The sequence below is a fragment of the Oncorhynchus tshawytscha genome, linkage group LG18 (genome assembly GCF_018296145.1).
Source record: "Oncorhynchus tshawytscha isolate Ot180627B linkage group LG18, Otsh_v2.0, whole genome shotgun sequence".
Lineage (NCBI taxonomy): Eukaryota > Metazoa > Chordata > Actinopteri > Salmoniformes > Salmonidae > Oncorhynchus > Oncorhynchus tshawytscha.
The window spans coordinates 14,239,278-14,517,619 of NC_056446.1; the positions used below are offsets into that span (position 1 = coordinate 14,239,278).

The following is a 278,342-nucleotide window of genomic DNA, read 5'->3' on the forward strand; positions in this document are numbered from 1 at the left end:
GCAAGTAGAGATACTAGTGTGCAAAAGAGCAGAAAAGTAAATCAAATAAAAACAATAGCGGCCTCCCGGGAGGCGCAGTGGTCTGCATTGCAGTGCTAGCTGTGCCACCAGAGACTCCGGGTTCACGCCCATGCTCTGTCGCAGCTGGCCGCGACCGGGAGGTACGTGGGGCGACGCACAATTGGCCTAGCGTCGTCCGGGTTAGGGAGGGTTTGACTGGTAGGGATATCCTTGTCTCATCGTGCACTAGTGACTCCTGTGGCAGGCCAGGCACAGTGCATGCTAACCAGGTCGCCAGGTGCATGGTGTTTCCTCCGACACATTGGTGAGGCTGGCTTCCGGGTTGGATGCGCACTGTGTTAAGAAGCAGTGTGGCTTGGTTGGGTTGTGTTTCGGATTACGCATGGCTTTCGACCTTCGTCTCTCCTGAGCCCGTACGGGAGTTGTAGCGATGAGACAAGATAGTAACTACTAACAATTGGATACCACGAATTGGTAACAAAACAGATGGCACTGTGATAGACTGCATCCAGTTTGCTGAGTAGAGTGTTGGAAGCTATTTTGTAGATGACATCGTCGAGGATCGAATCGTCAGTTTTACGAGGGTAAGTTTGGCGGCGTGAGTGAAGGAGGCTTTGTTGCGAAATAGAAAGCCGATTCTAGATTTGATTTTGGATTGGAGATGTTTAATATGAGTCTGGAAGGAGAGTTTACAGTCTAGCCAGACACCTAGGTATTTATAGTTGTCCACATATTCTAGGTCGGAACCGTCCAGAGTCTGCCGATAAGAATACGGTGATTGACAGAGTCGAAAGCCTTGGCCAGGTCGATGAAGACTGCTGCACAGTACTGTCTTTTATCGATGGCAGTTATGACATCGTTTAGTACCTTGAGCGTGGCAGAGGTGCACCCATGACCGGCTCGGAAGCCGGATTGCACAGCGAAGGTACGGTGGGATTCGAAATGGTCAGTGATCTGTTTATTAACTTGGTTTTCGAAAGACTTTAAATAGGCAGGGCAGGATGGATATAGGTCTGTAACAGTTTGGGTCTAGGGTGTCACCCCCTTTGAAGAGGGGGATGACCGCGGCAGCTTTCCAATCTTTAGGGATCTCAGACAATACGAAAGAGAGGTTGAACAGACTGGTAATAGGGGTTGCAATAATGGTGGCAGATAGTTTTAGAAAGAGAGGGTCCAGATTGTCTAGCCCAGCTGATTTGTACGGGTCCAGGTTTTGCAGCTCTTTCAGAACATCTGCTGTCTGGATTTGGGTGAAGGAGAAGCTTGGGAGGCTTGGGCGAGTAGCTGCGGGGGAGGCAGAGCTGTTGGCCGGGGTTGGAGTAGCCAGGAGGAAGGCATGGCCAGCCGTTGAGAAATGCTTATTGAAATGTTCAATTATCATGGATTTATCAGTGGTGACCGTGTTACCTAGCCTCAGTGCAGTGGGCAGCTGGGAGGAGGTGCTCTTGTTCTCCATGGACGTTACAGTGTCCCAAAACCTTTTGGAGTTAGAGCTGTACCTGGTGGGTTCCTTGATGATTTGTATGAGGTTGAGGGCATCTAGCTTAGATTATAGGACTGCCGGGGTGTTAAGCATATCCCAGTTTAGGTCACCTAACAGAACGAACTCTGAAGCTAGATTGGGGCCGATCATTCTGAAAGGATCTTGTATTACTCACAGATTGTTTTTGGTGGTATACCGTATCTGGGTGGGTCTGTCCCTTACAGAAAAACATATGATTTCACGTGGAAAATCACATGATTTCACATGCGAAATCATATGAAAATTAGTTTAAAAAAAAAAATCTTCACATGTGATCACGTGTAGTTTCATGTTATCACATGTTGCTTTACATGTTGTCACATGTTATCACATTAAATAAGATCACATTAAAACATCGCACTGCTGGCTTGACTCTGAAGCTAAGCAGGGTTGGTCTCTGGATGGGGAAACCAGATACTGCTGAAAATGAGTTGGAGGGCCACTAGGATGTAGTCTTTCCTCTGGTCTAAAAAGAAATGTCCCAATGTCCTGGGGCAGTGATTGGGGACTTTGCACTGTGTAGGGGGACATTAAATGGGTGTCCTGACTCTCTGTGGACACTAAAGTTCCCGTGTGTAACCATTTTCGTTGGTGGAAGGAGAGGAGGACCAATTGGCATCGTGGTATGTATCCATACTACTTTTAATTAAGGATGAATACACAAACCAAAACGATAAACGAACAGTTCTGACACGTGCAACAAACACTAACCAGAAAAGAACTACCCACAACCCATAGTGGGAAAATAGGCTGCCTATAAGTAGGGTTCTCAATCAGAGACAACGATATACAGCTGCCTCTGATTGGGAACCATACCAGGCCAAAACCAGAAATACAAAACATAGAACAAAAACACAGAATGCCCACCCCAACTCACGCTCTGACCAAACTAAAATAGAGACATAAAAAAGGAACAGGTCAGGACGTGACACCGTGGCACATATCGTAATAGTACTGGTGTCAACCCCGGTGCCCTGGCTAAATTCCCAATCTGGCCCTCATACCATCATGGCCACCTAATCATCCCCAGCTTCCAATTGGCTCATTCATCCCCTCGCTCCCCTGTAACTATTCCCCAGGTCGTTGCTGTAAATGAGAATGTGTTTTACATGGTAAAATAAGGGTAAAATACATCAAAATAAAAAATGGCGTGCAGCGTATAAAGGCTTCATAAAGCCTTCATAAACACTACATAAACATGTCACAAATCATCTATAACCGTATGTAATGTCTATAAATGTGGCGTAACTGTGTGACATAATATGACAAACATGTTCACAACAATGCTTAAACCACATCAGGGGACGACTTTTGAGGTCTGGGAAAAATCGAAGAAACTTTCATTTTTGAGTGTAGTTGCCCTTTATTGCCTCTTTATTTCATAGGGCATGCCCTTGCACAGTTTTTTTGGTTACTATTGTAGCACAATAAGTGCACGTGATGAGTTCACAAATCAAATGCCCACCTTTGGTGCCACTGGACAGCATAAAACGAGTAAGTTAAAGAGGTTTAAAAATATTTTAAAAGGGATCCGCCCCCTTTTTTTCAAGGGATCCGCCCCTTTTCCTCACCTAAAATGACATACCCAAATCTAACTGCCTGTACCTCAGGCCCTGAAGCAAGGATATGCATATTCTTAGTACCATTTGAAAGGAAACACTTTGAAGTTTGTGGAAATGTGAAAGGAATGTAGGAGAATATAACACAATAGATCTGGTAAAAGATAATACCAAGAAAAAACAAACTGTTCTTTTGTATTTTTTTGTACCATCATCTTTGAAATGCAAGAAAAAGGCCACCATGTATTTTTCCATCCCTGGTGCAATTTAGATTTTGTAACAGTGTATGTGCAAATTTTCAGACTGATCCAATGAACCATTGCATCTCTGTTCAAAATGTTGTATGAAGACTGCCCAAATGTGCCTAATTTGTTTATTAATAACTTTTCATTAAAAAAATTGTGCACTCTCATCAAACAATAGCATGGTATTCTTTCACCGTAATAGCTAATGTAAGTTGGACAGAGCAGTTAGATTAACAAGAATTTAATCTTTCTGCCAATATCAGATATGTATATGTCCTGGGAAGTGTTCTTGTTACTTACAACCTCATGCTAATTGCATTAGCCTACGTTAGCCTAACCGTCCCGTGGAATGTATTTATTGTCAGTTAAGTGTTAAATTACATAGCTGTTGTACCTAAATCGTTATTTCAAATAATTTCAGTGACTTCACAGCAGTTACTTGCTATATTACCTAGCTAACAAAATGTATGTAACTAGTAGGTTCAGCTAAATAAAAATCCCCCAAGATACACCCCCCGAGGAATATAATAGTACAAATCAAATGGTTTCCAATGTTCCCTTTATAGAAATGCCCTTATCCAGATGGTGTAACAAAGGCATTTCCTAACAGACCTGCTCATTTTCTTTGTTGTTACTTTTAAGGTTGGAACCAACATGTAGTACCTCCAGCAGGCAAAGAGTCAAGAACCATTCATGCGCCAGCTCAGAAACAAGCTACATGTCACACCCTGACAATAGTTTGCTTTGTATGTTCTATGTTTTGTTTGGTCAGGGTGTGATCTGAGTGGGCATTCTATGTTGGATGTCTTGTTTGTCTGTTTCTGTGTTTGGGCCTGATATGGTTCTCAATCAGAGGCAGGTGTTAGTCATTGTCTCTGATTGGGAACCATATTTAGGTAGCCTGTTTGGTGTTGGGTTTTGTGGGTGATTGTTCCTGTCTTTGTGTTTGTTACACCAGATAGGGCTGTTTTTGGTTTTTCACGTTTTCTTGTTTTTGTATATTGTTCTATTTTCATCTTTATTAAAGATGTATCACAATAACCACACTGCGTTTTGGTCCGCCTCTCCTTCAACAGAAGAATCCCGTTACACTACACTCTTCACATCCCTGTGTAATGTTCAATGTAATTGCATTGCTGAACCTTTTTAAACTGAATGTATTTGTATTGTTTTAAAAATGTAAAAATAAAAGGACGTTTATTGGTTATAATTCCCTAAGTGTTAATAAGGGGTATATCAGCCTTCATATTGGTATGTGAACCTCATTACGATCTTACGGACAGACTGCAGAGTTCTGTACTTGTTCTTTATGTGCTCTTGAATAAAAATGTATGTTGAAATAAATTATAAAAATACAATATGAAATCATACGGGAATGAGTTGTCCATCTTGATAATATTTTTTCTCTGCAAAACTGACAGGTGCTCCAGTGAAGAAGTAATAAAAATGGAATGTGGGAAAACGAATAGATACAGTAAAGGCCTTGTACATGCCTGGAGTATTTCAAATGCATTCAAATGTACCATTTCACGTTGCCATCCTTCCTGAGATGACTGGGTTTCAGAAGCTTAATGTACCATAACCTGTTTTCATCTCAGATACAGATGGAAAACACAGGGCCAAGTAAACAAAAAAAGGACAGAATCAATGTATATAGCATACAGTCCGAGTTATTTGTTATCACATTACAACCTACATTATGTGCCAGATTCAAAGTTCCAGATTAATATGTATAGTACCAGTCAAAAGTTGACACACCTACTCATTCCAGGGTTTTTCTTTCTTTTTTCTTTATCAAAACTATGAAATCACACACAAGGAATAATTTAGTAACCAAAAAGTGTTCTAAATCAAAATATAGCCACATCAGGCAAAGGGAGGCTACTTTGAAGAATCTCAAATATGAAAAATATTTTGGTTTGTCTAACACTTTTTTGGTTATTATATGATTCCATATGTGTTATTTCATAGTTTTGATATCTTCCCTATTCTACAATGTAGAAAATAGTAAAAATAAAGAAAAACCCTTGAATGAATAGGTGTGCCCAAACTTTTGACTGGTACTGTATATTGTGTGCATACTGTTGGTCAGTTGTTATGAGATTGTCACGCCCTGAACTTAGTTATCTTTGTTTTATTAATTATTTTGGTTAGGTCAGGGTGTGACGTCGGTGAAAAATGTGTTTTTGGTCCTGTCTAGGGTTTTAGTATGTTTATGGGTTTTTCCAGTCTAGGTGTTTTTATGTCTATGGTTGCCTAGATTGGTTCTCAATCAGACGCTAGCTGTTTATAGTTGTCTCTGATTGGGGACCATATTTAGGTAGCCATATGCCTGGGATAGTTTGTGGGTTATTGTGTATGTATTAGTTGCCTGTGTCAGCACCAGTGGTTTATAGCGGCGCGTTAGTTTGTTTACGTGTGCTTCCTTTAATAAAGTGGAATGTATTCTCATCACGCTGAGCCTTGGTCTCCTTGTTACAACAAACGAGAGAGGAAAATTAAGGGATATACAGTATCATGTGAAGTATAAATTACGATCTTCAAAAAAATTGTATCACAGAAAACATTACACATTATCAACAAAAATCATCTTTATTTCAATAATATCACCTAAGTGCAAACATGTTTTCACCATGTCATTTAGACAACATCATTCAGCTGGAGTTACAAAACAATTCATACAAACCTGAAAGGATACGACATACACATTTATACACACACACAGATCCTATAACAATGTACTGTGTGTGTGTATAAAATATGGGAGAGGAGAGGCTAACTCCTACTAGATGACATGGATTGATTTCATGTTTTGGGGCCAACTGGATTATACTTGTTTTTTTAAACCTACACACCTGTGTCTGATATGGTTTAATAAAGGACTGAGAACAAAGGCACATGTCACACTTCTTTGTCAGTATTGATTTTAGACATACAGTGAGCTCCAAAAGTATTGGGACAAATTCACTTATGTGTATTAAAGTAGTTAACAGTTATGTTTTTGGTCTCATATTCATGGCACACAATGACTACATCCAGCTTGTGACTCTACACATTTGTTGGATGCATTTGCATTTTTTTTCTCGGCTTGTGTTTCACATTATTTTGTGCCCAATAGATATGAATGGTACATAATGTATTGTCTCATTTTGGAGTCATGTTTTATTGTAAATAATAACATAATATGTTTCTAAACACTTATTTTGTGGTTATATTTTACTCCCTTTTTCTCCCCAATGGGCGGGTGGGGGGGATCTTGTCTCATCGCTGCAACTCCCCAATGGCCTCGGGAGGCGAAGGTTGACATGACCTGCCAAACCGTGCTTCTTCACACCCGTCCACTTAACCTAGAAGGCAGCTGCACCAATGTGTTGGAGAAAACACCATTCAACTGATGACCAGAGTCAGTCACTAGAGCTTGATAAGCCAAGTAAAGCTCCCCCCTGGGCAAACCGTCCCCTAACCCGGGGGGAGGTGTGCGCCGTCCTATGGGTCCCCCGGTTGTAACAGCCTGGGATCGAACCCGGGTCTGCAGTGACGCCTCAAGCACTGTGATGCCTCAAGCACTGTGATGCAGTGCCTTAGACCGCTGTGCCACTCGGGAGGCCCGTTTCTAAACACTTCTACATTAATGTGGATGCTATCATGATTACGGATAATCCTGAATGAATTGTGAATAATGATGAGTGAGAAAGTTAAACGCACAAACATCATACCCTCAAGACATGCTAACCTCGCACCATTACAATAACGGGAGGTTAGCATGTGTTGGGTGTATGATATTTGTGTGTCTGTAACTTTCTCACTCATAATTTTAAGTAAAAGTGACACCAAAATTACACAATACATTATTTACCATTAATTTCTATTGATAGAATTTGTAGAGTCCCAAGCTGGATGTAGTCATTGTTGCGTGCAATGAATATGGGAACAAAAACCTACCTTTTTACTACTTTAATCCACACAAAGGTGAATTCGCTCAAATACTTTTGTTTTACTAAAATGGGGGGATTATGTACAAAAAGAGCTGTTATTTCTAAACAATTCACCCAATATGGATCAAAATATCCTCAAATGAAATCACAATTCAAATCCAAAGTGCTGGAACACAGAGCCAAAACAACAACACGTGTCTCTGTCTCAGTACTTTTGGGCTCACTGTACTTATTCTGAAAACAATTGTATTTCTGAAGAGTCAGGTTGAAATATTTGACCAGAAATTATCATTCTAAACGCCCTCCTGAACCAACTGTAAAAGAATGCATACACCATGGGATTAATAGCTGAATTAAAATAGCCAATCCATATAAGTGCTTCAAACAAAACTGGTGGGGTAGAGTAACTAATAAAAGGATCAATGCTGTTGATGACAAAAAAGGGTGTCCAGAATGATAGAAATACACCCATAATGATAGCAAGTGTTTTGGTGGCCTTCCTCTGTGATTTGCCTACTGAGTTCTGATTGGTTGTACCCTGAATTGAGCGTGCCTGTCTCTGTGCTACTAGGAAAATCTTTAGGTAGATGCTAAGCATCCCTACTCCTGGGATGTAGAATGAGAGAACCAAAGACGCAGTACTCGATGCTTTGTTTTGAAAGAAAATACACTCTCCCTCACAGGCAACATTATTATAGTAAAAATCCTCCATGCCCCAAGTACTGAGCTCCAAAAATACTATACCAAACACTACTATAGCAGAACCAGTCCAGATGACCAGCATCATAATCAGAACAAAGTGAACAGTTATTTTAGTTCTGTAAAGGAGAGGGCGACACACTGCATAATACCGGTCAATAGAAATAAAACACAAGTTAAGAATGGATGTATTGCTCAACATAACATCAGTGCTGGTGTAGATTTTACAGAATAAATCTCCAAAATACCAGCAGCTTTCCACTGAATATACCATGCTGGGAGGCATCACTAAAACCCCCAAGAGGAGGTCTGACACAGCCAGAGAGAGGATGAGGTAGTTGGTTGGGGTGTGGAGCTGTTTGAAGTGAATGATGGGGATGATTACAAGAAGGTTGCCACACACTGTGAGAACAGACATTGAGCCAAGTAAGAGATAAAGTAATACTCGTATTGTTGGAGGAAAGATTGATCTTTTGCAAGACCCATTCACTGACTCAAAACATAGAAATATATTCTCAACAATATCAGCCTTGCTGAGACTGATTCCTCGTTCCATGGACGTAGTTGAAAGAATCTTATCTGAAATATAAAATATACATTATTGTCTTAAAATTAATACTAGTTGGAAATTATTACATTATGTTGGATGATTTAATTAAACAAACTCAAATGCTGTATTTTTGTCACTTAATAAAATGTATTAAAATGTACTTATTCATTGGAAATATGTTCACAAATACCACAAGTGTTTTGTCATTTCAAAAGTAAATTTTTCTGTTCAGTTCAGCATACCTTACCTCTCCTCAGCCATGCAGATAGTGATGTATCACGTGAATCCTTTTTCTTTGGTCACAATGTGATACAAATGTGAACTTGACTCTTGTGCTTTTGTACCAATAGTCTATTACCATAATGATGATCCCAATATAAAGTTGACCAATCAGAAATTACTACATTGAACTCTACATAAAAAAATCTGTGGCAGAACACAACATTTGATGACGTCATAGTTGTAACCACTCCCTTCGAGAGGATGTGATAGTCTCTTTCATCGACCACACGACCATCCAATCAATAAGCGCATTACACATTTGACTCTTTTTGCCTAAATTGTTACAATAATTTGATTTAAGGGAATGGATACATGCCGTATTGCCGAAGTTTCGCATTGTAGCCCAATTGACCTTTAAAGGCTAGTTCCATTCAGGGCATTATCAGGATTCACCTTTACATTTTAAGAGTGTGTGTGTGTGTGTGTGTGTGTGTGTGTGTGTGTACAGTTGAAGTCAGAAGTTTACATACACCTTAAACAAAAACATTTAATCTCAGGTTTTCACAATTCCTGACATTTAATCCTAGTAAAAATTCCCTGTCTTTGGTTAGTTAGGATCACCACTTCATTTTAAGAATGTGAAATGTCAGAAAAATAGTAGAGAGAATTATTTCTTTCAGCTTTTATTTCTTTCATCACATTCTCAGTGGGTCAGAAGTTTACATACACTCAATTAGTATTTGGTAGCATTGCCTTTAAATTGTTTAACTTTGGTCAAACGTTTCGGGTAGCCTTCCACAAGCTTCCCACAATAAGTTGGGTGAATTTTGGCCCATTCCTCCTGACAGAGCTGGTGAAACTGAGTCAGATTTGTATGACTCCTTGCTCGCACATGCTTTTTCAGTTCTGCCCACAAATGTTCCATGGGATTGGGGTCAGAGCTTTGTGATGGCCACTCCAATACCTTGACTTTGTTGTCCTTAAGCCATTTTTCCACAACTTTGGAAGTATGCTTGGTGTCTTGTCCATTTGGAAGACCCAATATATCCACATAATTTTCCTGACACATGATGCCATCTCTTTTGTGAAGTGCACCAGTCCCTCCTGCAACAAAGCACCCCCACAACATGATACTGCCACCCCCGTGCTTCACAGTTCAGATGGTGTTCTTCGGCTTATGAGCCTCCCCATTCTTCCTTCAAACATAATGATGGTCATTATGGCCAAAAGGTTATATTTTTGTGTCATCGGACCAGAGGCCATTTCTCCAAAAAGTACGATCTTTGTCCCCATCTGCAGTTGCAAACCATATTCTGGCTTTTTAATGGCGGTTTTGCAGCAGTGGCTTCTTCCTTGCTGAGATGCCTTTCAGGTTATGCCGATATAGGACTCGTTTTACTGTGGATACTTTTGTACCAGTTTCCTCCAGCATCTTCACAAGGTCCTTTGCTGTTGTTCTGGGATTGATTTGCACTTTTTACACTAAAGTACGTTAATCTCTAGGAGACAGAACGCGTCTCCTTCCTCAGCGGTATGATGGCTGCGTGATTCCATGGTGTTTATACTTGCGTACTATTGTTTGTACAGATGAACGTGGTACCCTCAGGTATTTGGAAATTGCTCCCAAAGATGAACCAGACTTGTGGAGGTCTACAATTTTTTTCTGGGGTCTTGGCTGATTTCTTTTTAATTTTCCCATGATGTCAAGCAAAGAGTCACTGAGTTTGAAGGTAGGCATTGAAATACATCCACAGGTATTGGTCTGTAAACAATTGTTGGAAAAAGGACTTGTGTCATGCACAAAGTAGATGTCCTAACTGACTTGCCAAAACTATAGTTTGTTAAACAAGAAATTTGTGGAGTGGTTGAAAAACGAGTTTTAATGACTCCAACTTAAAAACCTCTTATGGATAGGGGAGACACTAGTGCCTCAACTGGCCAATTGCCAGGGGAAATGCAGAGCGCCAGATTCAAATAAAATGCTATAAAATTCAAACTTTCATTAAATCACACACGCAGCCAACATGTCAGATTTTTAAAATGCTTTTCAGCGAAAGCTTAAGAAGCTATTATCTGATAGCATGCACCCATATGCACCAGCAGTAAACAAAGGAGCTAGCGTAGCAGGTGCTACACAAAACGCTGAAATAAAATATAAAATATGCATTACCTTTGACAAGCTTCTTTTGTTGGCACTCCAATATGTCCCATAAACATCACAATTGGTTCTTTTGTTCGATTAATTCCGTCCATATATATCGAAAATGTCCTTTTATAAAGCGCGTTTGATCCAGAAAAAAACTTCAGAGTGTTTTCTATCCAAATCTATGAATAATATGCATATCTTATATTCTTGGCATGAGTAGCAGGACGTTGAAATTGGGCACGCTATTTATCCAAAAGTGAAAATTCGGCCCCCTATCCTCAAGAGGTTTTAAGTATATGTAAACTTCCGACTTCAACTGTATGTATGTATGTATGCAGGTACAGTATGTATAAGATATGGGAGAGGAGAGGCTAACTCCTACTCATGGACATAGGTTGATTTAATGTTTTGGGCCAACTGGATTACACTGGATTACACACCTGTGTCTGATATTGTTTAATATAGAACTGAGAGCAAGGCAAATGTCACACTTCTTTGGGTCACACCCTGATCTGTTTCACCTGTCCTTGTGATTGTCTCCACCCCCCTCCAGGTGTTGCCCATATTCCCCATTATCCCCTGTGTATTTATTCCTGTGTTCTCTGTTTGTCCGTTGCCAGTTCATCTTGTTTGTCAAGTCAACCAGAGTTTTTCTGAGCTCCCGCTTTTCCCCAGTCTCTCTTTTTCTCGCCTCCCTGCTTTTGACCCTTGTCTGTCCTGTCTCTGAGCCCGCCTGCCCGATTACTCTGCCCGTCGTGACCCTGAGCCCACCTGCCGTCCTGTACCTTTGCCCCTATACTCTGGATTCTCAACCCCTGCCTGCCTTGACCTGTCGTTGCCTGCCCCTGTTGTTATAATACACATTGTTATTTCGACAGTCTGCATATGGGTCTTACCTTTATTCCTGATACTTTGTCAGTATTGATTTTAGAATCGATTACAGAATTGGTCAGGGAGAGGTTGAAAATGTCAGTGAAGACACTTGCCAGTTGGTCCGCACATGTTCTGAGTACACGCCCTGGTAATCAGTCTGGCCCGCGGCCTTGTGAATGGTGACCCTTTTAAAGGTCTTGCTCATATTGGTTATGGAGAGTGTTATCACACAGTCATCCGGAACAGCTGGTACTCTTATCCATGCTTCAGTGTTGCTTACCTCGAAGCAAGCATAAAAGGCATTTAGCTCGTCTGGTTGGCTCATGTTTCTGGGCAGCTCACAGCTGGGTTTCCTTTTGTAGTCCGTAATAGTTGGCATGCCCTGCTCCATCCGACAAACATCATAACCGGTGTAGTTAGTTAGCTCTTAGTTCTATATTGACGCTTTGCCTGTTGGATCGTTCGTCTGAGGGCATAGCGGGATTTCTTATAAGCGTCTGAATCATGGAACATATTCCAGTCTGTGCTAGCAAAACAGTCCTGTAGCGTAGCATCCTTGTCATCGGACCACTTCCGTATGGAGCGAGTCACTGGTACTTCCTGCGTTCATTTTTGCTTGTAATCAGGAATCAGGAGGTTAGAGCTATGGTCAGATTTGCCAAATGGAAGGCGAGGGAAAGCTTTGTATACTTGTCTGTGTGTGGAGTAAAGGTGGTCTCAAAAATGTTTTCCTCCGGTTGCACATGTGACATGCTGGTAGAGATGAGGTAAAAAGCACTGTTTCTGGATGAGAATTTAATTATTTGCTTATGGCCTTTATACAGCTCGTTGAGTGCGGTCTTTGTGCCAGCATCGGTTTGTGGTGGTATGTACACAGCTATGATTAATATAGATGAGAACTCTCTTGGTAGATAGTGTACTCTACAGCTTATCATGAGATACTCTACTTCAGATGAGCAGTACCTCAAGACTTCTACCAGACGTAGCTACTCTTTCCTGGCGATACACAGAAAAAACAGCCAGCTCTGTATTATCCATGTCGTTGTTCAGCCACGACTCGGTGAAACATAAGATATTAAAAAATTTTATGTGGCGTTGGTAGGATAGTCTCGTTCGTAGATCATCGAGTTTGTTTTCCAGTGATGGCATGTTGGCAACCGATGGTAATAGAACCGATGGTAATGGTGATTTACTCACTCGTGTACGAATCTTAACAAGGTGTCCTAACCTTCTCCCTCATTCTCTCTGCCTTTTCTTCACGTTAATTATGTGGATTTGGACCTGTTCTCCGGAAAGCAGTATATTCTTCACGTTGGACTCATTAAAGAAAAATTCTTCGTCCAGTTCGAGGTGAATAATCGCTGTTCTGATGTCCAGAAGTTATTTTCGGTCATAAGAGATGGTTGCAGCAACTTTAAGTACATAATAAGTTACAAACAATGCGAAAAAACAAACAAACTAGCACAGTTGGTTTGGAGCCCGTAAAACAGCAGCCATCCCTTCCATAACCATTAATGAAAACGACGGAAAGAACGCTGGGTTAGGCCGTATCATAACCTTGGATTAGTCGGTGGGCAAACTAAGTACATGAAGGATGAACTGAGAGTGCATTAAGGTCACTAATACGGTTAGCCTTGGCAACAAGGCCGTCTTATAAGACAGAGTTTTAAGCTCCACTGTCTCCAGGAGTTCAAAGCAAGGTTATTATAGTTTTGTGATTTAAAACAAATGTTAATTTCTATTCTGTTTTTTTTCAGCACAACCTTCTCAAAAAGGGAATGCAAGAATCAAAATGTGATTTGTCACCAGTACTTGAAAACATGTGAATTAAACAGTAAATACATTATGCTCCATATATACATGCGGTATGCTACAGTAGAAACAACAACACAATATACAGAAAATAAGGCACTTACTTTGATAGGAACACACACGTCCAAAGTTATTATTTGTAAGGAAAACAATAATGAAGGCAATGCGGGCGCCAGCCAGAAAATGTGCCAGTGGGAAAACGTTTATGCAAGGCCTGTTCTGACAAGAGATCCAGAAATGTCTTCAAACTTGATCTTGTTATGACTTGAGTGAGGACCCAAAAGCGGTTTAACAAAAACAGAGTCCTTTAATGTAAAAAAACACAGGGAAGACATAGATCCTCTTCAGATGTAGAAAAATGGCAAAATAGACAACCCTCAGAGAGGGCGACAAATGAAACAGAAAGTCCTTCTGATATTTACAAAAGAGTCCCCTTCTTAGCAGCAGAGGAGAATAGCTGGGTTGCGGCGACAGACTGCTGGTCTCTCTGGGTAGGCGCAGGTCGTAGCGGACAGAGGTACCTGATAACACGTAGCATCAGAAGAACAGGCAGATTCCGACAGGATGGGACAAGGGTGAAGCAAACAAGACGACAGTTTGGTTCTGGCATGAGAAACTCAAACGAGAATCTGACAAAGAAAGAAGCAGGAACAGAGAGAGAAATAGAGACCTAATCAGAGGGAAAAAGGGAACAGGTGGGAAAAGAGTGAACGAGGTAGTTAGGGAAGATGAGGAACAGCTGGGGGAAGGAGAGGAAGAGAAGGTAACCTAATACGACCAGCAGAGGGAAACGGAGTGAAGAGAAAGAACAGGAACAAGACATAATATGACAATACATGACAGATCTGGGGAAACACTGGAGAAGTGCTTAGGCTCTCTGTCACGAGTTGACGCTGGAGAGACGAAGCAGGTACGGGGAGTAAAACATTTAATAAATAACAGACATGGAACGAGACAGGAACAGCGTCAGCAAACCAATACAAAAACAATACAATGCAGCAGTGGGGAACAGAGCTAGGGAACTAACAAATATAAGGTTAGGAAATAAACAGATGATAAGTGAGACCAGGTGAGTCCAATTTCGCTGAAGTGCGTGATGAGGGAAGGCAGGTGTGCATGATGGATGGCAGGAGTGTGTGATGCAGGGCAACCTGGCACCCTCCAGCACCAGCACCAGGAGGAGGGAAGAGCGGGAGCAGACGTGACTGTACCCCCCCCCCCCTTGGGGCGCCTCTCGGCGTCCCACCTGGGTGAACCGGCCGAGACATGGGCGCAGGGCAAGCAGGTTGGGGCGTGAAAGCCCGACAAACTGGCAGGAGCGTGAGAGCCTGGCGAGCCAGCTGAGGCATGGGAGCCTGACGATCCGGCTGAGGCAAGACGTCTGTCGATCCCTCTGCAGAGAGGAAGCCCGATGATCCGGTGGAGAGTGACGTGGGCTTAGTCACCCCCGGTTCCATCGGCGGCGACCCAGAGCCGATGCCACCATACCAACCGTAACGCCAGTACTTCCCGATACTTCGTATGTTGGCTGCTGCATTCTGTCACATGAGTTGATGCTGGAGAGACGAAGCAGGTACGGTGAGTAAAACATTTAATTAATAAATGACATGGAACGAAACAGGAACAGCGTCATCAAACTAATACAAAAGACAAAAACAAAACAATGCAGTAGAGGGGAAATGTTTTAGAGAACTGACAAATAAAGAGGACGAAATAAACAGATGATAAGTGAGTCCAGGTGAGTCCAATGTCGCTGAAGCAAAATTAGACGGCTTATGAAGAAGGAATGAACATTCATTTCTCTGGCAACAGCTCTGGTTCCTGCAGCCAGCATACCAATTGCACACTCACTCGAAACTTGAGACATCTTTGGCACTTTGTTGTGTGACAACTTCACATTTTTGAGTGGCCTTGTCCCCAGAACAAGGTGCACCTGTGTAATGACCATGCTGTTTAATCAACTTCTTGATATGCCACACCTGTCTGCCAAGATAATCCATCCACCTAAGCAGAAATGCTCACTAACAGGGATGTAAACAAGTTTGTGTGCCAAATTTGAGCAAAATAAGTGTTATGTGCAAATGGCAAATTTCTGGGATCTTTTATTTCAGTTCATGAAACATGGGACCAGAAATGTACATGTTGCATTTATATTTTTGATCAGTGTAGGTGAAGTGTTCTATTGGTTTATTCTGTAGGTTGGAATACTTCGAACATCAACGCTGACAGTTTTGAAGCTTTTGAAAAAGCTAACATAGGTACTCGTGACAGATGGGAGCAATAATAAATATTATATGTTGAAATCTTTCAGTTCAGCTCCTCTCCAAGTTTAAATAGATGTAAAAGTAATTGTGATATAATGCTTACTTCATTGAGAATCGTTGAGCAGTTGAAATGTGGCCATAGAATCAATGACCAAAAAAATGTTTTCCATGCCTGTAAACGTCTTTTCAACTTTCATTCAGAACTGCAAATGAACCTGATTTCAACATCCAGAAAATATATTCAGTATTTTTAATGTCTTTTCAACTTTTATTCAGAACCAAAAATCAACTTGATTTCAACTTTTGGAAAATAAGCATTTGAATGAAGCTAACTTTAACATCTGGAAAGTATGTCTTTTAGACAGATTACATGTAATCAGTTACATGTAATCTGATTACAAAACAATTTACTTTAATCATTTACTTTTCAAGCTGAAATTCTTTTGAAAAACTAGATTACTTCTTGGATTACTTTTAAATTCAGAAAGGATGTTTGTGAATCAAATTATTACACATTTCTGTTATTTCAATTACATTCAATTCAGCATTGAAAAAGGCACACGTTTAAGTTTGTTCCACCTGAGTAAGTGACCACAAGTCAGACACCACTATGTTAACACACCAAATGCATTTCTTCTAATGCCTCTTGAGGGTAAAGTAATTTCAAAGTAACAAAGTAATCAGATTACGTTACTGAGTTTTGGTATTCCAAAAGTTACGTTACTGATTTCAATTTTGGACATGTAACTCGTATCTATCGGATTACATTTAGAAAGTAACCTAGCTAACCCTGTTATGCCGTTATGTTTGCACCCCGGTAACCTCATCCCAAGGCTATTGCGCACAGTTTATGTAAACCTGGTACATCAACGATTCAAAGTTTGTGTTAGTGGGAGTGACAATATCATTTTATGGGAGTGACCTTACTGAGTAAAGTATTTACCATCATTTAAATTGCATATAAATGGATGAGAGAGCTTCCTACTTCCTGAGCTATGTTGTTGATGTATATTGAGAAGAACGTGGAGCCTAGGATTGAGCCTTGGAGTACACCCTTGGTAATATGCAGTGGCTGAGACAGCAGATTTTCTGACTTTATACACTACACTCTTTGAGAGAGGTAGTTAGAACAATAGATATATCACATGTGAATCCTTTTTCTCTGGTCGCAAATGTGATGAAAATGTGAACTTGACTCTTGTGCTTTTGTACCTATTACCATCATGGTGATCACATTATAAAGATGACCAATCAGACATTACTACATTAAACTCTACATAAAAGATCTGTAGCAGAGCACTACATTTGATGATGTCATAGTTGTAACCACTCCCTTCAAGAGGATATGATAGTCTCTTTCATCGACCACAAGACCATCCAATCAGTTAGTTCATTACACATTTTACTGTTTTTGCCAAATTGCTACAATAATTTGATTTAAGGGGCTGGATTCAGTACGATTTGCCTATGTAGCCCATTTGACATTTAAAAGCAGTGGTCTATTCACAGCATTATCAAGGAATTGTCATCACATTTTAAGCGCAATACAGTGCAGAATTTCAGAGATAAGGCTTGAATCCAGCACTACCCCACAAGGCCAGACTTGTGGTTACATGTAAGAGAAATGACTGATAGGGTTATAATACCTACAGTAACCTCCTCCTCATTCCAGATATTGGTGATCCAAATGCACCTGGATCCTGAATGATTTGTTTGCTGATATGGTAGTAGGTTACACAGAACACAGAGCCATTTTAATGTGACATCATTGCTCAGCTCTTTCGAGTTACTAGGTACTCGTCATGTTCAGGCAAGTGCACAGATAGGGCTCAACCAGTGCCCGAGCAGCTAATCTTTTGCCCACTTATGAAAAGTGTCCTTGCAGCTTGGTGGATTTTAAAAAATTGTATGAATAATGCAAATGTAATAAATTGTCTCTTTTAATTTTTAATGTAACGAATTGCACATCAAACTAGCTAATTTCACGAGCTCCCGAATCTCAGAAAATGTCCCCTTCACCTGCCCTAAGAGTGCACTCGTCTGACTTGCATGTAGTGGCCACTGGCTGGCGATGCTGGGTGCGGAGACTTGAATGCTGATAGGAGGCTATTATTGAGTTGAATCTGTCATATGTGTCTCTCACCGTTAGGGACAACAAACTGGACCCGCAGCTAGAACGTAACTAAGTGTTTTATGTTTTTATCATGGTTTAAACAGAAGTCGCTGTGAATTTTGGGCCTGCTTTGAAATATGTGATAGTTGTCTTCTAAACGAGTTGGAAAAAGTGGGTGCGGTGTCAGTTTGTATCAGTTTGGTGTCAGAATGATATCTAATTGACTGATATATGCTGACTTGCTGGCTGACTTTTGTCCATTTGCAATATGTTTAAACAGTGCTAGACCATCACCAAATTGACATTCTGAAATCAACACCAACAAGTGATGGAGTAGAACCAGAATCACTGCCCGGCCATCCCGAGTTCATCGGGCCAGTCAAATTCGCATTCCTGCAGTTTTTTTGAGCATGTCAAATTTGTGATGGTAAATTCCCATTGAAACATATTGTAAATGGACAGCCGAGCGCCTGGTGATTGGAACGGGTTACCAGGAGCACATTTTTAAAATGGGTTTAAATGTCTTTAGGGGGGTGCAAGGGGTCTACGGTTGAGTAGGGAGCACCCCCTACCCATTTGGACATTTCTTATGGCATTTGGCAATGGTTCACTGACTTTTGACTTCCTATGAAATCATATTGCAAATGGACAAAACATATGCCTTTTGGACAAGTTAAAAAAATATGACAATAAAATATGTCAAAAGTATGTTCGTACAGTTCTTATACATGTATAATTGACAAAAAACAAATCGAAAGAATTTCGAAAAACGGTCCAGAAAACACTTTTTTTAGGCGGTGATATGTTTTTTCATTTTTTTTTCAAATGTTCAAAATTTGACTCTTGGGTCTTGACTTGATGTGCATTTGCAATATGAAGATTTACCATGGAGCGCGCTAGCCTTTTAGTGGATTTTTGTTGTGTGACACTTGGCATTTGCCATATGACATTTGCAATAAGTTTTGAATGAAATGGCGTCCATTTGAGTGGTATTGTACATAGTGTATATGTTTCGTACGGTGCCAATAAGTTCCCATTAATTTTTGTCCATTTCAGGGGGTATTCTCTTACATTTCTATCGCACCATACTGCCCTTAGTTCTTCAACAATCAATGGGTATACTGCATCCTTAATAGAATTTGCAATTGGGCAATAGGAAATCTGCAGATTGTGCCTTTAATTAATAATTACTTCTCAGGGCTAGGGTCAATTTTTCTGAATTTCTGCCTGATTGACATGCCCAAAGTAAACCGCCTCATACTCAGGGCCAGAAGCTAGGATATGCATATATTTGGTAGCATTGGATAGAAAAGACTTTGAAGTTTGTAGAACTATATATCATACAAATATTGTATGAGACAAGATTGCAATTCCTATGGCTTCCACTAGATGTCAACAGGCTTGTTACTTCCAAAAAGAGGAAGAATTTGGAGTTTGGTACAAAGAGTCACAGTGGAAAATCAGTCTGTTGGCACGGGACAAGGCGGACACGAGCTTGCTAAATTTTTGTTTTCTATTCTTTCCGTAGGAAGTAATTATAGTGTATTTACATTTTAGGTTACATGAGGATTAAATAGAAATGTAGTTTGACTTGGTTGAACAAAGTTTAGCGGTAGGTTTTTAGATACCTTTGTCTGCAAGTTGAACGAGTGGATTACTGAAATCGATTACGCCAACTAAACTGACTTTTTGGAATATAAAGAAGGATTTTATCTAACAAAATGACAATTCAAGTTGTAGCTGGGACCCTTGGGATTGCAAAGAAAGATTTTCAAAAGTAAGTGATTTACTTAATCGCTATTTGTGATTTCATGAAGAGTGTGCTGGTTGAAAAATATGTTGATGTGGGGCGCTGTCCTCAAACAATCGCATGGTATGCTTTCGCTGTAAAGCCTATTGTTAATCGGACAATGCAGTTAGATTAACAAGAATTTAAGCCTTTAACCGATATATGATACTTGTATGTTCATAAATGTTTAATATTACGATTATTTATTTGAATTGCGCGCCCTCCAATTTCACCGGATGTTGTCAACAGGTGTCCCGCTGACTGGACTCCTATCCCTAATTAATGAGTGGTTTGGAATGCAAGGTGAGTTGTACATCAGTGAGTCTGCAGTGCCTTGCTCAGGACCTCCTACAAACCCCTGCTTTACAGGTCCAGTGATGTCATGGTCTGTAACTCTATCTGTTTGTTCACTAACTACAATAATGTCTTGCCATGCTGCTTATTTATCCCCTACAGTAGCTTTCTGACAAATGCATTGACATTTATTGACATACTGACTTCTGGATTAGTGACTTCTGGAAGAAATAAATTCAGAAGAGGTAGGTCACTTTGTGTAGCGAGTCTGTGACCTTAATGACCTGTGCTTTGAGGTGCTCATGGCAACCACTTCATGGCATCAAAAAAGCATGTTGAGAGGTCTCCATAGTAATGATCATGTTAAGGGTGGACAAATGGAGGATCCACAGGGCTCTGTTAACACCTCTTAATAATGATTCCATTCCCACAGGTGTCTCATCACTCAGAAGGTGTGTAAATGTCTTCTTCCTCCTCTGACGAGGAGTAGTAGGAGGACCAATGCAGAGGACCAATGCGCAGCGTGGTAAGTGTTCATTCTTTTAATAGAACACAGAAAAATACAAAATAACGATGTGAAATAACAAAAACCGAAACAGTTCCGTGTGGAACACACAGACACAGAAAATAATCACCCACAAATCAAGGGTGAAAACAGGCTGCCTAAGTATGGTTCTCAATCAGGGACAACGATTGACAGCTGCCTCTAATTGAGAACAATACCAGGCCAAACACAGAAATACCAACTCATAGAAAAACAAACATAGACAACCCATCCAACTCATGCCCTGACCATACTAAAACAAACACATAACAAAAGAACTAAGGTCAGAATGTGACACGGTGTTGATAAACAATAGGGGTGATATCATGTTTGACAGTTTGTACTCATTTTGATTAGGCTCTCTGATCATGCAACTTTAGAGAGGTAATCTGGGATTCGAAAAACAACAGAGGTGACCCCGCCATTTGTTTTGGTAAACAGCTGAGGAATGTGGCTAGAGAAATGTAACCACTCTTCAATTCATAGACAAGCTATAAATGTGAGGACAGACCATAAATAAATAGATTAATAAATAAATAAAATAATATGCCTCATTTGTAAAACAGAAAGCATAGTTACCACATTATAGTCTACATTCTGGACAGTTTCACAGAGACAGATTAAATATATCCAGGAGTAGGTATAGTTCTGGTTTATAAAACAAGAACAAAAAATAACAAATCCCAGATTTCCCCTTTAACCTTGGATTACACACATATGGTCTGTGACTACATTTTTAGATGAAGATTATTAATCCCAGTTCTGGAATAATTAATCATAATTAATCACAAGAACACAGAGTTAACATACATGTGCAGAGATAACTGAGGTGAAAATAGAACTATCATCAAAGTCTGTACTAGGTGAAAGATTCCAGGTGTAGAAATCCTAGACCCACAGCGCATAGCAGGATTCAGCGGGTGGGCAGAACGGATGCAAATGTCTCCTTACAGCACCACAAAGGACACCTCAACTAAAAAACAATTCTGAAAGGATCTTGTATTACTCACAGATTGTTTGTTTTTGGTGGCATACAGCATCTGGGTGAGACTGTCCTTTACAGAAAAACACATGATTTCAAGTGGAAAAAATCATGTGAATATTTGAATTTTACAATCTTAACATGTCATCACGTATGTGTAGTTTAATTGTATCACATGTTGCTTTGCATGTTGTCACTTGTTATCACATGTTATTACTTCAAATAAGATCAAGTTAAAACATTCCACTGCTGGCTTGACTCTGAAGCTACGCAGGGTTGGTCCTGATCGGTCTCTGGAATGGAAACTATACAGATACTGCTGGGGCAGTGATTGGGGACTTTGCAATGCGTAGGGGGACATTAAACGGGTGCCCTGACTCTCTGTGGTCACTAAAGATCCCATGGCACATATTGTAAGAGTAGCGGTGTTAACCCCGGTGCCCTGGCTAAATTCTCAATCTGGCCCTCATACCATCATGGCCACCTCATCATCCCCAGCTTCCAGCTTCCAATTGGCTCATTTATCCTCTTATTCCCCTTTAACTATTCCCCGGGTCGTTGCTGTAAATGAGAATGTGTCCACAGTCCCCTTACCTTGTAAAAATAAGGGTAAAATATATCAAAATAAAAAATGACCTGCGGCTTATAAAGGCTCCATAAAGCCTTCATAAACACTATGTAAATGTGTCACAAATCAGCTAGAACCGTATGTCATGTCTATAAAGGGTTCATAAATGTGGCGTAACTGTGTGACATAACCACCAATGTCAAATGTGATATAACCCACTATGTCAAATATGACAAACGTGTTTTATAAAGGGTGGCATAAGCACCGCTTACAGGCTTTATAAATTGTGTTCACAATGCTTTTATAAATTGTGTTCACAACCACATCAGCTAATGACTTTTGAGGTCTGGGAAAAATCTAAGAAACTTTGATTTTTGAGTGTAGTTGCCCTTTATTTCAGTTTCTAGGAACGAGATTAGGTGTAACGTCACTAACATGACTTCAGTTTAGAGCGTGTGCCATCCTTCAGCCCAACAGCCCTTTATAAAGCACATGTTTATATCATATTCGATATAGTGGGTTGTGTCACAGTTGACATTTGTGATCCCTAAAGCATGGCATATGGTTATAGATGCTTTGTAACACAGTGCTCATGAAGGCATTATGAAGGCTGCATGAAGCCTTTGAGCTGAACGTCATTTAAAGCAGGACCAAACATTTGTTTTTGGAACACTTCGGGGGTTCACGTGAAAATCAAGGGGTATATCAGCCTTCATATTGGTTTATGAACCTCATTACGCTCTAATGGACAGACTGCAGAGTTCTGTACTTGTCCTTTATGTGCTCTTGACTAAAAATGTGTTTCATTTTTGTATAAACTACAATAACACATACTGTATTGGTCTGGAATGAGTTATCCATCTTGATAATATTTTTCTCTGCAAAAAGGACAGGTGCTCTAGTGAAGAAGTTTAAAGGTGGAAAAACAAATAGAAACAGTAACAAATAAATACATCTCAGATATCCCTGATGGTTGTTGTTTTGTGCGGCAGGCGATTAGTCAGGTTGTTGTACCAGTTAAGCTTTGTAAGTTGGTGTTGACAACTTCTCACAACGACGTTGCTGGACATATGGGTGTGAGGAAAACCTTCAATCGCATACTAAGACGTTTTTTGGGGGCCTAGGTTAAAGAGGGATGTTTCTGAGTTCATCAACTCGTCACACCAGTCACACCAACTGGTAAACCTAATCAAGCTACTAAGCCGGTACCAAATCAAATTTCAAATAAAAAATGTATTATATAGCCCTTCTTGCATCAGCTGATATCTCAAAGTGCTGTACAGAAACCCAGCCTAAAACCCCAAACAGCAAGCAATGCAGGTGTAGAAGCACGGTGGCGAGGAAAAACTCCCTAGAAAAGCCAAAACCTAGGAAGAACGCTGGAGAGGAACCAGGCCATGAGCGGTGGCCAGTCCTCTTCTGGCTGTGGCGGGTGGAGATTATAACAAAACATGGCCAAGATGTTCAAATGTCCATAAATGACTAGCATGGTCAAATAATAATAATCACAGTAGTTGTCGAGGGTGCAACAAGTCAGCACCTCAGGAGTAAATGTCAGTTGGCTTTTCATAGCTGATCATTGAGAGTATCTCTACCGCTCAGCAGGTCTGGGACAGGTAGCACGTCCGGTGAACAGGTCAGGGTTCCATAGCCGCAGGCAGAACAGTTGAAACTGGAGCAGCAGCACGGCCAGGTGGACTGTGGACAGCAAGGAGTCATCATGCCAGGTAGTCCTGAAGCATGGTCTTAGGGCTCAGGTCCTTCGAGAGAGAGAAAGAAAGAGAGAATTAGAGAGAGCATACTTAAATTCACACAGGACACCGGATAAGACAGGAGAAATACTCCAGATATAACAGACTGACCCTAGCCCCCTGACACAAACTACTGCAACATAAATACTGGAGGCTGAGACAGGAGGGGTCAGGTGACACTGTGGCCCCATCCGATGATATCCCCTTGACAGGGCCAAACAGGCAGGATATAACACCACCAACTTTGCCAAAGCACAGCCCCTCACCACTAGAGGGATATCTTCAACCACCAACTTACCATCCTGAGACAAGGCCGAGTATAGCCCACAAAGATCTCCGCCACAGCACAACCCAAGGGGGGGCGTCAACACAGACAGGAAGACCACGTCAGCGACTCAACCCCCTCAAGTGACGCACCCCTCCTAGGGACGGCATGGAAGAGCACTGTAATAGGGTTAGAGTCAGAGAATCCCAGTGGAGAGAGGGGAACCGGCCAGGCAGAGACAAGGGCGGTTCGTTGCTCCAGAGCCTTTCCGGTCACCTTCACACTCCTGGGCCAGACTACACTCAATCATATGACCTACTGAAGAGATGAGTCTTCAGTAAAGACTTAAAGGTTGAGAACGAGCCTGCGTTTCTCACATGGGTAAGCAGACCATTCCATAAAAATGGAGCTCTATAGGAGAAAGCCCTGCCTCCAGCTGTTTGCTTAGAAATTCTAGGGACAATTAGGAGGCCTGTGTCTTGTGACCGTAGCGTACGTGTAGGTATGTACGGCAGGACCATATCAGAAAGATAGGTAGGAGCAAGCCCATGTAATGCTTTGTAGGTTAGCAGTAAAACCTTGAAATCAGCCCTTGCCTTAACAGGAAGCCAGTGTAAGGAGGCTAGCACTGGAGTAATATGATACATTTTTTGGTTCTAGTCAGGATTCTAGCAGCCATATTTAGCACTAACGGAAGTGCTTTAGTGCTTTATCCGGGTAGCTGGAAAGTAAAGCATTGCAGTAGTCTAACCTAGAAATAACAAAAGCATGGATGAAATTTTCTGCATCATTTTTGGACAGAAAGTTGCTGATTTTTGCAATGTTATGTAGATGGGCAAAAGCTGTCCTTGAAACAGTCTTGATATGTTTGTCAAATGAGAGATCAGGGCCAAGAGTAACGCCGAGGTCCTTCACAGTTTTATTTGAGACGACTGTACAACCATCAAGATTAATTGTCAGATTCAACAGAAGATCTCTTTGTTTCTTGGGACCTAGAACAAGCATCTCTGTTTTGTCTGAGTTTAAAAGTAGAACGTTTGCCGCCATCCATTTCCTTATGTATGAAACACAGGCTTCGAGCAAGGGCAATTTTGGGGCGTCACCTTGTTTCATTGAAATGTACAGCTGTGTGTCATCCGCATAGCAGTGAAAGTTAACATTATGTTTTCGAATGACATCCCCATGAGGTAAAATATATATTGAAAACAATAGTGGTCCTAAAACGGAACCTTGAGGAACACTGAAATTTACAGTTGATTTGCCAGAGGACAAACGATTCACAGAGACAAATTGATATCTTTCCGACAGATAAGATCTAAACCAGGCCAGAACTTGTCCATGTAGACCAATTTGGGTTTCCAATCTCTCCAAAAGAATGTGGTGATTGATGGTATCAAAAGCAGCACTAAGGTCTAGGAGCACGAGAACAGATGCAGAGCCTCGGTCTGACGCCATTAAAAGGTATTTTACCACCTTCACAAGTGCAGTCTCAGTGCTATGATGGGGTCTAAAACCAGACTGAAGCATTTCATATCCATTGTTTGTCCTCAGGAAGGCAATGAGTTGCTGAGCAACAGCTTTTTCTAAAAGTTTAGAGAGGAATGGAAGATTCGATATAGGCCGATAGTTTGTTATATTTTCTGGGACAAGTTTTGGCTTTTTCAAGAGAGGCTTTATTACTGCCACTTTTAGTGAGTTTGGTACATATCCGGTGGATAGAGAGCCGTTTATTATGTTCAACATAGGAGGGCCAAGCACAGGAAGCTGTCACGACTTCTACCGAAGGTAACTCCTCTCCCTGTTCGGGCGGTGCTCGGCGCTTGGCGGTTTACTAGCCGCTACCGATCCCTTTTTCTTTTTCTGGTTGTTTTGTCTGTGTTCCTTTTCACACCTGGTTTCAATTGCTTTGATTTCTGTGGGTATATAGGGCACCTGTTACCTGCCGTAATTTGTGCAGGATTAAGTTTGTGAGTATTAGCGTTCAGTATTCTATGCGGTTTATTGTTTTCGCATTGACGTATGTGTATGTAGTGTCGGAACTGTGGTTGTTCCTCCGTGTACTGACACGAGTTTGTTTTCCTTCGAGCGCGTTGTTTGGACATTCATCTGGGCCAATTTTGTATTGGTGGACTATGTGTACAGATCTCTACATTAAACACGCTTCTCAAAGAAAATCCCTGCTCTCCTGCGCCTGACTCCTACACCTCTCACCGAGACGCACTTGAACACAGAAGCAGCTCTTTCAGTAGTTTAGTTGGAATAGGGTCCAGTATGCAGCTTGAAGGTTTAGAGGCCATGATTATTTTGATCATTGTGTCAAGAGATATAGTACTAAAACACTTGAGTGTCTCCCTTGATCCTAGGTCCTGGCAGAGTTGTGCAGACTCAGGACAACTGAGCTTTGGAGGAATACGCAGATTTAAAGAGGAGTCCGTAATTTGCTTTCTAATGATCATGATCTTTTCCTCAAAGAAGTTCATGTTCTCAGCCAACCTTTTGAGTATCTGATTACTGACTGTTGGTCCTCTGCCTGTTCATTGTGATGTGTCCGACCACTAGGTTTCCTGCTGCCCATCCTCTCCGGTCTATCATGTTTAAGTCTGTGCTAAAAGCTTTGACCCAGTTACTCACTGTTTGCAATCTCTAAGTTCATTCAGAGTGATCAAGGATCTAATTTCATATGGTAAAGGCCTTGTACATGCCTGGAGTATTTCAAATGCATACAATTTCACGTAGCCATCCTTCCTGAGAAGCCTAGGCTTCAGAGGCTAGATGTACCATAACATGTTTGCATCTCAGATGCAGATGGAAAACAAGGCCAACTAAACATTAAAGGAAAGAACAAATGTATATAGCATATGACTTAGTTATCACATTACAACCTACATTATGGGCCAGTTTCACAGATCCAGATTAATATGTACAGCATGTCATGATCTGGCTCGAAGTCTGTAACAAAAAAGTGAAACAACGTGGAGATAAGGAATAACAGTTACTGAAGTAACCTAAATACAATTAACAATGGTGTGTGTGTAGTCAGTAATCAGCAGTGTAAGTGAGTGGTTGCGTGCATAGATGTGATAATGAGGGGTGGTGAAAGGTGTCAAAGCAAACAAAATTGGCCATAAAACTGCCACAAACAAACTCTAACAGTGTGTCTGCGTAGAGAGAGTCTCCTCAATGAATGGGGAAGAGGTGTATTTATCCCGGGACACACCCGAGCCCAGGTGTCCCATTTCGCTGACGACCCTCCCGGCTCCGCCCACCGACAATATATTAAGGAAAACAAGAGCAAAGAGAAAGAATTTGGCTGACAAATACCCCCCAATAAAACCAGGGATCTACAAGGACCCCGGAACACCATACCCGTCACAAACAAAATATTGCCCTGGGTCCTAATAAAAGACCCAGCTTGCGTCCCAAATCCATAAGGGGGTACGTGTTCACACTTCCACTTTCCCCAGCCAACCTTGTCCTCCACAGACCTCAGCAACAATTGCGCACCTTTAAGAGAAGCAACCTTTAAGCAACCTTTAAGAGGAAAGAAAACGAGACCAGAAGAGTACAGACAGGAGCGATAGAACAGGACAATACCAAACATAAAGTAACAGTGGTCAGTCATGTGGACATTCAGGGACAGGGCGCACGAGAGAGCGCGTCAGCAATGACATAATCAGTCCCCCTGATGTGCCGCACATCGAGATGGAATGCTTGTAAAAATGAACACCAGCTCATTATCCTCTGGTTAGGACGCATCATGGACCTCAAGAAGGTGAGAGGATTATGGTCGGTGTAAACCATAGTAGGTACTGCTCCCAACCCGACATACACCTCAAAGTGTTGTAGCGCCCATATGAGCCCTAGCGCTTCTTTTTCCATGACCGAGTAGTTCAACTGATAATGATTAAACTTTTTGGAAAAGAAACTAACAGGCCTCTCAACACCAGACACATCTGCTTGCAGAAAAACTGCACCTGCCCCCACATGACTAGCATCCACCTGCAAGGTAAATGACAAATCCACATGAGGAGCAGCCAGCATCGGAGTTGAGGTAAGCAACCTCTTTGCATCTTCAAAAGCCTGTTGACAGCAAGACCATACGTAAAGAGCCTTAGCTTTCAGCAAATCTGTCAAACAGGACAACGGAGTGGATCCTATGCAGCGACCCAAAAAAACGACTCCGAAAGAGAGGGAAACGAAGCGGTCTTCTGGTCAGACTCCGGAGACGGGCACACCGTGCACCACTCCCTAGCATTCTTCTTGCCAATGTCCAGTCTCTTGACAACAAGGTTGATGAAATCCGAGCAAGGGTAGCATTCCAGAGGGACATCAGAGACTGTAACGTTCTCTGCTTCACGGAAACATGGCTCACTGGAGAGACGCTATCCGAAGCGGTGCAGCCAACGGGTTTCTCCACGCATCGCGCCGACAGAAACAAACATCTTTCTGGTAAGAAGAGGGGCGGGGGCGTATGCCTTATGGCCAACGTGACATGGTGTGATGAAAGAAACATACAGGAACTCAAATCCTTCTGTTCACCTGATTTAGAATTCCTCACAATCAAATGTAGACCGCATTATCTACCAAGAGAATTCTCTTCGATTATAATCACAGCCGTATATATCCCCCCAAGCAGACACATCGATGGCTCTGAACGAACTTTATTTAACTCTCTGCAAACTGGAAACGATTTATCCGGAGGCTGCATTCATTGTAGCTGGGGATTTTAACAAGGCTAATCTGAAAACAAGACTCCCTAAATTTTAACAGCATATCGATTGCGCAACCAGTGGTGGAAAGACCCTGGATCATTGTTACTCTAACTTCCGCGACGCATATAAGGCCCTGCCCCGCCCCCCTTTCGGAAAAGCTGACCACGACTCCATTTTGTTGATCCCTGCCTACAGACAGAAACTAAAACAAGAGGCTCCCACGCTGAGGTCTGTCCAACGCTGGTCCGACCAAGCTGACTCCACACTCCAAGACTGCTTCCATCACGTGGACTGGGAGATGTTTCGTATTGCGTCAGACAACAACATTGACGAATACGCTGATTCGGTGTGCGAGTTCATTAGAACGTGCGTTGAAGATGTCGTTCCCATAGCAACGATTAAAACATTCCCTAACCAGAAACCGTGGATTGATGGCAGCATTCGTGTGAAACTGAAAGCGCGAACCACTGCTTTTAATCAGGGCAAGGTGTCTGGTAACATGACTGAATACAAACAGTGCAGCTATTCCCTCCGCAAGGCTATCAAACAAGCTAAGCGCCAGTACAGAGACAAAGTAGAATCTCAATTCAACGGCTCAGACACAAGAGGCTTGTGGCAGGGTCTACAGTCAATCACGGACTACAGGAAGAAATCCAGCCCAGTCACGGACCAGGATGTCTTGCTCCCAGGCAGACTAAATAACTTTTTTGCCCGCTTTGAGGACAATACAGTGCCACTGACACGGCCTGCAACGAAAACATGCGGTCTCTCCTTCACTGCAGCCGAGGTGAGTAAGACATTTAAACGTGTTAACCCTCGCAAGGCTGCAGGCCCAGACGGCATCCCCAGCCGCGCCCTCAGAGCATGCGCAGACCAGCTGGCCGGTGTGTTTACGGACATATTCAATCAATCCCTATACCAGTCTGCTGTTCCCACATGCTTCAAGAGGGCCACCATTGTTCCTGTTCCCAAGAAAGCTAAGGTAACTGAGCTAAACGACTACCGCCCCGTAGCACACACATCCGTCATCATGAAGTGCTTTGAGAGACTAGTCAAGGACCATATCACCTCCAGCCTACCTGACACCCTAGACCCACTCCAATTTGCTTACCGCCCAAATAGGTCCACAGACGATGCAATCTCAACCACACTGCACACTGCCCTAACCCATCTGGACAAGAGGAATACCTATGTGAGAATGCTGTTCATCGACTACAGCTCGGCATTCAACACCATAGTACCCTCCAAGCTCGTCATCAAGCTCGAGACCCTGGGTCTCGACCCCGCTCTGTGCAACTGAGTACTGGACTTCCTGACGGGCCGCCCCCAGGTGGTGAGGGTAGGCAACAACATCTCCTCCCCGCTGATCCTCAACACTGGGGCCCCACAAGGGTGCGTTCTGAGCCCTCTCCTGTACTCCCTGTTCACCCACGACTGCGTGGCCACGCACGCCTCCAACTCAATCATCAAGTTTGCGGACGACACAACAGTGGTAGGCTTGATTACCAACAACGACGAGACGGCCTACAGGGAGGAGGTGAGGGCCCTCGGAGTGTGGTGTCAGGAAAATAACCTCACACTCAACGTCAACAAAACTAAGGAGATGATTGTAGACTTCAGGAAACAGCAGAGGGAACACCCCCCCATCCACATCGATGGAACAGTAGTGGAGAGGGTAGCAAGTTTTAAGTTCCCCGGCATACACATCACAGACAAACTGAATTGGTCCACTCACACAGACAGCATCGTGAAGAAGGCGCAGCAGCGCCTCTTCAACCTCAGGAGGCTGAAGAAATTCGGCTTGTCACCAAAAGCACTCACAAACTTCTACAGATGCACAATCGAGAGCATCCTGGCAGGCTGTATCACCGCCTGGTATGGCAACTGCACCGCCCTCAACCGTAAGGCTCTCCAGAGGGTAGTGAGGTCTGCACAACGCATCACTGGGGGCAAACTACCTGCCCTCCAGGACACCTACACCACCCGATGCTACAGGAAGGCCATAAAGATCATCAAGGACATCAACCACCCGAGCCACTGCCTGTTCACCCCGCTGTCATCCAGAAGGCGAGGTCAGTACAGGTGCATCAAAGCTGGGACCGAGAGACTGAAAAACAGCTTCTATCTCAATTCCATCAGACTGTTAAACAGCCACCACTAACATTGAGTGGCTGCTGCCAACACACTGTCAATGACACTGACTCAACTCCAGCCACTTTAATAATGGGAATTGATGGGAAATGATTTAAAAAAAAATGTGTTTACAATTTTTTTTTTAATTTATCTGTTATTTTACCAGGTAAATTGACTGAGAACACACTCATTTGTACAACAACCTGGGGAATAGTTACAGGGGAGAGGAGGGGGATGAATGAGCCAATTGTAAACTGGGGATTATTAGGTGACCGTGATGGTTTGAGGGTCAGATTGGGAATTTAGGACACCGGGGTTAACACCCCTACTCTTACGATAAGTGCCATGGGATCTTTAATGACCTCAGAGAGTCAGGACACCCGTTTAACGTCCCATCCATGAGACAGCACCCTACACAGGGCAGTGTCCCCAATCACTGCCCTGGGGCATTGGGATATTTTTTAGACCAGTGGAAAGAGTGCCTCCTACTGGCCCTCCAACACCACTTCCAGCAGCATCTGGTCTCCCATCTGAGGACTGACCAGGACCAACCCTGCTTAGCTTCAGAAGCACACCAGCAGTGGTATGCAAGGTGGTATGCTGCTGATGTAAATATATCACTAGCCACTTTAAACAATGCTACCTTATATAATGTTACTTACCCTACATTATTCATCTCATATGCATACGTATATACTGTACTCTATATCATCGACTGCATCCTTATGTAATACATGTATCACTAGCCACTTTAACTATGCCACTTGTTTTACATACTCATCTCATATGTATATACTGTACTCGATATCATCTACTGTATCTTGCCTATGCTGCTCTGTACCATCACTCATTCCTATATCCTTATGTACATATTCTTTATCCCCTTACACTGTGTGTAAGACAGTAGTTTTTTGGAATTGTTAGTTAGATTAATAGTTCGTTATTACTGCATTGTCGGAACTAGAAGCACAAGCATTTCTCTACACTCGCATTAACATCTGCTAACCATGTGTATGTGACAAATAAAATTTGACTTGACTTGACTTGGGAGCGACCACAGTAGAGAAGTTCTTACAAAAACTATGGTAATAACCAATCATTCCCAAGACACGCATCAGTTTCTTTTTAGTAGTTGGTGGTGGAAAAGCATCAATAGCTACCAACTTTGAACAAGGCTTGAATACGGGACAGATGTTCCTCCCAAGTATCTGCATGTATCTCTACATTGTCCAGATAAACAGCGCACCCAGCCAGACCGGAAAAAACCCTGTTCATAAGTCGCTGAAAAGTGGCAAAACCGAACTCAAAACCGAATACGAATACAGGCCAGAGGGTGTAATAAAGGCAGAGATTTCATGTGCCCTACTCGTCATTGGCACCTGCCAATAGCCTGTAACAGGTCACATTTGCTTACAAACTTAGCTGCTCCAACTTGATCAACGCAGTCAGTGCACTGGCTCACAAGCATACATGGACCTTGAAACTTGGCTTGAAATGGAGAACCAACAATTGTCAGCAGAGCAAGAACCTGGTCACCTAGACTAAAGTGACAGGCTCAGTTCGCCGATCTAATATGCCCTTCATCCTCTCCTGTGAAGATGAAAACATCTCTTTAGCCATTTCACCAGTGGCATACAGGTGTCGCCAGAAATCACACACACAAGATAACAGGGACTGAAGGGGCTCGGAAGACTTCCAGTCATCCTGGAGAACAGATCAAATCCACGCACCCCATGTCCAAACACAAGGTCATTTGGACTGAAACCGGTGCTCTCCTGTGAAACTTCTCTAGTGGCTAACAGTAACCAAGGCAACCCCTCCTCCCAATCCTTAGCCATTTCAGTACAATAAGCTGTCACGAATATCACCGAAGGTGGCTCCCCTTCCTGTTCGGGTGGCTCTCGGTGGTCGTCGTCGCCGGTCCCTTTTCGTTTGGTTTTGTCTAATTGTTTTCACCTGTTCCTTGTTGGGGTTTTTGGGTATTATTTAAGTTCGATTTGCCCGCTTGTGTTTGTGCTTGTTTCTATGTATGTAAGAGGTGTATTGTTTATTGTTGGGTTTTCGCTTTCCGGGTTATTACCAGTGGTCCTTGGGTTGTGTTTGCGCCTGTGTTTTGGCTTCACCCAATTGTATGTGTTCCTGGATTTTGAACATTAAAGCGTTTTCCCTCGAATCTTCTGCTCTCTGCGCCTGACTCCACACCCATCACTCTTCAAGCGTTACAGAAGCCCGCACCCGAAAATATGGAGTCAGCAGGAGCAGCGACTTCCCCTCTCCCCATGGTGTAGGAGTGAGTCTTTCATCACACGTTCATCCTCCATTGCATCGGATCAGCAATGGATCAGATGATGTAGAGGATTGACCCTGGGAGAGGAGTCGTCTCCCTACTACCCCTCAACCCTCCCACCGGCAACACTACCATCTCCTCCAGCGGGATCCGGTATGGGGTATGGGGATGAGGTAGGTAAAAATGGGTGGGCTATTTACCGATAGACTATGTACAGCTGCAGCGATCGGTTAGCTGCTCAGATAGCAGATGTTTGAGGTTGGTGAGGGAGATAAAAGTCTCCAACTTCAGCGATTTTTGCAATTCGTTCCAGTCACAGGCAGCAGAGAACTGGAACGAAAGGCAGCCAAATGAGGTGTTGGCTTTAGGGATGATCAGTGAGATACACCTGCTAGAGCGCGTGCTACAGGTGGGTGTTGCCATCGTGACCAGTGAACTGAGATAAGGCGGAGCTTTACCTAGCATGGGCTTGTAGATGACCACCAGTGGGTCTGGCGACGAATATGTAGCGAGGGCCAGCCTCGCAGGTGGTATAAGCCTAGGTACTTATAGATGTCCACATATTCAAGGTCAGAACCATGCAGGGTGGTGATGCTGGTCAGGCGTGCGGGTGCAGGCAGCGAACGGTTGAAAAGCATGCATTTGGTTTTACTAGCGTTTAAGAGCAGTTGGAGGCCACGGAAGGAGTGTTGTATGGCATTGAAGCTCGTTTGGAGGTTAGATAGCACAGTGTCCAAGGACGGGACGGAAGTATATAGAATGGTGTCGTCTGCGTAGAGGTGGATCAGGGAATTGCCCGCAGCAAGAGCAACATCATTGATATATACAGAGAAAAGAGTCGGCCCGAGGATTGAACCCTGTGGCACCCCCATAGAGACTGCCAGAGGACCGGACAGCATGCCCTCTGATTTGACACACTGAACTCTGTCTGCAAAGTAGTTGCTGAACCAGGCAAGGCAGTCATCTGAAAAACCGAGGCTACTGAGTCTGCCGATAAGAATATGGTGATTGAAAGAGTCGAAAGCCTTGGCAAGGTCGATGAAGATGGCTGCACAGTACTGTCTTTTATCGATGGCGGTTATGATATCGTTTAGTACCTTGAGCGTGGCTGAGGTGCACCCGTGACCGGCTCGGAAACCAGATTGCACAGCAGAGAAGGTACGGTGGGATTCGAGATGGTCAGTGATCTGTTTGTTGACTTGGCTTTCGAAGACCTTAGATAGGCAGGGCAGGATGGATATAGGTCTGTAACAGTTTGGGTCCAGGGTGTCTCCCCCTTTGAAGAGGGGGATGACTGCGGCAGCTTTCCAATCCTTGGGGATCTCAGACGATATGAAAGAGAGGTTGAACAGGCTGGTAATAGGGGTTGCGACATTGGCGGCGGATAGTTTCAGAAATAGAGGGTCCAGATTGTCAAGCTCTTTCAGAACATCTGCTATCTGGATTTGGGTAAAGGAGAACCTGGAGAGGCTTGGGCGAGTAGCTGCAGGGGGGAGCTGTTGGCTGAGGTTGGAGTAGCCAGGCGGGAGGCATGGCCAGCCGTTGAGAAATGCTTGTTGAAGTTTTCGATAATCATGCATTTATCCGTGGTGACCGTGTTACCTAGCCTCAGTGTAGTGGGCAGCTGGGAGGAGGTGCTCTTGTTCTCCATGGACTTCACAGTGTCCCAGAACCTTTTGGAGTTGGAGCTACAGGATGCAAATTTCTGCCTGAAGAAGCTGGCCTTAGCTTTCCTGACTGACTGTGTGTATTGGTTCCTGACTTCCCTGAACAGTTGCATATCGCGGGGACTATTCGATGCTATTGCAGTCCGCCACAGGATGTTTTTGTGCTGGTCGAGTGCAGTCAGGTCTGGAGTGAACCAAGGGCTATATCTGTTCTTAGTTCTGCATTTTTTGAACGGAGCATGCTTATCTAAAATGGTGAGGAAGTTACTTTTAAAGAATGACCAGTCATCCTCAACTGACGGGATGAGGTCAATGTCCTTCCAGGATACCCGGGCCAGGTCGATTAGAAAGGCCTGCTCACAGAAGTGTTTTAGGGAGCGTTTGACAGTGATGAGGGGTGGTCGTTTGACTGCGGCTCCGTAGCGGATACAGGCAATGAGGCAGTGATCGCTGAGATCCTGGTTGAAGACAGCGGAGGTGTATTTGGAGGGCCAGTTGGTCGGGATGACGTCTATGAGGGTGCCCTTGTTTACAGATTTAGGTTGTACCTGGTGGGTTCCTTGATGATTTGTGTGAGATTGATGGCATCTAGCTTAGATTGTAGGACTGCCGGGGTGTTAAGCATATCCCAGTTTAGGTCACCTAACAGAACAAACTCTGAAGCTAGATGTGGGGCGATCAATTCACAAATGGTGTCCAGGGCACAGCTGGGAGCTGAGGCGACAACAGTGGTAGCAGGCGGCAACAGTGAGAGACTTATTTCTGGAGAGAGTAATTTTCAAAATTAGTAGTTCGAACTGTTTGGGTATGGACCTGGAAAGTATGACATTACTTTGCAGGCTATCTCTGCAGTAGACTACAACTCCTCCCCCTTTGAAAGTTCTATCTTGACGGAAAATGTTATAGTTGGGTATGGAAATCTCAGAATTTTTGGTGGCCTTCCTGAGCCAGGATTCAGACACGGCAAGGACATCAGGGTTAGCAGAGTATGCTAAAGCAGTGAGTAAAACAAACTTAGGGAGGAGGCTTCTGATGTTGACATGCATGAAACCAAGGCTTTTTTGATCACAGAAGTCAACAAATGAGGGTGCCTGGGGACATGCAGGGCCTGGGTTTACCTCCACATCACCAGAGGAACAGAGGAGGAGTAGAATGAGGGTGCGGCTAAAGGCTATCAAAACTGGTCGCCTAGAGCGTTGGGGACAGAGAATAAAAGGAGCAGATTTCTGGGCATGGTAGAATATATTCAGGAAATAATGCGCAGACAGGGGTATGGTGGGGTGCGGGTACAGCGGAGGTAAGCCCAGGCCTTGGGTGATGATGAGAGAGGTTGTATCACTGGACATGCTGGTTGTTATGGGTGAGGTCACCGCATGTGTGGGAGGTGGGACAAAGGAGGTATCAGGGGTATGAAGAGTGGAACTAGGGGCTCCATTGTAAACCAAAACAATGATAACTAACCTGAACAACAGTATACAAGGCATATTGACATTTGAGAGAGACATACAGCGAGGCATACAGTAATCACAGGTGTTGAATTGGGAGAGCTAGCTAAAACAGTAGCTAAAACAGTAGGTGAGACAACAACAGCTAATCAGCTAGCACAACAACAGCAGGTAAAATGGCGTTGACTAGGCAGGGAGGGTCGGATTAACTACACACAGAGCCTGAGTGCGGCTGGGGCCGACAGATAAACATAAACAAGCAGAATGGAGTACCGTGATTAACTTCTTCGAGATAGGGGGCATTCTTTTAATTTTTGGATAAAAAACGTTTCCAGTTTAAACAAGATATTTTGTCACGAAAAGATGCTCGACTATGCATGTAATTGACAGCTTTGGAAAGAAAAAACTGACGTTTCCAAAACTGCAAAGATATTATCTGTGAGTGCCCCAGAACTAATGCTACAGGCGAAACCAAGATGAAGTTTCATACAGGAAATGCCCCAGATTCTGAAGGCGCTGTGTTCCAATGTCTCCTTATATGGCTGTGAATGCGCCAGGAATGAGCCTGCCCTTTCTGTCGTTTCCCCAAGGTGTCTGCAGCATTGTGACGTATTTGTAGGCGTATCATTGGAAGATTGACCATAAGCGTCGAAATTATTGCGTAATCTCCAGGTCCATGCGCGTTCCATTTCTTCAGAGGATAAACTCTGTCGATATTATGGAGTTAATTTGGAAAAAAGTTCACGTTTCAATGACTGAATTTTCGTTTTTTTTCTTACCCAAACGTGATGAAGAAAACAGAGCGATTTGTCTACACAAATAATCTTTTTGTAAAAACGGAACATTTGCTATCTAACTGAGAGTCTCCTCATTGAAAACATCTGAAGTTCTTCAAATGTAAATGATTTTATTTGAATGCTTTTCTTGTTTTTGTGAAAATGTTGCATGCTGAATGCCAGGCTTAATGCTATGCTAGGCTATCAATACTGTCACACAAATGCTTGTTTAGCTATGGTTCAAAAGCATATTTTGAAAATCTGAGATGACAGTGTTGTTAACAAAAGGCTAAGCTTGAGAGCTAATATATTTATTTCATTTCATTTGCGATTTTCATGAATAGTTAACGTTGCGTTATGCTAATGAGCTTGCCTAGAGAATTACACTCCTGGATACAGGTTTTTTTCGTAGCCAAACGTGATGAACAAAACTGAGCGATTTGTCCTACACAAATAATCTTTTTGTAAAAACTGAACTGAGCAAATATATTTATTTCATTTCATTTGCGATTTTCATGAATAGTTAACGTTGCGTTATGGTAATGAGCTTGAGGCTGTATTCACGATCCCGGATCCGGGATGGCTAGAATCAAGAGGTTAATGGACAGTCCAGCATGCATCAGCTATGTAGCCAAGTGATCAGTGTCCAGGGGGGCAGCGGTGGATGGGGCAGGGAAGCTAGACTGGCGAGTATTATCCAGGTTAAAAAAACTGGCTGGCTGTGCAGAAGGTAAAAGGTAAAAGCCGCTAGCAGTGGCTAACAATGACTAAATAGCTTGTAGCTAGTTAGCTGGTTAGCCTCTGGAGGTTCTTGAGTGTGTTCTAAAAATTTTAAATAATAGCGATTCCGTATCACATTGGGTGAGGCAGGTTACCGGAAGGTATAAACAAATTAAAAATCGAAAAGAGATTGAAAGTAAATATGGGTCCAGTGAGTAGTTGGGACGCGGCGATTCAGACGGTTAGCAGGCCTGTGCTAACAAGCTAACAGTTAGTAGGCCGGGGCTAAACAAGGTAGCAGTTAGCGGACCGGGGCTAAACAAGCTAGCAGTTAGCAGGCCGAATTAGCAAGTAAGGAGATAGCAAGGGCTAGAAAGTTAGCCTTTGGGGGACATCGCGATGGGGTGAGTCTGTTTATGCCTCTTCATGCGGTGACATCGATAGACCAGTCGTGGGTCCGGATATTGTAGCTCGGGAGTATGCTTTGGTGGTAGCACAGGAGCTCTGGCCGGGCTAGCTTCAAGCTAAGTGGGTGGAAACGCTAGCCAGGAGTAATCATCCGGGGTTGCGGTTAGCTAGTTCGCTAGTTGTGGCCAAGACCAAATAGCTGTCAAAGGACACCAGAAACAAAATTGTAGACCTGCACCAGGCTGGGAAGACTGAATCTGCAATAGGTAAGCAGCTTGGTTTGAAGAAATCAACTGTGGGAGCAATTATTAGGAATTGGAAGACATACAAGACCACTGATAATCTCACTCGATCTGGGGCTCCACGCAAGATCTCACCCTGTGGGGTCAAAATGATCACAAGAACGGTGAGAAAAAATCCCAGAACCACACGGGGGGACCTAGTGAATGACCTGCAGAGAGCTGGGACCAAAGTAACAAAGCCTACCATCAGCAAGGGCATTGAAGATGAAACGTGGCTGGGTCTTTCAGCATGACAATGATCCCAAACACACCGCCCGGGCAACGAAGGAGTTGCTTCATAAGAAGCATTTCAAGGTCCTGGAGTGGCCTAGCCAGTCTCCAGATCTCAACCCCATAGAAAATCTTTGGAGGGAGTTGAAAGTCCGTGTTGCCCAGCAACAGCCCCAAAACATCACTGCTCTAGAGGAGATCTGCATGGAGGAATGGGACAAAATACCAGCAACAGTGTGTGAAAACCTTGTGAAGACTTACAGAAAACGTTTGACCTCTGTCATTGCCAACGAAGGCAATATATATATATATAACAAAGTATTGAGATAAACTTTTGTTAGTGACTTATTTCCCACCATAATTTGCAAATAAAATAGTTACAAATCCTACAATGTGATTTTCTGGATTTTTTTTTTCTCATTTTGTCTTTCATAGTTGAAATGTATGTAATGGATGTGAAACGCTAGCTTAGTTAGCGGTGGTGCGCGCTAAATAGTGTTTCAATCGGTGACTTCAAGGTCTCAGAGCAAGTCACTTGCTCTGAGACCTTGAAGTAGTAGTTCCCCTTGCTCTGCAAGGGCCGTGGCTTTTGTGGAGCGATGGGTAATGATGCTTTGTGGGTGTCAGTTGTTGATGTGTGCAGAGGGTCCCTGGTTCGCGCCCGGGTATGGGCGAGGGGACGGTCTAAAGTTATACTGTTAGATTGATGCTGTTGACCCAGATCACTGGTTGCTGCGGAAAAGGAGGAGGTCAAAAGGGGGGTGAGTGTAACAGATTTGAAACGCTAGCTTAGTTAGTGGTGGTGCGCGCTAAATAGAGTTTCAATCGGTGACGTCACTTGCTCTGAGACATTGAAGTAGTAGTTCCCCTTGCTCTGCGATCGGTAACGATGCTTCGGGGGTGTCAGTTGTTGATGTGTGCAGAGTGTCCCTGGTTTGCGCCCGGGTATGGGCGAGGGGACGGTCTAAAGTTATACTGTTACATGTACCTATGATAAAAATTACAGGCCTCTCTCATCTTTTTAAGTGGGAGAACTTGCACAATTGGTGGCTGACTAAATACTTTTTTGCCCCACTGCATATATATATATATATATATATATATATATATATATATATATATATATATATATATATATACACACACAGACGTAGGCTATGGTCGTTCTCATACAAACAAACAGACCGTCACTCACAATGACTAGCGAAAGTGTACTTTACCCATTTCATTACATCTTTATATATTGCAAATAAAATGTAAAAACAATCACAAATAATATTTTATATTAATTTCAAACAACGCCATTAGCATGAGAGCAACTTTCCAGTCCAAAACAATGTCCTCTCCGTTCAAAAAATATGCCTGTTTCAGAATCAAAACTATGGGAGCTAATGGAGTCTTCAAAAAGCAGATCTGTCTCACTTTCACGATCAATTTCCTCTAAAATTGTTTCTACATTCGTATATCTAGTCTTAGAATTAGCTTTCCTTGACTTATTCGCCATGATTTTGGATAAATAAACAGCTGAAGATGCAAGTAACCGAAATACTGCTGTGCGTAATAAGTGTCGCTCCTTCACGGTTGAATTGGCAATGACGAAAGAACGGTCCTTGCGCCAGCCTTCAATGGAAAGGTTTGTCTTACAACAAAGAACCATGGGATATTGCCGTTTACCTCTGCTCATTGGCTATCTACCCAGCTAGATTTCAAGACGATCAGTGGTCATTGGGTTAAAATACAGTCAATCAACGAGACAGTGGTCATATAATTGGTGCACAATGGGCTCGTCACTTGTTGTCTTCCAATCGGTTTTCCCGGGTCAATACGTCCCGCAAAATGACCCATGAAGTTTGGTTGTGTTACAAACAAACAGTTGATAGCAAGGAAACCAAACATGACTGGATAAAGTCAGGGAAAGTCTGTCTATTTTACGTTGGATGTCACGTCGAAAATGTAATTACACGAAATTCAACGAGATAAGCGTTCACAAAATGTTTCGTGTTAGGCTATAAAAAATGGATTTAACCGAACAAAAGACCATTCATTGTGTAACAATGAGCCTTGGGATTGCAACCAGAGCAAGATCTTCAAAGGTAAACGATTATTTGCATTATTTCAATGCAATCTGTGATTTTGTTACGCAAGTACTGGTTGAATAAGTAGTTTGATATGGGGGTCTGTGCTCAGATAATCGCAGCGTATTCTTTCGCAATAAATCATTTTTTAAATCTGACAACGCAGTTGGATTAGCAAGATTCTAGGCTTTCGAACCATGTGAGACACTTGTATTTTCATGAATGTTCAATATGACTATTTATGTAGCGATCACCGTATGTTGTCGAATTTAATCCCGCTAACGGGTTCGGTGTGCAGAGAGGTTAACATAAAGACTTAAAACTCAATATTCTATAAGAGCCTACCCCAACGAGGATATGTGTTTACGTTCAGCTTCCTGTGTCAACCGGAAGTGCCTTAAAATGGTGTCATAGGAGCTGTTTCGAAGGATTAAAATGGTCTGATCTTTTCAAAACTTCATATGGGTTATTAAGCAACCCTCATGAACTGTAAATCAGTAATTTCTCCCAACAGTTGTCAAAGAAAAGCTCTCTCACACACACGCACACACACACAGCAAGGATGGAGTGACAAAGTGCGGTGCTTAAAGACACTCAGAGCCTGCAATGCCATTACCATAATCTCTAGGCTGTGCGGAGTTCACCGAGATGCCCCGCTAGACCGTAGTTTGCTCGGTCTGAGCTCATAATGAAGCCTGACCTTAAATTGCAGGTGCTTTTGGGTGACAGCGGGAGAACAGTTAGAGTTAGAAGCACAATTCGACCTCAGGTCCTCCCGATCGGTGCAAGCCTAACCTTGACCATGTGGCATTAACCCTTAAAAGTTAAAAGAAGGTGTTTACATCAAACAGTTTTCAATGACCTCTCCCCATAGGAATACATTGCCTGCACCCCTAAATTCAACCTGAAGCCTATGTGGGTTATGAATGTCTTATGAACCTGTCTTCCATGACAGTCCATCAGGCAGCTATGAGGTCTACCTGTGTTGATTCTAAGCTTCCTGGAGCAACCGGAAGTGGTTAAAATCATCCTAAAAGTGTCTTGCCCTACCCAACCTGCAGTTTGTGAGAAATAGTGCATAAAACCCTGTGTAAATCAGTCAGTTCTTCACGTATAGACTTAAATCTCAGGATTCTGTAAGAGCCTATCCCAATGAGGATATGTGTTCACGTTCAGCTTCCTGTGCCAACCGGAAGTGCCTTAATTAAAAGGGTGTCATAGGTGCTATCAAATGGTTAAAAAGGTCAGATCTTTTTAAAACTTCATATGTGTGATTAAGCAACCCTCATGAACTGCAAATCAGTCATTTTTCCCAACAGATGTCAAAGAAAAGCTCTCTCTCACACACACACACACACACACACACACACACACACACACACACACACACACACACACACACACACACACACACACACACACACACACACACACACACACACACACACACACACACACACACACAGCAAGGATGGAGTGACAAAGTGCGGTGCTTAAAGACACACAGAGCCTGCAATGGCATTTCCATATTCTCAAGGCCGTGCCGAGTTCAACGAGATGCCCCGCTTGACCGTAGCTCGCTCTGAGTGCAGCGACAGTGAAAAAAGTAGGGCCAAAATTTAATTTGCTTTTGGGTGACAGTGAGAGAACCGTTAGGGTGAGAAGCACAATTCGACCTCAGGTACATTCCCGAGGTCCTCCCGATCTGTGCAAGCCTAACCTTAACAGTAAATCAGGGTTATTTGATCTCACAGATTACAATATAATCATCAAATCAAATCAAATCAAATGTATTTATATAGCCCTTCGTACATCAGCTGATATCTCAAAGTGCTGTACAGAAACCCAGCCTAAAACCCCAAACAGCAGGCAATGCAGGTGTAGAAGCACGGTGGCTAGGAAAAACTCCCTAGAAAGGCCAAAACCTAGGAAGAAACCTAGAGGGGAACCAGGCTATGTGGGGTGGCCAGTCCTCTTCTGGCTGTGCCGGGTGGAGATTATAACAGAACATGGCCAAGATGTTCAAATGTTCATAAATGACCAGCATGGTCCAATAATAATAAGGCAGAACAATTGAAACTGGAGCAGCAGCACGGCCAGGTGGACTGGGGACAGCAAGGAGTCATCATGTCAGGTAGTCCTGAGGCATGGTCCTAGGGCACAGGTCCTCCGAGAGAGAGAAAGGAAGAGAGAAAGAGAGAATTAGAGAGAGCACACTTAAATTCACACAGGACACCGAATAGGACAGGAGAAGTACTCCAGATATAACAAACTGACCGTAGCCCCCCGACACATAAACTACTGCAGCATAAATACTGGAGGCTGAGACAGGAGGGGTCAGGAGACACTGTGGCCCCATCCGAGGACACCCCCGGACAGGGCCAAACATGAAGGATATAACCCCACCCACTTTGCCAAAGCACAGCCCCCACACCACTAGAGGGATAGATTCAACCACCAACTTACCATCCTGAGACAAGGCTGAGTATAGCCCACAAAGATCTCCGCCACGGCACAACCCAAGGGGGTGGCGCCAACCCAGACAGGATGATCACATCAGTGACTCAACCCACTCAGGTGACGCACCCCTCCCAGGGACGGTATGAGATAGCCCCAGTAAGCCAGTGACTCAGCCCCTGTAATAGGGTTAGAGGCAGAGAATCCCAGTGGAAAGAGGGGAACCAGCCAGGCAGAGACAGCAAGGGCGGTTCGTTGCTCCAAGCCTTTCCGTTCACCTTCCCACTCCTGGGCCAGACTACACTCAATCATATGACCCACTGAAGAGATGAGTCTTCAGTAAAGACTTAAAGGTTGAGACCGAGTCTGCGTCTCTGACATGGGTAGGCAGACCGTTCCATAAAAATGGAGCTCTATAGGAGAAAGCCCTGCCTCCAGTTGTTTGTTTAGAAATTCTAGGGACAATTAGGAGGCCTGCGTCTTGTGACTGTAGCGTACATGTAGGTATGTACGGCAGGACCAAATCAGAGAGATAGGTAGGAGCAAGCCCATGTAATGCTTTGTAGGTTAGCAGTAAAACCTTGAAATCAGCCCTTGCTTTGACAGGAAGCCAGTGTAGGGAGGCTAGCACTGGAGTAATATGATCACATTTTTTGGTTCTAGTCAGGATTCTAGCAGCCGTATTTAGCACTAACTGAAGTTTATTTTGTGCTTTATCCGGGTAGCCGGAAAGTAGAGCATTGCAGTAGTCTAACCTAGAAGTGACATAAGCATGGATACATTTTTCTGCATCATTTTTGGACAGAAAGTTTCTGATTTTTGCAATGTTACATAGATGGAAAAAAGCTGTTCTTGAAATGGTCTTGATATGTTCTTCAAAAGAGAGATCCGGGTTCAGAGTAATGCCGAGGTCCTTCACAGTTTTATTTGAGACGACTTTACAACCATTAAGATTAATTGTCAGATTCAACAGAAGATCACTTTGTTTCTTGGGACCTAGAACAAGCATCTCTGTTTTGTCCGAGTTTAAAAGTAGAATGTTTGCAGCCTTCCACTTTCTTATGTCTGAAACACATGCTTCTAGCGAGGGCAATTTTGGGGCTTCACCATGTTTCATTGAAATGTACGTGCGTAGAGACAGACAGAGCCTGCAATAGTTACCTTTGTTCGAACTATTAAAAAACCTGTTTTAGAAACCTGTTCAAGAGCTCAGGTCGATAGTGTGTGGTGAGTTATGTGCATCTAGAACGTTCTCGGGCCGAGAAACAGCCTCGTACATTTGCAATACCTTCAATTCATTTTAACATCACGAAAAAGATGACATTTAGAAATGTCCCAGAGTCGCAAGACTAGGTGCATTGCAACCACCTTGGCCCATAGAGACGTACCCTAACGTTTCTGTCCGATAGCTCATTCAAGGACCCCGTTGCAACGCCCGTAAAATGTGGATTTTCAACACCAAATAAGGTCGCTACTCGGGCTCCAAATTACCTATCGAGTCGAAACTTGGGATTCGGGGTTGCCTCAGCTAGGCCTACACATAATGTCAGAACGGGACCCGCAGTTAGAAGGTAACTTTGTGTTTTATGTTTTTATTATGGTTTGAACAGAAGGCGCTGTGAATTTTGGGCCAGCTCTGAAATATGTGATAGTTGGCTTCTAAATGAGTTGGAAAAAGTGGGTGTGGTGTCAGTTTGTATCAGTTTGGTGTCAGAATGATATCTAATTGACTGATGGACGCTGACTTGCTGGCTGACTTTTGTCCATTTGCAATATGTTTAAACAGTGAGATACCATCACCAAAATGACATTCTGAAATCAACACCAACGAGCGATGGAGAGGAACCAGAAACACTGCCCGGCCATCCCGAGTTCATCGGGCCAGTCAATTTTGCATTTCTGCAGTATTTTTGAGCATGACAAATTCGTGATGGTAAATGCCCGTTGAAACATACTGCAAATGCACAGCTGTGCACCTGGTGATTGGAACGGGTTACCAGGAGCACATTGTTAAAAATGGTTTTTAATGCCATTACGGGGTAGCAAGGGGTCCACGGTTGGGTAGGGAGCACCCCCACCCGTGCCCATCCAATAGGGGGCACCCCTTGTCATTTTGGACGTTTTTCAAAAAATCGTTAAAAAAACAACAGTCCCACTTCTCCCTCATCATACATGACTAATAGACCATCTATGTTGATTCATGGCTTAACATAGTGCTGTATATCATTTTGGCAGTATAAATGCCTTTTGGACATGGTTCACTGACTTTTGGGTTTATAAACCGACATGGGGTGGCAGGGTAGCCTAGTGGTTAGAGTGTTGGACTAGTAACCGAAAGGTTGCAAGTTCATATCCCCGAGCTGACAAAGTACAAATCTGTCGTTCTGCCCCTGAACAGGCAGTTAACCCACTGTTCTTAGGCCGTCATTGAAAATAAGAATTTGTTCTTAGCTGACTTGTCTAGTTAAATAAAGGTAAAAATCTATTGATCGTACATGCAAATGGACATAACATCCTGATTTGGCACTTTCATAGTGCATTTGGACTTTTCTTATGGCATTTGGCTCCCCCCCAAAAAAGTGACTTTTGACTTTGACTTTTGACTTCCTATGAAATCATATTGGACAAAACATATGCCCTATGGACAAGTAAAACAAAAATATGATAATCAAATATGACTAAAGTATGTTCATACAGTTCTTATACATGTGTAATTGACAAAAAATCGAAAGTATTTCGTAAAACGGTCCAGAAGGCACTTTTTAAGGGGATGATACGTTTTGTTTTTTTTTTCTTCACATTTTCGACTTTTGACTTCCTATGAAATCATATTGCAAATGGACAAAACATATGCCTTATGCACAAGTAAAACATCAAATAAAATTATGATGATAAAATATGACTAAAGTATGTTGATACAGTTCTTATACATGTGTAATTGGCACAAAAATCGCAAGAATTTCGAAAAACACTTTTTTAAGCACTTTTTTAAGGGGGTGTTAATTTTTTTCAAATGTTTTGCTATTTTTGACTTTTGGCTTCCCATGAAATCATATTGCAAATGGACAAAACATATGCCTTATGCACAAGTAAAAAATCAAATAAAATGATGATGATAAAATATGACTAAAGTATGTTGATACAGTTCTTATACATGTGTAATTGACACAAAAATCGAAAGAATTTCGAAAACACTTTTTTAAGCATTTTTTTAAGGGGTGTTAATTTTTTTCAAATGTTTTGCTCTTTTTGACTTTTGGCTTCCCATGAAATCATATTGCAAATGGACAAAACATATGCCTTATGCACAAGTTAAAAAAAATAAATCATAATAATTATGATAATAACATTTGACAGTGTGTAATTAACACAAAAAATCAAAAGAATTTTAAAAAACGGCCCAGAAAGCACTTTTTTAAGGGGGTGCTAAGTTTTTGAATTTTTTTTCAAATGTTCAGAATTTTACTCTTGTATCTTTACTTGTGTTACATTTGCAATATAAAAAATCACGGTGGAGCGCACTAGCCATCTGTTGGATTTTTGGAGTGTTACACTTGGCATTTGCCATATGGCATTTGCAATCAACTTTGACTGAAACAACGCTGAATCGAGTGGTATTGGACACCGTGTATATGTTTCGTACGGTGCCAATGACTTCCCATTAATTTTTGTCCATTTCAGGGGGGTGTTCCCTTACATCTGTAGTGTCTTGCAGTTGGAGGCCGAACAGTTGCAGTATCAGGCAGTGCTCTCGATGGTGCAGCTGTAGAACCTTTTGAGGATCTAAGGACCCATGCCAAACCTTTTCAGTCTCCTGATGGGGAATGGGCTTTGTCCTGCCCTCTTCATGACTGTCTTAGTGTGTTTGGACCATGATAGTTTGTTGGTAATGTGGACACCAAGGAACTTGAAGCTCTCAAACTGCTCCACTACAGCCCCGTCGTTGAGAATGGGGGCGTGCTCGGTCCTCCTTTTCTTCTAGTCCACAATCATCTCTTTTGTCTTGATCATGTTGAGGGAGAGGTTGTTGGCACCACACGGCCAGGTCTTTGACCTCCTCCCTATAGGCTGGCTCATCATTGTTGGTGATCAGGCCTACCACTGTTGTGTCATCGGCAAACTTGATGATGGTGTTGGAGTCGTGCCTGGCCATGCAGCAATGAGTGAACAGGGAGTACAGGAGGGGATTGAGCACACACCCCTGAGGGGCCTCCATGTTGAGGATCAAAATGGCTGATGTGTTGTTGCCTACCCTTACCACCTGGGGGTGGCCTGTCAGGAAGTCCAGGATCTAGTTGCAGAGGGAGGTGTTTAGTCCTAGGGTCCTTAGCTTAGTGATGAGCTTTGAGGGCACTATGGTGTTGAACACTGAGCTATAGTCAATGAATAGCATTAGGTGTTCCTTTTGTCCAGGTGGGAAAGGGCAGTGTGGAGTGCAGTAGAGATTGCATCATCTGTGGATCTGTTTGGGCGGTATGCAAATTGGAGTGGGTCTAGGGTTTCTGAGATAATGGTGTTGATGTGAGCCATGACCAGCCTTTCAAAGCACTTCATGGCTACAGACGTGAGCGCTATGGGTCGGTAGTCATTTAAACAGGTTACCTTAATGTTCTTGGGCACAGGGACTATGGTGGTCTGCTTGAAATATGTTGGTATTACAAACTCAGTCAGGGACAGGTTGAAAATGTCAGTGAAGATACTTGCCAGTTGATCAGCACATGCTCGGAGTACACGTCCTGGTAATCAGTCTGGCCCTGCGGCCTTTTGAATATTAACCTGTTTAAAGGTCTTACTCATATCGGCTACTGAGAGTGTGATCACACAGTCTCTTCCACATGCTTAAGTGTTACTTGCCTCAAAGCGTGTGTGGAGTAAAGGTGGTCTAGAGTTTTTTTCCCTCTGGTTGCACATTTAACATGCTGGTAGAAATGAGGTCAAACGGATTAGAGTTTCCCAGCATTAAAGTCCCCGTATGCGGTCTTAGAGCCAGCATCGGTTTGTGGTGGTATGTAGAAAGCTACGAAGATTATAGATGAAAACTCTCTTGGTAAATAGCGTTGTGTGCAGCTTATCATGAGATACTCTACCTCAGGCGAGTAAAACCTCAAGACTTCCTTAGATTTCATGCACCAGCTGTAGTTTACAAATATACATAGACTGCCAGCCCATCTTACCAGAGGCTGCTGTTCTATCCCGCTGAAAAGCTTAAATCCTGCCAGCTGTATGTTATTCATGTCGTCGTTCAGCCACGACTCTTTGAAACATAAGATATTACAGTTATTAATTCCCGTTGGTAGGATATACGTCATGGTAGTTCGTCTATTTTATTATAGATTGATTGTACATTGACTAATAGGACCAATGGTAAAGGTAGATTACCCTCTCAGCACCAGATCCTTACAAGGCACCTGGAACTTCATCCCCGATATCTCCATCTCTTTCTCCTGCGAATGACGGAGATGAGGGCCTTGTCGGATGTCTGAAGTAAATCATTCCCGTCCGACTCAATGAAGAAAGAGTATTCCTCCAGTACGGGGTGAGTAATTGCTGTCCTGATATCTAGCTCTTTTCGTTCACAAATACATGGTGGCAGAAATATTATGTACAAAATAAGTTACAAATAACAAGAAAAAACATACACAATAGCACATTTGACCACAAGCCATTTTACGAGAGGATCGTGAAAAAAACAAGTTAGACAGCCATCTCCTTCAGATATCACCATTGACCACAAGCCATTTTACATTTGAATGTGCATTAGATGGCAGAAATCAGTGAACAGATATCAGAGCACAAAAGTATGATCATAGTCAACACAGCATGCAGGAGGGGTGTGGTGGGGGTCAGTCATATGATATAAGGCATTTATGTATGTGTTATAAAACACCAAAGGGGTCTGACTTAAAGTAAGTACAGCGTCATGTGTTATAGAGTCTTTATGGATGTGTTATGAATTATCAAAGGTGTCTCACTTCAAATGAAGTGTTACAGGACAATTAATGTCAATTAATTCATGTCAATTAATGGGTTATTTAATAATAGGTTATTAATAGGTTATTAACGTTCTACTGATTTATGAAGGTTCTCTCATCATAAACAGGTTACTGTAGGGTGTGAAAGGTATTTAAATGAATTGGCCGGAAGTGTTTGGGAACGAGATTGGGTGTAACGTTCCTAACATGACTTCACTTTAGAGCTTGTGCCATCCTTCAGCCCAACATGTCACCCTTTATAAAGCACATGTTTATATCATATTCAACATAGTGGGTTATGTCACATTTGACATTGGTGTTTATGTCACACAGTTATGCCACATTTGTGAACCCTTTATCAAGCATTATGAAGGCTTTATGAAGCCGAATGTAATTTAAAGCGGGACTAAACATTTGTTTTTGAAACACTTCAGGTGTTCACGTGAAATTCATGCTGTTTTCCGTAAAGGGTATATCGGTCTTCATATTGGTATGTGAACCTCATTACGATATTATGAACAGACTGCAGAGTTCTGTACTTGTTTTTTATGTGCGTTTGAAAATGTTGTTTTATAAAAATGTATAAAAATACAATTAAACATCATACTGTATCAGCCTGGAATGAGTTGTCCATCTTGATAATATTCCTCTGCAAAACTGACAGGTGCTCTACTGAAGAAGTTTAAAGATGGAAAAACAAATAGATACAGTAAAGGCCTTGTACATGCCTGGAGTATTTCAAATGCATTCAAATGTACCATTTCACGTTGCCATCCTTCCTGAGAAGCCTCGGCTTCAGAAGGTTAATGTACCATAACCTGTTTTCATCTCAGACACAGATGGAAAAAACAGGGCCAAATAAACAAACAAGGAAAGAATAAATGTATATAACATATGGCTTATTTGTTGTCACATTACAACCTACATTATGGGCCAGTTTCACAGATCCAGATTAATATGTACAGTACCTGTCAAATGTTTGGACACACCTACTCATTCCAGGTTTTATTTTTATTTGTACTATGTTCTACATTGTAGAATAATAGTAAAGTTTTCAAAACTATGAAATAACACATAAGGAATCATTTAGTAACCAAAAAAGTGTTAAACAAATCAAAATATTGGCACATCAGGCCAAGTGTGGCTAATTTGAAGAATCTCAAATATAAAATATATTTGTTTAACACTTTTTTGGTTACTACATATACAATATGTGTTATTTCATAGTTTGATATCTTCACTATTATTCTACAATGTAGAAAATAGTAAAAATAAAGAAAAACCCTTGAATGAGTAGATGTGTCCAAACTTTTGACTGGTACTGTATATTGTGTGCGTACTGTTGGTCAGTTGTTATGAGATGAAGGGAAATTAAGGGATATACTGTATTATGTGATTTATAAAGTACGATCTTCAAAAATAGTCAGTTTCACAGAAAACATTGCACATTATCAACACAAATAATCTTTATTTCAGTAATATCACCTAAGTGCAAACATACACTGTTCAAAAAAATAAAGGGAACACTAAAATGCTAGGTACTCGTCATGTTCAGGCAAGTGCACAGATAGAGCTCAACCAGCGCCCGAGCAGCTGCTCTTTTGCCCGCTTATGAAAATGTGTCGGAGGAAACACAGTTCAACTGACAACCAGGGTTAGTCTGCATGCTCCCGGCCCGCCACAATTAGTCGCTAGAACCCGATAAGACAAGTAAAGCCCCCCCAGCCAAACCCTCCCCTAACCCGGACGACAATAGTCCTCCTAATGGAGTCCCGGTCACAGCCAGTTGAAACACAGCCAGGATCAAACCCAGGTCTGTTGTGACGCCTCAAACACTATGATGCAGTGTCTTAGACCACTGCGCCACTCGGGAGGGCCGTTTCTAAACACTTCTACATTAATGTGGTTAAAAACATGATTACGGATAATCCTGAATGAATCGTGAATAATGATGAGTGAGAAAGTTATAGACACACAAATATCATACCCCCAAGACATGCTAACCTCGCACCATTACAACAACAGGGGAGGTTAGCATGTCTTGGGGGAATGATATTTGTGGGTCTGTAACTTTCTCATAATTTAAAGTGACACCAAAATTACACAATACATTATTTACCATTATTTGTAGAGTCCCAAGCTGGATGTAGTCATTGTTGCGTGCAATGAATATGGGACCAAAAACCAAACTTTTTACTACTTTAATACACATATAAGTGAATTCGACCCAAAACTTTTGGTCCACTAAAATGGGGGGGCTATGTACAAAGTGGTGTAACTTCTAAACGATTTACCTGATATTTATCAAAATACCTTCAAATTAAATCTGACAGTCGGCACGTTAAACTTATAGTCATTGTATCATTTCAAACCCAAAGTGCCGGAGAACAGAGCCAAAACAAACAAAAATGTGTCATTGTCTCAGTACTTTTGGAGCTCACTGTATTTATTCTGAAAACAATTGTATTTCTGAAGAGTCAGGTTGAAATATTTGACCAGAAATTATAATTATAAACGCCCTCCTGAACCAACTGTAAAAGAATGCATACACCATGGGATTAATAGCTGAATTAAAATAGGCAATCCATATAAGTGTTTCAAGCAAAACGGGTGGGGTAGAGTAACTAATAAAAGGATCAATGCAGTTGACGACAAAAAAGGGTGTCCAGAATGATAGAAATACCCCCATAATGATAGCAAGTGTTTTGGTGGCCTTCCTCTGTGATTTACCTACTGAGTTCTGATTGGTTGTACCCCGAATTGAGCGTGCCTGTCTCTGTGCTATTAGAAAAATCTTTAGGTAGATGCTAAGCAACCCTACTCCTGGGATGTAGAATGAGATCACCGAAGCCACAATACTCGACACTTTGTTTTGAAACAAAATACATTCTCCCTCACAGGCAACATTATTATAGTAAAAATCCTCCATGCCCCAAATATTGATCCCCAGAAATACTATTCCAAACACTACTATAGCAGAACCAGTCCAGATGACCAGCATCATAATCAGAACAAAGTGAACAGTTATTTTAGTTCTGTAAAGGAGAGGGCGACACACTGCATAATACCTATCAATAGAAATAAAACACAAGTTAAGAATGGATGTATTGCTCAACATAACATCAGTGCTGGTTTGGATTTTACAGAATAAATCTCCAAAATACCAGCAGCTTTCCACTGAATATACCATTCTGGGAGGCATCACTAAAACCCCCAAGAGGAGGTCTGACACAGCCAGAGAGAGGATGAGGTAGTTGGTTGGGGTGTGGAGCTGTTTGAAGTGAATGATGGGGATGATTACAAGAAGGTTGCCACACACTGTGAGAACAGACATTGAGCCAAGTAAGAGATAAAGTAATACTCGTATTGTTGGAGGAAAGATTGACCTTTTGCAAGACCCATTCACTGACTCAAAACATAGAAATATATTCTCAACAATATCAGCCTTGCTGAGACTGATTCCTCGTTCCATGGTTGTGGTTGAAAGAAACTTATCTGAAATATGAAAGATACATTATTGTCACATTATTACTATAGATGTAAACATCAATTACAGAATATTAGTTGGAAATTATTACATTTTGGTGGATGATTAAATTAAACAATTCAAATGCTGTATTTTTGTCACTTGATAAAATGTATTTAAATGTTCTTTACTTTTACTTATTCATTGGAAATATTTCCACAAATACCAAAAGGGAAGTGTTTTGCCATTTCAAAAGATGACTAAGTACATTTTTCTGTTCAATTCAGCATACCTTGCCTCTCAGCCATGCAGATGGTGATGTATCACATGTGAATCCTTTTTCTCTGGTCGCACATGTGATGAAAATGTGAACTTGACTCTTGTGCTTTTGTACCTATAGACTATTACCATAATGATGATCACAATGTAATGTTGACCAATCAAACATTACTACATTCAACTCTACATAAAAGATCTGTAGCAGAGCACTACATTTGATGATGTCATAGTTGTAACCACTCCCTTCAAGAGGATATGATAGTCTCTTTCATCGACCACAAGACCATCCAATCAGTTAGTTCATTACACATTTGACTGTTTTTGCCAAATTGCTACAATAATTTGATTTAAGGGGCTGGATTCAGTACGATTTGCCTATGTTCTGCATTGTAGCCCAATTGACATTTAAAAGCAGTGGTCTATTCACAGCATTGTAAGGAATTACCTTTACATTTTATGGGCACTACAGAGCAGAATTTCAGAGATAAGGCTTGAATTCAGCACTACCCCACAAGACCAGACTTGTGGTTACACGTAAGAGAAATGACTGATAGGGTTATAATACCTACAGTAACCTCCTCCTCATTCCAGATATTGGTGATCCAAATACACCTGGATCCTGAATGATTTGTTTGCTGATATGGTAGTAGGTTACACAGAACACAGAGCCATTTTAATGTGACATCATTGCTCAGCTCTTTCGAGTTACTAGGTACTCGTCATGTTCAGGCAAGTGCACAGATAGGGCTCAACCAGCGCCCGAGCAGCTGCTCTTTTGCCCGCTTATGAAAATGTGTCCTAGCAGCTTGGTGGATTTTTTTTTACAATTGTATGAGTAATGCAAATGTAATAAATTGTCTCTTTTAATTTTTAATGTAACGAATTGCACATCAAACTAGCTCATTTCATGAGCTCCCGAATCTCAGAAAATGTCCCCTTCACCTGCCCTAAGAGTGCACTCGTCTGACTTGCATGTAGTGGCCACTGGCTGAACCTGCCGGATGGGGAGACTTGAATGCTGGTAGGAGGATATTATTGAGTTGAACCTGTCATATGTGTCTCTCACCGTTGGGGACAACAAATGGGCGAAGTCTACTACTTGTTAGTAAGAGGCAGATGTCAGAAGCAGAACAAACTCAAATCATGTAAAACTAGTTGATTTCAACAGCATAGCTAACAGAAGTGTAAAGTAACTATACTGAACAAAAATAAAAACGCAACATGTAAAGTGTTGGTCTCATGTTTCATGAGCCTAAATAAAACATCCCAGAAATTTCTTTCAACTTTTGTGCACAAATTTGTTGGCATCCCTGTTTGTGAGCCTTTCTCCATTGCCAAAATATATCAAGAAGTTGACTAGATTAAACAGCATAATCATTACACAGGTGCACCTTGTGCTGGGGGCAATAAAAAGCCCCTCTAAAATGTGCATTTTTGTCTAACAACAATGCCACAGATGTCTCAATTGTTGGTAATGTGTTATGAGACAGATTAAAAATAAGTGATATACAGTATCATGTGAAGTATAAAATACGATCTGCAAAAATACTCAGTATCACAGAAAACTTTACAAATTATCAACACAAATAATCTTTATTTCAATAATATCACCTAAGTACAAACATATTTTCACCATATCATTTAGACAACATCATTTCTTCAGCTGGAGTTGCAGAGCAATACATCAAAAAACTGAAAGGATACTACATTCACAGAGATCCTATGAAAATGGATATGACTACTTCCACTCGAGGCCACTAATGATGTGTTACCATCTCTGCACCCCATGTACTCTGTGTGTGTGTGTGTGTGTGTGTGTGTGTGTGTGTGTGTGTGTGTGTGTGTGTGTGTGTGTGTGTGTGTGTGTGTGTGTGTGTGTGTGTGTGTGTGTGTGTGGTGTGTGTGTGTGTATGTATGTATGTATGTATGAATAAGATATGGGAGAGGAGAGGCTAACTCCTACTAGATGACATGGATTGATTTCATGTTTCGGGCCAACTGGATTATACTTGTTTTTTAAACCTACACACCTGTGTCTGATATGGTTTAATAAAGGACTGAGAACAAAGGCACATGTCACACTTTTTGTCAGTATTGATTTTAGACATACAGTGAGCTCCAAAAGTATTGGGGACAAATTCACTTATATGTGTATTAAAGGAGTCAAAAGTTATGTTTTTGGTCTCATATTCATGGCACACAATGACTACATCCAGCTTGTGACTCTACACATTTGTTGGATGCATTTTCTGTTTGTTTCGGTTGTGTTTCAGATTATTTTGTGCTCAGTAGAAATGAATGGTAAATAATGTATTGTGTCATTTTGGAGTCACTTTTAGTTGTAAATAAGGATAGAATATGTTTCTAAACACACATTTTTTGTTGTTGTATTTAACCCCTTTTTCACCCCAATTTCAAAATATCCAATTATGATCTTGTTTCATCGCTGCACTCCCCAATGGGCTTGGGAGTGGCAAAGGTCGAGTCATGCATCCTCCGAAACATGACACGTGCATCAATGTGTCGAAGGAAACGGCATTCAACTGAAGACCTAAGTCAGCCTGCATGCTTCCGGCCCGCCACAAGAAGTGGCTAGAGCACGATGAGCCAAGTAAAGCCCACCTGGCCAAACCCTCCTTTAACCCGGGACGACGCCGGGCAAATGTGCGCCGCCCTATGTGAATCCCTGTCACTGCCGGTTGTGACACAGCCTGGGATCATACCCGGGTCTGTAGTGACGCCTCAAGCACTGCAATTGTGCCTTCGCCCCCTGCTCCACTCAGGAGAACCATTTCTAAACCCTCCTACCTTAATATGGATGCTACCATGATTACAGATATTCCTGAATGAATCGTGAATAATGATGAGTGAGAAAGTTACAGACTCTCAAATATCATACCCCCAAGACATGCTAACTTCGCACCATTACAATAACAGGAGAGGTTAGCATGTGTTGGGTGTATGATATTTGTGCGTCTATAGCTTTCTCATTCATAATCTTTCACGATTCATTCAGGATTATACATAATCATGGTAGCATCCTCATTAATGTTGAAGTGTTCTATTCTTATTTCCAGTAAAAGTGACTCCAAAATTACACAATACATTATTTACCATTAATTTCTATTGATAAGAGTGTGTAGAGTCCCAAGCTGGATGTAGTCACTGTTGCGTGCAATGAATGTGGGACAAAAAAACTAACTTTTTACTAATTTAATACACATATAAGTGAATTCGTCCCAATACTTTGGTCCCCTAAAATGGGACTATGTACAGAAGACAATGTACCAAAGTGTAATACCTTCAAATGAAATCTGTCAGTCTGCACTTTAACCTCAGTCATTGTATCAATTAAAATCCAAAGTGCTGGAGAACAGAGCCAAAACAACAAGAAATGTTTCTCTGTCTCAGTACTTTTGGAGCTCACTGTATTTATTCTGAAAACAATTGTATTTCTGAAGAGTCAGGTTGAAATATTTTACCAGAAATGATCATTCTAAACGCCTTCCTGAACCAACTGTAGAAGAATGCATACACCATGGGATTAATAGTTGAATTCAAATAGCCAATCCATATAAGTGTTTCAAACAAAACTGGTGGGGTAGAGTAACTAATAAAAGGATCAATGCAGTTGATGACAAAAAAGGGTGTCCAGAATGATAGAAATACCCCCATAATGATAGCAAGTGTTTTGGTGGCCTTCCTCTGTGATTTGCCTACTGAGTTCTGATTGGTTGTACCCTGAATTGAGCGTGCCTGTCTCTGTGCTATTAGGAAAATCTTTAGGTAGATGCTAAGCATCCCGACTCCTGGGATGTAGAATGAGATCACCGAAGCCACAATACTCGACACTTTGTTTTGAAACAAAATACATCCTCCCTCACAGGCAACATTATTATAGTAAAAATCCTCAATGCCCCAAATATTGAGCTCCAGAAATATCATACAAAACCCTACTACGGCAGAAACCGTCCAGGTGACCAGCATCATAATCAGAACAACATGAACAGTTATTTTAGTTCTGTAAAGGAGAGGGTGACACACTGCATAATACCGATCAATAGAAATAAAACACAAGTTAAGAATGGATGTATTGCACAACATAACATCAGTGCTGGTGTAGATTTTACAGAATAAATCTCCAAAATACCAGCAGCTTTCCACTGAGTATACCATTCTGGGAGGCATCACTAAAACCCCCAAGAGAAGGTCTGACACAGCCAGAGAGAGGATGAGGTAGTTGGTTGGGGTGTGGAGCTGTTTGAAGTGAATGATGGGGATGATTACAAGAAGGTTGCCACACACTGTGAGAACAGACATTGAGCCAAGTAAGAGATAAAGTAATACTCGTATTGTTGGAGGAAAGATTGATCTTTTGCAAGACCCATTCACTGACTCAAAACATAGAAATATATTCTCAACAATATCAGCCTTGCTGAGACTGATTCCTCGTTCCATGGTTGTGGTTGAAAGAATCTTATCTGAAATATGAAAGATACATTATTGTCACATTATTACTATAGATGTAAACATCAATTACAGAATATTAGTTGGAAATTATTACATTATGTTGGGTGATTTAATGAAACAAATTCAAGTACTGTATTTTTCTCACTTGATAAAATGTATTAAAATGTATTAAAATTACTTTTGCATATTCGTTGGAAACATTACTACAAATACCGAAAGGGAAGTGTTTTGCCATTTCAAAAGATAGTTAATAAATGTTTCTGTTCAATTCAGCATACCTTGCCTCTCAGCCATGCAGATGGTGATGTATCACATGTAAACCATTTTTCTCTGGTCGCAATGTGATGCAAATGTGAACTTGACTCTTGTGCTTTTGTACCTGTAGTCTATTACCATAATGATGATCAACATATAACGTTGACCAATCAGACATTACTACATTCAACTCTACATAAAAATCTGTAGCAGAGCACTAAAGTTAATGATGTCATAGTTGTAACCACTCCCTTCAAGAGGATATGATAGTCTCTTTCATCAGCCGCAAGGCCATCCAATCAGTTAGTTCATTACACATTTGACTGTTTTTGCCAATTTGCTACAATAATTGGATTTAAGGTGCTGGATTCAATCCGTATTGCCGAAGTTCCGCATTGTAGCCCAATTGACATTTAAAAGCAGTGGTCTATTCACAGCATTATCAGGAATTACCATTACATTTTAAGCGCACTACAGTGCAGAATTTCAGAGATAAGGCTTGAATCCAGCACTTACCCCACAAGACCAGACTTGTGGTTACACGTAAGAGAAATGACTGATAGGGTTATAATACCTACAGTAACCTCCTCCTCATTCCAAATATTGGTGATCCAAATGCACCTGGATCCTGAATGATTTGTTTGCTGATATGGTAGTAGGTTACACAGAATACACAGAACACATAGCCATTTTAATGTGACATCATTGCTCAGCTCTTTCGAGTTACTAGGTACTCGTCATGTTCAGGCAAGTGAACAGATAGAGCTCAACCAGCGCCCGAGCAGCTGCTCTCTAAAAAAAAGAATTCTCCCCAATTTTTGTTGTTTAGTAGCTACTAATTGTTTACTAGCTATTATCTTGTCTCATCGCTACAACTCCCGTACGGGCTCAGGAGAGACGAAGGTTTAAAGTCATGCATACTCCGATACCCAACCCAACCAAGCCGCACTGCTTCTTAACAGAGTGTGCATCCAACCCGGAAGCCAGCCGCACCAATGTGTCGGAGGAAACACTGTGCACCTGGCAACCCTGGTTAGCGCGCACTGTGCCCGGCCCGCCACAGGAGTCGCTGGTGCGCGATGAGACAAGGATTTCCCTACCGGCCTAACCCTCCCTAACCCGGAGGGTGCTAGGCCAATTGTGCGTCGCCACACGGATCTCCCGGTCACAAACCCAGTGTCTCTGGTGGCACAGCTGGCGCCCTTAACCACTGCGCCACCCGGGAGGCCTGAGCAGCTGCTCTTTTGCCCACTTATGAAAATGTGTCCTTGCAGCTTGGTGGATTTTTTACAATTGTATGAATAATGCAAACGTAATAAATTGTCTCTTTTCATTTTTAATGCAATGGATTGCACATCAAACTAGCTAATGTCATGAGCTCCCGAATCTCAGAAAATGTCCCCTTCACCTGCCCTAAGAGTGCACTCGTCTGACTTGCATGTAGTGGCCACTGGCTGAACCTGCCGGATGGGGAGACTTGAATGCTGGAAGGAGGCTATTATTGAGTTGAATCTGTCATATGTGTCTCTCGCTGTTATGGACATAGAGTGGGCTAATTCTACTACTTGTTAGTAAGAGGCAGATGTCAGAAGCAGAACAAACTCAAATCAAGTACAGCGAGTTTGTTTCAACAGCATAGCTAACAGAAGTGTAAAGTAACTATACTGAACAAAAATATAACTCCAGCCACTTTAATAATGGGAATTGATGTAAAATATATCACTAGCCACTTTAAACAATGCTACTTAATATAATGTTTACATACCCTACATTATTAATCTCATATGTATATGTATATACTGTACTCTATATCATCTACTGCATCTTTATGTAATACATGTATCACTAGCCACTTTAAACTATGTCACTTTGTTTACATACCCTACATTACTCATCTCATATGTATATACTGTACTCGATACCATCTACTGCATCTTGCCTATGCCGCTCTGTACCATCACTCATTCATTATCTTTATGTACATATTCTTTATCCCTTTACACTTGTGTGTATAAGTTAGTAGTTTTGGAATTGTTAGTTAGATTACTCGTTGGTTATTACTGCATTGTCGGAACTAGAAGCACAAGCATTTCGCTACACTCGCATTAACATCTGCTAACCATGTGTATGTGACAAATTAATTTGATTTGATTTGCTGGGGACAATAAAATGCCACTCTAAAATGTGCATTTATGTCACACAACACAATGCCACAGATGTCTCAAGTTTAGAGGGAGAGTGAAATTGGAATTCTGACTGCAGGAATCTACACTAGAGCTGTTGCCAGAGAATGTAATGTTCATTACTCTACCATAAGCCACCTCCAACGTCGTTTGAAAGAATTTGGCAGTACGTCCAACTTCAGACCACGTGTAACTTTGCCTGCCCAATACCTCCACATCTGGCTTCTTCACCTGCAGGATTGTCTGAAACCAGCCACCCAGACAACTGATAAAACTGTGGGTTTGCACAAGCAAAGAATTTCTGCAGAAAACTGTCTCATGGAAGCTCATCTTCTTGCTCTTCACCAGGGTCTTGACCTGACTGCAGTTCGGCATCGTAACCAACTTCAGTGGGCAAATGCTCACCTTTGATGGCCACTGGCATGCTGGAGAAGTGTGCTCTTCACCGATGAATCCCAGTTTCAACTGTACCTTTGTAGATGGCAGACAGTGTGCATGGCGTCGTGTGGGTGAGAGGTTTGCTGATATCAACATTGTGAACACAGTGCCCCATGGTGGCGGTGGGGTTATGGTATGGGCAGACATAAGCTACGGACAACAAACACAATTGCATTTTATCAATGGCAATTTTAATGCACAGAGCTATCGTGACGAGATCTATACACAAATCCTGTAAGTTTAAAACATCCCAGTTCTGTCATTGCCTGCATATTCACCGGACATGTCACCTATTGGATCATGTTTGGGGTGCTCTAGACTGACGTGTACGACAGAGGGTTCCAGTTCCCGCCAATGTCCAGCAACTTGCACGGCCATTGAAGAGGAGTAGGACAAAATTCCACAGGCCACAATCAACAGCCTGATCAACTTTATGCGATGGAGATGTGTCTCGCTGCATGAGGCAATATGGTGGTCACACCAGATACTGACTGGTTTTCTGATCCACTCCCCTACCTTTTTCTTTAAGGTATTGTGATCAACAGATGAATATCTTTATTTCCAGTAATTTCCTTGTGAGCTGTTACGCAGTAAAAAATATTTGAAATTGTTTAATTTTACATTTATATTTTTGTTCAGTGGAATTACAACTACTTTTCTGAGTACTTGTACATTTTTTTGCATTTTTAAAAGTCAGTAATTTTTCTCTTACTTGAGTGTATTAAGTGTATTAAAGTAACAATATTTCTACTTGAGTAGGATATTTCAATACTCTTTCCACACCTGGTGAGTGAAAGAGGTGGTTTGTGAGTAAGGGAGTGAGTGAATGAGGGAGTGAGTGAAGGAAGGAAAGAGTGTGAATGGGTGAGCGAATGTCAGTCGGTCCCATGGACAAGTAACTTTTGGTTAAGGTATGTAACCCCGGTTCTCTGTAGCAGATGGGACATGCCCTCTCTAGCGCGTCATAAGTTGAATCCTTATTCAATCATGGCTAACAGACCAATCATAGCTTTGTGGATGTACACCCCACGTGTCTATATAGAACCACGCAATGCTCTGATCTCCTCATTCTAAGAAATACCTCTTACACGAGTCTTGCAAGAGGGGCAATCTAGTGAGATGTCTCCCTCCTCTCCTTCAGAGAACCGCGGTTACATACCGTTAACCAAAGTTCTCTTCTAGTTGACCCGGTTCGACATCTCACTACGGCACACCCCGATTGCCAATAGCCCATTTCTTGAGAAGTCTGTTGTGGTACATGGTAATATGCCCAATCCATCATACACAGCTCTAGTGCCGAGGACTGTGTGCGCCACAGAATGCAAAGTGACACCCAAACGATAGAACCTCACAAAGGTGTAAGGGGAAACCCAACTAGCTGCCTCACAAATCTCCAAGATGGAGATGGCCCTGAACAGTGAGATGTCGAACCGGGTCAACTAGAAGAGAACTTTGGTTATATCCTTCCCGTTTGGCCCTGTCCAGGGGTATCGTCGGATGGGGCCACAGTGTCTCCTGACCCCTCCTGTCTCAGCCTCCAGTATTTATGCTGCAGTAGTTTATGTGTCGGGGGGCTAGGGTCAGTTTATTATATCTGGAGTACTTCTCCTGTCCTCTGCGGTGTCCTGTGTGAATTTAAGTATGCTCTCTGTAATTCTCTCTTTCTCTCTTTCTTTCTCTCTCTCAGAGGACCTGAGTCCTAGGACCATGCCTCAGGACTACCTGGCATGATGACTCCTTGCTGTCCCCAGTCCACCTGGCCGCGCTGCTGCTCCAGTTTCAACTATTCTGCCTGTGATTATTATTATTTGACCATGCTGGTCATTTATGAACATTTGAACATCTTGGCAGGGTTCTGTTATAATTTCCACCCAGCACAGCCAGAAGAGGACTGGCCACCCCACATAGCCTGGTTACTATCTAGGTTTCTTCCTAGGTTTTGGCCTTTCTATGGAGTTTTTCCTAGCCACCGTGCTTCTACACCTGCATTGCTTGCTGTTTGGGGTTTTAGGCTGGGTTTCTGTACAGCACTTTGAGATATCAGCTGATGTACGAAGGGCTATATAAATAAATTTGATTTGTTTTGAACAGTGGCCATGACGTAGCAATTCCGCTAGTGGAATGCGTCCGGACACCCAGGGGAGACTGCAACCTCCTAAAACTGTATGCCTTGACAAATCCCTACCCCGAGCAGGGTTGGAAAAGCAAACAAACAGTTGGTCACACCCCCGGAAAGGCCTAGTCCTGTCCATGTAGATGTGCAGGGCGCATAGTAGTCACAACGTGTTCAGGCGCAGCTTCTCTGGGGAAGAGAACGGCAGAGGGTGGAAATGGAAGAGGTCAGTGGCTAGAACACTATAAGTCTTAGTGACTTTAGGAACTAGCGCTGGGTTAGAACATATCATAACCTTGGAGTAGTTGGGGGCAAACTGAGTACATGAAGGATGAACTGAGAGTTCATAAAGGTCACCAATGCAGTTGGCCTCGGCAACAAGGCCGTCTTATAAGACAGAATCTTAAGCTCCACCTTCTCCAGGGGTTCAAAGCAAGGCTATTATAGTTTTGGGATTTCATTTTTTTCAGTATAACCTTTCAAAAAACATTTTACACACATCATATGTGTCCATTGCAATCTTTGGAAGAACTTTTACATGTGAATAAAACAGTAAATACAATATGCTCCAAGCATACATACGATATGCTACAGTAGAAACAACAACATGATAAACAGAAAATAAGGCACTTACTTTGATAGGAACACACACGTCCAAAGTTATTATTTGTCAGGAAAACAACAATGAAGACAATGCGGGCGCCAGCCAGAAAATGTGCCAGAGGGATTAAGTTTATGCAAGGCCTGTTCTGACTAGAGATGCGCAATTGTCTTCAAACTTGACCTGGGGAAACACCGGGGAAGTGCTTAGGCTCCCGTCGAATAGAGAAGTTTGTCAGGCTCAGTAAAGCCTCAAAGATAAACTGTTTGCAAAAGTTAAATGGGCTACTTCTTATGTGAATTAATGAGGAGGCGGAAGCTCCTGGCTGACTGACGGCTCTGGCAGCTCCTGGCAGCTCCTGGCTGACTGACGGCTCTGGCAGCTGACTCTGGCAGCTCGGGACAGACGGGAGACTCTGGCAGCTCGGGACAGACGGGAGACTCTGGCAGCTCGGGACAGACGGGAGACTCTGGCAGCTCGGGACAGACGGGAGACTCTTGCAGCGCTGGAGAGGAGGAAGGCTCTGGCAGCGCTGGACAGGCGGGAGCACCTGTAGGAAGGAGACGGAGAGACAGCCTGGTGTGGGGGGCTGCCACCGGAGGGCTGGTGCGTGGAGGTGGCACCGGATAGACCGGACCGTGAAGGCACACTGGAGGTCTCGCCTCACGGCATAACACAGTGCCTGCCCGGTCCCTCTCTCTCCACGGTAAGCACGGGGAGTTGGCGCAGGTCTCCTACCTGACTTCGCCACACTCCCCGTGTTCCCCCCCCCAATACATTTTTGGGGCTGCCTCTCGGGCTTCCTTACCCGCCGTATTCCCTAAAAGCGCTGGCTCCCTTTAGCTGCTGCCTCCGCTCTCCTGGCTGCCTCCACCTGTTCCCATGGGAGGCGATCCCATCCAGCCAGGATCTCCTCCCATGTGTAGCAACCCTTGCCATCCAGAATGTCCTCCCATGTCCATTCCTCCTTATAGCGCTGCTCCTGCTGCTGCCTGTCACCAAGCTGCTTGGTCCTTTTTTTGGTGGGTGGTTCTGTAACGGCTGTCGTCGGTGGAAGAAGGAGAGGACCAAAATGCAGCGTGGTTAGTGTTCATCTTATTTAATAATAATCAAAAACTGAACACTGAATAACAAAAACAACAAAGAAACAACCAAAACAGTTCTGTCTGGTGCAGACACACAAAGACTGAAAATAACCACCCACAAAACACAATAGAAAACAGGCTACCTAAATATGGTCCTCAATTAGGGACAACGATTGACAGCTGCCTCTGATTGAGAACCATATCAGGCCAAACACAGAAATAGAAAATCATAGAAAAACGAACATAGACAACCCACCCAACTCACGTCCTGACCATACTAAAACAAAAGACAAAACAAAGGAACTAAGGTCAGAACGTGACAGTACCTTACAGACTCAGCTCTGGAATAACGACATCTGCCTGCCCTTGACCTGTCGTTTGCCTGCCCCCTGTTTTATTAATAAATATATATTTTTCGAACTGTCTGCATCTGGGTCCTATCCTAGTCGTGATATGTAAACTCAGCAAGAAAAGAAACGTCCCTTTTTCAGGACACTGTCTTTCAAAGATATTTTGTAAAAATCCAAATAACTCCACAGATCTTCATTGTAAAGGGATTAAATACTGTTTCCCTGGCTTGTTCAATGAACAATAAACAATTAATGAACATGGAACTGTCATTAAGACACTAACTGCTTACAGACGGAAGGAATCAGTGGCTAACTACAAGCATTGCAAAGCAATCACTACCTTGCTATTCAGTGGAGTGGCTGTGTGGTCCCAAATCTGGGATTAAGGGTCACTTTTCCAAATTCAAAATTATAAACATTCAACATTGGCCATGCTGTCAATGAAGCATGATTTGTGCAGCGCCCAAAACAACTGTTAACTCGGAACAGGGAAATCTCAGACTTCAGTGAATTCAAGACAACTGAGAAAAAGAGCTCAGACTGGGAAAATACGTTTTGAATGGTCATCCACTACTGTTAGTAGCCCATGTGCTTCGCCCTAAGAATTTGGTCTATTTTCCCCTCTTAATTTTGCCTACTGTTCTGACTTGGTGCTGCATATACATTTTTACGAGAAATGTAATCATCGAACATTGTAATTTTCTTTCCCCCCACCAAGATTTACATGCTAAAATCACCACTGTGCATTTCATCAATAATAATTTTGTCATCTTCATGTTTTTTTCTGGATGATAAAATCAATTTACAAACTAGTACTTACTTCCTACATTTGCGGTAATCTGGTACAAAATGTGCAAGGAGGCCAGAGGAAAGGCAGCCTAGATGTGTGCCTTTCTCCTGCCATTCAAACTCAAAGCAAAGCATTGACATGACTTGCTCATGCGTGTTTTTACCTTATACTGCCAGCTAACGGATGCCGAAAGGAAGACAGAGAGATCCGCTGCCTTTCATCTTTCAACATGTCCCATTCATTTGTCCCATTCAAAGTAATGGGATAGACAAAGTAATGGGATAGGCAGAGCGATAGAGTTTGCTTCTGAGATTGAACATCAGCATGTACAATGCCAAGGTAAAGAGAACCGTGAGATTTTGAAAGACCTAGCTAATAAATGCTACATCATGCTACCTAGGTTAACAAGAGTTGACATTTCGTGGCAATGATGAGAGTGCCAGCTCATCAAAGTCCCAGGGGAAAATATGTGGAACTATTACATGCCTTTGCTAAAATAAATGAACAGTTATCAACCCATTTAGAGACTGTCGCTGTGTTTGCTCTTTGCTCATGGCCTATGATGGAATTTTCAAATGAAACTTTCAAGATTTTTCATGTTCTGCTGAACAAAGTGATGGATATGGGTTTCTGCCATATCTGTATCAGCGACACAATGAAAGCACAGGAACGGCAGCGACAAGTTTCTATGAGTGATTGGAGCAGAAATGCAATGAACTGGGCCTGGCAGAAAGCGAAACTCATTTTAAACAGCCGATCAGAGTAGAGAGGGGGTGAATCTACTACAACATACTGGACAATATCAATGTTCAGATGACAGCCAGCTTTGAGCGTTGTGGTGAACTTAATTTCCTTGGCTTAGTGGACTGCAAACCATTTGAAACAATGTCACAAAAGTTCAACACCAGCAAATGAGAGGCTGTCAAAATATGCCAAGTACTTCATTTTCGTTAGATTTAAGGCTGATCTTGTCGGATTGTACAGTTCAGAAATGGTACGAGACCATGTACGAGTGCTGATAGACACTTCAACTTTTCTTTGTTGTTCAGAAGCACGCTTCTGTGCCGGTGGAGGGACGGGCCCAAGCGGAGTGAGGCCACCCAATGCTGGAAGTCCCTTATGAGGAGAAGTCCAAGCGGAACTACCCCTATCATGGAGGCCATGAGCCCAAGAAGCCTCAGACACATCCAGTACGTGATTGATGTTGCCGGGCGAAACACTGAGAGGCAGTGACAAAAGCCGTCACTCTTTCCACGATGAGGGCTACTCGACAGACCCAGAGGCAAACCCAAACATATGTTCTGTTGGGTCAGCAAGAATGAGTTTTTGGCACAATTCATCCTGAAGCTAGAGTGAGCAGGTGCGACAACAGCTGGGCTGTGTGCTCCACTGCCAGCCAGGTAGCCTACTGGGTAAGAGCATTAGGCCAGTAACCGAAAGGTCGCTGGTTCGTATTCCCGAGCTGACTGTATGTCGCTTTGGATAAATGCAAAATGTTCGATTTGATATTATATTGATCTAAAACATTTCTAAGATGGCCCAACCTCTTTCCATCTTGGGTGCATAGTTAATTATTGACCTGACCTCAACTTTCCCCAAAACGGCTGTGCTGCAGGATGACACATGCTCTAAACTGCAGTCATGAACAACAAAAAAACATTGGTAGGGCCTTTTTAAAATCAGTTTATATTTTTTGCCTGAATCATTTTTTCCCCCAAATGTCATTTTCTCATTTATTTGTATTTTTTAGTTGCCCTTTTATTCAGTACGCATGCCCTACACTGTTGTTTGATTAGCAGTATTTCTATAGCACCGGTCCCAGTTTTGGGACTGGTGCAGCAGATAATAGTTCCTGTAACACAGGATAAATTATGAAACAGGAGAACGTGGCTTCTCTTTGAAAGGTTCTCTCAATTATTTTATTCAACATTCTCTCAAGTCCAAATCGTCTTTTTCTGTCTTCTCATTGTATTTCAATGCTTTCTTTAAAGTGTATATGTCTCATAAATCCCTGACATATTAGTTCATACACATATCAAACAATCATCAATTTACACATCAAAAACATTCAATTCCAATCGAATTTACTCTTAACTTGAATTAACCTGTTTAGGTTATAATTATGTAGTTGACTGTTGCCCACTATAGCCCCATAGGAGACTCTAAAACATCAAAGCCTTTAAAGACTGGTATCTCATTAGAATGTATTTTATACACATGCTCAAAATATATCCAGCCAGTGTAAGAAGGGCTAATAGAAAGATATGACTATTGCAAATGACATTAATGCTAATTATTGGGAAATGACTGAACAAGCTAGCATATTGCTAACCGAAGCAAGCAACCAACTGACCGGAGGAAGCAAACAGCTAACCTGAGCTAGCCAAAAGCTAACCGCTTTTCTGACATTTACAGTACAACTGTCACACCCGGACCATAGTTTGCTTTGTATGTTTCTATGTTTTGTTTGGTCAGGGTGTGATCTGAGTGGGCATTCTATGTTGTGTGTCTAGTTTGTCTGTTTCTGTGTTTGGCCTGATATAGTTCTCAATCAGAGGCAGGTGTTAGTCATTGTCTCTGATTGGGAACCATATTTAGGTAGCCTGTTTGGTGTTGGTGATTGTTCCTGTCTTTGTTACACCAGATAGGGCTGTTTTCGGTTTTTCACGGTTCTTGTTTTTGTATATTGTTCTATTTTCATTTTTATTAAAGATGTATCTAAATAACCACGCTGCGTTTTGGTCCGCCTCTCCTTCCCAGGAAGAATCCCATTTCAACCATTACAAAGTTCTTAAACATTAGTTACAACATTCAATTCTCTTAACCCTTAGGATATTGTCAGGGGTGTCTTTTTCAAAAATAAAAATGTTAACAATTAGTTTTTTTCTAGATCAAAGGAATGCATTGCCATGTAATTTAACACTCAACATGCGTTTTCCGTCTAGTACGAAGTTACGCAATTACTATGTCGTTCAAAACCATTACATTCACCTCAACAGGCAAGATACAAAACTATATTGTGGTATTCAGTGTATTTTTGTACTTTACTGACCTGTAACACGGGATAAATGATGAAACAGGAGAACGTGGCTTCTCCTTCTCGTTCTCTCAACTATGAGAACACATACAGTGGGGCTAAAAAGTATTTAGTCAGCCACCAATTGTGCAAGTTCTCCCACTTAAAAAGATGAGGCCTGTAATTTTCATCATAGGTAATCAATAGCCTCCTGTCCATTCCTCATTCGAGTCAGATGTGTCTCCGTTGTGAGTGTGTTGTTCCACAGAGAACTATGTCAACAATTACAGGGAAAGTTCAACATGCCAACAACACATTTTTTCAGATACCTCCAAATCAGGAATTTCGTAAGGACACATATCCCACAATATGGCATGAAGCCAAATAGTCCTACATCAGATAGCTTGATCCTTGTCAAACCCCATTCAAAAGGGTCGGTCTCTAGACTGTATGATGTGCTACAGGCCCACATTGAGGGATCCACAGACACCATGAAAAGGGCTTGGGAACAAGAACTTGGGTCAGAAATCTCAGATGAGGATTGGGTAGAAGCTCTCAGGAATATAAACCACAGTTCAGTGAATGCCAGACACAACCTTGTACAGTTTAAGGTGATACACAGGTTACATTACTCAAAAGTGAAACTGCATAAAATATTCCCGGACACCTCACCACTGTGTGAGAGGTGCAAGCAGGATGAGGGGACGATGACCCACTTATTCTGGACATGTCCCAAGTTACATGTTTACTGGGCTCTCATTTTTGATTACTTATCTAGAGCCTTTGATAGAGTTCTAGCCCCAGACCCATTGACCGCTCCGAGATATTTGGTATGTCCTTAAATAATAATACTAATAATAAGCGTGAACATAAAACACAGATCCCATCCCCCCCTCCCGTCCCTTTACTGAGTGACTTCCCCAAACGAAGCACTCCTTGGCTAACACACAAACCTTAGGGTGTCTAGACATACCGCTTGAACGGTATGTGTTGTGTGCAGATTGATGAGGCAACGTAACGTAACAAAATATTTAAAAAGTCAAGGGGTCTGAATACTTTCTGAATGCACTGTATACGCCTGGGATGTCAACCATTACAAGTTGGCCTTAGTGGGAGTGACCATAGAATTATATAATATTTGTCATCGTCACTAGTTAACACAGTCAAAAGGTCATAATTATGTCTAAACCCTGCCCATTTCCACAATTTATCCTCTTAAAATTTGATTTTAAACCTAACCCTAACTACGGAGAAGTTAGGTCCAGCAGACCTTCTACGCATGTGGGCTGAAGGGTCTGGGAACGAGATTAGGTGTAATGTGACTAAAATAACTTCACGTTAGAGCCCGTGCCATCCTTCAGCCCAACATGTCACCCTTTATAAAGCACATGTTATATCATATTCGACATAGTGGGTTATGTCAGTCACATTTGACATGGGTGATTATGTCACACAGTTAAGGCACATTTATGAACCCTTTATAAAGCATGGCATACGGTTAAAGCTGCTTTGTAAGACATTTATGAAGTGATTATGACGGCTTTATGAACCCTTTATAAGCTTAACCTCCTTTAAATCAGGAACAAATTTTGTCGACAAAGGTATTTGGTATGTTACGAATTTTGACTTAGGAATTATCCAAGTCGATTTTCTGTCTGGGGGTATGTTAGTGAATCTCAGTCACCCTGTAAGTCACAATTATATATGTCACAGTTGCGTCATTGTACATACTGTACACCAGTACCGGCCAAAGGCATTGAACACGACACTTTCAGTGATTGATATGTACAGTATACTCCTTCATGTGAGATTTTGAAATAAACATGTATTCTTTCTTGCCTATCCATGTAGTCTTAATATGTCTTTGTTATTCAGAGACTAATGTAAAGGTCTGATGCAGAGGAAAGTGTCAGATTAGACAGACTGTAACTTGAGCCCACTCATTATCACTGCTTCTTCTGTCAGTCCCTGTGTGCAGTTCCTCCAATGGTAAACTCTACCTCTGGCCCTTGCCAATCATGCTATTCACACCTTCGCAACCAGGGGACTCATTAGCTCCTAACACAGCCTGTTGTCTACCTGGCTGTTTTGACAACCTGGTGCATTAACCATGTTTTATACAACACAATTAAATGCGCTCTGTGCACTACGGAAGCTTTAATGAACAAACATCTAGTCTCGCTCCTGAGGCTGATGCTTCCCACAGGCTTTTTTGAAAGTTGTTTGGACAACTTTGTTTGTTGCATCACTGAATAAATAAAGTGATATGTGTTCTATGGTTAATCAAAAACTTTATCTACCCTCGATTCCTCTTATACAACAGTGATTTTACCTGTTAAATAAGTGTTCTGTGCCTATGTCCAAGGGTTAAGCAGCACATCATGCATGATTAAATAAACTGTAAGCTTATGCTGCACACACATATAACAGCAGAACCGTCAGTAAACTCCGGGAACCCCAAGCCCACATGCAGGACAGAGTTTGATTCAGGAAAACATTGTAAAGTAAACATAGATATCAAATCAAATTGTATTTGTCACCGAATAGGTGAAATATAAAGAACAGCAGTAAATGACAATAGCGGGGCTATGTACAGGGGGCACCGGTATTGAAGTAATTGAGGTAATTATGTACATGTAGGTAGAGTTATTAAAGTGGCTTTGCATAGATAATAACAGAGAATAGCAGCAGCGTGGGGGGGGGGGTGCAAATAGTCTGGGTAGCCATTTGATTAGCTGTTCAGGAGTCCTGGCTTAGGGGTAGAAGCTGTTTAGAAGCCTCTTGGACCTAGACTTGGTGCTCCGGTACCACTTGCCGTGCTGTAGCAGAGAGAACAGTCTATGACTAGGGTGGCTGGAGTCTAAGACAATTTTTAGGGCCTTCCTCTGACACGTCCTGATATAGAGGTCCTGAATGGCAGGGAGCTTGGCCCAGGTGGTGTACTGGGCCGTACGCACTACCTGTAGTAGTAGTGCCATGCGGTCGGAGGCCGAGCAGTTGCCATACCAGGCAGTGATGCAACCCATCAGAATGCTCTCGATGGTGCAGCTGTAAAACCTTCTGAGGACCCATGTCAAATCTTTTCAGACTCCTGAGGGGGAGTAGGTTTTGTCGTGCCCTCTTCACGACTGTCTTGGTGTGCTTGGACCATGTTAGCTTGTTGGTGATGTGGACGCCAAGGAACTTGGAGCTCTCAATCTGCTCCACTACAGCCCCGTTGATGAGAATGGGGGCATGCTCGGTCCTCCTTTTCCTGTAGTCCACAATAATCTCATTTGTCTTGATCACGTTGAGGGAGAGGTTGTTGTCCTTGCACCACATGGTCAGGTCTCTGAGCTCCTCCCTACAGGCTGTCTCATTGTTGTCAGTGATCAGGCCTACCACTGTTGGTTCATCAGCAAACTTGATGGTGTTAGAGTTGTGCCTGGCCGTGCAGTCATGAGTGAACAGGGAGTACAGGAGGGGACTGAGCACACACCACCGAGTTGCCCCATTGTTGAGGATCAGTGTGGCGGATGTGTTGTTACCTATCCTTACCACCTGGGAGCGACCCGTCAGGAAGTCCAGGATCTATGAGCTTGGATGGCACTATGGTGTTGAACGCTGAACTATAGTCAATGAATAGCATTCTCACATAGGTGTTCCTTTTTTCCAGGTGGGAAAGGGCAGTGTGGAGTGCAATAGAGATTGCATCATCTGTGGATCTGTTGGTGCAATATGCAAATTGGAGTGGGTCTAGGGTTTCTGGGATAATGGTGTTGATGTGAGCCATGACCAGCCTTTCATAGCTACAGACGTGAGTGCTACGGGTCGGTAGTCATTTAGGCAGGTTACCTTAGTGTTCTTGGGCACAGGGACTATGGTGGTCTGCTTGAAACATGTTGGTATTACTGACTCAGACAGGGAGAGGTTGAAAATGTCAGTGAAGATACTTGCCAGTTGGTCAGCTCGTGCTCCCAGTACATGTCCTGGTAATCCGTCTGGCCCTGCGGCCTTGTGACTGTTGACCTGTTTAAAGGTCTTACTTCCATCGGTTGCGGAGAGGGTGATCACACAATCGTCAGGAACAGCTGATGCTCTCATGCATGTTTCATTTTTACGTGCCTTGAAGTTATTTAGTTTACAAGGCCTGCCACAGCCAATGAGCGTCGGAGCCGGTATAGTACGATTCGATCTAAGGCCTGTATTGACTCTTTTTCTGTTTGATGGTTCGTCGGCGGGCATAGCGGGATTTCTTATATGCTTCCGGGTTAGAGTCCCGCTCCTTGAAAGTGGCAGCTCTACCCTTTAGCTCAGTGCAAATGTTGTCTGTAATCCATGGCTTCTGGTTGGGGTATGTACTTACAGTCACTGTGGGGACGGCGTCCTCGATGCACTTATTGATGAAGCCAATGACTGATGTGGTGTACTCCTCAATGCCATTTGTGCTGGCAAAACAGTCCTGTAGCTTAGCATCTGCTTCGTCTGACCAATTTTTAATAGACAGAGTCACTGGTTCTTCCTGCTTAAATCTTTGCTTTTAAGCAGGAATCAGGAGGATAGAATTATGGTCAGATTTACCAAATGGAGGGCGAGGGCGAGCTTTGTACGTATCTCTGTGTGTGGAGTAAAGGTGGTCTAGAATGTTTTTCCCTCTGGTCGCACATTTAACATGCTGATAGAAATTTGGTAAAATTGATTTAAGTTTCCCTGCATTAAAGTCCCCGGCCAGTAGTAGCGCCGCCTCTGGACGAGCGTTTTCCTGTTTGCTTATGGTCAGAATAGAGCTCATTGAGTGCGGTTTTAGTGCCAGCCTCGGTCTGCTGTGGTATGTAGACAGCTACGAAAAATACAGATGAAAACTCTCTAGGTAAATAGTGTTGTCTACAGCTTATCATGAGATACTCTACCTCAGGTGAGAAAAACCCTGAGACTCCCTTAGATATCGTACACCAACTATTGTTTACAAATGTGCATAGGCCCCCGCCCCGTGTCTTACCAGAGGCTGCTGTTCTGTCCTGCCTATTGAGTTTGTAACCCGCCAGCTGAACTGTATGTTCTTAATGTCGTCGTTCAGCCACGACTCGGTGAAACATAAGATATTACAGTTTTTAATGTCCCGTTGGTAGGATATACATACTTTCAGTTCGTCCCATTTATTTCGCGTCCGACTCATTGAAGAAGAACTCCTCCTCCAATTTGTGGAGAGTAATCCCAGTTCTGAAGTCCAGAAGCTCTTTTTGGTCATTAAAGACAGTAGCAGCAACATTATGCACAGAACAAGTCTAATCAAATCAAATCAAAAATCAAATCAAATTATATTTGTCACATACACATGGTTAGCAGATGTTAATGCGAGTGTAGCGAAATGCTTGTGCTTCTAGTTCCGACAATGCAGTAATAACCAACAAGTAATCTAACTAACAATTCCAAAACTACTGTCTTATACACACAAGTGTAAGGGGATAAAGAATATGTACATAAAGATATATGAATGAGTGATGGTACAGAGCGGCATAGGCAAGATGCAGTAGATGGTATCGAGTACAGTATATACTTATGAGATGAGTATGTAAACAAAGTGGCATAGTTAAAGTGACTAGTGATACATGTATTACATAAAGATGCAGTAGATGATATAGAGTACAGTGTATACATATGAGATGAATAATGTAGGGTATGTAAACATTATATTAGGTAGCATTGTTTAAAGTGGCTAGTGATATATTTTACATAATTTCCCATCAATTCCCATTATTAAAGTGGCTGGAGTTGAGTCAGTGTGTTGGCAGCAGCCACTCTGGAGAGCCTTACGGTTGTGGGCGAAGCAGTTACTGTACCAGGCGGTGATACAGCCCGCCAGGATGCTCTCGATTGTGCATCTGTAGAAGTTTGTGAGTGCTTTTGGTGACAAGCCGAATTTCTTCAGCCTCCTGAGGTTGAAGAGGCGCTGCTGCGCCTTCTTCACGGTGCTGTCCGTGTGGGTGGACCAATTCAGTTTGTCTGTGATGTGTATGCCGAGGAACTTAAAACTTGCTACCCTCTCCACTACTGTTCCATCGATGTGGATAGGGGGGTGTTCCCTCTGCTGTTTCCTGAAGTCCACAATCATCTCCTTAGTTTTGTTGACGTTGAGTGTGAGGTTATTTTCCTGACACCACACTCCGAGGGCCCTCACCTCCTCCCTGTAGGCCGTCACGAACAATGCACATTTTTTTTTTAAAATAGCATTGTTGGTTAAGAGCCGATAAGATGGCAGCCATGCCCTCCAGCACAATCTTAGTGTAATAAGCATTAACAAACAGGAATCACAGGGGAGTACAGTACATTCGGAAGTACTCAGACCCCTTGACTTTTTCCCCCAAAAATTACATTAACAGCCTTATTCTAAAATTGATTAAATAATTTTTTCATCAGCAATCTACACAAAATACCCCATAATGACAAAGAGAAAAAATTTTTTTTTTTAGAAATGTTGGCAAATTGAGTAAAAATAAAAAACAGAAATACCTTTTTTAGATACGTAGAGCTCCGAGACAGGATTGTGTTGAGGCACAGATCTAGGGAAGGGTACCAAAAAATGTCTGCAGCATTGAAGAACACAGTAGCCTCAATCATTCTTAACCCTTGTGTGGTGTTCAGGTCTGTGCGACCCATTTTCAGTGTTTACAAAAATAAAAATGATACAATGAATTATTCTTCCAACCTGAGACTCATTGGCCTTGGCTCATTTTCTGTGAAGAACAAGTAAAAGAACACATTTTCATTGAGTGCCCACTGTGTACAACCCCTACACATTTATATTACATCTGGTGTTTGGGTCCACTGGACCCGTGGGTAAAAGTGTGGGAAAGTGTGTGTGTAGGTGAAAACAAATAAAACTGAAACAAAAAGATTTTGTGTGTTCCTTCACTCTGTGTTCCTCCACCCTGGGCCTACTGCTTCAACATAGCACCAAGAACCTGTCTGTCTGCCTGTCTCCCGCTTTTCTAGCGCTCTTTGCCCTTTTTAGTGTGTGAAACTACACAATGTTTTGCTGGAACCTGCACAATGTTATAACAATACATCATTTCTATACATTATTTTGATATATTGTAAAAAAAAAAAAAAAATGCAGTATTTTCCCACACTCTACCTCGGCCAGGTGCTAATTGGAGGAGGGATACAACAAATAAATAGCTTTGCATATGTGGCTACTTACCACAATTAACCAGTATGACAAAAATAATCTCTGCTCAGGGGGCCTTAGAAATCATTTTTTTTGCAGAGAGAGAAGCTAGTGTGGAAGGAGCGTCTTCCACTTTGGAAGATGAAGAATTTTCCAAATATGAGGATCATGTGTCTGTCAATTCGGAGTCTGACAGTGAGTTGGAAGAAGAGGATGAGATTGACCCTCAGCCAGCCTGAGATTAGCCAGCCCCAGGACCAGCCCGTCAGCAACCAGCTCATCAGTAGTTTGCAGGAGGAAGAATATGGATGTCAAAAAATTGTGAAATTGAATGGTCTTCTTGTTCAAAGAATGAGCCACCCCGCATGGCTGCCAATGTAATTAGGATGCAAACAGGCCTGACTCGGATGGCGGTTACTCATTGTCACAGATCCCTCTGGAACTTTCATTACGCATACCTGGACCCTATTCGCACTGATTGTATTTGTATATATGTGCCCTTTGTTCACCATAATGCTGTCGAGTCTTGTTACAATGTCCGTTGGTGCGTGTGAGTACCTGTGCTGTGTATTTTGGGCTTTCGTGACCTTGTGGATTGCACAGATGATTACTGGACTGGTAATCATTGTGCCTTTACACGGCACGCCTTAATTTGGGCTGAACAAAAAAACTTTTACGCATTCCTGCGCCTGTCTCCTGAATCAATCATACCAATGTGACGCTCATATGCAGGACATAAAGTCTTATTTTGAACTGTTCATCCCAGACACCATCCAAAAAATCATTCTGGACTGCTCTACTTTGGAGGGAAGGTGTGTTTTTGGAGAGAGATAGAAGGAGATGGAACTCATTTACATGCATACTTTGCGGTTCTTATCTTTGCTGGTGTTTTCAGATCTAACAGGGAATCCATAGAATCCCTGTGGGATGCAGAAACTGGCAAATTACTTTTGTGTAACTATGTCTCTGGAAAACGTTCACATTATTTCCAGGATTATCCGCTTCGATAACCGAGACACCAGACCAGCTCAGCGGCAGAGAGACAAGCTAGCTGCAATCAGGTCAGTGAGGGACAAGTGGGTGGACCCTGTTTTACAACGTTACTGTTGATGACCAGCTTATGCCATTTAGGGGCCGCTGCCCCTTCAGGCAGTACATACGGTCTAAACTCGCAAAATATGGAATCAAGATCTGCGCTGCCTGTGATGCTGCTTCATCATATGCATGGAACTTGCAATTGTATACGGGGAAGCCAGATGGAGGAGCCTCTGAGAAGAACCAAGAGATGTGGGTTGTCCTGGACGTGTCACAGCATCTCATGCGATAACTTTTTTACATCACACAAGCTTGGACAGGAGCTCCTCAAGAGGAAGCTGACGATGGTAGGAACAGTATGAAAAAACAAGCCAGAGCTCCCACCTCAGCTGTTGAATACACGGAACAGGCCTATCAATTCCTCTAAGTTTGTGTTCACGGCCGACACGTCCCGAGTGTCCTACGTGCCAACAACATTCCAAAATCTGGTACTCATGAGTACATTGCATAGGGATGGGAGAATCTGTGGCCAGGAACATCAAAAAAACAGAAATCTTAATGGATTTCAATGTCGCAATAGGGGGAGGGGGGGTGGACAATTTAGACAAGCTGGTGACTGGCTACAGCTGCAGAAGAAGAACCCTACGCTGGCCACTTGTGATATTCTTCCATATCTTGGACATCTCGGGGTACAACGTGTTTGTCATCTGGATGGTGTTGAATCCAGATTGGAACAGAGGGAAGCTCCAGAAGAGACAGTTCTTTCTCAGCATTGGTAAGACCTCAAATCCAGGAGGAAGACGCATATCCCAAGGACCCCAGCTTCTGCAGCCATCGTGAGGAAGATTCAGGAGGAGGATGCTGGTGCCCCATCCACCTGACCCACAGAACCAATAACCCCAATACCGGAAGTAAGTGTGAGTGATGTTGTTGCATGTGTGTGTGTGTCTGACTCACCTACTTTGGCCTGCTGTAACTATACATGTGAGTGAGATTTTGGTAAAATTCCTGAACTAAGTGTTTTCATCATTCTAGATTGCAGCTGGTAGCAACAAGAAAAAGTGCTGTGAAGGACCTATGAAGGACAGGAAGACAGTGCACATGCATCATGTGCAAGAAATACATTTGCAACACACACACACACATTAAAACTACCTCTAAACACCATCCATATTAGATTTCTATTTGCCATATATTTTTGAACTGTGCTGTAATGTTTCATAAAAGTTCTGAACCTATCAATTCTCATTGTTTCTACAGATTGAAAATACAATTTTTGCTAAAAGTAATATTATATTATTGATCGTTTGACTATGACTTTACATGTCAGTTCATAAACCATGTGCCATGGAATCGGTACATCAAAAATCTCTTCCCAACTATTTTGCAATCTATATTTTGCACAGCTGTCAATTCTTTGGTCCTTAAATGAAACTGGTATACTTTTTTATTTATCACAATTTTCTTTAACCAATTATGGTCTTTAATGTAGGGCCGACAGACAAGTTCCTCACTTTCTCCCCATTCCACTTCCACTTTCCTCTTCCATTTTTGCGGTAACACTGTGATTTTTTGAGTAGAGCAGACACTTCCATATGTTTTTGCATGTGTGACATAACAACACAAGTTCAAAAAAAGACATCTCCAAAAATATGTTTTCAATTGATATTGGTTATCAATTAGTATATTTGAGTTAAACAACAATATTTGTTGTATTGTTACCCATGTCTTGAAAATAATAGATTTTTGTTTCCAAAAATAACATTATCAAAAAAAATGAACAGCTTTTAGTGACAAATAGGATGTTGCAGAGGTATAAAGCAAATATTAACCATGTATGATGTTGCTTGTAATATATTTCAGTCAACATCTAAGTATGAAGTATTTTCAAGTAAATTGTTATGGCTGTATTGTTTTAAAACCCAACAATGTTGTGGGTCCACCGCATACATTGGGTGAATAACAAAAACATGAACACCACACAAGGGTTGAATGGAAGAAGTTTGGAACCGCCAAGACACTTCGTAGAGCTGGCCACCCGGCCAAACTGAGCAATCGGTGGAGAAGGGTCTTGGTCAGTGAGGTGAGGTGAGGTGAGGTGACCAAGAAACCGATGGGCACTCTGACAGAGCTCCAGAGTTCTTTTGTGGAGATGTATAGACATGCTATTCTAGAATGATGACATCACTGATCAATGCCTGAAGCCATCTCTATAGACCATGTTTGCTGATGGCTGATGTAACTGTCCGTCTATGAGTATTGGTTATTTCTCTCAATTCTGTCCAATGGCTCTTCAAAAGTGTTGAATGGACAAAAAAACTGCATTATAAGAGGTCATTTTTACAGTGGATTTACCCCCCCCCCGATACCCCTTCTCTATCACGTGACTTTGTGATGCCAGTGCACTGGCCACTCCAGTACGAAAAGGGGGAACTGTTACTTATCCAGGTGTAGTCAGCATGCAGTGTGTCTGGACCCTCTCCCTGCTTCAGCTAGTTGCCCTGTGGGCCAACGCAGCAGTGCTCACTGAAAATGGCCTCCCCATACTCTGGGACCAGGCACCCAGCCAGCTGCCAGACCTGCCTCAGTTGGACAACAATTTGGTTTATTGCGTCACTGAATAAATAAAGTTATACAGTGGTGCAAAAAAGTATTTAGTCAGCCACCAATTGTGCAAGTTCTCCCACTTAAAAATATTAGAGAGGCCTGTAATTTTCATCATAGGTACACTTCAACTATAACAGACAAAATAAGAAAAAAAAATCCAGAAAATCACATTGCAGGATTTTTAATGAATTTATTTGCAAATTATGGTGGAAAATAAGTATTTGGTCAATAACAAAAGTTTATCTCAATACTTTGTTATATACCCTTTGTTGGCAATGACAGAGGTCAAACGTTTTCTGTAAGTCTTCACAAGATTTTCACACACTGTTGCTGGTATTTTGGCCCATTCCTCCATGCAGATCTCCTCTAGATCAGTGATGTTTTGGGGCTGTTGCTGGGCAACACAGACTTCCAACTCCCTCCAAAGATTTTCTATGGGGTTGAGATCTGGAGACTGGCTAGGCCACTCCAGGACCTTGAAATGCTACTTACGAAGCCACTCCTTTGTTGCCTGGGCGGTGTGTTTGGGATCATTGTCATGCTGAAAGACCCAGCCACGTTTCATCTTCAATGCATTTGCTGATGGAAGGAGTTTTTCACTCAAAATCTCACGATACATGGCCCCATTCATTCTTTCCTTTACACGGATCAGTCGTCCTGGTCCCTTTGCAGAAAAACAGCACCAAAGCATGATGTTTCCAACCCCATGCTTCACAGTAGGTATGGTGTTCTTTGGATGCAACTCAGCATTCTTTGTCCTCCAAACACGACGAGTTGAGTTTTTACCAAAAAGTTATATTTTGGTTTCATCTGACCATATGACATTCTCCCAATCTTCTTCTGGATCATCCAAATGCTCTCTTGCAAACTTCAGACGGGCCTGGACATGTACTGGCTTAAGCAGGGGGACACGTCTGGCACTGCAGGATTTGAGTCCCTGGCGGCGTAGTGTGTTACCGATGGTAGGCTTTGTTACTTTGGTCCCAGCTCTCTGCAGGTCATTCACTAGGTCCCCCCATGTGGTTCTGGGATTTTTGCTCACCGTTCTTGTGATCATTTTGACCCCACGGGGTGAGATCTTGCGTGGAGCCCCAGATCGAGGGAGATTATCAGTGGTCTTGTATGTCTTCCCTTTCCTAATAATTGCTCCCACAGTTGATTTCTTCAAACCAAGCTGCTTACCTATTGCAGATTCAGTCTTCCCAGCCTGGTGCAGGTCTACAATTTTGTTTCTGGTGTCCTTTGACAGCTCTTTGGTCTTGGCCATAGTGGAGTTTGGAGTGTGACTGTTTGAGGTTGTGGACAGGTGACTTTTATACTGATAACAAGTTCAAACAGGTGCCATTAATACAGGTAACGAGTGGAGGACAGAGGAGCCTCTTAAAGAAGAAGTTACAGGTCTGTGAGAGCCAGACATCTTGCTTGTTTGTAGGTGACCAAATACTTATTTTCCACCATAATTTGCAAATAAATTCATAAATATTCCTACAATGTGACTTTCTGGTTTTTTTTTCTAATTGTCTGTCATAGTTGAAGTGTACCTATGATGAAAATTACAGGCCTCTCTCATCTTTTTAAGTTGGAGAACTTGCTCAATTGGTGACTGACTACTTTTTTGCCCCACTGTACGTGTTCGATGGTCAATCAAAAACTTGATCAATCTACACCGATTTGCTTTATATAACCGTTAGTTTCCCTTTTAAGTTAAGTTTTCTATGCCTATGTTTAAGGGTCATGCATGGTTACATAAACTGTAAGTTTATGCTGCACACACATATAACAGCAGCAAACTCTGGGAACCCCGAGACCACATGCAGGACAGAGTTTGACTCAGGAAAACATTGTAAAGTAAACATAGATAAGCATCAACAAACAGGAATGACGCGAGAATAGACATGCTCTTTTCGATGATGAAATCACTGATCAATGTCTGAAGCCTTTGCCTTCCCTATGGATCATGTTTGCTGAGTGCTGACATAATTGTTTTGGGTGTTTCTCTGACCCTTGTCCAATGGCTCTTCAAAAGTGCTGAGTGGACAAAAAACGGCATGATAAGTGGATTTACCCCCCCCGATACCCCTTCTCTATCATGCGATGTTGTGAGGCCAAAGTGCACTGACCACTCCAGTACAAAAAGGGGGAACTGTTACTTACCCAGGTGTAGTCAGCATGCAGTGTGTCTGGACCCTCTCCCTGCTTCAGCTAGTTGCCCTGTGGGCCAACGCAGCAGTGCTCACTGAAAATGGCCTCCCCATCCTCTGGGACCAGGCACCCAGCCAGCTGTCGGACCTGCCTCAGGCGGACAATGTGGTCACGATCAACCCCTGGAATTCCCTGCAGAGGATGAGTCTGTATAGGATACTGGTGGGCTCCACTGACAAGTATATGGCCTCCATGGGAACCAATGACAGTGCCAGCCCGTTGTGGGGCCTGCCTCTGCAGCTGGCCTGGAAACTCAGATCAGGTATGTCAGGCCTTCATTAGGTAGGTTTGGGGAGTCGAATATATGCACATTGTTTTTGTGATAACTGTAATACCCAATAATGTTGACTACGTTTCTCAGTTGTCTCGATCAGATGGTTTATCAAAGGATTTCATGGGGGAAGAGATATGACTGAATGCGCTTCTGTTCCCGTAGGGCGTTTGGTTGACCCCACTGGCGCTACAACATGTGGACAGGAAGGAGATCCCATGTGCATTTCCACTAATAGCTGGTGGGCATGTAAGCACTGTGACACACATTCAACCATGGAGGCCATGTGTGTAGCCCTACACTTCAATAACAGACCATTAGTAAACTCTCGCTCTCTCGCTCCTTCTCTCCCTCCCCAGGTGTGAACTACTACCTCTCAGTGATCCCGTTCCTGGCTGCTGTGCAGAAAGGCCTGATTGGAGATGGTCTCATTCAGGTCCAGGTACAGGCACCAGCTGAGGCAGCTGAAGACTCCTGCACCTCGTACACAGACTGCTCTGCTAAGTACCCAGACCTCATGGCCAAATGGGAAGAATTCTTCCAGGTAAGCTATTCAATGAACCTCCTTCCCCATGGGAAGCATTTTCCTTCTTGCCCTAGGAGATAAAACCGGTTTGTTAATTTAGTTGAGTGAGGCCTAGACTCAATCAGATCAATAGCAGACACCCGTATGTATAGTGGATGTTTTGGCTGTTGTCAGAAGTGGAACTATGTTGGAGTTGTCAGATTGGTGAGCAGCTGCTCTTGTGATCGTGAAGCCACACCCGTCCAACTGGCTTTCAGAACGCCAAGATGTAGGCCGTGTAGAAACAATTACGCTTAAATTGAACAATCATTCAACGAAATAATGACTTCTATCACTCTAATCAAGGTGTAGATTAGGTCTCACATTCCAGTGTTCAAATTTGTAAATAGCAATGTCCGCCTTAAGTATAACAAGGAGCCACTTGTGGATCTGACAGCTGCACCGCAGTTCCACCTCCGATACCGCCAAAACAACCACTATGCGGATCTGATTGAATCGAGCCCTTAAGTCACTGTTAATATATGTGACCCATTGGTGAATGTATAGAATTATTTGTTGTTCTTGGTTTATAATATGCCACCTTTCCATTCTAGACTCTGAAAGATGTTAGCGCATCTGAGATTTCTGACTTTGAGAAAAGGGACCAGATTCTAGGTGCCTTTTGGGCAGGTGAATCGCTCTCTTTGAATACTGCCTCATCCAGCTGCAAGGCAAAGTGAGTAGAAACATTAAGTGGTACAGGTCATCACAATTTGACTTCATTTTTGGTACTCTTGACACAATGTTGAGTTTCAATTAAATATAGGACTCTGTCCTTCAATCAGCTTTTACCTTGATTATTGATTATTATTTACAAAAACGATTATTGATTCTGTCTTTTGAGTCCCAATTTAGTCCTTGTAATCACACCTTTGACCTTTGTTACAGGATGAGCTACTATTCCAGCCCAGAGGTTGCATTCGCCAAAAGCTGGTTGAACGCTGCAGATTACGTGGCAGCCGCGTACTTCCAGTCCAGCCTGAATAACTCTGTGCTTTTCATGGGACCTCTGCCCAGCAGAGTGCTTCAGGAGGGGGATAGCGCTCCTAACATAGCTGACTTAAGCACAGAGGAGAACCACACCCTCTATATCTTTGATTGGATGAACAGGATGAACACAATTCTTTGTGAGTACTTTTAGTCCCCCGAGATGGATGTTAAAAAAATATATTTGATCATTCTTTGTATGAAAAGTAGAGGAACATTTCAGAGTGAAATTGAGATGACAGACACCAGTCAGTGAGAAAATGAAGTCTATAGTCTCCCTCTAGTGGTGACATGTATGAAGTGTATTGAAATTGAGAGATCTACAGTACCAATTCAGTTGCATCAGGTTACTTGATCACATTTTCTTAACCAGTTGTTGTTCACCTTGTGACAGTGGGCTCTCCGGTTAAGATGTGGCGCTCAGCCATGTGCTCTGACAAGGCTCGGGAGAAAGGCCGGGAGCTCCTACAGAACCTGATCCTGGACCCTAAATTCGCTGTTTCCACCTTCGTCTCCATTCTGACAGAGATGACCCGCAGCTGCTCGGGCCTCAGCACATAAGTCCAATGAATAAAACTCACACAGTGCTATTTACACTTCCTGTGTTTGCCATCATTCCTTTTCCACAGTAGACAAAAGTCCTTGTTGATTAATGCACAAACAATGTATTTATTGTATGCCTATAATAATACATTTACATGGAAGAGTGGCTCAGTGTATAAAGTGCATAATAACAAAGATACATAAATGTTGCTTGAAATTTGAACATTATCTCTCACATGCCAAAATGTTCATTGATCTTCACACTCAAACTTTAAGCTCGGATATGTATCAGATATTCATCATATCCATTGATTCTATTCCATCCTAAAGATATCCATTGATTCTCTTATTTCCTAAACCTGTTTCGCAGTCTGCATGGCATATGTGTTTATTGTTTTTCTCTTGCCGTGAATACTTAGTTCGTTCAATTTTCTCCTGATGCTGGCAAGTTCATCCTCGTCAATGTGTTCATAATCTTTAGTGTCATCATCATCCTGTTTAATTGTCTTGTGCCGAGGACTGTTTTCTTCACCGGTGGCTGAGGAGAGGACACAAACACAACAAGGCAATGAGAATCAAAGTCAAGCTTTTGACATAGAGATTGATTAAGCAATAAGGTCAGAGAAGGTGTGGTATATGGCTAATATACCATGGATGAGGGCTGTTTCTTAGGCACGACGTGCCTTACTGCTATTACAAACTGGTTACCAATGTAATTAGACCAGTCAAAATGATTTTTTTGGTCATACCTATGGTACAGTATATGGTCTGATATGCCATGGCTGTTAGCCAATCAGCATTCAGGGCTCGAACCACCCAGTTTATAATATTAGTTATCGGTTGCTTTCCAAAATCTAGAATGTATTTATATTGTCAGCTGACAATTAAGTTAAGTAGCAAAATGAGTCTGCTGCAATTCTACTCACAACTATCCTTCAAGCATGTTGAATATTCAACAAAAGTATTCTGATAGAATATAGAAACATAGACAAACCTTTTTGTGGGCCTGAATCAGTCACTGTGACCAGACTTGTTTTGGAAGTTTCATTTCTTGGTGGAGGGGTGTTCTGTTCTGCACAGCTTGATGTTCTAGAGGTAGGCACTGCTTGTTCGGCTTTATTGGCTGCATGTGGGCTCTTCAATATAATAACACAGACCACACAAATAATTAGTACTGTAATCGATTGAATAGAACTTTTCGCTAAAATACATCTGATAGCTATTGTTGCTGTTATTGTTTATTAAGGCATAAAATACAACGGATGATCGACTCACCTTTGGAGAGGGGGGATCTAGCTTCTTCGGCCTGGGAGGCGGCAGTTTCACTGTATCTTCTGAGTGCTTTTGGTGTCTCTTGGGTGGTCGAGGGGGAGGCAGCACGCTGGCATTGACATACCTCCTCAGGGTGAAGTAGCAGTCCTCTCCTATCTCCTCTACAGGTGAGCGGACGGCCTCGCCCTGGGTCAGCTTTGGGCCATTCCACCGCTCCAGAAGCTGTAGGGCCATCTTGGTGCGGTTGACAGGCACCTCCCAACACTGGGCCAGGTCCAGGGTGGAGACAATAAGGTAGGGGTCAGTGATCTCCTCCTCCAGCTGCAGCCCCGCGGCCCCAGCCAAGAGGTCCTCCTTCACTGAGAGGTCCCTCATGGACACCTTGACGTTGAAGGGCAGGGAGAACCTGTGGCAGAGGTCTGAGAGCATGTACTGCTTCTTGTCGTGGACCACCTCCACAAAACCCCCGTCCAGACACATGGGGATCAGCACGGCCTCGTACTTCTTCCCCACCATCTTCTCACAGGCCAGGGCCTCCACCGTCTTCCTCTTGTCTCCGTAGATCACCTCGCTTGTCTCCATCTTGTGTACCAGGTACTGGTCTCCCACCAGCACCGAGGACAGCCCTTCGTAGTGGGTCTCAAAGGCCCTGGTGGCCACTACGTGCAGCTGCTCCATGTTACTCTTGGCCACCTCCAGATCATACGCTGTGGGAAATGTCCGGGGCCTGCGCTTGAACCTGCCATTGTAAGACACTGGGATGAGGAAGCGTCTCTGGGCCTCGCTGCGAATCTCAGATGCTAGGATTCTCTTCGCCTGGTAGGCACTGTGGACAATGACCTGCTTAGAGGATTTCAGGAAACCCAATTCCTCCTGAACTTGTGATGGTGGCTCGATGACTTCTGCTTTGAAGGGGAAGAACTCGATGGGCTTGGCAAAGACATCACGGAAGGACAGAGGCTGCATGAAACAGGCACCGTCACACTCCTCTGTAACGTCCAAAACCTCAACATCCAGGGTGGATGGGATGAAAACAACATTCTTCCCAACTGTGAACAAAAAAAATGTATTATTTTTGTTTAGTATGCAAGCACAAGCTATGATAGGCAGGCTACTTTTCTGTAAGAAATGTTTCAACAAGATTGACTGATTCAAATGTTTTTCCAACAATATATACATAATGCAGCGTATATACATATTTTGTAAGTCATTGAATTGATCGCCAAAGGTTTGACATTAGTAAATCCGTTTAACTGCAGCTTTGAATAAAGTTTTCTGTTGTGCATTTTCTAAAAAGTAGCAATGCATCGTGATTGCCTGAACAGCATGATGACTACACATCAAAACATTGACGACTTTTGTGTCTGTGCTTCTGAAACAACCTAAGACCAGTGTAGCTTTCATGAACATTAGTTGTCAAGATTGCAGTGTTTCCCCTTTAACTTGAAAACCAACATTGAGATGAGGAAAAACGCAATTAAAACATGAAAAACATTTTGCGACTTTTAATTTTGAATTTTTTTAAATCAGGAGATTAAAGCCTTTGTCATTCCACATAACTTTGATGTAAAGTGAAAATATTAATGGTCCGTTTGAGACTCACACTTGGATACCGTCTGAAGCTCGTAGACAGGTGTGAGAACCAACTCTCCGCTGTAGTCCTCTGGCAACTCAGACACGCACTTCTCCTTTGACGGCAAAGACTTGGCCCAAGTCACCGTCCTTTTCCTTCCTTTGTGCATTTTCCATTCCACCAGCTCCCCGAGGGTGTAGAACTGGTCGTCGGCACACTCATAGAACTCCCCAGTGTGCGAGAGCTTCACAGTGAAGATGTGCTTGGAGTCTTTCCGCGTGACCTCACAGTCAACATGGCTGTCTCCGTGCTCTGTCCTAATAGCAGTGAGTCTGAAGCTCTCCTCTGCCTGGATGGTCCCCTCAGGAAGCTGTAGCTTCTCAGGGCAGTAGAACTCTGGTTGGCCCAGGCACTCAGGGCTGATACGCACCGAGTCAACAATCTCCTGTATACTGGTGTATGGCCTCTTGTCGGCCACGATCCTGAAAAGGCCTGACAGTACAGGCAGGCAAAGCAATATATGAAATTATATTTATTGGTACAATGCACAAAACCACATGTTGGTAAGGTCCCTTTCTTACCTGAGAGAGGGGTTTGGACATTGACATACTGTAAACTGCAATACATGGTAAAGGCCAATAATTAAGCCATTTATTAAGAAATTAAAATCAGAATATATCAATCTATATTACAATGCTTTATAAAGGGACACATTTGATGACAAAACAATTAGATTTCATATTCAAGGTACAGTTTGGATGTTTCGGGCCCACCTGGGTAGTCAAGCGATAGATCGACTGTTATGGATTTGGATCCCTCAGACTGAAGCTCCACGATGAGTCTGGTGACACTGATCCCAATGATATTCAGGAGCTCTCCGCAGGAGAAACTCCCCTCTCTTCCATACAGCTCATACACAGAACCTGGTAGAAAGTCATTTCAATGGATCTAGTGTAGTGGCACTGGATGGCTCTAAGAACAGTCGAATGTCTATTCTCCTTGTGGTGTAATGGATCCAAGTAAGTAAAGGGCAGTAACATTTAATAACTATCATAAATAAGCATTAATAATTCATGCATACACATTTATAAAGGCGTATTCATGAAAGTTAGCACAAAGTGTTCCCACACAATTTGCCCCGATAATAGTTTCGTCAACAGTTTGTTGAATTTTGTAACGTGAAATACCTTTTGTTTATATCATTTGCATGTTAAAATACTTCATACACTGTGAGCCGTTAATCTTAACTTGCATTCACACGACATCATTTGTTATTCCAGAATGCCAGTCCAGTGAGTAAAGTTGGGGCTAATATGATGTCTTCAGTCTTACCTTGGAAATAATATCCAGATTGCATCTGCAGTACTCTAGGGAGAGACTTGGCATCCACCGAGCGGGTGAACTCATCCAGTGTCATAGCCATCCTTTTCATTTGATCTCTGGGTGATCCGGACAAGTGTACCCAAGGAAACCTAGAGAGGAGACGCCACCTTCAACATGGGTCAGTCAACAAGTTGACCAGCGGTGTATTAATACCAAGTAACCCGTGTGCCAGGGCTCATCCTTCAGTATTAAGGCTCTCTTTCAGTGGCATAGTCAGGCACAGTGAACAACGCGAATCAGTGACACCGAAAGAAAAAGCATCCACGTATGAGTCACTCGTGCAACAGCAGAGGTTTACAGGAGCCCTCACTCTGCCTCCGGAAACCAGAGGTAGCTAACTAACCACAACTCACTAAGTAGCTAGGTTGTATCACTGGGAATCCAGCCGGAGACCAATGCCACAGAACAACAATATGTTAGTCACAATAACGATGATTAACATAAAATCAGAAAAAGGCCACTTGTAAGTCTGTAGTGACTTGCACTTCTGCAGGCACTGGATTAAAGGGGAACTGACCCAAAAAACAAACAAAAAACAGCACGTCTCCAGACAAAAAATATCTGTTTTTATCTATTATCTAGTGACCAGATTAAAATAATCATTAGGTGCGTAGTTTCTGAACAGTTATGTATGATACATATGACTAAACCAAACATACTCCCCTGTGATGACACTAATGATGTCTTACACAATGACATTTTATTCAAATATTTAAATGTTTTATTACAGCCAATAAGCCAACAGTTACAGACAAAAATAATAATAATAAATGAAACATGACTAAACTCCACACGATAATGACTTGTTTCCTTTTCTCCAGGAGGTCCACTCATGTCCCAAATCAGTATGGCTGCCCCAACACATGCCTCTGCTGTGTTGGCTTACATCTCAGCAAGCTGTATCTAATACTGATTTATAATTCATTTTATTTCTCTTTTGTTTTTCCAAAATACCAATACAGGTTAGGAGATCATCAGGAAAAAAATAGAGCTCTTTTGTGGTTGTCACTTGCCCTTCTGATATTCTATCTGCATGGGTAGAATTCACAAGCATGTTTTACACAAATTAACCCACTGCAACATCACACAGAAGATAAGAAAACATTGAAAATAAGATACTACTACTGAAATTTACCTTAATACTTAAAAAAAAAAAAAAAAAAAAACGACATTAAATGTTTACAGTTTAAAGGCATAGGTAAACATGGAATGAAGATGATTGTTTTGAGCCTTCAAAAAGGAATGTAAAGTAAACGATAGATACAAACAATGTGCTTTATCCATATAGACATATTTACATAAGTCTTTGGCTTATGATTTAAGATTTGCTACAAAATAAAAACAAGATGAGTCAGCCATCAGTCCACGATACAAACATTACCAAGCCAACGTCACGTGTCAGCACTTATAGAGCGCTGTATTTTCTCCTTTCACATGTGTGATCGACTTCTATATATAGATATATATTGTTCGTTGACAATAATGCTGCTAATATAAAAAATTTAAAATTTAAAATAAACGTTTTTAGCATGCAACACCATGGCATTAGTGTTACCTTTTTTTTTTTTTTTTTTTTTTTAACAATGGCTGCACGTAAAAAATAACTAAATCTGCGAAAGACATTGAAGCAAATGTGGCCTAGTGGCCGACACTTGTCTCTCTGGCACTGAACACGGCGAAGTACAATGGAGACATTTACAAACCACTCACATCATACTCCCAGTACAATTAGAAACATTAAAGAGTTTTCAACAACAAGAAAAAAATCCCAAAAAACATCTATAGCAGTCTGTATAGGCTTAGTCAACGATGCCCACCTCCAAAGGATCTGTAGTGTTGGAATGGTCACCAAGTTCCGGATGTTCTGTTTCGTCCCGTCTTCTTGGCTAAGATGTCTCGATGAACTCCAGAGCAAGGTCGTAGCAGAAACGATACTGCTCCTGTTCAGATGAAAACACATCCTGTGTGAACCGTTGTGGTGCTAAAACACGATAAACACAATGCTATAGTACAACCGTATAGGATGAACAATAGACTAATAACATGGTGATAACAAGATGAATCACTACTGAATGGAGTATTCAATTCTTAACATACAAATATGTTATTTCTAACTATTCTCTGGCAGTGAATTGAGGAGCTAACAGGTAACATTGACACAGGGCTGCAGACATATGCATAGGCATCCTTTACATCTTCCTGTAAAGGATGTGCCGAGGTGTCTCTCATGTTTACCCACAACAGTTTATTTCATCATCTCGACAGACTCTTTTGTTAATTTGTCCATGGTCCATAACATGATCATTGTTCTATATTTTTGTCAATATCACCTGGTTATAATTTGTTCCCAAACCATCTGCAAAACAAATCTAACATGAGGTGTTCCTATCTGTTCTCTAATACCTTCATATTATTGGCCGGCTTCGTTCCAAATTTCTCCAGAAAATATCAGAAGTGAATATCACCAGAAATGAGAGGTGGCGTAGGCCTACGCTAATATACTGGCACTATATGAGTCAGAGATGAGTCTGTTGGGGAAACTCAGATTGACTGAACTGGAGTCAGCTGCTGGCCTGTCTTACCGGGCTGTCCACCATGTTGGGCTTGCTGTTCCTCAGGCTCTTGACGGCGTGGAACACGTCCACCACATTCTGCCTCTTGATCATCTCACACACGATGCTGATAGCACAGAACATGCCGCTGCGGCCGCCTCCGTTCCTACAGCACAGGAACACAAGGGTGGTAACGGGAGGTTGGTTGGGTGACTAATGCTATTCTACACAACTGCCAAACTTGGCAAATACAAGAGGTGGGTGCAGATAGGAGAGAGATGATGGGATTTTTATTTGTATACAGTGCCTTGCGAAAGTATTCGGCCCCCTTGAACTTTGCGACCTTTTGCCACATTTCAGGCTTCAAACATAAAGATATAAAACTGTATTTTTTTGTGAAGAATCAAAAACAAGTGGGACACAATCATGAAGTGGAACGACATTTATTGGATATTTCAAACTTTTTTAACAAATCAAAAACTGAAAAATTGGGCGTGCAAAATTATTCAGCCCCTTTACTTTCAGTGCAGCAAACTCTCTCCAGAAGTTCAGTGAGGATCTCTGAATGATCCAATGTTGACCTAAATGACTAATGATGATAAATACAATCCACCTGTGTGTAATCAAGTCTCCGTATAAATGCACCTGCACTGTGATAGTCTCAGAGGTCCGTTAAAAGCACAGAGAGCATCATGAAGAACAAGGAACACACCAGGCAGGTCTGAGATACTGTTGTGAAGAAGTTTAAAGCCGGATTTGGATACAAAAAGATTTCCCAAGCTTTAAACATCCCAAGGAGCACTGTGCAAGCGATAATATTGAAATGGAAAGAGTATCAGACCACTGCAAATCTACCAAGACCTGGCCGTCCCTCTAAACTTTCAGCTCATACAAGGAGAAGACTGATCAGAGATGCAGCCAAGAGGCCCATGATCACTCTGGATGAACTGCAGAGATCTACAGCTGAGGTGGGAGACTCTGTCCATAGGACAATAATCAGTCGTATATTGCACAAATCTGGCCTTTATGGAAGAGTGGCAAGAAGAAAGCCATTTCTTAAAGATATCCATAAAAAGTGTTGTTTAAAGTTTGCCACAAGCCACCTGGGAGACACACCAAACATGTGGAAGAAGGTGCTCTGGTCAGATGAAACCAAAATTTAACTTTTTGGCAACAATGCAAAACGTTATGTTTGGCGTAAAAGCAACACAGCTCATCACCCTGAACACATCATCCCCACTGTCAAACATGGTGGTGGCAGCATCATGGTTTGGGCCTGCTTTTCTTCAGCAGGGACAGGGAAGATGGTTAAAATTGATGGGAAGATGGATGGGGCCAAATACAGGACCATTCTGGAAGAAAACCTGATGGAGTCTGCAAAAGACCTGAGACTGGGACGGAGATTTGTCTTCCAACAAGACAATGATCCAAAACATAAAGCAAAATCTACAATGGAATGGTTCAAAAATAAACATATCCAGGTGTTAGAATGGCCAAGTCAAAGTCCAGACCTGAATCCAATCGAGAATCTGTGGAAAGAACTGAAAACTGCTGTTCACAAATGCTCTCCATCCAACCTCACTGAGCTCGAGCTGTTTTGCAAGGAGGAATGGGAAAAAATGTCAGTCTCTCGATGTGCAAAACTGATAGAGACATACCCCAAGCGACTTACAGCTGTAATCGCAGCAAAAGGTGGCGCTACAAAGTATTAACTTAAGGGGGCTGAATAATTTTGCACGCCCAATTTTTCAGTTTTTGATTTGTTAAAAAAGTTTGAAATATCCAATAAATGTCGTTCCACTTCATGATTGTGTCCCACTTGTTGTTGATTCTTCACAAAAAAATACAGTTCTATATCTTTATGTTTGAAGCCTGAAATGTGGCAAAAGGTCGCAAAGTTCAAGGGGGCCGAATACTTTCGCAAGGCACTGTATATGTCGGAGGTGTTTGTGTGTGAGTGGTAGTGGCGGTAGTGGTGGTGGAGGGTGTGTGTGTTTGTGTGTACACTCACAGGCAGTGGATGATGGTGCGTCCCTCTCCCTCCTCACACTCCTCCTGCCACTTGTCCACCTGCAGTATGAGCTTAAGGAAGGAGCGCTTGGACGCTGGCACTTCTCTGTGGGCGGCCCAGCCCAGGTACTGGAACTGCCTCACCATCAGGTAGCCCTCTTGAGGCTGTGCGGACCACAGAAACATACATAATCAACGGCAGCCATTTTGGCTCCAACTCTGAACGTCATAACATTTTAAGAATCAAACCATCAACCTCGATGGCAGAGACTAAAAAAAACAAGATAGTGGAGCACTTACTCTGGTGAGGTTACATATTCTGAAGAGACGGCTGATGACGTCACAATCCATGGAGCAGGACATACATTCAACTTGGACAGGACCGTAGCGAAGCATCCCCTCTTCAGGCCAGTACTGAGGACAGCCCTGATTGACAACAACAACAACCTTAGCAATGACGTGTAGCCTACCTTCGCTCAATGCACAATAATGCCATTTGGAACCAGGGTCCACGGCAGTGAACGCAGGAGGGGGAAGTGGTCAGGTATTACCTGCGCTAGGTCAATCTCATTGAGCATGACCAGGGACGTGCAGCCGTAGTCGTACACCAGCCTCCAGAAGTCTTTGACCGTGTTGGGCAGAGGGTGCTGGGTCACGATGAAGGCTGCTGGCTGTCTGTAGCTCTGCGGTGGAGAAAGTCAACAAGGAACCATGTAACATCTCACAGCACTGAGTCTGCAGACATTTACAGAGAACACATACTGAAGATATGATCCCTGTCAGAGTGAACAATGTGTGCATATATGAACATGCAAGGAATGTGGAGACATTTCTGATGTTTGAATGACAAGTGTTTTTTTTATTTTATTTTTAAACCAGGGCAATCCATGTGGTGGGCATGCTTCTAGCAATAGTAACATTAAATGATGTTCTGCTGACATACGCCTTAATTAAGCCATGAAACAAATCCAGTATAGTTAGAAGCATTTGAATTATTCAGAAGTGAAAAGTTCAGAAATTACCTGGTATTCTTCTGACGGCTTGGTTAGAAAAAGTCCAGAAGTTTGTGAAGCGTACGAGGAAGTGATTTAACATTACCCTCCAAATGAAAAAGATCATAATCTAGCAAAGTTCTGCTTCTCTGTGCACATGAAATACCATCTCCCAGGATCTAGGTCATCTCCCAGGATCTATGTCAATACTCCCAGGATCTATGTCAATACTCCCAGGATCTAGGTCATCTCCCAGGATCTATGTGTCAATCCATAGTTTTATTATTTATTCACCCCGGTTTCTCTCATTCAGAGTATTTAGCAAGAGTCTCTTTTGAGAGTTCTGTTTCAGGGTCCTTTGGAATTCTTGCAAGGACTGAGAAGAGGATTTGAATTCAACCTCTTTGTATAAAATACACTGTATTTTATACAAAGAGCAGGGTCATGTTTAGTACAGTCACCAACCACATTCTCTTTGCTATATGCAATATATTGCCCCCAAAAAAGGCTATAGCTACACGTTGGCTTCTGACCCTTTTCTCAATTACGCAGCTATGACAAGATGGCTCCCAGGAGATGGATTCATTTTCGGGCACAGATCCTGAGATCAACCTTAAAGAATCCTGATCCAAGAGGTGAAATAGTGAGGCAGTCTGTTGTATTATGTGGATACTGTAGTAGTAGTTACCAACTGGATTATTGGTAGAACTAATAATAAAATAACGTGGTTATACACTGCACCTGTTTCTCTTACCTCGCTCTTTTATCAAACGGGTCAAACTTTTTGGGGGACTTTAAAAAAAAATGTTTTAACCCAAAATGTTTAAAAGCTTAAGTGTAATTTAGGACCACTTCAATAGCCATCTTGAAGAATAACGTCAACAAATGACATTGAAACGTTGAAAAGATAGACGTTGAAAAGATAGATGACCAAAACGTTCTCAAAAAAAAATGCAATTAATTTGAGCAAATCTTTTCATTTTCGTCAACATCACTACTTGCTCTATGAGAAAATAAATGAAGGATTGCCCAAAAAGAACAGAAACTGTTGAGCACACGTTAAAAATACAATGAATATCAGTCCTACATTTTCCAAAAGAGTACACAAAACAGAAGTATACACCTGGATTTGTCTCTAGCTTTCGGTCTCTACTACACATTCAGATAACGTCCAGTGCACTTAGTAAAGCCGAGGGAGTGTGTATGTGTGCGTGTCTGTGTATTTGTGCGTGCTCGCATATGTGTTTGCGTGCGTACGTGCATGTGTATACTGTGTGTGTGTGTGTGTTTACGTGTGCACGAGAGGAGAGGACACTTACATCCATGAGGGCAGCGTTGATGTAGTTGCTGCTCTCCCCATCGATGGTGATCAGGAAGGGCAGACAGCGGTCTGGAGGCAGCATGTCCATGAAGCGGTTCTTCTCGTGGTTCCTGGGCAGCAGGGCGATGCTGCAGTCCTCTGGCTGTGGCTGAGGGGTCACCGAGTTCAGGGTCTGCAAACAACACAAATAACATGAAAGCCCAAAAATGACAGGGAACATCGTTTGTTAGAAGACGTGGGATGTATTTCAAATGGCACCCTATTCCAAGTAATGCACTCAAAGGGAATAGAGTGTCGTTTGAGATGCACCCATGATCTATTTCCATATTTTTATTGTTGTCTTTTAGTGTTGCACGACACACGATTAACGCCAGGCTATAAAAGACTGAGGATTGAAACACGGAGTGTGCCACCATAAATATGAAAGGGCTCCAGAAAGGCTTCCAGTACCTGGAATTCGTCTTTGAGGTGTGAGGAGTTGCTCTGTGAGTCTATCCTGATCATGTCATAGTGAGCTGCTTTGTACTCGCAGGCGGGGATGGCCGTCTCGCCACACAGACAGGCCTCTAGGATGGCGTCATGGATAAAGATGTACTGCTCCTGTGGCCGGACCACAGACACACACTCAGCAAAGGGAAGGCACTGCGTCTCCAGACAGTCCATGCATACAGTAGCATGAAATGAACAGACGGACAGAAATGGCGAATGGTGTTAATGTTAATTGGCGAGGTGTGGCGGTGGGGGTGGATCTAGTAGTCACCTCAGTCTGTACCATGTTGATGCGTCTGGAGCGCAGGGCCTTCACGCAGTTGTAGATGTCCACCACGCCCTCCCTCTCCGCCATGTCCAGCATGATGTCGATGACGATGTAGCAGCCTGTGCGTCCGGCTCCGGCGCTGACCAAGGTGAGAGGGCAGCGAGAGGACAGGGAGGTGAGCACGGGGCTGCGTAGCACCGCTCTGCAATGGCCTACATATCCAGCCGTTGTGCAGTACACACAACAATGTGATACCTTGTGCACGAGACTACATTTACAAGTGTGTGCATCAAAATCCACAACAATCACATCCTGCCAAGGGGATATCTTAGCTAGCTTAGCAGTGGCTGACATTGAAGCGTGCTAGATAGTTCAGGTGCACTCATTTCGTAGTCATATGACAGTGTCGCATGAGAGATCAAAGAAAAGTCAATCGAATGCACCCGTTTTCTCAGGCGGTCATGGTGTAGAGGAAGTGTCGTGTTAGGGGCTTACCTGCAGTGCACCACGATGGGCCCAGCGCTGGGGGGGTTTGACATCTTGACCCGGCGGATGAAGGAGAGGAGGCCTGTAGCGTGGTAGGGCACTCCGTGGTCAGGCCAGCCGGTGAAATGAAACTGCTTCACCTCCCGCAGCTCATTAAAGCCTCTCTGATGACAGAGAGCATACGGGTTATTAGGTAACAACTGGTCTGGGTTCAGTCGGACTTCCACATTTGCAACGTGTGTTGATTTTAAGGGGCAATCTTGGATTCAAGCAATAACAAAGCGGTGAATCCCAGATTGCCCCTTTAGCTGTTACCAACCAAACTGTTGAATACGGAATTGAGGGGTGGATAAAGGACTGACTCACCCTCTCCAAGGTGAACGTTCTGACCACATATTCAGCAAGGGGCTCCACCTCCACAAATGTCACTTTGAAATCACCATAGACCTCAGCATCATCGGGCCAGTACTTGTAACACTTCACCTACAAGAACATAGGCATTTCATTCATTTAAAGAAACAGACGTCTTTAAATACTACACATACTTGCACAGAATAGGTGCCCAGGTATACAGTATGCCAGATCAATATCTGAAGACTGATCCGACGTCTACATCGTCTGACAGCAATATGATATTATGGGGGTCTGGCAGCAATATGACCTACCCGTCCAACTTCCACTAGGTTGGTGACCATGACGATACAGGCAGACTGCTCTTGCCAGACCATCCTCCAGAAATCATAGACTGTCTCATGGACAGGCCCTGTAGAGGACAACACATATCAATCAATCTCTGAACTAAATACAACACAATCTGATCAATTCTATATAAGATCAATTGCTCAATGCTGAAATAACAACATGAGCATCAGACCTTCTCTAGAGGTTAAGGCAGAACTTTGTCTTACCTTGGGTTGCAATGTAGTGACTTGGCCTCTGGTAACCCTGAAAATTGCAACAAACACAATATGTTAAGATCATTCGGTTACGACTTTCATTTTGGTGTTGCAACAACAGCAGACTACCACACAGCACACCGTGCCTCGACCCCAGCTTGGTGTGCATGTGACATATCTTCACGGGAGTCAATGGCTTTATGCACTTAATATGCACAGAGCTGTTCTCGTGCATTAACTCATTCACTGAAATACACTTTCAATAAGAGCACGTTTCCTACTTGTGCTTGGAGTATCTGCCAACTAAACGGACATTTATTCTCTGTGAAGCTCAACTCGTGTGTTTTAATTGCCAAGAATTTCACATTAGCGATTACTTCGTAGGAATAATACATTATTGTAGTTGGCTACTTATTAGCAAGCTGCTTCATAGAGTCAGCAGGTTTAACACCTGAAAAGGATCCCCATCCGATTGGATCTGGCTGGGCACAGGCACAGGTGGGGAGGCAACAAAGGAAAACAAAATGGTGGCCACCATCTTGTAAATATTCCTATCGAGAACAGTCGCACACGGATCAGGGATGTACACGTCGGGCATGAGGACATGTGAAATGGGAGAAGCGGATGAACAACAGCATGGTAGGATCAAATCAAAAAGGAGGGGGGGGGGACAAAAGGAGGTCTAACATCTCGTACAGCTGCCATGCAGATGTTATTAGAGGTAACCAGAGGTGAACAAGGGAGGAGGGAGAGTGGGAAACATGAGGTGTGGTGAGGTCCCCTACAGTGATACTTACATCCCTGTACAGCCATATCTACAGCCCAAATCATAGGCAAGAGTGAAAGAAAGCACAACAATGTCAGTGAGTACAAGCACTTTGACTGAAGGAGGGAAATAAGAGCTGTATTCATATTGTTGACAAAGACATGCATAGAAGGCCTCACATACGAGAGAAGGACGGTCGTGTCGCACACGGTCGCCAATGGAGGAGGCTGCGCCACTTACGTCAATGTAGTTGGCGTTGATGTAGTCAGAGGAAGGGTCGTCTTCCATTGGTTGCAGGATCACTCTAGAATGATCGTCTGCAATACAACATGGGTTTGTAGGCTGACTAGTTGCATTTCATTAACAGGAAGTCAAATCAAAAACGATTCTTCTATGTTTCCTGGGAATTAAAAGACCGCTAGGTACATGATAACCGATGTTGCGGTTAGCCATAATCTAAACGAGCTCATTCCTAAAAACACGCTAGGCAAAAGGAGGCGTCAACATCTAGCAACTTTATTCGAAGTTAAATACAAGACTTACATGCAATGATGTTTCCATAGCGGTTCTTGGTTCTGTTAGTGTCTTTCTTTGCCACGTCCCAGGAAGCGGACTGGCCTTCAAAAAAACTCTGCTTACCAAACAGAATGGAACAGAGCGAGTTAGGCTGATAATAAAAACACATTTCGCCACATTACTGTCTAGACTAGACGTGGTTTCTATGGGCTTTTCGATTGTACCGTATGTCAAGGACCCTTCAAAGCTCCAACGTCTGGCCTGGTGCATCGCAGAGAACAATTGAGCTACAAGGTAACCATATTTCCTGACGTGGCCAATTTAAAAAGTGAAATTACTTCAATTGTCCATTGAAGAGGCATTGCAGCATGTGTTTCGATGCTTAAAAACTTATCGTTTGTTCTTCACCACAGAGATCATTGTTAGGAACTGGACATCACATTGAAACTTCCTAGAGCTGCATATACATACATTCAGTCGAATGAACAACAGCGTAGTTGTGAAATAATCTATGGGGAGATGAGTGTCGGAGCTGATCCATACTCACACAAGGCAATTTTTACTTTGCCTGTAGCATTTTTTGTTTCATTGAACTTTCAAAGGCTGCAGAGCAAGTAACTGAACGTCTCTAAACCCCTGCTGCAGTGCAAACCTCTCCCTGACAGGCAAACTCCTCACTGACAGGAAACTCTCTCTCTGCAGGGCTGTGGTTGCCTCATCAAGTCAACACAGTGAGCAACACAGAACCTCAACAGGATGTAACATTTACTGGGTATTTTGCTTGTTCTCCACTGTTGGGTTATTTTCTCTTTGAAGAACCTCCCAAAAAATGGAGTTAAATGCTTGATTTGAAGCCGATTGTATTTGAATGAACTCGAAGTTGGGTTGATTGTTTGAATAGTGAGGGCTGACGACCTCATACACTTAGCTAATATGCGTGTGAGCTGTCGCTTCATTTTAAAAGCTACTTGCCCCATTAGGGCCATCGTAAATATGCTATTTTATACATATAGACCAGAGTCTTAGGGCCTGTGTTATCTGTGTTATGCCACTATGGCCCATGTATTGCCTTACCTCCCTTATCTTACCTCATTTGCACACACTGTATATAGATTTTTTTCAACTGTATTATTGACTGTATGTTTGTTTATTCCATGTGTAACTCAGCGTTGTTGTATGTGTCGAACTGCTTTGCTTTATCTTGGCCAGGTCGCAGTTGTAAATGAGAACTTGCTCTCAACTATATACCTGGTTAAATAAAGGTGAATATCTTAATTTTTTAAAATTTAAATAAAAAATGTTTTTACGAGTGTACTGTCAACTAGAGTCTTAGGGCCTGTGTTACGGATGTACTGTAGACTAGAGTCTTTGGGTTCTGACCTCATATTCCTCCTTGAAGCCGTAGCTGTCGGAGGTCTTCATCAGGTTTATGTGTTGGAGCAGGTCAGCCACCCTGATGGCTGGGTGCAGCTGACCGGTCTGGTAGGGCGACTCTGTCCCCTCACAGTGGTACCGAGGCACGTCCAGCAGCCGGCTGGACTCTGCAGCAGCAGCCGTAGTGTGGTTCTCATCTGTCCAAGGAAATCACATGCTGGTGAGGATTACACAGGCTCATCATCGCCATCACTCACAGAATACATAGCTGGCCTTAGCCAAGTTAAACTAAACTCCACGGTGTACATCACATCAATGGCACATTGTCTCATGTAATTGCGTGCTGAAATCCATCATTTTTACAAATAAAAATGTAATTTTATGTGACGTTGGAGCTCCAGTCCGTCCACTCTCATCTCCACTCAACTCTGTTGATGTGAAGAACATGGTGGAGCGGAGTTGTCCTTGGCTAATCTGGCCTGGGGTCAAATCACGATTAATACCCTATTATAACCAAACTGGGTTACTTTCTCTTACAGAATTACGTTTAGAAAACTTTGTTTTTCTTGCAAAAAAAAAGAACATGGCTCCTGCCTTCACAAAGCAGCTAAGCTCTGAGGAGGATGTAAGTCACAAGGCACCTGGCAGTAACTGACATGTTGTGTCAGCTTGGTGAGTGGGCAAGACAGGGCTTGATAAAGCTGAGGAGTGGTGCCTGTCTTTCCCAGCAGACGGACAGGCAAACGCAGGGGCCTCTCAGTTACGACAGTGTGAGGGCAGGAGCCTCTCAGGGGAGAGACACTGGGCTCACAGGACTGACAGGCACCATATGCTCCGTTTAATGTCTTATCTGAGCCGTGTCAACCCCTGAGAAACATAGCCATTTCGCCTGTGGAGATGTGTGCGTTTGTAAGTGTGTGTGTCTGCGTGTGTGAGTGTGGTTGTGTGTATGTGTGTATGTGTGTGTGTGTGGGGGAGTCCTAGGTTATCTGCAGCCAGGATTTTCACCCCTCTAAAGCCCAGACTGACCTGCTGGCAATCACATTACCTACTGAGCCGTGAGCTCTATATCTTTTCTGCTTGGCTAGCCCCTGAGCTACTGCTAGCCTCTATATCAGGTTAAGGGGAATGTTAAGTTACAGTTTTAAGAACCATGCACAATTTACTGTCAGCGGAGGGGAAGCCGGCTAATGCTACTGACACCCACACTCTGCACACATTTTTAATGGCTCAATCAACGACACGACTGCATTGAGATCCAGTATTTGCGATCTGGTAATCAATTTCTTTTCATTAGCCACTTTGGGACACTTTAGAATTTCCAAACACACTTACCGGTAATTGGCACTTCACAATTAGGGCAGCAAGAAAGAAAAACAACATGAGCTTTTCACTAGATCAACAGTAAGCACACAGAGGTTGTAGTACATATATACTATGATGAAGTGACATGACTTCAAGCACAATATTGGAAGATGAGGGTGATGATCACCTAACAAGGACGAGGGATTCACAGTTGACTGACCCAAGGACCTACTTCACCACTGACTGTACACAACACTTACTTTCGTACACATCTGCACACGGCTTTCTAGAAAGCTATGGGGAGACTGACAGACACACTAATGCAGTGGGTGGGATCTAAGAGGAGTGACACTAAGCTGGCGAGAGAACTGCTGCACTCTAGTGTAGAGACTATCTAAGCTGACATTTCTACTCATTTGCAAATTTGTACTACTTAATTCGGCCCTAACATACTAGACTGAGTCATGGCTTGAACTGCACCCTTCACTTCCTATTACCAAGCCCAGCGAGAACACAGAGCTAAAATAACACATTTTCACAGCAAATACTGTGGCCTGAGGGGGCATTTTAATTCCCCATCAAACTTAGGTTTTCAGTGAGCCGTAAAGACCCTCCGCGGTGGCTTGCTTGTTCTGTCAGTGTGGACTACACTGCTCGTGTCGAGTGTCTAACACTCTCCATCCTGATGTCACGAGTGAACGCTGAACTCCATTACATAGAAACTGTCAGATGTGTTTTTTTAAAACTCTACACAGACAAGTCCCAGAGGGGCTGAGGGTGATTTAAAATGGCACCCTCACACAAAGCCTGTACGACTTACACACAGTGACAGGATGACTGGTTTCATTCTATTAAAGTGTCATGTCATGCAGGACGTTGATCTTCAGGTAAGGACTCAGGTGAATGTAGCCATCGTCTATCTTCACTTGTGTTTGAATTAGTTTTCCCTCCTCATCTCCTAAACCAACGTCCTAAGCAGGATTTGGAGCGTGCAGACAGTTGTAATGCATACAGGAGTGAGTGTGAGTCTCTGAATGTGGTTTGGACCTTTAGCTCCATTCTAACGGCTCATAGGTGGGTCCTAAACGCTGGAGGATTGTTCATCGGTTCACTGGAGGACTGCCATGTCTCCACTCTACCATGGCTGAGGGCCAACTTTGTTTTACAGCAGCCAGGGGAAATCCAAAATCTGGAAACAATACCTATTTTATTCCCCTTACTGGATAAGTGAATGTGGAGGTTAGTCATTCTGACTGTGGTACTGTATATTATCAGGGCTAGAGTGAGTTGTACGTGACTAACCAGACTCAACACAGAGACAATCAATGGACGGCTACAGGTTTACAATGGACGGCTACAGGTTTACAATGGACGACTACGGGACTGTGACAACGACATGCATGAGGAACACAACAAGCCATGGCAAGGCAGATGATATAGCACCGGGGCCTCACCTAACACTGCCGTTGGCACAAGTGGATCATTAGGCACTGTAGGGAAAAAAGTGTATGAAATACATTCCAGAAGCTGCATCACACAACTGAATTATACAAATCCAGGGGCAAGATGAACAGAGCATAAGATTAGAAGAAATTCTACCAAAATATCCTGTGCCAACAGTTCAAATCATTAAAGGCATTCATTCATATCTTGGGATGTTCTTATTATGCATTTTAAAGTAAAAATATGAAAGGTTAAAGGGCAACTTAACACCTCTCTTCAGAGCCCATCTCATGGACCCTTCTTGGTGTTAGGGTCTTTCCCATCGTAAGGCATTAGATTATCTAACTGTCAGGAGCCTTTCTCACATGTACCATGTATCTGTGGAGGGTGGTGTTCCCCAGGGAACTGTCTTAGGACCATTATGCTTACATCTGTTGCTGAAGTTGTGGGAGTCCATAAAGGTGACGGCCATGGGATCCTCAGCATGGAGCGTGCTCTGATCAGCATAACTGCGGTCCATGGCGTTCACCATGTGGGTCATCTCCTGCCGAGTGTTCCCGATGGCGTCTTTGCGCTTCTTGGCCAGTTTCCTGAAGGATCGGACGAGCAGGTTAAAATATCACAAAAACACATTGCGATCGATTATTCATACACAACAGGAAAGACTAAAGGGACAGAGATGAAAGAGAAAAGCTCATCTCCATGACAACAGACCATTGGTTTGGCTTCCACATACGGCCTTTAAAAAAAATATTTTTCATCCAATAATAGGTGCAAACCTCACAAATACTCTATTATTAGGGTCAAGTATCATTCAGTACACTGTAGGAAACATATAGGGGAAACCCAAAAGGAATCAAAATCATGCAGGAGTAACTTCTGCTTCGAGGGGGACAGGTAGATGCTTCATGCTAAGGTGAGAAGTTGCTGCATGTCATCCCCAGTCTGGGCTCTGACATACACATTCTGAGAAATAGGGACTCCCTGATTGGTTGATGATCTATTGATCATTTCACCTGGACAGGAGTTGATTGGGTTAATACAGTATATTAGCAAGATTAATATGCCAAATCGGTTGATATATGCCAAATCGATTGTGTACGGACTTACTCATTGGCCCCTGACTGAGAAAAGCCGATTGAACACCTACAAGACTGGGAGGTTTCCATTTTAAGGGCAATTACGAGTTTCACTACATTTGAATTGTAAAAAGGAGCACTGCGATGAAAACACAGACCCACTCTGTTCTAATCCTAGTTCCTTATTCCACTTTGCGAGCACCCTGAAGAAAGGTGTTGCAGTATAAATTGTCCTCTGATTGGAGTTTTCAGATTGCAGTTAGATGAAAGCACTGAGACGGGGTTTTAAGGAGCCACTCTAGTGAAATTGAAGGGAGGACTCTTTGTACTAGAGAAGAGACAGATGGGACAGCAGGAGAAAGAGACCAAATACTATAATTTCATACTGTTCTAGTAAAATGACAATTACAGACAGAATATACTAATTTCTGCCCATCATAAATTGGAAGTGAATCGAAAATAGGCAAGCACAGCGTGGGGTCAATTATATCAAGAGCCATGATAAAATTATCCGGCTTCCATTTTGAGCCTTTTAATTACCTTTGATAGAGGCAAACTGTAGGATACCTCACTTTCCCGTCGGGAAAAACTGATTTAACATTTGAAGTAATTATTGGTAACTTTCTGTTTTTCAATTATTCCAAAGTTAACAGGATATAATTGTCAAAATGTCTCCCAGCGCTAACAAATTTGGTGTCCTAAAAATCGCTTGAAGGGACTATCCGAAGCCAGCAAAAAGATGTTCTCTGTGAAAATCTCTTTCAATTTCATGGAGAGAAAAAAATCATTAATAAAAACAGATTTTTTTTTAAATCCTGTGTCGGGGGGAATCATCTCTGAAATGCTGAAAAGGCTCATTCACCTGAATTCACTTGAGGTTGGGTGTCACTTCTTGGCGTGAAATGAAAAATGAGAGGAGTTGGAAGGTAAATGCAAGGCCTGTGTAGCTTAAACACACTCTCACAGAGGTGAGGGTAAAATGGCAAGCATGTCGAATGGTAGACCATGTGAGCGCATCGGGCAGATCAGGACGACAGATCAGGGAGTTTCTCTCTCTCTCGTTGTAGCCCTTGTGGAAAGCACCGCAGCATGGAGATGGCTGTCTACGGTCTACTGTACAACAGGAGAAGAACCCTACACCAACCCAAAGAGGAAACCCTCTGCCACCAACAATCAGAGCAACCAATTGGAAAGGGCTTATGAGATATAGATGACATTCAACACAAGCAGTGTGCATGTGTAGAGGCACACAGATTACCCCAAATATCCTTTCAATGGACAAAGGAGGTCCAGGAGATGAAGAAGATGAATGAAATACATGAGTTATTGACATACAACCACATGCACTCAGACTGAACACAGGACACAAAGTGCAGCATTCTTTTTTCAAATAACACCGCTTTTGGGTCATGACGACTTTGGTTTGGAGAGCGTTTTGAAAGCATGTTGGAGCTGGTCAATGGCAATGGGAATTGGATCTGAGCGATATGCATTTTCACTTGAAAAAAGGATACTGCATCTTTAAAACACTACATAACTAACCAAGGACATGTGCAGTCATTGTATTTTTTGGGGTTTGATTGTTTCTGTTTTGTTGTTGCTTGTCTGTTTACTTACAGGTAATATGAGTAAGAATAGTAGCTCCTCCTGGCACGCAAATCAGAGACAGCAGGATAAAGAAATATTGGTGAATGCAAAGTGGGAATCAGTCGAATCAACAAAAGCAGAATAAAAAGTACAAAACAACATTTTATCTCTATGAATTAACTTCCTTGATGTTAGAATTTCATTTTTTACATGCATTCCTTCAAATTGAGCTCCATGCAGTTTTATGTTCCAGTGTAATTGAAGATAGGGTGCAAGAAAATGATTTTCGTTACAAACATGTTAACAGTTCATCTTTTTGGTTCTGGTTGAATTTTGGGTGTAGTCATTATTGTCATGCATTAAAATACGGTCTCATTCACTTGGACAGTCAGACCGTCTTAAGACTGACTGTTGGTGTTATGGACTCGTCGTTAGATTTAGGCTACAGTGTTACATATGAAAAGGTAATGTCTTGATCACCGTAATGGAGATACACAGCGGGGAAAACAAATTGCAGCAAACTAAAGAACAAGCTGCTTGCTACCTGGAAAACAAGCAACGTCGTGGACCACCATTTTAAAGATGCAGTATCTTCTTTAAGTTGATTTCAGTAAGGGAACCACATTTTCATTATTGTATTAGATCAATGAATTGTGTCTTGCCCATAAGTGTTCATCTCCCCAGCAACTAGTGTTTGTAATGGAATCATCAAATATCAATTCACAACTTCCCTTCACACATGGCATGACCATTCAAGAAATACAACATGAAAACAAAAGAAGCATACAAATCTTGCCACAGCATTTACGTTTTGGCTCTAACCTTGATTGTTTCTGCGCAAAGCAATTACAAGATTCCAATATCCACTTCATTAACTTCTATTGCTTTGTAATATCATTGAGTTCTACTCTACTGGTCACCTGATTTTGGAAGAAAAAAAAAAATCAAGCCATTGCAACTAACAAGAGGAAGAGAGATTCAGACATACAGGCTCACTGGGTGTGAGAAAAAGACACCTTTCTTATATCTGACGGACTGAGAGGATGTCAGCACCAACAGCAACCAACTACACTGAACAAAAATATAAACGCATCATGCAACAATTTCAAATATTTGACCGAGTTAGTTCATAAAAGGAAAACAGCCAATTGATTGAAATTAATTTGGACCTAATCTATGATTTTGTATCTGTTGGTCACACATACCTTTATTTTATTTTTTTAAAGTAGGGAGGTGGATCAGAAAACCAGTCCGTATCTGGTGACCACCATTTGCCTCATGCAGCGTGACACCATCACCTTAGTATAGAGTTGATCATGCTGTTGATTGTGGGCTGTGGAATATTGCCCCATTCTTCAATCGCTGTTCGAAGTTGCTGGATATTGGCAGGAACTGGAACAACGCTGTCGCACATGTCGATTCGGAGCATCCCAAACATGCTCGATGGGTGACATATCTGGTGAGTATGCAGGCCATGGAAAAACTGGGACATTTTCAACTTCCAGGAATTGTGTACAGATCCTTGCAACATGGGGCCATGCATTTGAATGCTGAAGGCACTGTGTTCACAACATTGACGTCAGCAAACGGTTCGCCCACACGACGCTATACATATGGGTCTGCGTTTGTGAGGCCGCTTGGAAGTACTGACAAATTCTCTAAAACAAAGTTGCAGGCGGCTTCTGGCACCAGCTCTGGTGGACATTCCTGCAGTCAGTATGCCAATTGCACGCTCCTTCAAAACTTGCAACGTCTGTGGAATTGTGTTGTGTGACAAAACTGCACATTTTATTAGTCGCCTTTTGTCCCCAGCACAAGGTGCACCTGTGTAATGATCATGCTGTTTAATCAGCTTCTTGATATGCCGCACCTGTCAGGTGGATGGAATATCTTGGCAAAGGAAGAATGTATACAACAGGGATGTAAACAAATTTGTGCACAAAATGAGAGAAATAAGCTATTTGCGCGTATGGAAACTTTCTGGAATTCATCTCATGAAACAAACACTTTACATGCTGCATTTTATTTTTGTTCAGTGTACATTCAAGACATCCACAACAGGTTAAGCTAACTAGTTCCAAAACAAATGCATTTCTCTCTTTATATTGATTTTCACAGGAGTTCTCTTTACTTTGGGGACAAAGGGACATTAGTCATACTTCAGAATTCAATTACCATCAGTACTTTTAATCCATTCCAATGGGATTAGGAGCTTATGGCTCATTAGCACTCAATGTACCCCCATTGCTCTAAACACCAGTCCTTTTTAAGGCTGAAATTACAAACCAGGAAGCCATCCAAAAACTGAAAAGCAGGCGCTGCAATTAATGCCAATGACTTACATGAAAACTATTCAATGAAATGAACCCCTTCCCATCTCTCTGGAAAAGATTCTAAACCACAGGGAATAGATTAGCGAGATCTATTACAAAATATTGAACTACTATGCAACCACACCAAAAGTACACCAACATCAAACCAACACACTCCAATTGTTTGTAATACGGAACAAGGACATTTGTATGACAGACTTACTGTAGCATAATTCAAAAGTCACTCTTGACCCAGAAGAGCAATGACAAAGTCACCTTTTAATATCAAAGAAAAGGAAACGTTGTTATTGTCACTCAACCCACTTCTGTCACTCACGACCAAGGAGGGGAAAAAGACTCTGGTCGTGACCTGCTCTTATCTCCACAAAGTAAGCCTGGACCAGCTTCACTAAATCTTAAACACCCAGTGAAGAAAATGGAGGAGAAAAGAGTGAGGGGGAGAAGGAAGGGAAAGGGGGAATAAATAAGGAAGCTAAAGGAATGACCTGTGGTGCACAAGGGTGTGGCAGAATGAGATTTCTCTGAAGTTGAAAGGTTATAGAGGGGGGTGGCAGGGGAAATTAGGAGGGAGACAGCTGTAAATGAGCATAGGTCGTTAGGAACGAGGCCCTAATTGGCAGAACATCTAGAGAGACGCAGAGGCTGCTCTGCCAATTACGATTCATTTGGAAGGCTCACTCATCAGTAGTCACAGGCACTGCTTGACTGTCCAACACTTTAAACAAAGATACACTGTACACTCAGTGTACAAAACATTATGAACACCTGCTCGTTCCATGACAGACTGAACAGGTGAATCCAGTTGAAAGCTATGGTCCCTTATTGATTGTCACCTGTTAAATCCACGTCAAATCAGTGTAGATGAAGGGGAGGAGACAGGTTAAATAAGGATTTTTAAGCCTTGAGACAATTGAGACATGGAATGTGTATGTGTGCCAATCAGAGGGTGAATGGGCGAGGCATAAGATTTAAGTGCCTTTGAACTGGGTATAGTAGTCGGTGCCAGGTGCACAGATTTGTGTCTAGAACTGCAAAGCTGCTGGGTTTTTCACGCTCAACAGTTTCCCGTGTGTATCAAGAATGGTCCACCACCCAAAGGACATTGAGCCAACTTGACACAACTGTGGGAAGCATTGGAGTCAACATGGGCCAGCATCCCTGTGGCACGCGTTCGACACCTTGTAGAGTCCATCGAACAGCCTCAATTCGTTGGGGTGAGGGGAAAATCGGAGGGCAAAACATGTTCTTAATGTTTTGTACACTCAGTGTATGAATGAGAGGAACACCTCTCAATCATCAACCTCATTTGCTTTCTCCAGTACCCTCCAGTACCCTGTTCATGTGTTTGTTAAGCTGGATGATTAGATACTGTGTCGGTCAACCTGGGAAAAAAACATGAGTTGAAAAATCATTCATCAACCGCCCATGAACTATACAGGTGTCATCCTCTGTGTTAATTATGTGAGATATCAATATGTATACTCTTACATGGCAATTGACTTCTAAGAGGAGAGTGGGAAAAACTGTCATTCTGTTAAATGTCCACATGATGGTGCCATATGTCATGGAAAAAGAGAGAGAGAGAGAGAGCGAGACAGGGTGTGCAGGGTAACGGCACCTCTGCGCATATCGTTCCTGCTAAACCTGTTCAGCATGTAGAGATGTGCTCCGACTTGGGAATCGGCGCGTGTAATCAATATTTTCCCTTTAAAACAATCTCAATTTCTTTGGAGAATAATAGAACATGTGGGCTTTCCAAAAGCATTCATCACAGGTGCTGGGGACAGTTCAGTTTGCCAGTGTTCATTACAAAACCTTTTCTGGAAAAACTGAAAGAAATCAATAGGAGGTTCACAAAGTAATTACAGCACAACATCATTTAGTCTCTCAAGGCCCCAGATCCTTCCTGATCTCTGCAGCCTGCCTCCTCCAACATGACCCCAACTGTGTGTGTGTGTGTGTGTGTGTGTGTGTGTGTGTGTACATATTTGTATCAACAAATAAAAACACACACCTGACTGACCAATTCTTCGTAGTAAAGCCTCCATGACTAAAAAGAAAAGTAGCATTTAGACAACAACAGAAGTTTGGGCTTGTATATCAGCCCATGACCTTTCAAAATACGGTCTATTCCTCCATAACTTGTCTAAGTAGGAAAATACTAACACAAAAGTATAGTAAAAGCATGTTGAGTTTGGACTTAAATCAATTCCACTAACAGTCAATACTAGATTGCACAGGAGTTCATATAGGCTCAACCCACTCTCTGCATCAGTGGCTGTCTATTGGGGATGACTGGGGACTGTTTGTTCGCCAATTAATAACATTAACACAGTTAGATGGTCAACACAGTCAAACACCACAGAATAAAGGCCAGGAAATGTAAATAAATCTAGCGTGATAACCATGCAATAAACAGTGTTCTGAATTAGTTGAATGAAGCAGCGCCAGAATTACTGAGTGGGATGAGGAGGTAAAGCAGGTGACAAAATGATTGACCTTGAGGCTAGTAGAAACTGAGCACCGCTCAATAGCGTTGTTACAGTATGTATCCTGAATGCAACCCTCAACAAAAAGCTGTCCACCTTATTGTAAATGACAGCAAAAAAGCAGAAACCCTTGAACAACCTGCAGTGGAGTGCTAACGACCCACAGTAAATCACATTTGAATGCTACCTCTTCATTGGAAGACACCTCTCCAAGTCCTCAAATAAATATTCCACTTTGCAGCAAAGCTGTCTGTTCGCATTGTACACCACTGGTATGCACTTGTGTGAGTACACATCCACTTCAAAACCCGTGGCTTTTCAGACCAGCCACTTCAGATATAAAATCTCAGAAGATGTTAAGAGAACCTGGGGAAATCTATATGCTCATAAATTCACTGTGCTGCTCTGAGAGACGGGCCTTATGGGTCCTCGTCTAAATCAACTGCATGTACAGTACTCTGCCTGCTACCCCTTGAAACTCAATCCAACTCTCTACCAAACCCTGGTAAAACAGTATTACACCTAGTCTTGGCACTACAAAAACAATAACATACAGTACTGTAAGGGTCTTCCCCCCTCTCATCCCTCCTTCCTCCCCCTCCTAGTGTACTGTAGGCTGACTGACAGTCATGACCCAGCCTCACGGTTATGCTGATGGCATGGGATGGAGTAGAGGATGAGCTCATGGTGTCGCATAGAGCCAAGTAACACAGCGTTTCCTGTGTACGATGCTCCACTCACCTCTTCTTGACCAGAAGGATGGCTACCAGCACCAGCAGGATGAACACCAGCACCCCGGCACTGATGCCAGCGATCTTCACCACCCTGTCTGTCTGCTTAGCCGGGTCCGGGATCACCTCTGGTTCCTCTGTGGCTCCTAGGTAACAGGAGAAACAAAGAGAAATGAACAACAACAAAAAAAAGGGAGATTGTTGTAGTTTTGACCAGGAAACACACAACTTGAAACTGCGTAGTGAGTCTCTCCCAGCGGAAGCATGCTTTCTTCGACCACTTTAGTTGACCAGATGGTGGTCCACTCCGCGCCACATACATTCTGTTCCATCACACGTGAAGGCATACACTTCAAGATTTACTGTGGATGTCTTCCAGATTGAGCCACGTCACAGCAATGATTTGAGCACAAACACATTCAAAGAGACATCTGAAGACACAGCTACTCCTATTTCAATACACCGATATTCCAATTACTGTATAATATCTATGTGCACTGGTTCTACACACACTGATACCATGATTATGTTGGGTTTTCTACTAAATGCCATCAGAATTGAATTTCTAATTATGTTCCATACCCCCTATGGTCCCATGAGATTTTCCAAGCATGAATTCATCTGCGGTCTTTCAATACTTTCGAAATCTGCAGAGCCATTAAGTAAAGCATTGGGTGTGGATCCTCATTATAAAACAAAGAAACAACTATTATATCTTAGTACCCAACGGGTTACTTGCTAAACAAATGACAAAATAGGGACATACGCAAATACTGTCGAATGTGAACAGCAAACTCTTTTTTTATTCTTTTTTTACGATGTACCAAACAATAAAAAGTGAAAACAAATCTAAATATCTACACTGATACGGTTCCCTCTTTGATATATTGTAATATTTTGCTATTGATAAATACAAATGCAATAATCCTCGTTCTAATGCAAAACACACACTAAAAACAAAGCCTAATACTTCCCACTACTCTCTGGTCTCCCAGTACTTAGTAAAATGTGTTTCCTACAGTAGTGGTACACTGTAATGCTATTGTACAATTTCAACAACATAATTATTCTCTTGACCCAAGTCCTACATCTCCTATAACCTTCAGGGCAAATATGAGGTATAAAGGATATTTATCTCCCGACGCAACACTGAACCTAGTACATTCATTCATACAATAACATAGCCCTTTTATGTCAACAGCTGAATGATAACCAACCGTTTCCTATCAGCAAAACGAATGACAAATGCGACAGCTCCCATCTTATACCCATCCTCAGATTCAAACGGAAGGTGTTTACGGAGAATGATACAATGGGCCGACTGGCACAGATCTGAAAACAAAGCCCATCTTCAACCAGCACTCAAGCCATTATTCCCCGGGATCAATTCATTGGCCTAGTTTCTACAATGGGAGAGAAGACCAACACGCTGGCATCTGTGTCACTAGAGGGGCCACTCTTGTGTATTTCACTAACTCACCACCCTGAGGCAAGAGGACAACTAAAATCTTCCAAAGACAGACTACACCCCCCCCCCCATCTCCTTTAAAAAGCTTTTAGGAGCACAGCAGGTTTTAAATAAGTGCTGATTTCTATGACCCTCAAATCCTTTTTTTATATCAAGGAAGGGAAATCAATGGTCAGTGTTTTTCAGAGAGCAGGTTGTCATAATCTTAGATATTTAGATATTTTCACTGAAAATTGAGCGTAGAACATCATCTGTGATCGGAGAGATCGCTAACAAGTTGTGGATGGATGAAACTACCCTAGAGATCATGTCCAACAGCCACTAAAACACATCTAGGAACAGAAAGCAGGATGTATGTAGCAGGAAGGAAGTGGTCTCTGGGGATAAAACTAATCTCTGTCAGTGTAGGGGGGGGGGCTTTAGGGGCATAACCTTTGGGACTGCCTGTTGTACTTGACAGTGGGCCCCCTACCTCACACACCCCTCCCCATGTGCCTCTGCAAATCTCTCCCTCTTTCTATCAGGTTGGAGGGAGACGGAACGTCTACAGAAAGTGTCCCAGCGGAGCAGGACAAACTGTCCTTGTCTCTCACGTTGTCACCCACTGGCCATGCCGCCGGCTTCAACACTTCAACACTCCTACAGCTCCCCTCTCTCTGTTTGACAGCTCTTTCACCCTCACTTTAGCCATGCTATCGTACCCAGGAAAATTACTGTAACAGAAACAATTTTCTGGTATTTAAGTCCGGTTCAAATGCATTTAAGGAATCAAATCTGCTAAATTAACTGAAGCAGAATAGTTTGGTTCTGCTGAGAGTATTCCTGAATTTAGCCACACGGTGATAAACAATGCTGGACATTACTAGGATAGAACTGTGAGTTGTTCTGTCAAAGGTTGCTTATCATTCATTGCGGCAAATATTATGGAACAAAGGAATGGAGGAGTCAGTCACAGAAAAATGTCACCTTTTCACCAGTTGTTTTCTTCTTCCATATGGTAAAACAGCAGCAAGAAATAATCTCGTAGGCATACGTAACACTAATCCACTCAATGCTTTACATGCAACAGCCGGACAACGCCATCAAGAGCACCATAACAAATGTAATAGAACGCAACCAGAAAACCAATCGGTTTACTAGCAGAGGAGGTTTCACAATAGATGCTGACACCAGTTAAAAAGGTTATTTTATCAGGTCTGCAGCCCGGTATCAAATGTTTTGAGGTATTGCTTGAGACATAATCGCCATCTTGCCTCAAGAATACTTATGATTCTGTTCGAGCTTATGAGATACGTTCATGAAAAAAAAAAAAGTACAGGAGGAAATTCAAATGGAATTGGATTACAACTATTTTGCAGATAAAATTCCCAGCTTAAAATGAAAATCTATTTTCATTCCTGACGGTGGGCTACATGGCAGAGCCCTTATCAAATTCTATCTTGATTCGTTTGACAACCTTCAGGCCAATGTGCTTCGGAGACATTTGTACACGGAAAACAATTAATGACAACAGTTATTTATTTATTTATTTTAAAGTTAAAAAACAAAGCTTTCATATCCAATTAAGTTAGGGCAATTAAGGTGGTTCTCAATTCAGAGAATGAGAGCACTTCTAGCATTTAATCTATCACAAATGGAAAGCGTGAGTGATTGAGTATGACAGGCACAAGTGGCCAAAGCCTACACATACTCCAAGTGGGATACTGCATTGACACACACAAAGCTACTTGAAATTCTGAGCAGGACACAGTTCTGGGAAATGGATCGTTTATTGTTCAGACTAAACAACATTGTTAAGGGAGGATGTAACACATACATTTGTTGTATCTTACTCTCCTATAGGCTTATTTTGTTATTATTACCGGATTCATAAATCAATAAGCTACGTTTGGTATTCTCCTTTTGCAGTCATGAAACCACCCACCCCTAATTGAAGTGACACTGACGACACGGGCACACATAATTGTGACACTAATAAAAATCATCCACAGTTCAGTCACTTCATAAGAGTGTGTTGATGTGGCCAATGGATTCTCTCTACCAAAGCCATGATGAAAGATGCTACACTATTTTTTTCCCCCCCTGTCCGATCTTTGAAATGAACAACAAGTCCAACCCCTGTTGTGTCAATGCATAGACAGCTGTTTACAGATTATAGATACAGCGCTTTCCACGTCTGATAATCTAATAGCATTTGTGGGCTGATTTCTAAGCTTGGCCTTATAAATACACAGCACTTACTATATAAATCTGCATCTTAACTGATTAATAAGAACTGCATTACGGGGATACTCGTCCGAATCGAGGAGAAAAACACAAACACATAAATATCCAATTGATAAGCATAGAGATAAAGCTAAATGAATCTACGTTAATAATACACCACTGTGGGCGACAACATAATCACTGACGATGAGTTCCATGTTGGAACTTATCCTATTCTATCCGTGACCTAATGTAAGGCGAAGCAAGCTTGTCATTCCTAGCAAGAACAGCGTCAGTGATGTCAACCTTCGCTGAGAGCTGATGCAGCTATACTGATGAGTATTAGCTACCACCTTAGGCCGATATCAGGGATCAGATGTTTTGATCAGGAGATGTTTTGCCTGTAGCAATATCATCATATAGCTCTCTACTGAAGGACATTAGGGTTTTACTAGTTTCATACCTCCTAGTTTTCATACCTCCTAGTGGAATTAAAGTTGCTGCTGGGGTACATTCATCTTTTTTTACACTCAAGTCATTTAGCAGATGCTCTTATCCAGAGCGACTTACAGTTGGTGCTCCGTATGCAAGTACCATGGTCTTGTAGTGGATGCGAGCTTTGACTGGAAGCCAGTGGAGTGTGCGGAGGAGCGGGATGAAATGAGAGAACTTGGGAAGGTTGAAAACCAGGCGGACTGCTGGATAAGTTGCAGGGGTTTGATGGCACAAGCGGGGAGCCCAGCCAACAGCGAGTTGCAGTAGTCCAGACGGGACAGGACAAGTGCCTGATTAGGACCTGCGCAGCTTCCTCTGTGAGGTAGTGTCATACTCTACGGATGCTTTGATGTTTGCAGAGAACGACAGGTTGTTGTCCAGGGTCACGCCAAGGTTCTTTGCACTCTGGGAGGGCAACACTGTGGAGTTGTCAACCGTGATGGAGAGGTCTTTGAGCGGGCAGAAAGAGCAGTTCTGTCTTGTCGAGGTTGAGCTTGAGGTGGTGGGCCGACATCCAAGTTGAGATATCTGCCAGGCACACAGAGATGCATGTAGCCACCTGGGTGTCAGAAGGGGGGAAGGAGAAAAGTAGTTGAGTGTCATCCGCATAGCAATGATAGTAGAGACCACATGAGGATATGATGGAGCTGAGTGACTTGGTGTATAGAGAGAAGCGGAGAGGGCCTAGAATCGAGCCCTGGGGGACACCAGTAGTGAGAGTATGTGGTGCAGACACAGATCCTCTCCACGTCCCTGGTAGGAGAAGCCTGCCAGGTAGGATGCAATCCAAGAGTGTGAATAGCTTGCGACGCCCAGCCCTGAGAGGGTGGAGAGGAGGATATGACGGTTCATGGTGTTGAAGGCAGAGGAGAGATCTAAGAGGATGAGAACAGAGGAGAGAGAGTAGCTTTGGCGGTGCGGAGAGCCTCCGTGACACAGAGAGCAGTCTTGGTTGAGTGACCCGTCTTGAAGCCTGACTGGTAAGGTTCAAGAAGATAATTCTGAGAAAGATAGCGAGAAAGTTGATCAGAGACAGCACGCTCAAGTGTTTTGGAAAGAATAGCAAGAAGGGATACAGGTCTATAGTTTTTGACGTCAGATGCGTCGAGTGCTGGTTTCTTGAGGAGGGGAGCAACTCGGGACATTTTGAAGTCTGAGCAGACACAGCCAGTGTTCAGGGATGAGTTCATGAGGGAAGTGAGGAATGGGAGAAGGTCTCCAGAGATGGTCTGGAGAAGGTAGGAGGGGATGGGTTTGAGCAGGCAGGTTGTCGGTGGGCCAGACCTCACTAGTTGCAGGATGTCATCTGGAGAGAGAGGGGAAATAGAGGTCAAGGTGTAGGGTAGTTCTGTGTGATTGAGACCAGTCAATAGGCTGAGTGAATGAGTAGTGGATGTCGTCACCCTTTTTTCAAAGTGGTTGACAAAGTCGTCCACAGAGAGGGAGGAGTGGGGGGGGGTGGAGGATTAAGGATGCAGGAGACGGTGGAAAATAGTTTCCTACGGTTAGAGGCAGAAGCTTGAAATTTAGAGTGGTAGGAAGTGGCTTTAGCAGTGGATACAGAGGAAGAGAAGGTAGAGAGGAGGATGTCCTCCGAAAATGTTGTTTTCCTCCATTTTTTTTTGCTTAGCTGCCCGCAGCCCTGTTCTGTAAGCTCGCAATGAGTCACTCCGACATGGAGCAGGAGGGGAGGGCCATGCCGGCCGGGAGGAAAGGCAACCGTGCGAGTCATGGGATGTGGAAAGGGAGGAGAGTAGGGTCGAAGAGGCAGAATCAGGAGACAGGGGGGAAAAGGATTTAGCAGAAGGGAGAGATGATAGGCTTGAAGAGGAGAGTAGTGGGAGAGAGAGAAGTAGGGTGGAACTCAATTACCTGTGGACTTGATGGGACTATTTGCTTCTATGTCGCCTAGCCTAGTGCCTTTTGAATGCGATGCTGAAGCTAAACTGACTGACCCTTTAATTGTAGTAAGAGACATAGTCATAAGTACTTGAAATACTTGGCCAGTTAAATCCAATGCACTTGCAAAAATGCATATTCAGCATAAATGTTGTCCATAATCTATAATGCAGATCATTTCAATAGTGCAAGAGGACAGAGTCCATAAATCGGCAACCTATTTCCCTTTGATTTACATCACGGATGAGCTGGCACTGTATGAATTGTAACAATTGAATGACCACTCCCTCTTAATCACCATATCCAACAGCATGGCTTTATTATGAAAACCAGTGAGCTTTCTCTCTCTCTATCTGTGGAATCCAAAGGGTTGGCACTGCTAGCCCCCTGTTCCCACAGAAACAAGCTGTTCACCAGAGAAGGTGCTTTACAAGCGCGAATGTTACAAATAAATAAGCTTTCCTTAATTCTGCCTCAATCCAGATCCTCGCTGCACGACAATTCTCTTGGAAGAGTGACAGAAAATAAAGTGGCACACACATTATCACGTAACAGTTCTTCATCGGAGCACGAGAGAGGGCATTCATTGGCTACTGGGAAAAGTGAAATCCAACTGTACTGTACGGTCAATGCATTAATATTGGGCAAGAAGGACTTTTATTGTTGTACAAATAAGCAAAAATGTAAGTCTTACCTTTCGTTGCAAGTCTCAGACATTGTGTTTTTGTTTCCTGTGGAAAATAAATTAAATTCAAATTAAATACAATACAACATAAGGATTTTAATTCATTCAAAAAGGTGGGGTGGCAAACAATGCTCCTCGATGTAAAACTCAGTTTTAAGACAGACTTAAAATAACCCAATGGGTTAACATTAGAGAATCCTATTGGCTGATAGAGCGTGGTACATATTCACCTTCTCCACGCTGCTGACGGCCTGGAAGTAGATGTTATAGTTCTTCCTGGGAGCGAGCGGAGGATTCCAGAAGCCGTGGTATGTCTTGTTGTCGCCCACCGTGAACGGAGAAGGCTCCGGAAGGTTCCCAGGCGGGAGTTCTGCCGCAAAGTAATACGGTGAACCGCCACTGGAGGCGTGGAAGGAGACTGGGACCTGGTAGCAGTCCACGGAGCTGGCCTCCCTGCGTGTGCGATGAGGATTCAGCTCCTCCACTACGATCTGATAAGCACTGCGGAGAGGAACAGGACATCACAGGCAATCAGTCCTCACAAAACAGCACAAGCAAACAAAGTCAGCTAGCCAAACAAAAGCAGGCTAATCTTAAAGCAATCTCTCACTTCACAGAGCACAGAGAGGGCATGCCAAATGAGTTGAACTGCTGGAATTAGCCCTGGCTTGGTAACATCGTACACGCTGCAGGCCATGATATCTCTACCTGAGCCCATTTATCTGCACATAGCCTTTAACTAATAACAGTCCATTCTCTCAGACTGGGAGGCTGTAGACTAAAGAGAAAGGGCTCATGAAACTCCGGTGGGAGTAAACAGGTTGTGTCTCTCATTAGTATTACAAAGTCACACTGACGTGCTTCGTCTCTCCCCCTAAGGGTCTTAACGTGGCAAGACACGCACTAACCACAGTGCCAGGGCAACTTATAAACACAGCGCAGAGCGAGGAGAGGAGGAGAGGAGGAGCGCCCCTCGCACACCCATGGAGCTGTAAACCTAGCAGAACCCTTGGTAATGACTGCCCGGGGGCGCATCTCTCTCTCCACCCTTCCGCCTTTCCCTCACCATTAACGCCCAGCGGCATGACAGCCTTCGCCACCTCCCTGACCTTCCATAGCTCCTATTTTAGCTCAAAGCGCCACAGATCTAAAATGCAAGTGACACTCCATAATGCCGGGCGCAGATGGACACAAAATCTGCCCCCTTCCACCGAAATAGAGTGAGTGCTCTGGCTCGTTTCCTCTTCCTTGTATCGCTTGTCAAACTGTTACAAATTACCTGAGCAGATGGCCTGAAGGCTCATTATAGCTCAATCCCTAATACACACCTTAACCAAACCTCTCTAAATTACCCCTGCACAGAGTTGCTGCGTGATTAGCCAATCAGCTTTCATCAGAGCTTGGCCAGTTTTACGGTGCACAGCCAAAACTGGTCAAATTAAACTATCCTTTTGATAATGCACTCAGGCCACAATCTGTCCAATTCCGAATCACTGTCTATTTTAAAAACACACATCTTTGTTTCGTTGGCAATCCTAAATCCTTTAAAGGCCCATGCCTTCACTACGTCATCCGTTTCGTATGACATGTTACGCCCCGAAAAATGTCATATTGCATATAATTGTTTTGCATTTCGTATGATATGTTACGGGTCCATTTCGTACAATGTGTTACGAATTTGTTGTGCTTAAGATCCTGGACTGTATCTTTAATTGCTACACAGAAATGATTTCATATTGAGATAAAAATGGCTGCATTGGACCTTTAAGCGGGTAAAAACGTGACATAATCCTAGTGGCAGTGTATTTCCCAATCCTAAAACCCACCCTCCATTGCATATTTGGTATCTGATTATGCGATTCATCTTTATGATATTTGTAACAATACTCTACACAACGTCTGTATCCCAGACAAAAAAACAGCCACATTTAGAGGGGTGTGTGACATATTAGCAACAACTGCCACATCTACTGAGTGAGTGCCTGTGAGGAAGAAATGTGGTCAGCTGGTTTTGTATTCAGGGCTGTTGTCCTTCCCCTCCCCATCTGCGGCCCCTCCAATTTCACAATCGAAGCCCAGGCCTGGCCGCATAATAGCTGATTTACTGAATCTGAGAGCAAAGAGTTATCTTCAAATTCCCTTTATGACAAGTACCTTCAAACTCCATATCCCTGCCGATTGTGATAGGGGAGGGGAAATGAAAAGGCACAGGCCAACAATGGCCAAATCAAATAGAGATCGGCGGGGCCATGGACCTGAATATCTAAATTCCCTGCAGAGTCTCTGCAAACATTACCCAGCACTGCTCTCTCTATTTGTGGGCTGTGCTGCATTAAGGGACAGGGAGGGACAGGGAACAACACGACACAAACGTCCTGACAGAGAGGTCAGGCAAGCGGACGGAGGAGCTTCATTAAAATGATTGGATGGAACCTTTGGACTAGAACAAAGCCAGGCATTAGTTATCTTACCTGATAGGGGCACCTTTGGCCTGAGCTGGCTTCAGTAGGACCGTGATGGTGGTGGCCGTCTCATTCAGAAACGCCTCGGATCCATCATACTCCTCCAGAGTTGGGGCTGTGGGGGGACCAGATTTAAATGCAAAATCACAGATGGAGGAAAAATGCAAGAGTGGGGGTAATCGACGGCAATGGGGTGTACTATGTTGAAGGCTTGGGGAAAGCATGCTCCGCCAAGACACATTATGTTTCATTTTGGACTTGGCTGAACTTGGCTTTATTATAGTACTGTAAAGTGCATAGTAAACAGCCCCTCTCCTGCTTGGAACATGTTTTCTAATGCATTTCTGAGAATTGCAACCCAACAGTTTTGCCAAAAAAGCGTGAAATGATGTTTCCTGTGTGATTACAACTAAATTGTGTACATTACATCTCTTAAAGATAGAACTAGGTGTTTAGTGCAAAAAGCACAAGGCCTCTCTTACTTAAGAAAGGCTACTGGCCTTATTTGCCAATATATCAAGAAGCTTTTAGCTTCCATTCACCTGCTTAATTTGATTGCTTTAAATTCTGTCTGTGGTTCGTATTATTATCTAATGAGGTCCTAGGCTGTCACTTCAACAGATTTCAAATACATCCCTGTCTAGTGCACGTTGAGTGCTGCCAAGATTAGAGTTGGGAAAATAGTGTGCTGAAGAAAATGACTCCAACAGGTATGGAGAATCCATATATTCCATTAAGCAACAGAGTACAGTAACCATTACAGATAGATATCTCAGCGCTGTGCTTAGTATTATGGGAGAAATTGCTCTGAAAATCAAAACCCATAACCCAACCACATTATGCATGAAAATGCACAATTTTCAGCCCATTTTGGTTACTTTGCTTCCTAGATGCTACTTGCAGCTGAAGTGCTAACAGACCCATTTTAACGTAACGACAACAACGATAACAGTTACATTATGCATCAATTTAACACAACTATGATAGCTACTTATTATATACAATAAACCATATTTCCTCTGGTAGCACTCCTTATAGCCTAGCAGCTGCAACACCACTGTCATTGTATATGTAATCTACCATACTAGGGAGGATCCTCTCGGTCCGGTTTCCCTCGTAAAAGAGGTCTTCTGACCTCAATGGGACTTCCTGGATAAATAAAGGTTAAAGGTCCAATGCAGTTGTCTCAATATTACATCCTTTCTGGGTAACAATTAAGTGTACCTTACGGTGATTGTTTTCAATCCAAATGGTCAAAAATAGACAAAAATAGCTTCTTAGCAAAAGAGCAATTTGTCAAGCAAGAATTTTGCTAGGACTCTCTGAGTGGGGAGGGGAGAACTGAAAACTAGCAGTTATTGGCGGGGAGGTTTGGAACTCTCTTATTAGTCTATTAACTTGTTTACCGCCTGGTGTTGTCACCGGGCAGGCCAAAACTCCTACCAAAACAGGCTGAAATTTCAGGGGGTCTTTTCAAACAGCTCTTACACTAAAAGGGCATTATCATAGTATTCACAATTTCACAGTATTATTCCAACCTCATTTGGAAATATATACAGAATGTACAAAACATTAAGAACCATGACATAGACTGACCGGGTGAAAGCTATGGCACCTTATTGATGTCACCACTTCAATCAGTGTAGATGAAGGCGAGGAGACAGGTTAGAGAAGGATTGTTAAGCCTTGAGATAATTGAGACATAGATTGTGTATGTGTGCCATTCAGAGGGTGAACGGGCAAGACAAAAGATTTAAGTGCCATTGAACGGGGTATGGTAGTAGGTGCCAGGTGCACCAGTTTGTGCCAAGAACAGCAAAGCTGCTGGGTTTTTCATGCTCAACTGTTTCTGTATCTGTAACTGTGTGTATCAAGAATGGTTCACCACCAAAAGGACATCCAGTCAACTCGACACAACTGTGGGAAGCATTGGAGTCAACATGGGCCAGCATCCCTGTGGAACGTGTTCGACACCTGGCAGAGTCCATGACCCTGACAAATTGTGGCTGTTCTGAGGGGAAAAAGGGCGTGGGGGGGATAAATGTACCAGAGATGTTGGTGGTGATGTTGAGTGTGGTTGGGGGCCCGAAGCCCTTGACGGTGCTGGCTCGTATGATGAACTGGTAGGTGGTGCCAGGGTGCAGCTGGTTGAAGACGTGGTGAGAAGTGTTCCAGGGCAGAGACACGATCAGAGGAGGCCGCAGTAACGGCACCGAGGGGTCAAAGGACCGAATACCATTGTAGCTGATCTGTCAGGGGAGGGAGAGGTGAGGGAAATACAATATTTACCTAATGAGCTGTCGAAAAAGTGTTCAAGCAAATGGTAATGAGGTTTCTGTTACATTATGCCGAGATGGAAACTTTTTTATCCGTCTTTAAGTAAGCGGAATGCACATACATAGCAAAGTACATAGCAAAGTTTTAAAAAATGAAATTCGTTTTCAGTGATTTTTCTGCATTGTGTTTACAGCATGCATTCAATCTCATAAACCTGGACTAAAATGTGTGATAAAGATTTTGATCATGTGACTTCCCATGTCATTATGTCGTACGTGTCATGTGACTTCCCATGTCATTATGTAGTAAGTGTCATGTTACATTCCCATGTATTATGTGGCCACTGTTCTCATACTCTCACAGCTTGATGACATTTGAGAATGAGGAAATGTTTCTTCCATACACCCCATTGCACACAAGCTATGAATCACTGTTGTTTTTACCTTAAATAATACAATACAGTTAATTATGGATCAGAACACCTTCTTTTCATACTGTATCGAAGCAGTACTCAAAAAAAGTATTTTTCAACAGTAACATACAATGAGTTCCCCTTCGAACCCACTGTCCACTGTTTGAGTTACAGTATTTGCACCATAGTCCTGTATGAAAAAGGAGCAGGATGTTTCCAGAGGGACAGTAAAGGTTCATAAAACCTGTGAAACATGGTTTAGATATACAAACCACATGTGGATCCTGGACAGACCTGTCTACCCTCACACCTCCACCCCCAATCCCCCCCACTCTCTCCCTCCCTTCCCCACCTCCCTCCCTCCCTCCCTCCCTCCCTCCCTTGGCCCCCCGTCCCTCCCTCCCTCCCTCCTCTCCCTCCCTCCTCCTCTCCCCTCTCCTCTCCTCTCCTCTCCTCTCCTCTCCTCTCCTCTCCTCTCCTCTCCTCTCCTCTCTCTCCTCTCCCTCCCCTCTCCCTCCCCTCCCTCTCCTCTCCCTCCCCTCTCCTCTCCCCTCCCCCTCCCCTCTCCTCTCCTCTCCTCTCCTCTCCTCTCCTCTCCCTTCCTCTCCTCTCCTCCCTCCCTCCCTCCCTCCTTCTGACCATAATGCTTCATTACCTCATACTGGGTGATGATCCCATTGGGCTCCAGTGGTTCCTTCCAGTAGAGGAAGATCCGATCCTCAAACGGTGTGGCTTTCATGGACTGGCTGGGAACGGGGCCAGGCACTGCATTAGGACAGAAGACAGGAGGAGTTGGTCCTAGTGCAATCAAAGGAAGGCCACTGTGCTGTAATGAATCCTATTCTCACAGAGAGAGCCACTCCTGAGCCTCTGCGCCCGTAACAAGACCACTGATTGGATTTACTTACCGTAAAGCAACATGTTGAAAATGGCATAATAATGTAGAGCTCTGTGCTAGCACTGAATGGCAGACACTCGAATCCCTGGTGTTTTTTTTTTGATTGAATTTTGATAATGTATTTACACGAGATGAGATCAAGGTGCAATGTCTTTTCAAGAGCATCCTCTCTCTCTGTCTGCATGTTTTATGATCAAATTAGTCTCCTTTAATTTGTAACTTTCACTATTAGAGTACATCCATCAGCAAGAGAAACCAGCATGCCAGACCACTGTGACATGAGTACTGATCAGTAAATGTATTGACTAGAATCTACAATCCAAAATGTTAATGTATAGGAACTCTCTACGAAGATACTTCCTAGTGTTTCGTCTAACATTTTAGCAGTACAATAGCTGAGATAGCAGGGCTGTCAATGGGTAACAGTAGTAGCCTAATATTCTGAGGACCTTCATAATACATCCTGGATTGGTGAACACTACTGACTGACAGCCTCATCACTACTGATGAAACCTGGCAGTCCCATGGGTCTCTATGGCTGCCACAGGACTGGTCTGCCATGGGGCTGTGTCTGCCTGCATGCCTGTCTCCCTGGGCTGTGTTCTAGTCTAGTCAGGCTGGGTCGGGGATGTCCAAAGTCCTCTCCTTCACAGCAGACAGACAGAGAGCAGTAGCGTGACCAGGTCACATGGTTGGGTGCTTGTCAGGCCTGTCTGTCTGAAGAGAGGAGCAGGGCCCGGGGGCGGCGTGCACGTGCGTGTCTGCTGTCTCCAGATCAGCGTTAGAGGAACTGTTTACGTGGGCCTCTCTTCTCCTCTCCCCCAAGTCAGACAAACTTAAATTTATCAAATCTGCTGGATGGATGTCACTGAGACGTCAGCTTTTTACACGCAAAAAAAAACTAAATGCATGCATTCCTTTTTCCTGACTGATGCTACTGAAAATGGGCTTGGTTTGACATGTTAAAAACAATCAGACAGATTTCTCTTCTGCTGTTGGAATACCACTGAAAAGTTATACACCCCAATCTATTAAAAAACGAAACAAATTGTAGAACTAGGTAATAACATGTTTTTATTTATTTAGAATTTTTTATTTAACCTTTATTTAACTGGGCACGTCAGTTAAGAACAAAATCTTATTTAAATGACGGCCTAACCCGGCCAAACCCAGACGACGCTGGGCCAATTGTCCCTATGGGACTCCCAATCACGGCCAGATGTGATACAGCCCGGATTTGAACCGGGGACTGTAGTGACGCCTCTTGCACAGAGATGCAGTGCCTTAGACTGTTGCGCCACTCGGGAGCCTAGCAGGACCGGAATATAACCCCAAAAACAAATCTCTAGCTACATGCAGAATCAGGGAAAAGTTCAAATAAGTTCTGGTGGAACAATTACAGAGGGCTCAGTCATTTCTCTAGCATTATCTCCTGGGCTTGTGCGAACGTGAAGTGAGATTTAAACAGGTCCTCTTCAAGGGACAACCGCTAGCCACAGGATAGAGCTGGTCACCTGGCTGCATGATTATAATACTGAAGCGTTTAATGTGAGTTACAAATTCCGGGCTGCCGCCAGTGCTGTTATCTCAGCCCTTGGTTAGCTACCCAGCTAGTGTCTATTCAGAGAGCAACAGTGAGAAAACGTGCCCTGCTTTGAAATGAGTAACTCAGCCCAGAGGTAGGAATCACAGGGGGGCAGCAAAGAGCATGAGTCAATTTCAACTGGTTACAAACAGAGCTAGATACATCTACCTTTTCAAAATACATGACAATTATAGAGATAGAAAAACACGCGCAATGTATGTGGGTGAGCTTGATTCGTTAACACTGACGAATAAGTGTGAATTCTACATCTGAAATCTGAGCATTAAAAAAAGCCTCCCTGTCTCCTATCTGTTATGTAGAGTGCACATACCATCTTCATCTGTCTGGATGATGGTCTCGTCGCTCTCCTTGCGTCCCTCGGGGTTGGTGAGGATCATCTTGAGGCTGACGTTGGTGTTGGGGGGCAGGTTGCCCACCACGTGGCGTGGGGCCTTGGGGTCCATGTCCAGGCAGTCGGCCTTGGTCTGATTGTTGGCGTTGTAGTAATGGTAGCAGATGGTGACGTTGAAGGTGTGGCAGCGGGTGATGTTGTAGCCCAGAGACTCCCAGTCCACAGCGATGAACCTGGCCTGGGTCTCGGCAATCTTCAGCTTCTTCGGGGTCCGCATCGGCTCTGGAGGAGAAAAAGAAACCCATGACTACAACTATGGCCAACATAAAATCACTGGAGAGACCCGTTTGTGTACAGTGTCATCTGATGTGGGGACAACATATACTGCCACTAACATGTCTGTCACAGAAGAATGTGCACGGTTAGCCAGTATTAACACATCAGTTCCACATGGATGCTCTGTGAAAGCGCGGTGTTGATGATGGTGCCTGACAATTGTCCTTCAGCAGCACGGCGGCCAGTCTACACAAAGCTCCACTTTTCTTTTCCTCATCCCCGGATCAGAACATATCCACAGACAAATAATGAGGCCGTTATGAGGATTAAATGTCCATGTGAGAGAAGGGGAGGGGGGGGCTAATGAGCAACGTAAACTGTGTGGATTGTGTTGAGCCAGCGCTGGTGACCAGGAGGACACTCACACAGCCTCTTAAGGGCTTCTGAATTAGCCAATATATCACCCTGGGAGAAAGTCAATATAATCCAGCCCGCAATCCATCAAGCAATCGCGCCATGCTGGATACTAATGACTCTAATAGTCCAATTTACCTGCGCGATTAAGGCAATGATGCAAGTAGCGCCTTTGTCTCACCGTGACTGTTTGCCGGTTGCTATGTGGAGATGCAGCCAACACTGCAGCAACCAGCAAAGGGCAGGACTTCAATAGGAGAACGACTTTAAACACTTTTAACACTGTATTTGTGTACTGTGTATTTCCTCATCTACAATGCAGTGGTTTGGACTTTCTGTAAATTCATATTTGGATTATCACTAAAGAGTATTAACATGTTAGGCTTTATATTCAAAATACTACGCATTTCCTGTCCGTGCATAAACATGAGTTAGGGGCCTGGTTTGAGGGTTAAGGGGCTTTCAATTTGTCCTTTATTGATGCGTTTCAGACACCGGCCTAGTCGTGGCTAAAGTGCAGGACCTGACATGTAGAGGTTGTGGGGGTTCAGTCTCAGCTAAGTCTTCCACTGCAGTGAGCCCTGGTGCCCCTTCCCACCACTCTGCAACACTCATTCATTGAGTAATGGGGTAAGGATTCTGCCATGGCCGGCCTGGGGGGTGTACGTGTGCACCGTGCAGGCTCTTGGCGTGGCAGGCCATCCTCACACAAAAGCCTCTCTCTCTCTCTCTCTCAAATGTCCTCCGTAGAAACAGACCTGCCCTTATTCTGTGCAGTCTCATCTCTACGACCACTGCTCTGAGCCACAGAAAGAGAGATTGACAAAAAGGTTAGACGTTCTATGTATGTTAATAATATGTTCTTTTTAGGCCAAACTGACAAGAAGAGAAGAGGAGAAAGGTTAACTCGTGGTGCTAAATCACAGATTGTCCATTTTTTAAAGGCTGGGCCCTCAGCTGGGTGTAATCACCTGCTCTTTGATGAGCGTCGCCCAGGAGAGTCCTTCCTTTCTAGCCTAATTAAAATGAAAAGCTCTGAATAAAGACTGGGACTTGTTAACATGAATCTGAGATCGACTGTTGGCTCTGGGGGTTATTATGGATAAGGCTCTCTACAACTCCATACACTGTTAGAGAGATAGTGGGCCATCTCCAACATTCATCTACACCACTTGCCATTACTCGCACTCATTTGTTTGAGCCATTTATATTGATGTGGCGTATTGTCTCAAATCAATGGCATGGATGTTGGCGCTATAACTTGGGAAAAACATGTCAATAGATACCAAAATGTAATTAAATCCCTTTTTTCCTCAGCGAAGAGTGGGGGGGGCCGTTAACCGCTGCCCTGCAGTGTTTCATTTGAAGTGGCGCCACCGGTGATGATGAAACATTTGTCGTGACTTATTCAGTGGCCAGTGTTCCTGAGGGTGAGCAGTGCTCAGAGGGGAATTGGTCCAGGAGTGGCCACAGGTTGTCTGTAATAGAGCGGAAGCCGTCGCGAGGAACCTGTTGACCCCCTCTCTCTTCTCTTCACAGTACAAGCATTTATTAAATACCCCGAGAACCAGGAAACTAAAATTAAATTTCTCCCCTTTTTTTTGCTTCCTGAGCCCGGCGACATGATAGTTCAATACGAGACCATTTCTGTGTAGAGCCAATGTACACTTAGTCAGAGATAATTGTGGAAATAAAAGCAAGGGAGAGAAAAGAATGAAGAGGAAAAAGAATACGAGGGTAGAGACACACATCTCCCATAGGTCCGTTTTACCTATAACAAGTCATTATCTGGTTGTCACTCACTGGGAAATGCACACAAAATTCAGTTGAGCCAGTGACAGCATGCAATTTCTGCACATTTTCACATGGCACATTTTTTTTTTCTTCTTAAATCTCGACAGGTTCTTTGGAGGCACGTCATAAATGAATGGAACGAATAAGTCAGTGCATTTTCCCCCACATAATAATACTCTTTGTAAGTTTGGTCAAGGGCAAAATCATTTCAAAAGCTGATTTTCCTGACAATAGAGAGTGAGGTCAACAGTGACAAATAGCGAGAGAAAGAGCGAGAGAAGGCCATTCTAACAGAAGAATCGGAGAATTCAGTCATAATGACATGTTTTGATCAGGGACACGTTTCATCTGCCAAGTGGAACACATGAAAAAGCCAGGGGAAAACTATTCCTATAATCTTTACCACACTTGATCCACTCCAGCATATGTGCATGACGTGAACTCAGTCACGGCCAAATGATTTAGGTTCAGCCTGAAATGGGCCTTGACTGGGAGATAGAGGCAAAGCCAAAGCTATACATTATCAACCTATTAGTAAGTGCCCAACCCATATGATGACCTGAAATTCAGCTATTCAGTTTGGGGGTGAAAAGATAAAAGAGTAGACAAAATAAATGAAAGTACCAGGGACGAATAGAGTCGGATAGATTCCTGACATCCATCATTTAAATGTCAAACAGGCAATAATAAATTGGGGTTAGAAATGAATTGCTTACGACTTCCAATGCCCCATCAACTTTCACCACATGCGTACACACAAAGAAGCAATAACATTTGCATAGCAGACAATTACCTGTCCCCCTCTCTCTCTTGCCCCCCCCCCATTCCCTCTTCTTTATTCTGTGTATTCTATCACCCAGGGCATCACCCAGGGCCATGATTAACAATGCGTGTACCCTTCAGAGCTGATCAATAGCCGTGAAGTCCTGCATTAACTTTACAGATTAGGCAAGCCCCCTATAATAAATTCCATCGATTCCGGCAGCCTCAGATGCTAAAATCCCAGAGTATTTTTCAAGCCTTAAATTAAAAGGAGATATACGGTCCTGGGAGAGGCAAGGTGCCAGAGCGATTAGGAAAGCGTGCCCACTTTCCTAACTCCCCTTTTTCAGGATGGATGCAGGCTGCAGCCCAGTGGCTCACCATACTAAACAGGACAGGGCCCTCCTTTGGCCCCTCAATTCAAACACACATTTCCCCTCTGACCCTCCTTGCACTAGGCTTCCTTTATCTACAGTGCAGTGGGTAGGTGAGGAGGGGAGAGGGAAAGAGGGGTCGGGGGGGGAGTCTGGAACGTGGCCATTTGGGATGAGGACACCGTGGCGTCGTCCCTGGATCTTTAATCAACCATTGATGTCGAAAACAAAACCCATTGTTCATACCGCCCGCTCTTCGCGGCGAGCGACAATGTATTCTTTGTTTCCACGGCGTTCAGCAGAGAGGAAAAAGTAACATTTGCATATACGGAGGTAAATATTTCTCTGCAGAGTGCTTACATGATTCAAAGGCATGTCTGAAGCACCTGATTAAGTGCACACGCAATCAATCATAATCAAATAAGCAGGTCACCAGAGTCCTTAATGGCAAAGAAACCACATTGAATATCCTGTATTGATTTCAGATCTTCCCTCCTTATTTTGCAGCTTGATTCCATTATTTGTTTGCTAATCCGATTAGCAAGGCCCATGATTGCATTATAAGAGAGTTTAAGAATCTGTCACCCGTTGGGCTAAATGACCAATGAGGATGCGTCATGGCATGACTGACGTGCTGCTGGTCCAAACAAATTACACACAGGGGGCTGGGAATGTGACAGGACGGTCACTGTCCTTCCTGCTGGATGGCAATCAGCGACGCTGCCAACCAGGCTCCACGGACCATGATTGATGTTGATTGGATGGAAAGGCCTGTAGTAATGCACCAACGTTCGCTAGCTTGGCATAGCCGGACTAAGAGAATTTAAGACACTTTATATTGTTGCTATGTGCATTTCTGCATGTAGTTGGTGTATACATGTCCAAGAAAGGTGATAAGTACTGTCAATCAAATCTCTAATTGTCGCACAACAGACACCAGGTGCAGGGAGAAAAACCCCTTTTAAATTATCGGATGCAAATTTATTTGAGTTGTACAAAAATGCAAATATTGTTGTGAGTCTAGGAATGCACACCACCAAAGACGCTTCGCCTCCACGTGGATCCCACAACAGGTGCTGTCATTGTCGCACAGGAAAACAAAGCCCCCATTTCTCCTGTTTGTGGGCAGAACAGGGGGATTAGATCTTTAATTGCACCAGGAGTCTCCTGTTTGCTCACAGATTGCTTCTTCTCTGCTTCCCAACTTTCTTAACGTCAATCACAGTCGCCCGGTCTTCCACACTGCTCTACCACTATCTCTCCCAGGCTCCACCGGCTTTCATATGAAATCGACAGCTAAACCTTTTGGAGCAGAACAGCTCCTTTATCTCCTAGAATGGCAATAATGTCAGCCAGGAAGGCGGCTGCGGCTTGCACTGAGTTGCTCTGCAACATGTCTTGTCTGTCACTCTTTTATCATGACAAGAAAGGGAAAAAGTTAATGAAACACCCCAAAAAGAATGTAATTGAGGATTAAGGCAGACAAATTGTAGCTTGTGTAAATCAAATGGAGTTGCTAAACTTTGTAGAAGGTTCTGCTCTTTGACCACCCTGGCAGAGACAGGGATGACCAGGCATAATGGGTGTTTTCCAGAAATGGTGTGATTTGATGGTGATGGTGACAGCATACGGGGATAGGGTCACTATGGGAAGGGGAAACAGCACAACAGGGTCTGGAGCAAACACACTTCAATTCCCCATAGGCCTTGCTGCCTGAGATTGCATGGTCAACAACAGGCCACTGTGACAAGCAGTGGGCCGTCAAGAATTGCACGAAGGACAGTATTTGTATTCCGACCCGACCCGCAAAAAAAGCCTGCATAGGATAAAGGGGCCCATTTCGAAGGACACAAGATTTCAATAGAGATTTTACACAGAATAAGACCTTCAGACAACACGAGCTATATGATTCCATAGTCAAGCAGGCTGACGCACTCTCCCCACCGTCACATGTGCAGCTATCGCCCCTTCTCAAGGAGACATGGGAGAACAAAGCCTAAGGACGGCCAGCAGAGGGAACAGAGCATTTGCAAGGAGACTTCCTCAACAAAGCAATCTGAGAGTCACTGTAATTGTGTTCACCCTATTGTGGTTGATCTTTTGCGCCTCCATTGTGATTTGTTTTCTATCTCTCAGACCGCAGACGCCTAGCAGAGTGTTTTCCACTTCTTAAACCTGAGAGACGTTTTAAAAGGAAGCGCAGTCATTTCTTTTTTAAATTAAGATCTGACAGCCACCATCAGGCACACACTATGTCTCTGGCCAGTCGGGAGGACAGCGAGACGTTTCTATATGAATACAATCCAGTGGAAACGCTCCATTACTAGTCTGTCCATCTCTCTGCTCTTGTGAGTCAATACAAAACAAGTGGGGTGAGTAATAGGAGGCATTTCACCTAATTGATTAGAATTGTCAGGTCAGAAAGCTAAATGCAATTTTGAAGTGGCGCTCGCCACTTGTCGGTGCAGCAGTTTCTTCACTCGTGGCGAGAGGGGGAGAGAGAGAGAGAGAGAGAGAGAGAGAGAGAGAGAGAGAGAGAGAGAGGTCTTATTGAGGAGCACTCCCTCTCTCTCGCTTTCTCTCCCTCTTTCTGGTCTTCTTGACATAACTGTGATAAGTGGAGGGATTGAAAATGGATGGCTAGTGGTGAAATCAACTTGGGTCTAAGCTGGCCTTTGCAATAGAGGTATTAATAAGGGTGGCTGTTTTCTCCATTTACCTCTCCATTAGCCTGGGAACCATTTGGGTGGTCTCTGGGGGTGACCCAATTGATGTAGACCTTCCAATGATGAGGCGGCGGCGAAATCAACAGCCAGCTGCCCACACATTTCCCATTATTCCACTTCCCATCGAACGACCACAGAACATCCACTCTGCAATAAAGCTTGGCCAACATAGCTTTCCTACCACACATCACTTACATGGTTATGGGGAGAATGTAAATCCAATATCATTTATTTTTAATTGTGTTTTTAGCTGCTCCTGTAGGTCCCTATGGACCAGTGAATGTTGAGGCGAACACTGGGATGCACTAGACGCTAGGGCTGTCTAATGTGCTTTGCTCCATTAACCTCTGCTGGCTAAGACATTGTATCTAGCTAATGGCGTGTACATTACTTAACGGGTAGAAATATACAGACCCCCCCAAAAAACATCAATATCAACCTGGGGGAGAGGAGAAAGGGAAACTGCAAACTCTTTAGAGGATACAGGTTTATCACACTTTTCTCGCTGGCTGAAGAACGAACATTTAAAAGAGATAGCGGCAGCTTGCCACGCAGAGCCAGTGTGTGTGTGTGTGTGTGTGTGTGTGTGTGTGTGTGTGTGTGTGTGTGTGCCTTCAGAAACTATTCATAGCCCCTGACTTATTCCACATTTGGTTGTTTTACAGCCTGAATTCAAAATGGATTAAATACATTTTTCCAAAATCCCACCCATCTACACACTATACCCCATAATGGACAAAGTGAAAACATGTTTTTAGACAGAAATCTCTCATTTACATAAGTATTCACACCCCTAGAATCACCTTTGGCAGCGATTACCGCTATGAGTCTTTCTGGGTAAGTATCTAAGAGCTTTACACGCCTGGAGTGTACAATATTATTCTTTAAAACATTCTTCAAGTACTGTGAAGTTGGTGTTGATCATTGCTAGAAAGCCATTTTCAAGTCTTGCTGTAGATTTTCAAGCCGATTTAAGGCAAAACAGTAAAAAGGCCACTCAGGAACATTCAATGCCAACTTGGTAAGCAACTCCAGTGGATATTTGGACTTGTGTTTAAGGTTAGTGTTCTGCTGAAAGGTGAATTTGTCTCCCAGTGTCTGTCAGAAAGCAGACTGAACCAGGTTTTCATCTAGGATTTTCCCTGTGCTCACCGCTATTCTGTTTCTTTTTATCGTAAAAAACTCCCTAGTCGTTGCCGATGACAAGAATACTCATAACATGATGTAGCCACCATGCCTGTAAATATGAGGATTGGTACTCAGTGATGTGTTATGTTGGATTTGCCCTCAAAGATAACACTTTGTGTTCAGGACATGCTCAAAGGAATATTCAGTGTCTTTTTTTTGTTTTACCATCTACAAATAGGTGCCCTTCTTTGTGAGGGATTGGAAAACCTCCCTGGTCTTTGTGGTTGAGTCTGTGTTTGAAATTCACTGCTCGACTGAGGGACTTTACAGATCATATTATGTGTGCGGTACAGAGCCGAGGTAGTCTTTCAAAAATCATGTTAAACACTATTATTGCACACAGTGAGTCCATCCAACTTTTTATGTGATTTGTTCTTGCCACAACAAAGGGACTGAATACTTATTGACTGAAGACATTTCAGTTTTTCAGATTTAATTCTTTAAAAAAAATGTTTTATCTAAAAACATAATTCCACTTTGACATTATGGGGTATTGTGTGTAGGCCAGTGACATTTTAAATCCATTTTAAATTCAGGCTGTAACACAACAAAATGTGGAAAAAGTCAAGGGGTGTGAATATTTTCTGAAGGCACTGTATGCCTGCGTGTGTATGTTAACCAGTATTGGGGGCAAAGTGTTACAAAGTAACGTGTTTGAGTACCCAGACTACTATTTTGTGATAACAAGTAACCTAACACGTTACTTTTTACTTTACTTTAACAATATTATTTCATATTTTACTTTGTTGGTGCAAACAAACAACGAAAATCCCTCCCCCTAAGCTACGTTCACCGTGGTTCCTGTTTCTGCATGAATGTTGTGGCGGGTAGCTGGCATGGTAGCTGTTAGCTTGATCGCTAGCGAGATGGCAGAAATAATAGCCTTTATCGTGGAAGTATTCATATTACTTTGAATTGGTAGAAGAAAAGGACAGATGCTACCTCTTAAATCTTGACTGACGCTACTGGCAGGATTCAAACACAGGACCATCGGGTGAAGGCGAAAGCACAATTGATTTATTTGGTAATAAAGTAAACAACGTAGCTAGGTGACCAAGTTAGGCTCAGTTGATAAGAATGGACATTTCTCCAGCTCCATCTTCTCCGTAAACATAAATGAAAGGACACTACAATTACACATTGTGATCATGTGATTTTACGTAGAATATCTCTGCCCAGTTCGTATCTGTGGGTTAAATAGATTGGCTGCCAATTGTCCATGTTGGTTTTTATCGATGTAATAACTTATGTGTAAATACAGTAATTCAACAAAAATCTTTTATTTTGAGTATTGTAAAGGAGATATTGCGTCTGTCATTATTCCTTGAGTTGGTATAGCCCAGAGTTATAGATTAGGCTATGGATGGTAGGCTTATTCAAGCCATTCAAAGATCGCGTGCGCCCTGTACTGGGCATAATAAGGAATGACCAAGGCATCTTCAGAGGGTTTTCTGTTTTCAGTAAAAACGCTAAAGTAATGTAACAAGTTACTTTCCAAAGTAAGTAACGCTGCTTTTTTTTTTTTTACATTGACATTTTAGTAATTTAGCTGACACTCTAATCCAGAGCGATTTATAGGAGCAATTACAGTTAAATGCCTTGCTCAAGATTTTTTACCTACTGGGTTCTGGGATTCAAACCAGCAACCTTTTGGCTACAGGCCCAACGCTGTTAACCGCTAGGCTAATATCTCACATAGCAAAGACGGTTTCGTTCACAAAGCTAGGTATGCTCAGGTTTAAACTCCTCCAAGGTGCTCAGTCTGTCTGTACCTGAGGCTAAATATAAACTCTTGAGTTCTCGTTCCTCCTCAACCTGAAACAACTGTCATCCACTCCGCTTAGTACACAAATACTGCTCCAAGATGTCTGATGTCATAGCAGGTACACCGTAAACACCTGAAAACCAGTTACAGCTGCCAAATGAGCTTGGCTTCACTGATGAATTCATAATGGGAGCTGCCATCTGTTAATTACCCAACTGAAATTAGCCAATCATTTAGACCCCTCTTTCCCAGACATAATAGGAAATGTATTAATTTGCATGAGTTTAAAACACCATATCAAACCAGTGCTGTTTGTTTTCACAGTCTCTTTAGAAGTCTGAGGCATTGAAACTCAAACCATCATTTACACTCTTGGTTCTTTGCTCTCAAATGTATTTGCTCTTATTTACTCTCTAAAGTGCCTAGCGGTGCACTACAGGAAGTCGGAGCAGTTGGAAAATATTTAACCATCTTCACATTACTGCCTGGCATCTCTATCTGAATATATTCATTAAAATATTAACCATAGAAAAAAATGAAAATAAATGAAGGCTGAGAGTGTGAAGGGGTGTGTGTGCGTGTGGGTGGCTAGGGCCATCTACTTTAAGTGGTGTCTGTCTTCCCAGTAGCCTACTCGGTGTGTGAACTGCTGACAACTTGCAGCTGATTGTTGACACATCATCCAGGATTAAGGGGCAGGACAATTTGTGACTGTTGTTGTTTTGGTAATCAGTGGCTGTATTGGAGGGGGAGTGGTTTCTCCTCTCCTAGGCAATCAGCAATTAGTACCGGGAGGTGTGCTCTTCACCTCTGCTAGGCAATTAGCAATTAGTGATAGTACTTCAGTCCCCCCTGTTTTCTCAGCGGCAGCTGTAAGCTGTGGTCGTATCAGCGGCGGTGTCGTCGCCAAAACGAACTTCTGCCGAGCTGTTCAATGAAGGAAAGAGAGGAAGGCTCCACACCCCTCTCTCACTTGAGTATTTTACCCAGTTATTTTCAGATTCTCATTTTGCTCTTTTGTAGCTTTGTCAACTATGTGTGTTTCTATACCTGTTCACTTCTCTCCCTGTAGGCCTCTCCCTTCTAATTTAGTGTACCCTCAGCGCACAACCCATGCAGAATTCCTGGTCTATGGCAGCGTTCAGAACTGCCAATCTGAGGTCAAGAATGCTGAGTTAATCCCAGCCTATGCTGCCCTTCAGTCCCTAGGGTTTTTGGCCTTGACGGAGACATGAATCACCCCAGAGAACACTGCTCCCCCAGCTGTGCTCTCTTCATCTGACTACGTTTTCACTCATAGTCTGAGAGCATCTGGTCGTCGGGGCACTGGGCTAACAATTTCTCCCTCGCTCACCTGTCCATCTCATTTGAATTCGATGCTGTCACTTTTCCGCTCAAGGTTAACATTGTTGTCATCTATCACCCACCAGGTGCCCTTAGATAGTATCTCAATGAGCTTGACACCTTGATAAGCTAATTTCCTGAAGATGGCTCTTGGCTCATCGCACTGGGCGACTTCAACTTCCTGACGTCTGCCTTTGATTCATTTATTTTCACCTTTCTTCCCCTCCTTACCTCTTGACCTCCTCCTTTCCCAGTCCACTCCTACTTACAACGCAGGCAATACGCTTGACCTCATTACTAGAGGCTACTAATCTCTCTGCAACCCCCCTCCAGGTCTCTGATCACTACTTTGTTCCTCTTCATCTCTCCTTCACCCTAACCAGATGGTCATGGCCTGTTGCAATCTTTGCTCTTTCTCTCCCACTACTCTCTCCTATCCTAACATCGCTCCTTTCTGTTAAATCCTTTTCCTTCCTGCCTCTTCGGCCCTACTCTCCTCCCTTTCCGCTTCCAATGACACTGTCCCCGGCTGGCTCGGCCCTCCCTTCCTGCTGAGTGACTCACCGCAAACTAACAGAACAGGACTGCGTTCTGCTGAGAAAAAATGGAAGCACTATCATCATTTCAGTCCCTCTACCTTCCCTTCCTCTGTATTAACTGCTTAATGTCTTGTAACTAGGGGGCAGTATTTTCATTTTTGGAAAAATAACGTTCCCAAAGTAAACGGGCTATTTTGTCAGGACAAGATGCTAGAATATGCATATAATTGACAGCTTAGGATAGAAAACACTAAAGTTTCCAAAACTGTAAAAATATTGTCTGAGTATAACAGAACTGATATTGCAGGCGAAAGCATGAGAAATATCCAATCCGGAAGTGACTCATGTTTTGAAAGCTCTGCGTTCTGATGCGTCCCTATTGAGCAGTGAATGGGCTATCAACCAGATTCCTTTTTCTACGTATTCCCCAAGGTGTCTACAGCATTTTGACGTAGTTTCACACCTTTATGTTGAAGAATGAGCGTAAGCGACTACATTGCGTAAGTGGCCACTTGATGGCTTTGTGATTCTTGCGTAAAAAATTGGTAGCCATTTTTCCTCTCGGTCCTATTGAAAAGCCAATTGTCCCGGTGGATATATTATCGAATAGATATTTGAAAAACACCTTGAGGTTTGATTATAAACAGCGTTTGCCATATTTCTGTCGATATTATGGAGCTAATTTGGAATATTTTTCGGCGTTGTCGTGACCGCAATTTCTCAGCCAAACGTGAAGAACAAACGGAGCTATTTCACCTACAAAAATAATATTTTTGGAAAAAAGGAACATTTGCTATCTAACTGGGAGTCTCGTGAGTGAAAACATCCAGAGCTCAAAGGTAAATGATTTAATTTGATTGCTTTTCTGATTTTCATGACCAGGTTGCCTGCTGCTAGCTAGGCATAATGCTATGCTAGGCTATCGATAAACTTACACAAATGCTTGTCTTTCTTTGGCTGTAAAGCATATTTTCAAAATCTGAGATGACAGGGTGATTAAGCCACTTTCTATCACTCCAAATTTCAAGTTTCTGCCCCTAACCCTAGAAAAGTGTTTGCCACCTTCTCCTCCTACCTTCACCCCCTCTCCCTCCCTCTCTGCAGACGACTTTGTCAACCACTTTGAAAAGAAGTTTGACATCTGCTCCTCATTCACTCAGCCTTTTCATCTTTCTCCCCTCTCTCTCCAGATGAAATCTTGCGACTAGTGAGGTCCGGCCGCCCAACAACCTGCCCACTATACCCCATCCCCTCCCTTCTCTAGACCATCTCTGGAGACCTTCTCCCACTCCTCACTTCCCTTGTCAACTCATTCCTGACCACTGGCTGTGTCCCCTCTGACTTCAAAATAATCAGTCGCTACCTTGCTCAAGATACCAATACTCAACCCCTCTGATGTAAAACTACAGACGGATATCCTTTTTTTCCCCAAAAGACTCATCTGATGTCAAACCTGACGTGTGTCCCTTGCTGTTCTTTCCAAAACATTTGAGCGTGCTGTCTCTGACCAACTCTCTCGCAACTCTCTCGCTATCTCAGAACGATCTTGACCCTAACCAGTCAGGCTTCAAGACGGGTCATTCATCCGAGTAGTCTCCTGGTTGAGGCTTTCCGCACTGCTAAAGCTAACTCTCTCTCCTCTCTTCACATCCTCCTTGATCTATCCGCTGCCTTCGACACCGTGAACCATCAGATCATCCTTTCTACCCTCTCAGGGCTGGGTGTCTCAGGTTCTGCACATCCTTGATTGCATCCTACCTGGCAGACAGCTCCTACCAATTCACATGGAGAGGATCTGTCTGCACCACATACTTTGACTACTGGTGTAGCCCAGGGCTCGGTTGTAGGCCCTCTACACATCAAGTCACTCAGCTCCATCATATCCTCACATGGTCTCTCCTATCATTGCTTTTCTCCTTCCACCCCCTCTTCTGACACCCAGGTGGCAACACAGATCTCTGCATGCCTGGCAGATACTGTATCTCAGCCTACCACCTCAAGCTCAACCTCAACAAGATGGAGCTGCTCTTCCTCCCGGGGAAGGCCTGACCGCTCAATCACAGTTGACAACTCCATGGTGTCCCCTTCCCAGAGTGGAACAACCCTTGGTGTGACCCTGGACAACACCATGTCATTCTCTGTAAACGTCAAAGCAGTGACTCGCTCCTGCAGGTTAATGCACTACAACATCCATAGAGGTAAACATTACCTCACACAGGAAGTGGCGCAGGTCCAAATCCATGCACTTATTTCCCATCTGGACTACTGTAACTCGCTGTTGGCTGGGCTCCCCGCTTGTGCCATCAAAAGCCTGCAACCTATCCATAACGCTGTAGCTTGCCTGGTGTTCAACCTTCCCATGTCACCCTGCTCCTTTGCACACTCCACTAGCTTCCAGTCGAAGCTCATATCCACTACAAGTCCATGGTACTCAACTTTTTAGTGATGGGGCAGTATTCGGAAATTCGGATGAATGACGTGCCCAAAGTAAACTACCTGTTACTCAGGCCCCGAAGCTAGGATATGCATATATCCTAGAAGACCCTCTAAAGTTTCTAAAACTGTTAAAATAATGTCTGAGTATAACAGACCTGATATGGCAGGTAAAAACCAGAGGAAAATCCATCCAGGAAGTGGGATTTTTTTTTTGGTGAGTTTTCCATTGAATACATATTGACAATGTAATGGGTTAGGTTCCAGATTGCAGTTCCTATGGCTTCCACTAGATATCAACAGTCTTTAGACATTGTCAGGCTTGTTTTCTGAAAAATGAAGAAGAATGAGACCTTTCTGTCAGGGGACTGGGGAGGAATGCATTACTGGTTTGCGCACATGAGTGTGCACGTCCTTCATTCTTTTTCCTTTCTATTGAATATGCTATTGTCCAGTTGAAATATTATCGATTATTTAGATAATTGACAACCCGAGGATTAATTCTAAACATAATTTGACATGTTTCGACAAACTTTACCGGTACTATTAGGATGTATTTGTCTGCATGTTTTGACAGCCTTTGAGCCAGTGGATTACTGAACAAAACAGTTTTTGGGATATAAAGAGGGACTTTATCAAACAAAACTACCATTTTATTGTGTAACTGGGACCCTTGTGATTGCAACCAGATGAATATCTTCAAAGGTAAGTGATTAATTATATCGCTATTTCTGACTTTCATGACTCCTACTTGGTTGGAAAATGTTTGAGGACAGCGCCCCGCTTACAAAAGCATACAATCTAATGGTATGCTTTCACTTGAAAGCCTTTTTGAAATCTGACAAAGCGGCTGGATTAACAAGAAGTTTCTTTTAACCGATGTTTAACACTTGTATTTTCATGAATGCTTATTACTATTTCTGCTATTTGAATTTGGCGCTCTGCAATTTCACCGGATGTTGCCGAGGTGGGTCGCTAGCGGCACGCCTGCGCCAAAGAGGTTAACTACGACGCAGCGAGAGGAACTGCCCCTCCCTACCTTCAGGCTATGCTTACACCCTGACCAAAGTACTCCGTTCTGCCACCTCAGGTCTCTTGGCCCCTGAAACTAGGACCGCAGAGTGCCTTGACCATCTACCGAAAACATCTGAAACCCAACCTCTTCAAAGTATCTTAAATAATACCACCGCACTAGTGTCTGCTAAATGACTCAAATGTAAATGTAACAGAAATCGATGCAATGCTGAGGCATTGAATAGAGTGAATAGCATTGTGCCTTTTTTCAACCCAGTCTCTTTTGGATCACATTCACAGGTTTGGAAGAGCTAGCCTGCCCTGCCTAAGTCTGTCAATTTACCGGATTATGGTAAGCCGTCGCCATCTTCATATGTTTTCTGCTGTTAGGCCTCAAATCTTCCCTTCGTTGACAGGAAGTTCTTTAATAATGGGTTTCCAAGAAACTGAGGCAACAGCCAAAAAATATTTGGTTTCCACAAATAAACCGCATACAGTCAGTGAGATTATAATGCACCGGATTTAAGGCGGCTTGGGGTAAGAGCTGAAATGTGAAGTTCTTTGGGTAACACCTCACCTGCTGTAACTAGCTACTGTGCTATGCTGTTGTGACTATTTGTGTAAAGGTTGTGCAAATATCAACTAGTTTCTATAATCGATAATGTCCACTAATACAGGCTGGCATTCTCTGAATCACTTGTCAGCCCCTCTGTGTGAAGTCCACCTCGAACATAGTCAATGACGATCCATCAGCCATATCCCACTTTGATGGAGAATGTCTGTTCCTGACCTCCACAAGCCTTTCTCCATTCCACTCCTCTCTCAGTCCATAAGCCTGTTGATTGACAGTATCACTGCTGAAATATGGCCCGATGGCTGTTTCTCATAATCAACCACACAGCCTATACTGGGTGTTAAATATCCCACCCTTCACTAACCATTAACTATTTCACCCACAAGATGCTAACATGTGCGATCATGGTTTCAGATTTTAGTCTGCATGGTGTTTAAGATGTGGACTGCTTTTAAAACAGACATGTTTATCTCAAACTTGAAGTAGAGGAGACGAATAATTATGTTGCCGCTCTGAGTGATCAATATTTTTTCCTTTTCCTGCAATCAACCAATTTGCGATCCATTTCCTGTGTCAGTCATTTCCAGCCCGGGCTTGCCACCATTCAGACTAAACTCCCAGTCCTTCCCAAACTTGATTATATTTCACCATTTATTCTCCTCAGACAAGTACCAATAAATCACTACTTCAGGAGGAGGAAAGAAACTCCTCATAGAAAATATAACAAAGGAATGGCGAGCATTAACCTGCGTCTGCCTCCCCCTGAGACACCTGGGAAAAACTAATTCTCACTATTCCCAACGGGGAAATGAAACGCTGTGTGTCACTCCAGTATCATATCAATTACCCACACAGTTACCACTAGCACTAGAGAAATTGTATTCGGGGAGAGGGACGGATGTGATTTTCCTCCTTGTGATGTACCGAACGACGATTTTCAATTAAGACTCAGCAGGGTTGACTCTGGATGGAGCTGGCAATAAGAGCACTATCTGCTGCTACACTTTCCAACATGGAAACTATTATGAGAGATCTAATGGCAAGCGAGGCTTGTAGTAGCTTGATACACTAGAGGAAAAAGTGCTACTTAATTTTAGCATTTTATATTACCTGAATTTCACAATACTATCTCTGGGAATCTGCATGTAGATTTCCAGCAGTGAGGAATTAACTTTTTTTTAAATCACAAATACACTGAAACCTTCAGCAAGATTGCACAACTTTCACATTCTGAATTGCCACACATCGAAAAGCTGAGATTTCAGTGAACTGTGTGTGTGTGTGTGTGTGTGTGTGTGTGTGTGTTGTGTTTGGAGGGGGTATTCGGCGTGCCACTGTGAAGTCATGGCCACATGTGTTTTGAATACACGCACATCCCTTTTAGCTTGCGTCAAGCATACGACCTGACAAACTACACTACTGTGGATGTGAAATGTTTGTACATATCAAGTCACAGTGCCCAGCCATTCAGAACACAGCAGTCGCTAGACTCTCTACTTCCTAGTCACTGACAATTAATCTGACGGCTTCTGAGGAGGTTTACAGCCCCGGGATGAGCAGGAAGCTGCACCACTGCTGCTGTCACTTTCCATACACATTCCTCCTTCCACCCATTACGGAGAACAGGTTCCTCTCTGACCATCGCTGATAATGGGTGTAGTAGAACAATAGCAGGTACAGTATGATCGTTAGCGATGAAATATGAGGTCTATTCCTGAGCGAGGCCATGCCTTTTCCACAGGAGGCTGCGTGATCCATACATCCCTATATAAAGAGTAGCACCACAAATCACAGGGAGGAATGAGCCAGATAAATCTGTAAAACAAGCCCGGGCACAGATTACTTAACTTTGGCACGAGCAAAATGTCAAGGAGGCATCTTTCTTCTTCTCTTTTGCCATCTTTTATTCATCTCAGCCCTGATAGCAATCCATCACATTTAAGTACTACTGTACGAGGTGCAGGGAGAACTAGTGTCGACTCACACTGTGCACTGTTGGGACTTCCACTTAGCAATCTTACCTCTGGACAACCAAGTTCCAAGCAGGTAGTTAGTGCCTTATCTTACGGAGCTTATTGATGTGGTAGGATATTAACCACTGCAGAATAGTAGATGTGAAGAGGATCATATACACTAGAATGGAAAGTCTATATTCCTGTGATCTTTAATTGTATTGAAATTGCAGCCGGTGCAGTCTGAGGAACACCGATTGGGAGAGAGCCAGAAGAGGAGGGGAGGGGAAAGAGTGAGAAATGGCCAGGTACTAGAGTTAAAAAAGCCACACATTTGTCCAATTGCCTCATTTTGAAATTTAAATTGCAGAGCCTGTAAGGAAGCTGATAAGCAGTCTAAAGGAGTAGTCAACACACACCCTAAGATATAGTACAGGTGGAGTATATGTAATGATGGAAAGGGGAAAAATATATATCATTAAGGATTAATGCAGAGTAATGGTTTATTAGGAAGGTCTAGGTAGTAAGGTTTTAGCATACATGTGTTCTACACACCGATAGGAGAAGATGTTCAACTGGTTCAGTAAAATGGGAGAATCCATTGTGAGAATTGACTATATAAAATGTAAAGTATGGCTGAGAACTCATTTCAGTAATACACTATTCTGGCACCTGGTGTATGACGCACATGTTTGCACAACATCATGGAGGTATTTTTCTTTTCCATGTCCTTTATTACTTTATGGTTCAAATGGAAAGGGACATTGTTCATCACATCCAGAGTAATGCGAAGGATCATGTTTTTTGCCTCGACATAATGAGCAAAAGATGGGTGGCTGGACTACACAAAAATCTACCAGAACCGAGCAAAAAAATAAATAATGAATTTACATTTAAATAACATTTCCCTCACATACAGATAATGTGAGCAACTTCATGTTTGTTGAAAGGATCTGTGGTCCCACTGACGCTTCGTTGTGCATTCTGCAGAAGAAGCCCGGGCTAACTGTTGAACAAACATTAATCACCATCTCCTTTATCTGCTCTGCCCGGCCCAGCCTCCACAACACCGCCAAGCGTTCTGCTGTTAGGGAGGCCTCAGCACGCCGCGGGGTGCGCCACAGAGCCAAAGCCATCCCTTGCATTTCATTACTACCGCCTCTTTAAAAGGCTTTAGCCTGGGAAGATGAGATAGTCGGGAAGGCTGCCGCAGGGCATTCCGGAAAATTGCTCAGAGTTTTATATATTTGTGGACGGCCACTCGTTGGTGGAATGACTTATTTCACAAGAATGAGTGATAACTCGCAGACATGCTATGTCAGGGAGAAAGAATAGCGCTGCCTTGTAGTGTAACTATTCAAAAAGAGGCTTTCTGAGGATAATGGCCTGTTTTATAATGGGCTTCCAACGAAGAGTCTGTATAACCTATAATACAATTATTATATTGGCTGAGATATGAAAATATGTACGTGGTGAAAGTATAAGTAATAAAACCATACTTTCTTATTGTTGGAAAAGACACATTTTCATTGAAATGTTAAATGTTTTTCTCTGGCAACCTGATCAATACCAAACAATTGTCTCATGAGAACTGCTCCTTTTGTGTGAATTGTTTGGTACAGCATGTGAATAACATGGCATAGTATGCTTTCAACAAAAGCACTAAAGCCTTCAATAGTATACTGTTACTTTAAGGCAAAGCAGACCCTGTTTCAGCACAAAGACAAACCCCATTTTCAATGAATTGCTTTCATTTAACTTACTCCTCAGAATTGATTTCAGTTATCCAAGTGCGTGTGTGTGTGCGCACTCTTACTGATCTATGCTTTAAATGAATGCTGGGACCATACTGAGGCCACGGTTTATTTTACAGATGAGCCCTGAATAACACAGAAACTGCCGGAGATTTGACCGTTATTCTGTTTCCAAACTTTGCCTCTGTACAGTTTTGCCAGTAAATGCATTTGTCTAATTTTCAGTGGAAATTGTTCAAAGTAGTTATTGTGCATAGAGTTGTATGGTTTGATAACCACTTACACTCATGGAAATTGGCCTATATGGATAGAAACATTTCAAATTTGGGCCTAACAGAGGAACTAGAAAAACCATGTGTAAGTGCTAAGCGATTAGTTATTTTTGAGGTCAGTTCGGTTATTAAAAAAGGTCATCACGGTTTTCGGTTTTGATTTATATAAATTCTGTAACACAGAATAAAACAAAAGTCCCATGATGGTAGTGACTGCTCATTACTGCATTCTTTGCCTCTTCCGTAGTGGGCACAAGAGAGACCAGACAAGTAGATGCGCAATGGATTATGGTCATTGTAGTTAATTACCACATTTTATGCACTAAACTAAGAATATTGGCCTGTATGAAACTACAACTACATCGATCAGATTTATCTCTGGAGAAACTGTGCAGTGTGCCCATTGAGCTCCCAGAAAAAAACTAACTAAATGGAATTAAAATAATTGAACCGACGTGGGTAAATTAGTTGTCAAAAAAATATATATGTTAAATCGCTCAGCACTATGCATGAACATGGTAGCAATTGAAAGACAACACTGGAGATTCAGGCCAAAGGTGAGGACAAAAACAAGACTGAATCCAAACATTAAAGATTTTTTCTGTGCATTTTACATTTACTGTACTTTTTAAAGGATATCTAAATACTCTGGATACATTCAGTAACATAAGAATATGAATGAACATTTTGGAGTAGGTGCAAGATGAGAAAAAACAAGCTATTACAAGGGTTTGAGTGAGAGGTCTAACTGGTGTCTCCAAGTGGCCACAAACCCCTCTAAACAGTGTACAGTTCCTAAGTAATATCAATGCACTTTTATGACTAAAGGAAAGAGTATTGTGGGTTTGTTTTTTTGCCATTAAGGATTTTTTTTTAACACAGCCCTGCATCCCCACCATCATACAATCACTGTTGTTTACGCAATCCAGAAATGTGCCATTATAAATCGCCATCGGGGTCAGGTGAGCATTATTCGAAAGCGTATTCTATTGCCAACATGGCTAGCTAAGTTATAAAATACAATCTTAGTGTCAGGCTTTCAAAGTGCACTTCAGACAAACAGATTGAGTACATTCAAGTGCGTGTTTTGCAGCTACATTGCTTCACAATAAGACAAACAGGCTTATTCTGTTCAGGACAACCCGGGGTGTCACCCATGTAACTGTGGCTCAAACATAGCGATCAGTAAACGTTGATAGTGTAAATTACATTTAGTTTTCAATTATGGAAATGTGAAGTGCACATTTGGACGGGTGTGGGGTTAGCTTGCATGACTTCAAAGCAATAATTATTATATAATCCTCAACCTTTCATCTATCAGAATACATCGACTCCTCTCGATTTACAGCGTTTCCCTCCACTCGGACAACAACTAATGTGCAAACGATGCCCAATTAGCAGGAGGGATGGGAGGATCTTATTGTCGTGCGTGGTGCTCAATTTTTATAACGGCTGTCAGTCAAAACCCATACTGCGCTGTGAATTGGAGAACCTGAGCTCTGACATGTATAGCATGTTACTCTACAGCCATTGCATTGCAATTTAGGCAAGTATCAATAGCAATCTGCCATTTAACCCATAATAATAACAACATATTGAGCAGGTGCTAATCCAAAGTGACTTAGTCATGTGCACACACTTTAAGTACCATATCACCTCCACCCTACCTGACACCCTAGACCCACTCCAATTTGCTTACCGCCCAAATAGGTCCACAGACGATGCAATCTCAACCACACTGCCCTAACCCATCTGGACAAGAGGAATACCTATGTGAGAATGCTGTTCATCGACTACAGCTCGGCATTCAACATCATAGTACCCTCCAAGCTCGTCATCAAGCTCGAGACCCTAGGTCTCGACCCCGCCCTGTGCAACTGGGTACTGGACTTCCTGACGGGCCGCCCCCAGGTGGTGAGGGTAGGCAACAACATCTCCTCCCCGCTGATCCTCAACACTGGGGCCCCACAAGGGTGCGTTCTGAGCCCTCTCCTGTACTCCCTGTTCACCCACGACTGCGTGGCCATGCACGCCTCCAACTCAATCATCAAGTTTGCGGACGACACAACAGTGGTAGGCTTGATTACCAACAACGACGAGACGGCCTACAGGGAGGAGGTGAGGGCCCTCGGAGTGTGGTGTCAGGAAAATAACCTCACACTCAACGTCAACAAAACTAAGGAGATGATTGTGGACTTCAGGAAACAGCAGAGGGAACACCCCCATCCACATCGATGGAACAGTAGTGGAGAGGGTAGCAAGTTTTAAGTTCCTCGGCATACACATCACAGACAAACTGAATTGGTCCACTCACACAGACAGCATCGTGAGGAAGGCGCAGCAGCGCCTCTTCAACCTCAGGAGGCTGAAGAAATTCGGCTTGTCACCAAAAGCACTCACAAACTTCTACAGATGCACAATCGAGAGCATCCTGGCTGGCTGTATCACCGCCTGGTATGGCAACTGCACCGCCCTCAACCGTAAGGCTCTCCAGAGGGTAGTGAGGTCTGCACAACGCATCACCGGGGGCAAACTACCTGCCCTCCAGGACACCTACACCACCCGATGCTACAGGAAGGCCATAAAGATCATCAAGGACATCAACCACCCGAGCCACTGCCTGTTCACCCCGCTGTCATCCAGAAGGCGAGGTCAGTACAGGTGCATCAAAGCTGGGACCGAGAGACTGAAAAACAGCTTCTATCTCAAGGCCATCAGACTGTTAAACAGCCACCACTAACATTGAGTGGCTACTGCCAACACACTGTCAATGACACTGACTCTACTCCAGCCACTTTAATCATGGGAAATGATGTAAATATATCACTAGCCACTTTAAACAATGCTACCTTATATAATGTTACTTACCCTACATTATTCATCTCATATGCATACGTAGATACTGTACTCTATATCATCGACTGCATCCTTATGTAATATGTGTATCACTAGCCACTAACTATGCCACTTGGTTTACATACTCATCTCATATGTATATACTGTACTCGATATCATCTACTGTATCTTGCCTATGCTGCTCTGTACCATCACTCATTCATATATCCTTATGTACATATTCTTTATCCCCTTACACTGTGTATAAGACAGTAGTTTTTTTGGAATTGTTAGTTAGATTACTTGTTCGTTATTACTGCATTGTCGGAACTAGAAGCACAAGCATTTCGCTACACTCGCATTAACATCTGCTAACCATGTGTATTTGACTTATAAAATTTGATTTGATTTGATTTAAGTATGGGTAGTCCCAGGAATCGAACCCACTATCTATTCGTAGCGAGCACCATGCTCTACCAACTGAGCTACAGAGGACTGGACAGTATAGAGGGGCTGTGAGTGGAAAGAGCTACACTTTGAAAGCAATGGTTTTTGTTTGACATTTTTAAATGGGCAATTCCGTTACCATGGAATTGCCCATTAGCTTCCTTTCGGAACAGGGAAGGTCAAGTGTGGGTCAAGTGTTGACCGTGGCCTGCAGTCGAGGAGGCCTCTTCTCTGGACAGAAATCATTGAGAGGGCACACACTTTAATCTAAAGAGGGCTACAGGTAAGGCCTTTGTTGGAATTAATGAATTGAATGTAGCTCTGCTCTCCGGGTAAAAACAAACAATCATTGGGAGGGAGAGTCAAGGCAGGTCAAAAGACGGAGAGCAAAACGGACATCCTGTCAAATAGACATATCTCCCACTGGGCTTCTAGCCTGACTAACTCAATACTATATAGACTTTTTTTTTTGTTCAGCTCAGTCCCCGTGTTCTTGCAGCTGTTACATTATTTACCATTATCAATATGCACTATAATGGAGTTAGTCCTTCAATGTCGTCTAAAAGGCTGCTGCCCAGCTCTCAAAGACAGAGCAAAGTGTCTCCCTTATTCCCCTGTGTTTGTCTCCCTGCACTTTGTTTATAATGAGAGTTCTCTGATTTACTGAAGCATTACACACCATCGGGCTCAGCCCACATTCTGGCCAAATGGACGTGCTGCCCCTACTGGTGCTTAGGAGGACACCTTCCACTGGCTCCTACACTCATTAGTTCCATTTTCAAAAGACCCATCGCCCTCAGTGTCCCACTCTTCTGCTGTGGCACGGAATCATATAGGGCCAACTACGGAAAGACGCAGCTTTAGATTCACGTAGTAGCATGCACTATCGTCAATGGATGGGAAAGAGGGTAAAAGATCCCAGAGGTTGAGTGAGGAGTTGAAGAAAAGAGGATAAAAAGTTTGCTTGGGGTTCTCTGGAAAAAGAGTTTAATAAAAGTGACACATTCAATTACTGGGCTGTGGGACTGGAGAGTAAATAACACGTGACCCACAGATTTGAACAATCTCACTCACTTATAGAGGCAAAAGGACACAAAAGAAATTAACTAGATTTTTATTCATTCAGAACATTACCCCTAAGATAGAGCGTGGTCAAGTCAAATAATGTTTTTTAATGCCCTGCACTATTACAGTTAATTATTTCTCGAGTCGGCAGAAATTGTGTCATGACACATTAAATCGATCTTAATTGATATGAATTGTTCCCCCTCCTAATCCCTTTTGCAATGCACAGTGTGGAATGAGACAGGACAAATTGCTTTGCTTTGTAAATATCCTCATTTATCATGATGAAATAAAAGCCGACCTCCTTCCTATTGTAGAGTAAGCCTTCCTGTGTTTGCACCATTACGGAGAAGCACTGAGCAGCCACACAATTAATAATAATCCACATAAAGTCAAAATGGTTTGTGAGGCAGTGGTAAAAAACACAACAAATACCAAACAATCCCTTCCAGTCACAAGGCAGGATTTCTCAGAGGCGCTCGTGATTAAAAATGGAGCAGACAAACAAACGAGAGGATTTATAGAGAGAAGATTCCCCAGCAGTGTAACGTTAATTGAGAACACTGGCCGGGGGACTTGGTAGAGAGAGGCTTGAGAGGAAGAGCGGTGCCTGGGAGCAGAAAACATTACCATCCACCACCTCTGCTCTGACAGTGAGTTCTACTGACAAAAAGCTGGACTTGTTTTTGTGCCAAGCCTAGGTATGAAATATTAGCTGTAACATGAGAGGAACAACACAGAAGGTAAACTCGATTTACCACCCATGCCAAACAGGGTGCATTTAAATAATACATCAGAGTCCATGCTTCAGCAGTCCTGTGTGGATTGTCAGTGTCTGGAACACCCTTCCTTATGATTCATCTTCATCCCGCGCAGCTTCCCATTTCTCTGACTCCCACGAAAGAGTAATGCCAGGCCTAGCGCGGGAGACTCTCGAAGCGCCTGAGGTAACGAAAGTAATATACCAACTCCATGTCCCCTGCCATTCACTGCTTGACAGTCATTTATGTTATCAACCATTCAAACTCATTTGGCAGTGGAATGCATTTCTGCTCCCCATTGAATCCATCAAAATATGATATTCCAGTAGGGAGTCATACTAATAGATGCTGTGCTCCAACACGTCTTTCAGAGCAGGGGTTCCCAAACTTTTTCAGTCAAGCCCCCCCGTGCCACATCTATTTCTATGGGCACAAACACTGTTGATGACACAAACTGTTCACACCCCTCTTATTGGCTGAGAGAATGTTTTGCAGGTTTAAAGCTTATTTCCTGAAATTCTACAGATTTTGTCATTGGGTACAGAGAAAGTTGCTGTTTTTAAAGCACATTTTCTCGCAATTCTGTACATTTTACCATGTCTAATGTGTATTCATGTGATATTTGAGTGACTCGGAAATTGCTACAAAATCTATGGGCTAAAAAAAGCTAGCTAGAAAACATAAGCTGACATGGGCTAGTTGATCGGGACATTTTTGACCAGTTATAAATGGCTCTCGAAGTTATGCAACGACTGACATCACAAGAGGAAAACTGATACCACTACCCAATTTCAAAATTGCACCTTGTGCATTCTACTACTACCTCTTTCAAGAGTAAGTTGAAGCCGGACTGCGTTCCCTACGGGGCCCGCCCCACAGTTTGGGAACCACTGCTCTAGAGGACGATCACAACTGTGACTGCTACCAGGACTACTAATATAATGACTACTGCTACTATTACTAGTGTAGTACAACAGCTAACGTTTTTTGTTCATTCCACACACAGTGGGTCTCACTCTTTCTCTCCCTCACATTCTGATAGTGTGCATGTATTATCAAAATCTCAGCTTTTCATGTCTTTCAGTACTTATGGGGTATTTTTGGAGGATAATACTGTTTGAAAGTTCTCCCTGACCCATGGATAACCCCACCACAACTGGTGTCAGTCTCACTACAGGCAAAGTCATGGGCAACAGATTAGCAAATGTCACAGGAATTCATCCTTGAAGAAACACTAGTCCCTCTGAGGTAGGTCAGTAGTAGCATATACAGTTGTGTGTGTGTGTGTGTGTGTGTGTGGTTATTTTCAAATGTGTCATGTGGAGAGTACAGACTGAGTACCCAAATCAATAATATTAATCCCAGTGTACTAGGATGTTAATAACATCAATGGGGGCCATAATCATCATGATCGTTGACCACTTTCCTACGCAGGAGGAAGAAACGATCATCTGTACAGGGGAAAAAAAACAAATCTCTAGTGCTTTTAAGGGTCTTTGAAATGAATGCAAAACTCAAAGAATTAGACCCCTAAATAGTATTTCTGGCTGCAGGGCCCAATCAAAATCAATATGTAAGACTGAGCATTGATCATGTGTGGAAAGTCAATGTGCATATGAGAGTGGAGGGGTGGAAACCTGTGTGTTTTGCACCTGAGAGGAAATAGTCCTCACCGCATCACTACACACGCCCGTTGTGTTCGGGAAGGTTTGTCTTGAGACTCCTAATCGCCGGTCCCTTCGGCGGTTCAGCAAATATATGGCGACAATTACTGATCGCATACACCAAATTAAACACCTTGGCAACACATTAGTGAAAAGGTGGAAAAAATCCTGACCGAATGCATTCCTTTCAGTACCACAGGACAGGTTGAACTGTTGACCTTGGCTCTACTTAGGCTGTTATTGGATCGACTGTTCATCGGAAGGGCCGCCGGTGATTTCATTGAAATTGCCTCCAATAAAAAGGCCTGCCACTGCAAATGTCAGCCCAGAGAGGTCATTCAGTAGTAATCAGTATACCCTTTTTCTGTGTAATCAGCAATGTGATGGTCAGCCGCTCGTGGTTCTCTATTACCTTTACTAATTGGAATGGTGTCTTGCCACGAGTGCGACGCCCCGACTCTCACACCGACGGAGGTCCTTGGAGAAAACACTGACAGAGTGGTCCTGAAACATCGCCCTGATAGATTAGGCCTCTGTTCTGTTTGTCAGTCAAAGGAAACCTGACACTCCATCACTGGACAGTGGATACATCACAGCCTCAACACAACCTAGACATGGGATTCTTCCCAAATGACACCCTCTTCCCTTTCTTTTTTTTTGTGCAATTACCTTTTGAACAGGGCCCACAGGACCGTAATAGGTTGCCATTTGGCACACATATAGCTACTTTTGCTCCAACCCAATGCTCTTCAACATTTTAAGGGCAATATTACTAAAGCCCATGCAGGACTACTCTGTCTGGAGGAGCGAGGATAAAGTACACGGCTGAGGACCAAGTGCAGTGCTAGCTAGTTCGGCAGAGTTAATTGCTTTTTGAACTGGCTTCAAGAGCTTATCCTAGCCAGTGACGCTCTGAACGCACAACATGCTCAGACATGTAGAACTATTAAAACCAATCAGGTTGGTTACAGATGGCAAAAGGCGTTTTTTTTTAGCGCGACTTGAGGTGCTCGTAGAAATGCATGAGTACAGGCGAATCAAAGCCGTACGGCGCACTAAGAGCATTCATTTCCTGTCTGTCAGGCAGGAAACTGTTCTAGTGCAAGTGTCAGCTTAACAACTCTACTATTTCCTCTCCAGTCAATACGGTGTTTCCTGTTTGAATTTAAAAGGCGACAACATTTCAACACTCTCCGGTAAAACCCCTACTGGGCATTAGGAACCGAGTGGTCTGTTCATTTCATTATACGCAATCTAATTTCCAGCCGAGGAGTTTTTGAGCAGGCAGTGGTATGGGAAACACTTTAGGTTCTTGGAGCATAGAGTGCAGAGGACTGCTGAATCTATACTTTCAATAAGAAACCGGTCCAAATGAAGGCTCTGCTCGTTCTACCAGACTTGGGACACATATTGAGTAATGATGATGATGAAGCTACATCTTTAATATTTGAAATCTCCAGTTGAATGTAGCCGTTTAATGATGTTTTACTCATCAATTCTGCTTGTAGGAGGTGTTGCTTGGCTAGCTGAAGAGAGAGGTCTTGATGAGTCCAATCCATGTTGTCTCACTATCGTGTGGGTGAGTGGTTTGTCTCGACGGTGATGAAAGAAAACCCTTCCCGTGGGAAAGCAGACCTGCTCCGTCTCTCGTTCACTATATTTCCCCTCCTATCTAACCCTCAGTCCCAGTCTGCTGTCTGCTGGTAGGTAACCAGTCCAATAGGGCTCAGGTGGCTATTCCAGCAGCACCGTGTCATGTGCTTCCCTCAGGAAATCTGAGACACTTACACAATAGTACAGTTCTTCCACAATCGTGCCACACCTATTCACACACACATACATACATCCAACTTAAAAGGCAACAGCAAAGAAGATCGTTTCCTATGCTTTCTTTTCTCTTCTTGGCAGTGTTTATGGCAGGAAATGGGGGACTTACGGCGGAGTCTACGTGGTCTGAAGCAGTCGGGGGGAAATGAAGCACAGCTGGGAACCATGGTGGTGCATGACATCTGTTTAATGTGCTGGGACAGACGACAAAGTGACAACGTGGTAGGAATGCCACCACCGTAATATAAACCAGACACTAATGGACCCACCCATTTTCCCAGTACAACAATACTATTACACAAAATGGTGGGGAAAGAGAAATATATGGAACGTGAATTCTATGTAGCAATAAATGGTGGCAGTAACATGCACCAGCAATTATTAGATTTCATTCCCCGGCCTTCGAAATCGTTTTTTTCTTTGTTATTTAACAGTGAAGCATGGGGAAATGATCAATACGTTATTTTGCTGAAATGGCATGACATTTGTAAGAAGTAAATTACATAGGGAGCATGCAAAAAATATATATAAATACAAATACAAACGCAAACTCTCTGGAGAGAGGCGCCCTGAGGATTTTCATAATGTGTTCGCTCACCCTGCAAATCAGGAAACGTGACATTGACTAGTCCCCGCCTCTCTGCTACCCAGGAGCCTCTTGTCCTAATAGTAATGTACTGCTAGTGAAAATAACCTGAAGTTCACAGGAAAAAGGATAAACAATGTGAGAGGAAGTTGATTTTGTTTGTGTAGGAGAACATGTACATAAGAAATCTCTGAGCACTGTTTGCCATTCTTGGCCTGCACTTGCTCATGACACCCATTCCGGGATGGGGAGGAAGATGCTCAGATGCTTAATATTTGCATTTTAGATACAAAGCAAGGATATCCCGCTTCCTCTGTCCCCTGTCACGTAAGACACACACTATCCGATTGTGACCCGTGATGCTACTGTGGGAGAACATCCCTAATGACTTCTTGCAATTATTTGATGTTGTCATTCAACTTGATTCCAGGTATAGAAGCTGGGAAACACAGAGGCGGAAATGATCCATGCTACGATGCCGTAAAGTACTTACTGGCGATAAACTAATAATCTCAAAAGGAATCTAGGGGAAGTGTAGTCCAGTATAAAAGCGTCTGTCATACATACAGGATATACTTTTAAAAAAACTAAAAAACTAATATCAAAGATTTGAATTTAGGCTGCCCAGTTATCAAAAATGTGTCCGCTGAGACCATAGCCATATCACAACTTCTATTTACACAGATGCCCGGTGCCTACATCTCTCAAATAGACTTCCTAATCACCAAGGATTCCTTTTGCTGTGGATATCAGGGTCTGAACACCAAAATATGAAACTAGAAAAAAATCTGCATGCACTCTGCTAGGTGGGAGCGTGCAGTGAGATGTAGGACAAACTAAGGAAGAGGAAGATATTGATATATACGCTTCCTGTTTTGCCACAAACATATAATGCGTTCCTGCCAAATTCCATGGGCAGCACATAATTCAATGATATGATTGGCTGTGATGGACAAAAGCAGTGACATGGAGTAGGCATCTCCTCCTGAGCAGACTACAGGGTTGTACCTGGACTATGTCCCCTGGAAAACCTCACTCCACAACCGGACAGTAGCCAAGAGGAAACACAAAACGACAGAGTCCCCACTCTGAATGTCAATCTGGGAATACAGCTGGTCTATTCACATCTGAGGGTGAGGCATGGGAATAGATGGATAGTGTATCAGGCTGATGGAAAGGCAATGCCCAGAGTAATGAAACACTGCATACATTCCGCATTATTCTTAATAACCACTTTCCATCTTCAGATTCCTTCTCCGTACACAAACGCTCCACTACGTGCTCCCCCATATAACGTCTGTATATAGTCTCCGCCTTGTTGATGTGCTGTTTAAATGCAGATGCCATGGCAACCCGGGACTGTGTATCACACCGCCCGACAGAAATGAATGAGAATTCCTGCCTCAGGTTTGTCATCCATGGACCTCGGGGTAAATACTGGCAAGGTTCGTTCTGAAAAGCATGCTAGTTTATTTCCTTAGAAACACCCCCGACATCTGAAAGGAACTCTTAGTGAGTGACGGCCATGACACTACCTCTACCAGGAACCTTGTTTATTTTCCCTGGCTTTTCCAATTATGTTTTCTAAAAGCACCCAAGGCAATTATCTGTATGCAAATATCACAGAGCAGTGGAACGCAGAGAGAGGCAACAGGGAGCAAAAAAAAGAAAATGAAAAACAACAGAGAGAAAGGAAGGATGGAGACGGAGACGGAGACTTACCGGCACACTTGGTCCTGGTGATGAGAGGTGGTCCAGACTGGCCGGTGCCACCCTCCCCTGGTCTGGTGAGCAGGACACGGATCTCGTACTCTGTGTCTGGGTCCAGGTGCCACAGCTTGTAGTTAGGGGAGTTGACAGCATGGGTCTCTATCCAGCTCCCTGATGTCATACGATACTCCACCTCCTTCAGAATGATAGGGCCGTCCCCGAATATAGAGTTGGCATTGAGCTGGATCAGAAGGTAGGTGGGACCAACACCCAGCAGCTGAGGGGGTGCGATAGGCCGCGGGGGTTCTGGAGGAGACAGGAGGGAAACAGAGAATATGGTTTAGCACAGCTAAACTACATACTACAAGGCATTTCAATTAGGGACAATATCTATTTTTGGCAAAAGCTTTCCATGTCTGTATTTTATTGCAGACGACATAGTATCTATTCAATCAGAAGTATCCAACTAAAAGGTCAGGATAACACTCTTTTTTTTATGACCCATTTGGACTCTCCTTTCAAAATCGATAATCAATCTAATGAGAGTTGTGTCATACACCCAATGAATTCAACAGCTAGAAGTTCAAGTTAGAATGGGGTCCGGGGGCACCAAACTATCAAACACTCTCAGACCAACCAGATGGTTCCACTTCCAGTCAGTCTGGAATCTCTGCTTCTAGCTCCTAAGCAACTTTGCAGTATTTTTTTGTGTGCGTGTTATTTCTTACAAGCATTTTGCTACACCCACAATAACATCTGCTAAATATGTGTATGTGACCAATAAGATTTGATAAGGAGACATAAGGGCAGAGAGTTGTTTAACGCACTCGGATGAAGTTGGTCTCCGGCTCGGCACATCATGCAGGCCACTTCTTTTCCCTCTTCTCTCTTCTCTCTCTTTTCTCCCAGGCCAGATGGCTGTCGGCCGACTCATTTGTTGAAGCTAATTCAACAGCAGTGGCAATACTCAGAGATCACATTAAGTCTAATCTGATAGTCACTGTACTGGTGCTAGCCCATCCTGCCCATATCTTTGTGAACACACGTTACCATCACAACGTGTCTTTCCACATTCTGCTTGCACTACATTTTATTCATGTCCACCTGTTTACCTTCCACTCAAAAACCGTGGTACATGTACACTGAGTATACCAAACATTAGGAACCCCTTTTTAATGTTGAGTTGCACTCCCCACAGCATGACGCTGCCACCACCATGCTTCAATGTAGGGATGGTGGCAGGTTTCCTCCAGACATGTCGCTTGGCATTCAGGCCAAAGAGTTCAATCTTGGTTTCATCAGACCAGAGAATCTTGTTTCTCATGTCCGGAGTCCTTAGGTTCCTTTTGGCAAACTCCAAGCTGTCTGTCATGTGCCTTTTACTGAGGAGTGGCTTCTGTCTGGCCACTCTACCATAACATCCTGATTGGTGGAGTGCTGCAGAGATGGTTGTCCTTCTGAAAGTTTCTCCCATCTCCACAGTGGAACTCTGTCCAGTATAGCCAGCTCTAGGAAGAGTCAGGGTGGTTCCAGACGTCTTCCATTTAAGAATGATGGAGACCACTGTGTTCTTGGGGACCTTCAATGATGCAGACATTTTTGGTAACCTTCCCCAGATCTGTGCCTTGACACAATCCTGTCTCAGAGCTCTACGGACAATTCCTTCAACCTCATGGCTTGGTTTTTGCTCTGACATGCACTGTCAACTGTGGGCCCTAATATAATAAAGACAGGTGTGTGCCTTTCCAAATCATGTCCAATCAATTGAATTTATTACAGGTGAACTCTAATCAAGTTATAGAAACATCAAGGATGATCAATGGAAACAGGATGCACCTGAGCTCAATTTCAAGTCTCATAGCAAAGGGTCTAAATACTTATTTACATAAGGTATGTTTTTTCTTTTTAATACATTTGCAAACATTTTGTAAAATTATAGTTTTCCCTTTGTCATTATGGGGTATTGTGTGTAGATTGAGGGAAAAATCACGTAACAAAAATGTGGGAAAAGTCAAGGGGTTTGAATACTTTCCGAATGCACTGTATATTAATCTGTCTGTCTGCACATTTCAAGACATGGGGGTGAAGTGAGATACCCGATGAGTTGGACAATACTTTTCACATCAATCATCTTGAAAAAATGTAGACTTAAACTGGAAATCAACCAATCCTCCATCGATAACACAACGGAAAGGTAAAATGTTGAAAGTGTGTGGGCAACGGAGAGAAACAAAATGGTGCAGTTTGAGGCCATGTGGCAGAGAGTAATGTGAGCGCTGGAGATGTGAGCAGGTGTGATGTTGTTGATGTTTGTGTGCATTTGTATGCTGTCATTTGCATGTGTATGTTTTGTATTGTTTAAAAAATATATATACAGTACCAGTCAAAAGGTTTGACACCTACTCATTCAAGGTTGTTTTTTTTGTGTTTTTTTTTACATTGTAGAATAACAGTGAAGACATCAAAACTAGGAAATAACACATATGGAATCATGTAGTAACCAAAAAGTGCTTAACAAATCAAATATGTATATATATATATATATATATATATATAATATATTGATGACAGCTTTGCAAACTCTTGGCATTCTCTCAACCAGCTTCACCTGGAATGCTTTTCCAACAATCTTGAAGGAGTTCCCACATATGTTGAGCACTTGTTGGCTGCTTTTCCTTCACTTTGTGGTCCAACTCATCCCAAACCATCTCAATTGGGTTGAGGTCGGGTGATTGTGGAGGTGGAGTGGGATGGAGTATTGCTGCAGAATGCTGTGGTAGCCATACTGGTTAAGTGTGCCTTGAATTATAAATAAATCATTGACAGTGTCAGCAGCAAAACACCCCCACACCATCAATCCTCCTTCTCCATGCTTCACGGTGGGAACCACAGATGCAAAGAATCTGTTCACCTACTCTGCGTCTCACAAATACATGGAACCAAAAATCTCAAATTTGGACTCATCAGACCAAAGGACAGATTTCCACCGGTCTAACATCCATTTCTCGTGTTTCTTAGCCCAAGCAAGTCTCTTATTATTATTGGTGTCCTTTAGTAGTGGTTTCTTTGCAGAAATTTGACCATGAATGCCTGATTCACACAGTCTCCTCTGAATAGTTGATGTTGAGATGTGACTGTTACTTGAACTCTGAAGCATTTACAGTGGGGCAAAAAAGTATTTAGTCAGCCACCAATTGTGCAAGTTCTCCCACTTAAAAAGATGAGGCCTGTAATTTTCATCATATGTGCACTTCAACTATGACAGACAAAATGAGAAGAAAAAAATCCTGAAAATCACATTGTAGTATTTTTAATGAATTTATTTTGCAAATTATGGTGGAAAATAAGTATTTGGTCAATAACAAAAGTTTCTCTCAATACTTTGTTATATACCCTTTGTTGGCAATGACAGAGGTCAAACGTTTTCTGTCTTCACAAGGTTTTCACACACTGTTGCCGGTATTTTGGCCCATTCCTCCATACAGATCTCCTCTAGAGCAGTGATGTTTTGGGGCTGTTGCTGGGCAACACAGACTTTCAACTCCCTCCAAAGATTTTCTATGGGGTTGAGATCTGGAGACTGGCTAGGCCACTCCAGGACCTTGAAATGCTTCTTACGAAGCCACTCCTTCGTTGCCCGGGCGGTGGATCATTGTCATGCTGAAAGACCCAGCCACATTTCATCTTCAATGCACTTGCTGATGGAAGGAGGTTTTCACTTAATATCTCATGATACATGGCCCCATTCATTCTTTCCTTTACACGGATCAGTCGTCCTGGTCCCTTTGCAGAACAGCCCCAAAGCATGATGTTTCCACCCCCATGCTTCACAGTAGGTGTGGTGTTCTTTGGATGCAACTCAGCATTCTTTGTCCTCCAAACACGACGAGTTGAGTTTTGACCAAAAGGTTATATTTTGGTTTCATCTGACCATATGACATTCCCCCAATCTTCTTCTGGATCATCCAAATGCTCTCTAGCAAACTTCAGACGGGCCAGGACATGTACTGGCTTAAGCAGGGGAACACGTCTGGCACTGCAGGATTTGAGTCCCTGGCGGCGTAGTGTGTTACTGATGGTAGGCTTTGTTACTTTGGTCCCAGCTCTCTGCAGGTCATTCACTAGGTCCCCCCGTGTGGTTCTGGGATTTTTGCACACCGTTCTTGTGATCATTTTGACCCCACGGGTTGAGATCTTGCGTGGAGCCCCAGATCGAGTGAGATTATCAGTGGTCTTGTATGTCTTCCATTTCCTAATAATTGCTCCCACAGTTGATTTATTCAAACCAAGCTGCTTACCTATTGCAGATTCAGTCTTCCCAGCCTGGTGCAGGTCTACAATTTTGTTTCTGGTGTCCTTTGACGGCTCTTTGGACTTGGCCATAGTGGAGTTTGGAGTGTGACTGTTTGAGGTTGTGGACAGGTGTCTTTTATACTGATAACAAGTTCAAACAGGTGCCATTAATACAGGTAACGAGTGGAGGACAGAGGAGCCTCTTAAAGAAGAAGTTACAGGTCTGTGAGAGCCAGAAATCTTGCTTGTTTGTAGGTGACCAAATACTTATTTTCCACCATAATTTGCAAATAGATTCATAAAAAATCCTACAATGTGATTTACTGGATATTTTTATTTTTAAGTGGGAGAACTTTCACAATTGGTGGCTGACTAAATACTTTTTTGCTCCACTGTATCTGGTTTGCAATCTGAGGTGCAGTTAACTAATGAATTTATCCTGTGCAGCAGGGGAACCTCTGGGTTTTCCTTTCCTGTGGAGGTCCTCATGAGAGCCAGTTTCATCATAGCGCTTGATGGTTTTTGCGACTAACTTTCAAAGTTCTTTAAATTTTCCGCATTGACTGACCTTCATGTCTTAAAGTAATGATGGACTGTCATTTCTCTTAGCTTATTTGAGCTGTTCTTGCCATTATATGGACTTGGTATTTTACCAAATCGGGCAATCTTCTGTATACCACCCCTACCTTAACACAACAACTGATTGACTCAAAAGCATAAAGAAAGAAAGAAATTAACTTTTAACAAGGCACACCTGTTAATTTAAATACATTCCAGGTGACTACCTCATGAAGCTGATTGAGAGAATGCAATGTAGAAAATAGTAAAAATAAAGTATAACCCTGGAATGAGTAGGTGTCCAAACTTTTGAATGGTACTGTATATAGAATATATATATTTTGATATATTTTCCTTTAACCCTACCACCCGTCCCCTAGTTGGAGTAAACTAATGAACAATAACGCTTAGGTTTTTACTTTCAGCTTATACATACTATATACAATTTACGGACACAGTATATTTTACAATAGTTATCTGTTGTTCGTTTTTAGTCCAAGCCTTCAGCTACCCTCAACACCTCCCAAGACCATCCAGATTTCTATTTGCCATCTTTTTCAACTGTGCTGTGAAGTTTCACAGAGGTTCTGAACCTTTCTATTATCATAGTTTCAACAGATTGTAAATTAAAGAAACATTTTTGCTAAGTGCATTATTATATTATTAATCGATTGACTATGACTTTCTAAAGCACACAGCAGAGCTATTTGCAGAGTTAGCTCCAGTTAAATATTCCAATTCTTCAGCCATTCCTGAACTTGTGACCAAAAACAAGCTACATATGGACAGTTACATAACAGATGATCTAATGCTGATGATCTAAACCAAGCAGCGTTGCAGTTCTGGACCCAAGCCTCTGAATGGCACGCATACACATTCCATGTCTTAAAAATCCTTCTTTAACCCGTCTCCTCCCCTTCATCTACACTGATTGAAGTGGATTTAACAAGTGACATCAATAAGGGATCATATCTTTCACATGGAATCACCTGGTCAGTCTATGTAATGGAAAGTGTGTGTGTACCCAGTGTATAAATAGCGCTTACACTGAGTCATAAACATGGAATCCAGTGCTTTGATTCAGACTGAAATGTGGATCAAATTTGGCTTGTAGGGCCTCCATCTGACGTGACCCATGCTTTTGTCTGTTGAACCTAACAATTATCTACAAAAAAGGACCTGTTTAGTGTTTAGCCCTGCAGGGCATACAAATATACATTGTGTTCTTGAGACAAATTGTTATTTGCTTGAATTAAGCCCCAACAGAAGACCATAAATTAGAAAGTCATTGTTTAGCTCTTTTGCATTATTAATACCCAGGTGGACGTAGCTCTATAATAAGCTAGTGAATCGTGTATGGTGGTGATGGTGGATAACGTCCCAGAAGTGCTCTCTTTGTGGAACACACAATATCTGAACCCAGGACACTCCCCTGTAGAGAGTTCCCAGGAGTTTTTAATTGTGTTTGCTTCCTGGTTTTCTACGCCAATTCATCTCTCTCTGTCTCATTAGTTGTGCATGAGACGTGTGCTGCAAAAATGATTGGGCTGCGCTGACAAATCTAATTTCTCATAATTCAATAAGATAATTCAATAAGATAAGAGCATTTGAAACGGACACAACTACTGTGGACCTACCGTACTAGTGCCAGAAATCATATACGAAAAAGCAGAAAGAATAGATGAAAATGCATGTTACATGTATATTTGTACTTTTCCCTTAAAAAGGTCACCAGAAATTTGTCTGTGTATTTTCCTGTTTGAATTCCTGAAATCCTTTTTTTCCGGGTAAATACATTGGGTCAAAATACTGGATTGCTTATAGACTCCAACTAAAACGAAGCAGAAGCATCTTCACAATTGATTTAATCAAAACAATTCATTATTGAAACCGCTGATTGTGTATGGTGGGGATGGTGGATAGCGTCCCAGAAGTGCTCTCTTTGTGGAACACAAAGTCGTTTTCCAGGAAAACGAACCAACACCATCAACGGGGAAAAAAAAACAGAACGAGGAAAAAAAGCCATTTAAATGCAGAGGCAATTGCCAACCTAATTTGTACTTGTACCTGTAGGCGAGGACCGTTCTCATTTCATTAAGACGTTTGGAGGAAACGGCATAAACATAACAGAGAAGGTCTGGAGTAAATGACACCCAAAATGGCTTCTTTCAACTGAAAAACTATAAATACGCTTGCAATAAAATGCACAGTCGCATGCATGCAGAAGGCTTTTTAAGCAGGCGTTTTAACAGCCTTCCATGACAGGTACTAGGCAGGCAGGCTGACTGACTGACTCTCCCCATTTAGGGCTTCATAACGGTGGCAGGATGATAGTAACAGTAGGACTGAGCAGGTAGATAGTGGCGGGCGGGCAGAGAGGGGAGGGGAGGGAGATGATGATGAATCTTTCATCATCTAATATTGCTTCTTCCCCAGCAGCCCATCCATCACATGTGGGGTGACAGTGTGGAATGATATCGCAGAGACCTCGCATTACTGCTCCTTGAACCTTGTCTCATCCATCTCTCATCCTTCAGCAGGCCGCGCCGCTAAACATCAGCCGTGCCGTCGCACAACTTAGGCTACTGACTGGCCAGCCTGCAGCTCTGCTCTGACTGCTCTGACCCAGCCCCAAGCATCCATAGCCCCGGAGCCATTCTAATAGTAATTGATTTTCATTTATTGCCGATGCAGTCGACAATCTCCAAGGCAGTAGCTTGATCAAAAAAAAAATGGGGGGAGGAGGAGAAGGAGGAGCGGGTTAGGGGGAGGAAGGGGAGTGAGAAAAGAAATGAGAGATGTATAGAGAGAGAAAAAAAAAACGAGTGTGCTGCAGCAACTTCATTTTGTGCGGGAGGAAACGTTCAGGTCCGCTCTGGCTTATTTTGAAGTTAATGATAAGCTCCGAGGCAAAAGATGACAGCGACTAGGCAGGCCTTGAAACAGCAAAGTGCACGCAGCAATCTACAGCTGACTGATGGCATTACAAGACGCAGCGGAGTGATCCCTTCCTCCACCTGTCTCCCCCACTTTACTTCCTGCATGTAGACACTGTTTGGGCTGATGGTATTAGACTATCATCTACAAGGTGACACAATCATTCTGCCTCTTAAAACCCTGTGGTTAAGAAGCAAACAGTCCACAGACTGCTTGGAGTTCATTTCAGGTTAAAATTTGCACACCACAAAAATACATTCTAAACCAATATTTTTTTTTTATGTGTTCCCCCGTGCATTGGAATCAACCCAGTTCCATATTCATATCATTAGAATATTTTCCTTTGTTGACGCGTTTCTCTTTTCTTGTTTCCTTCCCAGTTCTTCCTTTGGCATCATTATGAGGCTTCATCAGAGTTTAACAATCTCTCTCTGAGCCTGGGATTGTCAAGCAGGAGCCTTTCTTCAGTGGGGAAAGAGCTGGCAGGTACTGAGTTTGAATCTACTTTTAAGCAGAAAATATCTCCCAGCCTGCTCCTCAGCTGACAGTCTTGTCTGCCACCAATCAGCCAGTTTGTTTACGGCAGGGTGGCACACTGGCCCCCACACGCACACCCCGGGGGAGATGACAGCACACACTATCTACACAACAGTCAGTGTACACACACAATTGTGCATACATTCACATGCACAAGACAACATACTACCTTTTAGATGAAGCACATATTTCCCATGGATTCCTAATCATAAAGCCTTGGATAAGAAATACAATTGAAATACCATGTTGAGAATTGCACCTAAGGTCAACGACGAAGCCTTTCAATAATCCGTAAGAAACATCTCACAATCAAAGCCGTTAACGGGCTGCTTTTCCTTTGATTCGTTAAAGTGGAGCGCACCAGGCATGTTTGTTGTAGGCCCTGTTCCAATGAGCAGTATTGTCAATAAAGTTTTCTTTCTACTAGCAAGGGGGCAACATCATTACTCAAAGAACTCTGGGAGCTGCGCGAACCTCATGACGAAGTGAATTGTGTTCCACTTGGTGTTGTTTCCCTCACCGCTGGGGGACACATAGATCAATAGTTCTTCGGTGAAAGGAATTTGCCACTTAAATTTTCATTTGTTACAAAGCGGACCAAAATTGCCGGCAGCATCCTCTGTCACTTCGGTTTTGGCAGAGGACCCACTAATAAACTGTTACCCTTAGGCCATAATCGACAACGGGCAACTCCTTGCCAGCTCTCATTATGGGCTGCCTGTATCAATGGCCCCAAAATTTCCTTTAAAATTACCATCTTTCGGATTGCTGTAGCAGGATGTCAGTTTTCAAGCGCCAGTGAGATATCGGACCTGTCAGTGCAGTTAATGTTCAACTCTCTTCTAACACCAGGGTTCTGGGGCCCTCTGGCCTGCGCTAACAATAGGATTTGCTTTACTGATGCAAGAAAACTGTCCCTCCCTTCCTCTGGGTTGGGAGCGGAGGTAGGAGCTGGGAAGATGGTACGATTGTCTGTATTAATTCTCTGTGTGGCTGGAGATATGCAGAGCAGCTCAGAGAGAGAAGTCTGCTGATTTGCGAGGTGTCTGTTGAAGCAGGGCCCGTCGCCAAGCCTCTCTGCGCTCTCCACTGACCCCATCTGAGAAGCATTCCCACAAGCAGACTTCACACATCATGACATGAGAACTTGTGTATTTATTTTCCCTTTGGTGACTCTCATTTGAATATCCTAATAATATTCAAACTCCTCCATCTGAATAAACATATGCTAGTTGTGTTTTCCCTCACATATTTATCTTTGATTCATGCATAATGTTTACGAAGACATTTGGGGAATTTTTGCAGTCCAAAACCACAATTAACAGCTCTTAGACTTGAATAAGAGCTGCTACCAATCATTTATAAGGTAGTAAACAGATGTGCATGGATGTTCATCTGAAGAGGGCGCACATACCTCTGACGATGAGCCCGGCGAAATTGGACACACCAGATCCTCTCTCTGATTGGGTGACACATCGATAAAGGTCTTGGTCCAGATTAGTCACTTCCTTCAGTCTGAACGAGGCAGCGAACCGCCTATGGTTGATGTTCTTAGTCGACGCCACGGGAATGTCCTCCCCATTTCGCCTCTGCGCGATAAAAACAAGGAAAAAAACATATCCGTTTGCACTCATTGGAAGGTTGTTAGACTATCAGGAAGATGATGGCAGACATATCAAATCTGGAGTAATTTCTCAAAAACAAACATGGCATCAAGGACACATCAAGCTAGTAACACATACTGTAAAAGTGTATCTCAGAGGGATAAATGGGTTTGTTAAGCTGCCACTTCCTCTAAGGGCTTATCGCGGCGAACGTTATCAGACAAGTTTGGTGTCGACAGCACTGTCTCTTTTACAGTTTCACCTCCACGACCGCCGGCACCGAAATGGTCACATCGCCTCCCACACTTTCCCATCCAGTCATCCATGAGAGGAGTTATCCCTTATTCCCTCCCTACCTCCTCCTCCTCCTCTCCATCCCACTCTCCCTTCAACTCTGTGGGCCTTATCAGTTCACCCTAGGCATTGGGGGGGGGGGGCTTCGACAATGCAGTCACCTGAACAGTGATTTTCCTGCAGCCCTAGCTGACAAAATAGATTTTCCATTCTTTCATAATAGACATTTCCCCAAAGAGATGTGGCATTGCCTTGAGTAGCGTATCATATCTGAGATGGTGTAGAGGGGTGTTTGAGTTTTGAGGACACAATGCCAAGTGATTATAATTTGGTTGAATTTTGAACTCAATTTTTGTCTATTGGTGTGACACATGAACAACAGTATGACCCCACCATTTAATAACGAGTCCTGGTGTTCAGTGGTTATCCTGCCCTGCCCGCTCCCAGTCCCTACCTGCAGCCACAGTTTGTTGTTGTTGGCATCCCGGCCGGTAGCGATGCACTGGAAGGTAGCATTCTGCCCCGCGTTGACCTCCACATCTCCCAGGCGCAGGAAGTGAGGCGATTTATCTACGGGGGGGGAAGAAAACAATTACAGCAGTCATAAATGCAACGTACACGACATGATCAATGCAGCACCTCCCTCTCCTCGCCATGTCAGACAGCCAAGTCCTAATTACTAGCTTCTATCCTCATCTGTCACATGGACACAGCCAGAGCTGAGAGGGTGAAATGGTACAGGTAAACACACACCACTGCTACGAACAGCCTGGATTATGACAATACGCACACTAGCACCTCTGATCAAAAGATACTAGTGTCCCAAGAGGGCAGAGACATATCAAAGAAAAGGAAACCTAGGTGCACCGACATGAGAAGGTTGGAAGGAAGAAGAGACATTTGAAAGGAAGAATATTAACAAGCAAAGTTTTGATCTGGACAGCTAAATTATTCATGGTGATTTGGCTGGTTGGCAGTCCAGATGCCGTGTGGTAGTCTGGAGCACTGCCGGCGGTAACTGAGCACACATGACTAGGGGGAACGTTTTACGAAAAGGAGCTAAACTCTATCTGAACGCAACAGGACCACATGGTCAAAACGGTTGTCTGGCTCCCCACTGTTGTTAACATTCAGGGATCCTCATTACATATTATCTAACGAGGCAAACGATGGCTTGACTGTTCATACTTTCGAATACATGAACTATGTCAATGTGCAGAGGCACCAAGTGTTCTCTCGGTAAGTTTAAAGATGCTGCATTTAACATTCCTTCAATTATCTTTCTTCAGTTTGACTTTGAGGACGAAAACTCACTGCCTGTAGATGTTTTCTTTTAATTCATGTTTTGGAGTGATTGTGAATTTAATTGCGTTCTATAATCCAGCAGCGAATTCAAAAACACAGCCTAAGGGTACTCCCCCAAATTAGCCTGTATACTACAGCGAGAAAACAGATTAGGCATATTTTATGCACAACCCATACATACAAAGAGACAGAATCTTAGACTGAGAGAACGCTACCAAGTGTGAGATCTAGAGGCGGCCCGAGAAGTGAGGAAGAGGAGATCGAACAGTGAGATGATCCAATGGGCTAGTGCCATTCAAAATAAAGTCCCAACCATAGTGATTTAACTAGCTATGAGACGACGGCGAAAATAGAGACTGAGAATCCCAGTGTCAGCTAGGGCGTGTGCTTAGCTAGTTCATTATGATCAGTGCAATGGGTGGTTAGAGAGGTGGGTGGTTCAGCACACCCTCGTTTCACACAGAGCTTAGTCGGGGATCCATTCTAGCCTCTCTGCCGCTGAAGAGCTACAAGCTCCTCGAGACAGGGATCAGAGCCAGTGGCCACTGATAACCAGGAGGATATGGTCATGCCAGACGCTTTGAACCAAGTGGTTTCATCGAAAGTGCAAAAGAAAACGACACTTGCTGATTAACCGGTTGGTCCAAATCTGCAGCATTTGTTATTGAAGAGCGATCACGCACTTACTAGGAATATGATTGTTTTCCTATAGTGCTCACTAAATACTCCTTAAAAAACTAAAATGTGTTTCTCCAAAGTAATAAATGGGTAAATGTTTGAGACCGAGGGATAATTATTATTGTTAAATCCAACTGAAATTACCCTCTGGAGCGACGGCATTAGCAGATTAGCTCCAAATTAGCCTGGGATGTATCGGTCCCCTGAATCAATCCACTTACCACGCTGCCAAATGAGGGGTGGCTAGTGCTCAGTACTGAGCATTTCTCTGGATGCAGCTGTCAATTTAAATGAATGCTGCTACTGTGGAGGCTAGGGCTGTATCTCAAATGGCACCCTATTCGCTACATTGGGCCCTGGTCAAAAGTAGTGCACTACGTCGGGGATAGGGTGCCGTTTGGGATGCAAGCCTAGGAGGAGGTAGCGGGAGAAGACGCATGGCTGGACACACTGGACTGCACCAGTCTAGTCCTCAAAGGGTCCAGTGTCCCTAAACCAGCCATTTTACCCACCCTTTATAATTAACTGTCACAAAAGGTTGACTACACTGTTCAAAAGGATTACATTCCTAGTTAGTAGACCTCATCAGTGAAGGTGAAATCACTACCCCCTGTGGTTGCTGGTGCTCCTAATTGGGATGCCTTTCCATTATTTAATCTAATCCTTTATCATCCTGGATAGACTAATCCAAATGATTCTAGACAAAACGGAAGTGAGGGAAAAAAATCGAAATATTACAATTTTCCGTTTGGGCCCTTTTGATGTGTACGAGTGAGTACAGCGCAAACAACTGTGGACACACACTCACAACATTTTCTCAATAACACTTCAATAATGAAATGTCGATTTCCAATGACGTCTCAGAATCTTGGCGTCTGTGGGAGCTGTCGGAAACATGCTTTCACTGTGTCTTTGTGAAATGGTCCCTGGGTAAAAACATTTTTTTTTTAAAACACTACTACGGTATATTTAATAGTCAGGTCATCGGGAAGCCAGGGATTTTTGAAAGTTAAAGTACCTCATTGTGCTGAAGTGGGTGGAAGTCAGCTATTACAACCCAGAAAGCCATGCTGAGAGCGCACAATTATCCTTTATCACACGGCTGATTCATCTATTAATGCATTTATTTATTCCATCCTCTGCCGACAGTCACTGATGTTTTCAAATGCAGGTCAGCCCACTCTATTGTCTTCCAGCGGCAAAACTTGCTCACTTCACCTTTCCCCTCAACCACAGTGTCACCTTACGTATCTCAATTTGCAGAGCAACAGAAAAAATCCATCAGCAGCAATGCAGGAGTGTCTGGTAATTACTGCCTGTGTAATGACTTACCACATGGATAGCTCAAAACCTGGATGTCATCAATCGCAATGAAGCCCGTCTTTCCGTCAGAGACCTCCGCCTCAAATATGACCTGCCAGGGGAGAGAGGGGGGTGGGGGGGGCAGGATGTTTACAACACTCATTTCCATCAAATTTTCACAGATCGATCCCTAATGCGCCATCATTCTGCCCAAGACACTTGCAGGTTCCGACAGGCAGCCGTTTGGTATATCCGCTGCGGGCACTTTATGGTGCCATGGGATGTGATCGTAAACTGGGACAGAAATCATATTCTCCAGATAAAAAGTGAAGGGGAATATAAATAAATCAACAGTCGATATAATTCCGTAACAAATCAAAATGTGTGGCTTGTGATTGCCACAGCTGCGTGATGTCAATGTGAGGCGGAATGTTCCTTCCCCTTTTTTCACTTATTTTAAAGTAAGTCAAGTCACTTATTTTGTGCCACGAGGCAAACATTGTTGAGGTTGAATTCTAACACAAAGCAAAATGCAAGGGACAGCTTTTAGAAGAAAAGGACTTATATAAACATCGATGTCATTAAGTACAAAATTTGGGACTGAACCGTGTAACACTGAGAAAGAAATCACACTCTTCACAACAATGTAAAATTTCCTCCGGGTGGTTATTGAATTAGCACATAGCATACTGTAACCACGGAAAACGTTTCAACTAAAATACAACACGGTGGGAAATAATGACCATCTAAAAATACCTTCCTGTTAAGTTTTTGTCCTTACCCTCAGTCAGAGTCTTGCACACAAAGAGCGGGAAAAAAAACTAACCAATTGTGTGGGCAGAACATATGGTTCAGCCTTAATAGGTTGACATACAATGTCAACCCCAGTCTAACGTTTATACCTTTGTGTGGGGATAGCAGGCTATATGGTGCATTGCAGTTGTCCATAGCTGCCCCCACATCAGACTGTCAGAGAGGTGATTACAGTACTGAGGACGTCATGCTAATCAGAGTACTTACAGGGCCTGCTGTGGAGACTGGTGCTCAATGGCCCTCTGCTTTCATCCATCAATACAAAATTGATGGTTGGGCCTCTTAGGCCTCTGGCAAATTATGGACAGTTTCCCACTCACAGAAAATCAGGGTACTTTTTGGAACATGTTGTCCATCACTATACATCCAACTGCACTATACATCCAACTGCACTATACATCCAACTGCACTATACATCCAACTGCACTATACATCCAACTGCACTATACATCCAACTGCACTATACATCCAACTGCACTATACATCCAACTGCACTATACATCCAACTGCACTATACATCCAACTGCACTATACATCCAACTGGCTTACATGGTTTTTACTACTCTGGACACATTCAACCTTCATTTAACTAGGCAAGTCAGTTAAGAACACGTTCTTATTTACAATGACAGCCTACCAATGTCCGGTCGGGATTTGATCCAGCAACCTTTCGGTTACTGGCTTGACGCTCTAACCACTAGGCAACCTGCAATGCACTCTAGCCATGTAACCACATACAGTGCCTTCAGAAAGTATTCACACCTTTTGACATTTTCAATTCACACCTGAATTGAAAATGGATTACATTTAGATTTAGTACACACAATACCCCATAATGTCAAAGTGAAATTATGTTCTTAGAATTCTTTTGAAATTAATACAAGATGAAAAGCTGAAATGTCTTGAGTCAATAAGTATTCAACCCCATTCTTATGGCAAACCAAAATAAATCCAGGAGTAAAGATTTGCTTAACAAGTCACATAGTAAGTTGCATGGACTCACTCTGTGTACAATAATTGTGTTTAACATGATTTTTGAATGACAACCTCATCTCTGTACCCCACACATACAATTATCTGTAAGGTCCCTCAGTCGATCAGTGAACTTCAAACACAGATTAAACCACAAAGACCAGGGCGATTTCACAATGCCTTGCAAATAAAAGGCACTGATTGGTAGATGGGTGAAAAAACAAAAGCAGACATTGAATATCCCTTTGAGCATGGTGAAGTTATTAACTACACTTTGGATGATGTATCAATGCACCCAGTCACTAAAAAGACTTCCTAACTCAGTTGCCAGAGAGGAAGGAAACCACTCAGGGATTTCACCATGAGGACAATGGTGACTTTAAAACAGTTACAGGGTTGAATGGCTGTGATCGGAGAAAACTGCGGATGGATCAACAACATTGTAGTTACTCCACAATACTAACGTAAAATGACAGAGTGAAAAGAAGAAAGCCTTACAAAATACAAATATATCTATTTTTTAAAGCATTCTGTTTGCAATAAGGCACTAAAGTAAAACTGCAAATAATTTGCAAAATAAATGTAATTTATGTCCTGAATATAAAGTGTTATGTTTGGGTCAAATCCAACACAACACTGAATACCACTCTTCATATTTTCAACCATGGTGGTAGCTGCTTGTCATCGGGTATGGTTGTCATTGGCAAGGACGAAGGAGTTTTTAAAAATATAAATCCATGGAATAGAGCTAAGCACAGGGAAAATACTAGAGGAAAACCTGCTTTCCAACAGACACTGGGAGACCTTTCACCTTTCAGCAGGACAATACCCTAAAACACAAGGCCAAATATACACTGGAGTCGTTTACCAAGACGACATGGAATGTTCCTGAGTAGAATAGTTACAGTTTTGACTTAAAATCGTCTTGAAAATCTATGTCAAGACTTGAAAATGGCGGTCTAGCAATGATCAACAACCAACTTGACAGAGCTTGAAGAATTTTTAAAAAATGTGCAAAGCTCTTAGACTTATCCAGAAAAACTAACAGATAGAATCACCTTTGGCAGCGATTACAACATGTATTGACTGATGGGCGTTAATACTGATGTACATTTGATATTTATGTGTTATTGTGTGTAGATGAGAGAGAAAAAAAAAGCTATTTTAATCAATTTTGAATTCAGGTCGTAACAACAAAATGTGGAATAAATCAAGGGGTATGAATACTTTCTGAAGGCACTGTAAGTGTCACAGTGTTGGAAGGGCAACGGGAGAACAGATTTACATGTAAGTGGTCAATTTAAAAGGATGTGCCTCCCCTTGAAGCTGATTATAGAAAATAACCCTCAAACCTCATGCACTTTGTTTTCCACTGAACACAACCTTTAATTCACCTTTCACAGACTTCACAATTTGCTAAATCTACTGTGGGATCTAAGGACATTTTACAGCTGAATCCTGATCCCCTGAATTGCATTCTAAACATGCCTTTCAAGCAGGGAAAAGAGAGACCGAATAAACATTTACAATAATAGTTTGTTCCAGCTGCTGCTGAGCTCTAGCTTAATGATGGTATTTTGCTTTTAGCTGAGATTCATATCCTTTCAAGTGATCTCTCTCTTAATGCATACGACATTTGCTAAACAAATCTTAAGCCAGCACTTGCGATAACTCCAATGAGAGGATTATGGTATAAATCTTTAAGCGAGCAGCGCAGTCAGGGCAGTCACAGGAATCTGCCATGCTCCCCCCCATTCTATATCGCTTTTCCACAACGAGTGAAAATGGACAGATGTACTGTATTCGATTACCAGCTTTTCCCCGCAATAACGTAATAACATGATCTTATTAGAGCCTGGTCGTACAACATAGATGAACAACTCATAATACTCTTGGAGGGGAAAGGTGAGAGAGTGGCCCTTCCGGAACTACCAATTGCAATTTTCAGTAGTGACAGTAAAGAGGTCGGCTATCATTGGAAATTGAACAAACAAGTTGAGATAAAAGAAAAAACTCCGCTGTGACACCCTGTGCTGGTGCAATTATCTTAACCGAGCTAGCTGCGACAGACTAGCCCTGATGTCACCAAGCCACAAGCCAGTAGGCTCACAGAGTGAACACAGCATCAGCCCCCTGAAAGCTCTTTAAAAATAATACACTGCTCTCCTCCGGGTGAGGAGAAAATACTAACATGTTCACAGCACAGGCTGAGGATGACAGCCAATGGAATAAAAAAGCACTCACAGCGGATATATCCAAATTGTTGGTTCATCTTTGTTTACTCCATTTTGATTTGAGGAACTGAGGAGCTTCATCAGCAATCCAAGTCATACTGAGATAAAGTTAACTGGAAGTTAATTTATCCAAAATGTCTCCATAAACAGTCAGCAAATACAGAGAGTACTAAATGTCTCTGAAATTTGAAATACAACGAACCCAACTCAATGTCTAGAGCACTGAGGTTACCTTTCAGAGGCTGAATGCTGGGTAGCGCTTTGGACCAGCAGGTCTTGGCTAGAGGAGGGGAGGGAAGGAGAGGAACTCTGTGGTCTAGGAGGGGGTGGCAGATGGACCTAGAGAAGGGTTTCCTGTCTGCTGGAGCCTCACATGGAGACATGCAGGGACAGAATCAGGGACGGACGGCCAGGCAGAGACTGCAGCTGGGCTGGAGCCTGCATTAAGCCTGCATGAGCTGCTCAAATGACCATGATGTCAGCAACTCCTGCCCTACCAGCTGGTATAGGGTGTGTGTGTGTGTGTGTGTGGGGGGGGATCATAAAGCATTTGTTCTACCCCTTCCTCTAAAAACAGAAAAATACAATCCATTGATTGTAATTTCAACATACACGCAACCAATGCAGATATGTCTCAGGAACATCAAAACATGCGGCCCAATCAGAGGCAAACTACGACCGTGACTTGGAAATATACAGAAAACACTGTCAGAGATGCAAACATGTGCACACACACACACACACAGTCTCTCTACCTCTTGCCAGGCACCCACCCATCACATCACCCACCTGATGGGGGGGGGGTGTATTTGCTGTTCTCTTATCACTTCACCTGTCACAGAGAGGCCTGGCTAGGAGAGGAGAGGCATTCTGCAGAGGATCTACACCCCCCTCCCTCCCTCCCATCTGCATTTATTCCGCTGATCATTACCACAGCAGTCACAGAGTAAACACTGTCAGAAAGAAATACCACAATTGATACAAATGTGACGAGAGAAAAGCCTTTTATTTCCTTGGGAGCAGCCCGGGAGACATCGTTCATCATGTCTATGGGGGGGGAGATGTGTGCCGAAATGTTTGCCTTTAAAGAAAGATGCAGTAACCCGTTTTCATGGGCTCCGATGTGATGTGCAGTGCTGCGAAGGCTCTCGCTCTCTTCCAGGATGGCCCATTAGAAGCAATATATTCTGGCTTCAGACTCCCTCCCATGATTCCTCACAGGGCGGTTCATAGGAGGTGCATCCCTCTCAGTTGAAGAGTAATCTCTCAGCTTTGAGCGATCAATTTCAATCTATCATTTCACCCGCTGCATGCCGGCAGAGGAGCAATCTCCATAAACGGCCATTACGCCATACTTTAATATGGCAGAGCCCCGACAATACTGAGGTAAGGGGCTTCAGGAGAATGGAAACGTGTTTTGAGGTAGATACTGACACTCTCCCTTATTAACGCTGATTGTTTCCGTATTCAGATCAATGGCCGGGGCCAAATCAGAGCAATTGCACTTGGAGAGGTCGAGCCTGAAGCATGATGAGAGGGAGGGTAGAGACCTGCGGTGAGGGTAGATGTTCACCCTGGTAGGAACGGGAAGAAAATTCCTGACCGAGTCATCAAACTGCCAAACCAGGGGTAGGATATCTACCAGAATAAGGCACCAACACCGACCACAACGGAAGAGCAAACAAGTCTTTCAAAAAGGGCCCAGGCTCAATTTTACTTCAATAACAATTAGACTCTAAAATCCATTGCGAGTGTGGCTCTAATCACGTTAATCATCTTAAGACTGTGTCATTAACACTGATTAAATGACTAATGGATGTATTGCATAGCTCCGCTACGGCTGGAAAAGCCCTCTGTGCAAGAATTCAATTTAACTCAACGTAGCATAGTCAGCACCTTCCAACAGGTCAAATACAGACCATTAATGATAATACCTGTTATTTCTACTCGACAGGAGGGCTGTATTCACGCACAAACACAGTCAAAGCTCTGAACAAAGGAGAGACATTCTAGCTCTTTGTCAGGCTGTGCCTTAAGAAGAGCCTCCCTGTCATTTGTTTCCTTCATTGCAGAGAAGTGCTGAGAGCCGCGCCGGGGTCATTCCTCTGTATCGCACACGCAGGGGTCATAATCACCACACCTCACGATGCAGATGGAAGTATTCAGGGCTAAACAAAGACCCAGGTGCTTGATTTGCCCCCCCATTCCGATCTTCTGCAGGCCATCTATAGGTTCAGAAGTAGTCAGAGCGTCAGGAATGGGTCTGCGTTGGGCCAAAATATGTGCGGTGGGGGGGCAGCGTTGACGAGAGGAAATGGAACGACCTTGACAAGAAATACCAGCCCTCAGCCTTCAGACCTCCACCCTCCCCCACAACTCCTCCCTTCCCTATATACACACACGCATTTGAACAAACCAACCCCCACCCACACCAAGTGTACACAACAAGGAGTGCGACAGGAACTGGCTTGCCCTCTCTCACACTCCTAGTGACTTTACTCCTTTAAGTCCTCAGTTGTCACTCCATTAATTAAACGAGGCTCACACACAGACACACATCTCTAGCGTGGAAAAGCCAACCAGTCTGAGCCCTAATTGTTTCAACAGTCTTGATTGGTTAAATCCACACACCAATTTGGTCTTGAGCTAAAGAGTAAACACCTGGCTTGTGAATAAATCACTTGGGTCCCTACAGGCCCCTCAGTTCCATTCCAGCCCAGACCCCCTCCATGACACCATAGTTCCTCTAAGATCCCCCTTAAAGACAAGTAGAGTTGACGGCTGAGGGTTCTGGACAGCAGCTAAGACCATGTCGATCAGTGCCCTTACCCCAGGACAAAGAGGAGCCCGCATGTTGACTTTCAAATTGTCAGCTGCAGCAATACAAAACAGTGTCTACGGGAGTAAACGTCGTATATCCATGGCAATTCGTCTGAACTGTCTGAAGAGACACACAAATAAATAGTCTATTGACAAATGTAAATCATGCATGTATGACTGCTTCACCAATGTGTGCTCAGCTGCTACATTCTGTTCAAAGTTTAACAATCCCCAGAGAGAATGTCATCTCATCTCTAACATGTCATTAAACATTCATTCTGACACGTTTAATCAGTCCTAATTCATTTATTTCAATGCACATGCCAGAAGTGAAGAACTATCATAAATGGGAAATCACATGATTCAAATATAGTAAGAGACCAATATTTACACACCATGACCAGGTGTCTGGGGTCATCCCTCCAATCAAAGGTGACAAATACACCAATCCTGGGCTTCACGGTGATGTGGGTTTGTAGAAATGCGGACAAAGGTCAAATGAGCAGCAGCCTCAGAGAGAGAGAGGATAGAGAAACAGGCAGAGAGAAACAGGCAGAGAAAAACAGACAGAGAGAGAAAGTGAGAGTGAGAGTGAGAGAGAGGATAGAGAAACAGACAGAGAAAAACAGACAGAGAGAGAAAGAGAGAGCGCGCGAGAGAGAGAGAGCGAAGGACGAAGAGACATGCCGGCACTGGTCCTAGCGCTTCATTAGCTTCTCCCCTCTGATATCAGAGGCTATTAATTATAACGCTCTGCTCTCTCAAATGATGCCTAATCCCCTGCGTGTACAGACTTATTTACAGGCTAAGATGTCTAAGCTTGCTCCGGCCTCTGCAGGGGATCGGGGATGGGGCGGACTGGGGCTGCCAGGTCTCTATGAAGGGATCTATTCAGACAAGGCCTTTCCCAGCACACCTTTTGGGAGACAACAGCTCAGTGGGAGACCCAAAATGTCGTTCAGCAGGGGAGGAACAATGGGATGATGATCTCTGGCCTACGATTAAACATTTGGTTTACCTGAATGTGGTCAACTTTGAGTAGGCTGGCATTGCAAATATTGGCAATAAGAGTTATGACTCATCACTGAAGCATATACACAACTGATGGGCGAATGAATTGATGATGAATGCATTCTGATGCCTTTTACTAAATCGTATTGATGGAATAAATGGAAAATCTACATGTGTGCAGTTCTGTAACTACAGTTTGAAGAGACTACATGTGTAATGACTACTCGTGACCAGCAGAGGCAGCCCACTATAATGAAACAAAGAGAAGCGCACACCTGTGGCCAAACCTTTTTCCATCTCACTCATTCGTCATTCGTCATCACACACCTACTTCACAACAACAAAAATACTTTTGCAAAAATAAACCATTTCACAAACGTCACACAGTGATGCTTATGTTTCTATTTCATCTCTCACTAATACTACTGTTCTGGTATTACAGCAAAGTGTCCTCACTGAGGCATGCGGAAACACAGGTGTCCAATTACACTAGCCACCGTCAGCATGACAGCATGTCAGAAGGCCTTGACGACTCTAGCTCTGGCACCACTGGCAAAGGAGACTACGAAACCAAATTATCGCATTAGAATAATAAGCATCGCCCACTTAAAAATTCCCTATCACTCCAAGAGGACACGTGTTGACAAGAGTACTGAATCATTCATTCCTTCCAATTAGTGACATGACGGGCCACGGGTTTCATTAGCCATACAGAGAGAAAAGGAGGCAGCAAAAAAAAAAAAATATGCAAACGAAATACTTACAAATACGGCATTGGCATTGAAAGAAAGGGAGGCGAGCTTATTGAATCAAATCCCATTGCAAAAAGGCGGATAAATAAAGTATCTGAAGAGCGAAAGGAAGGAGAGAGAGGGAGAGAGGCGGCGAGGGGAGAGAGAGTACACAGAGGCAACACTAGCTACTACATGGCAATTTGATACCCACAAAGTATCTGGCACCGAATCTAGTCCGGCGTCTTTAGCTTTCAAAGTCTCCTCTCTCATCAATCAACATGCATTCTGAATATTTCACATCCGTTTCCAGTCATTTACAGCCAATGTAGCCATCTCGCATGGTGGACCTGGCGTGCCTTCCAGGGTTGTGAAAAAAAAAAACAACTCTGAACATTGCTGGGGAAATAAAAACCTGCCTCCACTTATGTTACAGGCTGCAGCAACGACAGCAGCAGCTATTAGCAGGACTCTTGAGGATAAAGAACCAGGCTATCACCCTTGTTCCTGTGTTTCAGCCTTTCAGGAGGTATAGCTCGGGGCAGTTTGGGTTGTCACCCAGAAATTCCCTCACCGAGAACCCATACTTAGGGGTGGGAGGATTGGGTTGTCAGGCCAGCTTTAGATGGCACAGAGTGATATGCTGCTATCCTACTGGGCCCCTCTGGCGTACACAGCCACACACATTGCATTTGTGCCCCAGTCTCCACTCCTGAGTCCCGGTCAAGACCGATAAATCAGTGGCCTAGCCTAGCCGCCTTCCCCAAAGTCTTAGACAAAGATCCACGGTCCAGCTCCACTCGACCCCATTGCTAAGACAAGGCCTCATTACCAGTGCACAAACGACCACTGTCTCGCGTGAGTGTGTGAGTGTGTGCGTGTGTGCGTGTGTGTGTGCGTGCGTGCCAGCATGTATGTGAGTTTTAAGACCCCATCCCGGGTTGGGGGAACACAAGGGCAGAGCGGGCTGTAGGTCTTCCTGCCCATCTCCTCCTTCACCATCCATTCTCATTACAGAACTGGCTACTTGAGAGCCTTTCTTATCAGCTGTAAATCTGACTGTGAGGAAGGTGTAATGATCTTTAGTGACTTGCTATCACTCCATAATTTACACCGGGGGGAAAAAAGTATTGACCTGTGAAATGAACCACCATTTTCTCGTCATGTTGCATGACCATGCATGATGACATTATACAATACAATTAGCTTAGCAGTTTTATTGTCCAAAACGGAGCAAAATGAATTGGCCGTAAAGAAGGAAAACATAATAAACAAGAAATAAATTCAATGATCCAGCTGACATTTGGAGAACTACGCATTTGCCTACTTTCACAATTGGACGCATCACAATCAACATGGCATTTGAAAAATGTGAATATGCACAAATTAATCCCTATTTATATGGAATCAGTTCATTGCCCATGCCCTCTCAATAATAATTATTTTAATAATTATACTTCTATAATTTATAGTCTTTAATATCCTTTTCCGGACCCTGACTAATTTAAGAATCTAATTGCAAGCGGGGAAGAAAATTACAATTCCTTCTTGGCTTAAAGACCATCAAGCCCCAACAGTCCAGTGAACAAGAGACATACAGCCAATAGGTCCATCTCCATATCAGTGCTACAGAGGCCTTGGTCCATATGTATCAAATGTAGGAGAGCTGATCTAGGATCAACCCCCCACTCTCCATGTAATCTTATTTATTGTGATCTAAAAGTCAAAACTGATCCTAAATCAGCACCCCTACTCTGAGATGGTTCATACAAACGGACCCAGATGGATAGGTAATGGAGCGATGTAGTGGCTCTGTGTACCTGATACTCGTTGGGCCAGAAGGTACTGACGGCCAGCTCAGCGCGGAGCCATTCCTTCCCGGTGTAGCTGGTCACATTCCAGATGGGATTAGCCATGGGACCTTTGTTGACCTTCACCAGGATGTTCAGCGTCCCGGGGCTGGAGCCATCTTGGGTGTACAATAAGTAGTTGAAGTCAATACAGTGGGTGTCGTTTTCCTTCATTACTGGCAGCTGAATGCGGGCCTTCTCTCCGGCGTCGTGCTGGGAGGAGTCCACCATCATGTAGGAACCTGAGCAGGGATAGAAGAGAAGGAGAAGAGAATAGAAGAGGAGAAGAAGAGAAGAGGAGCATTAGAGGACATGGAGATAAGAGGGGCCTAGAGTCAGACTCTCGGCAGCTAAGGTTCTCCACTCCACTGTAAGTGCTCCAATGTTTCTTAGCAACACATTTTTGGGTAAAGACCAAACAAATAGAAATGCTTCAATTAAAGGACATGTTAATTGATTAACTACAGTTAGATCCAATAAATGAAAAATAATATGATCATTTTGGGGAAATTGCCATGTAGAGTTCAGTGCAGGTCATTTAGTATTGGTTTAACAAACAAATATCAAATTCATTTCCTATTTGAATCTTTATTATGCATGATTTAAATCCATTTTGCTCATGTGTTATTCCCTTAAGCAAGACATCAGGCCTAGCCAAAGCCTCACTTCACAACCATTTGTCACAAAATCAGTACATCTGTTCACCATTTTCAGGCCTGCCAAAACAATGACTCGAATGTAACTAGAGTTCTGATGATTCATATTGTACAAGAACTCTGAACCATCGTTGTGTACTCAGCTCCAAGCAAAGAAGAAGTTCTAAGAAATCTTTTAGGAACCCATCTGGCCGTGTTTATGTGTGCTGGGTATTTAATGGAGAGGATTCGATGTGAAGTAGGGGATATTTTCAAGGTGGTCAAATCCAAAGAAACCTTTGGAGTGCAACAGTATACATTTTCTTGACTTGTGGTACAACAGCTTTTTGGAAAATTGCATTTACGAATAGCTAATTGTTGAAATGTATATATTTCCAGACCTTTGAAATGGCCTGTGTTCAAAGGCGAGTCTTTGTCCTTGGGAACAAAGGGAGTTTGTCTGTTGGAGGTTTGTTTTAGGGAAAAAAAGGTACAAAAAAAAGCCTTCCTCCCCAAAACTAGGCAGTTCACCCTTCCCAATGTCCTGCTCCCTCCCCCACCTGACAGACCGTTCCAGCAGGGCCAGGCAGTGTGTTTTTCACCCTCCCCCACTAACCCCTCCTCCCACCTCCCTGACGAACCCTTCCAAGCCAGGCAGTGTATTTCTCACCCTCCCCCACTAACCCCTCCTCCCACCTCCCTGACGAACCCTTCCAAGCCAGGCAGTGTATTTCTCACCCTCCCCCACTAACCCCTCCTCCCACCTCCCTGACGAACCCTTCCAAGCCAGGCAGTGTATTTCTCACCCTCCCCCACGAACCCCTCCTCCCACCTCCCTGACGAACCCTTCCAAGCCAGGCAGTGTGTTTCTCACCCTCCCCCACTAACCCCTCCTCCCACCTCCCTGACGAACCCTTCCAAGCCAGGCAGTGTGTTTCTCCCCCTCCCCCACTAACCCCTCCTCCCACTTCCCTGACGAACCCTTCCAAGCCAAGCAGTGTTTCTCCCCCTCCCCCACTAACCCCTCCTCCCACCTCCCTGACAAACCCTTTCAAGCCAGGCAGTGTGTTTCTCCCCCTCCCCACTAACCCCTCCTCCCACCTCCCTGACGAACCCTTCCAAGCCAGGCAGTGTGTTTCTCCCCCTCCCCCACTAACCCCTCCTCCCACCTCCCTGACGAACCCTTCCAAGCCAGGCAGTGTGTTTCTCCCCCTCCCCCACTAACCCCTCCTCCCACCTCCCTGACGAACCCTTCCAAGCCAGGCAGTGTGTTTCTCCCCCTCCCCCACTAACCCCTCCTCCCACCTCCCTGACGAACCCTTCCAAGCCAGGCAGTGTGTTTCTCACCCTCCCCCACTAACCCCTCCCACCTCCCTGACGAACCCTTCCAAGCCAGGCAGTGTGTTTCTCACCCTCCCCCACTAACCCCTCCTCCCACCTCCCTGACGAACCCTTCCAAGCCAGGCAGTGTGTTTCTCACCCTCCCCCACTAACCCTTCCTCCCACCTCCCTGACGAACCCTTCCAAGCCAGGCAGTGTGTTTCTCCCCCTCCCCCACTAACCCCTCCTCCCACCTCCCTGACGAACCCTTCCAAGCCAGGCAGTGTGTTTCTCATCAAGGTACAAAATAAACATGAGGCCTCAAACAAACAAAAAAACGTGTCTGTTTCCCTCTCATGCATTACTTCTTTACGAGAGCAAGATCATCAAGCTTTCACACAAAAAAAAACTAACGAAACGGAAAAAGAGCTAGAGCCAAAAGCTGTTGGCAGTTCTATTACACACATCTATGATTTTATTTATTTATTTCACTTCCCCACTAAAGCTCAAACAAAGGACGTCCAAAGATGAACAAAATCCAGACTTATTTTTTCCCTATTAAAAATCCTTTGACTTTTTTTCCAGAGGGAAATAATCGTACAGCAATAATAAATTGTTTGCTCAACAGTACTTGAAATCAGCCTCGATTCATGTGGACTGAAAACAAACAAATTCACCACCTTTCTTCTGTTTATGCCTCCAAATTCCAACGTTACCATGATAGCCTCTCTCTGAATCACACAGCCAGCCTCAAAGCATGATCCTCCTTTCAGACAAGGACAGGTTTGAAAACGGCCCATCATATTAACAACATACTGTATGTACATGTGCACTCCTTACATTCTGCATGTGCTCAATTACGTGCATTTAATATATGAACTCAGTTAGCCTGCATGTATTTATTTCACAACCCTGCACTCTCAATTAGGTGAAAGGTGTGTTTAGAGCAACAGTGTTGAAAACCCATTTCTGAGGTAGCCCTCGAAGCTATTTTAAAAAACAATACTAATTTAACTAGGCAAGTCAGTTAAGAACATACCCGTATTTACAATGACAGCCTTCCCCGGCCAAACTCCCCCCTAAACCGGACGACACTGTGCCAATTGTGCGCCGCCTTATGGGATTCCCAATCACAGCTGGTTGTGGCCCAGGGTCGAACCAGGGTCTGTAGTGACACCTCTAGCACTGAGATGCGGTGTCTTAGACCCCTGCGCCACTTGAGAATCACCTCAGGAAACACCTCAGGGAACCAATTTCTGCCCCTTTCATAGCCACAGGTCTCCAATCTGCATCACAAAGACTATTTCCCAGAGAATGTGAGCAGCTTTTTACCCCTATGGCCCTTCCTCATTGTGATAATTGTTGGTTAAACACCTGTTTATCAAACAGGTCCTAAACGACCTAGCGATCGGTGTCAGGGAAAATTAGGCTATGTGAAATGACCAGATGGGGATTCACTGTATCATATTACTCATGAATGGCCTCTTGTGTCTCAATGCAAATTGGTAAGGGTCTTGTAAATATGTTGTCTGTTTTATGGTCGATTCCATATTCGATGTCGGGAGAACCATGATATCCATGACAAACCAAGATCAAGCAAGGGTTAGTTTTTCTCCAATGTGTCTCACCAAAGGCTAAATCTGTTAAATCCATCAATGACATCAAGGCCAGAACCCTTCTCAGATTCATAAGCAGTGTTTTAGGATGCAGCTGGGTCCACTCTTAAACCACAGCGGAAAACACCAGAAACCAGGCCTCCCCTCAACTAGCACTTTACGACAGATTACAAATTTCTCCCCAAAAACAACAACCTGCAATTAAGGTCGGGCCAAACCCTGGTGTTAAGTTGAGTACAGTGGTGCACTGCCACAAAACACTGGCTTCTCTACAGTGTTTGGGGAGCAAGTGCCACAGACTAGTGCTGTGGTGGTATTCCTCTGCATAGCTCCAGAACATTGGATCTGATAAAGCCCTTGGCCTGGGGAACAGGGGAAGGCCTAAGCCTGTTATCTCACTCAGAGCTCCAATCCTTAGGGCTCTCCCTTTCTCTCACGAACCCAGCCTGCTATCAGTCTACATCAACATGGGCCAAATAAACTAGGCTGAAATATGAGATTCTCAAAAGGGGGGGGGGGCATTGACAGCTGTGATGATTTCCCTCTCTGGACCAGTGGCTGATTACATTCTTGATCATAATTCAACATTACACAAATAATTAATTTATGTAAATTCAATTTACTTTGAAAGTAGTTTAAGAAGTGTGAGCCAACGGGTTTATAAAATTGTGTTTTAATGCATCACGTTAAGACTTAAGCAAACAAGCACATCATCACTCATATCCGACCCGACACAGACTTTTCAGAATTGAGCTGCAGATCAAAAGCAGATGCCTGGTGCTGTTTGTAGTGAAACCCGATAGCCATGCAAAAGCAGAGCCACTTTGTTCGAGCGAAACGAACACAATCTCCTCTCCTCTTTCTATCAATGTATACAGTTGATCACGAGTCGTAGAAGCAGTGCGAGAGGGGAGAAGAAGAAAAAAGACATGTTTTTCTGGAACAAAGGGAAAGCAGGCTAGAAGTCTCTCTGTTAATGCCAGAGCGATCAGATTGCAAGGAAGACCCAACTAAGCTCCTAATAGGCCATATCGCCTGATTCAGACAGGCTTTTTAACACCAGGGAGGGGGAGCTGTGTTTATTTTATGCATCTGGGTTATTCTAATATGGTGATTGGCAGTGTTTGGGAAGCTGCTCTGAAAATGTAGTTTATAGTTACCAACTACTTCACACTGGAAGAAGTTCATCTACCCTTAAGAAAAATACAGCTTACTTAATAGAAATGACGATTATCATATCTTAATCTGAAATGTCATAGACTACAAATTGCAAGAACAGATCACTCTGGAGTCAGATGTTAACAGAATGTGTCATTTATCCTATTCAACAGAAAAGGAGAGAACTAGGCACACAAGTGAAAATTAGGCAGGTCTGATGTCGAAAAAGAAAGGCCTACCTTCACCCATATTTGATTTTAGAACAAAACAGAGTGTGTAGTTTCAGTAGTTAGTAGTTAGCTGCACCGCTATATGGCAGAGAAGTAACTTAAGATTTGAATTTAGTTCAACTACCACCAAGCTACAGCAAAATGTTATTAAATTACTAGTTCAACTAAATGTAGTTCACTACTTCCCAACACTGGTGATTGGCAACGGTGTTTAATCAAGAGCTGAAACTAATGACGCTGGAGCCGGAGCTGGAGCCGAGCTGAACTGCAGTGCTGGCTGAGGCTGAGAAGCACATGAGAGAAGCATGGAGCAGCATAGGAGAGACAATGATGGATCACCACATCACTCCTCCACAACCAACCAACCTATCACACACACACACAGAGGTTTCACAGATCTCTACAATCCACTCCTGTCATACATCGATCCCTTAGACAAACAACCGAGGATCCCAGCCAAAAACAACCCAAGCAAACCATTCTGAAACAAGAGGAAAACTCTAACCTGTTTCTTTTGGTGAGCTTGGTACATTTGTAAGGATCTGATGTGAGCACATCTAATGTTATTGGATCTGATGTGAGTTTGAAACAGAGGAAGTAGCATGTCGGGGAAGTGTAATTTTAATTGACCATATGGAATAAGTTCATTGGGTGACTAGAGCCTACAGAAAATGTAAATGCAATCTTTCAAGGAACTCCAAGATGATGACTACACACAACAACTAGATGCCAGACCACAAACATAAATCCTGAATGGGCATCTCCCAAAGGCTTATTAACAGGCACAACCACAGAGTTGGGCTGGGAAGTTACAATGAAGAAAGCAGGTGTTAAACAGACAATAGTACTTTACCAACACAACTACACACAAACCCTCTAGAACTGACAGTGTGTTGGCTACTGCCAACACACTGTCAATGACACTGACTCTACTCCAGCCACTTTAATCATGGGAATCGATGGGAAATGATGTAAATATATCACTAGCCACTTTAAACAATGCTACCTTATATAATGTTACTTACCCTACATTGTTCATCTCATATGCATACGTTGATACTGTACTCTATATCATCGACTGCATCCTTATGTAATACATGTATCACTAGCCACTTTAACTATGCCACTTGGTTTACATACTTATCTCATATGTATATACTGTACTCGATATCATCTACTGTATCTTGCCTATGCTGCTCTGTACCATCACTCATTCATATATCCTTATGTACATATTCTTTATCCCCTTACACTGTGTATGACAGTAGTTTTTTTGGAATTGTTAGTTAGATTACTTGCTCGTTATTACTGCATTGTCGGAACTAGAAGCACAAGCATTTCGCTACACTCGCATTAACATCTGCTAACCATGTGTATGTGACAAATAAAATTTGATTTGATTTGATTTGATCTGATTTGATTTGAACTGCAGACTCCTTACATTTCTACGACTTATTCTCTATCCTTCTTTCCAATGTTTCGAAAAGCTTAGAAAAACAACAATTTGAGAAAGACTAAAAAGGGTGAGAACATTGTTGCTAGATTTAGGCGTACAATACATGTAAAATAAATGAATGTAACAAAAGCAATTTCCCCTGCCGTTACGCAACTGAAAAACATAATGCCAACATTCTGGATAATTTCCTTTCCTATTACTTTACAATTACTCATCCAAAGGCAGAATATTAAAGAAAGGAATATATATATATTTTAATATGGCTTTTAGAGTGGATGGGTTTCCTTCACATCAACGTCAGGTTTCCAGAGGATGAATGCAGTCCACAAGATGGCTGTCATCAGATTCATGCCAGTCCACAAGATGGCTGTCATCAGATTCATGCCAGTGCACAAGATGGCTGTCACCCATCATGGCCTCAACCGCTGACAGAACAGTCTTGTGAGTAACAAAGGAAACAGAGAGAGAGCCTGATACGCCAAACAACAACTCCTGCTCTTGCATGGCATAAAAATCATGGCAATTCAAACCCTGCTATTCCCTATTAGGACTCTCTAATCTAACAGTGAAAAGAAATAAAAACTTTTTTTTTTAAATCAGGCTTCACCTTGTTATACACTGCCCTGCCCCACATTAGTGATAAGCCTCTACTGATTGGCAGGAGAGGTGTAGGCCTAACCAAGAGCGCTGGTACTCAGAGAGAGAGGCGTGAGGTTTGACACACTGGTGCAGTCAGTGCCGTACACCCACTCAGCCTTTCCAATGGGAGGCTTAATAGACCAACAGGGCCTGACACTGGCACTGGGCCAAGCAAGCCTGAGCCAAGCCTAACCCCACCAGGACCAAATTATAAGCACAGCTCCAAATGAATATTGATCGAGGGAGTCTCAAGCATTTGTTCTTCAGTGTTGAGAATGCCGTTTAGAAAAGTGTTCTTGGACTGAACCTTTCCCAAAATGTCAATCAAACATGGTTTCAGAGATAAGGAACGGGAGGTTTCTGCAGGGTAAATAGCACTTGTTATCTTGTCATGGAAACTCCCTGATGTGTCTGCTTTTCATCCTCCCTGGCTGAGAAAGTATGTTAAGCTACTTTATGATGAAGCTTATTCCATTTGCGGGATCTGGTTGCTAGCTGGGAAACATTGGAGGCTGATCAAATCATGCTGGAGCTCTATTTGTTTTGTTATGGAGGGGGGGGGGGTAGACAGTGGTCCTGCAGTCAACCCCATGTCCTTTCACCCATTAAAATGGAGGATCTCAGCTATATTGTACTTAGTCAGTACACGGGTCCCTCCTAACCTTTCCAAGACGAGATTTATAGAAAGGTAAGGCTTTATTTCCGCTCACAAGACAATCATTCCATCTGCTTTCATTCACTTTTGAAGTAATGATCAATGAAGCAATCACTTTATTTCATTATCACTGCCATTGCGTGTTTTCAAACAATAGCGAGGCCCGTTAATGGAGCTAATTCCCATTGGAATGGAATCTCATCCCTCCTCTTTAGATTAAAAGGAACATCTGCTATACTGTTCGCCGTTCCATCTCTACCTGAAAAACTCGGTAATTCATCATAACTGACATACAGTAAACTGGCACCAAGGAACAAATGAAAACAACAACAAAAAACATTGTTGGAGGATGACAGAGTAAAGACAAAATCTCCTCAGCACCAAAACTATCAGTGTTTGACATGTGGCTATGCTATTGTGATTTTCTCATGCCATCTGTTAAAACCTCTCTAGGGTATGTGGGACGTTAGCGTCCCATCTGGCCAACATCCAGTGAGATTGCAGAGCGCCAAATTCAAATACAGAAATGATCATTCTAAAAATTCAGAAAACAAAACATATTTTACATAGGTTTAAAGATTAACTTCTTGTTAATCCAACCATGGTGTCAGATTTATAAAATGTTTTTCGCGAAAGCATACCTAGCCCAGAACATACCTAGCCCAGAACATAGCCCAGTTGACAAATTATTACAAACAGTAAACAGCCAAGCAGAAGCATTACAAAACTCAGAAATAGAGCTAAAATTAACCCCTTACCTTTGATGATCTTCACATGGTGGCACGCAGACAGTCATTTACTCAATAAAATGTTCCTTTTGTTCGATGAAGTCTCTTTATATCCAAAAACCTCTGTTTTGTTTGCGTGTTTTCTTCAGTAATCCACAGGCTCAAACGCAGTCAAGACAGGCAGACAAAACAGGCAAAATCCAAATTGTATCCGTAAAGTTCACAGAAACATGTCAAACGATGTCTATATTCAATCCTCAGGTTGTTTTTAGCCTAAATTATCTATAATATTTCAACCGGACAATAACGTCATCAATATAAATGGTAAACAAGAAATGCACTCTCTCGGGATTGCGCATGAAAAAGCTCTGTGACACATCAGCGTCCACTCATTCAACTAGTCTTAACTCCCTCATTTGTAAGAATACAAGCCTGAAACAATTTCTAAAGACTGTTGACATCTAGTGGAAGGCATAGGAACTGCAAACTGAGTCCTAAGTCAATGGATACTGTAATGGCATTGAATAGAAAACTACAACAAAAAAATCAAAAATACTTCCTGAATGGATTTCTCTCAGGTTTTCACCTGCCAAATCAGTTCTGTTATACTCACAGACACAATTTTAACAGTTTTGAAAACTTTAGAGTGTTTTCTACCAGTTATATGCATATCATATCTTCTGGGCCCGAGTAGTAGGCCGTTTAATTTGGGCATGCTTTTCATCCAAAATTCCAAATGCTGCCCCCTACCCTAAAGAGGTTAAACACTACAAGTGCAATGTAGTTCTAGCACATAATAATCCTCCTCTAATTTCTTACCTCACAAAAGACAATGTAAATATTTCAAAATAAGTTTAAACCAGATACCTCTGGTTTCCGGTCAAGTCGTGTCATAAAAAGTGCCATCCAGAAAAAGGCAGAGTGATGCCGAAACGTTGGTGGTTTACCCAATAAATAACAGGGAGTTTATATACAGAGAGAGAGAGTGCGACTCTATTTTTATAGCTTACAGTAAAAAACAAAGTACCCAGCCATCATTTTTGGGCCAGACAAATGCCACCTCATTGTGTAACATTGTAATGGGACACAACCTTTTTCAGACAATCTGCTGATGACCTTTTCTGTTCCCTTGCATGATTAATTACCTAATTTCTTACTAAATTGGGAAATTTTGCTGAAAGTGAAATGCTTTAAATTCCTACCCATATCAATCCTGTCTAAAAAAAAACAAGTGATTAAGCTGTGTAGAGGTGAATGGACAAGGTCACAGGGCCCACGTCTCCACTTACCACGCTGCTTTCCCTGATCTTAGTTAAAAACCTTAATTGTGTTGGATAGTCTTCAAACCTAAATATACATTTTTTTTCGCCGCCAAGCACAAAGCTTTTTCTCTCTCCTCGGGAAATTAAATGACGTATTTCTTTCTTATAATTTGCGAAACGTTGGAACTAAGACTGTATTTTGGGGTAGTAACAAAGATGGAGAATAAGACGCAAGGCCCTGAAATGAATTTCCTTCTACCTATTGTCATGACGTTGGCCTGGGGGTAGGTTTACGACAGTCATAAATACCTCTTCCCCCCTTTTTCCTCTCACTCTACCCTACTGATGTTACATTTGCAAAACCCTTGGTTAACATAGAAATTCTGGGAACATCAGAAGGTGGGGGGAAATGAACAATATTCTGGTTATCCGACCAATTGAACATATTCGGTGGTACTTAATGAATATGATGTCAGTTCAGTTGTCATCTGAGACATTCTCATCAATGATAAGATGACAAAAACTCTACAGTGGAAAGTCTACACAGAGTTATCGGATTCACGTGGAATTGTTGTTCAATTTAAATGTTTGAATATGAAATTATTCGTGATGGGATGAAATGTGATTTTAGCTTCTAAAATGTGAGATTTGGGTCTTCATAAGATTGGGCTCTGCTCAATCAGTGGCCCGCCCCTGTGAAGGGACATGGGCTATACAACATTTCAAACACGCCCTCCTCTCCCTTCCTATATAAAGCCTTGACGACAATATAACCATCTGTTCCGAGGACGTGAGGACGACGGTCCGATGTCAGAATGGTTCAGATAATAATGACATAACAAAGCAAACATCAGCGTGAGCTTTGGTTGAGAATGGTATGAACTTTTATTCACTACAGAAGTGATACCTCCTAGCCATTGAATTAGCAACAGCCGCTGCAAACGAGGGCTAGGAAGGAACAAACAGAGTAGCCCGTCTACCACACACTGTATTCGTATTACCACAACATATTCAATTTACCAGCAGAGACATTCTTCAAAGGACTCGGTTGGGCAACACGGCCTTCCATCTACCACCAACCTACCGAAGCGCAGCTCAGAGTAAATATTTATTGCATTTTCCTTTTCCAAATGGGCGGTAATTTAGAATGCATAAGATACTGTATTTACGATAGCACAGCTTTGCCCTTTGTTCCTCAGTTTTCCCACTCTTTCACTCAAACCCAGACCCTTTTCTTTTGTGTAACCAGCTGTCATATGTGTTCCGCCCGCTAGGGACGTTTTCCTTTATGACGTAATTTGTAATCAAGTTATGATTTAAATATGTGTATGTGTAATTCTGTGTGATTAGTTAGGTATTTAGTAAATAAATAATTAAACCCAATTTTGTATTACTGATTCAACTTGTTAGCCAGGGTTTGTGCAGATAACCAAGAATTTACAACTTTCAGATGAGACTGAATTAAGATGACGATTAATATTGACTGCTATTGATGTAAAATATTACTAGGTCTTTAAGAGTTTATTCGGAAGATAACAGCACTATAAATATTATTTTGTGGTGCCCGACTCTCTAGTTAATTACATTTACATGATTAGCTCAATCAGGTAATATTAATTACGGAGAAATTATTTTATAGAATAGCATGTCATATCACTTAATCCGGCATAGCCAAAGACACGACACTATCCATCGTTTCACCCTTCCTTCCTTCTCTCTGAAACGAGCAGCTGTCTGCAGTTCCCTCATTAGCTCCTCCACTTACTCTGGTGAGTTTACACATTAGCCCAATAGTCTTTGTCGCTTGTTTTTACGATGGACGCACTAAATAGATTACATTTGTGGCTAAATGTGCAGGGCAAAGTTAACTGTGTTGCTTTTGTTTCAGCTGTTGGCATTTACACTGGAGGGGAGAAAAAGTTGTCTAAAAAAAGTTTTTCGTTTTTCTACATAGCAGGTGTTGGGAACCTGGTGTAGTGGCCTTGGTCATGTTTGCTAACACATTGCAGGGAGGGGACAGCGTCCATTAGGTTCGTGGACATGGTGGCAGAGAGTCTCACCTTGAGGTAGTTCAGACGATAAGTATGGCACTTCCTGTGCGCTGACATGGGTCCAGTCAAAGTCATCGTAGGGATCCTGCTGGTAGTCACACTGGGCTGGACCATCGTCAAACGTACAGCCACCTGGAAGGACAAAGAGAAAAACATGAGGTCATTTTTTCAGCTAATTCCATATTGCCGGTTAATAACATTGTGCCCTTTATTAATTTACTAATGAATTACCACCAATTGCAACAGGTGAGCCCAGTGGTACCTCTGATCACCAGCCAGGGCAGTATAGGCCTTCTATCCCTCTTCCTTCCTACCGAGATAGAGTCTCCTCCGTTGGGTAATGCAGCATGTGCTAAGATCTGACAACTGAGTAGGCAAAAGGAGGCCATGCAACCAGACAGCTCAGTCACACAGTGCTCCCCTTTTTCAGTTTCAGGCTTAACTCAGAGCCAGTCATTTGTGAGATGGTGTGCATAAACAAAGGCCCTCCTGAAGGCCCTACCCAAGTCGACATGTCACAGGGCCTGACTGGAGCAGAGAGGAGAGACAGGCCTCTAATGACTTTGACATGGGTGCCTAATACGTGTAGCCAATTCCACCTGAGGTCACTGGTGACTTATGGGAGGAGATACTCATTCCAGGTCCTCTGGATGAATTATTGGTTGTTGAGAAAGAGCTTCTCAGTTTTAAGAGAAAAGGGATTGTGTTCAGCAGTATTCTTCCTCTTGAGTTTTCTAGCAAGCTATGTATATGAAATGCCAGGTCTATATTTAATGGTCAAATTTGAACACGGTTAATTGTAGGTTAAAATCCCAATGACCGGGAAGGCGCATATAAATGACCTGTACCTCTCTGCTCATTACCAAGAGAGAGTTCTTCACAAATGGAAAAAGGTCACCCTATCTGGGTACAACCGCTGATCTTTCAAACCTCTGAGTGATGGCACACAGAAATATCATAATTTGCATTTTAATTCCAGGACAAAGGTAGATGCTAATTAACACGGGCTACCAGAGGGTTGTAGCTAAAATAAATAATATTCAAATCCCCCACAGGATGATACACTGTGTTGTCTAAGATGGCATAACCTCAAAAGCATCTACATTGAACACAAACACCAGTAATTACAGAGGAAACATCAAGTGGGCACTCTGTATTGCAGTTGACTCATATTTCCAATGGTTAATTAAAGCACGGTGGAATAAGCCCAAAACATAGACTAGGCTACATCTTAGAATTGAGAACAAATCAAACTACAGTCACTTCCAGACAGGGTGTCCCTGGACAACATATCCTGAGTAATACAGGAATTTAACATTGACAGAGAGCAAAATCACATTACTGACTGAGTGATTCAGAAATAAAGGGATTCTTCGGGATTTTGGCATTGAATCCCTTTATCTACTTCCCCAGAGACACATGAACTCGTGGATACCATTTTTATGTCTGTGTCCAGTATGGTAGCTTCGTAATAGCGTAATGGTAATGACTGGAAGTCTATGGTAATAATTAGCATGCTAGTTAGCAATTGCGCTAATACTAGTTAGCATCTTCCTCAAACTGAATGCAGAGACATAAAAATGGTATCCACGAGTTCATCTGACTCTGGGGGAGTAGATAGATAAAGGGCTTAATTGCCAAAATCCCGAAATATGCCTTTACTAACTTTCTGTCAACTTAGAGCTGTTTAATCCCCAGTTTTGAAGGTGATGACTCAACACAGCCTGTGCTTGTTTTGTGACTGGCGAGCTACCGTAGATCAAATACATGCAAATGCAAACGCCTTGCAGCACCGAAAACCATTTATCTCTTGTAAGAATATCCTTCCATTTCTACCAATCTTGCTCAGCTTCAATATGCAAATCTGAATAGCTGCAACTGACAAAATAAAAGGCCCTTGTTGCACCAGGGCTTCCTTTACTACATCAAAAACATGCAAGTCCCTCTTCCTGCTGCCTAGTGAATGTGACAGAGGCCTTGGTATGGTCTAGATTACTCCCAGCAACTGGAGAAGGCTTACCACAAGGAGTTACATTAATGTGATGCTTACTTCTCTTTAACAGAAACGCCATTTACATTGCCATACCTACACCTTTCCCTGAATGTAGTTGTTAAATCACTTCACCCAGTCACTGCAGCCTAATGTCACCAATAGTGAGATTAACACAATTCTCCCAAATACAGTACAACCCAAAAATGGCTGCAGGACATATAAACTCAGCAAACACTGCAGTGTAACGCATGAGTGCCCATGAACAAACTGGTTCAGTCATGAACATGGAATGTGCAGTTTTGCTATAACATTTCACAGAAATACCTCCACTCAACATCTGTATATAAACCCATGTTACATTTTCCGTTACTGACAATCATTTCGTCCCTCTTCTGGATGAGTTTACATTTCCCGCGCATTAATCTACTTTATGAGAGTACTATAGGTTGTAGTGAGTTTGACTTCTCCATGAAAAGGGAGATGAGACGGCCTGTTGGATGCATGGCACTGACGGACGAATGTGTGTGAAACTGTCTGCCCACACACACAGGCAGAGGCAGCAGAGCCACCCTCCAGCCCACGTCTTAGCAAACACCTTCTCCTCTCTCCTTTGTTCTGCCAGGAAAACCAGTCTGCCACCCCACAACACAATCTGCACGCACGCACACAGACAGTCTGGCAGTCCCTGGCACCTGTGCATCTCTGACCTGGGTATTCTGGTAGACTTTCAAGCATTTATCATCTTTGTCTCGAGAAGTGTTGTTGTTTTCCGTTTAATTCAGTGACACTTAACTAAAAACTCCAAGCGCACAAAATAAAGCCCAACCATGTCAAATCAAGGTTTATTTGTCACGTGCGCCGAATACAACAGGAAAGGTAGACCTTACAGTGAAATGCTTACTTACAAGCCCTTAACCAACAGCACAGTTTTTAAGTTAAAAAAAAAAAGAAAAAAAAAGGTATTAGGTAAATAATAGATAAGTAAAGAAAATGACAAACAGTAATAAAGTAATGGTAGCGAGGCTATATACAGGTTGTACCGGTACGGTGTCAATGTGCGGGTGCACCGGTTAGTCGGGCTATTTGAGGTAATATGTACGTGTAGGATTAGTGAAAGTGACTATGCATAGATGACAAAACTGAGTTTGGACCGTTGGCAGTGGCGAACAAAGCTCAGGTAGAAAACACGCTAGTCACGGATGAGGGGAAAACAAAGCCTTTCAATGATAGCCACCTAGCCACTCGGGCATTGCTTATGCAAGCACACATAACAGGTCAGTGGTGTTATAATTGCATTATTAGCGAGATAACAACTAGCCGCTGAAGAAATGAGTTGTAAAAAATCCCCTCTGCCTGCAAGGACCCCGACGAGATGATTTGCATACTAATCTGAGGACTCAAATGTGGAAGTCTGCTAATGAAACAATAGTTTGTGCTTCATTTACATAATAAAATAATTATTGTGGCTGATAGACCTCGCGGGCGAACATTGTTCATATCCCTGATAAAAGTGGGTTAACAGCTCTATCACAACGCATACATGAACTATAGCCGCTCAGCGCAGTTTGTGTGAGGGATATAGGAACAAACTGCTTGCAATTATTGAACAATGTAATACAAGCCTCATTATTGGGAATACATATTTTGGACCTATTAAAGGGACTAAGTAAATGCAGGGTTCAGCCAAACTGGGAAAGATTCAGTGAAACCGTCAACCATCTTGTAATTATTTCCCATTAACATAGGGACGAGATATATAGCTCTCCCACTCAGACGTGCTTTTCATTGCTTTTGGAGATAAATGACTATTGATCTGCATTATAGCTTTGAGAAGGAAATAAGTGGCATAGCATCTTTTCCACAAGCAAGTGCACTTTAAATAATATATCTCAAAAGGTATACCAACGTGTACAATGGAATACACACCTTTCACAACTGTCTAGACCAGAGAGAGACGGTGGGAAAACACACTAGGAGTTGGTTTCTTGGGGTCAAGGATTATTCAACCATGGCTAGAACACAAGAAATCCAAGTCATTCGGTGAAGCACCGAAAGTGCTTCACCAATACATTTTGGTGAAGCAAAGAAGGCTCATGAAGCTTACTAAAAACATTACAAAATAATTGTTTAAGAAAGCCAACTAAGTGTAGAAAACGCAAACAGAAAATCAATCAATCATAAAAATCTGTTGAACTAAATTGAAAAATATGAATAATGATCTAATTTAGATAGAGCTGATTTGTTCTCCTCTGAAGTGTTCTTCTGAATAATTATGACACAGAGATTCAACTGAGGGTTAGTCAGGGTAGAATGTTTTGTCAGATCCAACTGACAAAGCCCTTACAATCACATGGAGTACACTAAATATGGATACTGAAAATTATACTAATGTGATGGTATCACAAAGTGGGGTCAACATGCTGTCAACTGGACAATTGCAACATTCCAAAAACAATGTTGACCTCAAAAATCAGAAGTTCACTGCTGTTTTGAACAAAACATACCTCAGTACTGAGCCATGAAAACAGTGAAAAGGCTTAGTCAACCTAACAAAAAGTTGAAAACTGGACACGAATCAATCTTCATTTAAAACGCTCTCCAAAGCCCAGTGCCTGACTTTGAAAACACCAAAAGGGCAGTATTTTTTAAATATTTTATCAAATCCTGATTGCTGCCCCTGTTTTACATGAGAAAAGGTGAAATTGCTTAGAAATTATACAAGTCCTCATTTTTCTTCCATCCACAATATGCTTACTCTATATGCACTATATGGTCATTGAGCCTCGGCGCACTACGAGTGCAGAGCTGACATCATCAAAAGGATGGCCCAGATAAAGGCAGGGAGAGCAGAGCACACCTCACCTCGCTTCTGTTAAACAAGAGCATGACATTGGCAGTAATTCATTATGCAGGGGATGAGATGAAGAAGGAATTCTACGCCACTGCCAAAGAAAAGGCCAATTAAAACCCATGAATGAAACCCTATTAAAGATTTTGTCCCCCCCAAAAAAGCCCTGTTTCTCTTTTGGCCTTTCGTCCTCTATAGCCCTGTAGCATTAGCTGCAAGACAGGCCACAGTGCTTCACCCTCCATTTCAGCTGAATCAGGAGATTTAATTCACTGTTAACATGATGCCTGTTTGCATCCTAACTAATGAGCACCTATTTTTTTCTCATTTTTGACCGCTTTCAGCTCCTCAGCTCTCCCCCTCTGATTCACCTTGTGTTGGCAGGATGATTGTGAAGTCCAAAATCCACTAAATCCATCCCTGTTTGCAATGCCACGCATTTAATACATATATGCTTCCACTTATCCTGCTGGCAGAGAGCGTACGGCTTCTCCCGGTTAATAAGGCAGAGTGCTGGCCAGGCCTGTTCAGACACCACACACCATCACTGAGGAGGAGGAGTGGGATATGGCCTGGGCCTTCATGGCCACCACAGAGTCAAACTCACTTTTATCTGACAGTGACAGGGCCAATGAAGGCTCACAGCTGTAGTCAACTCCAAACCCCACAGTGCCCACTCTGCAGGGAGGCAAATGAGAACAGCCATGAAACCAACCTCGCCATGGGTTGATAGGCTCCAAAGGAAGTGACATCCCCAGAGTGGTGTGATGGTAGAGAAAGTCACAAATCACACGAGAGAGAGAGAAGAAGAGAGGGAAAGAGAGGGAAAGAGAGGGAAAGAGAGGGAAAGAGAGGGAAAGAGAGGGAAAGAGAGAGAGAAAGAGAGAAAGAGAGAAAGAGAGAGAGAGAGAGCTTTCTGACTATATTATAGTGAGAGAGAAAAAAAGTTATTCTCTCAGGGGTTAGAAATGTGAACATATTCACAGCGGACATTGAGGGGGAACAGCTCACTTCCTCAGCACCCCTAAGCCAACTGGCTCCAAGAAGAATACTATAACAGTACAATAAGCAGCTGTAACTGGAAACCAACAGGCCCTCTGGAAGTGCCTGGGTTAAGCTGTGACTGGAGACCAACAGGCCCTCTGGAAGTGCCTGGGTTCATGAGTGCTTTACACAGAATGTTCTGCTGGACCATCTTTAACAGCCCATTTGTGTGTGTTAGTCTTCCAATTAAACATTAGGTGTTTCTTGTGGGAGACATTTTAAAACTAAATTAAGCCAGATAGGATGACAGCGAGTGTAGGGTTGCCGTTATCCTCTCTCACAAAGTACAACCTTGTGACAGAACACACGCTTCTATTAGAGAAAGCCCACTCCTTATTAATACCAGGGAACTTCAACCGCAGCCACATCTTCGGGAAATGACGGCATCGAAATGGCAACTTGATGAAGAGATGATAACGGTCCCAATCAGTCACCTCGCATCTTTTAAAACAAAGCACTCGTCTCCCATAGCCCTTGTTTATCCCTTCAGATCCCTGCAAAGTTGCTTTGTGCATGTTTCTGCAGGATGTCTCTTCCTTCGGTTAACCTGTCCCTCCCAACACCTCCACCCCTCTTACGCAGCCTGTTATGAAGAACAAAGGAGAGTGAACCGGCAGCAGCGTATAATTATAGAGAAAGTGTGGGCTTCACTGTTCTCGTGTTCTTGGACACATATTGTGTGGATCCTGCTCTCCTCCGGGTTTGAAATGCTCTGTAGCTTTATCTAACAGCGAGGGCTGCACATTTTCTTTCTGGGTTTTTTCCCCCACGGGGAGACAATAAGGCAGACGTTTTTGAGAAACGGGAAAATGTCAAGATTTGAATAGTAATAAAGATCCATGATATGGAGAAAAGAACCTTTCCATAAGCATTTGTCTGATGGCATAACCCCAGGACGTCTCCAGCCCGGTCTTGCTCTTTGCAAATGCTGGCTGAAGCCTCAGCGCAAACAAATCCAAAAACGCTCACTTGGAAAGGCTGAGGGGGCCAGTAAGGTCGCTCACATTGTGTATAAGACATTTAACTTCATTTCAAGAGAGGTGTTTACATTAGAGAAAAAGCTTTCTGGGGTGGGGGGTTGCAAAATGATGGAGTGTGATTTGGACTGGGGCCACAATCCACCTTTGCACAGCATTTCAAAGCTTTCGGGTGAGGAGCGTCTAGAGGTCTTCATCAATGGTGTAAAGTACTTAAGTAAAAATACGGCTTTCCGTAAATAAATAAAAACAAGAAAATAGTGCCATCTAGTTTGCTTAATATAAGGAATTTGAAATGATTTATACTTTTACTTTTGAGATACTTAAGTACATTTTAAACCAAATACTTTTACTCAAGTAGAATTTTACTGGGCGACTTTTCCTTTTACTTCGAGTCATTTTCTATTAAGGTATCTTTACTTTTACGGAAGTCTGATAATTGGGTACCTTTTCCACCACTGGTCTTCACGGTTCTACCCAAACCAGATTAACGACCCAAGATCGGATCCAGCTTGGTGGCCACAGGTCTCGGATCTGTGTGACAAGATGTGAAATACCAACGGTATCCAAAATTATATTTGAATAATTTAGCTCCTTAACAACAATTGCAAGTTTCATACATTTAAATGAATGTCAGTGGGTCCGCTTTCATCAAACCAAATGTGTCAATATCATTTTGTGACAAAACGGCATATTCACTTTATGAAAACGAGCCACTGCATGTGACGTGGGGTAAAATAGGCTACTTGTGGGAGAGGAGGGGTATGCAGCGGAGAGAAAAAGTGATAGCCCGTAGTCTATACACGGAGTGTATAAAACATCAGGAACAGCTTCATCATATTGAGTTGCACCCCTTTTGCCCTCAGAACAGCCTCAATTCGACGGGACATGGACTCACTACGGTTTCCAAAGCGTTCCACAGGATTGCTGGCCCATGTTGACTCGAATGCTTCCTACAGTTGAGTCGAGTTGGCTGGATGTCCTTTGGGTGGTGAACCATTCTTGATACGCACAGGAAACTGTTCAAGTGAGTTTCAGAAACATTAAGTTGTTCTTGGTTGATGTGAAGAAGAAACTGAATGAGAGAGATTACAGGGAGGAAAAACCGACAGGCAAATCATTTGTATTCGCCTCAATTATGCACATTGTGGATACAGAGGGGTAAAAGGTCAACCATATTTTTAAGACCTGAGCTATTTTATTCAATTTGCTAGTTTATTTAGGCTATGTAATTTATTCATTTACGCTTGGCCTATTTAGTAGGCTGTTTTTCAATTTTATTTGGGGTATTTTCTTTGTTAAAAATAACAGTTTGTTAATGTTTAATGACTCGAGTCAAGCGTGATATTTGTCAGCATAAAGATGAGTGACTCATTTATGCTCTAGTTGTGTGGCTTTCGTTGAAAATAAATAAGTTGTACTATAATGCAGAGTTACCGACACATTCTTTCTGATCGTCTATAATAAAGATAATGTTTGACCAAGTTAATCTGCTCATGTTGTGTGTGAGGTAGACTAATAGCCATGGGCTTATCTACAGAAAATATTATAGCAGAAAATATAGAATTATTACAGAAAATATTAATATTATATTACAAGCTTCCCACAATAAGTTGGGGGAATTTTGGCCCATTCCTCCTGACTGAGCTGGTGTAACTGAGTCAGGTTTGTAGGCCTCCTTGCTCACACATGCTTTTTCAGTTCTGCCCACAAATTTCTATAGGCCTGAGGTCAGGGCTTTGTGATGGCCACATACCTTGAATTTGTTGTCCTTCAGCCATTTTTCCACAACTTTGGAAGTATGCTTGGTGTCATTGTCCATTTTGAATACCCATTTGTGACCAAGCTTTAACTTCATGACCGATGTCTTGAGATTAAGATTGCTTCAAATTATCCACATCTTTTTCCTTCCTCATGATGTCATCTAGTTTGTGAAGTGCACCGGTCTGTCTTGCAGCAAAGCACCCCCACAACATGATGCTGTCACCCCCTTGCTTCACGGTTGGCATGGTGTTCTGGGGTTTGCAAGCCTCCCCCTTTTTCCTCCAAACATAACGATGGTCATTATGGCCAAACAGTTCTATTTTTGTTTCATCAGACCAGAGGACATTTCTCCAAAAAGTAAGATCTTTGTCCCCATGTGCAGTTGCAAACCGTATTCAGGCTATTTTCTGGCTATTCTATTTACAGGTTATGTCGATATAGGACTCGTTTTACTGTGGATATAGATACTTTTGAACCGGTTTCCTCCAGCACCTGGGATTGATTTGCACTTTTCGCAACAAAGTACGTTCATCTCTAGGAGACAGAACACGTATCCTTCTTGAGCGGTATGACGGCTGCGTGGGCCCATGGTGTTGATATTTGCGTACTATTGTTTGTACAGATGAACGTGGTACCTTCAGGCATTTGGAAATTGCTCCCAAGGATGAACCAGACTTTTGAAGGTCTACAATTTTCTTTTGATTTTCCCATGATGTCAAGCAAAGAGGCACTGAGTTTGAAGGTAGGCCTTGAAATACATCCACAAGTACACCTCCAATTGACTCAATGATGTCAATTAGCCCATCAGAAGCTTCTAAAGCCATGACATAATTTTCTGGAATTTTCAAAGCTGTTTAAAGGCACAGTCAACTTAGTGTATGTAAAGTTCTGACCCAATGGAATTGTGATACAGTGAATTATTAAAAGTGTGCAAAGCTGTCATCAAGGTGGCGTGGCTACTTTGAAGAATATCAAATATAAAATATATTTTGATTTGTTGAACACTTTTTTGGTTACTACATAATTCCATGTGTTATTTCAGAGTTTTGATGTCTTCACTAATATGCTACAATGTAGAAAATAGTAAAAATAAAGAAAGAAACACCTTTGAATGAGTAGGTGTCGCCAAACCTTTGACTGGTACTGTAGATATTTAAAATGACCGGATCCTGTCGGGATCGGGTAGGAAATTATCGGATCTCAATTTTGGGATCTGAGAAGACTTCTAGGAGTGTCTTCTTCACCAGGCCATTTTAACCAACACTGTGTTCGAAATAGCTCAGATAGATGGGGGAAATAGCAAACAATCTAGCGTGATCCAAATGTGCCGAGTTAAACAGCCGTCCACTGTTGTGAGGCCCAATATCTGTCACAACTGTTATCCCTGCCCGGCAGCCTGTTCGATAATAATACTGGTTTGGGATATAAGCATGAACACCTAGCTTCAGAACAACCACAGTTTGAAAATGTCAATGGTTTCCTGGGTTGGGTATTAGGATTAAAACGGCACAATAAATAGCCAAGAGGGTGAAATTAGGCTGGCTGATTTGAGGCCATTCCAAGTGGAGTGAAGAGCCTTTTAACCTCTGACCAACCCTGTTGATCCCTCAAGCTATTGTTGAGTAGATAATTACTGTGCCACTGTATGCACCATATTTGAATACTTAGAGAACTCAAATATAGTTGTTGTTGGTTTTTGGTATTTTGGTTTCCGTGCTTCAAATCGAATCAAATTGCATTGGTTGCATACACATTTTTATCAGATGTTATTGCGGGTGTCCTGAAATGCTTGTGTTCCTAACTCCAACAGTGCAGTATTATCTAACAATACACACAAATGTAAAAAGTTAAATAACGGAATTAAGTAACACAGAAATATTACAACTACATGTTTAACATGTTTTGTAGCGTTAAGAGCCACTCAATCTCATTGAGAAAAGCCTATATCCATTTCAAACAAAGTTAACTAATTCATAAGTCCAATTAGTGTTGGGATCTCCGATATCCTCAACCAACCGTGAGGCATCAAGACAAGTTACCATTCAACCCTTTTGTTGACATTTGAGGTAGCAGTTGAACACAAAAAATGTTTTAACATTCTTGGAACGAAAGCATGCAGAACAGCAAACATTTAATATGCCTAGACTGTCTGAGAAAATCATTTACAATAAGGAGTTTGTTTATTTTGGAACTAAAAGTAGCAGATCTTAGCAGATATTAGAGGCTTTGGTTAACTTTGTGGGAGAGGTCAAAATATCTAGGTCAGTTGTTTTTTTGTACATAGGGATGTTAAGTCAAAAGAATACTTAGCAGCCAGAGGTTAGGCTGAATAGACATTTTTTAGGTGGTTTGTTTGGATGTTTAAATATTTGTGTAGGAAAAAATCCTCTGTTTTTAGCTCTCCAAACAAATTACTTATTAAGTCATTGTTACTGAGTTGAACCTCGACACAGTACAAGCAAGTCAAAACTGGCTTGGCACCACTCCCATTTAACAAAAAAGATGGAGGCCCACAATAAATGCAGCAAATAAACAGTGCTGCGAGAGACAGGGTTTGCATTGTCCCCTCCAAGGCCAGACCAGATGTTTTCCCGGGCAGGCAGCAGTTTTACAGCCTCGTCTGCAGGAGGTGATAAGCCTTTAAAATGTCCAGAGCTCGGCAGGGGTCCTAGACACTCACACCGGGGACCGCACTGCCAAAGCCCCTTTCACCACAAACCTCAGTTCTGAAATCACACACCCATTCTAAACATGAGCAGGCAAGGCTTAATGACACCTTCCGTCAACTTAAGCACAGCCTAGAGTTCACCTGTCTAGATGAAGGTCAGGTGGGGATAGTGGGATAGTGGGAACAGACAGTGGGATGAGAGGAATTCAATCCGAGCGCAGCAGAAAATAAGTACGGCAAATGCTCGCATTGCAGGTTAATAACACGTCTGAGGTTGACACACACCCCCCCCCCGACTGCAGCTTGTGAGCACTCTTTCCTCCAGCACAGCAGTTTTGTTGTCGACCTGCTGCCATCATGGCTTTCATTCACGTTGACGGTGACTGACAACACCAGAAAGAACCCCCCCCTGTAACATTACAAACTTGTTAGTGAGGCCTGCCTTTCATGCTTCCGAGAGCCTAGCCAAGCATCCCATTAACCATTCCCAGCGTAAAACACAGAGCGACAGCGGATAGAGCGATCTACTGGCTGGCTCCTCTCCTCTGCAGTGAAGTATCTATCGATCCCCAAAAATATGGATATTTAGCTTATGAACATGCTTATGCTTTATTTCCTTTGCTCTAGATATTTTTTTCCCCCAGCCACAATGTGTGAACCTATGATCTTCCTGCAAAAGGGAATTAATACACTCCCTCCACAGTATCAATTGAGTCTCCACACTCTGTTGATTAATTGAAAGTGTCTGATAGATGTGCAGCCTTTCTCATGAGGCTGTCTCTCCTCGCACAGTGGTTATCTCCCAGACACAGTCCACGTGGCGAGGAAACTCATCTAAATTCATCTGATATCGCCCATAACTTCATTTCCCGATTCATCCCTTTAATTGCAGCCCAACAGACCAGTCATAGCATCGACGCGATACTCGCTCATCCTGTTTAGACGGCCCGTTAGTGGAGTGCACAAGTATAAAGTCCGAACATATGTCCTGAGTCATGAGCATATTTTAAGGGGCTCAACTCTACTTTGAGTTTAGTGATGTCATGGGAGCGGAGGGACGGTGTCGGTGCCAGGTCGCACCATAGCCATTAAGCTGGAGACGATTTCAGGCTGGCTGAGGATTTTAGGGCTTACACTCCAGGATCCACCAGGCCAGGTTGACACTATCTCCACCACACAAACACCTGGCAGCTCCGCCACCAGAGCTGCTGAGCTGGGTTGATAACGGCCGGGCCAAGCAACCTGCTGGTGCTCCGCGGTGCGGAGTTATTTATTCGTGGTTTGACAAGAGCAGCTACAGTGTACTCATTTGTGGTCCGAGGACAGGAAGTCCATTAAGGCAGCCTCAGTTAAACAATGATCAGCAACCTCTGATAACACAAGGGGTTTTAAAACAAGTGGACACTGATGTAACAGACAACAGGCTAGCGGTTTTGTTCCCATTCAAAGACACACAGAAAGCTCCATGGCAATGGCTGAGCCAGTTGGGCCATTCCATAATTCTAGACATTTCAGAAAAAGAAACATGTTCATATTTGAGAGGGCGGGTTATGAATGCAAAGGAACATCATAAATGATAGTAAACCTTTACAGCAACCATGAACATGACCCAGTCATACAAACCATTAATGACCTCTTGGGTGGATTCAGTAATAAATAATATAAAAGACAATACATGTTGGAGTGAGAAGGGGAGGGGTTGGTTCCCCTTCAGTTGAAACTTTGGTCAAACGCCACTTAGGGGCAGAGAAAACAGGAAAAAAAAGTCGCTTTCAAAAGCATCCGAGGCCACCAGGCATTCCTGGTTAAATTAGGTTTGCGAGTTTGAAGGAACTTTATGACGGTCATTAAAAAAGACTGGAAATAGTTTACTTTTACACTTAACATACAAGAATCGCCAGCAGGAGGAGAGGACGCTAGAAAGTCAGCCCCCCCTCATCTGTGACTGGCTGAGGGCGTGTGCAGCACTGTGCCGCCGCACACGGGAGTGGCTCAGGGAGTTTGCAGTGCCGTCTGGGGTCTATTGTGCAATGACAATGTGAGACTAGGAAATGAGTCCAACCGGTCTGACTCATTCAGTGTGTGTGAGACATTCAGGTAAGGGCAGACAGCCTCTGGGCAGAAAAACACAATACCTCTCCTGTAACGTTTCTCCTCTTCGTCTGAGGAGGAGTAGGAAGGATCGGACCAATATGCAACGTGGTAAGTGTCCATGTTAATTTATTAGAACGGAACACACAATACAAAATAACAAAGTGAATGAAAGAAATGAAACAGTCCTGTCAGGTGAAACAACACACCAAACAGAAAATAACTACCCACAAATCATAGTGGGAAAACAGGCTACCTAAGTATGGTTCTCAATCAGAGACAACAATCGACAGCTGCCTCTGATTGGGAACCATACCAGGCCAAACACAGAAATACAAAACCTAGAACAAAAACATAGAATGCCCACCCCAACTCACGCCCTGGCCAAACTAAAACAGAGACATGAAAAAGGAACTAAGGTCAGGACGTGACATCTCTGTTTAGTCACCAGAGGCACTGTTGTTCTGGGACTCCTTCCTCCTCCCAACCCGTCCGCCTCGCATGTCCATGTCCAAAGGGAGGGGTACTATTACTGTGCTATTAAGAGTCTGGTTCAGGCCCAAACCCCTTGAGAAGTGAGCTGCACCACGGCTCTCTTTAAAGCGCTGTCCCTCCACATCATAATAGCCTGTGGAGGCACTGAGGCAACACGCCTCTCCTCAATAGCCTCACCCTGACCTTGAGTCCAAAAACATTAGTAGCTGATAAGCCATTTTAGAACAAGCGATTCATAAGTAAAGGGAAGAAAATAATTTAGGATCATTACTATGAATGTGCTACATGTTCTGTCACATTTCTACTAGCTTTCCATGGCTCCTGTTCAGGAGAATGCATTTTGTTGGATGTTTGTTCACGCATCCATACGTAAATACTATAGGCCACAGCTAGAAGGATGCACACTTTGTGGAGGCATTGGTGTAAAAAAATCCTCCACGTACAGCCTCTGCTGCCTCCAATACCTTTCATGTGTTTCCAGGCATGAAGCAACCCCATCGCCCAGTTGCCTGAGGAAAGCCACAGAGGCTTGACGGACAACCCAGATATAAGAGGAAACCACCCGAGGGCTAGACATTCAGTCCAAAAAGCTGTTTACACTTAGCCATTATTGGAAAGGATTTACCCTCCTCCTGGCATTACACACACACACACACATACAGTTTATATCGCCTCAAATGCAACCCGCAGTGATAGCGGAATGAGTTCTGCTGTTCTTATACAGTGTAGCCTAGTGAACGGTCTTTGTTCATTTTTCAAGCAGCACACTTTAGATTCCAGCTCGTGCTCCAGGAGAATTCTGCAAATCTCTTTCCCTACAGGACACTGGCAATGACCAGGTCTAAAAACGAAGCCAAAAGGAATTCCTTCCATCCGTTGCGAATGTGGAAGAAAAATATTCAATCAGTCATATTTTGCAAATCATTTGACTTCAAATACATACAGCGGCAGCACCCAAGAGAGTCACGCACGCAATATGAAATTATAGCAAGTCAAACGTTATCAGCACAACTCGGATTACATCAACAAACTGAAAACTATAGAGCTTCTCCTTGCTACTACCAATCATAGTGCATCCAGAATAAGGAAAAAAAATAACCCGCTTGTTTTGTTTTTTTGGAGGTTGAGGAAGACACAAACCCCATGCCTCTTGGCAGCACAAAGGCAAATGTCCAGTTTCATTAGTTACATTAAACTGGACAACTACAGAGGGCCCTGTATCTGTATAAGAAAGACAATCCACCTCCCGGTAGATGGGAGCAAGGGGCATGATGCCCTAGTTGGCCTGCGTTCGATTGAACAGTGGTGACAAGCCCCTGGTCACATGACGACAAAACAATGTCCCGAATTGTCCATTCCATAATTGTCCACACCACAGAGGAGGAAATGTGTCCAGGCTTGGCCATGCGTGAAGTCTCTCTCCTCTGGAGAACTGGAGAGCTCAGAGTGAAGAGCATGTGGGTGCTTGTTTTCCATGCACGGGATGAACAATTCAGTTGTTCAAAGTACACACTTGGTTAATTGCTTGGCACTGTGTTCATTTCAGCGGGAACAAACACACACCGTGGGATGTTGTCGAAGATAAGGAGACAGTGTATGTCTACCCTTGTTCTGAACATGCCTCTCAGACAGTGTGCATGCACACCACTACAGTTCTGGTTAATATTCACTTGCATGGGTGATATTGAAAATGTACGTCTCAATACTATGGAGAAAGGAAAAATGCCCCCAGATTACTAATTAGCATTTGAATAAAAAGGTGAGGAAGAACAATGGGCTGAATAAAATATATGTCTTTATAAAAAAAAAAAGTGAAGCCCGATTTCATTATAGATAACAAAATGTATTTGACTTTCCTCTCACTGTAAAAGCATAGAAATAGGCATTTTAACACAAGGCCAGTGGAGTGTTTGACATTTCGTGTTCATGGACTGATTCTCAGTGAAAATTCCCACTTAGAATTGTCATTAAATAGCACGTCCACCTGTTCCAATTTGATCATTTACTGGAGGCGCTTCAAACCAGAAAGAGGTGACGGCTGCGGACACAGGGAGAGAATGCTTATGTAGCTTAACTGTTGGAGCACAGGGTATTGTAAACGAGGAAGTAGCTGTAGGGTTTTCTGTAGACTCTGGAGTGGCCTTAATAAATAAATAAATGGTTTTTTAAGCGTCGTATTATGAAGTGGGAATGTCAAGAAGTGAAACAATCCCGTAATGTGTAGCCCCTGTGGTTGGTACAGTCTATGCAACATTCTATATATTAAAAAAAAAAAAAGCAAGGCACTCTCCCCCAAAAAAAGATAATTATTGAAAGTTTGAGGAGAAGACTGCTGACCACGTTGAAAACGCAGCCCAATGTGAAACAGCTGAGCGTTGCTAGTGCAGTCACATAAGATTCATCTCTAGGTCTGGCTTTGCCCGGCACAACTACCCTACTGTATATTGTTTTTCCCTCAGTGACAAAATAAGAGCTCTGGTTTCACTGTGAGGACCACGGCTGGATATCCGTAAAGCTTATATGAGGAGAAATGAAGTCAAACTGCACCTATCAACCTCTTATCCCCATCTCATCATTGCTGGGCCAGTGGTGGTGATGGCTTCTCAGTGAGCTGGATATCAATACATCAAGCTGTCACAGGGCTGAACTAGCAGTCGAGCCTGCAGGATGTACTCTATAACGGCTGGCCAAAGTCACCACCAGCCTTTCTACAGAAACCCCCAAAAGGTTGAGACCTCAATTTCTCCTTATTCAGTGATGCACTAATAACCACAGAGATGTTCCCTTTCTCCCAGACTATGCCTGCAACCTCACCTGGCTTCGCTATGCTTAATAAGCTGTATTCAGACTCACTCCTCCTTACTCCATTCACACGCACTCCTCCTTGCTCTATCCAATGGGCTGAGCATGCATTCCAATAGAGCTCAGTGGGAGGGGGGGAAATAAGGAACCCTTCCTCCTTCGTTTTCTGTTCCTATTGAAATGTAATAATGTCATTGAGATTATGCCCCTGTACTTAGCATGTGAATGGAAGACGTTCTGATGAGCATAATGAGCGTAGGATCTGAATACTTTTAGCCTGCATGGGCACCTGGAGGAATGGTCCTGGGGCAGAGAAAGTGCCTCTGGTGAAGTGAAGCCATCCGAGCCATTGGAGTGGACAGTGCCATTTGCTGTCTGCCAGCTTGGAGTTGGAGAGGGGACTGAGAGTGGAGGGGAGGCTGTGGGCCATCTGGAGAGACCCCCTGTTCACCGTCTCCAGCTCCATATGGCCGCCCCCACACCACGCATCACCCACTGGACAGTACCAGGTTGGGCAGGCAGGCAGACATGCCAGGGTTGAGGACCAGCGTTTGGAGCAGGGCACGAAGACTGTCTCCTGCCCTCAAATAATGTTGCTATAAAATATACAATTATATTAATACTGTAAATGGCTGCGCTTCAGTTCAGGGATCAGTGACTGTGCTTTGCTGATAAACGTCTGCAAATGGTTACGTTCTGTAAAACGTTCTATTGGCATAACCAATGGACTAAAATGGTAAGTCAATATGGCTGAGGGTCTTCAAATGGCAGGGATCTAAGTGACGGTGACCAATGCACAGAGGGTCCTATCCATCTGCATTTAAACACGTGACCCCAGGCCTCATAAGAAGCCTCCTCTGCAGTACGGCAGGGTAGCCTAGTGGTTAGAGCGTTGGACTAGTAACCGAAAGGTTGCGAGTTCGAATCCCCGAGCTGACAAGGTACAAATCTGTCGTTCTGCCCCTGAACAGGCAGTTAACCCACTGTTCCAAGGCCGTCATTGAAAATAAGAATTTGTTCTTAACTGACTTGCCTAGTAAAAGAAAAGGTACATTTAAAAAAAAAAAATTAAATCACGGAGGGGGAGCATCAACAATGCTAAGCCAGGCTTATGGTATCTCCACTGTACTCTGCACAGGAGGAGGACGCGGATAGCCCCCCTCCCCCTCCCTCTCCTCTGGTGCCACCTTGCCAGTAGAGTTACAGCCATGGGAGGTAGCCTTAATGAGGGCATCCATCAAACCCAACTAATAGGTTTGTTATCCCCAGAACTTCACCTGTTCAGTTCAGCCACTGGCTACATCCGTAAGACAACGGGAAAAACTACGACTGCACGGGAGGCAATAAAACATCTCAACAACACAAAAAAAACTACAGCAAAGTCCAAGCACGAGGTAGACTGACCATAGTGATGTAGAGGTAGACTGACCATAGTGATGTAACGGTGGCTTTACAGAGAGGAGGGTCTCACAGAATGAATGCCCTCTCCCAGTCTACCACGGCATCACTGTAACTACATCCCAGAGTAGCAAGGCAGCTGACGCTATAGGGCAGAGGGGCGAAGACAATCATGCCCACTACACTTCCTGACAGATCCAGTTCACAGAGCATCATGGGAAGGCTAATACTCCCAGACAGTCGAGTGATCCTCCTCCCCCAGTTCTGCATCAGCGCCGTACCAGGCCGACCCATACACTGTACCACTCCATCATATGGCCTTAGTTCTCAGCAGGACTTTCCAACTCAAAGTGGGGGAGTCAGTACTTACTTGTGGTATTGTGTAGAAAGACATGACCTTACAATTAAAATGACTGAAAATGTATGAATTCAGTTTATTGTTAGTTGTTTTGGATATTGTCTAGGCCTATATGATCAGGACTATTTTCTAAGAGTGATAATGTACTTTTCTTAAAAACATGTAACCTTAATCATCTCTTGAGATTAACAGAGATTAGTGGATGAATGGAGATATCCATACAATGTTGAGAGCCCGTACTGAGAGCCCGTCAGCAGAATGAACCCGATGACTCGGTGGCGGGCGATGCCTACAAGGCAAGCAGATACAAGCTCCGCAAATCCATTAGGGATGCAAAAAGACAATACAAAACTCAAATTTGAAATGAACAGACTCACATCGCATGTGGCAAGGACTACAGACCATCACAGACTACAAAGGAAAATCCAGCTGTGCGGTGCCCACCGAAGCCTCCCTCCCAGACGAGCTTAACACATTCTATGCTTTCTTTGAGGCAGACAATACTGAGCCATCCAGAAGACTCTCGCTGCTCCGGACGACCAGATGCCTTCGCTCCCTGAGGCTGACGTGAGGAAAACTCTCACACTGGACCCACTCCAGTTTGTCTACCGCTCAAACAGATCCAAGGAAGGACACTATTTCCATCGCTATTCACACGGCCGTAACACATCTGGGCAAGAGGAACACCTATGTGAGAATGCCAGTGGTGTAAATTACTTAAGTAAAAATACTTTAAAGTACTACTTAATTAAGTTTTTGGGGGTATCTGTACTTCACTCTTTATATTTTTGACAACTCTTGCTCCACTACATTTCTAAAGAAAATAATGTACTTTTTACCTTTTCTTTGACACTCAAAAGTACTTGTTACATTTTGAATACTCAACAGGACAGGGAAATGGTCTAATTCACACACTTATGAAGAGAACATACCTGGTCATCCCTACACGTCCTCTGATCTGGAGGACTCACTAAACACAAATGTTTTGTTTGTAAATTATGTCTGAGTGTTAGTGTGCCCCTGGCTATCTGTAAATTTTTTAAAAACAAGAAAATCGTGCTGCCTGGTTTGCTTAGGAATTTGAAATTATTTATACGTTTGATACTTAAGAACATTTTAGCAATTATATTTACCAAATACTTTTACTCAAGTCGTATACTCAAGACTTTCACTTGAGTCATTTTCATATTAAGGTATCTTTACTTTTACTCATATATGACAATTGGGTACTTTTCCACCATTGGAGAATGCTGTTCATTGACAACAGTTTAGCGTTCAACACTATTGTTCATCAAGTTTGCTGACGACACCACAGTTGTAACCAACAACAACGAGCCAGCCTACAGGGAGGAGGTAAGTGAACTGGCATTGTGGTGTCATGACAACAACCTCTCCCTCAACATCAGCAAAACAAGTTGAATGAGGAGGGAACATGCCCGCCGATCCACATCAGTGGGACTGTAGTAGAGAGTCACGAGTTTTAAGTTCCTCAGCGTCCACATCACTGCAGACTTGACATGGAAAAACAACACCACCACTCTTGTCAAGAGGGTGCAACAGCGTCTCTGCTTCCTAAGGCGGCTGAAGAAATTTGGCATATCGCCTGGCCTGGTACAGTTATTGCTCCATCCATGACCGCAAGGCCCTCCAGCGGGTGGTGAAGACGGCCCAGTACATTACGGGGACCGTGCTTCCAGCCTTCCAGGGCATCTACTCGAAACAGTGCCTGAGGAAGTCCTGCAGCATCATCAAGGACCCCACACCCCCTAGCCACAGGTTGTTCTCTCTCTTACAGTCGGGCAGATAGAATCGGAGAATGAGGTCTGATCGAAACTGTCTCTGAGCCTGTTGGTATGTACAATCCATCAGACTGCTGAACACTTGAACTGGACTGACCATCTGCTCAGGATTCCGTGCACCTTCGCACACATCACAAATGCTGCTACCAGACTCTTATTACACTGCTCAATTTATACACTTGCACCCCATCCCGATACACATGTAAATATTGTACTATAAATTGTTCCTTCCTGTAGTATACGTATGCTAATATATTTATTATATTCTACTGCCATTTACTTTATGTTGGTATTCTTATTTTTTACTATTTCTTATTGTTGTTGCATTGTGCATTGTCGAGAAGGAACCTGCAAGTAAGCATAAATAGCCCATATTATCTTGAAAAATGTATTAAAGGTTTTGTATTTCCAGGTGTCAGTTTTTCAAATGGTCACTCTCCAAACCACACCTTTTCTTTATATATATAGAAAAAAAAACTACAAAACTGGACACAACAATACTTAAACCACCTCAGGAGACCACTTGAGGTGTAGGTAAAATCTAAGAATGTTTTATTTTTTGGTTGTACTGTAGTTACCCTTTAAGTGCACAGCAAGAGCCCGTCGTGTTTTTGTAGCACACGTGATGGTAGAGTTTGCGAAACAAAAACCTACTGGATGGATGAAAATAATCATATGATATCATTCTGCCAGGTAATCATAGGCTACTTTGTAGTTAGCGTTTCATCGAGAAGGTTTTTGGGAAAGACTGTTTTCATTAGCATCATCGCTAACGGCTACACAAAGCGCACCGCACACACACAGACAGGGACGTTCTCATTGCCTCTTGCAGGAAATACATACCACTGATGCCTTCTGTTCATGTCTTATGACAAACTTGGTGAAAGTAATACATGTTCAATACAGTTAGTTGATTCCCTACTAAAAGGTCAAAACATGTTTTAATATTGTTGAATTCGGTTTTAATGCCTGGATTCCGTGTGGTCATTAATTATCATATTTGGACCAGAATGAGGTTCTCTGTTTTCATAATGAATCTGCAGATAATCACCAAAAACTCTAGGCCCACCAGTTGCCTATGCAAATTAGTTAGCTAAATGAACCGCTCTTTCACCGATGCGATTCGGCAACCAGAGATCTGTAGGCTATATAATGACGAGATGCTCATGTCTCTGCCCTGGGAGTCGTTGTTCTAAAGGCGGGAAGGCAGGTTGACAACTTTAGGTCCAAAATAAACCCATTTGGCTTATTTTGGACAGATTTTGGCGAGAGTGAAACCTCTCGCTTCGCCTCTTCCTCTCTGCTGCATTTCCCTGTCGTGGCTAACATTGTGACTGAATGCCGCCTATCCGATCAATAGATCGGTAAAAGATGCATATCATTCATTCTAGCGGGAGAGCGCTCACGTAATAGAGAGGTGACATTTTTAAATGAAAAGTAGCCTAGTTAATATGAAGTGGAAAATGTAGCCAGCTGAAAATGAGTCTGTAACCGGTTGATCAGCCGACAGCCTGCACTAATGAAAAACACTGTTTTAAGATCTTATCTTACCGTTTTTTTTGCGTAGCAACACTTGAAGCCAAGGCGGTGGTGCCCAATAGAAACAGTGTGGGCCTGTCTTCAGTCAACAGGAGGGGTAGAGCACTGTATGGAACAGACATTACTGCCATCTGTCTCCTTGTGAGCAATAACACATCCAGCCCTGAGCACTCCCACGTGCTACATCCAAACTCCCTTGTGCTGACCCCAAGCCCTTCGCTCCAGAAAGTGCCACTCTGTGCATTCTCTCTCACACGATGAGAATTGGCCATCCAATGTCACGAGAAAGACAACCGTGAGCTCCAAAAGGTTTTAAAGGGAAGGTTTGAACCGAGGATGAGATTAGTAACAATTACTATTTTAACACGCAGATATAAACAATACACTAATGTAGTGAATGACTGCCCTATATTCTGTGATGCTAATCACAGCAACAATCATGAAAGAGTACATGATCTTAATTGGTTCATTAAATATTCAAGAACATCTTTCATTGTGAATCAGCATGAGTGGCCAACGTCATAAATTAATCTTCATTTCCACGTGGCTGTTGACTGCTGTCAGCCATAGGTTCAGCCATGTCACGGCTAACAAGAGCTTTTGACAGCACATAGCAAGGAAGGGTAAAGGCAACACGAAGTCAGAGATCATCCAATCAGAGATCATCCAGATCATCCAATTACTATGACCAAAGATGGTCGACTGACCACTATAACAATGGAAATACATGTCCAAGCAGACGGGAGGAGGCGAGATCAGGTGGGAACATTCTAGCCAATGATCTTTTGTAGAAAACATATCAATACACTCGTAACAACATAAGCATTATTAAACTTCTATTTGATCAAATATGCCTCACCTATCAAAGTAGCAATTCACTTTTATCTTGGCCAAATTCAACACTCTCTTATTGCCCCCCATACAAAGAAAATGCTCCCTTGGTCTGCTTAACGATATTAGCAATCAAAGTCTGCTTAATCTACGCGAACAGATTTTGGGCGGAGTCGACCCTAACGTTTCACATCTTCCTCTGCTATAACTACACAGGTCTGATTCCTGACTCCTGAAAAACATTTTCAAAGTCCACCCAACTATGTTTTCTACATCACTGACACCATGGAGAAACCATGTATGTCAACGTTGAAGTTAGTCACCGGTCACAATTACTGGAAATGGCAGGGATGTTGTGTATAACATCCAAGATACAGGTAACTGCCCAAATAAATGAAACACAAACTAAATGTCTTAATAGGGCGTTGGGCCACCATAAGCTGCAAGAACAGCTTCAATGCACCTTAGCATAGATTCTACACATGTCTGGAAGTCTGTTGGAGGGATGCAGGGATCCATTATTCAATGAGAAATTCCATAAGTTGGTGTTTGCTGATGGTGGTGGAAAACGATGTCTGAGGCGTCGCTCCAGAATCTCCCATAAGTGTTCAATTGGGTTGAGATCTGGTGACTGACAGACACACACACCCTTTAAACCCCCTATGTTCCTTTGAGACCACTCTTTCAAAGTCACTGAGACTTCATCTTCTAGCCATGGTAGTCAAAATAATGTAAAAAAAAAATAAAAAAATAAAAAAAATTAAAAGCCCAGTTGCACATGACCCTAAGCATGATGGGATGTTAATTGCTTAATTAACTCAAAAAACACAATTTTGTGAAAGCACCTGCTTTCAATATACTTTGTATCCCTCATCTACTCAAGTGTTTCCTTTATTTTGGCAGTTACCTGTAGTTATGGCTATTAAGCCGATCTCTAACGTCACACGTCTGCTTGGAAACTCTGACAGACATTACTGACAGAACATGCACCTCCATAACATAATAAACTACACTGAACAAAAATATAAACGCAACATGTAAAGTGTTGCTCCAATGTTTCACAAGCTTTAATAAAATATCCCAGAAATGTTCCATATGCACACAAAAGGTTATTTATCTCCCTGTTAGGGATAATTTCTCATTTGCCAAGATAATCCAAATACCTGAAGCTGATTAAACAGCATGATCATTACACAGGTGCACCTTGTGCTGGGGACAATAATAGGGCACTCTAAAATGTGCACAACACACCACAGATGTCTCAAGTTAAGGGAGTGCAATTGGCATGCTGACTGCAGGAATGTCCACCAGAGCTGTTGCCAGATAATTGAAAGTCAATATCCGTCTCCAACGTCATTTTAGAGAATGTGGCAGTACATTCAACCAGCTCTCCACCCTCACAAATTAAGAATTTCTGCACAAACTGTCAGAAACAGTCTCAGTAAAGCTCATCTGCGTGACCGTCATCCTGACCAGGGTCTTGACCTCACTGCAGTTCGGAGTCGTATCGACTTCAGTGGGCAAATGCTCATTTTCGATGGCCACTGACATGCTGGAAAAGTGTGTTCTTCACGGATTAATCCTGATTTCAACTGTACCGGACAGATGGCGTTGTGTGGGTGAGCGGTTTGCTGATGTTGTGAACAGAGTGCCCCCCATGGTGGTGGTGGGGTTATGGTACGGGCAGGCATAAGCTACGGACAACAAACACAATTGTATTTTATTTGAATGCACAGAGATACCAAGAACAGATCTTGGGGCCCATTGTCATGACAGTCATCCGCCGCCATCACCTTGTGTTTCAGCATGATAATGCACGGTTCCAGGTCACAAGGATCTGTACACAATTTCTGGATGCTGAAATGTCCCAGTTCTTTCACGGCCTGCATACTCACTAGACATATCACTCATTGAGTATGTTTGAGATGCTCTGGATTGACGTGTACAGCAGCGTGTTCCATTTCCCGCAACTTCACATAGCCATTGAAGGAGTGGGACAACATTCCACAATCACAGCCTGATCAACTCTATGTGAAAGAGATGTGTCGTGCTGCATGAGGCAAATAGTGTTCACACCAGATACTGACTGGTTTTCTGATCCACTCCAGTACCTTTTATTTAAAGATATCTGTGACAGATGTATATCCATATTCCCAGTCATGTGAAATCCATAGATTCGGGCCTAATTAATTTATTTCAATTGACTGATTTCCTTATATGTGTCACGGCCGTTGAATGAAGCGACCAACGTGCAGCGTGGTGCGCATACATGTTCTCTTTATGAGAAAAAGACGCCAAACAAAACAATAAACACTACAAAACCAACCGTTAAGCTTAAGGCTATGTGCCATAAACAAAATCAACTTCCCACAAAGACATGTTGGAAAAAGGGCTACCTAAATATGGTTCTCAATCAGAGACAACGATAGACAGCTGTCCCTGATTGAGAACAACACCCGGCCAAAACATAGAAATACAAATAGAACATAGAATACCCACTCCAAATCACACCCTGACCAAACCAAATAGAGACATAAAAAGGATGTCTAAGGTCAGGGCATGACAATATGAACTGTAACTCTGTAAAAGCTTAGAAATTGTTGCATTTGTATGAGTGCAAATCTACATCTCCCAAAATATTCTTAGGTCACAGAGCAATTCAACTGGTCATTTTTCACGAAGCAAGGTGTGGTATTTTGTGGATTCTGTGGATGTTTCAGGACATTAGAGGTTAAACTGCTGGTAATTAAGATTCATTGTAGGCTCCGTCTTGTCAAAATATGCGAATACACAGAAGAGGCAGAAACACTAGCAGACTTACACAGAGTCATCACTGTCTATTAGATTAGCCTTTAAATTCAGGGCCACACTGGTTGGCTGGGGGATTTACACAAGGGTGTCTTGTGTATACTGAAGCATCACTACACCATCTCTGCCTGCATACATACAGAACCAGGGAGATCTTCAGCCTCACAGTCATAGAATTACATATAAAATAAATATTAAAGTCCCAAATGCAGCTGTTTTATATCAATATCAAATCATGCCTGGGTAACAATTAATAAGTACCTTACTGTAATAGTTTTCATTCAAAATGGTAAAAAATAAACAACATTTACTTTTTAGCAGAACAAATTACTAGGACTGTTTAGGAGTGGTCTGATTGTGGAGGCGAAAACTAAAAACCATCTGTAATTGGCAGAGAGGTGTGGAACTCTTTTTATTATTGGTCTATTAAATAATGTCACCAGGTAAGCCAAAACACCATTTACATTTTAGTCATTTAGCAGAAGCTCCTGTCCAGAAAAACTTGCATTTCGCTTAGGTGGGACAACCACATATCTCAGTCATAGTAAGTACAGTTTTACTCAATAAAAGTAGCAAAGTCAGTGCTTCCCTCCTGTAGGGGTGGGGTATAGGGTATGAACATAGCCTGATGGAAGTGAGGGGCAGTTCCTCTTGCTGCTCCAAAGGCAATAACCATAATCTTGTAGTGGATGCGAGCTTCAATTGGAAGCCAGTGGAGTGTGCAGAGGAGCATGGTGACATGGAGGGAACTTGGGAAGGTTAAACAGGCAGGCTGCGGCCTTCTGAATAAGTTATTATACGGTTGTTGTAGAGCATGAACCTGCAGGAGCGAGTCACTGCTTTGATGTTTGCAGAGAACGACAGGTTATTGTCCAGGTTCACGCCAAGGTTCTTCGCACTCTGGGAAGGGAGAGCATGGAGTTGTCAACCATGATAGAAAGGTCTTGGAGGGGGCAGACATTCCCCGGAGGATGAGCAGCTCCATCTTGACGAGGTTGAGCTTGAGGTGGTGGACCGACATCCAAACCGAGATACATATCTACCAGGTACGCAGAGATGGGTGCCGTCACCTGGGTGTCAGAAGGGGGAAGGAACAAAGTACTTGAGTGTCATCCCTATAGCAATCATAGGAGAGACCATGTGAAGATATGACGGAGCCGAGTGACTTTGTGTATAGAGAGAAGAGGGGGCCGAGCCCTGGGAGACACCAGTAGTGAGAGTGCGTGGGGCAGACACAGATCCTCTCCACGTCACTTGGTAGGAGCGGCCTCCCCGGAAGGATGCAATTCAAGAGTGTGCAGAGCCTGAGACGCCCAGCCCTGAGAGGGTGGAAAGGAGGATCTGATGGTTCACGGTGTTGAAGGCAGCGGATAAATCTAAGAGGATGAGAACAGAGGAGAGAGAGTAGCTTTGGCAGGGCGGAGAGCCTCCGTGACACAGAGCGCAGTCTTGGTTGAGTGACATGTCTTGAAGTTAGGGTCAATAAGATAATTCTGAGAAAGATAGTGAGAGAGTTGTTCAGAGACACAATGCTCAAGTGTTTTGGAAAGAAAGAAGGGATACCGATCTATAGTTTGTGACAGAGGGGTTGAGTGTTGGTTTCTTGAGGAGTGGAGTGACTCTGGCCATTTTGGGATGTGCTGATGAGGGAAATGAGGAATGGGAAAGGTCTCCAGAGATGACCTGGAGAAGGGAGGAGCGGATGGGGGTTGAGTGGGCAGGTGGTCGGCAGCGCAGGATTTAATCTGGAGAGAGAAGGGAGAAAGAGGTCAAGGCGAAGGGTAGTTCTGTGAGAGTGGGACAAGTGGACTCAATAGGCTGAGTGAATGAGTAGTGGATGTCGTCAACCTTTTTTTCAAAGTGGTTGACAAAGTCGTCCACAGAGAGGGAGGAGTGGGGGGGATTAAGGAGGCAGGAGACGGTGGAAAAGAGTTTCCTAGGGTTAGAGGCAGAAGCTTGAAATTTAGAGTGCTAGAAAGTGGCTTTAGCAGTTGATACAGAGGAGGAGAAGGTAGAGAGGAGGGAGTGAAAGGATGATAAATGGAGGAAAGGTCCTCCGGAAGTTTCCTCCATTTTCGGTCAGCTGCCCGCAGACCCTCCCCTCCAGCCACAGAGCAGGTCGAAGAGGCAGAAGCAGGAGAGGAGGGAGAAGGATTTAGCAGAAGGGAGAGATGATAGGATAGAAGAGGAGACAACCACTGTGATTATTATTATTTGACCCTGCTGGTCATCTATGAACATTTGAACATCTTGGCCATGTTCCACCCGGCACAGCCAGAAGAGGACTGGCCACCTCTCATAGCCTGGTTCCTCTCTAGGTTTCTTCCTAGGTTCTGGCCTTTCTAAGGAGTTTTTCCTAGCCTCCATGCTTCTACACCTCCATTGCTTGCTGTTTGGGGTTTCAGGCTGGGTTTCTGTACAGCACTTTGTGACATCAGCTGAAGGCCTTTATAAATACATTTGATAGATAGATAGATAGATAGATAGATAGATAGATAGATAGATAGATAGATAGATAGATAGATAGATAGATAGATAGATAGATAGATAGATAGATAGATAGATAGATAGATAGATAGATAGATAGATAGATAGATAGATAGATAGATAGATAGATAGATAGATAGATAGATAGATAGATAGATAGATAGATAGATAGATAGATAGATAGATAGATAGATAGATAGATAGATAGATAGATAGATAGATAGATAGATAGATAGATAGATAGATAGATAGATAGATAGATAGATAGATAGATAGATAGATAGATAGATAGATAGATAGATAGATAGATAGATAGATAGATAGATAGATAGATAGATAGATAGATAGATAGATAGATAGATAGATAGATAGATAGATAGATAGATAGATAGATAGATAGATAGATAGATAGATAGATAGATAGATAGATAGATAGATAGATAGATAGATAGATAGATAGATAGATAGATAGATAGATAGATAGATAGATAGATAGATAGATAGATAGATAGATAGATAGATAGATAGATAGATAGATAGATAGATAGATAGATAGATAGATAGATAGATAGATAGATAGATAGATAGATAGATAGATAGATAGATAGATAGATAGATAGATAGATAGATAGATAGATAGATAGATAGATAGATAGATAGATAGATAGATAGATAGATAGATAGATAGATAGATAGATAGATAGATAGATAGATAGATAGATAGATAGATAGATAGATAGATAGATAGATAGATAGATAGATAGAGAGAGAGAGAGAGAGAGAGAGAGAGAGAGAGAGAGAGAGAGAGAGAGAGAGAGAGAGAGTAGTGGGAAAGAGAAAGTGAAAATGGAACATGGCCATCTGGTAGGGGCTGGCGGAGAGGGAGACAGAAAAGGAAACAAAGTAGTGATCAGAGACCTGGAGGGGGTTTCAGTGAGATTACTAAGCAAACAGCTTCTAGTAAAGATGAGGTCAAGCGTATTGTCTCCCTTGTGAGTGGGAGGGACTGTGTAAGGGTAGGGTCAAGAGGCAAGAAAGGGAAGAAATAGGTGGAAAGTAATGAATCAAAAGCAGACGTCAGGAGGTTGAAATCTCCCAGTACAATGAGGGGTGAGACATCTTCAGGAAATTAGCTGAACAGGGTGTCAAGGTTATTGAGGAACTCTCTAAGGGTACCCGAGGGGTATCCTACGATCCAAGCCAAATCTATTCAGGGTTTTCTAAACTAACCAGCTTCAGTTAGCTTCATATTCCAGATCATGCTTCATCCGTACTTTGACGGTGGATATTGCTTGTCTGCCTGACTCTAGCAGGTTTGTAACTGTGCATGCATGTTGCACATGGCTAATCGAATGGCAAACTTTTAATTGAGACAATGCTGAAACATCAATCAGTGGGGAGTCAATGCCGCATTTTCATTTATGAAAATGAGGACTGCAGATGTGGCCAGGGCAATAAATTACAATGTCCGTAATGTGAGACGCCAAAGACAGCACTACAGGGAGATAAGACGGACAGCTGATCATCCTCGCAGTGACAGACCACCTGTAACACCTGCACAGGATCGGTACATCCGAACATCACACCTGCGGGACAGGTACAGGATGGAAACAAGTTACACCAGGAACGCACAATCCCTCCATCAGTGCTCAGACTGTCCGCAATAGGCTGAGAGAGGCTGGACTGAGGGCTTGTAGGCCTGTTGTACGACAGGTCCTCACCAGACATCACCGGCAACAACGTCGCCTATTGGCACAAACCCACCGTCACTGGACGATTTAAATAAAATACTTAAATCAGTCGTCTTCCTCAAATCACAATGCAAACTTTGCAAGAGGGAGGGAATCTGATTTCATTGGTCCTCAACTCACGGCCCATTTCATTCAGGGTAAGGGGAGTTAGCCTGCCTCAGAGCACGTTAGTTCTGAAGAATTTGTTGCCATAGAAATTTACCTGGCTGAAAAGGTGAGGCACTTTCATATGACCGGTTATCCTGAGTTGAACTACGAGTTGACCCAAGTTACCACGCTAACTCCTCATACCTGCTTCATAAGATACCCCTCTGGTGGGTGATAGATGACAACAATGTTAAGCTTGAGTGGACAGGTACAAAACATGCTGATTAGAAGGTGCTGTGTTGGTTGTCTTTTAAACCAGCAACTATCAGGGAAATTACAATGATCACATTTTTTCACACTTTTACAGTGTTAGTTTCATCAGCTGTTGTGCAATATGATACAAAACAAAAGGAAAAAAACACATTGATCGCATTGGGCCTTGTCACGCTAAATCAAATAAATAAAACAATAATAACAATATACAAATGTACAACTGTAGCAATGATAGATTTACATTGAGGGGTGGGGACAGGGTAAGTGCCCGTTAGGGGGGTATCCATAAGGGGAGCAGCAGGGGACTAGGTAGCTTCCTAGTGCTATTCAGCAGCCTAATGAGAGTAGAAGCTATTGGCCATTCAGAGTTTTCCCCCATGATACTCCTATACTGCCCGCGTCTGAGTGATGGAAGCGGGGATAACAGGCCGTGGGTCAGATGCCTGAGGTCCTTGGTGATCTTCTTGGCCTTCCTGTGACACCTGGTCTTGTAGGTGCCCTAGAGGACAGGCAGTGAGCACCCAATGGATGTGTTCGGGCTAAGCGTACCACCTTCTGTAAAGCCTTGTGGTCAGCAGTGGTGGAGTTGCCGTACCAGGCTGTGATGCAGACCGTTGTTGTTTTTTCACGAGGCCATTTTTCATGGATTTAAAATTGGAACTGTAATTCCACACCTATTGCCCTACTTTGCCCCAGCATATATAAATATCATGTTTTAGTAAAGGTAACGCATTGACAATGACCAAACCAAAGGATAAAGTCAGACATTCTTTTGAGACATTTCAATATGCTTCAAATCACTTTCTTTTCCACATTGACATTTCATGGTCTATAATAGCTGAACCACTTTAGCAAAAAGCAATGTCGTGCTGAAAACTGCCATCCTCACTCCCTGGAATTTGTCTCTGGCTCTGTGTTGGCAATCACCAAAACAATTTCTTTGAGCAAACTGTGTCCCGCAGTGTGCAACCGTTAAAAAAAAGAATGGAACACCTGGGGGTCAAATGTCACAATACAAAGATAATTGTAAAAACGTATTGCAGCCAAGGTGGCACTCAAATATTAATAGAGTCCTGGAAATATGTGAGGAAGTCAGGTTTTAGCTCTGTCTACCACTTCCTCCGCCTACAGGAAGGTGACAAGAAGGCCTTCTCCATCACACTAGTTAAAACAATTTGGTGATACATCAAGCAGGAGAAAAGGGGAGGAAATCAATCAAGAGATCTGGGCTAACCGCCATCGACAGAGTTTCTGACGGCGGAGATGACGGATCACAGACACAGGGGCTGCGAGAACGGACCTCTGACTTCCCTGCATGAATTCTGGTTCCATGCTGGAAGACTCTGTCACCCCGGATCATCCCCACAGTTCAGACAGCATCCTCATTAAGACAGCCTGTCAGGCCTGGGAGTCCACAGTCTTACAATTAAATACCTGCCAAGACGCATCACTGTAAACAACATGGCACAAACTACTCATAACAAGCCTGCTATGACATAGACTTGGGTAAATTAATGGGGGGGGGGGTCTATTAATGAAGCAACGTTTCCTTCCTGTGATAAAACCCTCACACATAAGAACAGCGTTTGGGTAAATGAGCTGGTAAGAATAATAATATAAGTAGTAGCATTAACTCTACACACAAAACAAAACATTTAATTTGCCTATGGTTCAACGTCCGTCAGTGTTCAACGGAGTCCTTCCCGCAAACACCTCTCTATCAAATGAGAGATTAGTGTTCATGAGGCTGTGCTCCTTTGATTGGCATGGGGTGACACTGGCCCACAAAACACAGAAGTAAACAGGAGCCAAGTTGGCACACAGACACTTTGGGAAGACCTGCTAAACTGCTAGGCTAGGGAACAGAGAGGTGTTTTAAACCACCCTCCCCCCTAAATCAACTTGCCTTGGCATGCTCATACAGGTCAAAAGTGTTTTCTTAGCAGGAAAGAGCCCTCTCTTTCATGAGGCCAAGACTGCTTTGGCAATTGGGGGAAAAACACTGAAATCTGAGGGCTTCCAAGCTTGGACAAAGAGGCATTGAGGAGCAGATTACAGAGTGAAGATCCTCAGCTGAAGACGATAGATCATAATTCTCCATCACTTCTCCTAATCTTATTCGCTGAGAAGACAATTGTGGTCTTGTGTCTTGATCCATGTCCTGTTCTGAGGAGAGACTATGACTAAACTGTATGATCACATCAAAGACCCAAGACGATCATGGAACTGGCAGGTCCAGGTGTTGTCCAAAACCAAGCTACTTGCAAAGGATCTGAGAAAGAGTTTAGTCTGCTGCCAAAGTACGCTGCTGCAACCACTTAAATTTTTTTATGTTTAGAAGCCCAGCATGCATAGTGGTTGTCAGTTGAAAGACCCGTGACAAGTAAATATTTATAACCCAAGATTACATTAGAAAAGCAATGGTTCACTTGGGACTTTTCATGGTATTTGTGTGTTTGATACAAATCAAACCAGCACAAACAATACGAACAGTACACGCAACAAACAAACTTCAAGAACGAAAAGGAAGAAGCCAATTTTCAGATTAATGTAGTGTAAAGGTAATCTGAGGAGGGTGAGTGAATGATTTTCCTAATGATGAAAAAAGTGCAGGTGAATCTGGGCCAATGTTTATAGACTTATCATGAGGGGACTCAGTGGTTCTGCGGTTGTGATTCTGCGTACCCACATCTAGAACCAAACATGCAGTCAGAGCTGGCCCTAGCCTCTTGGCTAGCTGTTGCACAACCAAATTCAGAAATTGCACCTCGTGTATTTGACTATTCTAACTCTCAACAGTAAGTTGAGATGCCAACTGAGTTATTGAGACCCCAGTTGAGTTCCATCACCGGGTTGATTGAAACAATATGGATGAAATTTGGTTTCCCCTCTTATCTTCTCTGATTCCCAACTCCTCTGTTGTCTATTGTCACCCTTTCGGAGGGGTAGGAGAAACAGCAGTCCAATGTTATCCATGGAGTAGAAACAACCCATTGGAAAAGGGTTTTAGGAATTAACATAATAAGAGAGCTAGAAATAACATGCTGCTTTCAGGTTTGTATTTCAAATAGAGCTGTAAAATTGTATTTTTTTTATTCCATCATCAATACACACAGTACGAGCTACCTTTGAAATATTGCATTAAGCGTGACAGAGACAAGCGACAGAATTCTGATTGGGTAATCAGATTGGGTTTTTCCCAAGCAGCAGAATCACAGCTATTTAACCTTCATCTTTAAGCTGCCATAGATGTGCACATTTCTTCATTAGAGATTGGCTGCCATGAAATAATGTTAGCCTACTGGGATAACTTGACCCTATCAAAGTTCTTAGCTTGTAAATGATGTCACTGACAAACAAGGGATGAACTCCCAGGACCCGCACCTCCATTAAGAATACCAATGAGTCTCGAAGCCAAGTCGCGTCTGACAGCTCCAAATTCAGCCCATTGTTCATGGCTCTAAAGTGCTACCAATTTTTTTGCCAATTAAAACTCCAGGTCGCACAGAAGACCCAATATCTCAATACCCCATAATGACAAAGCAAAAAAGGATAAGAATTATTTGCAAATTTATTAAAAAGAGGAAAATGAAATATTACATTTACATAAGAATTCAGACCCTTTACTCAGTACTTTGTTGAAGCTCCATCGGCAGCAATTACAGCCTCGAGTCTTCTTGGGTATTACGCTACAAGCTTGGTTCACCTGTGTTTGGGGAGTTTCTCCCAATCTTCTCTGCAGATCCCCTCAAGCTCTATCAGGTTGGATGGGGAGCGTCGCTGCACAGCTACTTTCAGGTCTTTCCAGAGATGTTCGATCGTGTTTTGCTCCATTCATCTTTCCCTTGATCCTGACTAGTCTTCCAGTCCCTGCCCCTGAGAAAAACCCAGAAATAACCCACAGCATGATGCTGCCAACACCATGCTTCACTGTAGGGATAGTGCCAGGATTCCTCCAGACGTGACGCTTGGCATTCAGGCCAAAGAGTTCAATCTTGGGTTCATCAGACCATGAGAATCTTGTTTCTCATGGTCTGAGAATCCTTTAGGTGCCTTTTGGAAAAGCGGGCTGTCATGTTCCTTTTACTGAGGAGTGGCTTCTGTCTGGCCACTCTACCATAAAGGCCTAATTGGTGGAGTGCTGCAGAGATGATTGTCCTTCTGAAAGGTTCTCCCATCTCCACAGTGGAACTCTGTCCAGTACAGCCAGCTCTAGGAAGAGTCAGGGAGGTTCCAAACTTCTTCCATTTAAGAATGATGGAGACCACTGTGTTTTTGGGGACCTTCAAGGATGCAGACATTTTTGGTAACCTTCTCCAGATCTGTGCCTTGACACAATCCTGTCTCAGAGCTCTATGGACAATTCCTTCAACCTCATGTCTTGGTTTTTGCTCTGACATGCACTGTCAACTGTAGGACCTTATATAATATAGACTCGTGTGTGCCTTTCCAAATTATGTCCAATCAATTGAAATTACCACATGGTGGTAAATCAATCAACATGTACAAATATCTCAAGGATGATCAATGGAAACAGGATGCATCTGAGCTCAATTTCGAGACTCATAGCAAAGGGTCTGAATAATTATGTAAATAAAGGTACTTCTGTTTTTTATTGAGTGTAGATTGATGAGGATCTTTTTTTAATCTTTTCCATTTTAGATAAAGGCTGTAACATAACAAAATGTGGAAAAAGTCAAGGGGTCTGAATACTTTCCGAATGCACTGTATATATCTATGCATGCATGCATGTATGTAAATATAAAATAACACACATGGAATCATGTAGGAACCAAAAAAGTGTTAAACAAATCAAAATCTATTTTAGATTTTAGATTCTTCAAAGTAGCCACCCTTTGCATCGATGACAGCTTTGCGCACTATTGGCACTGTTTCAACTAGCTTCATGAGGAATGCTTTTCCAACAGTCTTGAAGGAGTTCCCACATATGCTGAGCACTTGTTGGCCGCTTTTCCTTCACTCTGCAGTCCAACTCATCCCAAACCATCTCAATTGGGTTGAGGTTGGGTGATTGTGGAGGTCAGGTCATCTGATGCAGCACTCCATCACTCTCCTTCTTGATCAAATAGCCCTTACACAGCCTGGAGGTGTGTTGGGTCATTGTACTGTTATAAAACAAATGATAGTCCCACGACACGCAAACCAGATGGGATGGTGTATCGCTGCAGAATGCTGTGGCAGCCATGCTGGTTAAGTTTGCCTTGAACTCTAAATAAATCACTGACAGTGTCACCAGCAAAGCACCCCCACACCTCCTCCTCCATGCTTCACGGTGGGAACCACACATGCGGAGATCATCCGTTCACCTACTCTGCGTCTCACAAAGACACGGCGGTTGGAACCAAAAATCTCACAATTGGACTCATCAGACCAAAGGACAGATTTCCACTGGTCTAATGTCCATTGGTCGTGTTTCTTGGCCCAAGCAAGTCTCTTCTTATTATTGGTGTCCTTTAGTAGTCGTTTCTTTGCAGCATTTCGACCATGAAGGCCTGATTCACACAGCCTCTGAACAGTTGATGTTAAGATGTGACCGTTACTTGAACTCTGTGAAGCATTTATTTAGGCTGACATTTCTGAGGCTGGTAACTAATAAACTTATCCTCTGCAGCAGAGGTAACTGTGGGTCTTCCTTTCCTGTGGCGGTCCTCATGAGAGCCAGTTTCATCATAGCGCTTGATGGTTTTTGCGACTGCACAATTTTCCCCATTGACTGACCTTCGTGTCTCCAAGTAATGATGGACTGTCGTTTCTCTTTGCTTATTTGAGCTGTTCTTGCCATAATATGGACTTGGTCTTTTACCAAATAGGGCTGTCTTCTGTATGCCACCCCTACCTTGTCACAACACAACTGACTGGCTCAAAAGCATTTAGGAAAGAAATTCCACAAATTAACTTTTAACAAGGCACACCTGTTAATTGAAACGTATTCCAGGTAAATACCTCACGAAGCTGGTTGAGAGAATGCCAAGAGTGTGCAAAGCTGTCATCAAGGCAAAGGGTGGCTACTAAAGAATCTCAAATATAAAATATATTTTGATTTGTTTAACACTTTTTTGGTTCCTACATGATTCCATGTGTTATTTCACAGTTTTGATGTCTTCACTACTATTCTACAATGTAGACAATAGTAACAAAACAAAAAAACACAAAAAAAACCTTGAATGAGTAGGTGTGTCCAAACTTTTGACTGGTGGTGTATATGATCTCTCTATTTTTTAGTCTTTGAGTGCCTACAATCAACTTGTCATGTTTCCAGGGCAAGTGTTAGTTTAGCCCAGAAATATACAGTGTTCTTTACTTCAAAATGACTGACTTTACCCAAATGACCCTGTTAATTTCAGTTCAAACTCACAGAGATATGGTTGACCTAAACTACGTGGGGGAAAGTCAGGAGTGGACCATAAATACTGGAGTCAGTTGGGGGGCCTTTTAGTAGAGTCACAGGGAGGGGAGTCTGGGGGGGGGGCACTACTTTTCTAGAGAATGGTCAAGTATACCACACAGGATGGGAAAATAACCAAACAAAGGCCTGGGACAGAAACATTCCACGGGCTCTGGTATTCATACAGTAAGCACATCTCTTATGGACAGAACTTGCCAATACAATGTCTGTCATACAAAGGCAGACTCTAGCTTAACTTAATCTACGCTAAGCACATTTTTCCATCTCCAGTTTAATGCTTCCCACGAGAACATTTTTAGGAATTAACCTTAAAATAAACTGTGCACATAATTCACCAAAACCTACTGTATCATAACATATACCTTAACTTGAGTCAAAGCCTTGAACAAGTACCTAAAACACACCTTTCAGAATACACTATGGGTGTGATGATCTAGGCTATGCTCCATAGGTAAGTGTTGGATAAGGAGAGTGCTGCGGGTGCCCTGAGAAGTCCTTTGCTCCTTTGTTTGAGTTCCAAGTTGAGTGGGGACGTGAGGACTTGGCTCTTTGTGCCTTTAATGTACCAGTGGGCGATAGCCCAGCTTTCTCTGCAACCTGCAGGGGGATCTGCTTATTAACATCAATGCAGAAAACGGACGGGGACGGGGGGGGGGGGCATGATCAAATGTATATCATTAACATTCATTTGTGCCGACTTAACAAGCAAATCCTCTTTTTGAAAGCCTCCCTACTAAAATTCAACAAATAACACAACAACAGTGATCATGAGGATCATGTGTAGTTTTAAGCTTTGTTGTCTGCTTTTCCACAGGAAAGTAAGCAGCTTAAGTTTATTAAGCAATGCTATACATTTTTTTTGCTTCAAAATATTTATTTGTATTTATTTTTTATTTCACGTTTATTTAACCAGGTAGGCTAGTTGAGAAGAGAACAAGTTCTCCATTTACAACTGCGACCTGGCCAAGATAAAGCAAAGCAGTTCGACACATACAACAACAGTAAAACAAACATACAGTCAATACTACAGTAGAAAAATACATCTATATACAATGTGAGCAAATGAGGTGAGGTAAGGGAGGTAAAGGCAAAAAAAGGCCATGGTGGCAAAGTAAATACAATATAGCAAGTAAAACACTGGAATGGTAGATTTGCAGTGGAAGAATGTGCAAAGTAGAAATAAAAATAATGGGGTGCAAAGGAGCAAAATAAATAAATACAGTAGGGGAAGAGGTAGTTATTTGGGCTAAATTATAGATGGGCTATGTACATAATACAATAATACAATTTATAATACAATTTTACATTGAGGAAATAAACATGGAGTACTGTAACATTTCAAATGCTACATCATAAACTACCTAAATGAGGATTGTTCTGCACTTAACGTTTCTGTTGTACAAACAATCCAGACAATAGTGCCAGACAGACATGTATTGATAGGAAAACATAAAGCCGCCCAGACAGAAAAGGCAACAGTCTTCTTTTCTTATCTGTTTCAGCCCTGAGCTCGTGTGCCTGTGTGAGAATTCCACTTTAATATGATGTTGAGACTTCAGCCCTCGGGAGGTTTTCAGAAGCAGGTGTACAGCAGCTAAAAGCACATGGTATCCAGGTTGCTACAAACATGATGACGAGGTAAACCACCCGTGGGGAGAAACCCACTCCACCTGGAAGACAGACAGGACGATGACGATGATGGTGGTGGTGGGGCATTTCACTGTGAGTCAGTCACACAACAGCTCCACGCTGTAGCAACATGTCGACTATGCACACTCAACCATTAACTACAGACATATCTACAGAATCTGCAGACAAATCTCCAGAAAGTCATTCATGAGGAGCAGACAAGTCTGCACGTGGCATGTCATTCAATTGGAATGAGCATTTGTTCTCTGAGGTACTGAACTTGTAAGTCATTTTTGGTAGTTCATCGTCTATAAAGAAATCTGATAACAGTCAATTGTTATACATTCTTTTCCACACTACAACAAAAATATGGTCTCATCCAATTTAGCTATTAGCAGTTTATTCAACTAGTCATCTGCAAAGAATATTGTTGTTCGCCACTGAATGCCAACTTTTAGACCATACGTTGGCTGCATGTATATTGGAGTCGTGATTCGAAGTTAAAGTATGAGGCAGGACAGGCTGAATGTCTATTTTAAATCACCAGACACTGGCTGTGGAAGTTTTTTCTCCAGCATGTCTGTGAAACCTGTCAATAGCTAGATTTCCATCTGATTTGTGACAGGTTTACATGCAAATATTCTCAAATCTGCATAAAGAAAATATGATAGACGGCTGTGCTGTACTTGTTTGCGCATTCCACCGAGCGCCATGAGCCAATTGGGAGCCACAGATCCATATGCAGGATGTTTGCCACTTCCTCTGTCCTCTTAGACCTTAGTTACTCTTCACAATGAGGGATTGAAAACATTTTCCTACCAGTGGTGTTTCCGCAAAACTGACTTATTTCAGATAGAAATCCGTGCGTGATGGTGTGCACACAGAATGTGCTTTTCCGTTTAAGCGAACCGAACCGCATTTTCAACTCTACCAATAGTTTTGTTACAAAAACTGTTGAGTTAAATTGTTATCTCAACATTTGCACATGTTTCAAGCAGACCACCATAGTCCCTGTGCCCAAGAACACTAAGGTAACCTGCCAAAATGACTCGTAGCACTCACTTCCGTAGCCATGAAGTGCTTTGAAAGGCTGGTCATGGCTCACATTAACACCATTATCCCAGAAAACGTATATCCACTCCAATTTGCATACCGCTCGAACAGATCTACAGATGATGCAATCTCTACTGCACTCCACACTGCCCTTTCCCACCTGGACCCTTTCCCACTAGGAACACCTACGTGAGAATGCTATTCATTGACTATAGTTCAGTGTTCAACACCATAGTGCCCTCGAAGCTCATCACTAAGCTAAGGACCCTGGGACTAAACACCTACCTTTGCAACTGGATCCTGGACTTCCTAAAGGGTAAGTAGCAACACATCTGCCACGCTGATCCTCAACACTGGAGCCCCTCAGGGGTGAGTGCTCAGTCCCCTCCTGTACTCCCTGTTCACTCACGACTGCGTGGCCAGGCACGACTCCAACACCATTATTAAGTTTGCAGACGATACAATAATGGTAGGCCTGATCACCAACAACGACGAGACAGCCTATAGGGAGGAGGTCAGAGACCTGGCCGGGTGGTGCCAGAATAACAACCTATCCCTCAACGTAATCAAGACAAAGGAGATGATTGTGAACTACACGCCCTCATTCTTATTGATGGGGCTGTAGTGGAGCAGGTCGAGAGCTTCAAGTTCCTTGGTGTCCACATCACCAACAAACTAGAATAGTCCAAACACACGAAGACAGTCATGAAGAGGGCACGACAAAGCCTATTCCCCCTCAGGAAACTAAAAAGATTTGGCATGGGTCCTCAGATGCTCAAAAGGTTCTACAGCTGCAACATCGAGAGCATCCTGACTGGTTGCATCACTGCCTGGTACGGCAACTGCTCGGCCTCCAACCGCAAGGCACTACAGAGGGTAGTGCGTACGTCCCAGTACAACACTGGGACTAAGCTGCCTGCCATCCAGGACCTCTACACCAGGCGGTGTCAGAGGAAGGCCCTAAAAATTGTCAAAGACCCCAGCCACCCCAGTCATAGACTGTTCTCTCTGCTACCGCATGGCAAGCGATACCGGAGCGCCAAGTCTAGGACCAAAAGGCTTCTCAACAGCTTTTACCCCCAAGCCATAAGAGTCCTGAACAAATCAAATGGCAACCTAGTCACTTGAATGTATAGTTAATGTACATATTAACTCAATTAGCCCGACTAACCAGTGCCCCCGCACGTTGGCTACCCGGATTATCTGCATTGTTTACCGCCACCCCCCAACTCATCTTTTACACTGCTGCTACTCTCTGTTTATCATATATGCATAGTCACCGGTGCCTGTATATAGCCTTGCTACTGTTATTTTCACTGTCTTTTTACTGTTGTTTTTATTTCTTTTTAATTATCTATTGTTCACCTAATACTTATTTTTTACTTAAAATTGCACTGTTGTTTAGGGCCTGTAAGTAAGCATTTCACTGTAAGGTCTACACCTGTTGTATCCGACGCACGTCACAAATACACTTTAATTTGACTTGATTTGATAAAGGCGTTTCCACCGCCATTTCCAGCAGAATTAATTTTACCAACACAAAGCTATCCCACCATGTCAAACTAACAAATTATCCGTTGGCATTTGTGACCTGATTAGGCGTATGTCCCAAGTCACGACTTCACAGGAGAGCTGTTTGAACGTAAAAAATATGTTTTTTTATCAAAATGTTTTTTGGGGGCAGAAAGCCTTCTCAAACATGTGAACTTTCATGTGCCTTAATAACAAACTTGTTTGCCATCTGTAAATAGAAATAAAATTGTTATATTACGAGCCTTGTTGGTTAAGCCACAGAAGAAGGTTGCAACCTTCCCACTAGACATGATTGGCTGAGATAATGAGTGGGCTGCTCATTGGTCTGCCATATAGAAGGCTTCTGTCTATTTGAGCTTGTCAGTCTGTGTTGGTAATCCTGTCAAACACAGCTTTTAAAAAATGTATTGTATAATAGAGTTGCATAAGTATTGCTCTCCACTTTCTGGTGGATCACGCTTTGAAATCAGTGGAATTAGAGTATGATAGCTAAAGAGATGGAGAAAACACCTCTCTCTGGATTACATCTTCAAACTAAGGGCAATTGTGGTTTGGCATTTCTGACAGGGAGATGCGTCCATCATGCATGATTATGTATACAGGTAAGATAGCTAGCTACATTTTCAGATATTACACATTTCTAATTTTGTTCATTGTTGTTTAACTAGCCAATGTTAGCTGGCTGGCTCGTTAGCTAACATTACATGACGTGAGTGACATTAAACATGGTTTAGACATTAAACATAGCTAGCTAGCTACATGTCTTAAGCTAAAGTGTACTGGTAGCTAGCTAACGTTAGCTGGCTGGCTCCCTAGCTGACGTTATTATTCGTATCCCTGTGCCGTTTGCTATTCTAGTTAGAGCCTAATGTTAGCTAGCTAACATTGAACCTGGTTGGTTACCTCTCAGCACTGTGGCATTGTTGGCATTGTGTTCATTGTTGTTTAACTAGCTAATGTTAGCCGGCTGGCTCGTTAGCTAACGTTACATGACGTGTGTACAACACCCGTTGAATATGGCCGGTGTCAGTAAACGTCTGCTTAAAAGTGTAATGAAATTGTTGCCAGCAGAGCTGGTTAGGCTGTTTTAGTGTTATCCACAGGTAAACAAATCATCGGCCAGAGCATGAACTGTGCGCTCAGAAAGCGAAACGAGATGGGTGGGGCTAAAGCTTAAGAGGGTGTGAACGAATCTGAATGTGTGTAGATAAAGAAGAGCTCTTCACTAGATACCAAAACATTCAAAGGCCATTTTCTCAAAAGTGAGTTTACAAGTTGATCAACTTTCAAAGCAGAATTACTTTCCCATTGTTCCTCAAATGCAGTGTATGATATACCATTTTTGTAGCTCTGAGTTTCTACTTTTATCCAATGTAAAAAAAAAAATATTTCAAATTTTGCTACATAAGACCGAATCCAAGTGGTGAGTCACATTTAGAAAATTGTACCAAAAGGTCCTGTTTCCATCACAGATGTTGTGATTTAAAAAAAAATACTATTTGGCCTTATGCGGATAAAAACTGTGAATGGAAATGTGAGATAACATGATTCTCTTTAGCTGCACATACTAAGTGATTTAAAGTTTCCCCTCACAAACGTTGAGCAGGGGAGTTTGGCCAGGCCTCGAATGTTCTAATTTGTCCAACACAACCATTTGACAGAATTTAGACCATGTTGAATTGAAGTCAACCTCAATGGAGAGTACTGTTGCACGGTAGGCCTATACCAAAACTATATTTAGAACATGAAAAAAATGGTTCGGTACTAGAGTTTGTGTTACTTTTGATACTTCTGTCAAATGTTTCTCACTGATCAAAGCCTGTCGATCAGCGCAGCTGACCCCTTATTTTAGAGCACCGTGCCTGCTCCACGTAACATTGTGCAGGCTAGCAATGATTAAATCCCCACTCATGACGCACAGAAATGAACACACTTCAATAATTCGACACACCATGTAGAAATGTTGAAGAACAATGGAATGTTGAAATGTTGAAGAACAATAATGGAAGAAGATGCCGGTAGCATCCAGCTTTGTAGGCTAACTTTCCTTGCTAGCTGACAGATAAAGCGAACATAAATTCACTACCCAGGTACTCTGTGATAATATTCAAACCATAACACTAAATATCCTGATTTCAAAGCTGATTGCCACCAAAAGCTTATATCATTCACTTAGAGAGAGTAATCGTAATGTCGTCTATCTGTAGGCACTAACTCCGCCATGGTTCGTTTTTCGAGGGTTTTTGGATAAACGCAGAAAATAAGGACTGAGGTAAACACAGGCTTAGGAGATCTTATATATTTTATTGAGATAATCTTCATCAGCTAACGTCACTTTTTGTGAATTTTGAAGCATTTATGAAAAAATATATAAAAGCATCATAATTCATAAAGGCCATGTTTACTGATTGATATTATCTGTGTCAACCTCAGACCTATTTTCGCCGTTTATCCCAAAACCCCATTCTTTTCCCATTCATTTTCGAATTAGAGGCAACTCATTTCCGAGTTTTATGACTACAAGCTGGCGAGCACTATTCAGTCTCTCTCACACATCTCTCCCAAAGATTATCTATTGCCTCAGCAAACTGCCTCGTGAACGACATCATTACTGGTTAAAAAAAAGACAGCTCACATTTTTATAGAAGAAGCTACTTCTATGCAAATGTTGTTGACCAGTACAATCAAATAAGTCCCAAATGGAATCTGTATCCCCATGACATCAGCCAAAACAAGCTCAATAACTCAATGCATGCACACTCCTATTGAATATGAATTCACCTGTATTGTGGATAGGCTTAGGCTATATACAGTGCCTTGCGAAAGTATTCAGCCCCCTTGAACTTTGCGACCTTTTGCCACATTTCAGGCTTCAAACAAAGATATAAAACTGTATTTTTTTGTGAAGAATCAACAACAAGTGGGACACAATCATGAAGTGGAACGACATTTATTGGATATTTCAACAAATTTATTGGATATTTTTTAACAAATCAAAAACTGAAAAATTGGGCGTGCAAGATTATTCAGCCCCCTTAAGTTAATACTTTGTAGCGCCACCTTTTGCTGCGATTACAGCTGTAAGTCGCTTGGGGTATGTCTCTATCAGTTTTGCACATCGAGAGACTGAAATCTTTTCCCATTCCTCCTTGCAAAACAGCTCGAGCTCAGTGAGGTTGGATGGAGAGCATTTGTGAACAGCAGTTTTCAGTTCTTTCCACAGATTCTCGATTGGATTCAGGTCTGGACTTTGACTTGGCCATTCTTACACCTGGATATGTTTATTTGTGAACCATTCCATTGTAGATTTTGCTTTATGTTTTGGATCATTGTCTTGTTGGAAGACAAATCTCCGTCCCAGTCTCAGGTCTTTTGCAGACTCCATCAGGTTTTCTTCCAGAATGGTCCTGTATTTGGCTCCATCCATCTTCCCATCAATTTTAACCATCTTCCCTGTCCCTGCTGAAGAAAAGAAGGCCCAAACCATGATGCTGCCACCACCATGTTTGACAGTGGGGATGGTGTGTTCAGGGTGATAAGCTGTGTTGCTTTTACGCCAAACATAACGTTTTGCATTGTTGCCAAAAAGTTCAATTTTGGTTTCATCTGACCAGAGCACCTTCTTCCACATGTTTGGTGTGTCTCCCAGGTGGCTTGTGGCAAACTTTAAACAACACTTTTTATGGATATCTTTAAGAAATGGCTTTCTTCTTGCCACTCTTCCATAAAGGCCAGATTTGTGCAATATACGACTGATTGTTGTCCTATGGACAGAGTCTCCCACCTCAGCTGTAGATCTCTGCAGTTCATCCAGAGTGATCATGGGCCTCTTGGCTGCATCTCTGATCAGTCTTCTCCTTGTATGAGCTGAAAGTTTAGAGGGACGGCCAGGTCTTGGTATATTTGCAGTGGTCTGATACTCCTTCCATTTCAATATTATCGCTTGCACAGTGCTCCTTGGGATGTTTAAAGCTTGGGAAATCTTTTTGTATCCAAATCCAGCTTTAAACTTCTTCACAACAGTATCTTGGACCTGCCTGGTGTGTTCCTTGTTCTTCATGATGCTCTCTGCGCTTTTAACGGACCTCTGAGACTATCACAGTGCAGGTGCATTTATACGGAGACTTGATTACACACAGGTGGATTGTATTTATCATCATTAGTCATTTAGGTCAACATTGGATCATTCAGAGATCCTCACTGAACTTCTGGAGAGAGTTTGCTGCACTGAAAGTAAAGGGGCTGAATAATTTTGCACGCCCCAAATTTTTCAGTTTTTGATTTTTTTTTAAAGTTTGAAATATCCAATAAATGTCGTTCCACTTCATGATTGTGTCCCACTTGTTGTTGATTCTTCACACAAAAAAATAAAGATATAAAACTGTATGTTTGAAGCCTGAAATTTGGCAAAAGGTCACAAAGTTCAAGGGGGCCGAATACTTTCGCAAGGCACTGTATTTACCCAGTTTATTAATAGAGATTTACTTTAATTATTATCATTATGTAGTTAGACTGATTAAAATAATTCATTAATGCATACATGGCTGTCTCAGATGTAAAAAAAAATATATACATTTAAAAAATGCAACTGTAATGATATTGAACTCAAAAGATGCCCAACGATTGAACAGAGCAGTAGCTGAGTTTATCTGTCTGGATCAAGTGCCATTCTGTGACTTCTGCTAATAAATATGCCTTCTTTTTTTTGCAGTGGTACTGTTTTGGTATCGAGAATTGTGATACTAAACCTGGTATCGAAGTCAAAATTCTGGTATTGTGACAAGACTAATGGAGAGTTGTTTTTCTGTCAAATTAAGGACATGGGAGCTGCACTTTCCAGAACAGGGTGTTGAATGTATGATGACGTATGATCATCTTAATTGAGTCAATGCAGTGATACTTCAATCTCCTTAAACCCTCCAACCAGAACAAAATGCCAAAAATCTAATCCGTCAGACTTTTTTTTGCTCTCCCAGTCTCCCTTAGGAAAAGTCCAGTCAGCTTTCAAAAGAAGCTTAAGGGCAGGCATCAGAATAGACCACCAAAAACACCATTACAGCTTTAATCTCCAAAGTGCTGTGATGACAAAGACTGGGGATAACTGGGGTCTGAGACATTCACCAGGGCACTGAACACGAACAATTGCAGAGCATCTCTCCCTGTCCCCAAATACCCAGCAGACAGGAGCATGATGCATGCTGAGAGCAGAAACACACTAACACTGTCCTCCCATGCAGAGCTTCAAGTGCAACTCCACAAGGCTTTTGTTGCCTTGCGTGTTACAATAGGCCCATGGCCCGTGTTGCTGTGGGCATGAAGAGGGATGAAATGCTCCTTTAAGTCCAGTTCAGAATACATCCGTCTGAGCGGGCACCAAATAAACAACAAGAGCACAGGGCCTTGGAAACACTGCAGACATTTAATACTGTACAGTAAAAGGGTCATTGGATGGATTATTCAAGGCAGTGGGCCTATGTTTAACATGTCTGTTGGGTTTATAACAAGAAGAAACTTGCTTATTCATTTGTAATCCCGAGAAAAACTGGCAGATGGGTAAGATGCTGACAAAACCCTTACAGGTGAAGTTCTGAATAAATAAATAAATAAATAAAAGGGGAGAAATAATACAAAATCTGCTGATTTTGAGGAAAACCAAATTAAAAATCCATACTGTTGCAAAATCACTTGACACATTCTGTCAGGTATTGATTCACCATGCATAATCTAAAACTTCAGAAAACTAAGGGAACAATAAGTGGCTGCATGCTGCAAATAGATTTTGTTGAGGCCATGCATAAAAAACATACAATTCCCTCACAGGTGCTGAGATAAGCAACTTCTCTCACTGTCACCTAACCTGTAATAAAACGAAGATATACGACTGCAAGTGCTGCACTGAGTGGTCAGCAACTTCCAATCTTAGAAGAGTCTTATTGGTATTGAATAGCGGGGTGAGGGGGTGGGGGTGTCTTTCTCTCTGTATTGCCTCACATACTAGACAAGACCATTGTCTACCATGGCCTATGTTTTAATGGGGGGGGGCATAGTAGTTTATGGCACCAAGTTGCCTTTTTTAAAAAGAAGTGGTTAAACCAGACCAGGATGTAGACATTGGACAAAGCATGCAGTAACTAACCATACTCTAGGGGAAAATTGTGTGCGTAAAAAAAACCTGAAGCTGAGATGTAGTGAAGGATATCCTATTAGGCCTTGGAGAAACTCACTCTCCTGTGCCAAATTCACAAACATAGCAAAGTAAAAACATACAAATGTACTGGAAATGCAAGTGCTATGATGAATTGTTTGTCAGAACAACCAATAAGAGTAAGGTTAGGCTAGTTATTTCTAGTGCTGACTCACCATATGAAAGCATCAATAGTGTTCTTCTCATTAGGGGTCCATTTTGAATACACCTCACCCAGTAACAGCTGTTCATCTCCTGCAGTGTCTACCTTTTGGTTAATGGCCATCTCTCCCGAGAGTCATTCACACTTGATTCTCAGATAGGCGGGCAACTAAATGAGTTTGCTTCTCTGTAATTACTTAGGCAACCACAGTGATTTTACAAAGCAAACACTGAAGGGTAAACTGCAGATGAATGTCGTTTAAAAATAATACATTTATTCCATGCATGTGATGAAGGAAACCGTGTTGCTTATCATCTGCAACAACAGCTGTTATTTCATGTTATCGCCCACGGACGTCACAATCAAATGAATGTGTGGTATTCGGCTAAACTCACATGATCTGTAGCCCGAAAAAGTTTTGAAAATGGTTTGTTATATATATATATATATATATATATGAGAAATAATCAGATCATGTGAGAGCGTCACTAGCCATTCCCGAAGAGAGAGCCATTAACCGGGAGATGCAGTGACACATCTGCACAGAGACCATATTGAGCATTCAAGGTGGCATAGTCCAACAGCCAAGGAGTCATCAGGTCACAATTAATCAGGACAGGGGCTCCTGTCGAATGATAGCACAGCTCTGTAACTCACCCTTCACCGGTTGTCCCATTTGCGCTGCGGCCAGATGCAAGCAAACAGCAAATAAATCAGAAGTGGATTAGCACACCGATTTGTATATTTTCATCGCAGAGCATTGCTTTATGAAATTGACATTGTACATTTATGTAAAGTGATCTTCCAGATCATTTCCATAATACCGCCAGCATAATCACATCATTTACGAATCAATCTCGAAAATGTGTAATTTGCCTTTTGTCATTGTGTGTTTTTGATTACTCTAATGTAATTAATCCATGGTTAAGACTTTCTGATGAATTAATCTGCAATTATATAGACAGCTGCATTTTCTATTTCCAACCCCCAACCAGTGGTGAATTAATCTGATGATGCAGGTTACACTCAAACAGATATGTGAGAACGTGTGTGTGTGTGCGCTTTGAAGAGCAAAGACTTATGGAGGCCCTTAGTTAATCAGCAATTTTAAAAAAAAGAGACTAAGGCCAAAAGGTTATAGAGGCAGAGGCTAAAGTAACAATTATGGGCTACATATCTGACTACATAGTGTGGGGTCTGAAATTATTGACACCCTTGATAAAGGTGAGCTATAATGACTTTAAAATAAATAATTCAAAAACGGAACTATAATGTATGCTCATTTTTTAAAAATGTATATTATTTTATACTAATACATTTGCTCAGAGAAGGATTGCATAACACTTTTTTTTTCAACAACGCAAAAGGTAGGGGTCAAAATGATTGACTCCCCTAAAGATTCTTGTAAATACTGTAGTTTTGTATTTGGTTAAAAAAAAGTGTAGTATTTGGTCCCATATTTCTAGCACACAATGACTACATCAAGCTTGTGACTCTACAAACTTGTTGGATGCATTTGCAGTTCTACATTACTGTAAATGCTACCATGATTACAGATAATCCTGAATGAATCATGAATAATGATGAGTGAGAAAGTTACAAAACGGTCAAAGATCATACCCCCAAGACATGAAAATCTCCCCTGTTATTGGTAATGGTGAGAGGTTAGCATGTCTTGGGGGTATGATACTTGACCCTCTGTAATTTCTCACTCATCATTATTCACGATTCATTCAGGGTTATCCTTAATCATGGTAGCGTCCACAGTCATGTAGAAGTGTTTAGAAACATATTCTATTCTTATTAACAATTAACGTGACACCAAAAGGACAAAATACATTATTTACCATTCATTTTCTATTGTGCACAAAATAATCCGAAACACAACCAAGATGAACTGCAAATGCATCCAACAAGTTTGTAGAGTCTAGGGCAGTCCCCGACTAAATAAATCTTGGCTGACCAAGAGTCGTCTGTTCTTTCAACCAATCAAATTGTTTAAACTTGTATTTTTCCATATATATATACACACCCGTTGTGTTTTAATAAAATAAATTATATGTAGGCTACTGAGCTTGTATGATGCTTTAAGCACACTGTGACTAAATAATTAAGACACAAATGACTCAAGAGGGAGCCAGAAATCAAGACAACTTTAGCATAAGAAAAAAAACCTGTTCCTGAACCTCCTCCTCCCGCCGCTGCTATGCCTTCGCAGATTCTGCTATTACGCTCCCGAAGTTGTCAGTAATAGGCTACACCAGGGGTCGGCAACTTTTTCCATTTGGAGTGCCAAATGGAAAAAGACCAGGTAGCCTAGTCCTACTTATATGCGTAATCAGGTGCGCGTCCTTACTCAACATTGACAGGAGCGCTCCAAACAAAACACAATGAATAAATTGACAACTCGTAAATGGAATGAAATAAACCAAAACTTGTTTCTCACAAGTGTAGCATAGGTTGTGCGCTATACAAACAATGTTTCCACTCCTACAATCACATCAGTAAGACTGTAATAATAATATATTAACAGAAATTACCGTAACCAAACAAACATTGTAAATTAGAAATTATGGGAATTAACAGTAAATGTACTACTGGTGATACTGGTGTGCCACCCCCACAGCCTCCGCAATGGATTAGTCCACTGAGACAGGTGTCAATCAAGACATGTGCCATACATTTATTAATCAACCAAACAAGCTAAATTGGATCAGCCCTAGCAGAGAGACAAGCTTGATGTAGTCATTGCGTGCTAGGAGTATGGGACCAAATACTACACTTTTGACTACTTTATTTAAGAGAATATTTAGGGGTGTAAATAATTCTGACCCCTATCTTTTTGTGAAAATAATGTATTACTTGTTAAACAAAATCTCTTTCTCTGAGAAATTTTATTAGTATGAAATTATATACATTTCCCCATTTTTTTGACCATACAATATAGCTCAGTATTTGAATTATTTATTTTATCCAGTCATTACTGCTCATCTTTATCAAGGGTGTCGATCATTTCAGACCCCACTGTATCTGAACACATCAGATTCTCAATAAGAATTCCAAAAATGGGGAAATTGTTTCAAAAGAGATCATATCGATTGCAATACAAATATAAAACATACATTAAACATCAATCTTAAATGATTGGGAATTAATACATATCTATTTAAATGGCAAACAGCATTCATCAGGTTTCTTTAGAATTAACATTTTGAATGGTTTATAGAAAACAGGACTCCCCCCCTCCTGCTGTTTTGCAAGTCCCCTGGGACACAGTATGAGATGTATTGGATTTCATTTACACAACAGAAAAAGCTAATAATATGTTTTACCATTCCAAATAGTATAGTAGAGCATAAACATTTGGTTACAAAAATTTAGAAGCCGTTTAAATGAGTGACTGAGCCATTAAAACTGGTGGTTCATTTTTGGTTGTATCTTTAGAGCACTTATGAAGAACTACAGTTTTGTCAATTTAGACGAAAGTGTTGCAACTGAAGGTGAAACACATTGGACCCTCAAGAGTTGAGACATACTAAAGAAAAGTATATATTTTTTACCCTGGGAGTAACTTGTGACGCTTTATTGTATGGTGCCATGATCTGCTTGTTTATTTAAAGGTCACTGCGAAAGTTCAAAAGGGCAAAAGCTTTCATCTGTAATCACAATGTTGCATTGTATTCATTCATGTTTCTAAACAAACGGACGTTTACATTTGGTTCCATGTAATAAGGAAGAATTAGGCGATCATACATTATATACCCCTAGTTGAATCATTGTAGCCTATTCGTATAAGGACCAGTCTTTCTCGTGTCCAAAAAGTTGTCAATTAGGCCTATTGTACAACCATATCATGCCATATTTAAGGTAACAGTAGAGACAGCAGGCTCATACTTTCACCTTTAGCCAGCCATTTCTTGGCGTAAAGTTCCTAAATGGCCAGTTGGTGTTTATTCAATGACTTCAGGTTTGCACAACATCTTCATTAGGCTACAGTATGCAACATAATGCGAAATTACAACAAGCAGTTTTTCCTCTATGTTTGCCTGTTATGATCAAATTGACAATTTCAATGTTGTGATCATGCAGAAATCATGGATCCGATAACTTTTTTTCAAATTGGCGACATAGTCTATGGGTGCATGCAGCGACGTCAGGACAGACTCAAATACTTTCGTTCTAGGTGGCAACATTTTGGGACGTAACCGTATATTCTGAACGGTAACTTGCTCGCTATACCTACAGTAAAGGCACCGCAGAAATCGGACCCGATTTTGGAGCAATGATTCGGAACAATCTCAAACATTAGGCTATCAGACTTGGCAAAGACATAGGCTAATTGTGCTTTTGTATCAAGTTTTTCCGGATCAACGAAATGCAACAGTCCACACCTTCATTTAAATTACTCCAACTAAAAACATTCACCACCAACTTTCCTCTACGCTCGGCTCGTACAGTCTCTCTCACAGAAAGGTTTAAAGATCCTTACCTGTCGTGAATTGAGCCCCGACGCTTAGAATTGAAGAGTAGAGTAGTATGAAGCGAAGTCTAAATGTATCCATATTTGTTTATAGAGTTGTTCAAGTTTTAAAGCAGTTTGAGACGCTTATTATTCCTGTGGATTCACGGGCTCCATTCTCACCCCTTCACTCTTGCGGATACTTTGTTTCTCCGTGAGTGGAGTGAAAGTCCATGACGTCAGCATTGTCACCTATTCAAACGGCTCCTCTCGGAGAGATTTGGCTGCTCGGCAGGCTCTGAGACCGACAGCAGGCTCCCCCTAATGTTGGCAAAGTGCTACAACTGCTTCGTTTTCATGCGTCTTTTTCTATCCAAACGGAACAGAAAGTGTATCCAGTTGAATTTGTGTTGCATTAAATTGTTGATTAACTTGAATCAGATGAATATGTATAGACTAGATCCATGAAATGCATTAATTTTAAAAATTGCATAGCCTTTGAGACCCATTCACAATGACAGTGCCACTTATCACTATCATTCATAGAAAGTGGTACACTTGTGCCGCTATACTCACCCGGTTTACCGGAGGGAGGGATTATAGATGTCTCATGAAAAGGAAAGGTAATTCTTCACAGTTGCAAAGTGAGCTGTTTGGTGATTGGACAGGGTAGGCTACTTGTAATAACTCAGTAGAAACCTTCTGCAGACACTATAGGGACTTGAATTGAACTGGAAATATGAGTTGTAGATTAATTAGGTATAAAATCTTGAAATCCCTGGTTACTGTAGCATACCAATCAATCAACAGCAGCAATTTGCTGTACTTTCCCATTAATTCATAGGAAATACTGATCTCCATGTATTGGTCCCTTTAGGCAGACTTGAATATGACTGCTGGCAATTTTCTGCCTCCATGCCATCTTGGGTGTCAAGTCAGTCTGATCAATGACACGATAGAGAGATGTAAGAAGAGAGGGAATGTAACATGATTGTATTTGTTGTGGGCTTGTCATTACACACCGTAGCACGCGAGTCTGTAAGTCTGTCAGACTAAAGGCTTATCATACTTGACCCTCAGCTTTTCTCCAATGAGACGCACTGACCCTTCGGCGAGGGACTGCGAAGCAGGCCTGGCTGCCATGTAAACAGCTGAAATCAAAGGCTGGTTTTTACATCTCTCTGGAAGGGTGGGCTGAAGAGCCTTTGAAAGGTGCCAAATTCAGGAGTAAAAAATGTTTGGACAGCATATAGTCAGCTTTGCTTTTGCAACACTTACCAAATAACCCTGATTTGCTCTCTCTGAAACACATTTGACATTTTTGTCATTCAGAGCAACTAGGATTAATTGCCTTGCTCAAGGGCGCATCGGCAGATTTCTGACTTAGTTGCCTCGGGGATTCAAACCAGCAAACTTTCGAGTTACTGGCCCAACGCTCTTAACCATTAGGTTACCCGCCTACACACAGAGGAAACATCACTGGAAGGTGATACAAGGGTTGGTTTGAAATGGAGAAAGCAGGGGAAAGAAAGAAAAAAGCCAAGTAGACAACAAAGTGAATGTTTTAAAGGTGCTCACAGCCAACAGGCCAGGCCTCGGTATACGTGAAATAAAAGGGAAAGAAGCATAAACACACTCTTCAAACATCCCTTTTGATAACCAGGACTAGATACATAGCATTCCAGAGGGCTGTAGCATGGCCTGGCTCATTAAAAAAAGCTCTTTTCCTTGCTAGGAAAATACATAGTGGTCATGAATCTAATTAATTCAAAGCTAGTCAGCGAGCACATTTAGGATCATGTTTGACTTTTCAATCAGATTTTTTTTTGGAACATGAAATCAATAGTACTACATTGGCATTAAGGTTACAGGTACTTCATATGTACAGTAGCCTCAAGACAAATAACAGCAAATATTGTCAGGCTTTCTTTTTCTTTTTCTGTGTAGATATTCATGAGATGTTGATAGTTACTGCTTTGTTTGACATCACATGGTGCACTTCAATGGGCTTGTTTCATTTCTCAGACTCATGGCTATGTGAACCATTGTTGTTTTCAAGCATAATGTGTAAACAATGCATGACTGGGTGAGCACACCAGACCACACCCTTTTAGAATGACACAATATTTAAGACACAAAACAATACAGTGTTATCATTTCCCCCCTGAAATACCGCAAGGCATTTCAACACAGTGAGTTGAATTTATACCAGTTGTATTTTATTTACGATAATTCGGAGACTGCTTCGGTGAGACTGGAGACTCTGTTTTTTGATTACTTCAGTCACAATGTTGTTTCCTGGTTAAATAAAGGGAATTTTACTTTACTCCAAATCATAAAACACAATAATGGTATAGACAAGCAAACAAAAATACTCCCAGCTCACATTACGCAGCAGCAATAAAAGTGTTGGTGAAGAAAAGACATGTAAAATGCCAACCAGTTAGTAAACTTCAGTCTTAGAATCATATTCATTTCCTGTTTGCATTTGGTTTGTTTGAACTCTAAAATAATCTTGTCTTCTTAATCCCAGTTTTGGTGAAATTCTGATGCGCTCACACTCAAGCCTTATAGTAAGGTGACATAACACACACTTTACAATGAGTGTATGAACATGCACATGTCAACTGGCCTTCACAGGTTTACACATGTATACGGCCTAGTGATGATTACATACTCCCTACGTTCTACAGTGACTGACTGGTGTGTTCAGAAAACCAATGAGAGGTGACAGCAGTTGAAACACGTGATTTAAATGAGGTGTTTGTTAAACACAGCTACCCTGGAACATCCTGTATATCTACACTATCATGTTTGGAGACATTTCAACGCGCACCAATATGTCACGGAAATACGTGACAAATTTGTCAGATATACTGTATGTTTTCACAGCAACACAAGGTCAAGTTGAGGCAACAAAAAGGTACAGTAGTCAAAGTACCGAGACGTTTGTCTTAAGCATTGTCACGCTCGTCTGACGAAGAGGACCAAAGTGCAGCGTGGTACGTGTTCATGATTATTTATTCAAACTGAACACTGAAACAAAATAACAAAATGAAACAAACCGAAACAGTTCTGTCTGGTGCAAACACAAAACGGAAAACTACCCACGAAACACAGGTGGGAAAAAGCTGCCTAAGTATTATTATCAATCAGAGACAACGATAGACAGCTGCCTCTGATTGAGAACCACAACCGGCCAAACATAAATTAATAGAAAACATAGAAATAAGAAACTAGACTGCCCACCCTAGTCACACCCTGGCCTAACCAAAATAGAGAATAAAGACGACTATGGCCAGGGGGTGACAGTACACCCCCCCCTCCCCCCAAAAAAGGTGCGGACTCTGGCCGCAAAACCCGACTCTAAAGGGGAGGGTCCGGGTGGGCCTCCTTTACAGCGGCGGCTCTGGTGCGAGACGTACGGGCAGTCTGGTACGTGGAGCTGCCATAGGGCTCACCAGGCTGGGGAGACATTCAGGAGGCCCTGTCCTTGGCAGAGGCACCGGATAGACTGGGCCGTGGAGGCGCACTGGAGGTCTCGAGCTAAGAGCCTGCACAACCCGTCCTGGCTGGATGGTGACTTTGGCCCTGCACGTGCGGGGCGCAGGCACAGGACGCACTGGGCTGTGCAGACGCACTGGAGACACAGTGCGCAGAGCCGGCGCAGGATATCCCGGGCCGTAGAGACATACTGGCGGCCAGGCTGAGCCGGCATCCTCTGACCTGGCTGGATGCCCACTCTAGCCCCGCCGATTCGGGGAGCTGGAAGGTAGCGCATCGGGCTGTGTACGAACACTGGAGACACCATGCTCTCCACACGGTGCCTGACCAGTACAACGCTCCCTCTGGCAAGCACGGGGAATTGGCTCAGGTCTCCAACCTGGCTCACCCAATCTCCCCATGTGCCCCCTAATTTGTTTTGTAGTGGCCTCCCGGTCTTTATTGCCAGCCTTGTCCGTGTAATCTTTGGCCCTATTACCAGCTGCCTCCGCCTTCCTGGCTGCTTCGACCTGCTCCCATGGCAGGCGATCTTTTCCGGCCAGGATCTCCTCCCACGTGTAGGATCCGTTACCGTCCAGGATGTCCTCCCATGTCCAGTGCTCCTTACCACGCTGCTTGGTCCTTTGGTGGTGGGTAGTTCTGTCACGCTCGACTGAAGAAGAGGACCAAAGCTCAGCGTGGTACATGTTCATGATTATTTATTCAAACTGAACACTGAAACAAAATAACAAAGTGGAACAAAACAAAACCATTCTGTCTGGTGCAAACACAAAACAGAAAACAACTACCCACAAAGGGGTGGCAGGGTAGCCTAGTGGTTAGAGCGTTGGACTAGTAACTGGAAGGTTGCAAGATCAAATCCCCGAGCTGACAAGGTACAAATCTGTCGTTCTGCCGCTGAACAGGCAGTTAACCCACTGTTCCTAGGCCGTCATTGAAAATAAGAATTTGTTCTTAACTGACTTGCCTAGTTAAATAAAGGTAAAATAAATAAAAACACAGGTGGCAAAAAGCTCTCAATCAGAGACAACAATAGACAGCTGCCTCTGATTGAGAACCACACCTGGCCAAAGAAAATGAAAACATAGAAATAAAGAAACTAGACTGCCCACCCTAGTCACACCCTGGCCTAACCAAAATAGAGAGAGAAAAAAACATACTGTTGTTGGTGCTGTTTAATTTCTAAGGATTTCTACACTTAAGTCTTACCAAGTGTTTATAGTGCATTTCCTCATCCAGGGGAATGGAAAAAACATCCACCCTGCTGTGATGGATTGCTCAGACTTCTGTGTGTCTCATACCACCTGACATATTGGAGGTGTAGTCAAGGCCCTTGGTATTGGCTGTGTGGTGTGCACAGCCGTGACCACAGCCAGGAGACATGGCGGCGAACCTGGACCAGGAACAGAGATATATCCCTCACAACCGAGCCATGAAGAGAATAACACAGGCCCAGAAACTGGGAATCAACCACTGTGAGAGGAGAGGATATGGCATACTGGAAGGTAGCCAAGTGCTACTGCAAAAACCAAGCACTCTCAGTCAAATCAGTAGCTGGTTACTACAGATAAGTAGAAGTCGATTGTCTTAGAATGCATTTTTCTGAGTGTTACTCAGTGCTATTAAGTGGGTAATTAGTTAGAATGATTATGATTTAGTTAAATAGGTTATCAATGGTTATTATCAAACAGGGATACTGTTAAATTCAGCCAAATATTTTTATGAAACTCTCCTTTACTCTCTAGTGCTGTAGTTTGAGTGGACTTGACCTCAGGTCCTCAATGGCCGGTCCCCTGAAAATACTTCATCCACCTCTCGGTCTCTTAATGAAAACCAAGCCACTGTTTCTATCATCAATCACACTTGATCCAAGTCTCTGAGAACCCCCAGGAGAAGACCTGACAGGTAGACATAGGAGTAATAAAGAAGACAAACAGTGTCACAGTGAAACAGAGAATAAAAACACAAAGGCCTGTTGTGTCCCCTTGTGTGTCTCTGTGTCAAGCTTTCCCTTATCAATGTAATTCACGGAGCCGTGGTTTCTATGCTGTAATTGCAACCCTGGATCAGATCTAAATGCATTTGTATCTCTTTGCATTATTTGTATTTGCATTATCTAACATTCTCAGAAATTATTGTGGTGGCATAAATGTGCTAAAAAATCGAATAAAATGGGGGTTATTAAAAACAGGCTTAATTGCTCTCGCCTGCAGCGGCACCAGACTTTATGACGGCAACTATGCTTGCAGAAATATATGATCTTATTAGGCCTATATACCGTTGACTTTATTGTAAACAATTTATCACACTAAAAAGTATGCTCAGCTCTACCCTTTATATATTGACATGTGTAATATGTTTTTCTGTATTTAATTCAGCTTTTAATCAGGGGCTCACAGCTAAGCTGTGAAACCTGTAGTTATTCATAGATATTTTTTCCCTCTTGACATAGTCAAAAAGCTCAATAACTTTTCTAATTTGGCACACAGAAACCAGAAGCCATGAGTAACTTGGTCAAGAATAATGGCACCAATTGGCCTATAGGTGGCGTTGTTACAAGCAGTCTCACTTAAACCCTCATATCCGCCTCCCTGTTTTACCTAAAAACTTAAAGACTTGAAACTTTGTATGTAGGTGTCTTTCTTCATACTGAACAAATTTGCTTCAAGGTTCATTAGGATAGATTTTCGTCCATCTTGGACATTTTGGAAAACCTTTGAAAAACGTATTTTCATGAACCACAAGTCCAAATAACACTAGCTTCGGTATGTAGACCCATGGTACATATCTTAAGTTTGAGAAAAGCTAAGGGATTGGGTAAGAGAGTGCTGAGTTATACACTGGAGCGACGAACCGCCCTTGAATTCTCTGACTGGCCGGTTCCCCTCAATCCACTGGGATTCTCTGCCTCTAACCCTATTATGGGGGCTGAGTCACTGGCTTACTGGTGCTCTTCCATGCCATCCCTGGGAGGGGTGCATCACTTGAGTGGGTTGAGTCACTGACGTGATCTTCCTGTCTGGGTTGGCGCCCCCTCTGGTTCGTGCTGTGGGGGAGATCTTCGTGGACTATACTCGGCCTTGTCTCAGGGTAGGAAGTTGGTGGTGGTTTAAAGACATCCCTCTAGTGGTGTGTGGGGGCTGTGCTTCAGAAAAGTGGGTGGGATTATATCCTGCCTGGTTGGCCCTGTCCAGACGTATTGTCGGAAATCAGATTTTACATGTCATTTAAATCCATTTAAATCCTTTGTAAATCCACTTCACCATGTCCTATCAACTTGAAGCTTTTTAGGGCCATCAAAGACATTATCATGTTGAACCATGTTAAATTGAGGCATCAATAACTTGAAAAATGAACTATTAACAATTCCCTTTTTTAACTATGTAATGCTACTGCTTAAAATAACCATATGACATTTTCTCATGGACTAAAAGTCAGATTCACTCCAAATTTGGTCTTTTTTAAATTTGATCTAGTTTTAGAAAATAACATTGATGCATTCAAAGATAGCTGCCCTAGCAGGTCCACAGACAATGCAATCGCCATCATACTGCACACTGCCGTGTTCCATTTGGACAAGAGGAATACCTATGTAAGAATGCTGTTCATTGACTACAGCTCAGCATTCAACACCATAGTACCCTGAAAGCTCATTATCAAGCTGGAGGTCCTGGGCCTCAACCCTGCCCTGTGCAATTGGGTCCTGGACTTTCCGATGAGCCGCCCCCAGGTGGTGAAGGTAGGAAACAACATCTCCACCTTGCTGACCCTCAACACTGGGGCCCCACAAGGGTGCGTGCTCAGCCCCCTCCTGTACTCACTGTTCGCCAATGACTGTGTGGCCATGGACGCCTCCAACTAAATCATCAAGTTTGCAGATGACACAACAGTAGTGGGCTTGATTACCAAAAACAGCGAGTCAGCCTACAGGGAGAAGGTGAGGGCACTCGGAGTGTGGTGTCAGGAAAACAACATCTCACTCAACGTCAACAAAACAAAGGAGTTGATCGTGGATTTCATGAAACAGCAGAGGGAGCACCCCCTTATCCACATCAAAGGGACAACAGTGGAGAAAGTGGAAAGTTTTAAGTTCCTCGGCATACACAACAAACGACAAACTGAAATGGTCCACCCACACAGACAGTGTGGTGAAGATGGAGCAACAGCGCCTCTTCAACCTCAGGAGGTTGAAGAAATTTGGCTTGTCACTCAAAACCCTGACTAACTTCTACAGATCCACAATCGAGAGAATCCTATTGGGCTGTATCACAGCCTGGTACGGCAACTGCTCCGCCCTCAACCGCAAGGCTCTCCAGAGGGTGGTGTGGTCTGCACAACGCATTACAAGGGGCAAACTATCTGCCCTCCATGACACCTATACCACCAGATGTCACAGGAAGGAAGGCAAAAAGGCAAAAAAAAATATAGGCAAAAAAATATCATCAAAGACAACAACCACCCGAGCCACTGCCTGTTTACACTGCTACCTTCCAGAAGGCGAGGTCAGAACAGATGCATCAAAGCTGGGACTGAGAGACTGAAGAATAGCTTCTATCTCAAGGCCATCAGACTGCTAAACAGCAATCACTAACTCAGAGAGGCTGCTGCCTACATGGAGAACCAATCACTGACCACTTTAACAAGTGGATTACTAGTCACTTTAAACCATGCCACTTTAAATAATGCCACTTCAATAATGTTTACATAGCTTACATTACTCATATCATATATATATATATATATATATATATATATATATACTGTATTTTATACCACCTAATTGCACCGTGCCTATGCCGCTCGCCCTCGGCCATCACTAATCCATATATTCTTATGTACATATTCTCATTCACCCCTTTTAGATTTGTGTGTATTAGGTAGTTGTTGGGGAATTGTTAGTTTACTTGTTAGATATTACTGCACTGTCAGAACCAGAAGCACAAGCATTTCACGACACTCGCATTAACATCTGCTAACCATGTGTATGTGGCCAATAAAATCTGATTTAATTAGATTAGATGCATATTAGCACATCCGCTAATATGCTAAAATATGCACACAAAAAAATATTCTAATGTTCCATGGGACCAAATTACACCACATTTAGAATGTAGACCCATGGTACATGTCTTAACTTAGCTAAGGGATTGGTCAAAAAATGTATGAGTTATTGACCAATCAAAAAAGCAGATTTTACATGTCCATTTAAAGCACTCTAAATCCACTCCACGGTGGCCTGTCAACTTGAAACTTGTCATTGGTATCACAGATGTTCCTAAGATGAACACATTGTTATTTATATCTTGAAAAACAAGGAAACTATTACAGTGCCTTTCAAAAATATTCATCCCTTTTTGTGTTTTTCCTATTTTGTTGCATTACAACCTATAATTTGAATAGATTTTTATTTGGATTTCATGTAATGGACAAACACAAAATAGTCAAAATTTTTGAAGTGAAATGAAAAAAAAATACTGGTTTCAAAGTATAAAAAATATAAAAATATGGAAAAGTGGTGTGCATATCTATTCACCCCCTTTGCTATGAAGCCCCTAAATAAGATCTGGTGCAACCAATTACCTTCAGAAGTCACATAATTAGTTAATTAAAGTCCACCTGTGTGCAATCTAAGTGTCACATGATATGTCACATGATCTCAGTATATATTCACATGTTCTGAAAGGCCCCAGAGTCTGCAACACCACTAAACAAGCTGCACCATGAAGACCATGGAGCTCTCCAAACAGGCCAGGGACAAAGTTGTGGAGAAGTACAGATGAGGGTTGGGTTATAAAAAAATATCTGAAACTTTGAACATCCCACAGAGCATCATTAAATCCATTATTAAAAAATTGAAAGAATATGGCACCACAACACACCTGCCAAGATAGGGCCGCCCACCAAAGCTCACGGACCAGGCAAGGAGGGCATTAATCAGAGAGGCAACAAAGAGACCAAAGATAACCCAGAAGGAGCTGCTCCACAGCTCAAAGCTCCACAGCGGAGATAGGAGTATCTGTCCATAGGACCACTTTAAGCCGATCACTCCACAGAGCTAGGCTTTACGGAAGAGTGGCCAGAAAAAAAGCCATTGCTTAAAGAAAAAAATAAGCATTTGGTGTTCGCCAAAAGGTATGTGAGAGACTCCCCAAACATATGGAAGAAGCTACTCTGGTCAGATGAGACTAAAATTGAGCTTTTTGGCCATCAAGGAAAATGTCTGGCACAAACCCAGCCCCTCTCAACGACCCGAGAACACCAAGCATGGTGGTGGCAGCATCACGCTGTGTGGTTTTTTATCGGCAGGGACTGGAAAACTGGTCAGAATTGAAGGAATGATGGATGCCGCTAAATACAGGGAAATTCTTGAGGGAAACCTGTTTCAGTCTTCCAGACATTTGAGACTGGGACGGCGGTTCACCTTCCAGCAGGACAATGACCCAAAGCACACTGCTAATGCAACACATGAGTGGTTTAAGGGGAAACATTTAAATGTCTTGGAATGGCCTAGTCAAAGCCCAGACCTCAATCCAATTGAGAATCTGTGGTATGACTTAAAGATTGCTGTACACCAGTGGAACCCATCCAACTTGAAGGAGCTGGAGCAGTTTTGCCATGAAGAATGGCAAAAATCCCAGTGGCTAGATGTGCCAAGCTTATAGAGACATACCCCAAGAGACTTGCAGCTGTAATTACTGCGAAAGGTGGCTCTACAAAGTATTGACTTTGAGGGGGTGAATAGTTTTGCACGTTCAAGTTTTCTGTTTTTTGTGTCTAATTTCTTGTTTGTTTCAATGATAAAAAAATATGTAGCATCTTCAAAATGGTAGGCATGTTGTGTAGATCAAAAATTGTTGTAAGGCAACAAAATAGGAAAAATGCCAAGGGGGGTGAATGCTTTTGCAAGCCACTGTAGCAACTCATTCTTTGCATATTTAACGCTAATGCTCAAAATCATCTTCTCCTCATGAACCATACTTCAGATTCACTCCAGATTTTGGATTTTGACCCATGAATGAACATACAGGAAGGTAGTTCCTACGTGATAGAGTGCTTGCTTTGTTATCCAACTGATCTTGTGTCCATTCTGTCATCCTGTGAACCCCGTTCCTTGCTGCTCGTAGCTATATTTGCATGTTATATTGATCTAGTTTTCCAAAAGTTGGACAAGTTCCCTTGCCCTTAGTTCTCTTCCTGTAATTCTTGAGTAGTCACTATAGGCGAGGTGTCGGCAGTGTTAGTCCCTCCGATGAGGAATGGTGTCATAAGAGAAATCAAGCTTCCTTAAATATCCTATCTGGCAACTGACACAGCTGATGGTGAATAACAATGACCAGCTGATCTTGGAATATATGTGTCTGTGATGATAATGCTGAGTGAGAATTGCCCCAATCCACAGCACGCAGGGCTGAAGGAATTTCCCAAGACAGGCCTAGAGACCCACAGCATTGGTAGGTAATTGGATGCTGAGATAAGTTGTTAGCTCTCTGCACTTTATTGATTTCAGCAACAGTGCAAAGCGTCACAGATAGCACAATTCATGGCCAAACCTTTCATCACACATAATTGATTAAACAGCATTGCTTTACAGGGAATATAAATGCTGACCAGATAATCAAACTGTGTGAGTGAGTCACACTGGAATTGCCTTTGCATCTACAAACCTGACCATAGCCTCAGCTAACACTCATTACCCCAGTCCAGTGCATCAACCATAAAGATTGTATTTTTGCAGAAGAAATCCACACGTTATGCTCGAGTCTATGGTTGCCTCCAATGCCTCCATATAAGGAGCAGTTCAACTGTCCACGATCCTCATGTCCCCATTGTTGACGATCTCAACCTGTCCTTCCATGAGCTGTAGCTGGTTATCTTTTGAGGGTAGCTCCCAGTTTCTGATATCCAATAATATACAGTATATCACAAAAGTGAGTACACCCCTCACATTTTTGTAAATATTTGAGTATATCTTTTCATGTGACAACACTGAAGAAATGACACTTTGCTACAATGTAACACAACCATTAATATCTAAACTGCTGGCAACAAAAGTGAGTACACCCCTAAGTGAAAATGTCCAAATTAGCCATTTTCCCTCCCCAGTGTCATGTGACTCATTAGTGTTACAAGGTTTCAGTTGTGAATGGGGAGCAGGTGTGTTACATTTGGTGTCATCGCTCTCACACTCCCTCATACTGACTGGTCACTGGAAGTTCAACATGGTACCTCATGGCAAAGAACTCTCTGAGGATCTGAAAAAAAGAATTGTTGCTCTACATAAAGATGGCCTGGGTTATAAGAAGATTGCCAAGACCCTGAAAATGTGCTGCAGCACAGTGGTCAAGACCATACAACGGTTTAACTTGACAGGTTCCACTCAGAACAGGCCTCGCCATGGTCGACCAAAGAAGTTGAGTGCACGTGCTCAGCGTCATATCCAGAGGTTGTCTTTGGGAAATAGACGAGTGCTGCCAGCATTGCTGCAGAGGTTGAAGGGGTGGGGGGTCAGCCTGTCAGTGCTCAGACCATACGCCGTACACTGCATCAAATTGGTCTGCATGGCTGTCGTCCCAGAAGGAAGCCTCTTCTAAAGATGATGCACAAGAAAGCCCGCAAACATTTTGCTGAAGACAAGCTGACTAAGGACATGGATTACTGGAACCATATCCTGTGGTCTGATGAGACCAAGATAAACTTATTTGGTTCAGACGGTGTCAAGCGTGTGTGGCGGCAACCAGGTGAGGAGTACAAAGACAAGTGTGTCTTGCCTACAGTCAGGCATGGTGGTGGGAGTGTCATGGTCTGGGGCTGCATGAGTGCTGCCGGCACTGGGGAGCTACAGTTCATTGAGGGAACCATGAATGCCAACATGTACTGTGACATACTGAAGCAGAGCATGATCCCCTCCCTTCGGAGACTGGGCCGCAGGGCAGTATTCCAACATGATAACGACCCCAAATACACCTCCAAGACGACCACTGCCTTGCTAAAGAAGCTGAGGGTAAAGGTGATGGACTGGCCAAGCATGTCTCCAGACCTAAACCCTATTGAGCATTTGTGGGGCATCCTCAAACAGAAGGTGGAGGAGTGCAAGTTCTCTAACATCCACCAGCTCCGTGATGTCGTCATGGAGGAGTGGAAGAGGACTCCAGTGGCAACCTGTGAAGCTCTGGTGAACTCCATGCCCAAGAGGGTTAAGGCAGTGCTGGAAAATGATGGTGGCCACACAAAATATTGACATTTTGGGCCCAATTTGGACATTTTCACTTAGGGGTGTACTCACTTTTGTTGCCAGCGGTTTAGACATTAATGCCTGTGTGTTGAGTTATTTTGAGGGGACAGCAAAGTTACACTGTTATACAAGCTGTACACTCACTACTTTACATTGTAGCAAAGTGTCATTTCTTCAGTGTTGTCACATGAAAAGATATACTCAAATATTTACAAAAATGTGAGGGGGGGTGTACTCACTTTTGTGATGTACTGTAACTGTTTCTAAATCCCCGTTTCATCATCATGACCACTTAACATGATTGAGACCATTGACATGGAATTGATGGAGTGTGTCTTTTGAAATTAATACTGAAATACATATATATATATATATATATATATATATATATATATATATACACTGCTCAAAAAAATAAAGGGAACACTTAAACAACACAATGTAACTCCAAGTCAATCACACTTCTGTGAAATCAAACTGTCCACTTAGGAAGCAACACTGATTGACAATAAATTTCACATGCTGTTGTGCAAATGGAATAGACAACAGGTGGAAATTATAGGCAATTAGCAAGACACCCCCAATAAAGGAGTGGTTCTGCAGGTGGGGACCACAGACCACTTCTCAGTTCCTATGCTTCCTGGCTGATGTTTTGGTCACTTTTGAATGCTGGCGATGCTTTCACTCTAGTGGTAGCATGAGACGGAGTCTACAACCCACACAAGTGGCTCAGGTAGTGCAGCTCATCCAGGATGGCACATCAATGTGAGCTGTGGCAAGAAGATTTGCTGTGTCTGTCAGCGTAGTGTCCAGAGCATGGAGGCGCTACCAGGAGACAGGCCAGTACATCAGGAGACGTGGAGGAGGCCGTAGGAGGGCAACAACCCAGCAGCAGGACCGCTACCTCCACCTTTCTGCAAGTAGTAGCAGGAGGAGCACTGCCAGAGCCCTGCAAAATGAGCATGTGTCTGCTCAAACGGTCAGAAACAGACTCCATGAGGGTGGTATGAGGGCCCGACGTCCACAGGTGGGGGTTTTGCTTACAGCCCAATACCATGCAGAAGGTTTGTCATTTGCCAGAGAACACCAAGATTGGCAAATTCGCCACTGGCGCCCTGTGCTCTTCACAGATGAAAGCAGGTTCACACTGAGCACATGTGACAGACGTGACAGTCTGGAGACGCCGTGGAGAACGTTCTGCTGCTTGCAACATCCTCCAGCATGACCGGTTTGGCGGTGGGTCAATCATGGTGTGGGGTGCCATTTCTTTGGGGGGCCGCACAGCCCTCTATGTGCTCGCCAGAGGTAGCCTGACTGCCATTAGGTACCGAGATGAGATCCTCAGATCTCTTGTGGGACCATATGCTGGTGCGGTTGGCCCTGGGTTCCTCCTAATGCAAGACAATGTGGCTGGAGTAGACAATAGACCTCATGTGGCTGGAGTGTGTCAGCAGTTCCTGCAAGAGGAAGGCATTGATGCTATGGACTGGCCCACCCGTTCCCCAGACCTGAATCCAATTGAGCACATCTGAGACATCATGTCTCGCTCCATTCACCAACGCCACGTTGCACCACAGACTGTCCAGGAGTTGGCGGATGCTTTAGTCCAGGTCTGGGAGGAGATCCTTCTGGAGACCATCCGCCACCTCATCAGTAGCATGCCCAGGCATTGTAGGGAGGTCATACAGGCACGTGGAGGCCACACACACTACTGAGCCTCATTTTGACTTGTTTTAAGGACATTACATCAAAGTTGGATCAGCCTGTAGTGTGGTTTTCCACTTTAATTTTGAGTGTGACTCCAAATCCAGACCTCCATGGGTTGATACATTTGATTTCCATTGATAATTTTTGTGTGATTTTGTTGTCAGCACATTCAACTATGTAAAAGAAAAAAGTATTTACTAAGAATATTTCATTCATTCAGATCTAGGATGTGTTATTTTAGTGTTCCCTTTATTTTTTTGAGCAGTGTATATTGAGCAATAGTAGTGAGATTCATCTTACGTAAAAAATGGCTAGCTTTATTTCCTATCATATCCTACAGAATTGGAATACAGATCCCTCCAATTGTCTGGGTTTTAAGTATTTAAGAGTGTAAGAAATACTACAAGACATCCTCCATGACGTTCATTAGACTAAGTGAGAACCACAACACTGCACATATCTAGTTTACACTTTGAATCTCACTATGATAATGTAAATACAGAATGCATCCTGCGTATTCCCTATTCCCCCTGTGCATGTGAAAATAAATTGAATCAAAGGAAATACACGACCCTGGTAGATGTGTATGTCTACTGTAACATTGTCAGTGAAAGGAACTGCTGGGATTTCATAGGCTGATTATTTATGAATTATTTTCATGAACATTTTGTCTCTGTTGACAGTATAGTAGCCTAATTTTATGGGATCCCCATTTCAATGAATTGTGACAAAATGTCAGCTCGCTTATTGATTAAAAGGTTGGCAACTGCTTTAGACTCCAGAAAATGGAAATCACAATCCAATTATATAGACCTTTTAACTCTGCTAATTCCATTTGTGAGTATGACTGGTTTGGCTATATTCATAACTCGATTACGATAAAGCTACACAGTCATGTTAATCTGATCTTCACTTATTGCTGCCTTCTTTTATCAGATTGCTTCTTCAGTCAATTAAAAAACGGTGCTTAGTTATTCCTGAACACAGCAGTGCTGACAAATATGATCAAACTGAACTTCAATGAAAAAAAGCAGGAGAGTGTCTCCCACGCTTGGCAAATCATTAACTAGAAATGCCATGGGGCATATATAAGGGCTGAGAGGACACTGGAGAAAATACCCAAGACCCACATAACCCTTGTGCCAACTTTATTCCCAAGGCTGAAACCAGGAGCAGGTTTCTTGTTTAAATCATAGTTTGAAATGCCAATTGCCCTCTTCGCTTTTTTATTCCGTAATAATTAACTAGACAGACAATTATCTTCCCAGGTACCAGAACGATGACAAAATGAGTGTGTCTTATGAAAGGTGATAATAAAAAGCCCTTTAAACGTGACAAATTAAAGTGTCATTAACATGTCCTCTTCTTCTTTTTCAAGTCTCTCATCTGAAGCTAATGAGCAGAGAGGGAGGAGGAAAAAACGAACATATTACTGTCGGCATGTAACCTTTTAATGTCCGATTATCATCCAGTGGCCGGTTGGGTTTGCTTTAGGTGACTTGTTCTTCAACATATAGAAAGGTTATGCTAAAAGCCACGCTACTGTGCCTCTTTTCTCTTTATAAAACCTACAGGCCCAATAGTTCCTATAGTTCAAGCCAACACCACACCAAGTGTTCGATTAAATTCAAGTTGAAACCCCACAAGGTGATTTGTATTCAATCATTTTTAGTATGTCTGTTACTGTAACACAAAGACTACATGACAGCGTAGCAGGAAAAAATATCCAGGGAATAGCTAGAGTAGCACAATAAACAGGGAATGCACCTTCCCAGCAGGAAGCACAGTAGTTTCATGGACTAGATTGCATATTTAACTAGGCAAGTCAGTTAAGAACAAATTCTTATGTACAATGACCACCTACCAAAAGGCAAAAGGCCTCCTGTGGGGACTGGGATAAAAATAATAATAATAATAATAATAAACATATAAAAATAAAATTAAATATAATAATAAACATGGAGCACAAATAGAAAAAAAGTGTCTATGGTCCACCAATGTGTATTTAAAAACCAAGAAGAGGCCAGCAGACAGCCTCTACCATCATAACGGAATTAATCACAATAAGAAATGTCCCGTTAATTATACCCACACACACTGAAAGGCCTTAGTTAAGAGATTGAATAGCAGTGAAATCTGCTCCATGCCTAGCGATTTTCCTCTGGCGAAATGAACGATGCTGCGCATAATGGAGGTTTACAGCTGAGAGACTTTTGTTTTCAACATCACAATGCATCCATTGTTTATGTTCTACTTAACACACTGGAATAACTCAGAAATCCCAAACACTGGCAAAACTGTAACGTCACATAACTTCAATCTCTTGTCCCCCTCCATTGAATAATTGTTTGTTTTTTATTCTCATCAAACATTACAGAGATTCATCTTGGCATCGTTAATGTTTCTCCCCTTTGGATTGTTTGTATTTTATCTTCTGTTTCACACAATAAGCCTATTCAGGTTTGATCATGACAACAGCACAAACTGCCATGTCTCTCAGAGGAGGGCATTATTGGACTGAATACAGGTCGTGTTTTCCTGGTTGGCACTTCAGTTAGTCAAATGCTGTGGTTAATCTTGTAGGTGTGAACTGCAAATGACATTTGGATAGGAGAGTTACTTTTTTTAATGGCTCAATGAGTGGAGGGCCCTGTAATATGCATGTGTGCTTTTAAGAGATTATACAGTTTGGCCTATGTGGACAGACTTTTTTTTGCAGTTATAATACTGAAAATGCTAAATCAGGAAAATTTGAATACCATTAGAACATTATAAAGAGAAAAGAGATATTTAACCCAACCCCTCTGAAACAGAGAGGTGGGGGGGGGGGCTGCCTTAATCAACATCTACATCATCCGGACCCAGGGATTCGTTGATGTTGGGGGTTAATTGCCTTGCTCAAGGGCAGAACGGCAGATTTTTCCACCTTGCCGGATTTGAACCAGCGAACTTTCGGTTATTGACCCAACGCTCTCAACTGCTAGGCTACCTGACGCCTTTATTATCCATTATTATCCATCCTTTTGAATGTTATATTGGATATGAAATTCTAATATCTGTGAGTAAGCCCTCTTACCAATAATGGCATGGACATTACATCACAGTACTACTTTCGCTTTATTAAAATCTATGCCAATAATACAGTAAGTATCATCATCACCGCTGTGAGGTATTACTAGGATGGCATGGTATGAGTGTAGGCTGAGCTGGTACAGCAGCAGCCCGTGTCTGACCGTGCCAACATAGAAAACTCCTGGCAGCGTTAGAGCCACCCAGTCCATCCTCCTGGCTGGCACAGAGAGAGGATAATCACCTTGGGGTCACTGAGCTGCAGTGAGACCTGGTATGCGTCCCAAATGGCACCCTATTCCCTATATAGTGCACTTCTTTTGACCAGAAGGGATGCAGACCCGCTGCAGCCTGCAGACAACAAGCAGGCCACATGTGTCCCTCCTGGTCCTGCTGTGTCACCTGGGGGTTAGGCTCCACTATGCTCCAGGGGGTTAGGATTCACCATCCTCTGACATCTGCTGCTACCAATATCTCTAATTGCAGAATTGGCTCAAATATAGACAGACCCTGAAAAATACGTGTCCCATATTTTTAATCTCATGAAAGGAGAACATCATTGTCAGATCTGGGACAAATACATTTTGTGATGTTTTTTGATGGTATCAAACATGTTGTTCATGTATCAATATTTCCCAATATATGCATTATTCTTGACTTCCTTTTTCACTCTTACTTAGATTGTCATCTGTGAGACTACATTGGTGAAGGTCAGTCACCAGGCATGCTTCCTGTCGGAGATCCTCTGTGTATTCATGGGGATTGGGTGTTCAGGGGAAAGACCGACCGGCTGGATTCAGACATGCCAAACCGACAGATGTTGATGATGTCACCTTTGCCTTTTGCAGGCCCTTTTTATTACGTACCAGATTTAAAATAAAATAAAAAATAAAAAATAATATATATATATATATATGGTTCAGAACAGACAGGGCTTCCAAAAGTTCAGGGCCCAACTGAAAGACATCCTGCTCTAAAAGCATTGTCCAAAGAGAAAACAATAGTAAGGGCTGCAGGGTTGAAGACTCTTAATGGCCTCATTATGACTGCAGATTGTAGCGGAATGGAAAGAGATGCAGCCAAGAGGGGGTGAATTGAAAACAGCGATCACCTGCTCTCCCCTTTCTTTGGTTAGGGACCTCAATCAATACCTTACAATTGGGTTAATGCAGTCTCTTAAAAACACACTATTCATTCACTCTAAACTGCACAGATAATTGGTTCCCAGTGTCTGCATAGTGAGGGGTAGTGGACTGGAGTTAGAATGAGGCCTGGTGCCCTCTGTTGGAGCTATCTCACACAGTGTTCACTTGGTCAACAACGATATTGACTAAAATATTCGTCAAACACCTATTTTTCAGTGTCAATTGATGAGACTATAACTGACTAAATAAACCCAGAAAGAACAAGGACTAAAAAACAATAAATTATTTTTCATTTCAGTTGACTAAAACGAGACTTTATCTTTGTGACTGAAATCTGACAACTAAGTGCACAAGACAAGAGTTTTTGGAGAGATTGAGAGCTTGTCAGCGATAAGCACTATTAATATTAGCAGCACAGACGCGCATCGTAGGTCTGTTTAATAGTGGGAAGGACGACGTACACCCGGCACACAGCATATATCAACTGGTGAGCTGTGGGGGAGCAAGGGATGAGTGTGGGCAGACAGGCAGACAGGCTCCGCTCCGACTCCGACTCCGATTATACACATCACGTAGGCGACTCTTGCTTCCCGGTAGCTAACCAGGCACCACCAGCCTTATACTTAGCTACCATTTGCCTGGTTATTAGAAACACAAGCTGCCTTACGAAAAAAATAATATATCAGCATTGAGTTTAATAGTAAAACAACAGTGTAGCTCTGTGTTTCTCTCGTTGAGTATAGAAAAGTAGGCTGTCTTTTAATTTGTAGTCTCGCTCAACCCTCCTACTTTCCCCACTGCATTTCATAGCCACATGTTTTATTTATTTTTATCATGCATTGGCGGGACGTATTTGAAAATTATAAAGCATATATCGGGTTGCTCTAAAACAAAACTACTTGTGGACCGGACCAGCAACCATATGTTTAGGCTACGTGTTGTTCAGTCATGTTACCTCATTAGGTAGCTATAGTTAACAACCTGGGGGGCATTCAGCAGGATGCAACGTTTTGGAACGTTCATATAGAAAATTGCTATGTAAAACAAATAAGCCTCACATGTTGAATAAGGTATAAGGTTGGCTCTATTCATGGAATTTCTATCTGCAACATTTGAGAACATTTTACAAAGGAACGTGCCCCTGCCCCTGGTAACATTACCAGTAGCCTACATGAAAACATTTAGTGGCACAGAAGAAAGGAAAAGGGATAGAAAAACATTTATTGACTCATTTCCTCTTGCCACTACACTATATCTGACTGGGTAAATGACTTTATTTTGACTTAATGTGTACCAGTGACTCAGACCGGCACTTGGACCAGGACGCCAGCACTGGGACTCGGACTTCAGTCATAGGGACTCGTGACTCGACCAATGGTGACTTAGACTTGGACTAGGACTCGAGCACGGGGTAGTTGGGACGCAATTCAGACTCAAGGTTGTTTGGGCTAGGTGTCCCGCTAACTGGAAGGCACGCAATTCAAATAAATAATCATAAAAAATATGGATATTAAACATTTAGGTACATATAAGTTTGATTTTAATTTTATATTTACCTTTATTTTACTAGGCAAGTCAGTTAAGAAAACATTCTTATTTTCAATGAGAGCCTAGGAACAGTGGGTTAACTGCCTGTTCAGGGGCAGAATGACAGATTTGTACCTTGTCAGCTCGAGGATTCGAACTTGCAACCTTTCGGGTACTAGTCCAACGCTCTAACCACTAGGCTACCCTGTCTTGTATCAGTTGAAAGCTTAAATTCTTGTTAATCTAACTGCACAGTCTGATTTACAGTAGCTATTACAGCGAAAATATGCCATGCGATTGTTTGAGGACGGCGCCCCACATCAAAATATTTTTCCACTGGCACAGGTTTCATAAATTCACAAATAGCGATTAAATATTCACTTACTTTTTGAAAATCTTCCTCTGATTTGTCATCCAAAGGGTCCCAGCTATAACATGTAGTGTCGTTTTGTTAAATAAAATCCTTCTTTATATTCCAAAAAGTCTGTTTATTTGGCGCCATCGATTTATGTAATCCACTCATTCAACATGCAGAGAAAGGAATGCAAAAATCTACCCCTAAACTTTGTTTCAACAAGTCAAAATACATTTCTATTTACTCCTCAGATACCCTAAAATGTAATCAAACTATAATATTTATTACGGAAAGAAGTATGTTCAATAGGAAACCGATTTTAGCAGGTGCATCCTGTCTTCATGGCACGCGCAAACACGAATATCCAAGACTGTGTCCCCGTACTAAAACTGATATTTCTTATTTTGTTTTTGAAATTACAAGCCTGAAACCTTGAACATAGACTACTGACAACCCGTGGAAGCCATATGAATGGTTTACTATAATCTTCAGTATGACCTTATATTTGCAATTCTAAGAGGATGGTCCCTAAAAAAAGAATATTCTGGTTGTTTTTTCTTTGGATTTTCTCCTACCATATCTATTTTGTTATATTCTCCTACATTATTTTAACATTTCCGCAAACATAAATGTGTTTGCTTTCCAATGGCACCAATTATATGCATATCCAGGGCCTGAGCAACAGGCAGTTTACTTTGCACACATCATTCAGGTGGAAATTGAGAAAAAAGGGGCCTAGCCCTGAGAAGTTTTTAAGTGACTCGACTACATCACTGGGTGAAACAATAATTTGCTCCCGTTCAAAGTCATTAGCCCCACTTTTGAACATCAATGAGGTTGCTGCATCTGTGGAACGTTGATAACCGTGTGACAGAAGTACAACCCATACTACTTTGCTAATCACCATCTGGTGATTGTGCTACTCTCTCTCTCTCACACTCTCTCTTAATATGCAATATCTACACTGAACAAAAAAATAAAAGCAACATGCAACAATTTCAAGATTTTACTGAGTTACAGTTCATAGAAGGAAATCAGTCAATGGAAATAAATCTAATCTATGGATTTCACATGACTGGGAACACAGATATGCATCTGTTGGTCACAGATACTTTAATAAAAGGTAGGGGCTTGGATCAGAAAAGCAGCAAGTATCTGGTCTGACAACCAATGTTGTCCCTTTCGTCGTACGCGTCGATCCGGAGCATGTTGAATGGGTGACATGTCTGGTGAGTATGCAGGCTATGGAAGAACTGGGACATTTTCAGCTTCCAGGAATTGTGTACAGAGCCTTGCGACAGATCCTAGTGACATGTGGCCGTGCGGCGGATGAATGGCACGACAATGGGCCGCAGGATCTCATCACGGTATCTCTGTGCATTCAAATTGCCATCGATAAAATGCAATTGTTTTTGTTGTCCGTAGCTTATGCCTGCCCATACCATAACCCCACCACCACCATGGGGCACTCTGTTCACAACTGTGACATCAGCAAACCGTCTGCCATCTGCCTGGTACAGCTAAAACCGGGATATATCCGTGAAAAGCACACTTCTCCAGCATGGCAGTGGCGATGGCCGGTTGGATGTACTGCCAAATTCTCTAAAACGGTGTTGGAAGTGGCTTCTGGTAGAGAAATTAACATTCAATTATCTGGCAACAGCTCTGTTGGACATTCCTGCAGTCAGCATGCCAATTGCACGTTCCCTCAAAACTTGAGACATCTGTGGCATTGTGTTGTGTGACAAAACTGCACATTTTAGAGTGACCTTTTATTGTCCTGTGTAATGATCATGCTGTTTAATCAGCTTCTTGATCATCCACACCTGTCAGGTGAATGGATTATCTTGGCAAAGAAGAAATGCTCACTAACAGGGATGTAAACTAAATTGGGCATAACATTTGAGAGAAATAGGCTTTTTGAAACATGAGACCCACACTTTACATGTGATTATATTTTTGTTCAGTATATGTAGGATATGTATGTTTGTGCATATGGAAGTCAGTGATTTATGTTTACTATAAATTAATGAGGCTATGTGTGCTACAAATGTGATGTTGGTAAAAATGTGACAAAAAGGGCATTTAGTTGACTAGACTACATTTTAAAAAGAGTGCCAAAATTAACACTGATCTCACAGCACAGAGCAAGCCCCTGAAACAATCCCAAAATGTAATGTCTACACCTCTTGTCAAGGATCCATGTTCAGAAGCACTTGGTGAATTCTCATGTTTCGGAAAACAAGTTGAGCGGTTTTCCACAGTTGCTGTTATGCCAGCTGTACCAACTCTTTCAGAAAGGCCAATGTATCAGGACATAACAATGCCAGCCCACACAAGCCTGTCATCATTTCCAGTCCTCCGGGAGCGTCAGGGACCTTTCCAGGTTATACAGAAGCCAAGGCCTAACTAATTGATTAATGACGATGCTCATTGTTCAGTTTTTCTCATGGCAAGATGCATAATGTTGATGGAAACCCATTACGTGATGGGAAAAACATTGTTTACGACATATCCTACATTGCTCTGTTATATGGACATATTTTAAAAGCTACATTACATGACCAAAAGAATGTGGACACCTGCTTGTCGAACATCTCATTCCAAAATCATGGACATTAATATGGAGTTGCTGTCATAACAGCTTCCAATCTTCTGGGAAGGCTTTCCACTAGATGTTGGAACTAGATGTTGGAACATTGGTTCGGGGACCTGCTTCCATTCAGCCACAAGAACATTAGTGAGGTCGAGCACTGATGTTGGGCAATTAGGCCTGGCTCGCAGTCGGCATTCCAAATCACGCCAAAGGTGTTCCATGGGGTTGAGGTCAGGGCTCTGTGCAGGCCAGTCAAGTTTTTCCACACCAATCTCAAAAACGTATTTCTGTATGGATCTCGCTTTGTGTCAAGCAGAAACAGGAAAAGGCCTTCCTCAAACTTTTGCCACAAAGTTGGAAGCACAGAATCGTCTAAAAAGTCATTTTATGCTGTAGTGTTAAGATTTCCCTTCACTGGAATTAAGGAGCCTGAACCATGAAAAACAACTTTACATCAAACTTTACAGTTGGTACTATGCATTCGGGCAGGTAGCGTTCTCCTAGCATCCGCTAAACCCAGATTTGTCCGTCGGATTGCCAGATGGTGAAGCATGATTAATTACTCCAGAAAACGCATTTCCACTGCTCCAAAATCCAATGGCGGTGAGCTTTACACCACTCCAGCCGTCGCTTGGCATTGCGCATTGTGATCTTAGGCTTGTGTGAGGCCGCTCTGCCGCACAAAAGCCATTTCATGAAGCTCCTGATGAACAGTTCTTGTGCTGATGTTGCTTACAGAGGCAGTTTGGAACTCGGTAGTGAGTGTTGCAACTGAGGACAGATTATTTTTATGCGCTACGTGCTTCAGCACTCAGCGGTCCCGTTCTGTGAGCTTGTGTGGCCTACCACTTCGCAGCTGAGCCGCTGTTGCTCCTAGACGTTTACACTTCACAATAACAGCATTTACAGTTGACCGGTGCAGCTCTAGCAGGGCAGAAATTTGATCAACTGACTTGTTGGAAAATTGGCATCCTATGATGGTGCCATGTTGAAAGTCATGGAGCTCTTCAGTAAGGCCATTCTACTGCCAATGTTTGTCTATGGAGATTGCATAGCTGTGTGCTTGATTTTATACACCTGTCAGCAACGGGTGTGGCTGAAATAGCCTAATCCACTAATTTGAAGGGGTGTCCACGTACTTTTGTATATATAGTGTATTTTCACATCATCAGAATGTGTTGCCTTCACTCAGTAATCATAAAATGGTTTAACAAATATTTGACCATATCTTTGAATTATTTTGATATTGTTCAGGAACATTTTAGAAGGCACAGCTGCAGATCCCTGCTTCTCCTATAAACATTGGTCTGGGAGTCATGTTTAGTGTGTCATAATTCATGCTTCCAGTAAGGTAGTTTGCGCAGTAATTATAATACTAACAGCCTAATCCAAAGTCTCTTTGTACAGACTGAAGCATCTTTGACTGGAAATAGATTGAATTGGTGGTCCACTCTGTTGTCACAGCAACAAGAAAACAAGAAAATGTTATTCTGATAAGTATTCCAATTGCCTTTACCCAAATAGCAACCAAATAACCATAAATCCATTCATTTTGTGCATTTTGTTTCCATGCTTTTGGTTTTCAGTACTATTTTCTTTTTAAAGGAGATTAAAGTTGAAGTAGGTAGTAGAAATTAAAAACCTCTACTACCTCAATATTATTGTCTTGTATCCTCCAGAAAACCTATATAATTACTGGTTCCTCTTGCCTTTGTGCCCTCTACTGTGGACTGAAGTGGAGTGCCCAGAGCCCAAGCCACGCTGCCACGCTGCGTGAGGGGGCCTTTCAGACAGCTTTAGGAATAAATCTCAGCTCTGAGAGCAGCTGAGACGTGGCAGCTCCAACAAGCCAATTCTTGACATTTCTTGCTGCTTCACAGGTCCCCTAATCTCCCTCTGCAGAGCCCTGCACAACCGGGTGTCTCCCCTATCACACCACATCACATGGACGCGAGGATAATTTGGTAACCCGTCTGGCATTTAATGGTACCAACACGTGGGTAGCCCGATTAGAGGTACTGTGGTAGGAGGGGGAAAAAACTCTAATCTAATGTATTGGAGGTAGGCCTACAGGCACTTTGCCATGTAAACCAAAGCGCATTGAATTTTATGCTGTGGATTTGTCTCCAGCAAGAGCCCTGGTGCTGTCTGCCAATGATGCAAATCAGTTGACGCATTTGTCTGAATATTTGTGCACATATTGGCTTAGGATGATATACATTTAAAGGCCCAGATGAGTTGCCCTGGATTGTTGATGATAATGTTATCACAGGAAAGGTAACCAAACACCAGTGTTATACAATTAAAATGAACAATAAAGTACTGTATTAAATATTTACAGTAAATTGCTGTAAATAGCTATGCACTCTGGGTGATTTTAGGCGTAAACAGTAAATTACCCTGTAAATTCTAAATAAACTTTGGTTTAACAGTACATTACTTTAACCGCACAGCATTGTAGGATGGCAACTGTCAACTTTTTAAAAACATCTCTCAGTGATAGGATTGAGAGACATCAAATCAGATCAAATTTTATTTGTCACATGTGGCGAATATGCTTACTTACAAGCCCTTAACCAACAATGAAGTTTAGAAAATAGAGTTAAGAAAATATTCACTAAATAAACTAAAGTAAAAAATGACTAAATAAACAAAATATAATAACAATAATGAGGCTATATACAGGGGATACCGGTACCGAGTCAATGTGTGGGGGTACAGGTTAGTCGAGGTAATTTGTACATGTAGGTAGGGGTAAAGTGACTAGGCATAGATAATAAACAGCAAGTAGCAGCAGTGTAAAAACAAAGAGGGGTGGTATCAATGCAAATAGTCCGGGTAGTGTAACGGTTGTCATCGGTGGAAGAAGGAGAGGACCAAAGCGCAGCGTGGTTAGTGTTCATCTTATTTAATAATAATCAAAAACTGAACACTGAATAACAAAAACAACAAAGAAACAACCGAAACAGTTCTGTCTGGTGCAGACACACAAAGACTGAAAATAACCACCCACAAAACACAATAGAAAACAGGCTACCTAAATATGGTCCTCAATTAGGGACAACGATAGACAGCTGCCTGTGATTGAGAACCATATCATGCCAAACACAGAAATAAAAAATCATATAAAAACGAACATAGACAACCCACCCAACTCACGCCCTGACCATACTAAAACAAAGACAAAACAAAGGAACTAAGGTCAGAACATGAAATGTATCCATTTCATTAATTGTTCAACAGTCATGGCTTGGTGGTAGAAGCTGCTAAGGAGCCTTTTGGACCTAGACTTGGCGCTCCAGTACTGCTTGCTCTGCGGTAGCAGGGAAAACAGTCTATGACTTGGGTGACTGAAGTCTTTGACAATGTTTTGGGCCTTATTATGACACCACCTAGTATATAGGTCTTGGATGGCAGGAAGCTTGGCCCCTGTGATGTACTGGGCTGTATGCACTGCCCTCTGTAGAGTCTTACAGTTGGATGCCAAGCAGTTACCACACCATGTGGTGATGCAACCAGTCAGGATGCTCTCAATGGTGCAGCTGTAGAACTTTTTGAGGATCTATATTTCCAAATCTTTTCAGTCTCCTGAAGTGGAAAAGACATTGTAGTGCCCTCTTCACAACTGTCTTGGTGTGTTTGGACCATGATAGTTTGTTGGTGATGTGGACACCAAGGAACTTGAAGCTCTCAATCTGCTACACTACAGCCCCGTCGATGTGAATGGGGGCGTGTTCGGCCCTCCTTTTCCTGTAGTCCACGATCATCGCCTTTGTCTTGCTCATGTTGAGGGAGAGGTTGTTGTCCTGGCACTGCCAGGTCTCTGACCTCCTCCCTATAGGCTATCTCATTGTTGTCGGTGATCAGGCCTACCACCGTTGTGTAGTCAGCAAACTTAATGATGGTGTTGGAGTCGTGGGTGGAGTACAGGAGGGAACTAAGCACGCATCCCTGAGGGAAACCGGTGTTGAGTATCAGCGTGGAAGATGTGTTGTTGCCTACCCTTACCATCTGGGGGAGGCCATCAGGAGGTGGTGGTAAATAGACGGCTACAAAAAATATAGATGAAAACTCTCTTGTAGATTGTGTGGTCTACAGCTTATCATGAGGTACTCTACCTCAGGCGAGCAATACCTCGACTACCTTAATATTAGACATCACGCACCAGCTGTTATTGACAAATATACTTTTTCTAGTGACTCAAGGAGTGACTAAAGGTCTAAAGTGAACCAACCAAACAAGGTGTGTACAACATTTATATGATTTACAAAATGTATTATACAGAATATTACACTGTAATGGAATACGGTGATTTGCAGTGCATTCGAAAAGTATCCAGACTGCTTCACTTTTTCCACATTTTGTTACGTTATAGCCTTATTCTATAATGTATTATATTAAAATATATATACTACAAACAAAACCCCATAATTGTCACATTCTGAACTTCTTTTGTTATGTCTTTGTTTTAGTATGGTCAGGGTGTGAGTTGTCTATGTTCTTTTTCCTATGATTTGGGATTTCTGTGTTTGGCCTGGTATGGTTCTCAATTAGAGGCAGCTGTCAATCGTTGTCCCTGATTGAGAACCATACTTAGGTAGCCTGGTTTCACTTTTGAGTTGTGGGTGCTTATTTCCTGCCCAACCCTACCTGGCTGAATGCTCCCCATAGCCAGGCCAGTGCGGCGAGGTGGAATAGCCCACACTGGGCTGTGCTGGTGAACCGGGGACACCATGCGTAGGGCTGGTGCCATGTACCCCGGCCCGAGGAGACGCACTGGAGACCAGATGCGCTGAGCCGGCTTCATGGCACCTGGCTCGATGCCCACTCTAGCCCGGCCGATACGAGGCGCTGCTATGTACTGCACCGGGCTATGCCTGAGCACCGTGGACACCGTGCGCCTCACGGCATAACACGGTGCCTGCCCGATCCCTCTCTCTCCACGGTAAGCACGGGGAGTTGGCTCAGGTCTCCTACCTGACTTAGCCACACTCCCCGTGTGCCCCTCCCAAGAAATTTTTGGGGCTGCCTCTCGGGCTTCCAACCGCACTGCCATGCTGCCTCCTCATACCACCGCCTCTCGGCTTTCGCTGCCTCCAGCTCTGCCTTGGGGCGGCGATACTCTCTAGCCTGTTTCCCAGGGTCCCTTGCTGTCCAGAATCTCCTCCCATGTCCAGGAGTCCTGAGATCGCTGCTGCTGCCCGTTACCACGCTGCTTGGCCCTTTGGTGGTGGGTGCTTCTGTAACGTTCGTCTTTGGGAGAAAGAGAGGAGGACCAATGCGCAGCGTGGTAAGTGTTCATAACTTTTAATGATGTACTAGACCACTGAACAAAACATGCCTCCCGGGTGGCGCAGGGGTTAAGGGCACTGTACTACAGCGTCAGCAGAGACTCTGGGTTCACGCCCAGGCTCTGTTGTAACTCCAGAGTGCTTAGGACCTTAGACTGGGCTGAAGGTTCACCTTCCAACAGGACAATGACCCTAAGCACACATCCAAGACCATGCAGGAGTGGCTTTGGGACAAGTCTATGAATGTCCTTTTGTGGCCTAGCCAGAAAATCTCTGGAGAGACCTGATAATAGCTGTGCAGCGACACTCCCCATCCAACCTGACAGAGCTTGAAAGGATCTGCAGAGAAGTATGGAAAAAACTTCCCCAATATAAGGTGTGGCAAGCTTGTAGATTCATACCCAAAAATGTTTAAGGCTGTACTCGCTGCCAAGGTGCTTCAACAAAGTACTGAGTAAAAGGTCTGAAAACTTACGTAAATGTGATATTTCCGATTTTTTTAAAATCAATGTAGAAACATTTTTTGTCATTATTGTGTGTAGAACAATTTAATTTAGAATAAGGCGTAGACGTAACAAAATGTGGAAAAAGTCAAGAGTTCTGAATACTTTCTGAATGCACTTTATATGGTACATTTTACATTTTACAAATACTGTGACACATTATCCTACAGGGTTCTGTAAATTATGGTGCATTGTGGGACAATGTTATGGGCAGGGAAAGAATGGCTGTATTTCAAATGGTACTGTAATTCCACCCCACAGAATACAGCACCATGACATCGTTTTGGAGCGACAAAAACACTTGACCACAAGTGGTTTCATGGTATTGTTGTTTCTGGCTCATTAACATGTTTTGAGGCGTGCCTTGTAAGAGCCTACATTTATGCCACCTGTTAGTGAGAGTGCTGTCAGTATATATCAACCGATAGTGGGTGCAATGAAAACACCTCAGATTATGTCAAATAGGATCTAAGCTATATCAGAAAATAAAAAAGTTTTGGGGAGATTACACGTTTACACTTTGAGCAACTCTATCTCCTGAATGTTTTGGCATTCAGGTCCAAAAAGTCACTTTCTGACCAGTTCTACCATGGGCATGTATGTATGGAAAGTTTGGTTTAAAACAAAAGGGGTGCAGTTAAAAAAGGATTTTCAGTTATTTTTAGCAAGCTGGACGCAGTCAAGAAACTGTATGAATGTAGTTTTTCGATTTTCTTTTCGTCATTTTAAAGTATACAACTCTACAAATGCATTTTCTTTTTTTTCAGCATATCAGAATACTTCTGTCTCCTCTCCTTTCTCTAGAAAAGGAAGTGACTGGGTGACAGACTAATCGGAGGATGGGAAGAGATGGTGTGCGGAAGGGAGGGAGGTGAGGAACAAAGCATGCAGATGGAAAAAACATGATTGTATACACAGATGTTATAAATTGTCCATCCAATATTGAGTATCCCTTTGTTTCAAGTCATGTTATTGAGTGGCAGCACTTGCTCATGTTCATGCAAATAAGCTGAGATAAAATTGCACGGATCAAAAGGTCACCTACAGAAATCTGAAGAAAGGAAATAAGCAGTATGAAGGTGAAAATACCACCACAGCTCTAAGTAACAGCACAGCAAGTATAGTGTTTTATCTATCGCATTTCTGCATTTTCCATCACTTTTGAGGTTCACAGAGACTCAGCAAGACAAAGTAAATGTGAAAGTACTGTAGGTTAAATCTGCCTTCCAGCTAATTTAATTTAGTGCTGGGCAAGGATCTCTCAATAGCCTAAGGGTAGGTATTAGATTTCAAATGAAAGCTTGGCCTACCTCACATATACTGTATCACACATTTTAAACGTTGTCCATTTTAATGTAGAATAAAGTATATGGTATGTTTTAATTAAGCATATGGCTAGCTAACTGGTTAACAAGAAATGTGTAAACATACAATACAAAACTAATATATAGTTAGTTAACTACACACACACACTCCAAAACTGTAAGTATGATTTAGAAAACCAAACATATTTAAAACAGATATTTTTTGTTGCTTGCGCCTCTTTGTTGATTCTGCTGTTTGGATTGGTTGGCCGCAACTGACATTGAAGAGCTGTCCTTTTGACAGACAACAATACCCTATGAAAGTGCCGCCTACTTCCTGGTTCCAGTACCTCAGTTTTTGAATGGGCTTCAAGCTTATATCATAAAATGTATGTAATATAAGATACTGTATATAAAATTATATTCCTATATGTGTAATGATTTGCTCATACCCGATGCCTTTTATCAAAATATTTGACGCTCAAGAAGTAAGACACATCGGCGAATGTTAGAAAAGTCTCATTTGAACTACAATTCCTGCAGCCTTGTTAGAATTCCTGGAAGAGTTGAGGAATCACAGGATGCTAAAAATCTGTTAGTTACAGTCTGTTTGATGGGTTTTATATTAGATTACACTGGGGATTTTAAAACATTTCAATAAAAAATGTAGAACGGCAAGCTGTCGAAAGTAAGACATATGCAGCTGGTGAGAGTTGTAATAAAACTGTTAGAACTTGTTGGCTTCATGCTTCTTTTTGGCTGTTAGATACGTTGAAACCCAGCATGTGGTAAATAAATTCACTCAGAAACACAACATTTGAATGTATATCTTATATGACAACATTTTCATGAATTTGACGATGTATTTTAGAAGCCAATTCTTAGCCTACAAAAGGAGGAACCAGGAAGAACCACTTTCATGACTAATAGGCACCAATAAGAACTGGGGACTGCTTCCAAGATGTCCAACCTCTGTTTTCAAGGTAATCTGCTCAGGCTTGCATACGCCAATTCATGGACAAACATCACATGCTCACTACCACGCAGTGCCCACAGGGAGAAACGCGAGCAGTGACGATGTCATCACGTCATCTAAAAACATGGCAGACATTGGATGAATATAAAATGTTAATACACTATTATACAAAAGTATGTGGACACCCCTTCAAATTAGTGGATTCGGCTATTTCAGCCACACCCGTTGCTGACAGGTGTATAAAATTGAGCACACAGCCATGCAATCTCCATAGACAAACACAGCTTACAGAACGGGACCGCCGAGAGCTGAAGCATGTAGCGTGTAAAAATTGTCTGTCCTCGGTTGCAACACTTACTACCGAGTTTCAAACTGGAAGCAACGCCAGCACAATAACTATTTGTCGGGAGCTTCATGAAATGGGTTTCCATGGCCGAGCAGCCACACACAAGCCAAGATCACCATGCGCAATACCAAGCATCGGCTGGAGTTGTGTAAAGCTCGCCGCCATTGGACTCTGGAACAGTGGAAACGCTTCACCATCTGACAGTCCGACAGACATATCTGGGTTTGGCGGATGCCAAGAGAACGCTACCTGCCCCAATGCATAGTGCCTGTTGTATTGTGGCTGTTGTAACTAAAGTGTTTTTCCTCAAAGTTACCGGTATGTCATGTGTCCTACTTATATCAGTACACTCGTAACAGCTTAATCATTACGAAACTTATATTTGATCAAATAAGCCACATGTAGAAAATAAGCCACTCAATTCTTTGTTAACCAAATTTGACACTCGTTCATTGACCTCTATACAAAATAAACAGGGGAAACCGCCACCTGCTGGAGAAGACAGATTTTGGGCCCAGTTGTCTCTCTTGCTTCACCTCTTCTTCTCTGGTATAGGTCTACATTTGTGCCCACCATTTTTAATTACTTTGATTTCCACATGCTGGTCTCTTGAACTAGAGGCGTAGACGACATTTTACATCTTTTAAAATGTTTTGTTTTTTATTTCAGCAAATCCTTGCACAAACGGTTACATTTAATATAATATCAATTTGAAATGTTTCTTTAAAATGCAATTGTGTTCCATATTGTCTGCAAAACAGATAAACAAGAATGTTTCCCATGCTGAGATACTGTTGTAAAGCTATATTTTCCTACATAGGTATATTTATTGCCATACTTTTCATTTTCAAGTCTAATAGTAATTAACAACAGATTCCAGTTCATGCTATAGACAACAAAACCAGTAAGGAATCATAGTGACTTTGCCATGATAAGTAGCAAAGCAAACATCTGGTCACACTATATTGTTTACCACAATTTCCAAACACGTCTTTATTTTACAAGCTGCCTTTGTGTTAATCACTCAAATCAACTCAATTAAAATCAAACACACAAACAATAGCTTGGTTGATCATACTATCATACAACATGTTATATCTATGCTTTAGCTGTAGGCAACTTACAGGTTCCAGAACATTGATATAGGGAACTTAAATAGAGGACCATCACTAAGTCTTGAAGTCTTCATGCAGAGCTTGAGCTTATCAACGCCCAAAAGCCTGAATCATTCCCTTGATGGAGCAAACCAACCCCGATAAACTACACAGAGATCCCAGAGTTAAGATTAGAAGGTCCAGGGCCTTGAGCCTGCTGCTCATGGTGGTCCACTTGAGCTGCAGGTGGAAGAGGGAGGGCAGGATGAAGGTCATGGCCGCCCCCGTCACGCTGCCCGTCAGCCCCATGAGCAGGGAGAAGTGGGGCATGTAGAGTGCCATGAGGAAGGTCATCAACAGGAGACAGCCCCGCAGAACCAGAGTCCCCATGTCCACACCCACCTGCGCCCCCTCCAGCCTTAGAACACTGCTCTGGAGGACCTCAGCCACAGCATAGAAGGGCAGGGGGTAGGAGAGGAGGGCCTTAGCCAGGAGACACAGGTTGACCACCATGCGTAGGCCAATGGGAAGGTTATCAGTGATCACCTCTTTAGTATCCTCGCCCCAGGTGAGGAAGGCCAGCACAGAGAAGGTGGTTTTCAACACACAAGCCAGGGAGTGTGTCCAGCTCATCATGTCGGAGAAGTCCCCCTTGTCCTCCATGCTTCCCTCCAGGGTGGGCAGGAAGATCTGGGAGGTGTAGCTGAAGATGATGACCCCCACGGACACCAGGAACCTCTCAAAGTCCACCAAGAGGACCATCCTCCTCCAGGACCAGCGATGGGCTTGGTGCAGGCAGTAGGCCACCACGATGAAGGTGATGAGGAACTGGGCCAGGGAGCAGAGCAGGCTGAGTCTGGAGACCACCCTCAGGTCCCGGATCAGCATGCAGGGCACTAGGATCAGGAAGGTCATCACGGACCAGGCGGCGGGGGGGAGCGGGAGGAAGGAGAAGCTGTGACACATTAGGTTGGTGCTGACCACCAGGTAGAGGATACAGGTCATCATCAGCTCTATCACCTGTGCTGCGTTCACCACCCGCCCGCCCAGGAGGGGGCACAGGCGCTTACAGCAGGCATTGGCGATGTCCTCGTAGGTGTCCCGCACTCGTATGGGCTGGCCTTCCTCGTTGTCCTCGTACAGGCAGGATACAAGGATCTTACCTGTGTAGTTGCAGATGGCAGCAGCCAGAATGAGCAGTAGCAATCCTAGGTAGCCACTCTGAAGGAGAGCGTAAGGCAACCCCAGAACAAAGATACCCTAGGAGAAAGAAGAAAACAAGTGAACGACACGTAGAGTGTGAACACACAGTGTTTCCTCAAACTAAGTACAAGTCATCACCAAGGAGAGTGTAAATTACACCAAGGAGAGTGTAAATTACACATTAGAGGATGTTAAACTTAATCATTCAAGATAACGTTCTGCTTCAATCTTAACAAATGTGCAACTGAATTTCTTCCCGTGCTGTAAACTATCCAATAGACCACACAACATTAATACAACAATCTTATCTTGCAACAAATTCCTAAATGGATAGTCTGAGCAACGTCGGGCTTTAAGTCAAATTGCAATGCAGAACAATGTAAATAAACAAACTCTGTTTATAATGTGATTCTGAGTTCATATGTAGATGCTCTACATAGATAGAGTCAGTCCAGACAATAGGACACTGGATATTTAGTGTTGCTGGAAAAGTACATGGTGTTGAGGATTATGATGATGCAATGACAAGGTAATAACTGAACAGATGTAGTTGTTTACAATTAATCATACTCTGGCATAGAAAACACAAATGAAAGTTAGTAGCCTGATTATCTTATTAAAAAAGGCTGGGACACTGTTGATTTGAATATGAATGGGGGGGACAACTGCTGAAATGTATATTTACTTACATACTAATAATATGCTGTAGTTATTGAAATGGCCTTGTTTACAAAGGATTATTCTCAGCTCTTCCATTCCTTCTATTAAATATATTGTAATTCCAATGCATCCTCTAAGCACAACAACAACAACAATGCAATATCGATAATGCTCACCTAGTGCACTATCTAACATTCATTTTCCTCCATAACCATAATCATTTCTTGAGAATGGCAAAAAACACATAAAAGCTAAACATAGAGAAGCATCATTCCTAAGGTTTGAAGTAAAAAAAAAAAAAAAACTAAGTTACCTGAATAGCATTGGTCACGTTCCATCCTGCCTCCCAGGTGGTGATTTTAAGACAGGTCCTGCTGGAGGGACTGGTAGGTGTCTCATTTCCCCCCTCTGGGCTGGAGGTGGTGGGTGACTCCCTGGTCTCCTCTTGGTCCTCTCCATAGGTCCTGCTCAACTCATCCCTCTGGGCGAACCCTACGCTCTCCTCATCCCCATGGAGGAACCTGGAGGTCCACAGCAGCTCTGCCTGCGTCCCCAACCAGTCTAGTCTTAGAAATGACATTTTAGTGTGTGTTTAGAGGGCTCTGTCTTCAGCAAATGATACTGTAAACAGCCACTCAGGTCAGACGAGAGAGGCTACCTGTTGAGATGATGGTTCCCTCCCCATCACAAACTCTAACTGCCAGCAGTGTCAATCTTAAGGGGGCTCAACCCCATACACACTTAATGACCACTGCACACAACATGAACCTGAGAGGCTAAATTGGCTCTCCCTGACATTTAAATGGTCTAACAGGTGAGACACTATGAGGGCGACTGACAGGCTGTTGAACTGTGACAAAGGATAATAGCTTCCGGCTTTTAAGATGAAGAATGAGTCCATCATGCAAGAATAATCAGATATAATTGAATGTCTTGCCTCTGCAAAGGTCCTGAGAGGGGCCCATTTGAATTTGTAAGTTGTCATTTCTATTTTGAAACAATAAGATATGATAACAGCTGAAGGCTTTTGTGCAGATAACTTATATTTAAATAGTTGCCCTTAGTTCAACTATGGCAGTTAGATTTAACACCAGAGGGAGCAATAGAGGACCAAAAGCATGGGTGCCTACATGTTTGCACTGGTCTCAGCATCAATGACAAACCTACATTGTAACGCTTGGAAAGTTACATTTTGTTTTCAGCACTTAGGTTAGTTTGTTTCTTACTATTTATTACAAGACCATTATCATCGTAAAGTTGAGTAAAAGTATTATTCTTCC

General features: G+C 42.8%; 7 protein-coding genes across 21 annotated transcripts; 1 reads left to right on the forward strand and 6 right to left on the reverse strand.

Annotated features, from left to right (window-relative positions):
- Positions 1 to 7,511: 7,511 nt before the first annotated feature.
- On the reverse strand, positions 7,512 to 8,537 carry LOC112217324 (trace amine-associated receptor 1-like). Its single transcript, XM_024377563.1, has one exon. The coding sequence runs from the start codon at positions 8,535 to 8,537 to the stop codon at positions 7,512 to 7,514; it is 1,026 nt and encodes a 341-aa protein (XP_024233331.1).
- Positions 8,538 to 47,502: 38,965 nt separating this feature from the next.
- On the reverse strand, positions 47,503 to 52,798 carry LOC112218067 (trace amine-associated receptor 1-like; the record flags this gene model as incomplete). The annotated part of the gene is made up of 2 exons (XM_024378663.1): positions 52,203 to 52,798; positions 47,503 to 47,520 (listed from the first exon to the last, which is right to left on the reverse strand). Coding segments are annotated over exons 1-2 (606 nt in total), but the record flags the coding sequence as incomplete, so codon positions are not given.
- A 3,675-nt stretch (positions 52,799 to 56,473) lies between these two features.
- Positions 56,474 to 57,709, reverse strand: LOC112218068 (trace amine-associated receptor 1-like). Its single transcript, XM_024378665.2, has one exon. The coding sequence runs from the start codon at positions 57,519 to 57,521 to the stop codon at positions 56,496 to 56,498; it is 1,026 nt and encodes a 341-aa protein (XP_024234433.2). The 5' UTR covers positions 57,522 to 57,709; the 3' UTR covers positions 56,474 to 56,495.
- A 23,585-nt stretch (positions 57,710 to 81,294) lies between these two features.
- LOC112217554 (protein LEG1 homolog) lies at positions 81,295 to 83,774 on the forward strand. Its single transcript, XM_024377908.2, has 6 exons — positions 81,295 to 81,617; positions 81,792 to 81,875; positions 81,986 to 82,170; positions 82,746 to 82,867; positions 83,080 to 83,318; positions 83,573 to 83,774. Exons 1-6 carry the CDS (start codon positions 81,323 to 81,325, stop codon positions 83,737 to 83,739), a joined length of 1,092 nt encoding a protein of 363 aa, XP_024233676.1. The 5' UTR covers positions 81,295 to 81,322; the 3' UTR covers positions 83,740 to 83,774.
- A 53-nt stretch (positions 83,775 to 83,827) lies between these two features.
- Positions 83,828 to 88,248, reverse strand: themis (thymocyte selection associated). The gene is made up of 6 exons (XM_024377907.2): positions 87,899 to 88,248; positions 87,340 to 87,489; positions 86,597 to 87,058; positions 84,997 to 86,042; positions 84,716 to 84,857; positions 83,828 to 84,259 (listed from the first exon to the last, which is right to left on the reverse strand). Exons 1-6 carry the CDS (start codon positions 87,996 to 87,998, stop codon positions 84,075 to 84,077), a joined length of 2,085 nt encoding a protein of 694 aa, XP_024233675.1. The 5' UTR covers positions 87,999 to 88,248; the 3' UTR covers positions 83,828 to 84,074.
- Positions 88,249 to 88,647: 399 nt separating this feature from the next.
- On the reverse strand, positions 88,648 to 242,781 carry ptprk (protein tyrosine phosphatase receptor type K). 15 transcript variants are annotated; one of them, XM_042300681.1, is made up of 35 exons: positions 242,581 to 242,781; positions 191,099 to 191,221; positions 179,310 to 179,581; positions 168,939 to 169,020; positions 166,078 to 166,193; positions 165,140 to 165,314; positions 155,413 to 155,706; positions 125,304 to 125,606; positions 123,145 to 123,254; positions 121,848 to 122,049; positions 119,810 to 119,915; positions 117,569 to 117,839; positions 117,348 to 117,384; positions 110,597 to 110,732; positions 109,381 to 109,416; positions 105,064 to 105,093; positions 102,797 to 102,957; positions 102,379 to 102,414; positions 100,955 to 100,966; positions 99,626 to 99,816; positions 98,273 to 98,360; positions 97,970 to 98,046; positions 97,761 to 97,778; positions 96,976 to 97,012; positions 96,733 to 96,830; positions 96,434 to 96,550; positions 96,077 to 96,231; positions 95,585 to 95,720; positions 95,275 to 95,424; positions 94,823 to 94,996; positions 93,063 to 93,194; positions 92,812 to 92,937; positions 92,513 to 92,676; positions 90,532 to 90,667; positions 88,648 to 89,889 (listed from the first exon to the last, which is right to left on the reverse strand). In XM_042300681.1, exons 1-35 carry the CDS (start codon positions 242,651 to 242,653, stop codon positions 89,836 to 89,838), a joined length of 4,428 nt encoding a protein of 1,475 aa, XP_042156615.1. In that variant the 5' UTR covers positions 242,654 to 242,781; the 3' UTR covers positions 88,648 to 89,835. The 15 variants fall into 15 exon arrangements, with proteins under 15 accessions (XP_042156615.1, XP_042156610.1, XP_042156613.1 ...); XM_042300676.1 differs by having other exon boundaries at positions 97,913 to 98,046; XM_042300679.1 differs by lacking the exon at positions 109,381 to 109,416 and having other exon boundaries at positions 97,913 to 98,046.
- Positions 242,782 to 274,870: 32,089 nt separating this feature from the next.
- si:dkey-126h10.1 (vesicular inhibitory amino acid transporter) lies at positions 274,871 to 277,642 on the reverse strand. The gene is made up of 2 exons (XM_024377565.2): positions 277,376 to 277,642; positions 274,871 to 276,459 (listed from the first exon to the last, which is right to left on the reverse strand). The coding sequence occupies exons 1-2, from the start codon at positions 277,640 to 277,642 to the stop codon at positions 275,311 to 275,313; spliced, it is 1,416 nt and encodes a 471-aa protein (XP_024233333.1). The 3' UTR covers positions 274,871 to 275,310.
- Between the last annotated feature and the right edge of the window lie 700 nt (positions 277,643 to 278,342).

Coding starts and splice junctions, on each gene's coding strand:
- si:dkey-126h10.1 (XM_024377565.2), bottom strand. CDS start 277,642: ATGTCATTTCTAAGACTAGACTGGTTGGGGACGCAGGCAGAGCTGCTG. Junction 276,460..277,375: donor ACGTGACCAATGCTATTCAG/GTAACTTAGTTT, acceptor TCTTTCTCCTAG/GGTATCTTTGTTCTGGGGTT.
- themis (XM_024377907.2), bottom strand. CDS start 87,998: ATGAAAAGGATGGCTATGACACTGGATGAGTTCACCCGCTCGGTGGAT. Junction 87,490..87,898: donor ATCTGGATATTATTTCCAAG/GTAAGACTGAAG, acceptor ACTTTCTACCAG/GTTCTGTGTATGAGCTGTAT. Junction 84,260..84,715: donor TGATTCAGGCCCACAAAAAG/GTTTGTCTATGT, acceptor TCCTCTCCTCAG/CCACCGGTGAAGAAAACAGT.
- ptprk (XM_042300676.1), bottom strand. CDS start 242,653: ATGGATACATTTAGACTTCGCTTCATACTACTCTACTCTTCAATTCTA. Junction 122,050..123,144: donor GGATCATCACCCAGTATGAG/GTAATGAAGCAT, acceptor CTCCCCTGACAG/ATCAGCTACAATGGTATTCG. Junction 102,415..102,796: donor CCACAACTTCAGCAACAGAT/GTAAGCATAATG, acceptor TTTTCCCTACAG/TGCCTAATGATCCACTTGTG.
- LOC112217554 (XM_024377908.2), top strand. CDS start 81,323: ATGCAGTGTGTCTGGACCCTCTCCCTGCTTCAGCTAGTTGCCCTGTGG. Junction 81,876..81,985: donor CACTAATAGCTGGTGGGCAT/GTAAGCACTGTG, acceptor CTCCCTCCCCAG/GTGTGAACTACTACCTCTCA. Junction 83,319..83,572: donor CAGGATGAACACAATTCTTT/GTGAGTACTTTT, acceptor ACCTTGTGACAG/TGGGCTCTCCGGTTAAGATG.
- LOC112217324 (XM_024377563.1), bottom strand. CDS start 8,537: ATGGAACGAGGAATCAGTCTCAGCAAGGCTGATATTGTTGAGAATATA.
- LOC112218068 (XM_024378665.2), bottom strand. CDS start 57,521: ATGGAACGAGGAATCAGTCTCAGCAAGGCTGATATTGTTGAGAATATA.